Below are 244122 nucleotides of genomic sequence, written 5' to 3'. Positions count from 1 at the left end.
TGGGGATGTCCATTGCCAGCCCTGCCTGCTGAGGCTCTCCCCCTCCAGACCCATGCTGGAGTGACAGCCAGAACACAGGAAGAAAAGGGTGGGCTTCTTCTGGGCATGCAGAATCTTCTTCAGGCTAGAAATGCAAGTGAAAGCACCAGCATGTCTCAGGAGGATTTTAGTGTTGCTGTCTGGTGGCCCAGGAACCTTGAGGATGCTGCTCTGGGTAGCCTGTGCATACAATTCCTTCCACCTCTATCACACACACCAGCTTGCCACAGGGCAGCTGCAAACCAACAGCCAACTGCCAGGGCAGCTAGAATGGATCCCTGGGGTAGTGGAGGCTTGTGGGGAGGATTTTTCCCTGGTTTTAACCCATTCTGGAACAAGTGAAAGCTGTACCACTCTCCTGATCCTCTCCCTCCTGCATGGCCTGCCCCGCTCCAGAGCCTAGGTTTAATATCTAGAAGAATTGGAATAGTAAAGTGGTAACCTGCTGGTGGCAGCGAGTTCTTTGCCCCGTACCTCGCTCCCAGCCAGCACACTGTGACCTGGAGGTGTTGCTCGGTGCCCGCTTGAGCCCAGTCCCACCTCACAAACCTGGAGTACAGGTAGTGTGACTCAAATGACTGCCCTGAGAGCAGCTTTGGGCTGTGTCTGTAGTTGGCTGCTAACAGTTGAATGCTCAGTCCTGTGTCTTCCTCACTACATAAGCCACTTCTCTTTCCTGTTCTAAAGAATGCCCCAAGGACAGGGTCATTTGGTGAGGTGACAGCTCACCCTGCAGCCCTGCTCCAGTGGCCACCCTGATAAAACCCCTGGCCACAGCAAAAGCACAAGATATGGGCATTAGGAACAGGACATGGCTCTTGAGCCTTATGAAATCCTTCTCATAATCCCCAAGTACTGAAGGAAAGGTTTACCATGGTGGATGTGATTCCTACCAGCACCCTGTGCAGACACCCCTACATCTTCATGCCTCTCCCTGTGCCAGTGGTCGGTGTTCACGCCTCAGTCCTCCATCCCAGACTACTGGATGCCCAGCCTGCTGCCAGGGATGGGCCTGTGGCCACTCGGGCAGGGTGTCCAGAGGCATGAATGCCACTGGGCTCTCAGGCAACCCAGCTGGCCTTTGGCCCCTTCTCTACTGCACTTTCTTTTAAAAATATGATGTTTTTCAATGGAAAGAGGATCACTTTCACCAGCAGCTCATAGTTCTTCATATGTGGAACAGAAGGCAATTACAGCTTCTTTTAGGCTCATGGACATGACCTGATGCTCTTACACACCACAAAACAGCACCCACAATCTTCCCTGCCAAACAACCATCCAGACGGGATGCAGCACAGCATGGGTTAGGCAGAGGTATAATTCCAAAATCCAGAACTTAAGTGAAGCAGGAGAGGGTGTTTAAGGACAAGGAGGCGAAGCTGCTTTGATGTGTATCAGGATGTTTATCTTGATATCAAAAGCCCTAGTTGTCTTTTTTTAATGAAGTGGCTCCTCCCTTTGAAGTGGATCCTGTGCTGCACATGGCTGCAGCTCAGGGAGATCCTGCACAGACTTCACCCTCCTCAAACATTAATTTTTCTCTTGTGATTTGCCTGAAAACTATGAGACCAAAGTGAAAACTCAGAGATGAGAGCAGCCAAGCTGTCTTTGGACCTGACAGACAGAGGATGGGGTCAGATGGGTTTTTGAAGGCAGGGTGCAGGGAGTTGCTGTGTCTGGGAGCGCTTGGCACTTCCCTGCAGTAAGCACAACCCCGGGGTGTACAAACATTTATGAGGTCCTTTGAGAGGAGGTGGGTGTTGCTCCAGGTCCTCCCCCACAACAGGGAGGAAGCCTCCAGCTCAGATTATCCATCTTCCCAACAGGAGACGACTTCATTAGTTAATTAGAACAACAATCCTCATGGGCTCATCTCTGGGATTTGTAGTTGTGCTGGCAGGAGATTTGCTGACTGCAGGCAAGCCCTAGGGCAAAGCTTCTCAGGAGGACTTGGCACACGGAGCCCTCAGGGACTTACCTCCCTTCCTGCTGAGCCAGGAGCCTCTGGATTGCACTTGTTCCAAGCCCATTTAATTTTAGCCAAAAACATTCCTCTTCAAGATGCAGAGCCTTGTGTTTTAGCTGTGGAGGTGATGAAGCATATTTATGTAAAGTAAGAATAATCTGTAATATTCCTCTCATTGTAGGCACCTCTCACAGACCAACAGGAAGCTTCAATATGATTTTTTTAATGCAGTCTCCATTGAGAGCTCTGTTCATACATAACAACATATTGCTGAGCACTTGGGACTCAAGGGAAATTTTAGTGGTAGTGTTTGAGTGGGGGGAAATTATTTTTAAGGGAAAACTTTAATCTGCAAGCCATAAAGAGAACAGTGGCTTTACATCCTATGGACAATGTTCTCAGCCTCTGCTAACATGATTTTATCTTCCTCTGCAGGCTTGCTTCTTAAGATAAATTTATCCAGGATTGCATTTGGTGTAACAGCTTGATTTCTGTTGGTGCAAGGCTGATTTCTCACAAGAGCAACTGCCTTAATTTCCTACCAGTTGACAGCAAGTGCAGCTGCATTTTGTACTTGTAGACTTTGTCCTTGCAATTGCAGCCCTTCCTCTGCTCACCAGCCAGGATGTGCCAAGGCTGCTCCTTCAGCATCACCCCTCTGCAGGCCATAGATGTCTGCTTCAGGGATAGAAACACTTGACTTCCTTGAACTAACAGAAAGAGCTTGCAGGACTCACAGATCCTACCCCAAGATTCATCCAAAGTGGTAGATCTGAGCTGCAGCACCCTTATGCACCCCTGGACATCCCCAAACTCTCATTGCTATGGCAACAATTTAGCAAATTTAGCACTGCAAAATTATTTGCAATTTTAAGCTGTTGCCAAGATCTTCCTCAAAGGCTGTTTGGGGGCTGTTTTGCTCTGTTTTTTTCATGCAACCTTCCCCCCACTTTCATGTGCTCTTTGTTTTGGCATGGCTCCCTTCCTTGAGCAGTGACCTTTCCCACCCATTTACTCACTCTGCTCCTTTTCCATGCTGGCCTTGCAAATCTTGTTAAAGGACATGTTCATTTACTGGAAGTCTCCAGCATGCGGATCTGAGCAGTTCTCATGCTGTCTGCAGGCAGTCTGCCCCCCCTGGCTGCTCTATTAATTTCTCTTAGCAAGCTCCCTGATTTCTATGCAGTTCTCTTGATGAAGTTAAGCACGACTCAAGTGGTTTTTCCACTCGACAGAGCAGGTTTTCAACAGCCCTCTTCTAAATTGCCAGGGATAAAGTCCTGAGTCCAGCCCCCCCCCAGGTTTCCCCACCAACCTCTCCAAGAAACTCAGTTAACAGAAAATCGTGATGCTTTGCATCAACACTACATTTCCCTGATTTCCCATGTCTCAGTGTCTCCCTTTCCTATCTGCTGCTCCTTCCAGGCATGTGACCATGGCAGCTGCTGTTTGAGTCCCTTGATTCATTTCCCCTGCAATGCTCTGGTCCCTGTGGGTACAGCCAAGCCTTTTGTCCCCCATCTCCACAACCCCTGCACCTCTACCCTCATGCCAAACCAGGCATGCCCTGCGACCTTTCTGTTTCCTCACTTCTCTGGGTGTTGTGACATGATGTGCTGCTGGGACAATGCTGTTCTCAGTGCCCTGGGTCCCCCTGAGAACCCCTTGTCCCTGCTCTGGGCTTTGCCATGCTCAGCTCTGTCTCAGTTCTATGGGACAGTTACCCATGGCAGTGTGTTTCCCAGGAACAGGGTCCTGGAGAGCTGGGCTTTCTCCATCTGTAGCTGGATCTCCCACTTGTGAGTTCCTGGCTCCCACCTGGTCCTCACCCAGCATGCAGCAGAAGGGGCTGAAGCTTTGAGGGATCCCTGATCCCATCTCCTGAAGGCTGGAGGCAACAGCAGGGACGATGAGACCTGGAGCTAGGGCATGGGGGAGAAGGAGGGGTGAGCAAGCAGGCGGTGCATGGGTTCCCCCAGGGAAGAGGGGGTCCCTTTGCATGCACAGAGCTGCTGCCTCAGGCTGCCCGTGGTGTAGGCACTGCCTGCAGGGCTGAGGGACAGCCAGGGACCGAGCAGGACAGGCAGGTCCAGTGCCTGTGAGCTGTACTGTAGTGCCAGCCGTGGGTGATGGATGGGTCTGCATGGGGAGGGCAGTCAAGCCTTGCTACTCTGATGAGAAAATCATCGAGTGGCTGCAGGGTGCTTCAGGCAAACTGCAAAAATAAGAGAGCAGCCAGGGCATTCTCTGAATCCTTCATCATCCCCAGAGCGGCACACTGACAGCCATGTCCGGCCAGGGAGCAAGCTCTGTCTGTATCCACCATGGGATTTACATTGACTGGGGTGGAAAGGCTTTGCCTCCCTGGGGTCTGGCAGCACAGTGAGCGGCAGGGGTGAGGACTCCCAGGGGTTTCAAGAGGATACAGGGAGAAAATGCTGAGGTGGGGACAGCAGGGTTACACATCCCTCCCTACACCCCTGCCTGGGGACTCGCCAACACCCAGGTGACCAATCTGGTGACACCACCAGCCACCCTTCCACCCACACCTCCCAGTCACAGTGGTCAGACAAGGGGCACAGCACTCTTGTGCACCCAGAGACCCCAAAAACCTTGGACCTCTGGCCAGCCCCCACCCTCTGCTGCCTGGTAGGGCACACATGGGCAGGGAGAGGAGGAGGGATGCCAGGTCCTGCCTGCCTGCACGCAGTCTGCTGCAGGGCTCAATAATTCAGGCCTGACACATTAAAGTTGCATGGCATGCAATTGCCATCTGCAACGACAGACTGCATCAGGGCTGCTGGGTGATGAGTTTGGACAGCAGGCATTGGGTGGGCAGTGGTGGGAGGGTCAGGCAGCCCCCGAGGAGGGCAGAGTGAGGGCAACAGGCAGAGCACCTCTTTAGTGGACTTTGGGGTGGGAGGAGGTTGTGGCAGGAAGCACAATACCAGTGTTTGGGATGCACATTTCCGAGAAACTTGTGTTGGAGCAGGGAGTGCTGGCCCAATGACGCTGACAGCCCAGCAGGCAGGATGGAGCTGGGATGCAGAAGGCTGAATCAGGATGATACTGCTCCCAGGGCTGCCACCTTCTCATGCATCCCTGTGTCCCCTGCATCCTACCTGTCAGGACAGAGGCTGTGAAGGCTTATGCTGCCCCACAAAGTGAGTCAAAAGCCCTGCCCAGGTCCCTGACACCACTTGACCTGGTATGGCTCAGATCCCCCCCATCCCTCTCCAGCACAAGGAAGCCAAGCTCTTCATCGGCTGTTCCGGGAGTTGGTTGCCATGGGGATGTCAGATGTACCTGGCTGTTATAGGGATACTGTTGCTATGGTTATGTGGTTGCTGTGCCTGGTAGAGGCAGGGATGGAACATCGGGAAAGCTGTTTACACTGGTGGGGTGGGAGTCACAGAGTCCCCAGTCCTGAGTCTCTGAGCAGGAGGGGAAGGCAGGAGAGTCCAGCCTTCACCCCAAGTGCATCCTCATAGCAGAGGCTGGCGGCTATGGGGAATCATGACAGAAAACTCACTAGACCCATAGGGATGGACACACTGGTGCTTCTGACCTTGCAACAAAGGAGAGGTGACTGAGAGGAACTGGAGTCTCCCATGGTGTGTCCCAGCATGCTCCCAGACAGACTTGGTGGGAGAGGCACACACACCCCCTGTGCTGGGTGTCCCACAGGAGAGACCTGCTTTTCCATGCTTGGTGTCTGAAGCAGTGAGCAGAAAACCTTTCTGTCCTGCAGTACTCTGTGTTCTGCACTTACAATGCACCACATTGTGCACCGAGCTGTGCCGGCCTCCCAGGCAGGGAGGTGAGTTTCTGCCCACCCTGGGACTGGGAGATGAAGTGAGAATGGGGATTCCCAGCCCTCAGCAGGCAGCCCATGGGCCCCCATGGACGAGCTGCGCTGCCAGAGAATGCCTGGATCCCCTCCAGAGCTGCTTGGCCGAGCTCCTTCCCAGGCAGTGTGGTTGGATGCGTGGCCTGTCCTTGAGATGAAAAATGCAGTTGCAGGTTTAATTAAAAGGAGAGGGAGCTCTGAGCCACACCAGCAGCCCAGAAAAGCAGAGTCTAGTGGAGCTGGTGTGTGGCTCCTCCAGGCTGCCCTCGGCAGCTCTCCTGGCTAAAACCCCTGTCCACTTCCTCCAGGACATGTGTAACCCCTGTGGTGTCTGCTGCAGGGCAGGCCAGGGGCTGTGTAGCTGCTTGCAAGGGACAGATCATCCCACCACTGGCTCTGTTATTGTTGAATCTTTACAAATTTGACTAGCAGCAGGTTTGCACTTCAGCCCTACAGCAGTGAGACAGGGGATGAGGGATGGGTAAGGATGCTGCACCCAGCCCCCAGACCTCTGTGAAACTGGGGTGCATTGGTGTAGCACAAGCTTGTGCCCTGTGTGTGCTCCACTCCACCCTCTTGCTGATGTGAAAGCTAAATCTGAGCTGCTCATCCTCTGGGAGCTGCTACTGCCACTGGCATCCAATTGGACATAATTAAAAAATTAATCCTGAATCTGCCACCTGGCCAAACCAGGCAGGATATTCTGGCAGAGGGCTGGAGGGTGAACTCAGGGTGGAAAGGAGAGTGGCAGATTCAGGTTCCCCAGTCCTGGTACAATGACCGGGGCTCCTGCCCAGGCTGCCCAGCACACCTCCATGCCAGGCTGGCTCGCCGTGGGCATATTCCACACCAAGGCTCAGAGACAGAGGCAGCAAACCCCTGAACCCACCAGCACTGCCATGGTCCTTGCCAGCTCATCCCTCCTCCTGCTCTGCCAATCCCATCCCCACAGTCCTCTCCAGCTGCCCCCCAAGCCCACCCCACTCTGGCCAGCTGGGGCCCAGCTCCAAGCAGCAGTTTTAATTAGATTGCAATCCTATTACATAGCTGCCTGCCCGCCTGCAGTTGCTAATCCTGTTAAGCATCCAGTAAATCTCCCTGTGCTGGGCTCTGTCCCCAGGGGTTCAGGGAGGGGGGCTGCTGGCAGGTGGGCTCTGCTGAGGTAGGATGTGGCTGCTAGGATGCAGAGCTTTGCCTCAGGATTCCACCGTGAAGACCCCTGCAGGGCTGAGAAATTATCAGGAGACTGGGGAAGTCTCCAGTGGAGTGAGAAGTGTGAGTGAAGCTTTCCTTGTCCACCCTGGTCCACCTTGACCCCTCTGAGCTGCAGAGTGAAAACCCCTGTCTTTGAGGCACACACACAGCCCAAGTGTCTGTCACCACACCACGGTCACCACTGGCAGCACTGGGTGCTGAGCCCACAGGTCTGACCATAAGCTACACAAGGAGCAGGAGCTGAGAAAGGGCTGTCCCAACTGGGTCACAGGGTACAGTCCATGCAATGCCCCTCCCATTGGAACCCAGTGCCCTGCAGAGACAAGGCTGGTGGCAACAGCAGGGACACAGGATCACTAGTGCACTGCTCCTTGGGTGTAGTGACATGTGGCATGCTGAGGCAGGCTGCCCCAGGCAGTGGGTGACACCAACAGGCTGTGGGCTCCTGGGGATGCAGCCCTTGCAGGCAGAGCCCTCTCAGACCTGTGCATTGCCACAGCAGGCAGCACCAGCATCATTCCCACCTACCCCCACAGCTATGGGCTCACCACAGTCCTGCAGGCTTGGAGAGGGTCCTGGATGCCGTGGTACAGCACAGCTGCCCCTGGGTCAGACATTACAGCCATCCTGTACTGTTGGGGCACAGTGCCCCAACAAAGACATCTGAGCCTTGCAACCTGTTGTGCCAGGAGCCAAAACACTGCAGCCTCTGCTCCCCACCTCTTGCCAGCCACTTTGCTGCTCTATGTCAGAGCTGCATCAGCTCCAGAACAGCCACCATAGAGTAGCAGCTCTGACTGAGAGCCAGAGTCTGTTGCCATTCCTCCCCTCTATACCCAGCCACATCCCCTCAGCAACTCCATGACCTGGCAAAGAGAGGAGGAGTGTGACCCAGCTCAGCCTTGAGACCCCATAGCTCTGCCCCAGACTGAGCCACAGCAACCCCTGGAGACAAGTTCAATCAGGCTGTAATTGGAAGAACAGGGTGGCACAGGTGGCTGTGTGCCTGCCCAGAGGAGTCCTGGCACTCCCAGAGATGGGTGGCCAGCAAAGAGAGTGGGTGCCAAGCCCCACAGGGCTGCTGTCTGTGACAGAGGAGTCTGAGCTGGCGTCAGCATCAGCTGGTACAAATACTGTTTATGGAGGCCACAGCGGGGTCGACGAGCCCCAGCTCCTCCTGCTCATTGACACAGAGCTGGTACCCACATCCCTTGCGCCGGGGCAGCGGCCCCAGGCGCCTGCTGGGCTTGGCACGGGGCGGCAGCAGGAAGCCAACGCTGCCGGCAATGAGCAGGTGCCAGATGCTGTGGATGTAGAAGTAGTTCTCCTCTGTCTCCACGAAGGCGTAGAGCAGCACGGCCGCCGCTGCGATCAGCGCCCCTGGGCACAGGTAGAAAGCCCAGCGCTTCCAGGTCGGTGGGTAGCAGTGGCGGCGACGGATGGTGCGAGCCGTCTGTGGTGGGAGAGGACATGCTGGAAGGGGGACCCACCGCAAGGACAGGCACAACCTCTGTGCCATGGTGACACATCCCTCAGGAGCCAGGGAGAGGGGTTCATGGGGAAGGGTGAAGGCAGCAGAGGGGAGATGCTGGCAGGAGGAGGATGCTGAGCGTAGCCAGGATGGGGACATAAGGGTCACATCTTACCCAGGCGACGGCCATTATCCCCAAAGCGAAAAGGCTGGGCCCCAGAAGGTTCCAGAGCCCGTGACGGTCCATCTGCAGAGCCATGGAGAGCAGCATGGCCCCCAGCAGGTACAGCACCTGTGGGGCAGTGGGGCACCCATCAGGATAAATCTCTTCCATGCCTGCCCTACATGCCCCCTTCCCACACTTGCCTGCTTGACTATGGGCTGGAGCCGGGCCATGGCGATGACAGTGACCCAGACAGACATGAGAGAGCCCAAGAAGTCACAAAACTGCAGCACATCGTACTCCATGATGCAGAACACCACAATACCCGGCTGGTCGCAGGCATGGTAAAACTGGAGTAGCACGGAAAGGGTGTGAGAGCTGCCCTGCACGGCACTAGCCCCTCACCTGCCCATCAGCTGCCCCACACCCCACTCACAGTGGAGAAGAACATGGTGAAGATGTAGACGGCAGCTTCTAGGAGGTAGTGGCTGCGGACAGCAATGGCCACGGGAGGCACAAACATGACATTGCTGAGGCACAACAGCAGTGTGGAGAGGAGCTGGAAGCCATAGGAGAAAGCCTCAGCGTTGTCCGTGCAGCCCCAGCCGTTCCAGCCTGTGACCAGGGAGAGCTGCCATCACCACTGCACCCGCAGGGGCTGGGAGGGAAAGGGGACCCCTTTCCAGCACCCTGCAGAGACCTGGCATGAATGGACTACTGGGATACATGACCCACAAGGAGAAGGGGAGGATGCTGGGGGTCTGTGGGCGCCTGGCTCAGCTCTCACCAGCTTTGCACTCGCAAGCAGCGTACAGGTAGTTGTTGGTGCGCAGCAGCTTGCACTGGCCGTAGATGCCGCAGTCATTGATGCAGGGTGAGAGGTAGGCGCGCAGGTACACCTCAGCTGTCACATTGGTGCAGGGCTCAAACCTGCAGGGTGAGAGAAGGGGGTCAGGCCTCACCTCGGGCTCTTGAGCAGCTCCTGCCTCTACCAAAACCACCTGTTGCACCCATTTTTGGCAGGTGGAAGACTCAGGGACTGGGCAAGCTTGAAAATGAGCTCCTTTGGTGCTGTGTATGGTAGCTGAGAGCTGGTCCCCAAAGGTCCTGTGTGCTTCAATTGTTTGTGCTAGCCTCAGTGAGCAGGAGAAACGTGGCCACACTTAAAGCCCCTCTGCCTTTAGCAGCACACTTAGCTTGTTCCTATTTCATTTGGGTTTTGCTGTGCAAACACTGCACCCTGCCCTGCAATGCCTGTGTGTGAACCTGCCAGGGAAGGACTGACTGACAGGCAACTCAGCATGAACTAGAAACACAGCAGAGGAGTCAGGGCAGGCACACCAACCCCACTGCCCTGTGCCACCCCACACAAGACTCTGGGCGCTGCCAGCACCACCTCAACTCCAGCCCACCAGGAGCACAGACAGCCCCACAGGCTGACAGCACGTACCAGCTGCTAGCTGGGCACACACAGGCACCCCAACACACACAAATATGCACAAAGTGCCAGCTGCACGTGTGTCTGCTGTCCACTGACTGTGTCCTCACACAGTTGAATCTGCACAGAACATACACATCCCTGAATGCCTGAACAAAGCTCTGGCTGCTTGAGCAAAGCCCTGACTGCTTGTGCAAACCAGAATATGCACACAGAGCTGGCTGCACGTATGCACCCGAACAAGCATGCAGTGCTGCATGCACGCTTGCACCGAACGTGCATACAGCACCATCCACACTTGTGCATCTCACACACACACACACATACACACACCAGCCTCACTCTTCTACAAGGCCCCAAGCAGACACAGAGGCCAGGAGCAGAGCCACAGCACAGAACCAGTCCCTGGAGATGCTGAGCAGAGCCTCAGCCTGACCAGAGATGCCCCCTCACACACAGAGCAGAGCCCTCTCCTCCCAGCAACAGCCCGGTCCCCTCCCAGGCATGGGTACAGATGGGCCCTGCCGCGGAGGCGGAGAGGCACTGACAGATGCCCGGCGTTCGCGAGCTGACAGGCACTTCCTAACCGCGAGACAGAGGGAAGAGCCGCGGGGACCCACAGATGGTCAGGCAGACGCGAGATGGAGCCATCCGTGCCCACGCAGCACTCACACGGTGACACACAGCCCGCAAAGCCACGTGCACACACAGGAGCGGAGACACGCAGCGCAGGGGACAGGCACACCCACAGACCCAGGCACACACAGGTACAGCGAGGGGATGTGCTGGGGCTCTTACCCGTGCTCCGTGGCACAGAGAGAGCGCAGGCTCAGGTACCAGCTGCCTGTCTGTGGGTATGGGATCCGCAGGCGGCTGAGGGTGGCTGTGGCGTTAACGGAGAGCAGGAAGCCTGCCAGAGACTCTGTGGAGGCCAGAAGAGCTCTTGGTGAGCAGAGCAAAGTGCAGCCCTCTGCCCTGGACAGAGCTGGAACAGGGACAGAGTACCCTGTGCCAGGTTCCAGGGCCACATGTCCCCATGGTCTCTGCAGCCTCCCCCCGCCCAGCCTCTTGCCAGACACAGTGGGGTGTGACCCCATGGACATGGCAGTATGAACATGCACAGCCCAGCCTACCTGTCTCACAGGTGACCGAGGTGTTGTCACCGGATGTCAGTGGGACTTCATGGTTTAGACACCCAAACACTGTCACATTCTCACCACACAGGGAGCTCTGACGGCAGAGGACATGGCCTTAAACCAGTGCCAGGGGTGTCCCCTGCTCTGACAGCACAAGGATCACAGCACACCAACTAGCAGTGCCCTACCCCACTACCCTTCACCCAAGAACACCCTGAACCTGGGCCTGCAGCACCCTAATCCACTCTCCATCACCCAAAAACTTCACAACCACTGCCTATGACCCCAAATCCTGTTCCCTGCCCTGCTGCAACCTCGACATCACCCATCTCCCACCCCACCCCCCGTCCCGAGTTACCCTGCCCCATTCAGGGTGTATGTGGCCACCTCACCACGTTGAGCCGCAGCTCCAGGTTGAGCACCCCACCACTGTCCAGCACTGGCAGGAGGTTGATGACGAAGACAGCAGGGCGGTCAGGTGGCACTGACACGTTGGGCCCGAAGAAGATGTAGAAGTGGACGGAGAAGGTGTCCAGCTCGTTGCGCAGCGTGGGCCGGACAGGCCAGCACCGCTCTCCGGCATGTGAGGTGGCAGGGATGGGGACTGGATGCTTCGTGTCATTTGGGCTGGTGGGTGGAGGGCTGTCCCCCAGTGCCAGCCCGCCCGCAGACCCAAAGGAGTGGGGCATGTTCATGGAGGCACTGGAGGGCAGGAAGGGTGGCCGGGCCAGGCTGGGTCGGGAACAATCTGGAGGGACAGAACCATCAGCCTGGGCACCACACAGCTCCAGCCCCCTCTGACTTCCCACCTTCCCTTCTTGCCTGCCATTCATCTCCATTTGCAACCTGGCCCAAACACCTCACAGCATTCCCATCCCAGAAGAGCCAGGTATAACCCTGTGCCCAGCTGCAGACAGATCCTGTGGGCATCCTTTAACCCCCACACCAAAGCAGAGACAAGACCATGCTTCCCCCCACACCTCCACATGCACCCTCACCTGTGAGCTGCACGGTGACCTGGAAGGAGACAGTGCCCGGCACCCCAGGGTGTTTCTCCACCAGCACGTAGTACCAGTGCTGCCAGAAGGGCAGGTCCTGTGCCAGCTGGCAGGGAGTGTGTTCCCGGCAGTCCAGGGTTGTGGAGTTGTGCAGGGGGGGAGCCTTGGCCCGCACACGCAGCCAGAGCGGGCAGCCCTCGGCCCCACGGCACCGCAGCACCTCCACGAGCACTCGCGATGTGTAGCTGGGCACAAAGACCCTGCGGGACAGCAATGCCAGGTTGTGCCCAGTGCTGTGGACTAACAGACTGGAGAGGGAAGCCAGAGGGACAGGACACCCTCATCTCCCCACCCTGAGGAAGCCCCCTCCTTAGGAAACTTTCTTCCACTCACTTGTAGAGGCAGGAGCGGTTGTGGGGGGCCATGCTCTGCTCGGTGACATGACCAGGGTACAGCACAGCGATGTTCACCAGGCGCTGCACAATCAGCTGTGGCTGGAAGAGATACTGGCACTCCTCGTAGAGCCCCTGCACCAGAGGAGAGTCAGCGCAGGGCAAGGGGCACAGGGCACTGCCCCCCCCCCCACTTGAGACACCTGCCCTGGGCACTGCCAGCCCAGAGCAGTCAGACCCCAGCCCTGCCCCCCTACGGTCCCTCCAGGCCCTTCACCTTTACAGAGATCTTGCCCTCATCTTTGGGCAGGTGGGCAGCCAGGAACCAATCCCCAGGCAGTGGGCTGGTGACATTGAACACTCCCGTGGTGCGGTTGGGCAGGGTCCAGGTGAGGGTCAGTGCGAAGGAGCCAGGGACGGCCGTGTCCCTGGGGAAGTGCGTGTGCAGCGGGTTAATGACGGAGGGAGCCCCTGAGCGGAAATACCTGCAGGAGAGACAGCAGTCAGCAGGGCGTAGGCTGGGCATCATGGCAGGGCCAGTATGTCTTATATGTGGGTGTCTTCCTCTATGCTTAAAGACATCATGGAAGCCATCTGTAAGCTGGGACCTTTATGGAGACTGAGCTTTCCTGAGTGGGTGTTCAAGCAAAACAGTTCATCTATGAGATGCACAAAAGAGTGGAGCCTGCATTGGTCCTGGGAAGATGAATCATGGGGAGGAAGCGTACATGTTGTCTGGGTTTTGGCTGGGATAGGGTTAATTTTCTTCTTAGTGGCTGTTTCAGTGCTGTGTTTTGGATTTAGTATGAGAACAATGTTGATAACACACTGATGTTTCAGTTGTTGCTCAGCAGCGCTTACCCTAAAGCACTTTTCAGTGTCCCATGCTCCCCCAGAGAGCAGGTGCACAAGATGCCAGAAGGGAGCATGGCCTGGAGAGCTGACCCAAGGGATATTCCATACCACATAGAACATACTCTGTTCCATACCGAGCCTCCTGCCCAGTGTATAAACTTGGGAGAGTTGGCATGGAGCCACAAACCACTGCTGGGGGACAGGCTGGGCATCAGTCAGCATGTGGTGAGCAACTGTGTGATGAATCACTCATCTTTCCCGGGTTTTATTTCTCTCTCTCCTTTTTGTTACTGTTATTATTTTTGTAGCTGTTTTATCATTAGTGTTATTGGCATATTTATTTTGATTAGTTAACTGTTTTTATCTCAACCCACGAGTTTTACTTTTTTTTTCCATGATTCTCCTCCCCACTGGGGGAGCAGGGGGGTGAGTGAGCAGCTGTGTGGTACTCAGTTGGCAACCTGCTCTAGTGGAACGTGTCCCATGGTAGCAGGTTGGAACAAGATGATCTTTAATGTCCTTTCCAACCATGATTCTTTGACTCTATATGTACACGTGCTTGTGGAAGCAAAGGAGCAGGCAAGAGCAGGCAAGCTGTGGGGCAAATCCAGGCAGGAGCAGCAGAGGCAGGCAGGAAGGATAAAGGCAGGCCAGGCCGCTTACTCACACGGTGATGCTACGGTCTGGACATTGATCCCCAAATGTGCCACCTTGCTCCTTGAAGGTGATGAGATTCCAGACGGCAATGACTGTGTCCTCGGGAATGTGGAAGTGGAAGAGTTCAATGCTGGCAAAGGAGCGGAAGGGGCTGAGCTTGCGTGGTGTGCGGGTGAAGTAGTCGGTCACAAAGAGCCCATCTGCAAAGGAGACCCAGGGGGCTTTCAGTAGGGTGAAGGATCGGGGAGGGGGTTGTGGAACACCCTCCCCAGAGCAGGCCCACCACCCAGACTCTGAATATGTCACAAGCATCCAGCAGCCTAGAGGCAGGAGGGGCTGGGACAGTGTCATTTCAGTGAATCCCCAGGACTGATGTCAGCTATCCCCAGGTGTGTCTCCCAGCCCTGGCACACTCTGCATCATTCCTGGTTCAGCACTGCCTCAAGTACAGTTCACTGAGCTGTGGATGCTGATGGCCTGTAGCCTAAGGAGCCCATGGCCCAGGCTACTCATGCTCTGCTCCCTGCATTTTACCTGTAATAAGTAAAGAGACATTCTTCATGGCTTCAGCTATGCCCTAGCAGGTCAGCTCCCACAGGAACACACATTCCCCCTCATCTGCCTGCTGGGGAGGCTCAGCACTGAGCCCATCATAAAGTGCAGAGCTTCACCCTAGAGCCACAAGAAGAAGGAGCAAGCAGAGCACTTCCTGCGCCACCTCCCAACTCTCCCATGGTTTGTGGAGGAGGAACGGTGCACATATGTGTGCACATATGCACACGTGGGTGCTGTCTGCATGCACGGCAGAGTGGAGGCGTGCAAACCCACACCCATGGGGGTGTGTGCCTGTGCACAGCCCTATGTCTGAAAGACACTTCCTGCAAGCCCACGGCACAGGTGCAGGCCACCTCCCCCAACCAGCTGCCTGACAGGTCGATTTTCAGGGATTTCCAGGAGCCCCAGCAGCAGAGAGACAGCCACTGCTTTGTCACAAGGGAGAGCAGGATGAGAGACAGCAGCCATAACTTCACCTACCATTATCATACTACACCAGTGCCAGCCTAGGAGACCAATCCATTTTTCTCTAGAGACGTATCAAGAATGAAATACCCCTCTTCACAAGCTGCTGGAAAGGGGGAGGCCAGCAGAGGGTGGGCTAGGAGCAGGTCTGTGCCCAGGAGGACTCGTCCAGTGTGAAGTGGGATAGCTGAGAAGAGGGTCTGCTTTTCACCGCATGTTCTTGGGCGGGAGTGTGCGCATGTGCTTGTGTGCACGTGTGTTTGTGCTGCATGTGTGCAGCCCCAGCAGGCTGTACACTGACATGCATCTGCTCCCTTGTTTGGAACAAAGGCAGCTCCCCCTCCCCTTCACTCCCAGCCGGCACAAGCCAGGCATGAAACACCTGTCTCCTCAACATGCGAGCATCCGATCCAAATTTCTCCACCAGGAACCCACCCGGTCACTCCACAGCTCCGCGTGGGGACAGTGACCTGGCAGGGGACCCGAGGGAGGGTGTTGAACACACCTCCAGAAGGGTAACTGGTGGAAGGACCCGGAGCTACCCAGTCCCAGCACAGCCCCGCACACTCACTTGCCCAGGGCAGGGTGAGGGAACCATTGTATGCAGAGGGTCAGTCTGAGGTGCCATGGCAGTGCAGCCAAAGCACGGGAAAGGCGCTGGAAGATGGAACAGAATTGCTATCCATGGAAGGGGAGTGAATGGAAGGAGAAAAGCCAAATCCCCTCTGCTGCAGGCCTGCGGCCGGAGCCGCAGGACCCCAACCCCGGTGCAACCGCCTCAGGTCCCGGTCGGCGGTCAGCACCGCGGACAGCTCCGCGGCCGGCGGTCAGCACCGCGCACAGCTCCGTCCGCCGCCCCAGCGCTGCACCCCGGCACCGGCCGCCCCCGGCCAGCTTCCCCCTTCCCAGGGGATGCTCCTTCGAAGCCTCCAAATGTCTTTCCACATCCCGGTCACTAAGGCAGCTCCCTGCCCCATAGACTGCTCCTGGTCTCACATATTGTCATCGATGCATCCTCCGCACATCCTGACGCCCCGCTGGACACACACCCCCGTCTCTTGCAGGCTGCTCATCTCCCCTGCCCCCTGCACGCACACAGCCTTCTGCCCTGCATCTGCAACCCCCCGGGCCCACTCACTGCCCACGCACACGCCTCTCTCCCTGGGTGTTCCACTGCCTGTGCACTGCCTCCGTCCTCCTCGCATGCACAACTCTGCACCCACTGCTCATCTGTCTCCGTGCCCCATTGCATGGGTACGCCGTGCTCCACGGCATGCTCATCCCTGCGCCCCACTGCACGCACATCCACGCATCCCATCCCACAGACATCCAGTACCCTCTACACAGGCATCTTATGCAAACACCCCGCTGCACACGCATCTCTGTGCCCATCACTCATCTCGCACTGTACGTGCACCCTGTGCCCCATGGCGCCCCACACCCAGCCGGGGACACCTCTTCCCCAAACCTCACTGCATGCTGGCCCCATCCCTCGTGCCACACTCACCGTGTCCCATCACATGTGCACCCCACATCCCAGGATGCCATCCCCCCAGAGCTGTGCCCTTGTGTTCCATTCTCACCCGCACCCTGCCCCACTGCATGCACACCTCACATCCCACTGCTCGTGTAGCTCATCCCAAGCTACTCATGTGCCCATTCCAAGCTCAGCCCCTGTGCCCCACCACATGGACCCCCGCACCCCACACCTGCAGCCCTTCTGCCCACTGCAGCTCACCCACTCCCTGCCCCACTGCATGCACACCCCGCATCCCATTGTTCGTGTACTTCACACCCATCCCAAGCTCATCCCTCTGCCCCACGGCAGAGCTCATCCCCCTGCCCTACAGAGCTCTGTGACTCACCCCTCCAGCCCTTCTGCCCACCGCACACATCCCCGTTCTCTATTCTCACCTGGCCCCCGCCCCACTGCGTGCACACCCCACGTCCCATTGCTCGTGTACCTCACGCCCACTACACTCTCATCCCACTGCCCCACGGCACGCTGTCCTGTGCCCCGCCGCAGGGAGTTCCCCGCACCCCGTGCCTGCAGCCCCCCTGCCCACCGCACACACCCCCGTGCTCCAATCCCACCCGCCCCACTGCGCGCACACCCCACATCCCACGGCTCACGTACCTCACACCCATCCCAAGTTCATCCCTCGCGTCCCGCCACACGGACCCCCGCGCCCCACACCTCCTGCCCAGCGCACACACCCCCTCTCCCGTCCTCACCCGCCCCCCGCCCCACTGCGCGCACCCCCCACATCCCATTGCTCCCGCACCTCACACCCATCCCAAGCTCATCGCTTGCGTCCCGCCGCACGGAGCCCCGCTCTCCGCTCCAACACCTCTCCCACCCACCGCACACACGTCCTCCGCGGTATCGCCTCGCCCCCGCCGCGCCGGCACCCTCGACGTGCGCTCCCGCGCCCCGTCCCGCGCTCGCCCCGCCGCCCCACACCCTCGCCCCCCGCCCCGGTTTCCCGGCGGCGCTCACCGGCGGCGGGCGGCGGCAGGAGCAGCAGCGGCAGGAGCAGCAGCGGCAGCGGCAGCGGGAGGCGCTGCCCGCCGCCCCCGCTGCCCCGCCGGGCCATCGCCGCCGCCGCCGCCGCCGCGGCTGCCTCGGGGCGCGCGCCTCCGGCCGCCCCGCCGCGCACCGGCGGCCCTGACGTCACCCGCCCCGCCCACCGGCACCGCCTCCCGCGTCGCCATTGGCCTCTGGGCACGCCAATCAGCGGAGACCCCGCCACGCCCCAGCCGCCCCGAGAGACAATCCACCTCCCCCGCAAACCCCCCGGGATGGAGCCGGCTCTGACCGGGGCACCGGGGGACAGCCACACGGGCGGGAATGGAGATGGGAGGCTGCGGGAAAGGGAAGCCGGGCTGGAACCCGAGATACGGGCCGGGAACTGGGGCACAGGGCTGGGGACAGGGACATGGCGCTGGGGACACGGACACGGGGCTGGAACGGAGATATGAGCTGGGAATGAGTGCACAGGGCACAGAGGCACCGGCTGGTGCAGGGACACGGGCTGAGGCCAGCAACAAGGCGCTGAGGGCAGGAACCTGGTGCTGGAACGGAGATATGAGCCGGTAATGGGGTCACGGGGCTGGGGGGCAGGGACATGTCTCTGCAACTGAGATATGGGCCAGGAATGGGGTCACAGGACTTGGGAGAGGGGCATGGTGCTGGGGACGAGGATATAGGCTGGGAACAGAGATATGGAGCTGAGGGACAGAAACATGGGGTTGCAGAAAGGGACATAGGTTGGGAGAGAGGGACATGGGACTGGGGACAGAAACAATGACTGGGGACAGTGATGTGTTTAGGGGACGGGGACACGGGCCTGGGGACAGGAATATGTCCTGGGCACAGAAATATATAATGGAAAGGGACATGGAGCTGATGGCATGTCCTGGAATTTGGGGAAGGGATGGGAGGCAGCGAGGGCTACCTATGGAGCTGGAGATGGTGGGGCTACCTGCTCCAGCAGGGGCTGTGCAAGGTGGTCAGGTGCTTTTCTAACAGTGGTTACCACTTAAAGCAAATTGTAATATGTATCTCAGAGAGGTGTCCCACAGAGGGGGTCTGGGCACCATCTCCAGGGATGAGGATATCTTGACTGGAAACGATCTCATCACACTTTCCCAAACTCCCCTGACATCATCCCCAGACTCCCCTGACATCACCATCCTCCTTGGCCATAGTGGAGGCAGCAGCTTACTACCCATGGGAATGCTCCTCTCCCATCCTGTGGTCCCCACCGGGCACTCTGGGAGCTGCAGCAGGAGCAGACACACCACTGTGTCCCAGCCTGACTGCCCAGAAATCCTTCCCAGAGCACAGACCCCCTCCAGGCATGGTTGGGGGTCCCCTCCCCAATACAGACCTCACCAGCACAGCTCTCTGGCCAGTGGCTTCTGGGATGTACAAGGACCGTGGTCCCTCGAGGAGAAAGCTGGTCATGCTCTCTTTGGGAAATGGGCAGGAGAACTTCTCTCCCTTCCAGATACTCTCCAAAAGCTACAGGGTCCCATCAGAGCCTCATGGGACTAACCTGTACTCTCTGTGGGTTCCCATGGGGGTCTGGGGCCAGGTCAGTCCCCGACGGGGAGCCAGCAACCACCCCGTGGGGAGGAAGGAGCACAAAGCCAGGCTGGGAGTGGGTTCACCACGGCCAAGCAGGTGTGAGGAAGGGCAGAGTGGGAACTGGAACATCCTCAACCTTCAGGAGCCGCACTTCAACCACACAACCCCCAGACATTTGAGACTGTCCCATGGCCCCACGCCCGACTGGTGTGCGGGGTGCCCCATGGCCACACAACCGGGACCACAGAAAACCAGGTGTGCCCCTGGCAGGACTCACAGTGGGGTTTCACTACTCTGGAGGCAAGCAGAGGGAAACAATGCCCGTACCCCTGCCCGTGTCCCGGTGGGGTTCTGTCCTGATGGTTCTCCAGCGCTGGTCCTGGTCCCGCCCTATCTCACTCTTCCCCCCTCCCAGTCCTGTCCTGGTTCCTTCCATCGCTTCCTCCGCCCGTTCCCTTTCCCGTCCTGTTCCCATCCCAGTTCCATCGCTTCCTCCGCCCGTTCCCATTCCCGTCCCGTTCCCATCCCGGTTCCATCGCTTCCGAAGCCCGTTCCCTTTCCCGTCCCGTTCCCATCCCGGTTCCATCGTTTCCTCCGCCCGTTCCCATCCCGGTTCCATCGCTTCCGCCGCCCGTTCCCATTCCCGTCCCGTTCCCATCCCGGTTCCATCGCTTCCTCCGCCCGTTCCCATCCCGGTTCCATCGCTTCCGCCGCCCGTTCCCATTCCCGTCCCGTTCCCATCCCGGTTCCATCGCTTCCGCCGCCCGTTCCCATCCCGGTTCCATCGCTTCCGCCGCCCGTTCCCATTCCCGTCCCGTTCCCATCCCGGTTCCATCGCTTCCTCCGCCCGTTCCCATTCCCGTCCCGTTCCCATCCCGGTTCCATCGCTTCCTCCGCCCGTTCCCATTCCCATCCCGTTCCCGCTCCCCCGCGGCCGTACGTGTTACCCTCCGGCCGCCAGGGGGCGGTAGCGCCCCGCCTGGCCGTGCCCGGCGGCGCTCTGTCCCGCGCTGTTCCCGGGCGCTGATTGGTGCGCGGCGCCAGCAGCGCGGCGGTGACGCCATTCGCGGTGGCCGCGCCATCCCCACAGGGTGCCGGGGCTGTCGGTCCAGCCGCGTGCTGCGCCCTGTGCTCGGCACCGCGGTCATGGAGTTCCCGGCCGCGCTCTTCCCCTCCTACTTCAGCGTCGGCCCGCCGCGGGAAGAGGGTGGCTCCGCGCCGGTCGCCGGCTGGGGCGAGCACGGGCAGGTGCTGGAGGGTGGCCCCGGCCGCCGCCAGGTGAGGCCCTGCCGGGGGTGCGGGCCGGCCGAGGTGGCCGGTAGGACGCTTAGGGGCCGCTCTGACTCCCCCCTTTCGGTCCCCGCAGGTGCAGCCGGCGTTCGTGCCCCGCCGCGGCGTGACGGGTGAAAGGTGGGAGGCCGCCGACGCTGCGGCCGTGCCGGTGCTGCTGCCCAGCGAGGGTGAGAGCCGCGGGAGCGGGAGGGAGCTCGCTGCACGGGGGCTGGGGCATGTGTCTTCCACCTCTATCGCTGCCGCTGTCCCACGGTGCTGAGCGGTGTCCCGGTGCTCGTGTGCCAGGCGGCCTCTGCCTTCTCCTCACAGACGTCTGGATCCCCTCGCCCACGCCTCAGGACATTCTGTACAGCAGTGGCCTGTGCAGGAACCTTCGGGCAGGCAAGTCCGGAGCCACTCTAGACTTCGCCAAGCAGGTGTGGTTTGAGGCATTGTGTCCTGGCAAGGACCTGGGGGGCCGCATGGGACCTTTGCATGCACTGACCCTTTCCCCTCCCACACAGCTGGGACATTTCTTTGTGGATCACCCAGAAGACGCTTTTGGCTCCCTGGGGCACCTGCTGCACAAGAACTTCTACCTGGGAAACTCCAAGCTGAAGGTCATTGTCTGTCCAGGGATAACAGTGCTGTTCCCCACCCTTCCCCTTGCCAGTCTCAATCTCTGCCCCTTACTCCTGCAGAGACCAGCCCGGAGTAGCACCATCCGCATGACAGCCCTGGTGGAGGACATCGACCGCCTGGAGGCTCGACGGTGAGTGTCCCTATGTGCGCTGCCCTGCAGAGGTCTGGGGGAGCTCCTGCTCCATCCCCTCACCTGATGCTGTCCATGCCCTATAGCGGCTGCCCCCGGCAGCACTTGGCCTCCCGCCTGCGCTGGTTCTCCCACCTCTGTCGTGACTGGCTCTTCGAGGTGCCACTGGGGCTGCTGGCAGACTGCCTGCACGAGGAGCTGATGCAGCAGTGGTCCAACTTGCTCTTTGACGACAGTCTCACTGGGGGAGCACTGGCCTGGTTGCCCCCTGAAGACGGGGGGACACCCGTGGGCCGCCTGGTGCACCCTGGAGGGAAGGCCATGAACCACCTCTGTATCCTTCCCCATGGGGTGTCCCTGGGGAGGGAATTGAGGGTTGTGTTGCACTGCCCTTAGCCATCAACCCAGATTTCCAGGATGTGGTGCTGGAGGAGCTGCCCCGTGCCCGGGGCTCCCCAGCACAGTTTGAGCTCAGTGGGCGCATCCGGCAAGTGGCTGCAGCCCGTGTGGATGGACAAGGTGAGCCAGGATCCACATGTTGAGACAGACAGGATGTAGTGGGGAGGGGCAGCAGGGGACCCCTGGGATGCTGCCAACTCACATGCCACCACCTTCCCCCTGACAGATTTTGTTGGCGTCCGTTCAGACTATCACTGTGGTGTTTGGAGGGTGCCGGGCAAGGCAGGGGCAGCTCCCACCCCACTACAGGTGATCCACACTGATGTGCCTGCCTCGTGCCTCACTGTCAGGTAGGTGCTGGAGGAATGGGCTGTGCAAGGAGGGAGCTCTGCTGGCACAGCCCTGCTCCGTGTGGTGGGTTGTGTTGCCCCATGGTGATGCTGTGCCCCCCATCCTGCAGCCCTCACCTTCCCGGGGAGCTGTCTGTCTGCACCCAGAGCGGGACCGTCTACCTCTGGAGCGTTGAGACCGGGTGAGATAAGGCACTCAGGGCTGTCTAGGGATTCATGCAGACAGTGGAGTCTCAGGGGGTGGGAGGCCCAAGTGACTGGTGCAGCCCTGCCCCATGTCAGTACTGCTGTCTCCACACAGGCTGCAGCGGCTCCGCCATGACCCCCAGACCATGTTTTTTCGAGACCATTCATCCTGGCGCTGGAGTGACTTCACTGCCCACCCACGGGTGCTCAGCTGTGCTGACCGCACGGGCCTGCAGTGCCTGGATGTCCGGGTGAGCCTGGGAGGGTCGCTGTGGGGCTTGGGGCAGGCAGGGAGGAGGATTCCTCAGCCCAAAGTGCTGACTGCACCCCATTCTATTGCTGCAGGCCCCCAAGAGATGCCACTTTGACTTGTTCAAGGTGGGCGAGGAAGCTGGCTGCCAGCAGGGTGAGCGTGTGGTGCTGCCCATGTACCTGGGCAGGGCTCACCCCTCACAGTACCTTGTCACCACCCAGGTGAGTCCCATCACAGCTGGGAGCTGGGGAAGACACACCGCACAGCTGTGTCTCCGAGTGCCTGTAGGGCATGAGGCTCTTCCAGCTCAGGGGAGCTGCCAGTGTGTTGGGGTGTGTCCATCTGAACCAAGACTCCTGTCCTAGTTCTCCACATATGTGCTGGACGAGCGGTTGCCACTGATGCCCGTTCTGAAATGGGCACACATGATGAAGGCCCCTCCAGTCTTCGCACACCTGATGCCAGGCAAACCTGGGAGGAGCCACAAGGTGCTGCTTGGAGCATCCCACACCCAGGAGCTGTTGCTGTTGCAATACCGGGGTAAGAGATCAAGCTCAGGAGTGCTGCAGAGTCAGGACTCCTCTGCCCATGTCCCAGCCTCTGCTGCTAAGACCAGCTGCTGCTGCGGGTCTGCTCACCAGAGTTGTTTCCTCAGGGGGCAGCCAGTCAGCGTGTCAGCTGGCTGGGACTCCGCAGAAGCTGCACAGTATCGCAGGGTGCCTGCAGCATCTGCCCACCCAGCTCCCTCACCGCCACCATATGCTCCAGCAGCGCCTCACAGCCCCAGCAGCAGGTGAGTGTCCCACACTGCTCCAGGCTCCAGCTCCTAGTGGGGGAGAAGGTGGAATGGAGTGGAACTGTAGCTGTTGTCATGGCTTGGCTGGAAGATGGCTGAAAAAGCAAAAGCAAAGTCCCAAACAATCCTGTGGAAGAGATTAATGACGTAGAAAATTATGTACAGGGCAGGAGCCATCAGTGAGGATACCCACTGAGCGGTGGAGGCAGCCCCACTGCTGGCCCCTGGAGTATCCCCAGGACTGGAACTCTGTTGACAGTGCTTTTCCTGTTCCTGCAGGGCTGGCTGCCACGCTGGAGGAGGATGCACTGCACAAGTCCATGTTGATTTTCCAGCTCTCTGAGGCTGGGGATGTCTTCTGCCAGAGGCTGACCCACAAGCCAGCACAACCCCCTGCACCCCCATCAAGGGACGAGGTCACAACAGCCCCTGGCTCTTCCCCTCTTTTCGAGGCTCCAGCCAGCAGCCCACAAGGCTTAGGCGGTGAGGAAGAAGAGGAGGAAGAGCAAACATTCTACTTGTCCAACCTGGAGGTGATAATCGATGATGAGGAAGAGGACATGGGCACACCAGCACCCCTGGAGGAAGCTGAATTGCAGGAGCCCTGTGCCAACTCCCAGCCCTCCCCCGAGGTACCCAGCCCAGCTGCAGCCCTGCAGTACCGACGCTGGCTGAGGGCACTTTCCAGGGCCTGCAGGGAGCCTCCCCAGCACAGCTGGCCCCCCAGCCTCAGCCAGAGGCGCCTCTTCACCCGCAGAGATCTGGAGGGGCCAGCAGGCCCCAGCAGCCTGCAGAGACAGATGCGCCAGCGGCTGCGCCAAACCATGCAGGAAGGGGGTTGCATCCAGTGCTGGGAGCCTTTGGATATCCAGCCTCCTCCCCAACCACAGACCCTGGAGCCAGCAGATGGTCCTGACCCCCTAAGTGCCCGTCTGACAGCAGCTTGGACTGGGGACTGGGAGCAGTGGTGGGAGGAGAGGACAAGCTTCAGTGTGGCACAGAGACAGCGGGCTCTGCGGGAGCGGCGGCGGCGGCAGAAGCGAGCCCGGGGCCACCGCAGTCTTTCAGCCAGCTTCACCTCCTCCCTCACCTACCAGTCTGAGCTATCTGAGCTGAGTGATACAGGCCTTCCACTGCTCTCCCCTGGTCGCCCACCCATTCTCTCCCAGGAGGGCTCCCCACGAGCCAGCAGCCCCCCACTTCACAGCCCCCCGGCCTCACCAGTGCCTGATGAAGCCCTGCTGTCTTCACAGAGCCTGCGCTGCCGTGGCATCCCTAAGGAGCGGCGGAAAACACTGCGGGACTACCTGTCCGTGTGGGCTGAGGGGCCCCCTGAGCCACCAGAGCCCCCTGGTAGCCAGGCCAGCCAGCTGTGCATCCCTTCTTCGCAAAGCCAGCTGTCCTCTGCCTCGCAGCCCCTCCGCAAGCGCCCACGAATGGGCTTCTGAGTGCAAATAAACATGCTTGGTACAGCCTTCATCCCTATTAATTATTCCTTAATTAAGGAATTAACAATTCCTTAATTGTTAATTAAGGAATTAACAATTCCTTAATTGTTCGGTCAAGGCACCCACCCTTAGGGGCAAGGGAGGTCCCGCCCGGAATTGAGACTCCCCTCGGGGAGGGAGTCTCCATCTTCCCCGGTCGGAGGGTCCTCGCCGGGATGCTCCGACGGGAGGAGCGCCCTCAGGTTTGGTCGCAGGCGGGCGCGGGCGCTTTAAGGGGCGTGGAGGGGGATGTGAGTGACGGGGCGGGAGCGGCGGCCATGGCGGCGGTGCTGGCGCGCTGGGTGGCGCGGGGCGCGCTGAGCCCGCGGCAGGTGGGCGCGGGGGGACGTGGGGATGGGGGCATCCCGGGATAAGGGGGTCACACCGGGGTGTGGGGGATAACAGGGGCACCGGAAGGAGTCCGCACCATGTTCGCCATTACTTCCACCTACGGGCAAAGTCCGCGGCGGGCATGAGCGCCAGCGTGCGCACCCCCACGCCATTGGGCCTCGGAGCACTTGGGCTTCCACCCCCAGCCCAGCCTGTCCCCGTGGGCACAGCCCTTCTTCGCACATCCCAGGGCACAGATCCCCGTCAGCCCCATGGACAGTTCCCTGGTAGCCCCGCGAGCCCCTTGTCACCCTCGTGACAGGCTGTGCACAGTCCCCTACCAGCCCCCTGGGTATTTGCCACTCTTACCGCCATGTTACCCCCGTGTGCACCTGCCTATCGCCCCATGTAGTACCCCCTGTCACAGCAAAGCATCACCCCTACATGCACCCCACCATCACCCCTGCAGCACCTGCAGGACCCCTGTATGAATCCCATCACATCCACCACCACCCCATGCATTAGTCCAATCAGCCCCACATGCATCCCTCACCCAAATCCCAGCGTGTGCTCAGTGTCACCCCCCATGTGCATCCCCCCAAGTGTCCCTCACCAGCTCCACGTGCACCCCACCATCACCCCCGTGTGCTTCCCTCCATCACCCTTGCACGTGTGTTCCCCCATGTACCCCCACCCACCCCCACCGCGGTGTCCCTGTCCCCGTCCCTGTGGGCACAGGCTGTAAGCCAGGTATGCCCCTCAGCCCCAGCGGTGCGTGTCGGCGCCCGGCGGGCGGGACGGGGAGGTGGGCAAGGCACAGCAGGCAGCAGCGGCTGGCGAGGAGGCAGGAGGGCAGCCCACCATCTTCAGCAAGATCATCGACCGCACCATCCCTGCCACCATTCTCTATGAAGATGACAAGGTAGCTGGAACAGCAGGACCTGTGTCCCCACCAGGGCAGGGGGGCAGAACCCACAGGTGTGGTGGGGCTTACCCTGCACCCCCTGGTAGTGCCTCGTCTTCCGTGATGTGGCCCCCCAAGCTCCCGTGCACTTCCTGGTGATCCCCAAGCGTCCCATCCCCCGGATCAGTCGCGTGGGTCCCCAAGACACTGAGGTGAGTCCAGAAGGGTCCCTGGGATATTGGTGGTGGTCATACATTGCTGACCCTGCCGCTCCTCCCTCCTTCAGCTGCTAGGGCACTTGATGGTGGTGGCAGCACGCACAGCGCAGGCGGAGGGGCTGGCTGATGGCTACCGCCTTGGTGAGTTGGTAACCTCTACTGTAATGTGGGGCAGGACCCTCACTGCTGGTCCTGGGAACAAAGGGAGTGGCCTGACCATTGTACCTTTCCTAACAGTGATCAATGATGGGAAGCACGGCGCACAGTCTGTCTACCACCTGCACCTCCATGTGCTGGGGGGGCGGCAGATGGGCTGGCCCCCTGGCTAACGCCCACTACCCACTTGCTCCCCAATAAAGCATCTCCTTGGTGGTGACTTCAGTGGCTCTGCATCAGGGTGGCTTTTTTGGGAGAGGAGGTAGCTGGCTTCGGCAGGGCTGGCCTCGATTGTCACAGCAGTAGAGTTGGTACCCTGCTTTTTACAGAGGGTCTGGGCTTCCCACAGCTCACAGGCAAAAGATTCATCTTGGTGCTGGGCTGGGGGAGCAGACTGGGTGCCACAAGGTTGTGTCCAAGGTGGGGAACATCCTAGGGGTGTCAGTAGTGCACCATGTCCAGGGCTGCCCTCTCAGCCCCACTGCCACCACTCAGTCCCCACATCCCTGAAAGCCCCGGCTCTGCCTCAGGCTGCCACCCTCCCCCCCGTTCTGTTGCCAGAGCCCTGCGCTGGACGCTGATGTTTCCTTGCTTTTCAAAACCAGTTAATTGCGCTAGATTGATCTAAAAGCCCTCGGAGCAGGCTTGTTGACTGCACGTGTACTTCTTGTCCACCCCAGAGGGGCCTCTCTGCGAGCTCCCAGGAGGATCACAGCCCTGAGCAGAGCACAGGGCAGGACAGGCTGTGTGGTGGGTGGACCTGCTGCCCCCTCCACGTCCACACACCCGTGTACTCCCGCACAGTGCAGCCACTGTACTGCTTGTGTGTGCACCGGCACGCTAAACTCAACTGCACTGCTTACCCCAGCCTCCCCAGCTATGCCCCTCCCATGACAACTCGCTGTACTGCTTACCCCAGACCCACAAGTGCGCACTGGGGAAAACACACTGTACCCTTCCCTGCAGACCCCACAGCTGTGAAGCCCCGCGGGGGGCGGCACACAACGCGCCGCCGGCTCTGTGCGTGCACGGCGCTGTTTACAGGCCTTGACCGCGGTCTCGTGCCTGCACGTGTCCGCGCCGGCCCCGTGAGGGGAGCGCACGCGGGGGCTCGGCGCATGCGGCCGCTCGCTCCCTGCCGCGTGCCTCCCGCGCCCGCCGCTCCGTGGCCGGCTGCCGCGGCTATATTTAGTGACAGGGGCCGGTGCTGGCGCGGTGTGCGGCCCACCTGGCACCGCCGTCGGAACCGCCTGGGCCCCCGCCAGCCGCCGCGCAGGGGACCGCAGCCCGCCGGGGAGAATGGCGGCTCTGTTCATCTCCCGGCTCGGTGGCGCTGGGCGGCGGGGGGCCCCCGGGAGCTGTGTGGGGCTGCGGCAGAGCCCAGTCACTTCCCACACATACACACCCAGTATAGTATGGGGAGTGTTTTTGGGGTGTAAATGAGCCTTTAAATTGCTGATACTGCTGCTTCTTGCCTGTGAGGCTCAGCGCGGGCAGGGACCACTCTTGAACTCAGAACAGCCCTCCCTGCCTCTGGAATGTGTACCCCAAAGACGGCTGGGTGTCCCGGGGGAGGTGGGGACGCTAAAGAGGCGGCAGGGATCCCCAGGGCATCATCCCTCAGGGCTCGCCCCGAGCAGTCCCACAGGGAGTGCTGTACAGGGCACAAGGCACAGGCTGGCACGCGAGGTCAGGGCTAGTCGCTTGCCATCGTGTTTCTTCTTGTGCCAGGTTTATTTTACCAGTCCCTGAGCAGCGGCGGGGCAGGACAGTGGGCACAGCCCCATGGGGCCGAGGCGGGGGAGGAACGGGGGCCAACGGCTGTTTTGGTTCCTTAGCCGGAGAGGATCATAAATGACGCAAGTTCCCAAAAGAGCCGGGCGGGGGGGCTGTGAGGGATGTGTCAGCCGGCGAGAGGCAGCCAGATGTGCTCCAGCAGATCCAGGGCTGCTGCCCCGAGCTGATTCTGCCAGAGCACAGCCCCACAGGCCACCCCAGGGCGGTTTTCCCCACAGGGAGTGCGCGCACCCGGGGTTGGCATCTCCAGATTCCCTGTTCCACAGCGTACTTTGGTTCTGTTAGTGTCTCTTCAGTATCCCTCAGGCACCCATGCTGCTTAGCCAGGCTTTTGGTAAGCCCACACGTGTTTGGTGGGGAATCTGGGGATGCTCCTAGGAAGACCACCAAGGAATGCAAGCTGGGGCAGGGTCCCCAAGCTGCCACCCTTTCAGCATGAGCTGCCGTCTGGGTGCACCTCAGGGACCAGCACAGGGCCCACGGCTGAGCATTGCAGTATGACCAGCAGCATGCAACCCAGAACCCTCACAGTGATCTGCCAGCCCTGGGGGCACCCCGGCACACCCCCCCACCCCCACCCCTCACCAGCGGCAGCAGGGCTGATTTGGCCCCAGCATGGGGGAGCCATGCGATGAGCTCTGGACACGTCTCCCAGCTTTCCCTCCTCCCCGCAGCTGTGCAGCAGATGGGCTTGGAGGAGCCCCTGCTTGGCACAGGGCCGAGGGCCCACAGGGAAGAACGGTCCCCAGTGGGGCCCCCCCGGCCCGCCGAGGCCAGAAGGGCCGAGCACATCCCCAGCCAGGAAAAACAGAGGCCCCAGCATGGAGCACACGGTGCCCCGTCGGCACACACCACAGAGCACTGGAATAACAGCCCTCGCTCCCGAGCCTGCCGCCTGCTATCAAAGGGCCCTTCTTCTGCTCGGCCTCTGCAGGGATGGGGCCGGGGGCCCATCGAGGGCTGGTGGTGAGAGGAGGCAGCTGCTCCACGCCGGCGGGCACTGGCTGCACCCAGTCAGGCGCCGGGCACGTCCCGCCCCATCACCTTAGGCCAGCTGGGGGTCCCTGGGGCAAACGGGTATATGCCACTGCCAGGCCCAAGCGGTGTGTGGGTCACTTGGGTCGAGCTGTGGCGAGCAGTGTGTCCTCAGGAGCCCTGGGCAAGCCCCAGAGGGGCTGCGTTGGTCCTGCCCAGGCACGGTGCACCGCCGAGAGCCCCTACGGCTAGCTTTGCCCTATGTGGTGGTCCCAGGGCACTGGGACGAGATGACATGGGGGACATGGACCCCAGAGGTGGGGACAGCCCTGCTCCTGTAGTGCAGCGTCGGCATCCCTGTGTCCCTGCAGCCCGGCGACCCCATCCCCCTACATTCTCATCCCTCTGCACTCCCATCCCCTGTCCCTCCGTGTCCCTGCGCCCCACACAGCCCCGTCCCTCCGTGTCCCTGCGCCCCACACAGCTCCGTCCCTCCGTGTCCCTGCGCCCCACACAGCCCCGTCCCTCCGTCTCCCTGCGCCCCACACAGCCCCGTCCCTCCGTGTCCCTGCGCCCCACACATCCTCGCCCTCCTCACCGTCCCCCCCAAGCCAACCGCTCTCCCGCCCCGCCCACTCCACCAGGACCACGCCCATTCCCGGTCTAACTCAGCCTCTTGCCCCGCCCAGTTCGGGCCACGGCCGCGCCCCCTCCGAATCTCTCCGCCAATGGAAGGCGCGCACGCGCGCGGCTCCACCCCCGGGCGCGCGGCCGCCGCGCACCGTCTCCATGGAGAGAGGCGCGTTCCGCCGCGCGCACGCGCTATGGAGCCGGGAACCGGCTGCGCCGGGGACTGCGGCCCAGGCTGCGGGCAGCGAAACCCTTTGGGGTAACCCCCGGTGGGGAGAGTCGGGGCTCAGGGCCTGTGGACTGCTAGGGGCCGGGGGGAAAAGAGAAGATGGTGGGTCCGGCCTGTGGGGAGGTCGCAGCAGGGAGGGGGCTGAGCTAGGCAGGGGGGTGGGTTGCTGGAAGTGAAGGGGACGGAAGGGAGTTATGGAAAGAGAGACCCCTCGAGATGATAGACCCAGCAGCAGGCACTGCTTCTGTCCTCCAAAAGGAGAGGAATCCCTTGTCCCTTGCCCCAGTGTGCAAGGGACCTGGGGTCAGGACGCTGCCTGTGGTGCTGAGACAATGGGGAATGCACTTCGCTGCCTTTCTTCAGGGTCTGTTCCTACCTGCAGGACCGCTCTGACAAGCCGTGTGGGTCCCAGATGCCATGGGGAGAGGCCACCGTGCAGGGTCCAGGGTGATAAGCCCCTGCCTGAGGTGCCCGTGGAGAGGCTCCCGTGCCGCGGTGAGACACTGACAACCACCGCCAAGAGGCTCCAGGAGATGTTAGACACAACCAAGCCGCCCCAGGAGATACCAGACACAGATGAGCTGCCTACTGTGGCCCTACCAGTTGTGCCCAGCAGGGTGCCATCCCCAGAGACTGGGAAGGATCCCTCTGAGATCAAGCTGCCTCCCTGGCTTGGAAAGTGGGGGACTAGCCCTGATAAGGATTCGCCCACCACAGTGCCGGCGCTGCCCCCCACCCCACCCGTGCCAGCAGAGAAGCCCAGCCAGTCGGTGCCTCAGCGGAGATGTGTGAGCCACGACTGGCAGAAGGAGGTAACTCCGTAAGGGAAAATGCCCCTCAAAGTTGGCCCCATTGTGTTCCACATGCTGATCTTTTGAAGCTCCCTGCTCCTGGGCAGACACCTCTCTAAATAGCCACCCAGACGAACTTGAGCCCAGCAGGATAGAAAAGGGATGAAACTCAATAGCACAAAAGGCACAGGCAGGCATGTGGAGAGTAGCAGTAAGGCAGGAAGGGAGCTGGGATCTCATTGCTGGGGAGCAGAAGGTGTGTGCCATGGCCCATCACAGTGATGTGGGGATTCTTGCTTAGGCAAGCCAAACTGGGTGGCACCTGATGGACCAAGCTGTGCCACAGCCTGGGGACTCCATGGGTTCTTCAAGTGCCGTAAGAGCACTTGCTCAGGGGCAACCTGGGCACCCAGGTGCTTGGGACAGCCATACAAGACTGGCTAACCTCCACCAGGCAGGACAGGTCAACCCTGCCCAAGCTGTGTCCCTGCTCCAGCTTTCCCAAGTTTCTGGCCAGAAAGACCATAACACCTCTTTACAGCTTATGTCTATAGGGGTATCAAAAGCCTGAAAGCCAGGAGCAGGGCATGGGGAAGTGCAGCAAGGGCTCCTGCTCCCTTCCACAGCCCCCACTGTCCATCCCCAGATAATCGTGGACCCTCTGGACTCTCGGCCACAGAAGGATTTGGGCAGTGAGGACGTCGAGCATGGCTACCAGGGATTGCCGATCCACCAGTTTCTCTCCTCACTCACTGACAGCTCCCCCCCAAAGGACTGTCCATCTCTGAGGGCCCTGCTACTGGGGCAAGGTGAGGCTGACCCCAACAAGCCATTTGCACTCTGAAAAGTCAGCAGGGGAGTCTTATCTGGGGGTTAATGGCATCTTCCCCTCTGCAGGGCAGCGGAAGGCCACGCTGGCATCCATGCTTTATGAGAAATACAGGCAAGCCTGCACTCCTGCATGAGACCCACCCTTGGGGCTTTGCCCCAGAGGAGGGGACCTGGGGAGGCAGGGATCCCAGAGCTGAGAGATGTGGGGTCTGCTCTGACTGCAGCAAGGAGACGGAGGAGGAGATCCATCCCTGCCCGAGGCGCATGGAATCTATCTCCACCACGCACCAGGACTACCGTGCCACGGGTTTCCAGTCCACACCCCAGCCCATCACACAGGTACAGGCAGTAGACATCCCCCCGCCTCCCCACCAGCTTGCAGCAGCCTCCAGGGAGGCTGCAAGACTCCTGTGTCCTGCCGAGCACACCATCCCCTCTGGCTCACATTTTGCTTCCACTGCAGCCTCACAACTACTTAACGGAGCAGCCAACAAGCTTCTGGATGGAGCAAGCCCATGGGCTACCGGTAAGGCCCCCACCACCTTGTCTTGCCAGCACCCTGAGGGTCTCAGCTGCTGACAGAGACCTCTCCAATTCTCTCCTCTCCAGGGTGTCACCGCCCTCTTCGGCAGAAACATTCCCTTCAAGAGGAATGCAGCCTTCTCCACTCCCATTACCATGTACTTAGGGCATCCCAAGCCCTTCAACCTCAGTGACCCCTACGACCCCTTGAGCAGCCAGCTTCAGCCCCACAAGCAATAAAAATCACAATGTGATTGTGAACCACAATCACAGTTGGTTCCAGCATTCTTGCCCACCCCAAGGCTGTCCTCAACCTGGATGTTTGGAAGGGGAGCACTGTGTCCCTGGGATCTCAAATCTTGTGAGACCTTGAAGTGAAATGGGAAACTTTTCAGCCCTGTTGCAAGTCCCTGTTGACCCAAAGCGCACTGTGGTCTGAAGATTTCCTCCTTAGGCATGGAGGGAGAGCCCCTGGCACAGCCCCATCCCCTGGGACACGTCCCCTCCTGGTGGGCACATGCAGTGGGTGACACACAGCCATTGTTCCAGTCCCCAGGCACAGGTGTGTTCCAGTAAGAGGCGGCAGCAGGGCGGCCAGAGCATGAGCTCAGAGGAACGCACTGCAGCCCTCACGCCAAAGCAAACCCACGGCAGCCCTGCCTTCCCAGCACCGCCCAAGCCCTCAGCAGCCACTGCTGTGACCGCCCAGCACCGGCTCCCCATGCCCACACCCTGCCCCTGTACCACAGACAGACCCTCGGGATACAATCTCTTGGGATCTTTCAGGCAGCTGTCGCCAGCCTAGGCTGAGTTCCATACTGGGGTCCCCCCCAGCCTCCCTCCCCACTTGGCATGCTGGGGCAGAGCAAAGTAGAGGCCACAGGACAGATGGATCTGGGGAAGTTTGTATTTCAACAAAATAGTTGCAGCGAGTCCTATATTTACACCTGGAGGAGGGATGGGTATTTACATGACCCGATGGGGTTATATACAGGGGAAGGGAACACTGGGGAGGGGGGGAGCTGCGGCATTGAAGCCTGACCTGGCCAAGGAGTCAGTCTTGGCAGGAATCCCCATTTCCCCCCACCCCAGGGAGGGGTTGACATGGGCACAACTTCTGCTGGGGACCAGGTACTGAAAAGAGACGGCAAAGTGCCCTGCGGGGCAGCCAGGCCCCGGAGAAGCTCAGAGCCAGCTGAGCCACAGGGGAGAGAGGACAGGGATGGCAAACCTTAGAGAGTGGGGGGGATAGAAGGTCCCTCGGGCCGGATCAGGGCTGGATCACCCCACTCCAGCAGAGGCTGTGGGGAAGGTGGGCTTTGCTGGTGCTGATGGAGGGGGGCAGACGGTGCTGTGGCCGCTGCCCCACCTTGCCCAGGCCCTGCTGAAGCAGGGGGGCTGCAGAGGCAGGTGGATGCAGTGATGAGGGGGGGGGGGTGCGCCGGTGCATCCTGGGGCATCGGAAAGCACTGGTGGCCAGGGGGCTCTGCCAACAGCCACTGGGCTCAAATGACTTAAGGGTCTTTCCTCTCGCCCAGCAGCCAGTATGTCCGCATCTTCCCCTTGCCCTGGAGGCAGAGGTGAGCAAGTTAGACCCTGTTCGCCCCTGCAGCTGCTTGTTGGGTGTCATCCCCAGCACAAGGGGTCCCAGGCCCAACCCACCTCCCCATCACATTACTCTGTGTTTGGAAGGCCTGGTACCCCACCAGCATCACTGTGCCCTCACCTTCATTTCTACATCACCACGCAGCTCCAGCTCAAAGCAGCCAAACTCATCCAGGACTTCTTTGGTGGCAGATGAGACATGGATCTTCAGGGCTGAATAGCACAGAGGGGAAAGAGAGATATGGCTGGATGCCACAGGAATAGGACACACCCCGTGGCTCTGGAGCTGAGCTGCCAGCCCCATGGCTTACCCTGGCCATTGGATTCCATGCGGGATGCGGTGTTCACTGTGTCCCCAAAGAGGCAGTATCGCGGCATCTTCAGACCCACCACTCCAGCGCACACGGGACCTGCAGGCACAGAGGCACTCGGGAATGTTGCAGGATGGGCGGGAGGGTGGGCAGGCACCCCCCAGCTGGCTGGCATGGGGACTCACCAGTGTGTACGCCGATGCGCAGGTGGAGCTGGTCGTTGGGACGGTGACGGATCTTGAAGGTTTTGACAGCCTCAAGGAGGGCCAGGGCCATGCGGACAATCTCACGGGCATGCAGCTTCCCATTGCGCACAGGCAGCCCAGAAACCACCATGTAGGCATCCCCAATGGTCTCCACCTGTGGGGGCAGGGGGGGCAGATACAATCTGGGCTCCTTGCTGCCTGCCTCACTTTAGGGAGCTGTGCTTGCTCACCACACCACTCACCTTGTAGACATCAAAATTGTCAATAATGGCATCAAAGCAAGTGTAGAGATCATTCAGCAGCATCACGACCTGGATGGAACAAGGGTGTGTGTGCATCTGGGAGTGCACATGTGCCCCAACCCCAGAGATGGCATTGCAAGGCTGTGAGACCTCCACCAGTCCCACAGAGGTGCTGCCCCCCAAGTCCTGCTCTCACCTGCATGGGAGTGCTCTCTGCTGAGAGGGCGGTGAAGCCCACGATGTCACTGAAGTAGATGGTGACACTGTCGAAAGCCTCAGCCCTCACTGTCTCTCCACGCTTCAGCTGCTCTGCCACAGAACTGGCAAGGACAGTGGTCAGCTCCACCCCAAACCCACTGTTCCCCCTGTAACCTTTGCCCCACACCAGCATGGAAAGCTGGCAAGGAACCCCATGCTTGCACAGCAGCAGGTGCATGCTGAACCTCTACCAACCCTCAGACCCACACACCCCCACTATGTCCCCCTCTCACTGGGGCAGAATCTGGTAGAGGAGGTTCTCTGCCTTGCGTTTCTCCTCCAGGTAGGCCTGTGTCCTCTCTTCCACCAGCTTCTCCAGGTTGTTGGCATACTGCTCCATGCGCGACAGCAGGTTGTCCAGGATACTGGTGCTTCCCTCCCTGCCGGGGTGCAGTCAGTTGGCACTGCAGGAAGAGGTGCTCCCCAGCCACCACCCCCATGGCTGTCCCCACTCCCACCCAGGGCCACCGTCCCCGCACGCCAACCACCCACTTGTTGAATCTACGAATGAAGATCTTGATCTGACTGAAGTCAGGGCGCTCGGCCGGCTCCTGCGCCCAGCAGCGTTCCATCAGCACTGCCAGCTCCTCGCTGTGCACCCCGATGTCGATGGAGGGGCGGAAGAAGGGCTTCTGGCTGTTACGCACCTTCTGCACGATCTCTGCCAGGGTGTGGTCAACAGTGAGCACCAGACCCCCACAGTGGGGCAGGACCTCCACACATGTGCACTCCATCCTCACCTTTAGGGCTCAGGTCCATGCCCTCGACATAGAAAGGGCCGTTGCGCAAAGCGACCTCCTGTACGATGATGCCAAAGCTGTAGACATCAGCTTTCTGCATGCCTGGGGTGGGCAGGTGCCCCTTCTGCAGCAGCTCTGGGGCTGTCCACAGCTTCTCTGGTGGGACAAAGCAATGGTGCAGTGAGACACAGCCACCCCATCCCCCTGGTCCTCCCAGGTAGGCACTCACTGGCATAGAGTGCATGCGTGTCCTCGTTGTCGCTGGGTGAGCGGAAGCTGGCCAGGCCATAGTCGGTGATCTTCAGCACAAAGCGGCTGTCCACCACGCAGTTGGATGACTTGAGGCTGCCGTGATGGCCAATGATGCTGTTGTGCAGGAAGGCCATTCCCTGGGACAGATGGACACAGTGAAGGTCGTATCTCTCAGGCACCACCCCCATCCCCTCACACCCTCAGCTGGGTACCTTGACAATGTCATTGATGAGGGAGTAGCGAAACATCCAGTCCAGGTTGATGCTCTCGTTCTCCAGGACATCCTGGGGTAGCACATTGAGTGGACGCCACCAAGCACCCAGGCCATGGTGACGGCAGCCTCACCAAGCGCCCAGCTGGAGGGATCTGCAGCACCCACCCCTACCCCTCCACTGTCCTCTGACACCTGCTTGGACAGCTCAGCTGTGAGCCTTACAGCGAGGGCTCAGGTAGCCACCAGCATCCACAGCCCTGTCCACAACGCCCAGCCCAGCTGCGTCACCAGGAATGTCTAAGTGTCACCCGCAGTGTCCCCAAGCCCCGCTACCTGCAAGCTGCCCCGTGGGCAGTACTCGGTGATGATGCAGATGTTGGGGGGGTCGATGCACGCCCCGATGAAGCGTGTCAGGTGGTTGAACTGGATGTCTCGCATCTGCAGTAGAAGTGGACCCAAGACAGTTTTGAGGTCAAAGGGCATGAGCTGCTGCTCCTGCTACTCTCCCACATACACAGGACCAATCCCTGCACCCCCACACAGGTCGCCCACCCTGGTGCAGACCCCAAACCTACATGCTTTAACTCGAAGAGCACCTGCCGCGTCAGCTCAATGCGCTTCTTGTTGATGTGCTTAATGGCCACAACGTTACCCTGGGGTGTTTGGGAAGGGGAAAAGGTCAATGTCCACTGGAGGAATTTGCAAAGGGGAGGAGAGTGCCAACATCCTGCAGGATGGAGTACAACCAAGGGGGAGCACAACAGAGCTGGGGCATTTCAGGGGGAGGGCTCAGCTCCCTGCCTGCTGCACTGACCTTGAAGTGGCCGGTGTTGGCAAAGATCTGGTACTTTCCATGGGTGGTCATCAAGGAGCCATAGCTAGAGCCACGCTGTGGGAAGGAGGGCATTAGGGAGATGGCTCACACCAATGGACCAGGGCAGGGACATCCAAGGTGTGCAGGATGGCTCTAAGGGTCAGGACAAGCTCTGCATGCCCTGTAGGAAAGGTGAAGACTCTGGGATGAGGCATGGTGCACTGCATGGATAGCACATGGATAAAGTATGTCTGTATAGGGGGTGGAAGGCAACATAGGGGCTTGATGAAGTGCTGTGCTACACAGTGGATGGATCTGTAGTGGCTCTGCAGGGGATGGAAAGTCATGCCAGGGATGGATGGAATAAGTCTCTATAGGGAATGGAGATCTATGTAAGGATGAAGAGCTATGTTGAGGAGAGACACAGTGGGGCTGTGGCTCTGTAGGAAACAGGGCCATGTAAGGGATCAACAGGGAGGGGTGTCATGTAGGGAGGGAGGGCAGCACAGGGGTGCCTCAGGGATGGCTCCTCTCACCAGTGACAAGGTGAGCCGGCTGCCTGCTGCCTTGTGGTACCGTTCGGGACTTCCAAACTGCAGCTCATCCCAGCGGATCCTCCAGAGCATGCTGGCAAGCTCCTTCTCCAGCATCAGCTTCCTGAAGGACACACAGGAGTCAGGGCCCCATCACCCCTGCCCTGCCTGCCCACCCATCAAACAGTCCTGGCTGACCTGAAGATGAGGAAGCTGGAGATGCCAAACATGACAAAGGTGAGGCCAGTGCCCAAAGCCACGATGGCCAGCATAGACAGGGGGGCTGCAGGCAAGAGAGGATATGACAGCCAGACTGACATGCAGCCATATGGAAGCTTGCTGGCGTCCAAGGGATGTGGGGATTCAGGACACCCACTTTTATCGCAGGAGGGGTCATCCACATCAAAGACACAGGGAGGGTTGTCCAAGGGGGGAGCCCCCTTCACCCAGGGGATGGGTCGTCCCAGCCAGTGGATTTGCTTCTCCACACCTGAGTAGTGTCCCACCACCTAAGGCAGAGAGAGATGAGGCCACCCCCAGACCCCACCATCCCACCCCCCAACCCTGGTCAGGGGGAACCGGGTGCTGGTCTCCACCTCATACTGCCCGGTCTTGGGGTCGCTCATGGCCCATAGGTTGAAGTCAGTGTCCCGGTCATTGTTGCTGTCCATACTCACAAGCCCTGTCACACCTGTGGGAAAATTAAAATGCAGGCAGGACAGGGACTGAATTCCACTGGCCCCACAGCACCCAAAACCCAGCTGCCCCCATCCCAGTGTTACCCTGGAACTTGCGGTCCCGCATCTTCTCGATGATGTGGGTGGCATTTTTCTTAGAGCCGCCCTCGCGCAGAGTCTCATTCAGCACCATGGCGTACAGCAGCATCCCATCATAGAAACACCCCGCCACCAGGTTCATCTGCCAGGGGAAATCTGAGCACACCCACATCCACACACACAGGAGCATCCCAGAACCTTCACACCAGGACCACGCACCCACCCACGGCCCTATAACCACTCTGGGGCCAACATGCACTCTGCAGGGATGGCAGTGCCTGTGGCTGTTTCCACCAGGGATGACCCCTCTGGCACTGCCTGTGGCTGTCCCACCCTCTGCATCTTGGTGAGGTGCCTCAGACCCATGTGAAGGGACCCCACCACCCCGGCATGCAGGGGGACTCACTCACCAAGGAGTAGTTGAGCTGCACCCCAAATTTCTGCTTAGCTCGCAGGATGAGCTGCGTTTGGAAATGCTGGTACTCAGGGTTTTGGGGCTCATAGTAGGTGATCACCAGCACCATCTGCAACCAAGCAGAGCACCCTGGTTCACACACTGGGGCCAGGCTGGGGAGGTTTCTGCTCTCAGACAGGTGGGCGCAGCTCACCTGGAAAGCCTCACGCAGCCCTGAGTCCTGGCCTGGGCTCTCCTGCCAGGGCTTGAAGGGGTCACGGGCAGAGTCGCCCCGCAGGCTCTCCCCAAAGACGTCCAGGTAGAAGAAGACGTAGTCACCATTGGTGAGGTTCTCCTGTTGTGCCAGCTGCATGATCTGCCGCAGCATCTCTGGTGGCCCGCAGAGATACACCACTGCAGAGAGAGGCGGCAGCTTCAGTGGGGTAGGGACACCGCACTGCACACAGCCAGCAATGGGGCAGGTGGGGCAGAGCCACCCCGGGAGCACTCGGTGGCTGCGGGGGGATGGAGCAGGCAGATGGGGCAGTGTTTGGCTCACCGCCTCCTGCAACCCATGGCTAGACCCATGGCCAGACCCACAGCCCTTGCTGGCACAGACCCACTCTTGTCCGATCAACCACCTTGGACTAAGGGGGGAGAGCACAAGGAAAAACTTGCTTGAAATCATGAGGTGGATGTCCCAGGCACAGACCCCACACACCCTGATTCAGCAAAAGCCAGCCAGAGGATGTCTCCCCCCTGCATCAGCTTCCCGGCTGCTCCATGCCAGTCCTAGCCACGGAAGCAGGGGGGCTGGGAGAAGCGGTGCAGCCGTGCGCCGGAGGCCCCTGGGGAACCCGGGCTGTGGAATGGGACAAACCCATGTTTGGGTTCGTGGCCGGCTGTCCGTGCGGCTGGAATGCGCAGGTTCCCAGATTCCAGCACCTTCGGCGGCCGCTAATTGGAAACAGAGCATTTCGCCGGTGTGACCCACACGGCAAGGGGGTGCCCGGGCCCCGTCGGGCTGTCCCACCTGCCCCCACCCTCTGCTGGGGGCTCGGCCAGCCCCCATGGGATGCCCACCCAAGTGCTGTGTGGGGCCGGCACCCGGCTGGCACAGGGCATCACAGGCTGTGGGGACGGGCGCCTAAAAGTGTCTGAACCCCCCCGAGCAGGGGCCCTCCGTGCCCTTGCTGAAGATCCTGACACTGCCTCCTCCCTCCCCCCGGAAAACCAGGGCCCCCGCTCCAGCCAGTCTGGCTGGGAACCCGGGATTGAGCAACGAAGGAGGCGGCGGCAGCGGGTGCTGGAGGAATGTCACGCTCGGGCGCTGGCCCCGACACACAGCTCTTGTGCATGGGGCCCAGAGCCCCGGCCGGACCCGGGGAGTGGCAGGGGGCTGGGGACAGCCGGGAAGCGCCGCGCCCCGGGAAGGGGTCTCTGCTGCTGGAAGGCACCCAGCCACGTATGGCCCCAACCATGTGGGCAGCAGGGCTGGCAGGGTGACCCACCGCGGCAGTGAGGAAGCCCACAGGTGGGAGAAACCCAGCACAGCTACCTTGGGCACAGGGAATCCACAGCAATGTGGGAAGCTTCTCCTGGGCACGGGGGAGAGGGAAATCGCAGCACCGTGGGCTGTGTGTGAGCAAAATCCTCTTTCAGGGTTTGAAATGGTTCCTTCTGAATGCTGCAATACTTCAAATAAACACTCTTGGCTTCCCCACTTTGCTTGTGCTGCATCAAGTAACGTCCCCAAATTTCTCATCCAGGATGGCCAGTTCAGCATCTCCCCAACAAGCAGAGCCTGCAGGTTCCCCCCAGGGACATAGACAGGACTCTCCCCATCCCACTGCAGGCTCCAAGAAAAGGGAGCCAGAGGGGCTGGGGAGCCACAACAGCTGGTGGCAGATGGTGGGACACTGCAGGCAGCCAGCCCCTGCGGCGGCAGCAAAAGCCTGCCTGGTCAAAGGCCACCAAGCAAGGGGATGGATGGCGCCTAGGCGGCTCTCTAGGGATAGGTTGCATGAGCTGTGCAGAAGGAAGGGTCAATGCTTGGGGCTCTCCCTGAGGCAGACAGCTGCCTCCAGCTGGCAGCTTCCTGCATGGCCAGCAGCACCTCAGGGGACACACGCATGCCCCAGGGGCCGGCAAATGGCCGAGGGCAGCCTCAGCATCACCCAGGACAAAGGGAATTAAGTTCTGCAAGGCTGGAGTGCATCCAGTATCCTGACATTTATTTAGGGGGTGTCTCTGGTATAGGTGGCACAGTGCCAGGTCCCAGGAAAGGGGCAGGACCACGAGCATGCAGATGAGGTGGCAGAACACTGCTTGACCCCTGCATGATGGAAGATAACCCTGAAATGAGGGCAAATCCTGGGTTCAGGCAGAAAATCCCAGTTTCAAGCAGTCTGACTAGCACAGGGCACGGCAGCCCAGAGGCTGTCACCCTGGCCCAGGGAGAGTGCAGGGGTGAGGAGCAAATGCACTCCCCTCCAGCAGCACCACCCAGCCATCTCCCCAGGCAGGACACCTGGGCTTTTTGCAGGCAGATGCTCTGGTAATTCCCTCAACCACAGCTCTAATTATATCAGTGCTTTTGCAAATGGCAGGAGAGACGTGGGCCCCTGCACGTCGCCCAAGCACCCATGAGAGGGGCAATCTCACCCCCCTCCTCGTGCCTGTTCATTAGACCTGTGAATGTCAAGAACCAGCAGCCCTGGGGATGCACAGAGGGGCAGGGAAGTGGCTTCCTCTAGGAAATGTTTACCACAACTTGGAAGAAGGAAGGTGATGCCAAGAGGGATGATGTGTGGTGTTATTGCAGGCCATGGACATGGGTGCAGCTGAACACCCTGCTTCCATCTCCACGCCATTCCATACAGGGGTCCCAACCCCTGGGACAACCTTGCAGGTCCCCAATCCCTGCCCCACACACCTGGGCTAGGAAAGGACCTGTGAACAGCTCTGCAGCCCTGAGCACCCACCTCTGTAGGGCCAAGCACTCAGCCCCACTCAGCCCCACACCCTGGTGCCATCTCTGAGCTGTGGCCAGAGGGCCCCAGACCCTGCTTGCGGCAGGGGGAATGGAACTAAATGATCTTTAAGGTCCTCTCCAACCCAAGTCTTTCCATGGTTCTGTGATGCTATGACCGGAGCTTAGAAAGCCCTCAGGTCTCTGCCCATGCCTGGCCTTCCCCCCCAGCAGCCACGACCTCCCTGCCTGCACCAGGAGGGATTGATTCCCATTGGGGTGATTTACAGCACCAAGATGGAAACATTGACAGGAATCACTGATTATATCCCTTCTCCCTGCAGAGTCCTTTGACCTCATCCCATAAGATGCTCCAAATCCCATGGCTGGTGATGGCACATGCAAGAGCTCCCATCCCAGTGAGGCAGCCATGGCCTCAGCCTCACTAGCCTCAGTCCTGACCCAGTACAGCACCCCAGAGTACCTCCCCCCTGCAGCCTGGTCCTGCCCAGCCTTGGACACAAGTCCTGCTGGCCCATCTGGCTCTGCTTACCCTGCCTAGATGTCCTTCCTAATGACACAGCATCTCAGAATCCATTAAGAAGCATTGCAGAGTGGCTGACTCCAGGATTGATACACCCTGCTCATCAATAATGAAAGAGCATCAGGCTGCCCTTGCTCTCCAGCTGCCTCTGTAAGCCCCTCCATTTCCTCCCGCTCCCAATATAGCTGCTCTCCTGGGGCACTCACAAGGCACCAAATTGATTTATCCCTCCATCAGCAGGGTGGGGCTATCACAGCCCCACATCCTGGGGGTGCAGCAGGGACAGGCACAGCCCAGGGTGCCCCGGTGCCAGTCTGAGGGGCTCTGCCTGACCACAGCACGGCCACCTAGGTATGTTGGCACTACATTCTCTAGGTATGTAACCACAGCCGACGCTGTCCTTCAAAGAGCCACATCCATTCCATCACCTTCAGCCTCCAAGGACATGCCTGGGTCACCCTGATCCTGCTAACACAGAGGGTGGGGTGGTCCCACAGAGTGCCCTTCACAGCATGTGTCCCACCAAGCTGGGGGTCTGCCCCAGCTCTTGCTGGCAAAGGCTGACCAGACTGGGGGCCTGGAGGGAGATCCTGTGCCCCCTCCTCCTGCTGCATCCTGGACCCTCTGTTGGCACAGAGATTGGCCCAGGGAGGGGCTCAGGTCCTGTCTTGTCCCCTGTCAACTCACTTCCTATGCAGGTCCTGCTCCTCCTCCAGCCCCACTGTGACAAAATGTGCTCAATCCTCACTGCACCCCACACGGAGCCCCTTTTGCCCACCCCTGCCTGTGCCCCACACAGGTCCAACTGTGCCTCCAGCCCCTCCTTGTGTTCCACAGGGGTCCCATTCTTCCTCTGGCTTCTTGCCATGCCCTACCACAGGTGTCACACTGCCCACTCCCTGCTGCAACCCACGAGTCCCACCAGATCCTTGGTCCCTTGCCGGGCCTCACACGAGCGCCATTTTGCTCTCAACCCCTCACAAGTCCCGCTGTGTCCGCAGACCCTCATGGTGCCCCACAAAGGTGCCACTGTCTCCTTGAGCTGCTGCTGCACCCCACATGATCACACTGCGTTCCCATCCCCTTGCTGTGCCACACATGTATCTCACTGCCCTCTCCGACACTTGCTGTGCCCTGTGTGGATCTCCATTGTGCCCTAGCCCCAAACAAGTCCCACTGCCATCCCTGGTCCTTTTTTTGTCACACATACATCCCACCGTGTTCCCAGTCCTTTGCTGTGTCCTGCAGCGGTCCCGCTGCATCCCCATCCCCTCTCTGTGCCCCAGATGGTCCTGCTGCTCCCTTAACCCCTTGCTGTACCCAACATGTTATCCACAGTACCCCAGCATCCTTGCTGCACCCCATCCTTCCCCCTACTGTGCCCCAGACGGGTCCAATGCCCCCCACACGGATCCCATCGCACCCTCAGCCCCTCGCTGTGCCCCTCTGAGGATTTTGCCTCCCACCCTCAGAGCCCTACGCAGATCTCCCGAGGGGAGCCCCCTCCGCTCTCCCTTCCTCCTCCCACTCCCACACCGCCGCCCCCGCTCCCCGGGCGCTCAGCCCGATCCCTCCCGTGGTCATCGTGTCCCCCCCGCAGCCCACGCCGCGCCACCCCACGCACCGCGCCCGTTGGCTTTGATGAAGTGCACGGCGGTGTCGGGGCCGCCCTCCTCGGGGGAGTAGATGTGCACGGTGACGGTGAGGTTGTTGCCATCCTGCAGCTCCTGGTAGACACCCTCGACGGTGAAGTAGTAGGGTCGGTCGTCGGTCTTGCGGTCCACGTAGAGGAGCACGGCGCGGGCGCTCCAGTTGAAGTGTGCGTGGAGGTGGGAGACGAAGGCGCCCAGTTTGGGTGCCGAGGGCCCGGTGCGCACCGTCGTGCTGTAGTGCTCCCGTTTGCGGCTGAAACCCGCGGCCACCGCCCCGCCGGTGATGAGGGGCAGCCGCCAGTGAGAGGCGAAGCGCCCCACGGACGCGGCGGGGTACACGCAGCCCGGCCCGAACAGCACGTCGGGGTCGTGGTAGAGCTTCAGGTCCACGGCGTTGAGCGGTGCCACGTACTCGGAGCAGGCGCCCTCCAGCTCCGAGCTCATGAACTCGACGCGCACCGAGAAGGGCCGCGGCAGCAGCGGCGGCTCGCCCCGCTCCAGCGCTTCCAGCGCCAGGCTGAGCGCCGGACCCACGCGCGGCCAAGCCCACGCGTAGCTCACGTTGCGCTCGGGCAGCACCACCGCCACCGTCAAGTTGGCGGGCGCCCCGTCGGAGGTCGCCGCCCGCCGCCCCGCGCCCGTCGGTACCGGCGGCAGCAGCAGCAGCAGCGCCAGCAGCGGCAGCGGCAGCGGCGGAGCCATGGGCCGCGCTGGCTCCTCCGCCCCGGCCGCCGCCCGCCGCTCCGGCGCCCCCGCCGCGCCCCCGCCCCGCCGACCGCCACCGACCGCCCTCCCCCGGGGGGGCGGCGCCGCCGGTCCCCGCCCGGCCGGACGGGCACGGGGATGGGCGGCACCGCGGCGGGGCGGGGGGAGGTGTCCCCGGAGAGGGGGGGCAGGGGTGGGGCTAGCGGGGAGGGGGGCGCTGGTTGGGGTGGTGGGGGGATGGCGGGGTGTTCGGCGTCTCTGGCTTCCAGGTTGTCGATCCCTAGTTGGGATCCCCAGCGGGGCTTTAGAGAGGGCGGTCCCCAGGCCCGGCGGCTCCTAGTAGGCAGGGGCTGAGGAGGGGGTTGCCTGTGTTTTAGGGTGTCCGGGAGGGGAGGTGGGGAGGGGCATCCGCGTTCGGGGTGTCCCCAGTGGGTGGGAGACGGAGGGAGGTGTACTTTTGTTCTGGTGAAGTGCAGTCAGCGGGGATCGGAGAAGAGGGCATCGGTTTGGGACAGGGGACTGGGGTGCTCGACTTCTGGGTGGAGGGGTTGGGGGCGGGCTCGGGGGCCCCATCGGGGGATTAAGGAAGGAAAGTCCCCAGAGCCGGCCGCTCCCAGTGGACAGGGATTGAGGAAGGGGGTGCGTGGGATCTAGGGTCCTTAAGGGGAATCGGGGAGGGAGCATTAGGGTTTGGAGTGCCCTCACTGGGTGGGGGATTGAGGAAGAGGTACCTGTGTTTGGGGAGATGCAGTCAGAGAGCATCCAGGTTCAAGGGTACCACAAGGACTAGGGCCTGTGCAGGGGATGTCTCATGCTGGGGGTCCCCAGGGTTTGGGGAAGTCAGTGGGGTGCAGGGGATGTGCATGATGGGGCAAAGGGGAACCCGGGGAGGGGTGCGAGGATGTGAATGGATACACGGCTGTGGGGTACAGCCAGCTGGAAGGGGAGGGAATATCCTGGGTGTGAGTGTCCTCACAAGGGATTTTGGGAGGCCTTAAGTTGTGGGATAAAGGAGGAATCAGGCTCTGAGGAGGAGTTGCCTGGGATCTGGCTGCCTCCGTTGAGGCCAGTGCTTTGTCCGTGGGTATCTCCCCTGGGGGAAGGTGAGCAGGTTGGAGATATCCTCGGGGATTTGGGATGCAGGGAGGCATCTGGGGAGTTGGACCACGAGAACTGGGATGCCCTGCGGAACCAGACGTCCCTGAGACCCAGTGTGTCTCCCCAGTAATGGAGGGTGCACTGGGACCCGTGCCACAGGGATCTGGCTGACACAAATCCTGACGGGACAGGGAGACCTGAGGGGAGGGGATGGCAGGGGGCTGGATGCAACGGGAATATCACCACTGCAGCTTTTGGGGCTTCAGCCCCTCTGCTATGGGACGCAGGCCTGTGGGGTGCTGGGGTAGGAGGGTGGACGCCTACGAGTGAAGCACAGGGGAGCCCTCAGGGCGCAAGGTCTGGCTTTGGGGCAACGAGCCTTGCACAAGCCCCCATGGCGCCGTGGGGCTGGGATAACCCGAGCCGAGCGGGGCTGCCGGTCCTCCCGGGGATTTGGGAAGCACATAAGGGGATGTCATGGGCTGCCATGGCGGGCCGCCCAGCCAGGGGATACACAGAGGTGCCGTGTGTTTGTTTGCAGGGCGCTTGGGTGGGGCAAGGGGGGCTCAGCGGGGGCAGCATGCCTGCGGTGCATTCCTGGCATTCCCAGCCTGCTGCCTGCTCCCATCGTGCGGGGGTGGGGGGCGATAGAGATTGGAGGGGGGTAGTAGGGGTGGTGCCAGCCCCTGCCCCACGGCTCAGAGCTGTCTGGGGCGGGATGCTTGCGTCGGGGAGACCAGGAGAAGTGCACTGGCTGCACGGCGGCCCCGCAGGTCTTGCCACTGGCCCTTCGAGGTCCTCTGAGGTTCAGATGCGTGAGGGATGCTGCGCTAAGCGGCGGGCAGGGTGTCGCTGTCCCCTCCCGGCATTCTGGGGCAGGCCACCAGAGCAGAGCAGAACCGCGGGCGTAGCACCGCAGGTGGTTTCGGCACAGGTCCTTCCACGTCTGGGGTTGCCGGGAGTCCCTGTCACTGTCCCTCCATTCCCAGTGCAGGTGTCCCCACCACGAGCGATGCGTGCCTCCCGTCGCAGGGTCACGGAGCTCGGCTCACCCGGCCCGGCACAAGCCGGGAGGAAGGGATTGCATTGCCCGCTATAAATATCTCGGTCCAATGTGGTGCGGAGCTGGCAGCGGTGCCTGAGCCGAAGGACGGTGAAATCCAACCGACAGTGATTACATCCAGAAAGGAGAAGCTGGAAAGATCTGGAAGAGCTTTCCCACGGAGTGCGGGACATGGTGGGGTGGCGATGGTCCCACTGGAGACCACAGTGTCAGCGAAATCACCCCTGCTCACGGGGCACAGACGGTGGCACACCTCGTACCCCGCAGGTGCCCCCAGCCCTGCCCTGTGGCTCCTGTCCTGGGCCCCCGGTGGCACAATCCGGGGGCAAAGGGGACACAGAGGGGCTGGAACAGACTGAGCGGGAAAAGCCTCCGCCGCGACCTCTCCGGGAGGTGGTGCTGCTCCCGCAGGATCTGCGGCAGGCGGGATGCCGCCAGCAGAGAATGACTCTGGTAAAACAAAATAGAGATATAGGGAAGAAAAGCAGAGGGGGTGGAGGGAAGGAGGGAGAAGCCGACGGGGATTCGCCGCTGGAGGGATGGGGTGGCGAGATGCCTGTGACGGGAAATGTGGGTGCGAGAGAACCCCGTGTGTGCTCGTGTGAGCCACCAGAGGGGGCCAGGCCACCGCCCCGGGGCCGCACACCCGCACCGACCCCGCAATGACACCGCGGTGACACCGCAATGACACCGCAGTGACACCGCAGTGACACCGTGTGACACCGCAGCGACACCGCAATGACACCGCAGTGACACCGCAATGACACCGCAGTGACACCGCAGTGACACCGCAATGACACCGCAATGACACCGCAGTGACACCGCAATGACACCGCAGTGACACCGCAGTGACACCGCAATTACACCGCAGTGACACTGCAGTGACACCGCAGCGACACCGCAGCGACACTGCAGTGACACCGCAATTACACCGCAGTGACACCGCAGTGACACTGCAGTGACACCGCAATTACACCGCAGTGACACCGTAGTGACTACAAGGACCCTACACACACCATACACACACCATACACACACCATACACACACACCATACACACACCATACACACACCATACACACACCATACACACACCATACACACACCACACACACGCCATACACACAGATTTATCATAGGGTTTTTCCAACTCCATTGCACATTCCCTGTCCCGGTCTCACACTATGTTTTATTGGCATCCACACCTTGTGATGAGTCTTGCCTTCCACTGGGGAGCACCCAGCACCCTGGTCCCGGTGGTCTGTAAGTGTAGCTGGCTATCTGTGGTGGTCCATGGGAATCCATGGTAACCCACTGTGGTGATGCATCCCCCTCTTTTCCAGGCTGCACTGAGATCTGAGAAATGCTCCTTAGGCCTCAGCCTTGGAAAACAATACCTGTGCTCAGCTCTTCTTGAGCTTATCAGAAATACTCCCTGCTTCCAGGAACTGCTGCTGTCTTAAAGAGCTTCTGAGGGTTTTATGAACAGCTTTGACAACTTTTTTTTTTTTCTTCCCTGAACAGCAGAACATCCCTGTTCTCAGATATTCAAAGACGGCGCAGGCTGAAACTGTGGACAGGATGAAACACTGTTACAACTAAAGCCAACTCTCGTTGGCCCTGTAAACAGTGTTCCAAAATGTGACCCTTTGAGCTGTCCTGGTCTACAGCGGATTGTGGTCAGCAACCTCCCTCTGAGCGGGGCCTCTCAGAGACAGCAAACTCGAGTCTGCTGTACTTGGAGGATCACTGAATGATGATGGATCCTGGGCTGATTGATGATCTCACTCCCCGAGACTCAGCCCTTTGCCTGTTGAGAAGATGCAAAGGCATCCAAAGTGAGTATTTCACTGACCTCTGAGGGGAAGTTTTCACAGGCACCTTGCTTGCACTGTCTTTCTGTCTGTGTGCATGCCCCTGCACATTGAGCAAACCTGGGGAGAAATGCTGCTCTCTCAGATGTTTAAAAGTACCTCAGATCTAAGTAACTTTGACCTGTAAGTAAGGTTAAGTCATAAGTTATAAGCTAAGTTAAAGACTGCTAAAGTGTTGTTCTTTTGCTAAATTGTTAAGTTACATAGGTTAAATGCTGTTAAGTGTTATTCCTCTATTAAATTGTTATGGTTACAAGTAGTGTTAAGCGTGAGTGCTGCTAAGCTTTTAGGTCATATTCCTTTTTATCCTTGCCCTCACTGTCCTTTTGTCATATGCACCTAAACACACACACACATGCACAAGCAAGACCCTAGATGGTTCTCATTTCATTTCTGTTTTGATTGCCTGAATTTTGTTTGTTGTTGCTTTTTTCTCTTCAATGTGCCTTAACTATCTAGTAAGTGGTAGAGTGAATCTTGCCAATGAACTTTGTCGTGCTGCCACTTAACATTAAATCTGGTTTTCACTGATACCCTTGCCAGTGATTTTTTAAGGGATCTCAAACACTTATTCATGGCACACATGCTGGTCCTAGGACTGCACCAGACCATGATGGGCACTGAGAGCACAGCTATGCTTGTCTGCACTGAGTGGCTCACACCCCTGGCTTCACCCAGTCTTCTTTTCCATGTTCCCCTGGCAAACATAACCAAGCTCCTGGTCCCCAGAGATGAAAACTGTTTTTCCACCTCCTGGCATGCAGCAGCACAAGGCCATGGGCCTTGCCAAGCTCCTTCACCTCCATGCTGGAAGTGGAGCCAGAAACCTGCCAGCCTCAGGAGGTGGCTGTAAAGAGCGTGGCAGGCACCACAAGTGAGAGGCTGCAGCATGGTCGTCACTGCCAGGGCCAGGTGGAGTTGTGCAGATACTGCTGTGCCAGGACAAAAACAGCACTGGATCATGGGGAGGTCCAGCATGGATGGGCAGCATCCTCTTCCTGCTGGAGGCTGTGGAAGGAGGGCAGGGATGGAGGAGGCACAACCAAGGACTCACATTTCTACTCAAGTGCGAGTCAGTGTTCTGCTGAGCTCTTTATTGCCGGTGCTCATATTGCCACCCCATCCAAAATGGGAGAGTAAACACCTTCAGAGCATCAGAGAGGCTCTGACCACAAAGCACCCAGGGATTGGTGCAGATATATGGGGTGACCTTTTCACAGATGGGCTTTATCAGCTCCTGCTGTCCAGGGAGCCTGAAGGGCTTCTTGTTTGATTTGAAGTTTGTGTACCAGTAGTGGAAAAAATGGAGAAAAGGCAAATATTTTAAAGAGAAAAATGTGGATAAATGTGGCAGCTGTGTCACCTGGCTCAGGACATGAGCTGTCCCTGTGCGTCCATGGGGAGAGCCCCTAGAACTCACACCTCTCTGTGCCCCAGACCCAGGGTGGGACCCTAGGAGTGTCCTTGCAGGGCACCAGGACAGGAAGTGTCATCCATGAACCCCTTCAGGTGGGTGCTGCCTGTGCCAAGGCAGGGACAGCTCCTACAGTGCTTTCCCCTCCAACTGTTGCATGTCCTCCAACTTGATCCAACTGGGATCCCTGGGCTGAGTATGGGGGTCCCAGTCCCATGCCTAGATAGTCTTTTCCACCACGAAGCCACCAGTCATGCATGGCTTTTCCTGTAGGGTGTCCCTAGAGCAGGGTATCAGCTCACCATGGCCCTGTGGGTGCCAGTAAAACAGACAATGCACTGTGCAGGGGGATCCATCTTTCTGGTAGCACAGAGGTCAGAGATATGCAGAATCCACCCAGGACACAGAAAGCCTCGGGGTCTCCTGAGGCTCTCCCCATCCCTGCATCCCAATGAAGCAATGTGCCCAGGACCAGTCTGGGAGTCCCCTGTGGATCCTCAGCATGTTCCAGACCATTTATATTCTGAGGTCAGTGGTGGTGGCATGACACATCCACGGCAAAGTCCCCTCCAAAATGAGGGGCCTGGACCACTGACCTCCCTGGCAAGTCCTCAGGCAAACAAGTGCCTGGCACTTTTTTGGCTGGTGCAGCTTCTGCGTGGCCTAGGAATGATCTCCCAGGGTTCTTTCTGACTCACAGGACAGGAAACATTTCAGGGTTTAAGCCAAGCTGAATAATATGCTCATTTCCTTGTGCCGACTACAAAGCACCTGCTCCAGGGGATTTATGGAGTGCCGGCCTCTCGCAGTCACTATGCGGCTGCCTGCCCGGATGTTTTTATTTTCCTGGTATGGCCAGCAAGTGCCAAGGCCTGTTTTCCTAAACACCCCATGACCTCCTGGCACGTTTCATTGAGGGGAGCCCAGGCAGAGCCATGGGCTGCAGCACACCCATGCTAGGATACACAGGGTGCTGGAGAGCCAGGGTGGGTGCCAGCACTCTGCCAGGGCTGAGGGTAGCAGGAGTGCATGGCTGACCCACTGATGCCAAAACCCAGCCTGATGCAGAGCAGCCACAGCTATGATAAATGACCTGGGAAAGTGCCAAAGAAATGGGGCATGGGCATGAGCAAGGAAGGATGAAACCATGCGAGAGAGGGCAAGAGGGCATGAGAACCCGAGTGAGCCACAGCATGAGACTGCCCAGGACATAGAGCCCATCCCATGGCTGGGGACCTGCAGGTCCTGTCCCATGACAATGAACCCACACACTCCCTCCAACCAGGGCTGTAGAGCCTCAGTGAGATGTTGTGCCTAACCTCTGGGGTCAGAACACCTCTCCCCTGCAAGGAGGGTCAGGGTGTGGGTGCTGAGGCCAGGGACACCCGTGGAATATACAAGGCATTCCAGCACGCCTTGCAGCCCATGCTTTTCCTCCAGCATCAAGCTTCATCCAGCAGGCAGCCAATCTGCAGAGTAAGGAGACATCAAGTTTTTCTCACATCCCCTCTATTTTGTCCCCTTTTTGGAGCAAGAGTCTCATTGCTGGTGGGGCTGTAATCCAGCCTCTGTCAGCTATCCCATCTGGCTTGCCAGCTGTGGAATGAAGGTCGCCAGGAGGCAGCTGTCATTCTCTCTCTTCCTCACGCCTCTGCTCACCTCTCCCCAGGGTCTGGCCATGCCAGTGAACAGAGAGCATTCATGAGTGGTCATCACTCAGAGCCAGCATTTACCTGTACCTGCCATGGTGCCCTGCGTACTCTGATGCTTGAAGCATCCTCAGGGTGCTGGTTAAGGAAAGATGCCCACATCCCAGAGCTGCCTCAGGGTCCACAGCAGCACTCACATAGTTTGGTTCAGTGATTGATTGGGGTTGTGGATTTTTTTTTTGGTTGGTTGGTTGGTTTTGTTTTGTCAGGATTTTTGTGGGGGGGATTGTTGTTTTTTTTTTTAATTTTTTTTTTTTTTTTTTAGAGAGAAAATAAAATACCTTTGGGGAGCAGAAGCCAAGCTCCCCAGTGCCTAAAACAGCAATCACAGCACTTCCTTGGATTTATGGTGTTTGCTTTCACAATGCCAGCCGGGATCCTGTTTGCTTCCTGCTCTGCAGCTGCAGCCCCAGCTGAAGGCTCAAGAGATTCAGGTTTTATAACCCTCCTGGATTCTGCTGATGGCAACTTGTCCAACATCATTTATTATCCCCTGAGCCTCCTGTGGCTGTTGTCACCTCATCCCAGCACCACTGTCTTGAGTGCTCTGCCTTCCCCATCCATGGGATCCCATCCCTGGCACTGGGCATTCCACTGCTCTGCAGAGGGAGTTCTGGGAGAGAAGGACAGCAGAACTGTCCTTGGTGGGGTGCAGCACCCAGCTTTTCTCAGACATGGTCTGAGAAATCTGACTGAGATTTCAATCTGACAGCCAGGCCAGGCAGGAGAGCTGGGTCCTGCTGGGAGGATGCTGAGACATGGATGTGACCTTCTGTGGGATCCTGGGATACTCAAAGGCACACACATAGACAGGCAGTGATCCCTTCTGTTGGGTTCTGTTGGGTAAATCAAAACAACTGAACTTCTTGAGGGGCACTTCCACCAGCCCCTTTATCCTTTCTGTGGTTCTTTCTCAGGTCTCAGTTGTTCCCCAAGATGTGAGACCAAAAGTGGCTGTTTTCTTTCAGTCTCTCTCAGGCAGCAAAATCTCTTCCAGGCTGGCACAGCAGGAGAGGGTGTCAGCTCCTCCTGCCATGGCACCCCTCAAGAACCCAGGCAGCAGCTCTGAAGCACCAAGTCCAATTCTAAGTACTGCTTTCCAAATTTTGAGCCCTCTCCTGTTCAACCTGGATCAAAATGGTTTGGATCAGCCATGGGGATGTGTGTGCTGGGGACATGTGGGTGCTGAGGAGTGAAAAAGGGGGGGAAGGAAAATGGTCAGGAGGGGGAATAGCAGGACCAACAGGCTACGAGGGACCACCAGCCCCTTTCCTTGTGCACAGGCACAGGGTGGATGATGCTCCACTGCCCTGGTACATCTGCAATGTGCCAAGAGGTATCCTGACACTCCTCTTTTTCTCTGTATTTTCCCAGCAAACCACTTTGATTAAAAACTCAATGGCCATGAATGGTCTTGTAGCTTTAACCCTCTATTTAAAGAACCATAACAGCTTATACAAATCCTGAGAATGCCTCTCCATGTCCTTAACAGGAGCAGGAGCAATGCCCTTCCACACAGCCAAGAGATGCTGTCACCCCAGGTTTTGAGCACTCTTCTGGAAGCCTGTCCAAATCCTGTGGGCCTCTGAGTGAAACCCACCACTTCTTTTTTTTTAACATTTGCTGTTCTTGTTGATGAAACAATGATGGATTATTTCATTGCCGTTACTAGCATGCCAAACTTCTTTTTCCAAACACACAATAGGAATATTAATTAACTGCTCTGACGACGAATGCTTTTATCCTCCTTATATAGTAACAACTCTGAATGTGCAAAGGGAATGCAAAATGCACCAAAGGGAAGGTTCCATTTGTCACTGATACACTCCACCATCCCGGCTCATAGCCCAGCTGTCAGCAGGGTGTGCCCAGCATTTCTCTGATTTGTTATCAGCCTTTCCCGTTGATCTGTTGATCCCACACTTGCTGCCATCCAGCCACCCTGCTGAGGGACACAGCAGCATCCGTGGCACTACAACAGGGCTGGGGTAATTTTCTAGGGGGAAAAAGGGATGAAAAGCCATGGCTTCCCCCTCAGCAGTGAGAGCACAAGCTGCAGGAGATGGATGCAGTGGGATGGCAAAGGGGTCCAGAGCACCAAAGGGTAGGGACTATGCCTTCAAATCTGAAGTTGGTGAATCCAAAGCGGATAAAGAGGATAAAAAGAAGCAATTTTTTTTTTTTCTCTCTGTGCTTAATTATACTGCCACAGGAAAATGCTCAGGCCAAAATTTAGCAGGATTCAGTGAGGGATTGGGCATTTACAGGGATAAGAAAAATATCCAGCTATAATAGTGAATGCCAATACAAATTCTGGAAGGGATATTAAGCCTCACGTGTCAAGGTGTAAATTTATCCCAAACTCTCAGAAAGCAGGGAGCTTAATACAGGGGCAGATGACCCACATATGCCACTGCTGCTGATGCTGCCTCACTGCCAGCACAGCCCTGTGCTGGCTGAACCCCCAGCTGGACCATCCCCAGAGCCCTGTTTCCTGCTGCTGGCAGCACCTCTGACAAGGGCTGTGAATTTCTTTTGGCAAGTTAGCCCTTTGCTTGCAGCTCTCTGTGGCCATGTGGCTCCCAGGGCTCTGACCTCCTCCCTCTTGTACATCTGCTCACCTTGCCAGCTGATAACAGCCTTATCACTACTACACAGAGGCAGCCCTTCAGGGTGAGAGTCTGTGAGGTTCACAGGCACATCCCTGGGTGATGTGGGTCCTTCCCACAGGTCCTTGCTTCCAGCCAAGTCCCCCACTTACAACTCAGGTTACTTGTTGCCCAAAACCGCTTTCACCTCTCAGTTTTATCCCTCCTGTTTCCTGCCTCTGCTGGGGCCAGTCTGCAGCCTCTGAAAGAGGATGCTCAGCTCTGGTACCTTATGGGTGTTCCAGGTGCACAGGCAGAGTCCCCTTTCACAAGCAATGCTCAGGTGAGCCCTGGTTCTTTCTCTCCTGTTCTGCATCAGTGGCAGCTGCTGTACTGTCTGCTCTGGTCACAGCACCAAGTCAGAGCTCAGTAAGTGTTTGGACAACGGTCTCAGGAACATGCTGGGATTCTTGGGGTGTCCTGTGCAGGGCCAGGACACAAGACATGGTGATCCTGATAGGCCCCTTCCAACTCAGCATATCCTATGATTCTGTGATTTTAAACACACCCCAGCCCATGCATGGCCATGAACCTGGCATGGCTGCAGCCCAGGCTGGGGTTAAAGTGCCATGATGTGGTACTCAGCAGCTGGGTGCAAGCACTTCCATCCCCAAATGAGGATGGTGCCATTTGCATCCCACACTGTTAGCAGGATGCTTGTGCTGCTCTGGTCACTGCGAGATGGGATGCTCCCAAAACTTTGGCTTGCTGTGAAGGAGCAGTGACGGCTCAGCATGACCAGAGGGGAGCCTGGAGCTCTCCTGGTCAGGAGCCAGGGTCTCCCATGCTTGCTGCTTACGTGCTCACCACACTGCAGAGGGCAGCGCTGCTGGGGACCTTTGGATTGCCCTTCGCTGTGAAGCCTTGCACCCACAGGGGCTTCCAACTGGAGAAATTTCTGGAGGGCATGAATCAGCTTTTCACAGCTTGTTAAAAATCTTGATCCTACCTCTTGTTTTCATGCCTTTCAAATCAGGAAATGAGTTTTACAACTTTTCCAGTGGGGCACAGCTGGTGGCCAGGGTCGTAAAGCTGAACTTTATAAATATCTCTCATTGGGATCAGGGGAAGAGCATTAAAAAGGCAGAGAGAGAGAAAGAGAAAGAGAAGGGAAAGGAGCAAAGGCAATAGAGAAGCAAAGCAAAAAAGTCCAGCTTAACCATCCATGGCCATGCAAGCACAGAAGATGAAGTGTGCTTGGGGCAGGCTTTGCCTGCTTCTTTCCCTCCTTCTCCAGCTGCCGGACTCCCAGGCCAAATGCTACTTCCAGGCTAAAGGTAAGTGGGGAGGTGAGATGAGAAGAGGCTGGTGGGAAGAGGAGGCCTCAGCTTTTCCAGCATGGAAGGGCTGTGCCCTATGCCTGAGAAGTATGGAAGGGACAGTGCTGAGCTCAGGAATGGGATCATGGGCCAGTGGTGAGTGGAAGGAGCAGTCTATAAACCACAGAACAGCTCCCCAGGGCTCTGGCTGAGAAACAGCTATGGAGCTATGAAGGCTCCTGGCGGGAGCCTGGCTGGGGCCAAGTGTGCAGGACTAGTAGGAAAGGGAGGAGGGCAGCTCATCATCCCTCTGTTGTCTCCTCCCAGGGCTGCAGAAATGCCCAGACTCTAAGGGGCACTGGATTTATCCTCTCCAGGGAAGCAAGAGGCACTTGCTTCTTGCTCTAGACCCTAATGGGGTAGTGGTGAGAGCCACAAGGCAGGGCCAGGAGAGGATGGATGGGTACAACACCCATGGCAAATGAAAGGGCATTCCATACCTGCAGGACTGGATAGACCACCATGTATCTCCCATACCATAAGATGGGTGAGAGGTCATCGTGACACTTCTGTGCCCTCTTTCAGGGCACAGGGGTGTCAAGGAGGCTTCCACTTGCCCTCAGCATAGGCCCATGTGTTCTCATCACCACTGTTTCCTTTGCAGCTCCCTGTGAGTACGAAGGGAAACAGTTCTCCCTTGGGGAATCGTGGCTGAGCACCAACTGCCTGCTCTGCACCTGCCTGCACCCCGTTGGCGTGGGCTGCTGCGAGACGTGAGTGAGGGGCCATGCTGGGGTGGGCTGTGACTTCCCACCATAGCACCCCTGCATCTGCAGCAGGAGGTGTCTGGTGGCTGCAAAGGCAGCTGAGATCAGAGTCTTGGGAGGGCTGTGGGGCTCCATGTCCTGTGGAACAGAAGGCAGAGGAGGGCAGGACCCCAACAGGGCATTGAGGGTGGTGGGGTGAGTTGGGGCACTTGGAAAGGGGTGTCTCGGCTCAGCAAGATGCCCAGATATGCCAGGAGGCATGTCCCAGCCTGCCTGAGCTGGTCTGGAAGACATCCTGTGCAGGGGGCTGGCAGCAGGAAGCCACCCAGCCCCATCAGCAGCCCCGTGGCACTAATCAGGGAATCTGATGGCACCGTGTCCTCTCCCACAGCACCCAGCACCCGATCGACTTCCCTGACTGGTGCGAGGCCCACTACGACTCACAGACCTGCCAGATCTCGGTAGTGCAGAAGGCCAACCCCAGCCTGCCGTGCGTGAAGAGCGTGGAGCACGAGTGGGGCTCGGCCGGCACCCCCGAGCCGCTGGTGAACAAGGTGCTGGGTGCGGGGCTGAGCAGATAGAGAGGCTCGGCAGCGCCCCGCGCCCGTTGGCGCCGCCCTCCCCCCTCCAGAGCACACCGCCCGCATGCTCCAGACCTGTCCCACACACCCTGTAGAGGCATCACCGCCGGCACCTTCGAGGGAAACCACTATCCACACACCACGGTACCAAGCTTTGCTTCTGCCTTCAGCTTCCTGAACCAAGGCGTCCTCACTGTGAGGAGTTCTGCACACCGTGGAAATGCAGATTCTACAGGATCTCCTCCCAGGTGGGCAGGAAACCTTCAGTGACTAAAAAAAGGCTACAGGACTAAATCAGCCGGCTCCATGGCAGTCCTACATTCCCATCTCCAGCCACAAGCAAAGCAGCTCCCTGCTCCCTCCCAGACTTCTAGTCCTCTGCATAGCAGCCATGGGGAGCTCACTGGGGATACCATGGCACCTCGTGCAGGACCCCCACACCCTGTCCAGCCCCTTCTCTGGTCCCGGAGCGCGAGGGGCACAACCCACCTCTGGAACCACTAATGTCCCCGCTCCAAAAGCTCCTGGGGTCCCTGGCACTGTAGGCCAGCCCTGGGCAACACTACAAGAGCCAGCTCAGGGTGGGTGGCAGAACAGGATGTCCCCATGGGAGACCCCCATTCCCACTGGCAACGGAGCAGGATGGGGAGGTTCAGGAAGCAGAAGCAATCCGAGTGCCAGGGTGGAGGCAGTCACCTTGGCAGCTGCCCCAGCTGGTGCCATGCCTGTGTTGTGCAGAGCCTTGTGTAGATGTTTCTGTTCTTGCAATAAAGATACTGAACAAAGAAGTCTCAAGCCTGTGACTGATGTAGAAGGTGGTATGTGTCCAGCACTGGGAACAATATAGGAATAAGGCTCTTGGGAAAGCTGAGTTTTGCACATTCAGATGTTTATTACATTTCCATGCAGACAGGAAAGCTCATTAGAAGGCTCAGTAAAAACGGGGAGCTGGCTGTTGAGCAGGGAGATCTCCATGCCAGCTTTTGGATGCACAGCATGCATTCCTTACAGCCCCCAAAGGACCCAAAGACCAGCAGGATGCCTTCATATCCAGGAGCCCAGGCAGACAACAGCCCAGGGGCTCAGTGCTGCTCAGTTTTGAATCATCATGACCGTCCTGACACAGCCTGGTCACCAGCACATACCAGCAGCACACGGCTGGCTGGCCAGAACCTGCCTCCTCCAGGTGGGGGTGGCTGGAGCACTGGACTCTATGTGTGGGACAAGTCTCCAAGAGGCAGGACACGTGCCAGAGCAGGAGAGCAGGCTCACACCTAGCCCAGGTGTCCACTGTGCTTCACCTGGATGCCTGACCTCTGCTTGTAGGGTCTCTGCAAGGGCACAGCCTTCACCCAAGCGTGGTATGAAGCTTCACTGGAAGAGCTCCCTTCTCCCCTCCCTGGGCTGGGCCTTTCCTTCTTGGAAGCCCCATATGGGATAAAGGCACATCAGTGGTTTCCTGGGAAGGCAGATTTCTTTTTGCTGAGTGCTGAGACTTGCACCTTTACCCAGGCAGGAAGGGTCCAGCTCCAGAATGCATCAAGCAGTGCTCTTCCACCCATGGACAGGACATGCTTGGTGCCCACCTGAGCACCACAGATGAATCCAAGGGGACACTGGGATGCATGCACCACAGCACACCGGTGACAGTCCTGCCTGCCATTCCCATTGGTGGCACACACTTGCAGCTCTGCAGGCCAACAACCTCTCCCTACTTCAGATGGTGATGGAGTTAGTACTGGAGAACTGAGATACGTAGGAAGCCAGGATGGGGTTGGTGGGAAGAACTTTGATGGGCAAGTCCCAGCTGAAGGTGTCCACTTCCATCTGCTCCACCCCAGTCCAGGTGACAGCCTCCGACTGGCTCCCACGAACCAAGCAAGTCCCCGTTGACTCCCCAGAAGTCACAAACTCAAAGTGCAGCCTCCACTTCAGGGACACTGTGGACAAGAGGATGGTCAGCACGTAACACCCACAAGGGTCATGGACAGCAGCTGTCTCAGCACTGTCTGTCCTGACACGGGGACAGCAAATGACCCTACTCACATAGCCCAGCTCCCTCCCAAGGGATACACCTCTGCTGAGCAAGGAAGGGCAAGGCTGGGGACATCACAGTCCTCTTGCAGAGACAAGCAGGGGTGGGTCCCTTCCCTGGTGGGTACTAACCGATGTTGGTGGTGAATCCTGGGGTTGAGCTGAGTGGGATGGGCAGGCTGAAGCTGCTCTGTGCCGTGTGCAGGCAGGACTCCTGATGACGGGCGTGCACGGTGAAGGAGACAGGCTGTCCCCGGCGGCGCTGGAACTCCTCCTGGATGCTCTCCTCTGTCTGCAGGCTCACTGAGAACTACAGGGTGATTAAAAGGGTGCTTGCTCTCACAACCTCATACACACCTCATGCAAAGCCTGGGGGCTTTATTTCCCAAATGAGCTCAGGACTGGACCATTGTCTGCCTCACACTTCAAGGAGAACCCATCTGGGTCCACTAGAAACCCTCACAGCCCAGTGCCACCCCGCTGCCTTCCCCCTATCCCTCACCTTAAACCTCTGCCTCCCCCCAGTAATCCCAGAGACAGCAATGACCTGCAGACATGGGATATCTCCTTCTGAGAAGTTGAAGGTCCCAATGACATCCTCTCCAATCTTATATACAGTCTTAAAGATGCAGAACGTCCCCACTTTCCCACGAGTGTTGCTGATGTTATACAGATCTGTGGAACAAGAAGAGAGGTAAGGGGTGTGGCAGGACAAGGCTCTGCTCTGTGCAGTGCTCTGGGTTAATGACATGACCCCATGCCTCCTGTCTGGGTGTGAGGATAGTCCCTAGAGGTAGTAGTCCCTTTGGGAAATTTCTGCAGTGAGTAAGGCCAAACCCTCCACTGGCTGTGTTGTGCTGGGCAGAGGGTCTCTTGGGCTGTAGTAGAAACAGCCCGAGACTGGCTAGGAGGCCCTGACCCAAGCAGGCCCTTACAGAGCTGCTCCACAGCCATAGTTGGAGCTTTACTTTGTCAGTGAGAGATAGTTTGCAGCTGGTCCTCAGATGTTCTCCATGACCAGCTTCTCAGGAAGGACAGCAGGTTTGAGCAAGGAATATGACCTACGCAGGCTGCGTCGGGAGGTGGCCACCATAAGCAGTTCTGTCGCTAGGTCTGCCAGGCGAGAATCCTTCTTCAAGCTCTCCTCTTCCTCCAGAAAGGGGTTTGAGGGTGCAACAGCCTCATCCTGTGGGAACTGGTAATCCTTGAGGCCTGGGAAGAAGGTGAGAGTATGAGCAGGGCAGGGTGCAGCCTGGCCCACCTGCGCAGGGAAGGCAGGGGGTGGCCTTACCGTGCAGCACAAGGACACGGAAGGGCACACGCAGCAGCTTGATGGGGGAATTGACGCGCTGGCAGCCGATGGTCAGCTTGTACACGTACTTCACAGACTGGCCCCGAAAAGAGGGGGGGCCATCCACAGGCAGTGTCTCACAGTACGAATCTGCAAGGGGTCCAGAAAACTTATTTTCCAAGGCTGGAAGGAAGATCCTCCTGCTGTTGTGTGCAGGCTCCCTGCATCAAGTGTTACAACCAGCAGCGCTGAGCTAGAGACAGTGCCTGGTGTTTTCTGTTGTCTCCTCTTTCCTCCAGCAGCCAAGCACAACCCAGCTCCCCTGCACCAGGCACACTGCTCCTCTCATCACATGCACCATCATCCAGATATTGCTTCCAGCACACACAACCACACACAAAAACTCTGTCTCCAAAGAATGTGAAATATGTAAAATCCAGGAATACAACCATGAGAGCTAAACTTACTCATCACGAGTTCAACCTGAATTTGCCTCTGTGCACTCCTTTGCCCAGCGCTCTCACAGCACAGCCTCCTCCAGGCCCTGCCCCCCGTGGGTACTGATCAGTGCTTGATGCCTCTTTTACTTTTGCTTTACACAAACCCTCAAACTCAGCAACAAGTTAGCTTCCACCTGTGTTTTTATTCGAAGGACTGCAGCTAAATTATCACAAAACAATTCTGAGACCTTCACAACAACCTGTGGTTTGTCCCCCTTGACAAGCTGATGACTTAGACCACAAGGCCTCTGACTCTGAGGGCTCTGAGATACTGGGGCCCGGCCTTCCCCACATTCAGCCCTCCAAGAGCCCCTTGGCCACCACACAAACCCCAATGCCTCTTGACACAGTGTGAACACTTCTGCAGCTTTCCCAAACCACATGCTGTATTACAAGAAAGACAAACAGTGAACTGTGGAAAGTCTCCACCTCTCTGGCTTGCCCACTGTAATGCAGATATGCCCTGCCAGAGGAAGGGTAGCATCCTGCTTTGAAACCACAGATCCTTCCCCATGTCTGGCACAAACCGAATGTTGAGGCTTAGATTAAAAGTTAGGGTTACATTTTAAATATAACTGCTGGACTTAAAATAACAGGACTGGAAAGAAGAAAAAAGCCTGTGCTAGTGTGTAGTGTTGACAGGATGTCACACCTTAAAACATAAGCCTCTCTTTCTGGACCAGGCTGCAGATAAAGCAGAGAACTACCCTGAGAGGGAGGAAAATCAGGTATTTCCAAGGAAAGAAGCAGACTTCTGTAACCCCTGTACCAGACTGAACAAGAGTGCTCACAAAGACCTTCATGTCCAGTGAGGATAATCTGAGCAGAGACCACCACAGTCAGAGGAGGATGGACAGTTTTCTACCTGGCACAGGAATGCCAAGACTCAGGAAGTCCCAGTTTCCACGCATATCCCAGAAGGAAGCACATTCCTGGTGCTACAGATGCCTTCCTTACCCACTTGCTGTGCCCTCTGGCTGGTCTTCTGGCCTGTGTCCAGGCTGCTTCCATTTCCTCCACTCTCTGTGCTCTACCAAATATTTAAAGGTATTACAAAACCAGAGTGGAGGCAAAACAGCCACAGAAATTAATTGAGGACTTGAGAAAAAGCTTCATGGTGACAAATTTAAAGAGCTCAGCCTGGCTGATGTGTCAAAGGGCTGGGAGATGAGTCAACTTCAACATATAGGCACCATAACAAGAGTAAGGCATTGGGGAATAAGTTGGTCAGCAAATGGAAAAAAGTCCTTCTATCAAGAAACAGTCTGACATAACCTCAGCTGTATGTGCCAGCTCTGGCTGCAGTTTAATAATATGGTATACTACTGAAGCAGAATTAAGATTTCTTGGGTTTTCTGGTTTGGTATTTTTTCCCCTTCCCAAACTGCGTAGCAAAACTCAAAACTTCTGAAAAACAGGAAATGAAGAATTAAGATACACACCCACACAGCCTTAACTCTCCCTCCACGGAGCTGGCAGGAGACCCCAGGAATGGTCTGCAAGCGTGCCAGCTGCAGTCTTGTGTGAGAGCAGCAGCAGCTCAGGCTGATGGGATCGGAGTGAACAGCCTGGCAGCAAATGAGACCAGGGCTATGATACAGGGATTTCAGTGCTAAAAAAGCTGTGCCACATGCAGCCACATCACATGTGATGCATGAAACACAAAGGTGCATCACACAGCCAAGGGGAAAGGCTGTAGTGTACAGCCAAGGAACCTCAAGGAATAGGAGAGTTTGTGTTCTTCCAGAGGAGCTGTATCCAAGCACTAGGCAGATGCAGACTGCTTGTGCCAGTGCCACCCAGAGGCAGAGAGGACACACACACACGTCATGACCCTGCAAAGGACAGACAATCCCTAGCTTAGCTGGAGGTTGAACAGCTTCTGACTGTTAAGCCAGCACACAATACACAGTCAATCCCTCAATCCAGCCCAGAACTTGGGCTGTTGTCACTGATCTGTTATCCCAGAAACTGCCCAACCTGCCTAAGGAGTGTCAGGAAAGGGACTTTGCTCTACTCCCAGGGAATGGATGCTCTAGCCCCAAACCTGCAAGCAGCAAGGAACACAAGAGAATCCAGGTGAGCCTCAGGCCAGCTAAGATTTCTCTCTTCCTCCTTCTTCCTGCTGGCATGGCCAGCTCCTTCCCCCAACATGCTGCTGTAGAATAACAAGTGAATAACCAAATGTCTCCAGACAACAGGCTCTGCAGTTTAGGGCACAGCCCCAAGATGGCACTGCCCCACCCCTCTAACCACCAAGCCAATCCAGCCTGGTTTCACCAGGTCCACCTTTCCCTCCAGTCAGGCCCCTCCAAGGCCAGAAAGGCAGGAGACACCAGCTTCAAAACCAGCACGTCACAGCCCCGTGGCTGCTTCATCTCACTTGCAGCTTCACTTCCACCTCTGCAGAGCTCAGTGATCCAGCAGAGCCTGCCTCAGCACAGTCAATGTCTCTCCACTCCCTGTGCTTTGCGGTGTGAGACGTCTCCATCAACCATTCCCAGCAGATCCCTGGGACAATAACAAAGCTCTGCATGCACAGCCTGACATCACTGCTATTAATCACAGGCCACTGTGCAGACGCAACACAACGCAAAGGACATCTGACATGACCTGAACAGGCTGGGTCACACAGCCACCACCCTAGACAGAACAGCACATACTCAGCTGTTTTGACAGCTATCTATTCAGACATAGAGAGCTTTGAGCAGAGAAGATGAGGAGTGCTCACTTTCACAGCAGGAAAACTGTAACATCCAGAAGACTGTTATGTCCAGGACAGCCACAACCTGAAGAGGAAGCACAAACCTTCGGAAAACACCAGCCTAAATTCCAAGAATACTCCAGTGTGACTGAAGAAATAAAGGCAAGGAAATGCAGGTGTGTGTAGCCATTCCTCCTGCTGCAACCAGGTATATCAAAAGTTTTATGCCTTGCAGTTATACAGTGGACCTGCAGCAAAGGCTGCAGGCCAAGGGCAGGACTGAGGGACACGTTGCAGTACACAGCCCTAGTGCAGCAGAGAACTGATTCTGGATGATGCAGCAGCTCCTCAGCACTCATGCTCCAACCAAAGCACCCTGCCTTTTGTGAGCATCAGGACCTCACACGTAGAGCACTCAGGTCTGCAAAGCCAATTTTGAAAGCAGAGCTCCCCAGAAATGAGCTCTGTGAGCAGGGGAAGAGAAGACAGGACTCACAGGACTTGGACTCCCCAGGATCCAGTCGCAAGTCACAGAAGAGGATCTTTGGTGGGGTGGACAGGATACACTGACCCCGCTCTCCTGGAAGAGAATAAGAAACACATGAATGCTGCACAGCCTCAGACTGTGTCCAGGTCAGTCAAGCTTTATCCCCATGGGGAGGAATGAGAAGACAGCCAAGGAGAAAGCATCTCTTGCCCTGGTCATATCATGAGACATTGCCACTACAGCTGGACAGACAACTGTCGTGTTTCAGTTCAAGCTAGCATCACTGTGATTTCAGTATTAACATGATCCCACATCCATCACCAGGAAAACAACACAAACTTCCCACTCACTTCTATGTACACTGCATCAAGACACAGACATTATGGTCTGCTTGACTTCTGCCCAGTGTGTTTTCACTGTTCCTACCCGGGTGACAGGGAGGAGTGGCACTCACCTCTGTTGGGCACAAAGACGGTCTCATTCTCTGCCTGCACATCGTGCTTGCTGCCATCAGAGGGAGGGAGTGCCACCCGGTTCTCGCTGGCATGAAACTGGCAGTGGATCTGGGCACTGGCCCATGCCAGCATCTCACTGAAAGCAAAGAGCAACACTCATATCTCTCCTTTAAACCTGAACTACAGCAGGCAGGAATTGGGAGAAGAGAAACTGTCCACTCAGTTCCATGTAGGACAACTTGTCTAAAGGAGTAAGGCTTTGCTTCACTGTCACTGAAGCCACTCTCACAGTACCCTTCCAAACAAGACTTGGGAGTAAGCTCAAGCTGGGATGCTGACTCAAAACCACTTCCACCCCAGCTGCTGACAACAACTTCACCCAAAGCCTGGCTTTGCGGCCTAAGGACTCTTTTTAAGCAGCAGTAATTGCAGTCTGAGCCACAACACCATCAGCACAGCACTGACCCAGCATGAGAAAACACATCTGCCCCAAGAAACATGCTGCACACTCATGGCAGAGGACAACAAGTTGCAGAGGTCAGCAGCCCCTGTCCCCTTCCACGAGGACAAGAAAGAAGGTGGCTTGTGCAAAACTTCACAGGGATCTTTCAGCAAACACGCTGACGTCAAGCATTCCAAGATCCAGTCCAAAGCCTTATTCATTTGCTCATCTTTCTCATCATTCACAGACTGGGACTGGCCACTCAGTGCACTCTTGGGAGAACACCTCAGGCTGCTGCATGTGGGCCCTGGCAGAGGACTCTCAGCCATGAGGAGTTAAATCCCAAGCCAGACATGACACACAGAGCAGCACTCTGGTAACAACACAACCATTAGGGAAGTGGGAAAATTCTAAAGCAACAAATTCCTGCAACCAGGGCTCAGCTGCTTCTGCTCACAGCGCGGAGATGCCCCAAGCTCAACACTCCTTGGGGCAGGTAGGCACATTCATGCTCCCTCTGGCCCCAAAGCACCATCCCCAACAAGAACATCAGCTGTTGTTTGTGCCAGACAAAAGAAGGATGCTTCTGGGTCTTTCATTAGGACCTACTTACTTCTCCTTATGCAAGGACTTTGCTGACGGAAATGGGGGAGGCAAAGGTGTCATTTTGACCCCTCTCTGTACAGCCACAGGAATTAATGTAGGGCCACACATCCAGCACAAAAAAAATAAGTCTCATGTTTTTTTTCATGGACTCTGCTGTGATGTCAGCCACTCCATAGGGCACTTCCCATGGTACTAGTGACACCTTTCAGTTTCCAAGTCACTCCTCTGTTTTTATTTCAATAGCAGTCTCTATAGTTTAGCCAGTGAACAGTTCCTCTGGTGTTTTCTAACATCATCTGATTAGTAAGCACCAACACCAGAGCTTTAGATGGCAGAGGGATTTTTTGTGGCATACGAGTGTCTCTCCATGTGACACATCAGAGCAGTTAAACGTCTAGATGAACCAGGGAAAAAAGCTTGCTGTATTTGTGTCAGCTGACTAATGATGCACTATTTGATCTTTTGTATGTGCTGGCTACCCTTACCCCAACACACCTCAGTTATTCTACCTAGTTGCTTTGGGCCCTACAATTGCAATTCTGCATTTTCAAAAACACCAGCATGGCTTTTCCATCAAGGCTGCCATGTTTTTTTGCTGTATCTGCTGTTTAGAAGCAGAGAACTGCTCCTGATTGAGGAAACTTTTGCTAATTTTATTTATGCTTAGAGTGATTACAGTACCTTCAAGCACCATATTTTGAGTATTTTTTTCTTTATTTTTCAGTATTGCTTTACAACATGCCACTGGATTGTTTTTATTTTTTCTAGCGAGATGTCCAAACAAAATTTGCATGTCTCTTCCTGCCAGCAGAGCAGGCTTGCTCATCTGCTGCTTGTTCAGCAATGGAGGATCCTGCAGTGGTGCTGAGGTCACTTCCCTCCAGTCTCATCTTCCCCCACAACTCCTGTAGCCTACATGGAACACACTCTGTGCAGCCTCTGGGTAGAAGAGATTAGTTTCTTGTACTTTACCATCCAATTAATTTCCTGCCTTTCTTTCAATTCTGTCCCTGTGTTCAAAATTTGGCCTCTCTGTCCCTCTACCTGTCAGCCCCAAAACCCTCCAGGCTCTGACAGGTCTATCTACCTGTTACAGTCACGGTGCTTTAATCTGCCTTTACGCAACCCTCAGCTTCATTTTCCAAGCCACCAGTCTATTTGCTGTTGCCACTAGTTTGACTTAGCCAGGTCTTGTCACCTGGAATTTTTCTTATTATTTTAAAAACTTTTCTTTTTCAAGAGGTAGTCTTCTACAGATCTCAACACATCTGAAGTTTTAAATTAAGTTCTCATAAATGCACTGCAAACTCTCCAAAGCATGCCACCTAGTACCCTTACAGTCTCACATGTTTTAGAGGCAGGCAAAACAGCTCTTATCACACAGGACAAAACTCTGGGAAGCTGGATGCTTATGTCATAGCTGAATTTGCAACCTGAGCTCAGCAGTCAAAAGGAAACAGGAAGAAAAGATAGGAAGTTAAGGAAGGCAATAAATACAGAAGCCCTCTGCTGCTGAGACAGCAGGCACTGTGAGTGGGCCCACCAATCACATGTGAACGTCATACTGATGATGAAAACACGCTGAACCTGACAGGGCTGCACACAGACACTTCCCAGGAAGGACTCAAGATGAGAAAGCACTCTCCACTTCCTAAAGAATCAGACAAGGCCACACACTCAGCGGACATGAAGGCTTTGGTTGATGACTTGTGACATGGAGTCACCCACTGTGAGCCAATACGGGAAGCTCCCATCATCTCACATTTCCTTAGCATTGATAAGGGGAGATGCAGTGCGCAAAAGGCTCAGCTACAGAAAATGTGGCTGCAGACCACATTTCAGACCCACCCCTTTGTCTGCCACCTCTGGAGGTAGGGATCACACTGGTCTATCCATCACTGCTGGACAGAAGAGTGGTCCCTCCACAAATGCAGGAAATAATGACGTTGCCTGGATGTTGCTCTGTGGGACTGTCACCCTGGCGTGACCAGATATCCCACTTTGACAGCCAGTTTGGCTTCATTTTCTGCCAGTCACTGTCACTGAGGGCTCACCTGAGGGACAAAGAATCTCTAACTGCGTATTTCTTTCCTTGTGTACTTCTTGGGGGCACAAAACCAGCATAATTACCTCAACTTTGCCCCCAAAATTGAGATGGTGCAAGGCCTCCTTAAGGGAGTGCCTTGAGCAGGGAAGTCACAAGGGGCTGAGCTGGCACCATTGCCCCACAATGGAGCTATGACTACTACTCTAGAGAGGGGAGAGAGGGTGGGCCGTTCACTCTGGAGGGAACCAGGCAGCTCCCACATTTGGAGGCTCGGTGCATGGACTGGCACAGGCCCCTGTACCTGCTGGCAGAGGTCGATGAGGCCGATAATGGGTTGGTGAAGGTGATCACACACTCCAGCACCTCCCCTGCCAGGAACACGGGCCCACGGCCCAGCTTGGCCAACACTTCGATCATGGCTTGGACAATCCTGCTGCACACCTGCCAAAAAAAGCCAACAGTGGGCAAGTCACCACAGAAGCATAGATTCAAGGAATCATAGAACAGTTTGAGGCGGAAGAGTCCTTAAAGATTTTGTTCCACTGACATGGGCAGGGACTCCTCCCACCAGACCAGATTGCTCAGGACCCCATCCAGCCTGGCACTGAACATTTCCAGGGATAATGCAACCACAATTTCTCTGGGCAATCTGTGCCACTGCCTCACCACCCTCACAGTAAAGAATTCACTCTCAATATTTAATCTGAACGTAATCTCTTTCAGTTTAAAGCCATTTCCCCTTGCGCTGTCACGGAGACATGGAGAGAGAGAGCTGGGCAATGTAACTGAGGGAAAATGGGGGCACAGAAACACACAATAGGAGGTGTGGGGGAAACAAAAACAGCCCCGTGTCCTTCCAAACACATACCTCTTCCTCCCAGGTCCACACAGGTAAGGGGAGTCAGGACACACCGCAATGATGAGAAAGGACAGCCCTGACACCCCCAGCCCTGCCGTCTTTAACGCAGACACGCACACGGATAGCTGTACCCGAGGGGTCAGGGACACGGGACCGCAAATTTTCCGCGGCTCCCGCCTCAGGCCCACTCACCACCCGCACAGGCCGCGCTCGCCGTCCGGCACCACTGCAGGCCCGGTTCCCCTCAGCCGCTCGGCGGGGATCGGCAGCGCTCGGGCGGAGTTCGGCAAGGCTCGGACAGAGTTCGGCAAAACTCGGAAGGGGCTCGGGAACGTTCGGCGCTCGGGTAACACTCGGCAACACTCGGGCAGAATTCGGGAACACTCGGTCGGCTCACGGGCAGCTCCCGGCAGCTCACGGGCAGCTCTCGGCAACTCTCGCGCGCCCCTCAGCAGCGCTCGCTCAGCGCTCGGCAACTCTCGGAATCTGCTCGGCGGCGCTCGGCCGCGCTCGGCCGGGCGCCCCGGGGGCCGGCGGCGGGGCGGGTCCGTGTTTCCGCCGTGCCCCGGGGGCGCGGGCGGGGCGGGGCGGGGCGGGGCGGGGCGGGGCGGTGAAGAAGAGGGCGCGCACGGGGCGGGGGGCGGTGATGGCGGCGGCGGAGGAGCCGCTGATGCGGCGCTATGAGGGGACGGCGAAGGGCCGCGGCGTGGCGGCGGACGGCTGGCGCGTCTGCCTGGCACACAGCTTCGAGGAGCTGCGGCAGCCCTACGGCGCCGGGGACGTGCCGCTCCGCGATGTCCTGCGGCACATCGGCCTCGGCTTGCGGTACGGCGGGGGATGGAGGGGGCCGGGGACACACCGGGACGAGGGAGGGCGTCCCGCGGGGGACACAGCATTGCGCTGGAGCCGCTCGGTGCCGCGGGGGCCTCGCCCCGGGGAGGCACCGGCGTTGTCCCGGTGTGTGGACGGCAAAGTCCGGCGGATCACGGAAGGCCCGGGGCTAGCGGGAGCCGCCCTCCTGCCGCCCGGAGCCGCCGGCACCCTCCAGCCTTCCTGGCGCCGGCACTGGGAACAATTGGTGCTAAAGGGACAGCACCCGGCGCTCGGGCCCCTCAGAACGGGGGGAGCTGGCAGGGCTGGGGGCATCGCCTGTGGATGGGGACCCCCGTCTCCCACCCCCAGGGCTCATCGCTGCCGCATCCTCCCCGGCCTCGTCCCCAGAGCTGGCAGCTGGAGGTTAAACTGGAGCCGGCTGGGAGGGGTTTGGAACGCTGTGTGCTGTGGCAGGTTTGGGAACGGGGTACCTCTCCCACCTTTTTTGCTTTGGGGTGAGCTGGAAGTAACGACGGAGAGCACGCGTGGAAAGCGAGAGTGTTGTTTTAACCTTTAACGCTGGAGTGCTGGCAGTGTTTGTGCAGCGGTCAGGCTGAACGCTGGGACCAGCACTGCTTATTTCCTTGTGCTGGATTTATGTCTCCTGCCTCCATTTTCTGCTGGTGGAGGCTGCTGCTTGCCAAGCTGGTTCCTGCAAAGCTGGATGAAAGGGCAGACTGGATTGCTGCAGGGTGCTGCATGCTGGTCTGACCTGAGACACCCCAGTGTGAGCCTGGGCATCAAGGAAGGGAGAGCATGGGTCATGTGCTGGAGATAAATAAAGGCTGCTGGAAAAGCCACCGTGGCAGGTTGGGATGAGCTGAGCATGTGGGAAAGCGTGAAGTTCTGGTGGGGTGAGCAGGGAGGAGAAGCCATCCTGGCTTTGTTCTCACTGAAGCCTGGAAGTGCCTTGTATCAGTCCTAGGAAATGGTCTTTGAAAGCAAGAAGCTTGAAGTCAAACTATTGCCTCTTCTCCTGTTCAAGTTTAGGAGGTAATTTGGTTGTTATCTCAAAATATTTTTGCAGTGGCAAGAGCTTCCTTGCAAGGAGATTCCAGCCTCAAGAGCAGAGGAGACAAAGTGCTATGGTGATAAGAAGTACTTGTGTGGGTTTGATTTAAAACCCAAGGCCAATGTGGTTGGCTGAAAGGGCAGCCCATTCAAGGATGTGAGGATACATGGGAGGGTGCATGCTCCAGGCATTGGTGGGCACCTCAGCATCTGCCTGGCTGGGGAAGCCAGCTCATGGAAACCTGGGTGCTAATGCTGCAAGAGGAACCTGGAGCTCAGTTCTGTGCCATGATGCAGGGATCTGTGAAGCCCTGCAGATTGGCCTGCCCTTTCCTGAATCATCCATGTTGCCCTTGAGTGGCCCCTGTGCTAGGGATGTTTTCAAAACTTGGCATGGCTTGGTGCATCAAGTACAAAGTCACCTGGTGCAGGTGCCTGTAGCCAGTGAGAAGGCCTTGGGGTCACTGCACATCATCAGCTCAGGAGGTCCAGGACTGGCAGAGAAGCCACCACATCCTGGGCTGATGTTGTTACATTGAATTAAACATGATGATGAGTGCCCTCTTCTGTAGCGCCAGCCCTAGATGCAGGTGACATGGCTGGGGGTGTTGACAATCCTGGGGCAGGATTTTTTGTTAATAAGGGCTCATGGGGTAACTGGGGGACATGCACATCTGGAAAGAAAGGGTTGCACAGAGGACTCAGCTGGGGCTGGCAAGGCAGGAGAAGAGGTGCAGGTAGGTTTCTGCAGAGGTAGCTCATGTGTCCTGAGGGGGGTCATGGCATGAATCCAGATCAGCTGGGTAATGTTCAGGCACGTTTTAATTCTACTGCCAGTTTGAAGGGGAAGAAATGCTCTCCAGCCCTTGCAGGGCTTTTGGGTCTACAGAACACAAGGTCTTTCTCCTGGTTATTTTTCAATCCTGGCAAACCTGTTAATAGCCAGCAGTTGGGCATTGACCACTGGGCTTCTCTTCTTGGCTTGCATGATTTTGGGAGAAGCTGGCAGGAGAAAAGTTTGCTACTGAGATGGTAAAATTACTTTGGCAGTGGCAGTAAGTCACAAACTTTTTCTACTGTGTTCTCCTGTAAAAACTGCTTCCTGTAAAAGTCAATCTGCCTCCTTTCCAAGGAGTAGGGATGCCCCACTAGGCTGTGCTGCAGCCACTCTGCCTGGGCACCTTATTTCCTGTTGCCAGAAGCCTGCTGGGGAAGCTGGATTGGTTCCCTGACACTGGGTTGAAAAGGAGTAGTAATCATTTCCTTGAGAGTGGTAAACACTGCCAAAACCCCGCCTTGGCAGGGTAATGCTGGGGCTGTCCTGGCTGGAGAAGAGCAGTTGCAGCAGAGATAGCTGGAAGATAGTGGCAGGCCCTGGTTCAGGGCAGTCATGCAGGACAGGCTGGTTCTCATCACACCCTGAACCTCTGTGAGCAAAGCATCTGTAGACAGTCCAACGTAAAGCTGAGTCTGTAGGAGTGGAGAGCAGGCTGCAGTTGGATCCTGTGAGATTGCAACCCAGAAAATCTCACCCTGAGAGGGATTTGGGGATCTTAGATATTGGTGAATAAAGGTGAATGCCCAGTGAACAGTGAAAAAAGCGTATGTGGGTTGTTTCTGTTTGGGAAGCAGTTATGTTTTCATGGAAGAGCTTCTCCCCCTTGCTCCTGGGTATACATGTCCTGGGGGATTATTGCTCATTGCCCATCACCTGTGCACTGCATCCTGTGAAACCAGGGGCAGGACAGGCTGCGTACTCCTGGTTGGGATGGTTTTCTGCTTGGCAGTATGGCATGGGTGTGGCAGGTAGCTCAGGGACATTGCCCACTTTGGGGGCTCTTGGGACCCCACTGCCCACCTGGCATTCCAGGGCTATGGAGCTGCCAGCTGGGTCTTGCCTGACTGTTTGCTGGGCAAGGTTCAGCAGAGTCTGGTCTGGTAGCTGATTTCCGTGTGCTAATTGTCTCTGTACAGAAGGCTTAACTTGGGGCAGTTTATTAGCCAAAGCCCATACTTTACAAGCCAGTACTTTACTGACTTGGAGCCTAGCCCTGTGCCTCTTGCCTGGAGTGGTGCTGGCACACCCAGCTGCAGGTGTGCCCCTGTTTGGATGTCTTGATTCCCAGACCTTTGGGTGAGAAATTATCTGATCAGCAGTGCTGGTCTGTACAGTTGGTGTGTGGGCAGAGGCAAGTCCCCAGGATCCTGCTAGCTGCAGACAGCAATCATCACCACTTCCAGGGCAAGGCTGCCCTGTGCCCTCTGCCCCTGATGATGTGGCACAGGGGTGTGGTAGTGTATGGAAATGGGGACGTGGCGGTAGAAGAGCAAGGCTCATGTCCCTGGAGCAGTGTGTGTCTCCTCTGGGCTTGCACCTCTGCTTGCAGCCCTTCCTTAGCAGGACATTGCATACCAGGCATGGAGGTAGTGCTGGTCCTTGTGTGCATTCCCACTTCTCCATGAAGGTCTGGGAAAGCCTCCTGTGCTACATAAGCTGGGAGTCCTGCTCTTGAGTTGCCTTTGCAGTCAGTCCTGAGCTGCCTGAACTCTGCCTGTTTGTTCTTGCTGACCAGTTCCAGATGGGTGATAGAGCCTTATCACCCCTTGTGCCATGGGCACAGGGACACAGGTTCCTGCTGTACATCTCTACATGGAGGGAAAGCTCAACCTGTGCTCATCCTGCCCGGTGACTCTGAAGGGATGGTATTTCCTGCTCCTGACTTCTTCAATGCTTTTCTTTCCCTTGCAGATACTTCAGGTGGTGGTTCAAGAAGACCCGCATAGAGAAGAAATCTGCCTTCATTGACCTCTTGTGTGCTGTTCCTCTACAGCAGATCTATGGTCAGCTTCCACTTTGGGCACTTGGGTGGGCAGGGATTCACGTGGTGCCATCAAGGTGCTAGATGGAACAAGCAAGTCGGGGAGCTTGTGTGATATAGGTGATGCCAAGTGGCTTTCCTCTGCAGAGATGCATGGGGAGAGTTCTTGAGCCAGGTGCCACCAGAGGGAAGAATGGGGGTGCTAACTATTGGTGTCTTTGCCAGGGTGTCCGCTGGGTGGGATCGGAGGAGGCACCATCACCCGTGGCTGGCGGGGAGAGTTCTGCCGCTGGCAGCTGAACCCTGGCCTTTACCACTATGAAACGGTCATTGCCAATCAGGTAGGGTCATTGAGGGCAGAGAGTGTCACTGCAGCAGGCTGGGTGGGTGGGACATCTGCCACAGGGCCCATCTCCTCCCCTACACGTGCTCTCTCCTCCACAGTTCACGGTGTGCCTGCGGTGCAAGGGGCAGACGATCTACCAGCAGGTCTTGTCCGTGGAGAGACCCAGCAGGCTGCAGGGCTGGAACTGGGGCTACTGCGGCCACTACGCCTTTTACCATGCCCTGTACCCCCGTGCCTGGCTGGTGTACGAGCTGCCGGGGCAGAAGGTGGTGCTGACTTGCCGACAGCTCTCTCCCGTCATCCCCCATGACTATCAGGTAAGGCAGGGCCGGCTTTCCCAGCATTTCCCGGTGTCTGCGCTCAGCCGGGCTTTCCCAGCGTTTCCCGGTGTCTGCGCTCAGCCGGGCTTTCCCAGCGTTTCCCGGTGTCTGCACTCAGCCGTGCTCCCAGGCGGGGGAAGGCGTGCGGGAGCTCGGCATTGCAGCAAGGGACGGCTCGGCGCTGCCACACTGCCCGTGCTGGCTGCCAGCCCCAGGCGAGGGTGGCAGCTGTGCTGCTGACACGTCTGACCTTCCTCTTACCCCGGCGCAGCACGTGAGCCTGTATCAACCTGCCGAGCAGATGAGTGATGAGGCACCCGCCTGAGCCCTAAACGCCGCTTTCCGCCTCTCTGCTGCCCGCCGTGCTGTTTGCCAGCCCAGGGCTTCTCTTTTGGATTTTATCTTGCCGAAGGGCCTCCCAAATTCCTGCGCTCCTGCTGCTGCAGCTCCTCAGCTTGGCAGCAGGCGCCCAGACCGAGTTATTATTGCCGGTGCCCTTGCTGCCGCTGCACGGCGTGTGGTGTCCCCAGCAGCGGGGGAAATGATGCCGGGGCAGCTGCCTGTGGAGCAGCAGCCCTGTAGACAGCATTGTGTGTCTCTGCCAGGACTCCAGCTTGCCAGTGGGAGTGTTCATCTGGGAGGTGGAGAACGGGAGGGATGAGGACGTGGAAGTGTCCATCATGTTCAGCCTGCAGAACGGCACGGGAGCGGAGGAGGACAGGAGCGGTGGGCACTGGAACGAGCCCTTCACCTTCCAGAAGGATGGCGAGCGGGTGGCTGGAGTCCTGCTACACCACTGCCCAGCTGTGAACTCTTTCACCTTGGCCATCTCTGCCTGGGAGAAGGTAAAGGGCTGGCTCTGCTGCTGGGGCTCCTGCTGGGGAGGTTGTGCAGCCCTGCTGGACTTGGGGGAGCTGTCTGCAGGCAGCTGGCAAAGGATGGATGTGCAAGGGCTTGGGGTTGACAGCGGTTCTCAGCGCTTGCCTGATGCCAGGAGTGGGGACATGACTCCCCTGAGAGCAGCCTCTTTGGGGGTGGTGTCAGGAGAGCAGCTGAGGCAACAAGTTTGGAGTTGGAGTTGCTGGGCAGCACGTGGGGAGTGAGTGTGATCTCCTGGTGGTGCTGTCGGGGAGTGGAGAGCATTAATCTTGTCCTCCAAAGCAGCAGCCCCTGATGATGCTCTTCCCTTCCTCAGGCTGGCACAGGAGTCTCCCATGTCACGGCATTCAATCCCATGGGATTGGGCAGAGAGGTGTGGCAGGACCTCCTGCAGGATGGCAGGCTGGATTCACCCACCGGTGAGGCCCTCCATCCTCCGTGGGATGGGAGTGGGGGGAGCAGGGGAAATGGGTGGCCATGCTGGTTCTGTGCACCCAAGCCAGGGCAGAGTTCTTTCCTGCAGCCTGCTTGGCTGATAAGAATTTCTCCAGGATGCTGTGGCTTGTTCCCAAATTTAGGCAGTATCCAAACTTCCTGTTGCTTGTCCTTGTTGTGGTTTTCCAAAAGCTGTTCATATCACTTTGGGACTGTTCTTGGGTATTGGTTACACGTGCCCAAGTCTGTGTGTTGATGCCCGCTAAATTGAGATTTCTGCTATGGAGCCAGCATGCTGCCCAGACACCTTTCCTCAGTTTCTGTTTTCAGATAAATGAGCTGTGTCCTGTCAGATTTGTTCTTGCCAGCATTTAAAAGTGCTTGGGTTTTAGTGCTGCCATTACTTGCTGTCCTCTTCCTACTAACAGTTCTCTGAACATCTCTGGTATTCCTTTGATAATTCTGCATCCATTCTTAGGTGTCTGGTCACTCCCTTAGGAGGAGTCTTGAAGCAAGGTGTCATCTCCAGCCTTTGCTGCTCACCTCCTATTGCCATATTAGGTGACCATTTCCCTAATGTCTGTCAGTTTTTAAGCAAGGATGATGCTGACAAACTAATGATGCTGGGTCTTTGCAAGATTTCTTGAGGCCTAAATTATGTAAATGATGTGTCTACTATGTAATTTTTTCCAGAAAAATGAGCTTCCTGCCTAGATGTACTCAGAGCTCTCCAGGCTATTGGGATGTGGTTTTCTTTCAGGCATGCCAGACATTATTATAGTCAGGATCTGTGCTTATGTTGCTCTAATGAGTTTACCTTGTATACATGTCAGAACCAGCATATAATTATCCAGCCACCTCAGGGCTTTTCTTAAATACCAGCATGGCTCAAGCACCCTGCAAAAAGCTGGAAACAATGACTGTCCCTAGAAAGTCACAGTGTCTCTGAGTGCTGGGCAGATACAGAGTCATGGGATACTCTGTAGCTTCCATTCATGCCTGGTGACTTTTCCTGCCTGATTTGTTCCTGTTCTTGGATGACTGAATCCTTTTAACCACTCCTCCCATGGAAGGTATTTTTTACCTGCGGCAACGTCATCCCTTAAAGCCTTGGGCTGTACCTTCCAGGGTGTACAGGGGCTTTGGTATGCCCACTCTTATCTCTCTCAAGGTGTGCTTGAACTTCAGTTACCCTCCCTTTGGTCTTCTTTGGTTGCTTAAGAGTGTCTTAATTTTTCCTGTCAGGTAAAAGCAGGCCAACAGAAAAGGGGGAGGTGACAGCAGCAGCAGTATGTGCCAGCTGCCAGGTGCCTGCCCATGGGCACAAGACGCTGGAGTTGGCCCTGGCTTGGGACATGCCCTGTGTTCACTTTGGCTCCAAGGAGAAGCTGCACCTCAGGTAGGTGGGTTGTCTCGAGTGGTGTTTGTCTCATGGCCATAAAGCCCCCTTTTCCCTCCTTCCTGACTTGTGTACCAAGTGGGGACCTTTTGCCACCCACTCCTCCTGGCTGTGGCCCTGCCAGCTCAAGGAGGGGACCCTGTGACTACCCCCTGCTCCCCAGTAGCAGCTGAGTTCTGCTGTTCACTGTAGTCCAGTGTCCCTCTGTGGTGTCCGTTGGGTTTCCCAGGTGGAGCCCATGGGGTGCTCATCAAACCCTCACTTGGCAGGCGGTACACCCGGTTTTTTGGCAGCAAAGGTGATGCTGCACCTGCCCTGTCCCATTACGCCCTGACACACTACAAGGAATGGGAGAGGAAGATCGAAGCATGGCAGAATCCCATCCTGGAGAACAGGTAGGACAGATGAGAGCACCTTCCCAGTGCCCCCCTGGCGTTGGCTGCCACAGGAGCATCACCAGCTCGGCCTCTGAGGGTGAGCTTCCCTCTTTCCCGCAGCCAGCTGCCTTCCTGGTACAAGTCAGCCCTCTTCAATGAGCTCTACTTCATGACGGATGGTGGCACCATCTGGATGGAGGTGCCTCCTGATTGCTGTGCCGAGGACCTGCAGGGGCCGGCGGGGGCGGGACTGTCCCACCTCCTCCCTGTCCTGCGGGAATATGGAAGGTTTGCTTATTTGGAAGGTAACTCACAAGGACGTGAGGGATGCTCCCAACTCAACCCCTCCCATTACTATGGCCATCTGTTTTTCACCTGCCATGGGGATGTTTTTCATACTCCAGTGTGTAGAGAGCAGTGCTATTGCCAGGAAAACCCCTTTTTTAGTAGCCCCAAAGGATTTGGCATGAAGTGTTCCCCAGATCCTTGGTGTCCTGTGTAGAGAGTGAAAGTGTCTTTGAACGGAAGCCCCTGCCCGTGGTGGGAAAGATCCCCCTGTCCTGGGCCATGTGGAGGGAGGACCCTTCCCCCTTTTCCCCTTGCCATGGCAGTCTCCTTTCCCTCACCATCTGCCCCGTCCCGCCAGGCCAGGAGTACCGCATGTACAACACCTACGATGTCCATTTCTACGCCTCCTTCGCTCTCATCATGCTGTGGCCCAAGCTGCAGATCAGCCTGCAGTATGACATTGGTGAGTGTCCCCAGAGGCCCTGCCTTGGTGCCTGCTCAGGGCTTCACCTTGGGAAGAGAGGGAGGGTTTGGGACAGGGGCTGCTGTAGGGATGTGAGCCATGGAGCCAGCTCTGCTGTGCCCAGGGCTTGCAGGCCTGGAATGCTGCTGCCTCAGCATCTCTATGCCCAGCACTGGGGGTGCCCTCTTGCCATGCTGGGGGTGCACAGCTTGCTCTTCCTGCCCTGGGGGAGCCCCTGCTCTTCCCAGCTCTGTCCTTGCCCCTTGCAGAGCAGTCACATAGAGCTGGTTGCAGAATCAAACTTCTCTCTATGGGTTTGGTGGCTGCTTGGTGATGGCCTGAGTAGGGGTGTGGAGCACAGTGCTTTGCTGTGCTGTAATAGGGCTGAGCCTGCTGGTCTCCCTTTCCTGCCCTTCCTTAATGGGGTGGTGACAGTTGCATGTCCCCTGCTGAGCAGTGGGTGGAGAGCAGCCTGTCCATTTGTCCATCTTGGAGCTCCAAAGGGCAGCCTGGCATGCTGGTGTTGGTGGCTCTGTCTGGGCTTTTATGCTTGGACTTTTCTGCAGCAGTTTCTGCTGCCTTTCTTACATATCCTGCTTTGTTCTCTGCAGCTGTCACTGTGGTGAATGAAGATGTCCAGCCACGACAGTACCTGATGTGTGGTCAGACAGCCCAGGTGAAGATGAAGAATGTGGTGCCACATGACATTGGGGACCCAGGTGAGGGGTCTGTTGGGGTTGTGGGGGAGCAGAGGGGGTGCCAAGCTGTGGAAAATGGGTGTGGGATATGAAATAAACTGTTTATTCTTGTCAAGCATTGGAACTGTCTGCCTGAGAAGTTGTGGTGCCATCATCCCTGATGTATTTAAAAGAAGTGTAGATGTGGCACTTAAGGATGTGGTTCAGTGGTGGACTTAGCAGTGCCGAGAGGTCTTTTCCAACTTAAATGATTCTTTGATTCTGTATTTTCTGGGAATGGAAAGCTGGATGGTGTGGGGTGGTGATGAAGACCGTGCTGCATGGAACTTTTACAAGGGAGACGGAGGGAAGTAGCAGGAAGGCTGTTCTCACTAGAGATGGCACAGGGTACAACATATTATTTCAGTGCTGTTTGATCACAGCACCCTTGGGTCCTTGCTCCTGTGTAGGAGGAGGGATGTTTGTTGCTTGCTGCCCTGCTGCATCTGGTCTGTCCTGGTTTAGGTGATGAGCCATGGCAGCGTGTCAATGCCTACCTGATGCACGACACTGCTGACTGGAAGGACCTCAACCTGAAGTTTGTGCTGCAGGTGTACCGTGACTACTACCTGACACATGACTCCCTGTACCTGCAGGACATGTGGCCAGTGTGCCAGGTACTGGGAGATCAGACCCCGGAGCATGTTCCCTCTGGAGCCAAGCAGCTTCCTGAGAGGATGGATGCTCCTGAGCAGTGTGAGGAGCTTCCAGGATGTGAGGACTGCGTGACCATCTCCTGCCTCTCCCACAGGCTGTGATGGAGTCGGAGCTGAAGTTTGACACGGATAATGATGGGCTCATTGAAAACGGTGGCTTTGCTGACCAGACATACGATGCGTGGGTGGTGCATGGAGCCAGGTGAGAAAGAGAGGCAAGTGGGAGATGGGGGCTGTGGGGTAGGACATAGCTCAGAGCTGGGCCTTTGTGTCCCATTTCCCATGGAGCCCTTGAGGTGTCCCACATTCCTGATACTTCTCTTGTTTGGCTCTGGCAGTGCCTACTGCGGCGGACTGTGGCTGGCTGCTGTCTGCATGATGTGCAAGATGGCAGAAGTGCTCGGGGATACTGAGATCCAGCAGAAATACCAGGGCATCCTGAACAAGGGCAAGGAGGCATTTGAGAGGATGCTCTGGAATGGTGGGTGCTCAGCAGTGAGGAACCACACTCAGCTGGCTGTGTGTCCCTTGGGAGGGAGTGGCTCCTCCGTGGATCATGGAGCCTTGTGGGGAATGGGGGAAGGAAGGGGCAATACTGTCCCTGCAGACAGGGGGGAAGTGCTGCAGGGACAGTATTGCCCCTTCCTTCCCCCATTTAGAAGGGAGGTGCTGCCCCTCTAAATGGAGGGGAAGGAGCAGGTGTCTAGGAGGGAACAGGTATGGGAATAGAAGAGGAGTCTTGTAGGGACAGCTCACCCGAGCCAGTGTCCTAATCTATTGATTTTAAACTGTTTTCTGCCTTTCCCAGGAAAATACTACAACTACGATAGCAGTGGAAGTGACACATCCAGCAGCATCATGTCAGACCAGTGTGCTGGGCAGTGGTTTCTCGGAGTTTGTGGTCTGGACCATGAGGTAAGAGAAGGGGCTGCCTGGTGTGGTTGGGGTGAGATGGGACCTGTGGCAGGAGGGAAGCAGCAGCAGGGCTGGCATGTGTTGGAGGTTACACTTTAGGGCTAGTGTGGGGGGTGCCTGCCTGTTCTCTCACTCTGCACACCCTAGGGGAGGATATTGGATGGATACAGTGGAATCCATCTTAAACCAAAACCCTCTCACAGAGAGGCCCTGCAGCAGGGATGTGTAACTGCAGTTAGCTTTCGCCCCAGTGGGGTTTGCTGTGGGCAAGGTGCTGTTTGTCTAAAAACAGCAGAAAAACGTGTATGAAACTTTCCACAACATTCGCTGCCCTAAAAAGTCCAAAATTAATATCGAAGGGAACTATGGTTTATTCCAAGTCCTGAGGGCTGTGTCTCTTCAGTTGGAAGAGGAGAATTGGCTGCAGGCTCCTCATGTCTGGTGGGGTGGTCAGAGCCGCTGCTGGTGCTCAAGACCTTAAAGAGAGAGGGGCAGTGGTTTGTTTATACCCCGTGGGCATTTGTCACAGCAAAGCTTTCTGCTGGACATGGGCAAGCAAAGGCCTCGGCTGAGTGAAGGGAGGAGTGGCATTGTCTGTGGGAGGGCGACAAACCACTTCAGTGTCTGCTGGGAAATCAGAGGGGAGCTTCAGGTGACTTCACCTGGTCACTCCCTCCTGTGCTTAACCCAGTGAGGGTTGGGGCTGTGTCTGGGGCTCCAGGCAGGGTCTGGCCCAGCCCTCCTGCAGTAATGCCCTTTTGGGGAGGAAACAGTAAACGTGGTGCCATCCAGAATCTGGGCTGCCTTTCCCCAGCCTCAGACTCCTGCTGCTGAAGGTGGCACTTCTCCCTTTGTCTCTGGTGAGCTCTGAGCCGACTGGGAGGTGGGACTGTGGTGAATTCCTCTCCTCTGTTCCTATGACATTTCATGGATTTTTTCCATGTATTTTGATCCATCTCCTGGCTGCCATCACTCCTGTCTGTAGCCTCATTAACGAGGCCTTGCTGGGTGCAGAGTGCAGCAGTGAACAAGTCAGAAATGTGATGTAAGAACAGCCTGAGATCCAGTCCTGAAGAAAGTGTACCCCAAAGCTTCTGCCAGAGAAGGGCACACCAGCCCTTCACTGATTCCCAAAGCACCCTCTGGGCTTATCCCCAGAGCCACACTGGGGGAAAATGTCTGCAGGGAATGCTTGGCTTGAGCATAGAGAGAAGGGTTTTTCTGCTTTTGCTTTGAGTGTGCCAAAGCTGTCTGGCTGGCCTTTCCTGGCCAGGTTCTGCCTAGTGCCATGCCAGTCTCTGCTTCCACCAACTCTGGTGTCACCAGACCGAGAACAAGTGTCTGGCACCTCTCTGGTCTGTGCTGATGAGCCTCCTGCCTCTTGTCTCTCTTGCAAGTGACAACCATAAAGCAGATGAAGATGGTATGGTTGGCCAGGTCCCCAAAGCCAACCCCCAAGCGATGGGGAAGGGGCATGGTCAGTGACTGTGGGTGAGAATCTGTTTTTGGAGATCGACTAGTTGGATGAGCTGTCAGCATCCTCTTGAGGAACATGGAATGTGGTTCAGCACATCTCTGTTAAGTTCTTTGGGGGCTTTTTTATCCTTTTGGGGAAAGAGACGTTTCACTTTGTCCTGTGATTTTTTCTGAGGTGGGAATTTGTTGCAGTTGACTCAGCAAGCAGTATTGCCCTTTTCCTCATGGAAAATTTAATCCCACTCCAGGCCCAGCCTGAGGGGTCCACATGAGCACCAAGCCCATCTCTCTCTGCCCAGGTTTTCCCCAAGAGCCACGTTCTCAGCGCGCTCAAGACCATCTTCGAGAAGAACGTGCTGAGCTTTGCGGGTGGCACCATGGGGGCAGTGAATGGCATGAGACCCGACGGCGTGCCCGACACCTCCAGCGTCCAGTCCAGTGAGGTGTGGGTCGGCGTGGTCTACTCCCTGGCCGCCACCATGATCCAGGAGGTGAGCGGGGATGCCGCTGCCGCGCTTCCCAGCACCTGCTCCTTGCACTCCGTGGAGGTGCTGATGGTCCTGTTCCCTCTCCTGCAGGGCATGGTGGAGGAAGGCTTCCGTACAGCGGAGGGCTGCTACAGGACAGTTTGGGAGCGGCTGGGCATGGCTTTCCAGACACCTGAGGCCTATCGGGAGAAGAAGGTGTACCGCTCGCTGGCCTACATGCGGCCCCTCAGCATCTGGAGCATGCAGCTGGCCCTGGAGCGCCGGGCTGGCCAGGCACCCGCACCGGCACCCGCACAGCTCGGCCAGGGCCCCACGCACCCCTGAGCCTCGTGGCACTGGGCAGGGCACTGGGTGCACCAGGGGCTGGGGGGGCTGCAGATGGCAGGCAGGGACCCTCCCCTCCCGCTCTGTGCTAGTACTCACATTGCTGTTTTCCTTCCCTACCTCCACTACATGCCCTTGACCTCAGGGGGCTTCCAGCCACTGATGCTGAGCACAAAGGGGGACCAGAGGTGTGGGGGATGTCTCCTCAGAGCATGGTGGGTTGAGGAGTTGCTGCTGGAGCCTGTGCCTCCCCTTCCTCATCGCTCAGGGCTCTGATAGCCTGCAGGTTCCCCAGCCAGCCCAAACTGCAGCTGGTGCCTTGTCCAGAGGCACAGGAGACCTCTCTCCTGCAGTCTTTGGGATGGGTAAGGTGGGGACCTGTCCTGCAGGGAAAAAAAGGCTGTGGGTGAATGTGTGTGTGAGGACGCTGGAGTGGTGCACTCAGGCACGTGGATGCTGTAGTTGTCCTGGGGTGACACTGCACATACTGACTGGCTCTGCCCCAGGGGGGCCTGTGGCAGATACAATCCCCAGGGGAGACCCGGCTCCCTGGACGGTGACAATCTGAGCCCAAGAAGCAGGTCCTGGTCTGGTACCATGGCCCCCTCCCTGCTGGTGCCGGGGGCAGGCAGTGGAGCACATTTAAGGGGATAAATCACTTTGGTTCTTAATAAAGCTGTCCAGCTGTCTACTCTTGTTCTTCTTCAGTGTCTTCTTTCCACTAAGCCAAGCCAAAAGAGGAAATCTTTTCTGCTCCCGTGTTTCTTCTTGGATTGGGCTGGTGGGCTAGGGAGGCAGGGAGGGGACAAGTCCCAGGGGTGGTTGGCTGGCTCTTGTGAAGTATGCTAAAGGGAGCAGGATCTGACTCTCCACCCACTTCTCCAGAAGTGGCAGCAGGTAAGACCTGCTTCTTGCTTGGTTCCTGGCTCTGCCCTTCCTGCAGGTGGCGGAGGGGAGAGCGCTCCTCCTAAGGCCTCTGTGGGGAGCTCCTGAGCCACAGCCCTGCGGGCCCTCGGCTAAATCGAAACCCCTTCTGCCCAGGGCTGGGCACCTTCCTTCCTTTTCCTTCTTTCTCTGCCACTGCAGCATTTGGAGGCTGTACCATCCTGGTGTGGGAAGGAAGGAAAGGAGGGAGCTCCACTGCCTTTCCTGTTATGCCCACAGACACACAGAACTCCTGGACTGATGGATACTATACCCCTTGGACAGACAGGGACAGCCCAGTCACCTTTCTGTATGAGGATGTTCTGCCCGCAGTGGGGGTGAATGGACTTGAAAAATTCCCTATTTGCAAAGCTACCAGTGGTGAATGGAGAAAGGGGTGTCTTGTTGCTTTTGGCATTGAATAAAACTGAATTGAGTCTTATTTGTCAGTCCCCAAAGTTAAACATCCTGAATAGAGATGTGAAGATGTGATAGAAGTGGTAAAAAACCAAATAAAGGAAACCAGCAAGTGCTACTATTGATAATGTATCTAAAGCTGCTTAGCTGACACAGCTGACAATCACATTATACTGTAAAAGCCTGCTCCCAGTTTCTAAAGGCAGGGTCTTCTTACACCCTCCTTCCCAGAGTGTGTGTGGAGATTCCTTCCTTTGCATGGGGATACCCCCTTTTTTGAGGCTGAAGCAGAGAGCTTTGCCCAGAATTACTGAAATGGGTGAGTAACTTCAGGCAGTAGTGTGTAATTGGTTTTGCTAGCTTTAATATAATGAATACTGCTTCAAAATAGTGAATCATACTATAGAAATCATTATAGCTTCTAATATGTAGTCAATAATTAAGATATTTTTGTCTAATTATCATGATAAATTATTTGTTTTATATAAATGTATCTGATTTGCCATCCTCAATCCTGTGGTGGTACTATCTTACCCAAAGTTTCTATTACATCTGTACAGACATAATCCATTGACAAAATCTAGGGCTAAGTTGGATTCAGCTATGCCCAAACTCTTCACTGGGCAGGATTCTAGAGTTGAAGAATCCTTTGTGAACCTAGTGATTCAGAAGCTCCCATTCTGCCTGTGATGCTCTTGGAGACAGACACCCCCACAATCCCATGTCCCTCATCTCCTCCATGTCCCAAAGCAGGAGAAAATATGTGGGCCAATTCTGTGCCCACAGCCAGGGTTCCTCTGAGTGCCATGAGGAATTAAGGGTGACAGCTGGGGGACTCTCCCCTCCCAGCATGGGCAGGGGATTGCTGGCACTGCTGTACCTGAAAAATGCCGCTGCACAGTGAAGCCAAAGGTGGGGTAGCTCTTGGCTGCTGGGCTCCTTGCAAGGGTGACATTGGGATCACCTTGTTGGTGGCTGCCAACAACCAGGAGCCCAAGAAGTTCCCAGCTGTGTTCAGGGCTAAAAGGGTTATGTAAGAGCCTGGCTCATTTCTCCACATACCCTGCACGTGACCCTGGGGCTTGTGTGGGTGGCTCGGTCAGTGCCAAGGCACAGTTCCACTTTCAGCCTCCCTAAGCACAGCAGGATGTGTGTCCCACGGCACAGCCCCTCCCCCTGGCAGCTGGGACCAGCCCATGGGCATCAGCTGGGATCAGCTGGGAAAAAGCAACCCCCAGTCTCTAGGCAAGGCAGCAGAGCTGGAAGTACTGGGTACCCCCCTACAGCAGGAGTAGGAGACCCACAGGACCCCCAGGGGCAGCACAGCCAGAGCTGGCAACCTCCTTGATCATGGAAACTGCAGTGTGGTATGGATCTGCATGGTATAGGACAGCACACCCAGAACATGCAGCCCCTCAGGCACAAACTCTGTGGCACAGAGAAAACAGGGGCCACAGGGATGGCACAGCCAGGGCATGCAGCCCCTCACCCTGCACCCGGGACAGCCCAGCACAGCTCAGCACAGCCAGACTCTGCCCACAGCTGCCCTTACCTGCCTGGCTGCAGCATCACGGGGCACGAGCAGGGCCAGGGCCAGCAGCAGCAGCAGCCTGGGGTGCCCATGGTGGTGGTGGCTGTGCGTGGTGCCCAGGCCCTGCTCCTTTCATATCAGAGGGAGCATGGCCTGCTGCCAAGGGACACCCATGGGGTAGGAGAGCCCCGATCCCTCTGCACAGGGATGGAGTATGAGAGGGACACTGAGGGAGGTGGCAGGGAGCATGGCCAGGGCAGCAGGTGAGAAGAGCATTAAAGATATCTCAGGGAGGGCAGGGGACATCTGAGGATATTATAAATATTCTGCTAGAATAATGTATTTAATAATAGAAAATAATTAGTTTTGCTTACAAGTAGAAAATTGTGATGTATATAGTATGGGAGTGTGAAAGTGCTGTGTTTAAAATATGCAGCTATAGAATCACCCCCCCACGAGGAGTTACTGGAATTCCTGTCTTTTTCAGGAGATGGTCACGCACCAGTTATGCTGACTGGAGGTGTCCCACCCTTCCCATTTGAGTTCACTATCAGGGGTTTAAACCAAATATGGAAACACCCACACTGTATAATACCCTGACCAGAGCTGCCACCCACAGCCCTGGCAGCAATAAAAAGGAGAGGGAGCAGGAGCATCAGCAGACACCTGCAAGGAGGACATCCCAATCAACTCTCCGCCTGCTGCAGAGATGGTGCAAGCAACACCCTTCCTCCTCGTGCTCTTCCTGGCCCTGGGGGCTCACGGCCTCTCTGTAAAAAAGGTACCATCAGGGTGGGATGCAGAGGGTGGGGTGGGCAGGGGGCTGTGGCTGCAGGCACCAGTGCTGAGTTCCTTACTCTGCAGTGCTCCCTGACCGGGCGCTGGGTCAATGACCTGGGCTCCAACATGACCATCATGACGGTGAATGCAAATGGTGACTTTGCTGGCGTATACTACACAGCTGTGTCAGACACCACAAAAAAGATCAAGCTGTCACCATTGCTGGGGTCCCAGCACCAGCCAAATCTGCTGAAGCAGCCCACCTTTGGCTTCACTGTCCATTGGACCTTCTCAGGTACTTAGTCTTTTCTCACCATCCTTGTTGCGCCTCCAGCCTCCCTTCTGTCCCTGCCTGCAGTGTCCCTGCTGATTCCCTGCCTTCCCCTGCACCATCCCCACTGCTCTCCCTCTCCCCTCCCTGAGGCTCCCTCATCCTTGTCCCTGGAGCTCCTTGCTTGCTCTCAGCTCCCAGTGCCAGGGTGCAGCAGAGGCAGCAGGGGCTGAAGCCGGCGCTCTCTGCCCCTCTCCGTGGGACACCCGCTGCCCTCTGAGCCCTCCTGCCTGCTGTCCCCATCCCCGCTGTCCCCAGAGGCTGGGGACAGCGGGGCTCTGCTGTCCCTTGTGCTGGGCCAGCCACTGACCTGCCACCCCGGCCACACTCCCCTCCACCTCCTGTCCTGTCCCCACAGACTCCATCACGGTTTTCACGGGCCAGTGCTTCGTGGATGAGGATGGAAAGGAGGTGTTGAAGACCATGTGGCTGCTGAGGTCACACGCAGACAAACGCAGAGACGACTGGAACGCCACCTTGTGAGTTCTCTGTCCCTGCTCTGCACAGGTCCCCTGTGCACCCACGAGGGTTGGGGCTGTCACAAATGAGTGTTTATGTCACTAAGGAGTCACTCTCACACGTGCTGAACAAAGCAGGTTTAGTATCAGTTTGTGAAACTTAGCGATGTCCCATGGCAAGGTTCACTTGTTTGCTTTGCTCAGGGGTAAAACATGGGAAGGAGAAAGGGAGTTAGAATCAATTTGGAATGATTTACATGGAGTTGAAGAAGGAAAAGGAGAAGTGAGACCCTTCCCAAGAATCACAAAATTCAGGGAGGTACCCACTGAATTCTAAACTACTGACGGATCCTAGATGGGGCTTATTCCACTCTTAGACTCAGACCTGCTCCATGGCTGCCGTCTAAAGGATTTGGCAGCACTTCACCGTTGACCAATTTAACCTTTATAAAGTAGTTTGGGAGGGTTTATCACAATTAGAGGAGAGACTTAATTATAGATCCAAGCTGGCAGCAGTCATAGTGCACTTGCTACGGGCTGTTCACATCCCTTCAGCCATGCACTCGGAGGGAGATGGTGGCACAGCCCCTGCAGTGGTCCAGGAGAGCTCAAGGGGCTCACTTAGGAGTCTTGTTGTAAAGTCATGGGGTGATTGACCTCAGGGTGATCAGTCAGTCTTCATGCTGGATGTAGTGTGGGATGGTAATTACAGGAATTTTCCCCAGTTCCAGTAGGGATAACATTGTTCCATTTGGGCTGTGGTTCAGGCAAGTGATATCCCAAGGCCTTTGGACTACTGGTTTCCTTGATTAGGCAACAGAAGGACTTGGTGTGCAAAGTGTCTGTGACAAGTTCAAGGGGAGCTTCACCACCTGAGAGACATTTCCTGAGTGGCCTGAGGATGGGGATGAAGAGTGATGCTCCCAGCCTGTGGTGCTCAGTGCTCGGCAGAGCTGCTGCCATGCACTCGCTGCTGTGCAAGTCAGGGAGGACAGGGTGCTTGTGCACAGCTTCCCTGGGTGTCCTGACAAGGTGCAAATGTTTGGAAGGACACAGGGCTGGCTGGGCATTTGGGCACTGCCGTGTCCCACCCTTACATCTCCTTTGTCTGTGTCCCCACAGGGTCGGCTACAACGAATTCAAGCGCCTGGAAAAGCACACGGAGCCGTGGTGGTAGAACTGGTGTTCCCAGAGAGGAGGCAGTGCCAGGCTTGTAGCCCTTCCTCCTGCCTCAGGCCCTGCTTCTCCCAATAAAGCTTTGCTGCAAACATACACAGTCTCCTCTGTTTGAGAATCAGTGCTCCTGTTCCCCTTCCCCACCATGGCACTGTGCTGCCTCTCTTGTCACTGCCCCTGAAGGCCAGCGTGTCCCTTTGCTGTGCAGTGTGCAGGTGGGCTCTCTGGGCGGGACAGGGAAGAGCTGGGTGTGCTGGGAACCCCCCTTCAGCAGGGGTGGGTGACCCACGGTACCCAGGGACAGCTCAGCCAGAGCTGGCAACCTCCATGGTCATTTTAGCTGCAGTATTGGATGGCACGGCATGATGTGGGATGACATGGCCCAGCACGGCACACCCAGAACATGCAGCCCCTCAGGCACAAACTCTGTGGCACAGAGAAAACAGGGGCCACAGGGATGGCACAGCCAGGGCATGCAGCCTCTCACCCTGCACCTGGGACAGCCCAGCACAGCTCAGCACAGCCAGACTCTGCCCACAGCTGCCCTTACCTGCCTGGCTGCAGCATCACGGGGCACGAGCAGGGCCAGGGCCAGCAGCAGCAGCAGCCTGGGGTGCCCATGGTGGTGGTGGCTGTGCGTGGTGCCCAGGCCCTGCTCCTTTCATATCAGAGGGAGCTGAGCCTGCTGCCAAGGGACACCCATGGGGTAGGAGAGCCCCGATCCCTCTGCACAGGGATGGAGTATGAGAGGGACACTGAGGGAGGTGGCAGGGAGCATGGCCAGGGCAGCAGGTGAGAAGAGCATTAAAGATACCACAGAGAGGGTGGGGGAGGTTTGAGAACACCACAGGAAATGCGTTGGATCTCTGGGACCCCACAGAAAGGGTGAGGGACTTCTGAGGACACCACAACAAGGGTCATTATCTCTTCCTGGCCACAACAGAACTTCTTTTGTGCCAAAGCGTATCCTTAATTGCTCTCAGGGCTGCCAGATAGGAAGCCTCCCACCCTTTCCTCTGTGACCATTCTTCAGCAGACCACTCTGCTGTCCCAGTGCTGCCAGTTGGTGCCAAATGGTCTTCTTTCTGCTCCCAGGGGAGAATTTCTGGGCAGAGGAATAACCTTATCTGGCAAGAGCAAGCTCCCAGATGCCACATCCCTGCACCTCTTGGTGTCTTCCCATGTCAGAGCCCAGAGCCAATGGAGAAGGACAAACGTGCAAAGAAGCTCTCCCTTAGGATGGCTGTGAGAGGCGGAGGGGTACTGTGACACCAGAGTACCAGGGCGTTTCACCTGAGCTCTCCACCTGCACCTGTCTGTGGGGACTGAGAGACATCGATTATGTTATGCCAGCAAAGCTGTTTATTACACTAGATCACCAGCATTTATAGGCCTTTATGTTTTGTATAAAATATTCTTTTCAGACATCTTTGCTTCTGTTCCTTTAGTAACACAATCTTTTTCATTATCATGTACAAACAATGTTTTTGTTACTTTCTTTCACTAGCAATGCCTTTGTTACATTTTTTCATCGGAGCACTCAAACATGATGTCTTGACTTTTGTTCTTGTTTTGGGTTATCTTTCTCACAGCTTTCACTGTACCAGCTCCTAGAGGCTGGTGGCATAACCCAGCTCAGCTGTCTGATCTTCCATAGCTCCCCCATTTTTGTTTCCTATGCAAAGGTTTCATGCATTTTGTTGTTAAAGCAGTTTGTATCTGAAAGGCTATTTTCTTATTTTTATTGGTCATTTCTTAGATACAGGAAAATATACATGGAATGCAGGTTATAATAATAATAATAACTTATTCAATACAATCATGTTACTGACAAAGAGATTTGGAGTATTGATGAGTTCAGCAGGAGAAAATGCAGCACTCAATATGAACGATCAGCAAGTCTCATTTATTGGTAACTCTAAAACCACTTATATAGCGTCAATAATTAGGCTCCTACATAGTGCAAAAGCAAGGTCATTATTGGATGTTTCATTTAAGGTCAACTCCACCTAATTCCACATTCCTGTGATCGCTCATCTATGCTGAATTCACATTCTTCTGATCACTGTGTCCTGTTCTCAGTTAACAGTTATCACTAAGGTCTTCCTGACTTTGCAACATCTCACACTAACTGTACTCTATTGTCTAATTCTTTCCCAGGTAACTGCTGCATGGGAACGTGACCTTTCCTATATAGCCATTCCTCTATAGAGTAAGGGAGAATAAAAGGATAATGTCTAAGGTTTCTTAGGAAGTGGAAATAAATGGCTACTGTTTTAAAGTTCATTTGGTTTGAGTTTAGGGGCTGTGCTGTTTAGGCATGAGGAAGCTCATTACTTGGAAATGTTGAAATTGACATTCTGAAATGTCCTTCTGGAAGCATGGAAGAGGGAATAACTGAAGAAACTTAGGACTTAAAACTTAGTAGGAACACAATAACTTGATGATGATGTGTGCAGTAGGACGTAATATTCTATTTGACTTCTTTGCTCCTGTTCCTTTAGTAACACAATCTCTTGGATTCTTATTGTGAGCAAACAAAATTTTTGCTACATTCTTCCACTAGCAATGTCTTTATTATGTTCTTCATCAGAGTGCTCAAATGTGATGTCATCACTTTTGTTCTTGTTTTGAATTTCTCTTAACAACCTCCATAACACTAAAACCAATTAAGTCAACAGCATCACCCAACTCAGCTCCTGTATCCGTCTATTTGTCCACATTAATCTTGGAACAAACACATCATTCATGGAGAGATAAACCAGCCCCTCTGAAGGCTCGTATTTTAAGAACACCCAGATTGCGCAATGCCCTCACCAGAGCTGCCACCCACAGCCCTGGCAGCAATAAAAAGGAGAGGGAGCAGGAGCATCAGCAGACACCTGCAAAGGAGGACATCCCCATCAACTCTCCGCCTGCTGCAGAGATGGTGCAAGCAACTCCCTTCCTCCTCGTGCTCTTCCTGGCTTTGGCGTCTTCCGACCTCTCTACACAGCTGGTACCATCAGGGGTGGGATGAACAGGGAGGGGAGGTCAGGGGGTATAGCTGCAGGCTGTGCTGTGGCACAAGTGCTGAGTTCTCTCCTCTCCAGTGCTCCCTGACTGGGACTTGGAAGAATGACCTGGGCTCCAACATGACCATTTTGGAAATAAGCGAAAATGGTGACTTTGCTGGCTCCTACTACACAGCTGTGTCAGATACCTCAGAAGAGATCAAGCAGTCACCGTTGCTGGGGTCCCAGCACCAGCCAAATCTGCTGAAGCAGCCCACCTTTGGCTTCACTGTCCATTGGACCTTCTCAGGTACTTAGTCTTTTCTCACCATCCTTGTTGCGCCCCCAACCTCCCTTCTGTCCCTGCCTGCAGTGTCCCTGCTGATTCCCTGCCTTCCCCTGCACCGTCCCCACTGCTCTCCCTTTCCCCTCCCTGAGGCTCCCTCATCCTTGTCCCTGGAGCTCCTTGCTTGCTCTCAGCTCCCAGTGCCAGGGTGCAGCAGAGGCAGCAGGGGCTGAAGCCGGCGCTCTCTGCCCCTCTCCGTGGGACACCCGCTGCCCTCTGAGCCCTCCTGCCTGCTGTCCCCATTCCCGCTGTCCCCAGAGGCTGGGGACAGCGGGGCTCTGCTGTCCCTTGTGCTGGGCCAGCCACTGACCTGCCACCCCGGCCACACTCCCCTCCACCTCCTGTCCTGTCCCCACAGACTCCATCACGGTTTTCACGGGCCAGTGCTTCGTGGATGAGGATGGAAAGGAGGTGTTGAAGACCATGTGGCTGCTGAGGTCACACGCAGACAAACGCAGAGACGACTGGAACGCCACCTTGTGAGTTCTCTGTCCCTGCTCTGCACAGGTCCCCTGTGCACCCACGAGGGTTGGGGCTGTCACAAATGAGTGTTTATGTCACTAAGGAGTCACTCTCACACGTGCTGAACAAAGCAGGTTTAGTATCAGTTTGTGAAACTTAGCGATGTCCCATGGCAAGGTTCACTTGTTTGCTTTGTTCAGGGGTAAAACATGGGAAGGAGAAAGGGAGTTAGAATCAATTTGGAATGATTTACGTGGAGTTGAAGAAGGAAAAGGAGAAGGGAGAGCCTTCCCATGAATCACAAAATTCAGGGAGGTACCCACTGAATTCTAAACTACTGATGGATCCTAGATGGGGCTGATTCCACTCTTAGACTCAGACCTGCTCCGTGGCTGCCGTCTAAAGGATTTGGCAGCACTTCACCGTTGACCAATTTAACCTTTATAAAGTAGTTTGGGAGGGTTTATCACAATTAGAGGAGAGACTTAATTATAGATCCAAGCTGGCAGCAGTCATAGTGCACTTGCTACGGGCTGTTCACATCCCTTCAGCCATGCACTCGGAGGGAGATGGTGGCACAGCCCCTGCAGTGGTCCAGGAGAGCTCAAGGGGCTCACTTAGGAGTCTTGTTGTAAAGTCATGAGGTGATTGACCTCAGGGTGATCAGTCAGTCTTCATGCTGGATGTAGTGTGGGATGGTAATTACAGGAATTTTCCCCAGTTCCAGTAGGGATAACATTGTTCCATTTGGGCTGTGATTCAGGCAAGTGATATGCCAAGGCCTTTGGACTACTGGTTTCCTTGATTAGGCAACAGAAGGACTTGGTGTGCAAAGTGTCTGTGACAAGTTCAAGGGGAACTTCACCACCTGAGAGACATTTCCTGAGTGGCCTGAGGATGGGGATGAAGGGTGGTGCTCCCAGCCTGTGGTGCTCAGTGCTCGGCAGAGCTGCTGCCATGCACTCGCTGCTGTGCAAGTCAGGGAGGACAGGGTGCTTGTGCACAGCTTCCCTGGGTGTCCTGACAAGGTGCAAATGTTTGGAAGGACACAGGGCTGGCTGGGCATTTGGGCACTGCCGTGTCCCACCCTTACATCTCCTTTGTCTGTGTCCCCACAGGGTCGGCTACAACGAATTCAAGCGCCTGGAAAAGCACATGGAGCCGGGGTGGTAGAACTGGTGTTCCCAGAGAGGAGGCAGTGCCAGGCTTGTAGCCCTTCCTCCTGCCTCAGGCCCTGCTTCTCCCAATAAAGCTTTGCTGCAAACATACACAGTCTCCTCTGTTTGAGAATCAGTGCTCCTGTTCCCCTTCCCCACCATGGCACTGTGCTGCCTCTCTTGTCGCTGCCCCTGAAGGCCAGCGTGTCCTGGGCTCCTCTTTGTCAGCCCAACCACTTCATGGTGCTCTGTGGGACCACACTTGGGCTGACCAGCAGAACCCTGCTCCACCTGGAGCTACAGCCTGAGGCCCATCTCCCACAGCTCTGTGTGACTGCTCTGCAAGGGGCAAGGACAGAGCTGGGAAGAGCAGGGGCTCCCCCTGTGCAGGCAGAGCAAGCTGTGCACCCCCAGCATGGCAAGAGGGCACCCCCAGTGCTGGGCATAGAGATGCTGAGGCAGCAGCATTCCAGGCCTGCAAGCCCTGGGCACAGCAGAGCTGGCTCCGTGGCACACATCCCTACAGCAGCCCCTGTCCCAAACCCTCCCTCTCTTCCCGAGGTGAAGCCCTGAGCAGGCACCAAGGCAGGGCCTCTGGGGACACTCACTGGGAAAAACAAGGTTCACATAATTTTTATAGAATTTAAAAGTTTAATTAAAAAACAATTAGGAGAAAAAATAAAGTATACAAATACGACCGGGTGTCTCTGCATGCAGCCAAGAGAGCACACCTTACTAACAAAGGATTGTCCTTTAAAAACAGAACCCTACTACATATCCATACATTCTCATACATATTCATACATTCTTCTTAGGATCTTTGGTGTTCTTCTGTTTAGTTTTCTCTTGCCCCCTTCCCAATAGATCAATCTTCTTGGCGCCATTGAGATTTATATTCCCGGATACCAGAAATGCAATAAATTCCTCCCCCAGAGCTCTGGTCACTGCTGTCTTCATCTGGGTAAGATAGTTTACAAATGCAGGAGTTCTCCAGCTATTTTTTTTCCTCAGTCTTTGGGTTATACAAACAAAAGCAGTTTTTATTTTAATACTATGCCATAGCCTAACATATATGTATTATACTACTATTTCTAAATTTCATGAATAACAGAAATAAAGAAAACTATATTAATACAACAAAATTTCTCATTCTTATACACACAACATTCATTTTAATATTTGCAAAAAGCCCACAATATAAAATGTATCTATAACACTCACCAATGTCATACTGCAGGCTGATCTGCAGCTTGGGCCACAGCATGATGAGAGCGAAGGAGGCGTAGAAATGGACATCGTAGGTGTTGTACATGCGGTACTCCTGGCCTGGCGGGATGGGGCAGATGGTGAGGGAAAGGAAACTGCCATGGCAAGGGGAAAAGGGGGAAAGATCCTCCCTCCACATGGCCCAGGACAGGGGGATCTTTCCCACCACGGGCAGGGGCTTCCGTTCAAAGACACTTTCACTCTCTACACAGGACACCAGGGATCTGGGGAATACTTCATGCCAAATCCTTTGGGACTACTAAAAAAGGGGTTTTCCTGGCAATAGCACTGTTCTCTACACACTGGAGTATGAAAAACATCCCCATGGCAGGTGAAAAACAGATGGCCATAGTAATGGGAGGGGTTGAGTTGGGAGCATCCCTCACGTCCTTGTGAGTTACTTTCCAAATAAGCAAACCTTCCGTGTTCCCGCAGGACAGGGAGGAGGTGGGACAGTCCCGCCCCCGCCGGCCCCTGCAGGTCCTCGGCACAGCAATCAGGAGGCACCTCCATCCAGATGGTGCCACCATCCGTCATGAAGTAGAGCTCATTGAAGAGGGCTGACTTGTACCAGGAAGGCAGCTGGCTGCGGGAAAGAGGGAAGCTCACCCTCAGAGGCCGAGCTGGTGATGCTCCTGCGGCAGCCAACGCCAGGGGGGCACTGGGGAGGTGCTCTCATCTGTCCTACCTGTTCTCCAGGATGGGATTCTGCCACGCTTTGATCTTCCTGTCCCCTGACTCATAGTGTGTTAGGGCAGAACTAATTGTCAAGAACAGTCCCAAAGTGATATGAACAGCTTTTGGAAAACCACAACAAGGACAAGCAACAGGAAGTTTGGATACTGCCTAAATTTGGGAACAAGCCACAGCATCCTGGAGAAATTCTTATCAGCCAAGCAGGCTGCAGGAAAGAACTCTGCCCTGGCTTGGGTGCACAGAACCAGCACGGCCACCCATTTCCCCTGCTCCCCCCACTCCCATCCCACGGAGGATGGAGGGCCTCACCGGTGGGTGAATCCAGCCTGCCATCCTGCAGGAGGTCCTGCCACACCTCTCTGCCCAATCCCATGGGATTGAATGCCGTGACATGGGAGACTCCTGTGCCAGCCTGAGGAAGGGAAGAGCATCATCAGGGGCTGCTGCTTTGGAGGACAAGATTAATGCTCTCCACTCCCCAACAGCACCACCAGGAGATCACACTCACTCCCCACGTGCTGCCCAGCAACTCCAACTCCAAACTTGTTGCCTCAGCTGCTCTCCTGACACCACCCCCAAAGAGGCTGCTCTCAGGGGAGTCATGTCCCCACTCCTGGCATCAGGCAAGCGCTGAGAACCGCTGTCAACCCCAAGTCCTTTGTCACGATCTGCAAGGTGGGATTTGTGATGTGGTTCTTTTATTTGGTCTTAGAGTACAAAAGATTATCAGCAAACCAGGGTCTTAAACAGCAAAACACACTTTATTGAGTGCTCATCAGCACTAATATGCGATAGAGAGAAAAGAGGAGAAAGCAAAGCCTAAGAGAGAGTAAGGGGATTAGCTACCAACATTGAAATCCACTCAGCCGTCCAACGACGCAGAGTCTTCTGTCCTTTCAAAGGAAAGTAAGTTTTGGGATGTATTTTATAGTTTTTTACAAAGCAAGGGGCACAAGGCCAAACCAGAGGAGATTGATGACCATTGTAATGAGGCCCATTGCTCAGGGGGGCAGGTGTGGGGTACAAGTCTCTGCTCGCCAGCAGGAACGAGAGCAGTGTACCGTGGCAGAACAGCAAGCACACCTGCAAACAATCACTTGGCAAACATCCACCTCAACCAGGCCAGAGCCCCTGTATCAAGTCCCTTGTGATGTTCAGGGTCTTTCCTTGTGGCAGCCGTGAGACAGATGGGAGAATCTTTGGACCATCTCTTACACCCTTGGACACCCATCCTTTGCCAGCTGCCTGCAGACAGCTCCCCCACATCCAGCAGGGCTGCACATCCTCCCCAGCAGGAGCCCCAGCGGCAGGGCCAGCCCTTTACCTTCTCCTGGGGAGAGATGGCCAGGGTGAAGGAGTTATGAACGGCTCATACACTTATAGAAAGTGTATCCTTGTTTATTAAACAAAACAAATCACTAATTGAGGACAGGGCCCCAGGATAAGCCCAGAACCCACTCACCAAAACATAGAAAATTTTAACAGTTAACAGCCCGTACAGAAAAAACATGGCCAGGCATTCCTCAGGAGGCTTGGCTCTGTTGGAAGACCCTAACTATCAGCCTTTACCCCTCTTTATAATTTTGTCACCAGTCCGATTGGCCCATTTTGGACTCCTCATCTAAGCTCTCCACATCTAGGCTCTTTCTTTGGTCCATATGGTGGAGCATCCCACACCAACCATTTTTTCATAAGTCCTCTTCATTGGTAGTTTTCTCCTCCAATCGCAGTCCACCACATTGTTCCTGGTTGCAGCATTCAACTTCCAGAAAGTTATCAGCTGGTTAAGCTCCCTCATTACAACATCCTCATACAACCATCATGTAACTTACATAACTTTTATTAACCTAATTAATCGTGAACTAATGACTTTCTGACAAAGGATACTAACATATTCATAACAAAGGAGTTCACAGCTGGGCAGTGGTGTAGCAGGACTCCAGCCACCTGCTCGCCATCCTTCTGGAAGGTGAAGGGCTCGTTCCAGTGCCCACCGCTCCTGTCCTCCTCCGCTCCCGTGCCGTTCTGCAGGCTGAACATGATGGACACTTCCACGTCCTCATCCCTCCCGTTCTCCACCTCCCAGATGAACACTCCCACTGGCAAGCTGGAGTCCTGGCAGAGACACACAATGCTGTCTACAGGGCTGCTGCTCCACAGGCAGCTGCCCCGGCATCATTTCCCCCGCTGCTGGGGACGCCACACGCCGTGCAGCGGCAGCAAGGGCACCGGCAATAATAACTCGGTCTGGGCGCCTGCTGCCAAGCTGAGCTGCAGCAGCAGGAGCGCAGGAATTTGGGAGGCCCTTCGGCAAGATAAAATCCAAAAGAGAAGCCCTGGGCTGGCAAACAGCACGGCGGGCAGCAGAGAGGCGGAAAGCGGCGTTTAGGGCTCAGGCGGGTGCCTCATCACTCATCTGCTCGGCAGGTTGATACAGGCTCACGTGCTGCGCCGGGGTAAGAGGAAGGTCAGACGTGTCAGCAGCACAGCTGCCACCCTCGCCTGGGGCTGGCAGCCAGCACGGGCAGTGTGGCAGCGCCGAGCCGTCCCTTGCTGCAATGCCGAGCTCCCGCACGCCTTCCCCCGCCTGGGAGCACGGCTGAGCGCAGACACCGGGAAACGCTGGGAAAGCCCGGCTGAGCGCAGACACCGGGAAACGCTGGGAAAGCCCGGCTGAGCGCAGACACCGGGAAACGCTGGGAAAGCCCGGCTGAGTGCAGACACCGGGAAACGCTGGGAAAGCCGGCCCTGCCTTACCTGATAGTCATGGGGGATGACGGGAGAGAGCTGTCGGCAAGTCAGCACCACCTTCTGCCCCGGCAGCTCGTACACCAGCCAGGCACGGGGGTACAGGGCATGGTAAAAGGCGTAGTGGCCGCAGTAGCCCCAGTTCCAGCCCTGCAGCCTGCTGGGTCTCTCCACGGACAAGACCTGCTGGTAAATCGTCTGCCCCTTGCACCGCAGGCACACCGTGAACTGTGGAGGAGAGAGCACGTGTAGGGGAGGAGATGGGCCCTGTGGCAGATGTCCCACCCACCCAGCCTGCTGCAGTGACACTCTCTGCCCTCGACGACCTTGGTGCAAACTGCTTATCAATTATTTTTTTATAAATGAAATTAGAATTTTGACAACTAGGTCCCTTGAGTTAATAACAGTTTAATTAAAATTGAATACAATTTAGTAAATTGAATAGAAATTTGGTATAAAAGAATACAGTATAGTAAAAGAATACAATTTAGTAAAAAATTACAATTTATATATCTATAATTTGCCAGTAATTAAGTATGATTAAAACATAAACAAAACCAGCCAGGGTATGGGGAGGGCTTGTTACCCCACCTCACGTCCAAAACCCACCGGGCTACAGAGGCTTCCCACCCTGCCTCACATACAAAACAAAACACTTCAAGCTAAACATATATATTGTATGCTTATACACATTCATTAATGTTTCCCGTAAGTTTCCTCCTAGTTCCGATTTTTCTGATTTTATGTCACTTTTCTTCACGGCGCATGCCTCACTTGTTGTTAGGGGGTCTTCAGTCTTCTTTTGGGGGTCTTTTGGCAAAGGCTTCTCCTGTTCCTCGTTGTTCTTTGGATAACCTTACAGGTTTGAGCATGTGTACTAAGTGTTGTGTTATGTAAATCTACTCATGAGTCTGATATTTACTGATTTTTAGGCCCATACCTAAAGTCGATCTAATTTTGTCCATCTCAAGGCCATTTTCATCTTGGGACATCACTTATTTTCCAAACTACATCCTGTACCTCAGTTTTAACATGTAACATCTGTAAAGGGGTATATCTGCCTTGTAACACTGATTCTTTTGATTGCTTCTAATAATAACTTTAACAACAGTTACAATTTAGTTAGCACAAATCAATTCCATTTATTACACTTTCATAGTGGCAAGGGCCAGGGTTCAGCTGAACACACCCCACTTTTGCAATCCTCCTCCCAGGGGGACCCCTCTGTCCCACCCCCCACAGTGAGAGCCTGCTGGTCTCAAGGCACAGGCAGCGGAGGGGGTCCTGGAGTGGATACAACACGGACTCAAAGTATCTAGACACAGGAGGCTCAAACTTGCTGGAATAATCCCGGGTTTATTGTCTGCAGTCCATCCGGAGCAAGAGAGAGACCGAAATGCCCTGGGTCTTATCTCTTACACCAGGGGGCAGGGGTGATCAGGGGATACAGGGAGGTCACAGCCAATGGGAAGGGGGAAGGGAAAGAAGGTTTTCAGGTAGGAACTAACATTACACAAACCAGAGGTGAGTTTTACCCTTGGTAGATACCAAGATTTTTAGATGCACTACAACACCTCACCCTTTTCTGTTATACAAAAATGAGAAACATGGATTTGAGTAAGAGGTATGTTATTTCTAAAAAAAAAAAAAAGGAAACAGAAATTCTTTAAAAACATATTCACAGTCAAAGTATGCAGGTCAGAGGCTAGAAAGGTTTCTTCTTCCTCTCTCCGGCGGCGTCTTCTCTTGGAAGCAACAGCCACTTGCTTCTCTTCTCTTCTTGCTGGTGTTGGATTCTTTGGAACAAAAGGTTTTACCCATTTCTGAGGAATCCATCAGGGGCCTGTGGGGGTGGATACACACGCGTAACCACTCCCCCAGGTGACAAGTTCATAGGGGCCCTTGGTTTGCCAAGTTTCAGGGTCTCTGATTAAAACCAGTGGATGCTGTGACAATTTAAACTGATCACCACTGTTAAAATGCTGAGTCACAGGAAGATTCATGTTTTCAAATGAGCAGTTTAGGAAGTTAATGGTAAACAGAGCTTTACAGAGTTTCTGTTGTGGAAGCATCCACACTGTCTCGCTGCCTTGCCTGGCTAAGACTTGTTTGAGCGTCTGGTGTGTACGCTCGATTACAGCTTGACCTGTGGGGGAGTGGGGGATGCCAGTTTTATGTTCCACTCCCCACTGCTGGACAAATTCCAGGAACTCCTTGGATTTATACACTGGGTCATTATCTGTTTTAATTTCTTTAGGGATTCCCAATACAGAAAAGGCCTGTACTAAGTGTTGTTTAGCATGTACAGACTTATCTCCAGCATGAGCAGAGGCATACACTGCTCCTGAGTATGTATCAATACTCACATGTACATACTTAAGGCGACCAAAACTGGGGATGTGAGTGATATCTGTTTGCCACACCTCACAGCTCTTAAGGCCTCGGGGATTAACCCCGATGCCTAATGATGGCATTGCTTGGAGCTGACAACTGGGACAGGTAGCCACGATGGCTTTGGCCTGACCCCGTGTCAGCTGAAACTGACGAATCAGTCCTGGCAAATTTTGATGGTATTGCTGGTGACTTATCTTTGCCTGTTGAAACACATCTGGGAGACGTACCTTTTCAGCTGGGGGGCAGCAAGGGAATCCACCTTCTGGTTTCCCTCAGCGATTTCACCTGGCAACGGGGTATGTGACCTTATATGCATCACATAGAAAGGTTGTTCTCTATTCGAAAGCAAGTAAATCAGTTTTGAAAGCAGTCTAAAGAGATGTTCGTTCTCAATGTCCTTGAGAACTGCCTGTTCCGCTCTGGACACCACTCCTGCTACGTAGGCTGAGTCATTAACCAAATTAATCGGTTCTAAAAATTTCTCAAAGGCTTTCACGACCACAGCTAGTTCAGCTATCTGGGGTGACCCCTCTACAAACTCAACATCAGCTTCCCAAAGCTGAGTCTGTGGATTTCTCCAAGTCATCACTGACTTGTGGGATGTCCCAGATGCATCAGTGAACACTGAGAGAGCTTTGAGTGGCCTCCGGCTCCTTTTCTCACGAGGAATGAAATGGAATTCCTCATGAAACAATCTGTGTGATGGTGTGTGGCAGCGGCCTCAGGGAGACAAAGAGTTAACATTGTTCCACCCCAAACCCCTTGTGAAGGGTGGCCCAGGAGTTCTGATTGGGTTTGAGTCCCTGGGGGTTCTCCCTTGGTGTGTTTCTGATGGTCCCTGACCCTGAACTCCACCCTCAAAAGTGTAAACCCTCGGTTCTGTCCCTCAAAAAACCCCTGCTGTGCCTCTGTTCGGGGCTCTCTGTTCTGGACCTGAGTTTGTTCTCATGCTGAATAAATGGTTTCATGAATGGGAGCCCGTCTTGTTGGTGTTTCATGCTGGTCCCCAGAACCCTGCTGCTTCCCTGGACGAGATCCTGAGGTTGCAGACTGCAACAATGGTGCATGAACTGAAATTTGCCCACTATAGCTGTCCAGAGCTAACTGGAGGTTAGCATTGCTCTGTAGCAGATGCTCAAACATCTCTTTGGTCAGTCTCTCAGGGGAGTTTTTGCCTTCTCCAGAGAGCCTGACTGGGAGGTGAATACACATAAAATCACAACCTGCCAGTTCCCGCAGCCTTACTCTGGCCTTTTGAATCAGCTGAGCCATCAGCTCTTGTGGCTTGGTGATAGTTTTGTGTCTTTGATGGGAGAGGAAAATCCATTCTATTATTAAGAGTGAATTTCTCTGCCCCTCGGCCCATTGGAATATTAACCCATGTAGGTGTGGCAATTTCCCCAGGACAATAAATTTGAAAGGCAGCTCAGGTTTGAAGCGGTGTGCCTGTCTTTCTGTCAAGGCCTTTTGTGCCTTTTCAATTACAGTTTTTGCTTCTGGAGTCAGCTCCCTGGGAGACAGTAACTCTCTCTCCCCTTTCAATAAATTGAGTAGGGGACTCAAGTCTTCATTTGTCAGACCTAGCCATGGTCTGACCCAGTTTAGTGACCTGCATAGAGAATGGAGATCTGCTAGAGTTTTAGGACTACAAATAATTTCCAATTTTTGTGGAACAACAGTCCGTGCAGTAATTTCCAGGCCCAGGTATTTCCAAGGTGGCATCCTTTGAACTTTGTCTTCCTGCAACTGGAATCCAGCAGAGGTTAACACTTTAACCACTAGGTCAAGGGTATCTTTCAGTATGTTGTTATTAGGACAGCATATTAAAATGTCGTCCATGTAATGCAAAATGATAGCCTCTCTCTTTTCAGCACGCACTGAGGACAGCAATGACCCCACATACCACTGGCAGATGAAGGGGCTGGCTTTCATCCCCTGAGGTAATACTGTCCAGTGGTACTGTTTCATTGGAGCTTCCTGGTTAATTGTAGGAATGGAAAAGGCAAACCTTGGTGCATCAGCTGGGTGCAGGGGAATTTGAAAAAAACAGTCTTTAATATCCAGTACTGCTAATAGCCAATTTTGTGGTAACCTAAGGATGGCATACCTGGTTGGAGAGACCCCATGTCCTGTATTTTTTTGTTTATTTCTCACAAATCTTGAAGGAGGTGCCATTTATCTTTCCCTGGCTTTTTTATTACAAACACGGGGGAATTCCAAGGGCTGGTTGTTTCTACTATGTGTCCCTTGGCTAATTCTTCTTCCACCAGTTTTTCTAGCGCCCCAAGTTTTTGTTTGCTGAGAGGCCACTGATTCACCCAAATTGGATTATTATCTACCCAAGATAGCTTTTGGACAGGACGCTCTACAGTGGCCTCTATCAAAAATCCTGGGGTGTCTCAGGAATTGTTAATTTCACCCCCCACTGGGACATGGTGTATCTTCCTCACAGAGGGCACTTGTAGTCAATAACAAAAGATCGGACACTAGCTATCCTACGGTCCAGGCCTTCAATCTGGACGATATCTTTAGCAATTTTAGCCAGTTTCATCCCTCCAACACCCTGTATTTTTCCCGCCACCGCTTGTAGTTCCCAATGTGAGGGCCACACCTTCTCAGGTATGGTGGTCACACCTGCCCCAGTATCAATTAACCCTTCTACATGGAGATGTTCTGATTTATGTGTTAAATTACACCCCATAATGGGCTTGTCTTCACCCACTACTTCTGCCCAGTAGACTCCTGGTGCTTTGTCATCTACTGGGACTTCTGCTGGAACAGGGATCACCTGGGCTATAACCTGCCCTTTGTCTATATAGAAAGGTGGTTGGGGACACCTAGCTAAGAGAATGAGATGTGTTAGGTCTCCCATAATTGTCATGGGAGCCACCTCAATCTCTATTGGTGTGTGTGCTGTGTCTCCAATAACAAAATACCTACTATCCAGTCCAGCCAGGTCTTGTGAATTATCCTGCAAATCTACTCCAACGACAGTCCATTGATCAGATCTGAAACAAAAAGCTTTAGAAGTTACAAGTCTGAATCACTTTTGCGGTTTCTAGATCTTATTAGGCAAACGTTCCTCACAATTATATTTCTGCAGTCTCTCACCCCGCTCCCTTTCCTCCACTTTTCCCATTAAAACAGAGTCTTTTTTCTGCTTCAGGTGTGTCATTTTTATGTCTCTGCGCTTGACAGAAAAGTGCTGAGACTTTAGTTTTTTGGTTGATTTTCTATAGCTTCTTTCTGCTATTTCCCTTGTTGCTGGGTTTGAGGACAGTTCCTTGCAAAATGTCCTGGCCTCTTGCACTGGAAACAGATGATATGCTGCAGCTTTTCTGTCACAGCTGTTCTGTGACATCTGTGGCTTGTTCATTCCTGGTGTCACTGCTGCCACTGTCCTTGGGTTTCCTGGTTTCTTGTCATGTACACTGTACAAGTCTGCTTTCTGGGCACACGCTTCAATCATATCTGCTATGGTGGGTGGAGGATTGATAGGAAGACTAAGAATTACTCCACGACAAGCCTCGTTGGCATTTCTTTGGGCCATTTCTTTAGGCAGTTCCGTCTGGGCCACTGGTTCTTTAACTTGTCTCTGTTTCTGTAGTCTCAGTTGATCTACAAACTGTAAGAAACTCTCACATGGAAACTGGTTAATATTAACATAACTGACTTGAATATCAGCTGTTGGTAATTGGTTAAAAATGTTTTCAGCCATGTCACAAACTTTATCTGAACAAACTTTATTAATACTTTCACTTGATCGGCAGGATTAATCCAATTTCCCTCCCCACATAAATGTTCTAAAGTGATTTCATTGTTCTCTGTATCATATGCATTTTGATTACTTTGTTTGAGTTCAGTTAGGAGTTTTGTTAATGATTTTTTCCATAAGCTTTCCCAAAGATCATATTCAGAGGGCGTTAGCAGACACCGAAATAGGTCTTTAATATCTGCAGGAATTAAATCCTGTGATTTCAATGTAGTTCTTATTATTCCCCTCAAGACTTCACTATCATGACCGAAATAATTTTTAATTTTACAAATATCTTTGATTACTTGGTAATTGAAAGGCTGATGTTGTAATCGCATTGCTCCTCTGCTGTTATTGTATACTACAGGAGCCACTGTTAGCATAACTTCATCTTCTCCAGGGCTGGCATTCCCTGGGCTTCTTTGTCTGCCCTCCCCCCACGCTGAGCCCCGGGGTGCCCGTTCCTTCCCCACACCTGTGGAGAGACACAGCTCCACCCCCGCAGGAGCCGGGAGAGGGTCTGCACCCCCCCCATGCCAGGCCCGGTAGGCAGGCCCCCCCCATCGGGGGGCAGGGCCCGGACTCCCCTCCCTCTGCCCCTCTGCAGGAGCAAGGGGTGTAACTCCCTCCCTCCCCGCCTCTCCTCCCCGCGGGACAGGGGGCGGAGGGATAGGGGATAGGGTTACAGCCTCGGGGGGCACGGTTATAGGGTGGGGTCAAGCAGGGCTGCAGGTGGAGCAGGGTGGAATGTCAGGAGGAACAAAGGGGTTGTGATAAGGGTTGGGGACGGGAACCGGTGGGGGGAAGGGATCATGGGTAGGAGGAAGGGGATACAATGGAGGATTCACCATGTGGCCGGGAAACACATGGCCAGCGCCATTTTGGCTCTCAGCCATGTGGGGATATGTAGATACATTTTCTGTAACACTGACAGGGTATAGGGAGGGAGCCTTGACGGCTTGTGAGGCAGGACTGGGTGACTGAGAGAGACACACCGGACTAGAACTTGTATTGTTTGTCTCGGGTGTCTTTTCCAGTGGGGGAGCAGAGGTTTTGGGGGAAAAGTTAGGGAAGTTAGATGGATACTGCGGTGCTTGTTTGTCTTCAGTTTTTATTTCTTTGTTAACTAATTCTTTTCGAATTAAAAGAAAAACCGGGAGGAATTTCAGGGCCGATTTGTTTCCTTCTTCTATTTTTAAGGTTAATAAATTTCCAATTTCATCCCAGGAAGTTACTGAGTCTAATTTCAATCTGTTTACTTTGCTGAGTCAAATATGATACAAACTGTTTTATCTTATTTTTTGAAACTTCTATATTTGTGGTTTTTAAAAAATCCTGTATTCTTTGTGTATGACTCATTTCTTGTGTGGAGAGCCGGGATCCCATTTTGGAGGTCACAGCAGCTCTGCACACTATCTGTCTATTTTCCCTACTGCAGAAAACAAAGTTGCACCAAAAGGATTACAATTAAACTCACACTGGTACAGACAGCAGGGAGAATTCCCCCTGCCCCCACCCCATCTCTGCCCACGGCTGGGGGAATCCCACACACTCAGGGCTGCTGCCGCTGGGAAGGAGTTACACAGAACACAGACCCCCGGGGTCTGTTTCACTCTCCACCCCTCCCAGCCCGGTGTCGGAGTTCAATCTTACCTTTTTCTGTCATTTTCTGGCAGTGGAAAGATACTCGTTGCCCTGGAATTGATCCCCTGGTGCTGGAGGATTTTCAACTCCTTTTCAGAAACTTTTTTTGCTGTATGTTTTAAACTGCATCCAAAGTCTCCAAAGAATGGCTCACCCTGGCTTTGATAAGCCTTTGAAGGTGGGCTTGTTCAGCCCCACGTTGGGCGCCACTCTGTTGCAATCCTCCTCCCCGATGGGACCCCTCTGTCCCACCCCCCACAGTGAGAGCCTGCTGGTCTCAAGGCACAGGCGGTGGAGGGGGTCCTGGAGTGGATACAACACGGACTCAAAGTATCTAGACACAGGAGGCTCAAACTTGCTGGAATAATCCCGGGTTTATTGTCTGTTGTCCATCCGGAGCAAGAGAGAGACCGAAATGCCCTGGGTCTTATCTCTTATACCAGGGGGCAGGGGTGATCAGGGGATACAGGGAGGTCACAGCCAATGGGAAGGGGGAAGGGAAAGAAGGTTTTCAGGTAGGAACTAACATTACACAAACCAGAGGTGAGTTTTACCCTTGGGAGATACCAAGATTTTTAGATGCACTACAACACCCCACCAACACTTTTTCTTTAAGAACAGAATAAAAAATATTTGCAACTTTACACATGTTATTAGCTGACCTAAAAACTCCTATTTGAATATGTAAGGGGACTAAGACTTGTTCAGGACCCTAAAGGCTGCATTTCTTCAGTTGGAAGAGGAGAATTGGCTGCAGGCTCCTCATGTCTGGTGGGGTGGTCAGAGCCGCTGCTGGTGCTGCAAGACCTTAAAGAGAGAGGGGCAGTGGTTTGTTTATACCCCGTGGGCATTTGTCACAGCAAAGCTTTCTGCTGGACATGGGCAAGCAAAGGCCTCGGCTGAGTGAAGGGAGGAGTGGCATTGTCTGTGGAAGGGTGACAAACCACTTCAGTGTCTGCTGGGAAATCAGAGGGGAGCTTCAGGTGACTTCACCTGGTCATTCCCTCCTGTGCTTAACCCAGTGTCGTGGTTTTAAACCAGTAATTAACAAAAAGGGGAAAAAAGGAATTATTTATTTCTTGCTGTGAGATATGGATTAAAATAAGAGCAAACCAGGCATAAAACTTAAAAGGAATAAAGAAGAGTTTATTGACAAACTACAAGAATAAGAACACCAGAATAAACTTTTAGAAAAACCTTTTCATTTCTCACTGCTCACTATTCTTTTGTTTACATGACAACAGAGACAAAAACTGTATAATTTTGATGGTTTAAACAGTTCTAATTCTTTCCATAGTCTTTTCCTCAGTTTCTGTAGAGAAACAGAAGTTCCTTTCTGTTAATTTATGGAGTTTGTCACAAGAAAACTATTTTTGTTATAGTTTCTCGTTTCTCTGATATCAGCTGCTCAGAGCTACTGGTATTAAAGCCCACCCCTCCCATTCTACATTACTGAAAATGTGTTATGGGTCATGAGTTTGAAGATAGCATTTTTAAGGATAAGTTAGTCAAAGGCAAAAAAAGTATTCTTCATCTGCTTCTGTGAGCTTCACTAAGAAACAGTTTTTCTCATTGCCTCTCAAGGCTTCAAATTTCTCAGCACTTCACTATACCACAATTACTTCACTTATTACTTAAATTTACACTTTGAACACCTTATTCCTCTCCATACTCTATTATGAATTAAAGGGGTTTTTCTCAAGACTTCATTGTCCATTTCCATAGTTTTAACAGAAAGATATTTCAGCTTAATTAAAGCATCTCCTTAATTCTCTACCTTTCTTGAAGTCTCTTTTCTTTCTTGCCACTAGTAGTTTATAAAGTCTCTTTTTATGTTGATCACTCTCCTTCTCTCTCTCTGGATGAAAAGATTAATCCGCAAGTCTCATCTGGATAAGAAAGAGTTAAAATCTTGCCCAAGCTTTTGTAGATGGTTCGGTGATCTCTGCTGAACAGGAGGTAGAACCGTCTGCGCTGGAAAGTTCTTCATAGCTGCTTTCAGAGAGCGTGGTCTCTGTCTTTGCTTGCTGCAGGCTCAAAGTTCTTTTCCTCTTTCACTCAGCAGTTTTCTAGTGAATGTAGTTACAGCAAAACCTCCAGCTGAACCAGAGATCGGGCCGAGCCCGGCCCAGCCCGACCTAACTCGGGGCAAGCCTCATCTCCCGGCCGGGAGACGAGAGACGCGGCGGGCCCGGCTCGGCCCCGGCCCGGCCCCTGCCCGGCCACATGGCTTGGGCAGGGAACCGGAGGCCAGCCGGAGCTCCGCCACGCTTCACAGTCTGGAAAACAAAAGAGCACCACAGACTTCTGGGTGTACACTTTAAGGTGGGGTTCACGAGTTGATTCTACTTTTCAATGGCTAAAACTGCTGTCAATTCTCAGCAATGACCGATAATTGGTCAAGAGAAAAGACTCCCAGGAGACCCCAGCAACTTTAACTTTCTTAAAGGTAAAGGAACTTTATGACATTCCACCCCTTCAACTTGTGAACCCTCACCTAAAAAATTATCAATTATATTTAATATACAACTTAACACAATAAATTGACAGAAAAGAAGAAACAGAACATTCACTATTTTCCACCCCTAGACTTTTATTATCACTGCTATATATAAACTTAAGACAATTATGTTTTGCTCTTAATTAACCTTTTATCTCACAGTAACACTATTAATGTAGTGATCTAGATTTGCTAATTTTGATTACCCGCATTTCTCCACCAAGAAATGTCGTGGTTTTAAACCAGTAATTAACAAAAAGGGGAAAAAAGGAATTATTTATTTCTTGCTGTGAGATATGGATTAAAATAAGAGCAAACCAGGCATAAAACTTAAAAGGAATAAAGAAGAGTTTATTGACAAACTACAAGAATAAGAACACCAGAATAAACTTTTAGAAAAACCTTTTCATTTCTCACTGCTCACTATTCTTTTGTTTACATGACAACAGAGACAAAAACTGTATAATTTTGATGGTTTAAACAGTTCTAATTCTTTCCATAGTCTTTTCCTCAGTTTCTGTAGAGAAACAGAAGTTCCTTTCTGTTAATTTATGGAGTTTGTCACAAGAAAACTATTTTTGTTATAGTTTCTCGTTTCTCTGATATCAGCTGCTCAGAGCTACTGGTATTAAAGCCCACCCCTCCCATTCTACATTACTGAAAATGTGTTATGGGTCATGAGTTTGAAGATAGCATTTTTAAGGATAAGTTAGTCAAAGGCAAAAAAAGTATTCTTCATCTGCTTCTGTGAGCTTCACTAAGAAACAGTTTTTCTCATTGCCTCTCAAGGCTTCAAATTTCTCAGCACTTCACTATACCACAATTACTTCACTTATTACTTAAATTTACACTTTGAACACCTTATTCCTCTCCATACTCTATTATGAATTAAAGGGGTTTTTCTCAAGACTTCATTGTCCATTTCCATAGTTTTAACAGAAAGATATTTCAGCTTAATTAAAGCATCTCCTTAATTCTCTACCTTTCTTGAAGTCTCTTTTCTTTCTTGCCACTAGTAGTTTATAAAGTCTCTTTTTATGTTGATCACTCTCCTTCTCTCTCTCTGGATGAAAAGATTAATCCGCAAGTCTCATCTGGATAAGAAAGAGTTAAAATCTTGCCCAAGCTTTTGTAGATGGTTCGGTGATCTCTGCTGAACAGGAGGTAGAACCGTCTGCGCTGGAAAGTTCTTCATAGCTGCTTTCAGAGAGCGTGGTCTCTGTCTTTGCTTGCTGCAGGCTCAAAGTTCTTTTCCTCTTTCACTCAGCAGTTTTCTAGTGAATGTAGTTACAGCAAAACCTCCAGCTGAACCAGAGATCGGGCCGAGCCCGGCCCAGCCCGACCTAACTCGGGGCAAGCCTCATCTCCCGGCCGGGAGACGAGAGACGCGGCGGGCCCGGCTCGGCCCCGGCCCGGCCCCTGCCCGGCCACATGGCTTGGGCAGGGAACCGGAGGCCAGCCGGAGCTCCGCCACGCTTCACAGTCTGGAAAACAAAAGAGCACCACAGACTTCTGGGTGTACACTTTAAGGTGGGGTTCACGAGTTGATTCTACTTTTCAATGGCTAAAACTGCTGTCAATTCTCAGCAATGACCGATAATTGGTCAAGAGAAAAGACTCCCAGGAGACCCCAGCAACTTTAACTTTCTTAAAGGTAAAGGAACTTTATGACATTCCACCCCTTCAACTTGTGAACCCTCACCTAAAAAATTATCAATTATATTTAATATACAACTTAACACAATAAATTGACAGAAAAGAAGAAACAGAACATTCACTATTTTCCACCCCTAGACTTTTATTATCACTGCTATATATAAACTTAAGACAATTATGTTTTGCTCTTAATTAACCTTTTATCTCACAGTAACACTATTAATGTAGTGATCTAGATTTGCTAATTTTGATTACCCGCATTTCTCCACCAAGAAATGTCGTGGTTTTAAACCAGTAATTAACAAAAAGGGGAAAAAAGGAATTATTTATTTCTTGCTGTGAGATATGGATTAAAATAAGAGCAAACCAGGCATAAAACTTAAAAGGAATAAAGAAGAGTTTATTGACAAACTACAAGAATAAGAACACCAGAATAAACTTTTAGAAAAACCTTTTCATTTCTCACTGCTCACTATTCTTTTGTTTACATGACAACAGAGACAAAAACTGTATAATTTTGATGGTTTAAACAGTTCTAATTCTTTCCATAGTCTTTTCCTCAGTTTCTGTAGAGAAACAGAAGTTCCTTTCTGTTAATTTATGGAGTTTGTCACAAGAAAACTATTTTTGTTATAGTTTCTCGTTTCTCTGATATCAGCTGCTCAGAGCTACTGGTATTAAAGCCCACCCCTCCCATTCTACATTACTGAAAATGTGTTATGGGTCATGAGTTTGAAGATAGCATTTTTAAGGATAAGTTAGTCAAAGGCAAAAAAAGTATTCTTCATCTGCTTCTGTGAGCTTCACTAAGAAACAGTTTTTCTCATTGCCTCTCAAGGCTTCAAATTTCTCAGCACTTCACTATACCACAATTACTTCACTTATTACTTAAATTTACACTTTGAACACCTTATTCCTCTCCATACTCTATTATGAATTAAAGGGGTTTTTCTCAAGACTTCATTGTCCATTTCCATAGTTTTAACAGAAAGATATTTCAGCTTAATTAAAGCATCTCCTTAATTCTCTACCTTTCTTGAAGTCTCTTTTCTTTCTTGCCACTAGTAGTTTATAAAGTCTCTTTTTATGTTGATCACTCTCCTTCTCTCTCTCTGGATGAAAAGATTAATCCGCAAGTCTCATCTGGATAAGAAAGAGTTAAAATCTTGCCCAAGCTTTTGTAGATGGTTCGGTGATCTCTGCTGAACAGGAGGTAGAACCGTCTGCGCTGGAAAGTTCTTCATAGCTGCTTTCAGAGAGCGTGGTCTCTGTCTTTGCTTGCTGCAGGCTCAAAGTTCTTTTCCTCTTTCACTCAGCAGTTTTCTAGTGAATGTAGTTACAGCAAAACCTCCAGCTGAACCAGAGATCGGGCCGAGCCCGGCCCAGCCCGACCTAACTCGGGGCAAGCCTCATCTCCCGGCCGGGAGACGAGAGACGCGGCGGGCCCGGCTCGGCCCCGGCCCGGCCCCTGCCCGGCCACATGGCTTGGGCAGGGAACCGGAGGCCAGCCGGAGCTCCGCCACGCTTCACAGTCTGGAAAACAAAAGAGCACCACAGACTTCTGGGTGTACACTTTAAGGTGGGGTTCACGAGTTGATTCTACTTTTCAATGGCTAAAACTGCTGTCAATTCTCAGCAATGACCGATAATTGGTCAAGAGAAAAGACTCCCAGGAGACCCCAGCAACTTTAACTTTCTTAAAGGTAAAGGAACTTTATGACACCCAGTGAGGGTTGGGGCTGTGTCTGGGGCTCCAGGCAGGGTCTGGCCCAGCCCTCCTGCAGTAATGCCCTTTTGGGGAGGAAACAGTAAACGTGGTGCCATCCAGAATCTGGGCTGCCTTTCCCCAGCCTCAGACTCCTGCTGCTGAAGGTGGCACTTCTCCCTTTGTCTCTGGTGAGCTCTGAGCCGACTGGGAGGTGGGACTGTGGTGAATTCCTCTCCTCTGTTCCTATGACATTTCATGGATTTTTTTCCATGTATTTTGATCCATCTCCTGGCTGCCATCACTCCTGTCTGTAGCCTCATTAATGAGGCCTTGCTGGGTGCAGAGTGCAGCAGTGAACAAGTCAGAAATGTGATGTAAGAACAGCCTGAGATGCAGTCCTGAAGAAAGTGTACCCCAAAGCTTCTGCCAGAGAAGGGCACACCAGCCCTTCACTGATTCCCAAAGCACCCTCTGGGCTTATCCCCAGAGCCACACTGGGGGAAAATGTCTGCAGGGAATGCTTGGCTTGAGCATAGAGAGAAGGGATTTTCTGCTTTTGCTTTGAGTGTGCCAAAGCTGTCTGGCTGGCCTTTCCTGGCCAGGTTCTGCCTAGTGCCATGCCAGTCTCTGCTTCCACCAACTCTGGTGTCACCAGACTGAGAACAAGTGTCTGGCACCTCTCTGGTCTGTGCTGATGAGCCTCCTGCCTCTTGTCCCTCTTGCAAGTAGATGCTTTGGTTACTCCATGACTTCTGCTATGACATTTCCTATTTTTATTTTCAATAATGTGTTGCAAATGCTCTATTTATTTTCAGCTCTGTGTAGCGGATTTTCATCTCAATGTGCTTCTGCTCTGTTGCTTTTTTCCTTGGCTGGCATGTTGTTGCCATGCCCAGGACCTGGATGGTTGTCTTTGGTTTCTTTTTGCTTGTAAGGTTTCGTTTTGTGTTTCTTTGTTCTCTTTTTCTCTTTTGGTAATAACGTGCTCAGTGTGATATTTCTGTCTATTCTGGTAAAAATTTTTAATTCTTACCGTAGTTTTTTTTTATTTTATTTTTTTTTTTTTTCTTCATAGTCAGGGGAAGGTTTTTACTGTTTTCCTGATAATCTTATGAAATGGATGCATAATAAGCAAGCACAGCTGACCTTTCAGAAGTCTTTAACTTTCCCTTGAGAGAAAAGTTTCAGGTATCTACAATCAGACACAGAAAACCACCAGGGGTCATGTCTGCCTCAACCTAACCTCTTCATCCCCAGACTGCTTGTTCTCTCTCTCTCCTGGTTGCTCGTTTTGCATCATCACCCAGTTACAAGACTGAAAGGATTAAAGTACTTTGGAACTCAGTCAGACTAAGCTGGTTTTGTTTTTTCCTTCACCGGAAGCTGCATTTTTCTTGTACTTTCTTTCCCCAAAATTCCCAGCAGTTACACAAGCAAACAGTATCCACAACATGGACTTTGCAGCTGCATGTAAATTCTGATGTTGTCAGACTGGCATTGGCAGAAAAACACCCTCAACCTCGCTGATCCTGGACAGTCCTTTGTCCACCTTTGGCCAGTGTCCCATCTTCTGATGGCACTGTGGTGCTTGCTGTAGGTGGTGCAGAGGCTGAGAGAACAGTACAGTGAAGGAGAAAGTCCTTTACCCTAAGGAACAAACACTGGTAACCAAAAACCAGATAAGGGTAGTCTGGTTGGCCAGGTCCCCAGAGCAAAATTTCTAGAGCTGGGTGGGCTTTAACCAGGGACTGTGAGAGAGAAGCTGTTTTTGGAGATGCACTAGCTGGATGAAATCTCAGCCTCCCCATGAGGAAGGCGGAACGTATTTCAACACCACTCTACTGAGCAGAATCTTTTTAAATCTTTTTGGGAAAAGAGGCTTTTGCACTTCCTCCTGTTATTTTCCTGAAGTGTTATTTAGGGGCAATTGACCCAGCAAGCAGTGTTGCTTTTCTCATGCAAAATTGATTCCTGCTCTAGACTGAGCCTGTGGGGTCCATGTGAGCACCAAGCCCAAAGGCCCCCACCTGTGTACACTCAGGGCTCTGATAGCCTGCAGGTTCCCCAGCCAGCCCAAACTGCAGCTGGTGCCTTGTCCAGGGGCACAGGAGACCTCTCTCCTGCAGTCTTTGGGATGGGTAAGGTGGAGACCTGTCCTGCAGGGAAAAAAAGGCTGTGGGTGAATGTGTGTGTGAGGACGCTGGAGTGGTGCACTCAGGCACGTGGATGCTGTAGTTGTCCTGGGGTGACACTGCACATACTGACTGGCTCTGCCCCAGGGGGGCCTGTGGCAGATACAATCCCCAGGGGAGACCCGGCTCCCTGGACGGTGACAATCTGAGCCCAAGAAGCAGGTCCTGGTCTGGTACCATGGCCCCCTCCCTGCTGGTGCCGGGGGCAGGCAGTGGAGCACATTTAAGGGGATAAATTACTTTGGTTCTTAATAAAGGTATCATTCTGTCTCCTCTCATTCTTCTTCAGTGTCTCCTTTGGCACAGGACCAAACTGGAAGAGGGAACTCTCGAAATTCACCTTTATCTTCCTGGACTAGGCTGGTGGGCTAGGGAGTCAGGGAGGGGACAAGTCCCAGGGGTGGCTGGCCCTTGTGGAGCAGGATGTGCATCTTCACCCACCTCCCCAGATGTAATGGCAGGAAAGACCTGACCCTTGCTTTCTCCTCTGCTGCCTGAAAGGCATGGTAAGGCCAGGAGCCAGGAAATGCCTCTGTGAGGAGCAGCTGTGCCCGTGGCTGGCCCTTAACCAAACTTGTGCTCTTCTGCTCAGGGCTGGGCACCTGGCTTCCTTTTCCTCCTTTTTGTGCCAAAGCAGCATCTGAAGGCTGCACCAGTGGTTAGGGAGGGGTGGGGATTAAGAAGGTCTATTGCCCTTCCAGTTGTGTTCCCAGAAAGGCAGTTCTGGGAAATGTGAGTTTTGATGGATGCCTTGGTCAGTGCTGAGTCACAGCCCTGCTCCTACCTGCCTATGCAGTGGGACATGAGTCCTGCATGTGTGGGGCCAGCATGGCCACTTTTTGTGGCACCAGGAAGCAGTGGCATGAGCACCAGCTGGGACAGCATCTCTCCCTCCCCAGGCAGAGCAGGACAGAGCTGGGAGTGCTGGGTACTTCCCTGTGCCAGGGGTAGGTGGTCAACAATACCCACAGAGACAGCACCACAGAGCTGGGAATTCCCATGGTCATGGACACTGCACCATGGGATGGCATTGGAACCGTGTGGGATGGTACTGGATGGCATTGCAAGGCACAAGAAGAGCATTCAGCCTGTTAGACAGCATGGCATGGCACAGCCAGGGCATGCAGCCCCTCACCCTGCACCTGGGACAGCCCAGCACAGCTCAGCACAGCCAGACTCTGCCCACAGCTGCCCTTACCTGCCTGGCTGCGGCATCACGGGGTACGAGCAGGGCCAGGGCCAGCAGCAGCAGCAGCCTGGGGTGCCCATGGTGGTGGCAGCTGTGTGTGGTGCCCAGGCCCTGCTCCTTTCACATCAGAGGGAGCTGAGCCTGCTGCCAAGGGACACCCATGGGGTAGGAGAGCCCTGTCCTCTCTGGGGATGTGCAGGGGATCTGTGCAGGGCAGGGACAGGGAACTCACTTGATCTCAGATGGAGCTCGACAGGAAAAGAGCATGAAGAACATCACAGGGAGGGCAGCAGAGCCCTGTGAACACCACAGGGTACGGCATTTCCAAGGACATCACAGTGAAGGGCAGGAGGGGCCTAAGAACAGCACAGGAAGGGCTAAAGCTCTTTCTGTCCACTTTAGAACATAGTGTTCCCTAAGTCCCTAGCAGGCTTTAGGGCTGGGTTGGGAAGCAGCATATCCTACTTGCTGTGAACATTCTTTCCCCACTTGTCTGTCTTGGGAGCTGTGCAGGCAGGAAATCTCCAAGGTGGCCCAGGGCTGTCAAGTGGGTGACAAACGGCCTTTTCTTCACTCCCCAGGGGAGTGTTTCTGCAACCACATGGGTACAGAAATAACAATACCCAGGAAGGACAGGTTGTCCTGGGTGCAGCACTCCCAGAGCAGCCTGTGTCATCCTCACATGGCGAAGCCCACAGACAATGGAAAGAGATGGATATGCAGCCCCTTAGGGTCACCGTGGCAGGGTTGGTGGGACAGGGGTGCCAGCACATCAGTGAGGAACACCTAGGGTTCCCACCTCCATCCATCTTCTGTTGGCAACTTCCCACAGCAGCAGTGATGTCCAGTCCAGCTGGCAAGGAACAAGAGCAGGCACTGAAGCCAGCACAGCTTCTGGCTGGACTGGTATTGCTTTGACACATCAACACTCTTCCTTAACCCCAGACAACATGTCTTCCAAAGGTTGGGGTATATATTGGGCTGTATAAAGGGATATTTCTTCTTTCCCCTCCACTTTGGGCTGTATCACCTCAATAAATCTTGTATCTGATAAGCTCAGCATTCTGCATGGATGTAGCTTAGGGCTAAGAGGACAGTCCCCAGTTACAGACATTTTGAATGCACCATTGTTTTTCAAGGCTGACTCAAACCCCAGTTTGAGCAGCAAGTTAAATTGTTCATTAACTGCTTCTTGCTATTATTCACCAACTCTTATTTTTCACAAGACCCTGAAGATTCATGGGTTTTAAACCACAGTCCTGCTGATTTTTAACTTCTTCGGTGTGTCCTGCTTTGGATTTCATCTCTGCCTGCTGGTTGCCCCCACTTCCTGCTGTGCCAGGGCCCAGGCACGGCATTGCAGAATTTAGTTGTGGTGATGATTGCCAGCTCCAAGCCACTTTGCTCTCTGATCTCCGGAGGGCACAAACCCCATGGAGACACCTTGGTGCTCAGCTGAGACCAGATGAGAAGTCTGCCTGCTTGAGCAGTGAGCTGAGTTCATGGACCACCCTGAACCTACAAGATAAGCCACAGGGATTGTTAAGTACAAGGAAAATAAAGATTATGTGAACAAATAAACAATATTTTTTGTGTGATGCTAAAATAAACCTACAGCTGTGATTGAGCTGTGGGCTGCCATCAGCAGCACAAAGACTTTGTGTTGTCCATCTGCAGGATTCTGGTAGGAGCTCCCTGAACCATGGTGATGGAGAGGAGGTGATGGAGAAGGGATAATGTGTGCCCCTCCTGCCCTCTGCAAATGTTCCAGACTGACCTTACTTGTTATCCCAAACATTGGCAATGCTCTGCGCAGCACCTTCTTGCCAAAAAACAGTCAGAGCAAACAGCAGCTATGTGGGAAAACACACTTTGTTATGCAACTGATTTCTGAGACAGCAAACACAGGGGCAGGAGTGTCCAGCGAGCACCTGGCTCTCTCAACAGGGACCTCTCCTAGGTAGGATGCAAGAGAGCTGCAGGGCTCCTGCAGGGAGGAGAAGGGGGTGTGGAGATTCCAGCAGCAGAAATACAATGCTCTCCAGCCTGGATAGCAATGCATTTTACTGTCAGAGAGAAACCAGGACTCAAATGTGAAATTTAAGAGAAAGCAAAGGCTGAGAAAAATTAAAATAAATATTGTTTATTTTTGAGATATTGCAAAGAGCTGCCTTGTCTCCAGTTTACAAAAAGTATTATTTTCTGGTGAATAGGCTCCATCAGCTTTTGCTATTATGACTGGGGGAACTAAAACATGTATTTTAGGAGATTGCCTTGAAAACCATTTAGAAATGGGTGAGAAACTCTGGGCTGAATCCATTCACTTCAGCCTCCCTGGCCAGCAAATATAACCTAAGGGGAATAATGCAAATATGTTCTTAGAGTTGTCTAAGAATCCCTGTGTAAATACAACTTTGGTCAGTATTATAATCCAATGTCACAGATATTCAATGAATGTTTGCTTTTCATAAATTAAATAAGTTCATTCCAACACAAACCAGTCTGTAAAAACAACAGCTTAAAATGCACGTCAGACCTTTGTAAACCCATCAGTATTGGGTGGAGGGGGGTGGGGGTGTGTGGGGGGTGAAAGCTGAGTCCCAAAAGAATCTGGGTGGTGGGTGGGTTTGCATGAGCATGTCTGGGTGAGGAAGAGCAGGGTGAGCCATGTACTGCAGACAATCCTGAAACCACCAGGGTTAAGGATCCTCAAGACCAGGGCAGAGAACTGATGTGTCAAATGGGTGACAGAATGGACAACAGCTCCACAGAAGGGATTTTCCCCACTGACCATTTCCCGGCAGTCACTGATCAGCAGGAGCCAGGGCCTCCCTGCAAGGTGCCAGGAGAGCAAGGATGGACATTTTCAGCACTCGCTTCTGGTAATGCTTGCTGCAATTACCCCGTTGTATGGCAGGGAGCCACAGATTTGGAAACACCCAGATTGCACAATGCCCTCACCAGAGCTGCCACCCACAGCCCTGGCAGCAATAAAAAGGAGAGGGAGCAGGAGCATCAGCAGACACCTGCAAGGAGGACATCCCAATCAACTCTCCGCCTGCTGCAGAGATGGTGCAAGCAACTCCCTTCCTCCTCGTGCTCTTCCTGGCCCTGGGGGCTCACGGCCTCTCTGTGAAAAAGGTACCATCAGGGTGGGATGCAGAGGGTGGGGTGGGCAGGGGGCTGTGGCTGCAGGCACCAGTGCTGAGTTCCTTACTCTGCAGTGCTCCCTGACCGGGCGCTGGGTCAATGACCTGGGCTCCAACATGACCATCATGACGGTGAATGCAAATGGTGACTTTGCTGGCTCCTACCACACGGCTGTGTCAGCCACCTCAAACGAGATCAAGCTGTCACCACTGAAGGGGACCCTGCAGAAGAGCCCTAACCAGAAGGGCCAGCCCACCTTCGGCTTCACTGTCAACTGGAGCTTTTCAGGTACTTCTTTCCAAGCCTCCTCATGGTATCCTGGACCTCCCCTGCCCTCCCTGTTCTGCTCTTGAAGTTTTTCTGCCCTGCCTGCAGTGTCCCTGCTGATTCCCTGCCTTCCCCTGCACCATCCCCACTGCTCTCCCTCTCCCCTCCCTGAGGCTCCCTCATCCTTGTCCCTGGAGCTCCTTGCTTGCTCTCAGCTCCCAGTGCCAGGGTGCAGCAGAGGCAGCAGGGGCTGAAGCCGGCGCTCTCTGCCCCTCTCCATGGGACACCCGCTGCCCTCTGAGCCCTCCTGCCTGCTGTCCCCATCCCCGCTGTCCCCAGAGGCTGGGGACAGCGGGGCTCTGCTGTCCCTTGTGCTGGGCCAGCCACTGACCTGCCACCCCGGCCACACTCTCCTCCACCTCCTGTCCTGTCCCCACAGACTCCATCACGGTTTTCACGGGCCAGTGCTTCGTGGATGAGGATGGAAAGGAGGTGTTGAAGACCATGTGGCTGCTGAGGTCACATGTGGAGAGCATCAAAAGTGACTGGAAAGCCACCAGGTGAGCCCTCTGTCCTTGCTCTGCACAGGTCCCCTGTGCAACACCAAGGATTGGGGATATCACAAGTGAGAAGGTTAGGTTTCTTACAGAGCCACTCTCACAGGTGTTTGCAAAAGCAGGTTTAATACCTGTTTTAAAAGCACAACTTAACAAAGCTCAGTGGCAAGGTTCCCTTGATTGCTTTGTGCATGGGTAAAATGCAGAAAGGAAAAATACCATCCCCTGGGGTCCTGCCAAGGTGCACATATGGTGGGGGAATGCAGGGCTGGGTGTGTGTTTGGACACTGTCACATCCCTCCCTTACATCTCCTCCTCTGTGTCCCCACAGGGTCGGCATCAACGTCTTCACCCGCCTGCCCACACAGGAGTGAGCGCGGTGCCGGGGGGTTCCCAGGCCAGCAGCAGTGCCAGGGCTGTGACCCCCTCTCCGGCAGCACCACCTGCTTTCCCCAATAAAGCTTTGCTGCAAATACAGCCTCCTGCCATGTTGTTGCAAAACGTGGGATGAATAAAATGTTAAAAAGATTTGTTCTTTGATGTTTGATCTTTTTTTTGCTTTCAAGCCTAATTAGCAAGAACGGAGATTTGGTCTGTGAAACAGAGAGCAGCAAACAGGCTCTAAGCTGTGTCCTTGTGTTAGAAAGATATGTTACTTGGTGAAATTGCCTTGTTAAGGTTTAGGTCTTGCTGGGCTTTAATGATCTCAGATCTGGGTGGAGGTTACAAAACCTGGGATGAACAATATACCCCTGGTAATGGACACAAAGTGTGCAGAATTTACGGGACACTTGGCAAAACCCCCGAGATAAGAATAAAACTAATAAGGACAACTGGATCAGCAAATACTCAGTGCTGAATCAGCTCTGACTGGGTATGTTAGGGTTATTGAGACAGGGATGACTGAGAGATGTTGTAAAAGATGGTTTATTGTATAACCAGTCTCATGGAAGGATGAAACATTTAAGATGTTACATCCAACACCGTCTTAATTTTAGTCACAGTGTCTTTTATAAATTTCTTAGCCAGTCAACTACTTCCACAAAGCTCAATAATAACCTTTTACACCAAACATTGACCGTTTTGCATTACATGGCTCTACCGCAATGCATCCTTTCTTATCCAATCATATAATGCACAAACTTACACAACTACATCTTAAGCTTCCTACTAGCTCTATAACAAGTTCTATTGCTAAACTTATAAATTTCTCCCTATTTTGCTCAACATATATTTTCACTTACATAAAGCTTATGTATGTATGCCACTTGCTTAAAACATACTTCTGCTTAAACTATAAACCCACATTCTTGCTTCATGTCTGTGTAACTTCATTGTTCCAAATCTTCAAGTCTTTTCCAAGTTCTTAGGCCAAGCTTTGTATCCCTCTCTATCTCTGAGCCTGTGGACACAGCCTGAGCTTTCTGTGCCTCCATTTCCCACATGGGTGGAAGGTAAATTCTGTCAGGGGCAGATCAGGACTTATGGCCTACTGAATCAAGAAGAAGAGGAACTCAAAAGAAGAGGAAGGCTGAGCCTGAAGATTAATTAGCATCAGACACAAGAGAATACTTAGCTGATAGGAGAGAGAATAATAATTAATAAGAGAACTAAATAACTTGTAGCCAATGAACATTAATGCCTTTGTTTGCTAAAATGTGTAAATAGCAAAATGTTTTGATACCTGGTGTGCTTGATCTTTGGAATAATACTGAGGACCCAGGCTTGTGGAACTAAAATAAATAACCAATGTCTCTCTTGGGTGGGTAATTACTGCCTTGTTATGCACCAGGTAACAAATGCAATTTTTCTGGACAATTCTCATGCACACACATTCCTAACACCCACCACAGTGTCCTTCTGTCACCATACCTGAGGCACGTCCCCTGCTGTGACACAGTGTCCTCCTTTGCAGCCCCCCCCCCCCCCCCCCCCCCATCCTGGTCCTTGGGACCCCCACCTGGCCAGAGGAACAGGAGCCCTTTCAGCCATTCAGTGGCCAGTTTCCCATGTCTCAGGCCCGGTTTTGGTGGCCACTGCCCAGCCACAGCCCCCTCTGCTATCAAAGGGGCCGGGTGGGCACGGGCAGCATCGCAGGCAGGCCTGGGCACCACGCACAGCCACCACCACCATGGGCACCCCAGGCTGCTGCTGCTGCTGGCCCTGGCCCTGCTCGTGCCCCGTGATGCTGCAGCCAGGCAGGTAAGGGCAGCTGTGGGCAGAGTCTGGCTGTGCTGAGCTGTGCTGAGCTGCAGCAGGGGGGGTGAGGGGCTGCTCACACAGCTGTGCCATCTCTGCAGAGCACTGGGAATGGCCAAGGGGCTGCGTGCTCCTGCTGTGCTTTCTGATGCCACTCTGTGCTCTGCTGTGCTGTGCCACAGGCTGCTGTGCCATGCCATGGCACCTCTGGGGCGCAGTGTGCAGGGCTGACAGGGTTGCATGCTTTTACCATGCCACGCTGTGCTGTCCTGTGACACCCCAGCACAGTGTTTGTCTGCTCCTGTTGTGCCCTGCTGTGCCGTGCCATGCCACACTGCAGTGTCCATGACCAAAGAGGCTGCCAGCTCTGGCTGTGTTGTCCCTGGGGGCACTGTTGGTCACCTACCACTGCAGTAGGGAGGTACCCAGTGCTCCAAGCTCTGCCCTGCCCTGCCCAGGGAGGGAGAGGTGCTGTCCCAGCTGGTGCCCATGTGCTGGTCTCACTTGGCACCCAGAGGGGACATGGGACACACATCCCACTGCTTGGGGAGGCTGGGGTTGGGAGAAGGAGTGGCTCAGCACTGCCCAAGCCGCTCACACGACCCCTGGTCCCCAGTGTGACCTGCAGGGCCTGTGGAGAAATGAGCTGGGCTCCAATGTGACCATCTTGGCCACAAACACAACTGGGAATTTCTCAGGCTCCTGCCACACCGCAGTGGCAACCACTGACAAGCAGATCCTGGTGTCACCCTTGCAAGGGATTCAGCAACATCCCAGTGCCAAGAGACACCCCACATTTGGTGTCTTCACCATGCAGAGGCAGTTCTCAGGTACAGCAGTGACAGTGATCCCCTGCCCATGCTGGGAGCAGGAACCCCCCTGTCTGGTGCCCCAAATTCCCTGTGGCACCCAGAGGAACCCTGGCTGTGGGCATAGATTGGCCACACATACACATTCCTGCCATGGGAAGAGCTGTCTCTGGTGGGTTTCAGGGTCTGGAAGGGGTGATGCTGGTGTCCATCTGTCTGTCCAAGGGGCATGGCAGGGCTGATGCTCAATTCTCTGTCCAGGTGATGTAGTCCCCCTGGCCACTCTGGCAGGGAAGTCTATCTCTCTGTCCAGGGCATGTAGCAGGTGGTGTTTGTCTGTCTGTCTGCCAGGATCAGGTGGCCCAGGCCTCCCTGTCTTGAGGTGCAGGATCTCACCCTGCTCTGCCTCTCTCAAACCTTGCCAGACTCCACCAATGCCTTCGTGGGCCAGTGCTTTGTGGATCAGCGTGGGGAGGAGACACTGGAGACCGTGTGGCTCCTGCGGGAAAAGGTCCTGTCACACAAGGACACCTGGAAAGCCACAAGGTGAGCTCTGCCCCTGCCATCTCACCCTGCAGCCCTCCCTCCCATCCTGCTGACACATCCTGTGCTGCCTGCACCCTGCTGTCCTTCTGCATCCCCAAATCTCCCCACTGTCCCAGTCCCAAGCTCCTGGCAAGGAAAGACACCCTCACCTTGCCCTGCTTCTTCCCGTTGCCTCCCAGCAACATTCTGGTGGGGCTCCCCATTCCCACACTTGCTGCCCTGACACATGGAGCCAAATAAACCTTTCTCCACTCAGCAGAGAGCTGTGTCCCTTGTGTCCCTGGTACACAAGCAGACACTCCGTAGCCATGGGGAGAGCAAGGTGCTGGTGGGGGGACAACAGGGAAGTGTTTTGAAGGGGCTGGGAAAGACGGGGTTGGGGGACAGTAGCTGGGTAATTCTGCTCACTGATCGTGGCTTCAGGCCTCAGCAGGTGCCCTCTTGCCTGTGCACCCATTTGGGACATTCACAGGGGCCCTGTGCAGGGTGGCTCCAGGCAGCACCCCCAGTGTGGGGCAGCAGGATACCCCACAGCTGAGGGTAGGGGTGAAAGCTGCATGCAGGCAGCCAGGATTCTCACCTGGCCTCATCTGGTGTCTCTGCTTCCCTCTCTTCCCCATCTTCTCATCAAACTCCATTTCCTGCTACTGTTCTGGTTGGGAGTCTCTGTGCTGCATGCACATATGGGGGAGAGCTGGGTGCCAGCTCTTACAGAGAGGAATGTGGAGTGTTGGGGTGGTCCAAAATCCAGGCTAGATGCTGGAGGGGGATCAGGAGAGAGACCTGGGACTCCAGGGGAAGTTACTGGGCAGACCAGGTGGCTAAAGCCAGATGCTGCAGGAGTACCTGTTGGTACGTATGACGTATGCAGGTGTACATGTAGTTTCCACTGACTGGCTGTCACCTAATCAGTAGCAGGATGGAACAGGATACAGGTCCTTTCTGGTGTTCATATTCACAGGATGTTATCTGAACATTAAACTTTATTTTATCACCTTATTAGGAAACAAATCAAACAAAGGTCAAATGCCCTTTGCACGGGTTGAAGACTACACCTGACTAATCCGTCATTTCAGCAGCTCATGAAGTTTCCAACTTAATGGAATACCTAATCTATGATGCACAGCTCCTAATTCCTGTTCCTGAACACCACAGGGAGAAGCTGTGTCAACAGGGAGAGGACCAAAAGGTGTGAAGGGCAATGCTGCCTGTGGGCTCCAGGGCCTCTGGGGCAAGAGAATGCTGGATGGGGAAGGGACTTTGGGGCAGAAAGCACACAGGGCCCCAAGAAAGTGTCAGGGTCTGTCTGCCATCCTCTTCCTCTGACAGGGTGCCTGTCCTTCCCCAGCCTTACTCAGCCTTTGCTCTTTTCTCTCATTCCCTGCTGGCCCTGGGACTGCACCCAGAGTGCACAGACCTGAGACTTTCCAGGGTATGCTTGTACTGACTGAACACAACTGGCTGATGTGCCTGGTGGTCCAGCTTTTGGTCAAAAGTCAACCTGCATCCTCATCCTCACCCTTGCATCCTCATCCTCATGCCTGTATTTTGCACAGAGCCCTCAGTTCATCCCCACTGATCCTTGGCACTGTCCTGGTTGTGCTGGGCTCATTCTCCTGCTTCCCCTCCCCAAACGCCCACTGCAGCTGCCACCAGCACCATAAACACCCAAAGACTTCTCTGAGTGGTCTGTGAGACTAAAGCCTCGGGACTCTGTCTCTAAAGGACACAAAATGATTCACACAAACACCTTGCAGTGTTAGAACAGGAAAGAACCTTTATTCTCTGACTCCAATATTTAGATATTCTCAACAATGACCAGGGATTGGATAATTAAGTTACCGCCTTCCCCACCACACTGGTCATATGAAATGTCCATCAAAAGGCATTTCTTAGAAGGAATGTGTAAATAACTTATGTTTACAGGACTTTCATGGGAAAGTAACTAAAGCTATGAAAACATTATCAGAAGGTTTCGTTTTCAGGGTGACAGGACCCCAGTGGAAGTGGAGGCTGAGTTTGGGAGCCCTGCACAGCAGGATAAGAGGACACTGAGAACCATGTTGGCTCAAGATATAATTTCTGTGGTTTCACTACCCCCACAACTGCAAATACCCTGACTCCTGGTTTCTCTAAAGAACACAGTCAGCTGGACAGAGAATGATGCAAACATTGTGCTTGCTTAATAAGGAAACTGAAAGTAAAACTGTGGCGTTTACAAGAAATCAGCACTGGATGTGCCACCCTTATTGCATCACAATCTGTGCTCATCAGCTGTCCTAATTATCCCACATCCCGTCCCTGACCTTGCCGTGATCCTGCCCTTTTATTGACCTTTCATTTGCCTTTTCCTCTTGGCTGGTACGTGCAGGCTGGGCTGCTCACCTCCAGCCTGCAATGTCTTGCTCTTGCTGTTGGGGCAGGTTTGCTTCCTTCATCTTCCAGTCCCCTGGACCCACTGCAGATCACCTGCTGTCTCTGAACACATACCTTGCCCAGCCCTCATGTCCTTCTGTCCATCCCCTGCAGTGACCAGAGGGTGCTTTGGGACACAGGAGCTCCTGCAGGGCAGGATGGAAACTTAGACCCAGCCCTCAACCAGTAGACATGGGGCTAAAGACCCCCAGGCTGGGTGATGTCAGTGGGCAGCTCCACACGACCCCTCCTGCATCCCTATTTTACCCATCCTCATCCCTGTGTCCATCTCTCTTCCAGTCCTCTTGCCTGTTTCCATCCCTGCCTACAATCCCTCATCACTGCCCCCATCTCTGCCCCGTCTCCATTCCTCCCACCCTTGCTTCCATCCCTGTCCCTGTCCCTGTCCCTGTCCCTGTCCCTGTCCCTGTCCCTGTCCCTGTCCCTGTCCCTGTCCCTGTCCCTGTCCCTGTCCCTGTCCCTGTCCCTGTCCCTGTCCCTGTCCCTGTCCCTGTTCCCATCCTCATCCATGTGCATATCCCGCATCCCTCATCCTTGTCCCCGTCCCCATCCCAATTCCCCTTTCCCATCCCACCAAATCACCCTTTTCCTGTCTTCATCCCCAGCCCTGTCCCCACGCCATTCTTACCCTTGTCCCTGTCCCCGCACCTCTGCCCCTTTTCCTTTCCATTCCTTGTCCCAGTACTAGTTCCTCCCTAGGTACCGCCCGGGGCTTTCCCGGAAAGCAGCGGCGGAGCCGAAGAATAAATCTGTGAGTCACTTGCACGGCGTGATTCTCTGTTCCCACTGCATCCCTAGCTGCATCCCGATGAGCCGCCGCCTCCTCTCCGTTCTCGCCCTGCCCGTAGGGGTGTCCGTGGCCGCGGCCGCGGCAGGCTTCCAGGTGGGAGCTCCTGCAGGAGACACGCGTGGGAAACTCGGCTCCGGGGAAGTCTGCGCGGGAGCACTCCTGGTGATCCCGGTGCTCGGGGAGGGACAGGAGTGGGAGACTCGCCGGAGGGGTGGAAGATGATATGGGAGCTGCAGAGTTTGTTAGGGGTGGGACACGCGTGGAAGACCCACTCGGCAGCAGGAGGATCCCCTGCTCCAGCCGGTATCCAGACGGGAACCCCTGCCGGGGTGAGGGAAGTGATGCTCCATGGTTGTCCGTGCGCACGGGAGGGATGTGCACGGAGATCCCTGCACTGGTGCAGGGAGCATGCCTGTGGAAATCCCCCACTTCCAGGGAAATTGGAGGGAAACTGGGGAAGGGGAAGCATGGGGACCCTGCCCCAGAGGATGACTTGCCCCTGTCTAGGACGGCACAGTGTGGGAGAGAGCAGGCAGCGCCTGGAACTGCAGGTGGGGTGTGCAGGGCTCTGGCTGAGACGGAGCCCGCTGTGGACCTGAGGGCTGTGCCCGTACCAGTGAGCTTCCCTGTCGTGCTACATGTGTGCTGAGCACAACACGGCTACCCACAAACACGGGCAAATGTGCCCCGGATTCACACAGCTCACTGCCAGGGCTACAGCGGGGGTCCCACCTGTGTTCCTGCCTGTCCAGGGCTCCCACCTTTTGCTTTTCCTCTTCACATCTCCCCTTTGCTTGGCTTACCCCAGCTTTTGGCCCTCTCGACGTAGCTGAGATAGCAGAAACTTTATGAACCATGTCTTTTAAAAATGAGTGCTCGAGCACTCTCAGGACTCCAGAAACACTCTGCGCTGCTGCCATCCACAGCCTGACCCGTGTTTTTGTTTTTTTCCAAGCTCCTCTGCCTGGGAGGTGAGCACCCTGGAGAGAAAAAGGCCAGTGAGAAAGAGGAAAAGGCAACCAAAAGCAGGTGGTGTGGGAGCTGCCTGGGGAAAGGCACAAGGGATATCAAGGTGAGTGCCAGCACCCTGTGGGCACCGGGGGCTGTGGGCAGGGGGCTCAGCCCCTAAGGGCTGTGTACAGGCAGCCCAGGGACATGTCTGCTTATCCCCAGCCGTGCAACCTGACTGGCTGGTGGGAGAATGATCTGGGCTCCAAGATGAAAGTGTTCAAGGTTGACAATGACGGAACCTTCTTTGGCGAGTACCACACCGCCGTGTCAAGCGCCAAGAAACCCATCCAGCCGTCCCCACTGACTGGCTCCCAGCACCTGGATGAGGATGGACAGTGCACCTTCGGCTTCACTGTCAACTGGAAGAAGTTCTCAGGTGTGTGGTGGCATGATGGCTGTTGTTGGATGGGGTGGTGGGATGGAGAGGGGAATTCAGGCAGGTCCCAGTGCTCATCCCAATCCCTCTGTTCTCTCTGCTGTCCCCTGCCTCTCCTTCGCTGATCTCTCCCCACTCTGGATGGTGTCTGCAGACAGCAGTATACCTCCCAAAACAAGGTCTGGGTGAGGCAGCACGGAAGGTTGCTTTGCTCTGCCACACAGCATTTCCCTGCAAATATCAGGATCTACTCAGGCTCCATGAGCATTAAACCCACTGTTGTCTGTGAAGCTCCAGAATCAGCTGGGGTCCTGTTGGGATGCTAACAGCCACCCTTGCTTTAGATTCCACAGCTGTCTTTGTGGGCCAGTGCTTCAATGGGGATGATGGGAAGGAAGTCCTGCACACCTCCTGGCTGCTGCGGGAGAAAGTCAGCTCGGAGACGGATGACTGGAAAGCCACCAGGTGAGCTAAAGTACCCCAAATCCATCTGGGATCCCTATCCTGCTCCTGGCTGGGCACCAATGGGCTACTGCTTCCCCACAGGACTGGCCGCAACACCTTCACTCGAGCGGACTGAAAGGAGGGAGAAACATCTTACTCTGGCCACACTTGGCAGGCAGGAGTCCCCTCAGCAGGATCAGTGTGTAGCAGCATGCCTTGATGTTTCCAGCTCTGGAGGAATATTTTAAAAAAACAAATAAAATTAAAGATATTTAAACACAGCCTTGTGCAGTCTGTGGATATGTCCCGGAAAAGCTGGGCTAAAACGTGGTGGAAGGTGGGTGGAGGATCTCATTCTGTTATTTTGGGAAGAAACTGTCCCCACGAAAACCCATTTTCCAGCCCAAACAGGACAGTGCATCCCCAAAGTAACCTTCTGACAGTAACTGTGACCAGCACTCACTCTTTCCTGCTGAAAGCCTAGTGAGTCTGATGGGAGGATAAGCTGAGGAGCTCTTCTGCATCCCAAAAACCTGGCTGGGAGGCCCTGGCTCTGACATGGTCCTTAAGCAGGCAGGTGAAGGGCCTTGGCTGTGTCCACACTCCTGAAAAGTGCCAAGGGTGCTCTGTACCAGCCACACAGGGACAGTAGCTGCAGTACACCCCGCCCAAAACTCTTCTTAGGAGTCATGTGATTTACTGAAGAGCTACTGACCAGCAAATACAGCCTCTCAAATCTCTGCCAGTGAACTATGTGACTAACCAAAACAGGCAGTGCTTTAGGCACTTGGGCAACCCTCTAAGCCAAAGCAAATTATTTCCAGGAATTCAGTTCTGGGTCTGAATCTGAAACTTAGTCCTTGTGTCTTTGATTCTCAAAATAACCCAGGACAGTGCTGCATGTCCTGAGCTGGCTTACTGCCTGGGATTTGATGGACTTAAAAGCAGGACTGAGCTGCTGGGGCTGCTACTCCCACTGCTCCCCTGGCTTTTCTGCCACAAATGCTGTGGGTGGGAGAGCTTTGCTAGCAGCACATGTGGCTTTAGCAAGTTTGCCTGCTCTGTGTTTTTACCTGCCTTGTGACCATCTAATTTGCTTCTCACTTCTTTCTCCCTGGGGCTCACCTTCTGCTTCTAAAGCAGTGCTGCTGTTCCCTTCTCGGTACCTCACTTTCATTCTCCAGCTTTTTCAGTTCCCTTACAGCATTTCTGACCAGAATGCCTTTACAGCAGTCCTCTGCTATGCATTTTTGTACCTGCACAGGTTTTTACATGCTTTTAGAGGAGGCTGAGAACTGGGAAAGTGAGAGGCAGAGGGACCACAGGACTCTGCTCTCACCTGAAGCATGACCAGCTCAGCAGTGAGGCACCTTGCTAAGCCTTCAACCTCACTGCATGCATCCTCCTGACCTCATTATTGCCTTCATGCCAGCATTTCCCCACGGCAGGGCTCTCCCGAGGCTGCACAGCGTTCCCAGGGTGCTTCAGCAAGGCAGCAGTGCTGCCCACAGCTGGAGCATCCTGCAAACCCCAGCAGACAGCAACACTGCTGGTGAGAAACACGTGAGAGGCAGAGCTATTTCCAAGGCCAGTGCCTACATCAGAGCACCCAGCTAGGATGCAATCCATCCCTGGCACACCTTGGATTTGGGGTGGCAGGTGATAGGACATGGTGCACCAGGGGTGCCCACAGGCATCTGGGAGTGGTTAAGGATGGGGATGTTTCTCCATGGACATTCAGCATCCCTCAGCTCTGGGTTCTATTCAGCTGCAAACCCAGAACCATTTGTTTCTTTCTAGCATGGCCTCATCAGCAAGGCAAACGTGACCAGGGCTTTCCCTTCAGCCCCACTGCAGAAAACCCACTGTTTCTGCTGCATGACAAGCTTTGGTCAGGGTCATTCACACGCTGTGAATGCCCCCAGGGGCAGGGGGAGCTGGTGGAGGCAGGAAGCCCCTGAAATCACATGAACATGTCTGTGTGGCACAGCTGTTCACACACACAGTGTATCAGTTAAAAAAAAGCCCAAAAACTGAATCTATTTGCATCTTGGTGGGATGATCCTTGCATAAGAATGAAATCCCTTCTAACAGATAGGCACTGTTAGAATGGAGAAGGAGTTTCAACTGCAGGGGTCCTCCAGCACTTACATGTCTTAACCACATGTGGAAAACTGTGCTGCACAACCGTTTCTGCGGGGACTGCTCCTGTCAACCGTTCACAAATGTCTCAACACTGAACAAACTGGTGCCCAGCATCTCTCTCAGTGCAGCTGTTGAGGCACCTAAGCAGATGGAGGCAAGGAATTCCCAGGTCACTCAAGGGACTGCACCGTTGGTGGGTTTGGGTGCACCAAAACCTGGTACCCCTCCACTAGTCAGCAATGACAAAAGAGTAAATGTGGTTTTCAAGCCATAACTTCACTGATTAATGAGGACACATAGCTCCCAACCCCTCCACCATTTCAGCCTGGCCCTCTGGTCAGGACCACACATTGTGCTCTGCTCTTCTGCCTCTCTCCGTAGCCCTGTTCCAGCTGTAGCCTTGCCAACCACAGACTGCCAACCTGAGAGAATGGAGGAGCTCCTTAGTTATGTTCTCAGCCCTTCCTGGGGCTGGTTTGGAACCAGGGCACACTCACAGATGTGCTCTGCCTCCCCATCCTACAGCTGGGTGCATCAAATTTGTCAGTATCACCCCTTCTGTGGATGGAGGACCTGCAGCTTGTCGAGCTTGCCCCACATGACACAGAAGGTTGCTCGCTTCTGCCACCCTGCCCCACACAGCCTGTGCTGAGTCCCCTCCACTGCACTGCACCCTGACCAGGCAGTGGGCCACTGACCTTGACCAGGTGACACACTTGATGGATCAGAAGAGCCAGCCCACCTTCAACTCTCAACTAGAGCTTTTCAAATGCTTCTCCTTTCGCAGCCCTCCTCCTGTATTCTCAGAGCTCCTCCAGTCTCCACTGAGGTGTCCTTGGAATATCCCTGCCCTTCCTGTGATGTCCAGCTCAGCTGGGCTCATGCCACCATGCCCTGCGTATCCCTTTCTTGTTCAAGGTCCCAGCAGGACAGCAGGCTGAGGAGAGAAACATCACCCACCCACAAGCAGCCTTTCCCACTGACAAACTGGGTGCCTAAGAGGGACAGCACCATCCCAGCACTGTCTCACCCCATCCCTTCACAGACTGCAGACTCCATCACCGCCTCCATGGGCCAACGCTTCATAGATGGGGACAGAAAGGAAATATTGAGGACGACATGGATCATGCAGGATGAGGCTGATGTGCTCGAGGATGACTGGAAAGCTACTGGATGGGCTGCAGGGCACTTGTCCATCCTTGCTCTGTACCGGGGCTGCCCCTGTGGTGTTGCATGGAGCCCATGGGGGAGTGCCAAGCCCTGAGTGCTGGGAGCCAGCTGGGTACAGAGCAAGGGAGAGCAGTGTCAAGATCCAAGGGCTTTTGCAGCAAGTCCGCAGGATGAAAGTTGAACACAGCTGTATAATTTTTTCATTAAAGGCAAAGTGCAATTTGAACATAGTATCGTGCTCCCTGAGGAGGAGGAGACTGGGTTTCCTTGTCTTCAGGCCCAGGAAAGATGAGAATGACGGTCAAAGTAGATCTCGTCCCTTGTGCTTGGGCAGGGGCCAGAGAGGCACCTCATGATCTGGACACAGCCAAATGCCACTTCTATCTTCCCCTGCAGCACTGGGAGTGACATGTTCACCTGGATAGAGTGGTATCTTGGAGGATGTCTGTGCCAAGTGCCAGGCAGTCTGAGCACCCCCATTACCGTCTTGCACCATCAGGAACTCCTTGGGAAGGGTCAGACAGGGCCCTGCACAGCCTCAAAGCATCATGCATATGGCATCACCTCCCACGGCATCAAGGGAGGCACTGTGCACAGAACATAACCTCCCACAGGAACAAGTAAATTTTACCATCTACATATCTTCCAGGAAAGCCCTTCTGCACTTGGGAAGAATGACTGATTCAAGAGTTCCTGCTGCAGTGACAAGTCTTAGTTCCCAAACCCAAGGAAAGCCCAGCACAGCAAGGATGAAAAGCAGTTTAGAAAGAGCAGCAGACGTTTACAGTGCAGGAGGGGTGCCAGGGCTGAGCCGTGCGGGCAGACACGTCAGCAGCAGTCAGTGCAGCGGAGCACAGCTGCCCGGTTGCTGCAGCCTTGTGTTTAGGTGGCAGCACTGGGTCGGTGGCAGTGGGACAGTGTCAGGCCGTGCCCGCCCCCAGGGCTCCAGCACTGAGCACGGAACGAGGTCGGCAGAGCCTCTTGGACAGCGGATATGAAAATCATCCCTGCATCCCCACCTCCCCGCACAGCCGTGCTCATCCCTGCGTTCCTGCGGCGCTGCCCAGGTCAGGCAGACCTCCTCACCTCACCTGGCCTGGGCACGCTGACATCGGGACGTGGCAGCTGCCAGCCCTGGTGGCTCCGGTTACAGCCCTATAAAGGGGTTTGGGATGCAGGGCAGAGAGGGAGCTGGGTCGGGTATTTCACAGCCCCGCAGCCATGGGGGGCGGCGCTTTCATCCTGGTCCTCGCCGTGGCCCTGGCAGGGAGTGTTGCTCCGGCAGAGAGGAAGGTACGGGATGGGACGCAATGGGAGCGTGGCAGACATGGCACTGGGATGCAGTGTGGGCAGCCAGGAGCTCTCCCTTAAATACCGTTTTAGGCTTAGACGAGCAGTAGAGCTTTGCGAGAACCAACTCCAGGCAGAGAGGGAGGTATCCCTGGATCACCCTCAGCCACCTGGTACCACCTCCAGAAAGCTTTGTTCCTGTGGGGGAACCATGCACAGGGCATTCCTTCCCCTGGGGTTTGTGCCTGGAAGCACCATGAATGTGGCATCCCCTCTGACATCTGTGTCTGGGTGTACCGTGCATGCTGCAGGGCTGGGACGTTCTGGCCTTGCTCCCCCGTCCTCTCAGCAGCACCTGGGGCAGCATTTCCCCAAACTAGCATTAGGGATAGCCAATGCCCTGCAGCTGCACTCACAGCAGGGCTTGTGGCTCCCCTGGTGTGGGGCAGCAGCAGGGATGGGGTCCCCCTGTGTGGGGGACAGAGGGTATATGGCTGTATTCCTTCAGTGCCAGCTCAGCGGACTGTGGAGGAATGACCAGGACTCACTGATGGAGATTTCGGTGTTGAGGGACAACGGGGACTTCCAAGGACAATACCTCACCCGAGTCACCCTCTCCGAGGGCTGTGCCCAAATCTCCCCCCTGAGGGGTGCCCAGCAGCAGCTTGGAGAGGAGGGCTGGCCCACCTTTGGCTTCACTGTGAGCTGGGATAAGTTCTCCAGTAAGTGCTGGGGCACCTGGGCATGGCACAGCAGTGTCAATGGAAGCCACACATGCAGCCAGCGGGAATTTTCTTTTGCCAGGAATTCAGCTGGGTGATGCTTTGGTGCAGCTAAGCAGCAACACCTATGCAGCATGGGGCTAAGGGGCAATGCTGGCCTTGAACAGGGGAGCCCCTCCTCACCCAACACCTTTGGGGCAAATACGGTGTGTCCAGACCTTGTTAGCACAAGTGGTGCTGCAAATCCTGCCTTGTCTGAGGGAGCCACAGGGAAGAGCAGGACCCCCCAGCATGGTTTGGTGGTTGTGTGGCCATTGGAGCAGGAACACTGTCTGGGGGGACAGTGGGGAAGGGGCAGCAGCCAGTTTCCCCACAGATCTCCCAATAAGTCCTTCTTCCCAGATGCCACCACCACCTTCGTGGGGCAATGCTTTGTGGATGCAGGTGGAAAGGAGACGCTGAGCACCATGTGGCTGCTGCGCGAAGCTGTCGGGTCACTTGAGGAGGACTGGAAAGCCACAAGGTAGTGGGGGAATATGAGGGACACTAATCCCACAGAGGAGTCCTTGCTTGAGGGAACTCGGGGAACATCTAGGGACACCCTATCACTGCTGTGAGTGCTGACAGCTCTGAGCAGGCAGTGTCTGTAGGTCATTCCACAGGAGCTTTCAACTTCTCGCAGGGTGGGCAGAAATGTCTTCACACGCAAACGCACCACAAAAGGAAAGATCCTGACGAACTTGTCCCCTCCCTGTGAGGCTGTGCCTTCACCAGCCCCATGATGGGATGGTCTGGCTGCAGCCTAAACCCCCAACAAGGCAAGAAAAACCTGCCTTTCAATTGAGAATAAAACTTAAAAATCATCAGTTGTGGTTGCCTTTTCTTAAAGTATGTCCTTGCTACACCTTCTGTCCCCAAAGATAGCCCTGCTGAGGGCAGGTCTCACCACTGCCCTTCCACAGGGACACCTGCATCTCTCCCCAGTCCCACCTATCTCCCTCCCTGGCCTCATATCCCATCTGATCTAAACCCAAACTTCCACACTGTGTCATCATTCCCCACCTGCCTGATGGTGGCCGAGCTAGCAGCAGCATCCTGAATTCAGCTCACTTCCTTGTAGTGCCTTCATACCATTCCCACCAGACCCTTTCCAGTACTGGAACTCCATGCTTTGTTGGACTGGGCAATGGAGGCAGCATTACCACTAACTTTGAGATGTTGATTAAGCACTTTATTTGTGCTGTATAGCACCTCAAGTAAAATGTGCACAAGTTAAAGCCCCCAGTCCATCCCATTCCCTCACCCTGGATTACACTCAGGGATTTTCCCTTTCTCTACCACTGCATTTTTGTGGTGCCTATTTGCCTCTGTGGACACCTGCCAAACTTAGTCAGCTCTTTGGCACAAAGCTTTTGTCAGGTCCGTGGGTGAAGAGGAAGCCTCTTGTGGAAGAGTTACAAAAACATCCCAGCCCCAGGCATGAGAGCACCGTGGCCACACAGTCCATCAAGCCTGGCCCTGCTCTACTGAAGCTGCAGCACAGTGCCATGAAGTGGAGGGATACCTGCCACCACCTTGGGACTTCTAACAAGGTGGCTTGTCCCTGCCAAACAGCACAGAAAGGCAGGAGCTCTTTCAGGCCAAAAGAACAGAGTGTGACATCCAGGACAGCAGTGAAAGAATCCCCAGGGGGAATGTCTCTGGGTCCCTGTGATAGGCCATGAACTTGGGACTGAAAAAGACAAAAAGGAGGAGGAATGTATTAGGAGAGGGGTGTTTTCTACTTGGCCCAGTTTTTGAGACTACCTAGATGAGAGAGAGATGTGTTGAGCGCAGGGTGCCAGGATGTGCCAGGGCTAGCAGTGGGTATTGAGGGGTGACAGTCCCCTGCCCCCAGTTTTCACACTGCAGCCCTGCTGCCACAACCTGCCCCAAACACTGCTGCCTTGGAAACAGCAGGTGTTGATTCAGCTGAATCCCACCAGAATTTTCAGCATGCCTGCTCCAGGCATCACAGCAAAGGCACGGCTCAGGAAGACAGGGACACTGCACGTTGCATTTTTCACATCAAAGTCCTTTAAAGTAGCAAATACAAGGAAGAAGTGTGAATAGAGTGCTGGTTATCATGCTCTGTGTGTTTAGCAAACACACTCACTGGGACCTCAGTAATGCTGCTGTGGTTACTTCTTCCTCTAACTCTCATAAAAGTAAAAGCAAAACCGTCAAAATCTGCAGCTGACCCACAGAAGAGGATGGAGAAATGTTACTGCTGCTAAAATGAGTAAGCTTTCCCGTCCGTGCAGTGCTGCAACACCCTGGACAGACATTGGCACCAGCAAAGCAGGAAGGGAGTAAATGTTGAAATAGGTGGTAATTTCCAGCCTCTGTGCATGGGAGGCAGATTCCCAAAGAAGGTATTGATACTTTCCAGACTACTATAGGGCCTTATAAAAAATTGTGTCCCCACTCCTCTGCACAAGCGTGCTTATTCTTGCGTTCCTTCAGCCCTGACCAGGTCATGCAGACCTCCTCACCTCCCTCGCCTGTCCTGGGCACCCTGACATCGAGCCAGTCATCTCACAGCTGCCATCCTAGTGCTGGTGGAGCTCCAGTTACAGCCCTATAAAGGGTGCCCAGCTGCAGGGCTGGGAGGAGCTCTTAGCAGCCTTGCAGCCATGGGAAGAAGTGTTTTTGCCCTGATTCTTGCCCTTGCCCTGGCAGTGTGTGTTGCCCCTGTGGAGAGAAAGGTATGGGGACAGATGACAGTGGGGATGTGGTGCTGACATCCTGCTAGACCCCAAAGTTTGCTGCTGGGGCATCACAGCTCAACAGGGGGGCAGGGCTGGGCTGCTGGAACTGGTGGAGACAGCACTGTGCAGTGCTGAGGGAAGCTACAACGAGGTTGGGAGGAAGGGACTGCTCCTGCAAGGATGCTGCTGGCTGTGGGAAATCCTTCAGAGGAAGGCAAGCAGAGTCATACCCCAGACAACTCCTGGTTTTCCCCCTAGAGTGTAGGGGAAGCAGTGCACCTAGTGCCAGCAGAGCCAGGGTGAAGGGGTGGAAGCAGGATGCCCCCCTCCCCGCCTGGTCACTCCAACCCACAGCACTGGCCTTGCAGTGCCTTCTCTCTGGGTCGTGGCGGAGCGACACCGGCTGCCGGATGGTTGTGTACACCTTGGACAAGGACAACAGATTCTCCGGTTTTTACCTGCCGGGACCTGCTGCTGGTGACTCGCAGCTCTTCACCTCACCACTGGAGGGGTCCCAGCAAGACACAGGGCTGATCCCGCAGCCCATCTTCTTCTTCACCGTGAACTGGCGGCTCCGAGGTAGGCAGCAGGGGAACATCATCCTGCAGCGGTGATGCCAGCAGGACACAGGGTGACCTTGTGCCTCACTGCCTGACTCATATCACCTTAAATCCTTCCAGACTCAGAGGCTGCCCGGACAACTGTCTTCCTGGGCCAGTGCTATGTGGACACCAAGGGGGAGGAGACCCTGCATGCTCTGTGGCTCCTGCGAGAGGCAGCCGACAGTCCTGCAGAGGACTGGAAAGCCACCCGGTGAGTGCTGGGTCCCAGCCACAGCTCTGCCAGGATCTCCTGCAACTCAGGCTGAAGAAGGGAGAAATCCCACAGGGTGAAGCATGGGAGGACCGTGAGGGTGGAATGGTTTGTCACTAATGATATGCAAGGGCTAAGGATTATCCGTGTAACATGGTCCACCTCTGCGTGCCAGATGTGCCTCAGGGTGGAGGATCCCAGGATGGGGTCTGGCCACAAAGGGCCCTTCCCAGGACCTTCTTTCCACTCTCCACAGCAGGGAGAGAGAAAGAAAAGATGCCAGCACCTGGCTCAGTCTCTGCTACAGGCTGCTGGAACCTGTAGCACCCCAGACAGCCACACAATGCTCCCCTTGGGTTTCCCCTCTATCCTCCATAGCACACAGGACCCCATCCGATGTGTTTTCTGCAGGATTGGCACCAGCATCTTCACACGGATAAAATAACAGCAAGTGGGAAAATCCAGCAGGCTCAGGACATCAGGGAGCCCCTAGGCAGACTTTGCCTGCAACAACATGCTGGACTTGAGCAGCTCTCAGCCCAGAGGTTCATGCTTTCTTAGGCAAGTTCACCAGATGCAAAATAAAGGGTTTCTGTGGCGATGCAGGGCTTCTCTCTGTCTTCTGCCCTACCTCAGACTTGTGGGGTTTGTCTCACCTAGCAGCCACCCTCCCACAGGGACGTATCATGCTGCTCTGGGACTGAAAAAGACAACAAGGCTGAGGGCAGCAGGGTACCTGGGGATGGGGACTGTCTCAGCTCCCCTCCCTGGCAGTATGCAGCAGTACTGTGCCTGAAAACCTGATGCTCTGGGTAACATGTCCCTCGAGGTCACTCCCAGATGTCCCTAGAGATGGGGGACAAACTGGGCTGTGGCCAGGCAGAAGGATAAGGCACAGCCCCACTGTGCTGCCAGTACTGCGGAGCCTTCCCCACAAGAGCAGAGCAGAGGAAGCTCTTGGGTGCCCCAATGCACAGGGCAGTTGCAAATGACTCTTGCAGAGCCATCAGCCTCCGGTTCCCAGCCCCGACGGACGTCAGCTGCCAGCTGCCCTCCCATCCCAGGCCTGGGGAAAGCTCTCAAATACCCTGCCCCAAGAGTCCCTTCGGCACGGCTGTGTCCCCCGAGTAATTCATGGTCTGTGTCTCCAGCCAAGACCCTGATGTCCAGACATAGCCAGGGAAAGAGAACAGAGAAACATCTGACTGGTGCAGATGTTTTTGGCTGGACTTTTTGATGCATCACAGCCCGACCTCTCTTCCTTCTGCCTTAGACACTTGCCAGAGAGGTCCTAAACACGATCCTTGGGGGCTCAGCAGGCCCAGGGCCGAGGTGCCCAGCTGTGAGAGCTGGAAGGAGGCAGTGGCTCCATCACCGTATTTCCAGCTGCTTTTTAAACCAGTTTTTAGGTTTGTTTGCTTTTTCTGTTTCCACCAATATCCAGCAGGTGGTGCTAGTGGATATTAATAGGATGGATGAGGACACAGGACTCAGATTTCCCTTGAAGAGGTGGATATATCTTGTTTCGGCTACTGAGTGAATTTCCATCTCTCTGAGAAACCCTAATTGTTTTGTTTTTTTTTTTAAAAAAAGGGCAAACCCGATTCCTTTAAAGCCATGATCAGGAAGTGTTTTGCATTGCATTACACAGCCTAGGACTTCCTTGGCAACAGAAAGCAAATTTCATTTAATGCTTTCACAATTTTCAATATATCACTATCACGGAAAGGAGAAGATACTCTGACACTCAAGGAGTCACCAAGCAAAAAGGATTCTGTTTCCACCTGGCGACACCCATCTGGGACTTGCCAAGGACTGTCCAGGATATTTTGCCCTGAAAAGCTCATGCTTCCAGTCTGCCAGCATAGTCCCACAATGCTGACACAGGCACTTGCTGGGACACAAGGGAGATACAGGTTGACCTTGGACATAACAGAAGGAACAAGGTGAGCACGCTAGCTGGGACCATACTGCCGACCTAAGGCAGAGTGTGGGGCCGTGTATGCATGCAAGCAGCATCAGTGCACATGTAAACCATGCTCTGATCCCAACAGCGTGCTAGGAAAAAAATGGGGATCTGCAGCAAAGAGGACAAAGGGGTGGCAGGAATATCAGGCAGCTCCTGCTCCTCTACTCGATATAATAAAGTCCTCAGCCAAAGGACTCATTATGAGCACTTTTATCATAACTGCCCTTTAACCCAAGGCATGAGGTCCAGGCTGAATTTCATCCCTGTCCGCAGATCAGAGCTGCTTGCTGTGGGACTGGCATGAGAACACAGAAAACAATGAAAAATAGCAGACCTGGGTCATTATGAGCTGAGACCATGTAGCAACCTTCCCCAAAACTCACAGCTCCTGGCTCCCAGCCTGCGTTCCCAGAGTTATTTCCCTTCCTGACATCTGGCCAAGCAAGCCAGACTGCTACAAAGAGCAATACTGACCCCATCATACCCAGGCAAACACCAGCTCATGTGGCTGCTCCCAGCTTTCCTGGCAACACCACCATGTATTATTTCACATGGCTCATTGAATATTGATTAGCGCTGGGTCAAGGACACCATGTAACATCTGTGACACTATCCACTCTGGCCTTGAACTGCAAAATATGAAACTAAAGGGGGAACAGCCTATTACACACACCGACCCTCAACTGCAAAAAATGAAGGATGATTGGGAACAGGACATAAGGTACCCTGGCCTCAAACTGCAAAAAAATGAAACTAAAGTGTAGATGGGGTCCTAGACCTTCCTGATGCCATGCATACCTCCTGGGGAAACAGTTCCAGTGGTTCCCTGGTGATGCTCAAGGGCTGTCAGTCCTGGCCAAGGTAGAGCTGTGACCCAGCCCTGTTGGGAGCATGCTGCTACCTGTCCTGAAGCAGAAGCCCTGGGTGAGCCTCTCCTTGGCTGTCTCCTCTCCTGCCACAATGTTGTCTCATACCTTGTTTTTGTTCCCTGGGTGGGATGCAAGTGTGAAGCTTCCTGCACCCATTGCCTTGCTGAGCTGCTGTGCCTCAAAACCCTACAATGGGCTCTGCAGCCTGAGCTCAAGGGTCTGCCAGTGCCTCCTGTGGACCCAGTGAACCCAACCAGACCCGGGGACAAGCCTGAATTTAGCAATTTCACAGCAGGCAAGGCCCACCCGCTGGCTGTTGCAGCACCCTGGCTCTGCTCCACTTCCTGCGATTGTGCAGCTCCCCATTACGAAAGCAGCAGTGGAGGCTGACACCAACTCCTCACACTTCCTCCGGGGGAAGCTGCTCGCTTCCGCAGCACTGGGGGCTGGCGTGTGCGTGGTGGGTGCTGGGTGCTCACCACATACACTCTTCTCCAAGAGTGCTTTCGCACCCTGAAGAGGGGTGAGAGCAGAGCAGCAGCCCTGCAAACCCACGCTGTGCCACAACAAGCCCCTCTGCACAGCCAGAGCCACGCGGACTTCCCCTGCATGCATCTGAGGGGGACTGCTCTGGGTTTCTCCCACAAGGCTCCCAGCCCCAGGTACAGCCCCCAGCTTTCACCCAGCAGCCCAGCACCTCGCCGAAACAACCAGAGGACACAGTCACACACCATTAATATTTATTTGGACTCTATTAATAAGGAAGCTATTCATTATTATTCTGATCCAATTTGACGCTATCCCTACTTATTGCAGGGGAACTGGACTAGACGACTTTTAGAGGGCCCTTCCAACCCAAACCATTCTATATGACTACAGGGAATATCCTGCAGTAGGATAAAGGAGATCTCTACAAGTACCACTAAGCTGCACTCTGGCAAAGACACTGCTCACCAGCTCAAAGTGTTTCTGTTCAGCCCAGAACCATTGACTGCATCACCAGCCAGCACAGCAAGGCTTGGCACACAAGGACATGGCTTTGAAACTGTCCTGTGGGCAGGAAAGCCTTGAGAAGTGTTAGCAGCTCGGCTGCTCTCTGAACATGCTGCCTCAGCAGTCTGGCTCACAGCATGCCTGCTCCCAGAAGACCAGAAGCCTGCAGGAGATGAAAGGCTCAGCCCTTACAGTAGGCAAACAGCACACAAGGCTCAGGAAGGACTCCACATTACCTTCTCTAGCCAGGCTGGGAGCTGTGGCCATGGCTCAAAAGCTAGCAGGAACAGGCGACATGCTGGGTCTGTCGCAGCAGCAGGCAGGAGTACTCCTGTGAGAGCACTGAAGGTCAACTTGCTCCCTCACACTTAGAAATCCCACAGTACTGCAGGATTAAGGGGCACTGACATGGGACATGTGTTTGGGGCCACAACACAGACTAAGAAGTGCCTGTTCATCTCCAGCTGGGCAGTGAAGAAGCAGGGCAGTGGCCTCCACTGCCAACTGCATCCAGTCAGACCAAGTACTGGCACCTCAGCCCAACTGCCACCACCCTCCCTGCCACAGCCCATCCCCACAAGCCAGCAGGTGCACTCTAGGCTGCAAGCCCCATGAGCAGCTACAGTGAACTTCTCAGAATTTCCTGTCCCATCTCAGATGGAGACTGATAAAAATGTCAGAATGATTCCTCCCTGGTGAACCCTCTGAGTTGCTGGCAATCAGGAGAGTATTCAGGAGAAACTGCTTGGATAGATAATCTGTTAGTGCAGCTCTGTCCCTGCCCCACGGGATGCCCAGTATCATCCCAAGGAGCAGGATGCAGCATTGATCACATCTCATTGGCATGGTGCTGCTGGATGAGAACTCTGTCAGGGTGCTCCACCCACTCCTGACCCTTGGATTTCCACGGCACCAGCACTGCTCCTGGCAAAGGGTCACTCTGGGGCGGGCCTGGCTCGGAGCCTGCTGCTGGCGGAGGGTCAGAGGATGAGTTGCTGTTGAAAGATCTGGGATCGGAGTTAAGTGGACTCTGTCCCTCTTCCCATGACTGACTGAGGTTGACCGACAGCAAGGGGTCTCCAGGCTCTGGGCTGAAGTCCTCCAGCTCAGTGTCATGCTGCACATCAGGTGCTCCGTGGCTCGGAAACTCTCGGATCTGCCGTGACAGCACTGTAAGAGAGGTAGAGCCAACTGTCATTTCCAGCCTCCCACCCTCCCATGCTGAGCATGGAGCCATCACAGAGCCCAGGAGAGAGGATAAACTGTTTAACCAGAACTTCCTCTTCCCAGGGGAGGCGGGGAGAGGATGCTGCACAGCTGCCAGGCACAAGCACAGTTTGTGCTCCAAGACAGACCGGAACTCTCCTGTCCTTGCACCGCCCCTGGCAGAGGGCCCTGCTTCCAGGCAGATCTCTGCAAACAGGGCTGAGGAAGAGTCCAGAGCTGGGGCGAGACAGCAAGCCAAACCTAGTGGTCACCCCAGGCAAGGGGATGCTGAGCTGGAAATGCCCCTGAGTTCAGGCTGTCTTTGGGGAAGGTGCTGTGCTTCACCAGGAGCTACACCTCAGCTCCAACCTGGGCACCTCAGCCACAATCTGGGCACTCACCCTTGAGCTCCTGCTGTGGCTCTGCACTCCTGGGCAAGTGGATGCTGGGGGACAGAACGAGGCAGAAAGAAAGAACCACGATCTGGAAACAGAAAGATCAGCACAGATCTCAGCAGACGTGGACAAGCATCACTGAATGCCTCTCTTCCAAACTTGTGAGGACAGCAGAGACTCCTCCACAGACACTGGGGCCAAAGCCACTTACCATGGTACAGGTTGTTCTTCTGGTAGTTTTGGGGGCGGACTGTCTCACCAAAGCCTGCAGTTTTTGCAACTGCCTGAGCAGTGACCTGCAGGAGAACAGGAAATGCAGGTTAGCACAGCAGCTGGACCTAGAACTACACACTTCCCTCCACCCTCTGTAGCCAGGGATAGGCCTCAGTCCTGAGAAGAGGAAGAGCCTTCCCCACCACAACTCTTGCCAAACCCAACAAGACAAACTCACATGTTCTGCTTCTGCAGCTGCTGCACCTTCTTCTCCAGTTCATGGTTTTCAGCTGTGCAGGCTGCCACCCTTCCCAGGAAGGACAAGAGGCAATTGGAAAAACAGAGAGATTTTGTTGGTCAACAGTAGAGCCTTCGCATCAGTCACTACCTTTGCGTGGCTGGGGCATACAAAATTGGTCCTGAGGTCCACCTGGTATCACCTGCAGGAAAGCCCAGAGAGCACCACCTCATACCAGATATGGGGAGGCATGAAGTTGTGCCAGTCCTGCAGAGAAGCAGTTGACTAACCCCTATGGATGCTCACTCCTAGTGGCACACTAGCCCTGTAGATCTGTGACATTAGGCTGCATGACTAACTAGCCTGACCTGGAAAACACATTCAACCCAGCAGATTGGCTATCTGGCTTAATCAGAGCAAGCTCTGAGCCATCTCCACACACAACAGCACCAGGCAGGCTTTACCCTGATGTTCCAAACCCTCTGTAGAGAGCTGCTGGCTCACAGGGCTAGCCTCACTTTCTGCTCAGGGTGGCATGAGCCAGCAGCCAAACAGCACAGCAGCTCACGACAGGCACCCCCGTTCCCAGACCTGGAAATGTGGTCAGCACAACTAAGGCCACGCAGGAGGGAAGAAGCCATTCTGTGACCCACCAGGTCATGTATTCATTCCTTTCCCATTGTTATCAGGCACTGAAGGTCCTGTGCACCAAGTACTAAAACAAACAGATTTCTTTTTCTCCTCCATACGAGCCTGAAAGTCCCGGGGCACCAGGCCCTTCCCTTACTGGCCTTGAAGTTTGCAGACACACAGCCAGCTCTGTGTTGCTGACAGCCCTATCACAGAGCAGGGAAGCACAACAGCACAGAGTGCACTGTCCACAATATCAAGCAATTAGAAAGTCCTAAGGGACACCTTGGGAGTAAAATTTCTGCTAGACAGCTCAGTCCCTCTGCTCAGGGACACATCTACCATTGCCTGCTTCCTCCCATGACGGAGGGAGAGACTAGCACCCTTTGTATGATTTCTGAATCTATGTTATGATCATTATATCAATACACAGAACTGTCTATTAAGATCTGATCCAATCTGCAGAGGGCACAGGTGACTAGAAATTGTAAGTTAAGGTGTATTAGAATGCAAGTCATTAGAAATTGTAAGTTAAGTTGCATAATAAATCCTGTACTACACTGCTTATAGACTGTACTATATTGATTCTGCTTGTAGAAAAACTGTGCCAATCTAATCATAAATCCTTGCTGTTGCTAATTGTAACATGATGGGAAAATGAAGTTCTGATTGAAATTACAATTAAGTGCCATCATCATTCTGCCAAGGACCCCTAAAAGAACACACGGGTCCCCTCAGTGCTGGATGACACTGCTGTGATCATACCTGTTTTCCAGGCCATCCACATAGTTCTTCCTCCGGCGACGACTATCCTGAGCTGCTTGCTTGTTCCGAATCTTACGACGCACTTTCCTCAGAACTCGCTCTTCAGCCTGCAAGGATCATTTCATTAATAGCAATCTCAGGGTGTTGACATCTCTCTCAGGCTGTGCATACATCTCAGTGCCCAGCCCAAGAGGCCCTTCCCACAACACTGAATAAACTGCAAGGCAAACCCAGGCCTGCTGATGCAGTCAGCAGCTTCCATGACGTAGCAAAAGTAAGGCATACCTAAGGGAAGTGAAAAGCACACGGCTCACAAGCCGGAAAGGAAAAGGCAAGCAGGAAAAAATAGCTGGAGGCATTTGTGGTGTAACTGCCTCCTGCAAACAGCCATGAGTAGGGAGACTGACAGCAGACAGAAGCTGCTGTGCGCATGGAGAACACCCTGGACTCAAAAGGAGGAGAAGGACATCAAGCCCAGATGAACATTTCCCTGAACACAGCATCTGGCCAACAATATTCTCATCAAGGCACTGGCCTGTAGTCTCAACTACACTACCAGACACATTTGAGTGATCTGCTTGGTTCTAGTGAGGACTCACTTTGGTCAGTGGCAGACAGGTTGGTAATGTAACACCTTCTTTCTCCAGGAGCTGCTTCTCCTCCTCAGTCAGGATCAGCTCTGGGAAGTCAGACTAGAAAACAGCAAAAATAAGCCCACTGAGAATGCAAAATACAGGGAGTCCACCCCGGGTGCAAGAGGGCTTGTAGCAGACACAAAGAACTGGAATCAGCTCTCCCAAAGCAGTGTCATGCTTTCCCTTAGAGATATCCCTCACAGGAAGCAAGTCAGAAGAGAAGGGGAGATGTGAGCAGAAGCAATGGCTGGGGTCCATAGGCATGGGAGTCAGTACCTGTACAATGGCTCCAGGCACAAGCTGGGGTTCATCTTCCACAGCAACAGCAATAGGGGAACTGGTGCTCTGTTCCAGTGCCTTGCTTGTGCCTTCCACACCCACCCATGCCCCTGGGGAACGAAAGACGAGTCAAATGCTGGGCCTCAGTGAGATAGCACCTGACCAGCCAGTTTTGAGTAGCATGAAACAGCAATTTTACAGCAGCAGAAAGCCTCTAGTCTTGGCTCTCTTTATCACTGCCTGACACCCACCAAAACAAATCAATATGGGACTGCTTTTCTCTTTTCCGCCTGTAGCCAGGGCAGAAAGAGTCCATACACATCACTCACCTAGCTCAATGGTGACATCTCCTGCTATATCAGACCTCACACTTTCCAGTGCAGGCCAGTCCTGGTGAAGGGAGTAGTTATGATCAACCTGCACAATGTCTCGGCTGGCAAAATTGCTATGGGACAGATGCCGATCCTCAGAAATGCTGCTGTCATTGTTGGCAGGCAAATAACTGAGCCTGTCTGGTTCATCTTCTAAAGGCCTCAGCAGTGAGCTGATGAAGTCATCCATCTCCTTGTCCAGGAGCTGCAGAGGAACAGCTTTTACTCAGCAGGGAGTCAAACCTCCTAAACATCAGCTCAGCAGCAATTCCTCACAAAGAACTCACCTCAGGCATTGGCAGGCCCCAGTCTTCCAGCAAACCATTCTGCTCCCCTGGGATTTCAGGGCAGGGAGCATCATCCTTCAAAAGAAAGTCAAGCAGATCCATATCTGCCAGGGCATCCAGTTCCTCTGGGGACGACATCTGAACAGGACACCCTAAGTGAGCACAGGCACAATGGGAGACATCGGCCTTGTTTTAAGGTGTCCCTCACACCCTACAGACAAAGTATTCCTATGAAATGTCAATAGCAGGCATGACCAGTTCACAAGTACTTCTCCATCCAGGCTATAATAGTGCCACCAGTGACAACAGTACAGTAGTTTCCCCACAAGGTCACTGCAACCCAGCCACAGGAGTCATGTCCACCCACAGCGCAAAAGCTGCAGGAAAGAGAGGAAAAGTGAAACAACCCCAGACTTAACGGTGTGGAAAGCATGCAAGATTCTGCTGTTCCCCAGAAGCCCGAAGGTACCATACCCCCTGGTCTGCAGCCAGCAGGGAGAGCTTCCCATCCCAGGAAAATTTAGAACAGTCACTGCTGAGGTTTTAACTAAAGGGATTCTGTTAATGATTAAATGATGACCAAATTCTAAGTTCTCAATGACTGAACAGAAATTAAATGGTAATCAGATGGTGATTAAGCGATCATTGAAGCGCAATTAATGAGTGATTTGACGAACCAAAATGATGACTTAGTAATTCAGATAGCTGTCAAATGCTGTACTATTTATTGCACTTGTAGTAAATAGGTGGACATTGCAATAAATAAATAGATGAATATATATGAATGTCACTAGCAGACAATATACCTTTAGTTTGAAAGTAAAATGCTCCTTATCTCACTGTAGAGATCTGACACTGGTAAAGTGTCTCTCAGCCCTGAAGAGTGACCTGGAGAGCTGTCCCCGCTGCCAGGGAGGTCAGGGCCCGGCAGAACGAGAGCAGCAGAGCTCAGTGGCTCGAGGCAGCCACAGGTACACAGAGGGCAGAGTGAGAGACTTGCAGCCAAACACTGCCCTGGTGCTTGTGCACCTGTGTGGCTGTGGCAGCCTTAGCTTTGTCTGGTCCCAGCACGGGCTGCTGCTGCTATGTCCTGACAAGACATGGCCCAGGAGCCTCGGTCCTTGAGGAGATGTGGCCTCGCATGGCTCCCACGGGATCAGCCCGGCCGGCTCGTGGGCGATGCCTGAGCCAAGGCACCGCTCAGGCTGTCAGAGCACAGGCATCCATCGCACCTCTCCATCAGCACTCCTAAGCTTTCACATCTAGCTGTCAAGTGTCACAGTCTGGAAAAAAAAAAAAAAACAAACGGAAAAAATAGAATACTAACTAAACCACCTGAAGCCCCGCCCAAAACCAGAGGACCAAGGCAGTCCCCAGCCAGAGCAGCTGACTGGAAGTAGGGCTGTCAGCAGAAAATGGAGCAGGAAGAGGAGCTGGGCAAACCCGGGCAATACCAGGGCCCATGGCTTCCACAGACTCGGAGGAGACTCCCCGAGGGAGCGTGCGCCGGGCAGGACGGGAACAGGAGGAGCAGGTGCGGCAGAAGGATGACCGAAGCGCAGGGGCCGGGACACCCACCCGAGAAGAACCAAGCAGACCTTCTCAGCCTCGGCCGGACTCCGGATCCCCTGATCCCCGAACCTCCTGTTAGCAGCGGACCCCGACCCCCGGCCGTGCCCAACGCCCCCCCTGCCCTCACCTCAGCTCCGCCGCTACCCACGCACCGAGGTGACGTCACCCCGCCTCCCGGCGGGCCCCGCGCGCACCGCCCTTGCCCCACCCGTGCTGACGCCTCGGTCACCCATTGGTTGGGGATGGGGGGGCGCGCGTGGGTGGCGGGAGCGCGCGCGGGCGGCGGGAGCGCGGGGCGGGCGGGGAAAGGATGGGAGAGGAGGGGATGGGAGAAACCCAACCCAGGGTTGAGGTGGTGGGCGGTGGGTCCGGGGTCATGCGGGGCTCCCGGGGTGTCCCTGGGCAGGCGCGCGCCCCGGGGGTGCGGTATGAGCAGCGGGCGGAGTACGGCCCCGCTGCGCGGAACCGTGCCCAGCCCCGGGGCGTCGGGCCGGGTCGCGCGGGTACGGAGCAGCGCTGTCCGTGGGAGAGGGATACCCGTGGCACGGTGTCCGGGCGGAGCGCAGCCCCGGGGCACCGCGCGGGGCCGTGCCGTGTCACCCGGCGGCGCGCCGTGTCCCGGCGCATGCGCGGCGGGGGGGGCGGGAAGCGGGCGGTGCCGCCCGCTCAGCTCCCCTCAGCGTCGCGGGGCCGCCGCGCTGCTCCTGCCCGCGCAAAGGTACGGGGACGGGGGACGGAGGACGTACGGTGTCCCGGTAACCGGGGAGGGGGGGCTGCGGAGTGGGGTCCTGCGGACCGGCAGCTCCCTGGCTCTCGGGGGGCTGCCGGAAACGGATGTCCTGGGGACCCTGCCCCGCACCCCGCCCGGTAAATGGCGGGGAGGCAGGGAGGAAGCAGCTTCCCGGTTACCGGGTTTCTCTGCTCCAACCGGGGCTTGTCCACGGGGCTGCGGTGACCCGGGGGCTTCCGGGGTTTCCTCTGAGTTTGGTGCGTGCCCAGATGGCCCCTGGAGCCGGCGCCACTCGAACACCGACGCCCACCGGAGGCTCCGGGGCAGCACGGGCTGGCGCGGCCACGTTATCCCCGGCCACGTTATCCCCGGCCCTGCCTTTGCCCTGCCCAGGTCCGGGCCTGGGGTCCGCCCCGGCCAGGCCCGGGCCAGCATCCCCACCTCGGGGGTCCTGGGGGACCAAACTGGAGAATCCTGGCCGTGGCCAGCCGTCCGTGGACCGTGGGGCAGCCTTTGAGGCAGGCCAGGCGCAGCTTTTTCCCCGGCACCCCGCCCACCCTGCCGGGACGTGGGGAAAAGCGAGTGGCAAGGGTGTCTGTGTCCTACTGCGTGGTTTTGGGTGGGGACACGAGAGCACAACGCTTCCCAAGGCTACACCGAAGCCGGGGAGGTCACCGCAGTATTTCCCACCAGGACAGACAGCTGGCCATAGGACCCGGGATGGGGCGCTGGGGTGGTTCCCATGCAGGGTGGGACTGGCCCTAATCGGAGGAGGTCTGGGGTCCCCACCATGTCCCGGACCACACAGGGGAAAACAGTGCCCTATTCTCTGCCTGCTCCCTGCCGGATCCTGCCTGAGCCCCTGCAAGCTCCCCATCCCTTTGAATCTGCCGGCAGGATGTCTACATGCTTCTGCCGTGGCTTCATCGCTGGCTGTTAGACCCATATTTGGTAGCAATAATTGTTTACTCCCTTCTCTCTCCCTGAACCTCACTGCTTAGAAGGGGAGGGCACATATTTTTGGGATCTTTAGTTTTGCCAAAACCTGTGAGTTCTCCGGTAAAGGGTCCAGACCACCTGCCTCTCCCCAGGTCATGGGGTGAAACCCCTCTAAGTGCTAAGTGAATCTGTGATGATGCATGGGGAGCACTAGCCAAGCTACTCAGTTTGTTTGCTGAATGGCAGCAGCAGGAATCTGGTGCTTCCCAAAGTGACACATCCCATTAGATTTAGGGAAGGGGGAGTAGAAAGGCTGTGGAAAGGAGAAGAGGGTCCTGTGGGGTGCCCTTCTTTTCAGAACTGAGCTTTGCTGGCTGCTGAGTGAAATGACCCCAAAAAGCAGCCATGCGATCTCCTCTCTTTCACTTTGCTGCCTGTCCAGAAACACAGTGCTGAGCAAGTTGCTTGTGGGAAGTGTGGGTGCCTGGATCAGGTCACCCAATGCTTTCCAGAGATCACGACAGCATCCACTGCACCTCAATCCCTGCGTTTGGGATCTTGTGCTAGAGGGCCAGCTTGCTAAGGGTGTAGGAGAGGCTGTGGCTGGAGTCCTTCTGGCCCCCATGCCTGCCTTTGTCATGGGCAGTCTAGAGGTGCCATGATTTGTGTTCCCTGCCTTTGGAGGTCAGGAGATGCCCAGCAGGAGCAGACAGGATGTGAGATGTGTGTGAAATGGGGGCAGTTAATGGTCAGAGCTCTTCAGCTCTGTGCCTGTGAGCAGGCAGGCAGGCTGCGGCTGTGATCCTCCAGCCCAGCTGCCTGGCCCCTGCCCATTTCCTATGCAGAGCAGGGCTGCCCTCCCTGCAGGAGTGAGAGGATGCTCCTGTCCTAGCCATGGGTAACAGTGGAGTGGTCACAGGGATGCTGTGTCTGGCCTTGACAGCTAGTCATGCTCTCCAGGAGCAAGCCCAGCCTTAGCTGGAAGAAACTGTCCTCCCATCTGACGTGGACATGCAGCTGGGAAAGAGGAACTGGGCTGAATGGTCTCAGCAGTGTGTGACACTAAACCGGCTGAGACTGCTGGCTCAATCTTCCCATTGGTGCAGGGCTGAGCACTGTCTACCTCAGTGCCTGCTGTGGCAGTATATACTGGTCCCGTACTGGAGAATGCAGGAGAACAGCCAGACCCTAGTCTGGCTTCTTACCAGCTTAATTTTTGACCCTGTTGATGGTGCTGGAGTACACATGCTGACATGCCAGCCAAACCACTGCTGCAGGCATTGCATTTTGGTGGCCTGGTGTCTTCCTGGCTGTGCCAGTGACTGTACTGACTGGGCTGTGCCTGTGGAAAACCCCTACACTGGGATGGTTTGCAGCTGATAAAGCGTCCTGCAGCCAGCTCCCAGTCCAGGGCTGGTCTGCAGTGAGGCCTTTCCTAGATGAAATTTGGTACTGCCATAAAAAAAGAAGGAGAAAACCAAACCCCATGACCAAGCTTCTTTCAGAGTACCCCTTAAGCAATAGCATAATAAAAATGGCAGAACTGTTGAATCTGAAGATTTGCAGCTTGTTCTGGAAACTCATCACAAATGTTCCGGCTGTCTGCAGTTAAATTTTGGTTGAATTTTTTTGTCTTTTAAGGCACAAACCCTCCCCTGTAACCTTTACGTCAGCAGTGAACTCGTCTGACAAAAATACAGCAATTCCATCACGTGACCAAAAACTCACTGTCAGTGGTCCCTGGCAATGACACGGTGGTTTCTTGGGTCACACACTGCTGTCTGCCCGCAGCCCTGCCTGCACTGATCCTGCCCTCAGGCAGAGCCTGGAGGCCTTCACCACGTCTTGGTTTTGCTCACCTTGCCTTGGTTTTGCTCACCTTGCGTGGGGTGAGATGGAGGAAGCCACAACAGCTCCTGAGGGAAGTGGTGGGACCCCATCAAGGTTACTCCCTCCCCCTCCTCATCTTGGGATTGGTTCAGAAGTGTGCCCATGGTTCAAAAAGGGTTGCACACAGCTTGTTATAAAATGTAGAAGTGTGTAATCCAGCTGCTCCAGTGCTTTATCTGACTTTGCATACTGACAATGTGATTGAGAGTAGTAGGTTTGACTGAGAATGCATTTGTTTCTCTGGAGGTGAGCCAGCAAAAATTTGATGTGTGTTCACTGAGACTTGATTTGTTTGGGTTTTTTGTTTTTTTTTTCTTTATAGGGGGACAGCTTGAGTTTCACTGTCCTTTTTCTTTTTTCTGGTTTGCACTGCCAGGCTCCCACGCTGTCTCGTTTGTTACATCTACTCCAGATTTTCTCTCTCCACATGGTTCCTGGAGGGGAGAGGTCTGTAGGGGCTGAGCCCTTCATTGATGCCCTCGCACCAGGGAGCAGATTTGCAAACCTTGTGTGATTGGTTGCCACATTTGCTGACAAACCTCAGCCCAGTTTGAGGAGGTGTTCTTTTGCAGCAGAGTGTTTCTGCTTTAGACACTGCTGTCAGCAAAGTTCAGCTGCTAGAGCCTGGACTCTTTCCATAGGATATGGAAATTGAAGTGAACCATCTCCCTTTTCTATGAGGTCTTCCCTGATGTTATCAGCATCTTCCCTGCTGAGCTCTTGTCCTGGGGTGACAGCTCTGTAATTTTTTTAATGTTTGGGAGGAGGAAGGCTTGAGCAGCTGTCTTCTTATGGGGTCTTGGAAAGCACAGTGACCCCTGTGAAGAGTGGTGCCTCTGGTGCAGTGCTTGGTTTTGGGTGGCTTTGTGAGGGCAAGAAGCAGATGCAGAAATAGTGGCAGATGTCCTGGCTCCTCTCAGTTCCTCTCTACTGTCCGACATCCTCCACTCCTTCCCCCATAGTCTCTGACCTTGTCTTGCCAGTGACATGTTCTCCTTTTCCGGCAGAGGGATGGAAAGCAGCTTTATGCTCAACTTGAGAATATTTTTAGATGTAGAGAAGTTGGCCTGGTGACCGCAGCAGCCCGCCCTGCATATAAAATACTTGGAAAACCCTTTCCGTGACAGAGTGTTCCTCGTTTGTTCAGCTCCACAGCTTTGCTAGTGCTTCTGGATAGATGGCAATGGCACAGGCGGGTGCCTCTGCCACCTCCTTCCCTCCGATGATGGGCTCCCTCACTCCGGAGCTGAAGTGCATTTCATTCCTCAGCAGCAGAGACAGTGGGGGCCACGGGCCTCCGCAGAAACATTGCAGAACGGCTCAGGAATGCAGAGCTGGAGCCGCTCCATGTGCTGGCGGAGGCGGCACGCTCCTTGGTCCCTGCCTCCCACCCTGCACCACCAGTGTGGCTTTATGGCTCTGCAGGAGCAGGGCCCCTGCTCTCTGACTTGCTCTTGGCCAAAACTGGACACAGATCCTGCCCCTAGGCTGCTCAGGTCTGTGTTCGGGAGCAGCCTGCACTGGTATACCCCCTCCCAGGGGTACTGGAGCTGGCAGCGCCAGGCAGGGATGCACAGACTCACCAAGTGCTGCTGCACTGTGAGGAAAGCTGCCAGCACATTTTACCCAAGAACCTTCCCAGGCCACACTGAGGATGCAGGATCAGCTTTCCCTGGCAGCCATAATAGGAAGTCTGGTAGGGGCAAATCAATCTGAAAAAATAAGCAGATGTGCATCCCAACAGTGCTCTTGCATCTTCCCATCACTGGAGTTTAAGGACAAGGCAGCCTGGGTCAGCAGAGCTGGGGACTCCCTCTGTATGAGCAGAGTCTCAGGGAGGGGAAAAGGCATGTCACTGCTGGAGAGTATTGGGTTGGGACCAGACAGGGACAGGGAATGCTGAGAAGGGCATGGAGCAGTCGGGCAGGAGCAAGGGACTTGGTAGAGACCCCGAGGTGTTTGGCAACCTGGGAAAGCACTGAATGCTGTTTCACGGTGGGTAGACACAAAGGGAAGGGCTCTTCCAAACTGCATCAGGGAAGTGGGGCGCTTATGTATGACCTCCTTTTAATTTTATTACTTCTTTCAGCTTTCACTCTGCAATACAACTATTGCAGTTCTGATTAGGTGTTATTAAAGCTGATGTTTTGGAGCTGTGTTGAGAGGCATTTGCTCTGAAGGTGTGCTATGCAATCCTTTAAGTCTGAACTCTGCAACTACCTGAAAGGAGGTTGTAGTGAGATGGGGGCCAGTCTCTTCTGCCATGCCTGCAGTGAGAGGACAAGAGGAAACAGCATTAAGTTGAAACAGGGAAGGTTCAGATTAGGTATCAGAAAAACGAAAAATGTCACTGTTAAGGTGATGAGGCGTTGGAATAGATTGCTGAGGAAGGTGGTGGAGTCACCATCTCTGGAGGTCTTTAAGAGGCAGCTGGATCTGGTGCTGGGTGATATGATCTAGTGATTTAGGGGTTACTGTGGTGGTGCTACATGGATGGTTGGAGTGGGTGATCTTCCAGCCCTTATGATCTTCCAACTCCAGCTGATCCTTCAAGCTGGACCCAGCTTGAGTCCTTTTTCAGATGGCATGGTGTGGCTCTTGTACGCCCATACAGTGAGATCTGCCATGGGTGGTCCCTTGCCCTCCTGTGCATTGTCCTGTGCCCTGGGTTGGTGCAGTATCTGCTGCCATAGACCCTGATATCATGAGCATTCCTCCAATGTAAGTGGTGCTTTTCCCAGGTAATTGTATTTAATATGTGAATTCAATGCCTGGTGCCCTTATCTTGCCTCCCTGTGCACCTTCAGGCTTTTCTGTCCCTCTGTGTTCAGGCTGCCAGCTCAGCACTGTCTGCTGGCAACATGAGGGGTCCTGATAGCTGGAGCAGGACCTCACCAGCTCTGAGTCAAACTTGGTTTTCCTCTTGTGGCTTCTGTGTCATGGTAGGTTTAATTATAACCCCTTCCATCATGCTCTTACAGCTTATCTAGTGTGCTCCCTTATGCTCACTTCCTCTCCTTGGCAGTATCTCTGTGGGGTACTAGCTGCTGTCACACCCACAGGCAAGTAAAATTTTCTTTAGGACCTTAGGACAAGGAAGTAGGGGTCCCAGTGCTGGTCCCAGGGACCTCTCACAGCCTCGCCGGCACAGGCTGCACCCCTTACTTGCCACTGGAAGCTGAGTCCTAGCTTTCAGGTGCTGCTGAAGGCGGAGGGAGCAAGCACACTGCACACTGGTGGGGTCAGCAGTTACAGCTCACCTGTCTGTGTCCTCTGGCAGGTGACGCAGGAGTGGGGACAGCCCAGCCGCCACCATGGTTGCCCTCTCGCTGAAGATCAGCATCGGCAATGTGGTGAAGACGATGCAGTTTGAGCCCTCCACCATGGTGTACGACGCCTGCCGGATGATCCGTGAGCGGGTGCCTGAAGCACAGATAGGACAGTGTAAGTCCATGGTGGAACTGGCTGCCATGCTGCCTTGGCTTCGCTCCTGGCATTTCACTGGTCTTCGTTTTCTTTTCTGTCTGGGCCTCTCTTTCTGGCACTTTCCCAGAGAAGTGATGTGTCAGGGGGAGTGGGGTCCAAGTCCTCCAGTCCAGTTGACATAAGGGTCTGAGCTTCTCAGACTCTCTTCTCAACACCCCAGAAGAACATTCTGTGTGTTTAGAAGTTAGGAAACCACATTTGGAAGTGAAATAACTCTTTAAGCAATTTGAGTCCGCTGCCCTTTCTGTCTTTGCTCTTCTGTCCTACTTGCATTCATCACAACTAGCTAAGGCTTCGTGGGTTTAAACAGTTGCAGGGGTTATGGCAATCATTAATAAACCATTGGAGTTAATTTTTCCTTTCTTGGGATATATATAATCTCCACTGGGTCTGTCTCCCACTGGCAGCTCTCTGCCAGACTCATGCTGGTGCTCCTTTACTTTTCTAGGGTGCCTCAGCTCTAGTATTTCTTGCTGCCACTAGGCTCACAATTTAGCCTATGGCTCATGAGCTCATGATGTGACTCACGCCTACACAGATGTGGCCTCTACTGATGTGCCTATGGCTGGGGGGTTGGAGCTCTGGGACACTGCCTCAGGGGCTCTCCTGAGTCCCTGCAACCCTTGGAAGTGGCTGTGCCACAGAGGAGAGACAGCAAAGTGGAGGTCAAGAGTCGTGGGAAGAGGAGGGGGAGTGCAGCGACATCTGGGAGCAGCACATTCCTTGAGGTTGAAAGGAAATGCTTTCTCACACCATGCCCGGCTGGTCAGCAGTCCAGCAGACCATGGCTTTCAGCTTCAGCAAGGGACTGGATGTCTTTGGATATGCAGGGCTGTAGTGGTGTTGGAAGGAGCATTGCATTTCCTGCTTCTGGGTGTGAGCCAGCCTGTTTATAAAAAAAGCAGCAAGGGGAAGGCCTTAAAGGGAGCTTCTTATTCCTGCGTTCCTTTTCAGTTGCTCACAGCCTTTCTTTTCCTATGTGTTCCTTTCAGCTTTTACTTCTCTTTGCTCTCCTTACACATGGGCACCCTTTTTGAGCTGCCCTGGTTTTTTGTCACCTTTGGGCTGGGGGAGCTTCGGTGTAAGTTTCCATCTCTGGTCTTACTCTGTCTCAGGAAGTGCCTCTCCCCGCCCAACCCACGGATCTGGGGCAAGTAGCTCCGTTTTCAGTGCTTTGGATTTATCCTCTTGGAATTTGCTTTGAAAACAGATTGGGTTTTTGTTATTGTTTTTTTTTTTTTTTTTACTTCCAAAATAAAATGGCAAGCTTTCATGATTTTTCTGCTCCCTGTTCAGTGGGTTCCTAACAGCAGTGTTGGCCAGGCAGGCGCAGGGCGGCTCAGGAATTTGTCCCTCCCCAAAGAGAGCTGCCAACAAGATGACGAGTTATAAACATAGCCAACCAAGACAGCCTGCGGCGCAGGATTGTTGCAGAGGTGGAGAAGGACCTTTCCAGGGCAAAGTCAGGCGTGGTCCTCGCCTCTTGCTTCATGAAAACAGGCTTGTCCCTGTGTGCCCAAGCTGAGGAGCCACTGCCCAGGCTCCAGCAGCAGCCCTTTCACCAGGTACTCTACCCTGAGGGAGCAGGATTTGGTGAATGAGATCTACTCACCACCTCTGAAATTTTGTAAGCCTTGAGCCTGATCTCCTTTGGCCTCCTCCTCTGCAACAAGAGGAGTCCTTGCTGCTCTAGTCCCTCACACCAAGATTCCATCATTAAAGTTGTCTCTCTGTATCTTTTCAAACTGTATTGAGATGTTCTTTTCAAAGTGAGAAGATGCAGACCCTACCAGAGAGTATAGAGAGTACTCAAAGTGTGGATTGCCTAGATTTTATAGACCAGCTCCCAGCACCCTTCCTGGTGATCTCCAGCATTTTACTGCCTTATTTTCACTACTACTACACATTGCACTGGAGATCTCAGAGAGCTGTCAGCCACAACTGCAAGCTCTTCCTTCTGTTGTGTCTGTCAGTTCCAAGTTCAAGACTGCGTAGGCATGCTGCAGATGATTTTTTCCATAGATAACTGTGGTAAAACCTCAGAGCATGCATGCCAGCTTTGTTGCCCACTCCTTAGGTTTAGGCTCCAGTGTTCACAGGGCTGCTGAGCTTCATGCACTAGTGCATATCCCTGGGCACAGAGTGGCATTGTGGTGGCCCTGTGCTGGTCAGGACTACCCTGTCAGAGACTTTACCTGTTTTTCAGCCAATGATTTTGGGCTCTTCCTCTCGGATGAAGACCCAAAGAAAGGAATCTGGCTGGAGGCTGGGAAGGCTCTGGACTACTACATGCTTCGCAATGGGGTAAGTATCCATCCCACATCCTTCCAGCTGCATCCTTTGCTCTGTGGTTGGATGTCTCGCTCACAGCGTGGAGGTGGTGTGGATGCCTGCCGTGCTGCCTTGCATTGTGCCCTGAAGCACGCCCTGTCACCTCCACAACTGCACCAGGCAGGGGGGGAGCTGTTGGCCTGACGGTGGGATGTGGGTGCCCTGCACTGGTGGCACTGCTTGTAGCTGTGCTCCGCTGTGTCTGCAGGATACCATGGAGTACAAGAAGAAGCAGCGGCCCCTGAAGATCCGCATGCTGGATGGAACAGTGAAAACGGTGATGGTAGATGACTCCAAAACTGTCACGGACATGCTGATGACAATATGTGCCCGGATTGGTGAGGACAGCAACAGGGGGCAGAAGGGAGGTGGGGAGAGAATGGCAGAAACTGACAGGCTTCTGGGGGAGCAGCAGCAGCAGCTCTGTAGCCTGGCAGCAGGGGTGTCTGAGGGGTGCGTGACACTGGGGAGGGGACACTGCTCTGCACCGCTGCATTGCTCCATGCTCTGTGTTTGGCAGAACAGTCCTGCTGAGTTTGGTTCTTTGCTCTCCTGCAGGCATCACCAACTATGATGAGTACTCACTTGTACGAGAGATCATGGAAGAGAAGAAGGAAGAGGTTACTGGCACCCTTAAGAAGGACAAGACCTTGCTACGAGATGAGAAGAAGATGGAGAAGCTCAAGCAGAAGTTGCACACAGATGATGAGTGTAGGTGCCTGGATCTGCTGGGAATGGGGTCAGCCGATGGCCTTGGGAAGGGGAGCAGGAGGGACCCCTATGAGAGAAAGAGGATGTGGATGAGGCAGTATGTGCCCACATTCCCTGGAATATCTCCTGCCTGGGGGCCCAGGGCAGAAGGGTGAGAGCTGGCATGTGTCAGGCAGACATTCGTTTCTCACTCAGCATAAGCAGCTCCAGGGCTGGAACCAGCCGTGCCTTGGTGCCTGTCCCTGCTCACACCCTGACATTTTCTGCAGTGAACTGGCTGGATCACGGCCGGACCCTGCGTGAACAAGGCATCGATGACAGTGAAACACTGCTGCTGCGACGCAAGTTCTTCTACTCTGATCAGAATGTGGACTCAAGAGATCCTGTGCAGCTCAACCTGCTCTATGTGCAGGTACAGCTTCCCAAAGCACCTGGTTCCACTGCCTCCCCTGACAAGGCTGGTGGCTGAAGGTTTTGTCAGGAGCCGTGTTGGGGGGTACTTTGGGATTCCCACTTAAGTCCTGGGTAAGAGCTGATGCTGGCAATCCCAGCCCTATCCTCTGTGTACTCCATAGCTCCCCAGGGAATCCCATGTCAGCTCTGTCTGGTAGGAACCATCCTGAAATCTTGAAGCTGTTCCTCTCCTAGGCTTGATGCCTGTAGGGAGCAGCCTGGTTCTACATACTCGTGTTTCTCACAGCCACTTTTAAGTCTGTAAAACATGTTGTGCTTTATATAGAGGAGAGCAGTGACAGGGCTGCGTGGCTGCCCAGCCCACAATGGTGTCTTCTATTCCACACAGGCTCGCGACGACATCCTGAATGGTTCCCACCCTGTTTCCTTTGACAAAGCCTGTGAGTTTGCCGGCCACCAGTGCCAGATCCAGTTTGGGCCATACAATGAGCAGAAGCACAAACCGGGCTTTCTGGAGTGAGTGTCCTGAGGATCCCCTGGGCTTGGCGTGAGGCAGCTGGAGCAGCTTGGCAGCACCCAGCACTACGCTGCCTTGTGAGGCTCTGGGTGCCTCTGGTGCAGCCCCTCTACTCCCCACAGCATAGTGCCCAAGCGTAAGAATCCACACCAGCTGTGAGGGGTGCCAGCCCCCCATCCTGCTTCCTCTGGCAGTCCTGTAACATGCAGTCAGCTGCTGTGGGGGTGGCCCCAGCCTTGACACTGCACAAAGGGCATTCTCAGCACCTTTACCCCACTCTTAGCTAGGGCAACTCCAAGGACAGCTTTCATAGCTGCAGCAATCTCTCCACATTCTTACTGCTTCCAAAAACTTCCAGATTGTGCCCTGGCAGGGGCTTGTCTGAGACTTTGGGTTGGTCTTGTTCATAGTCAAGGACAGACACTGGCTTTGAGCTCTGCTGCTAACACTCGCTTGGCTGTCTCTTGGCAGGCTCAAGGATTTCCTGCCCAAGGAGTACATCAAGCAGAAAGGAGAACGCAAGATCTTCATGGTATGTGCAGTGGGGAGGTTGAGATCTGGACTTTTTGTTCCTCCTCACTAAAGGTTGAGGTGCTCCTAACTGAGGAGGCAGCACTCAGCCGTCTGGTGGGTGAGAAACAGGAGCAGGAGCTGTAGGTGGGCAGATAAGGCAGCTCCTGAGGTCTCAGGGATCAGAGGTGAGGCAGGGGATGCTGGTGGGGTAGGGAGAGCCCAGAAAGGCTGTGCAATGGTGTCAAGGCAGGAGTGTGAAGTTGGTGCAATATTCTGTCTTTGCTGTTGCAGGCCCACAAGAATTGTGGGAACATGAGTGAGATTGAAGCCAAAGTTCGCTATGTGAAACTTGCTCGTTCCCTCAAGACCTACGGAGTCTCCTTCTTCTTGGTCAAGGTAGAGCAGCAGCCCCCTGGGCCCACTTCAGACTCACCAAAATTCTTCAGAATCCATCTGTTGTGTCCAGCTGCTTCCCCTCAACCTATGTTGCTCCACTTTTTTCTGCATCTCCTCTGTTGCATTTCCCTGTGCAGTGCCTTCCGGCTCCTTGGTTCATGCTTTTTATCATTGTCAAGCTACATGTGATAATTGTCATCACAGAAAGTGTGGCTTTGTGGGTGTTCTGGTAGCAGACCTCAGATATCTCTGCCTCAATGGATCCATCCCAGCAATAGCCCACAGCCCTTCTCTTGTGGCCTACAGGAGAAGATGAAGGGGAAGAACAAGCTGGTGCCACGGCTGCTGGGGATCACTAAGGAGTGTGTGATGCGTGTGGATGAGAAGACCAAGGAAGTGATTCAGGAGTGGAGCCTCACCAACATTAAGCGTTGGGCAGCCTCGCCCAAGAGCTTCACTCTGGTAGGCACCAGCACTCATTCCCCATGCCTCCTCCCCGCTGGGCTGCTCTCACTCCAGCCCCTCTCTTGTCTGTTGCTCCATGGTGGCACAGCCTTGCCCTCCTCTGGTGCCTCCCAGCACTTGATTTTGGAGGCTGGTGCTCTGGTGCTTAGTGCATACCAGAGGAGCTCAGGATGGCTGCCAGTGCCCTGCTCTGGTGCTACCCTGTGCCTTGCTGTTGCAGGATTTTGGAGATTACCAGGATGGTTACTACTCAGTGCAGACGACGGAAGGGGAACAGATTGCCCAGCTGATTGCTGGCTACATTGATATCATCCTCAAAAAGGTGAGGCTATGCTGAGAAGGGCACTGATAGTGCCTCTCCAGAGAAGGGTACAGAATGTGCCTTCCAGCTGCCTCCAAACAGCCATTGGCAGACAGTACTGCTGTGAAAGCTGGAGGCAGGGTGGGGGGCCCTGTGACCCTGGTATGTGTCTGGGCTGCAGGAGGAGGGGAGGGCTTGATGGTATCATTTTCTCCTTCCCTTTGCAGAAAAAGAGCAAAGACCACTTTGGACTGGAGGGTGATGAGGAGTCCACTATGCTGGAAGACTCTGTGTCTCCAAAGAAGTAAGTCTTCCAGGAGCAGGGCAGCTGCCAAACAGAAGTTGTATGGAGAATGTGCTCCAGCGGAGCTTGCAGCACAGCAAGGAGGAAGAGCTGCCACTCCTACAGAGCCAGCACTGCAGGCATCCCTTTACCTGGTATTTCTTCCCATTTCAGGTCAACAGTTGTGCAGCAGCAGTTTAACCGTGTAGGCAAGGCAGAGCTGGGCTCAGTGGCCCTGCCAGCCATCATGCGGACAGGGGCTGGAGGGCCAGAGAATTTCCAGGTGGGCACAATGCCACAGCCTCAGCTGCAAATCACCAGTGGCCAGATGCACCGAGGACACATGCCTCCCCTGGTAAGCTCTCCTTGTGCTCACTGTAGGGCACTAATTCTGAGAGTTGACTGTCAGACTTCTGTAGACCAATCTGTTTGGGTCCATGATGAAGCATTGTCTTGCTGTGAAGAGTGGGGGCTTTGTACCACTGGCCTTGTGTGCTTGCTGGCCTGGCTGAGCCAGCATCCTCCTTCACCTTCTCTGCAAACTTGAGCTACACCCCAGTGTTTTCATCTGGCTAGTGACTGCAGCCTCCCATTCAGGTTGTGACTGGACAGCCCCACTGTCTGTGGTTTGCAGCAGAACCCAATGCCATGTTCCGGTGCCCCCATCTCTTGTGCAGCTGGAGGAGTGCTTGGAAAAGGCCACGAGGAGGCCGATTGCTTTTGTCCCATGCAGGCTGGTGTGGGGGCTTGCTGTGAAAGCCTTGTGGGATCTCACAGCATCTTCTCTCCACTCCCAGAGAGCTGCTTGACTGTGAGAATTGATTGTAACCAGGGTGGGATGAGGCATTTTCCAGTGGGAGATGCAGAGGGGAGACTCCCTTTTTGCCAAGTGCACCCACTTTGGGGAGACCTACCTAGAGCAGTGCCATCAGCATTGCAGGGTAGCGTTTGACCAAATATGTAGTCCTAGATTCCAAGCCTTTGGCATATCTCACTCAGTCTATCTCTGTGTTGCAGACCTCAGCCCAGCAAGCCCTGACTGGCACTATCAACTCCAGCATGCAGGCTGTGCATGCAGCCCAGGCCACGCTGGATGACTTTGAGACCTTGCCACCTCTTGGGCAGGATGCTGTGAGTGCTGGGTGAAGGTGGGGTGCTGGGGGTGGACCTTGCTGGAAGCTGGTCTGGGTGAGGCTGGCCACATTCGCAGAGGTGTTAGCAGCTCCTGGGAAGATCTGCTGCCTGAAGAGAGATGGGGTTGTATCCCAGTCTGTGGGCAGACATGGAGGGGACACTTGGTCATGTTTAGTCAGGGTGGACTAGAGAATTTGGGTGGTTACATGTCTTCCCTCTCTTCTTTATATCCTCTTACTTGCACTTCTCAGTGTGAGCATGTGTGCAGCTACCCACCACTTCTAGCACCATCTCCTGATCCTGTTCTCCCCATTCAGGCATCAAAAGCTTGGCGCAAAAACAAGATGGATGAGTCAAAGCATGAGATCCACTCCCAAGTGGATGCCATCACTGCTGGCACAGCCTCAGTCGTCAACCTCACTGCAGGTATATGAAGAACTGGAGTAGAGGGATGCCCCAATTCAGGAAGACGCTTGTCTGAAAGACTCCTTCTGCTCCCTGAAATGAAAGCCACATCAGTGACAGATGTGGGGATGCTCTTGGAGCACCACTTGGAACACATCCCAACTCCTCTCTTCCCTGTGCAGGGGATCCAGCAGACACAGACTACACCGCTGTGGGCTGTGCCGTCACCACCATCTCTTCCAACCTGACGGAGATGTCTAAGGGTGTGAAGCTACTGGCTGCGCTGATGGAGGACGAGGGAGGGAATGGGCGGCAGCTTCTGCAGGCAGCCAAGAACTTGGCGAGCGCAGTCTCAGACCTGCTGAAAACAGCACAGCCTGCCAGCGCTGAGGTGGGGAGTTGGAGGGGCTGTGGGATCAAGAGGAAGGGGAAGCAAATGGAAATCACTGAGTGAAGTTTTAGGGCTTGCTCATGAGCCTAGTGTCGATTTTGCCTTGTTCCTTGCAGCCTCGCCAGAATCTCCTGCAGGCTGCTGGCCTGGTGGGGCAAACCAGTGGGGAGCTGCTGCAGCAAATAGGGGAGAGTGACACTGACCCCCGGTTCCAGGTGAGTGCACCCAGCAGCAACCAGGGACACCCATTCCCTAAAACCATTGGCCTTTGCACAGGACCTCACAGGAGGGGTCCAGACTGAACAGTCACCAGTGCCCAGTAGTGGCTTTGTGAGGGAGGGGACAGGCCATTGCCCATCTCTGTCTCTAGAGTGATATAACACGTCTTACCTTGTGGATTCTGTGTAGATACCAGAAAACCGGTGTGCTTGGATCCTACCTGCCTCTGAACCAAAGACGGTAAAACAGTCCTGTAGGCTTGGCTTGGTGGTCCCTGCCATCTCCAATATGAAGGGGGCTCCTCTGGGAACTATAATCTGAAATCTTTGGAGAAGGGTTCTTGCAAAATTCTACTTTTCTGGTGGTTGGATCTCAGAAGTCCATGCACTCGGGTTGTTGCTGGAGCAAGTGCTGCTCTGGAGTTCATCCCTTGCATCCACCTCAGCTCCTGCCTGCTGCTCCCTGCCTTTGCGAGCTGCCTGCCTGCCCCCATCGGGGACCCAGTATGGCTGGAGCCTGATGTGGCAGCTTTTTTAAAATGAGCTGACTGCCAGCTGGCTTGCTTTCCCATGATTGCTCCTTCCAGCACAAAGCAGGTAGCACACTGTGCTGGGGAGGACAATCCAGACATACTATAGAGCAGAATACTTCAGAAAGATGGGGTTTCTGTTCATGGCAGCCATGCAGCTTTTACTGAGTAGAGAGGCCTTGAAAGATAGCCAAGAGGAGCAGAAAAGCTAGGCACAGGGCAGGAAGCCATGTTTGGCCATGCAGCAGTGCCAGGACGGAATATCCCCAAAGGTCAGATTTAGGACCTGGAAGACAATTTGCAGTCAAGCAGCAGGATATTCTGCCTCACAGCTGTCAGACCCGAGTGTATGTACTTCCTTCCATGGACTCAGATGCAGTGGTCTGGGGACTCTTGAATTGGATGCATGCACTCTCCAATCTTTCCTCTTGTCACAAAGGGTGATGGATTGCAGTGGGAGTAGTCTTGGCTTGCAAGGAGGCATGGAGATGCTGGTTTGGTGCCCTGAGGCTTACCTGTTGTGGGGTGCAGGACCGCATGCTGTGAGCATGCACACAGCAGGAGGTTGACAGCTGCAGCCAGCAAAGAGCCGTGCCCTGCCTACCAGGGTTTTTGCTATTTAGTGCTGGTGCTGCCAGTTTTCAGCAACAGTGTGCTACAGGGGCTAATCCAGAAGGCTGCAGTGTGCTATCGTGTCTGGTGCCCTACAGGAAAGCAGTTTGCCATGTGCTGTTCCTGCCTATTGCTTCCTGCCACCTGTTTTGTACCTACCACCCAGGAGAGAGGAGGCTGATTACCTTGTCACACCTCTCTTTTAGCTTCAGGAATAACAGAGATGTATTCTAGCTTGTCAGCCAGCAAGTTAGAATTGAAAATAAAAACAGCTGGCATACCTGCAATAGAGGTGGCCAGCATGGGAGCATCTCCCACTTGCCTCTTGCTGGCAGCCTGCTCGCAGTGTTGGTGTGCCGTGGCTGGCTTGAGCCTGACATTTGGCCAGAAGGGTTTGTCATCTTTTCACTGTGTTCAAATGTTTGCAAACCCAAATGAATCAAATCAAGGCAGTACCAGCAGTGCCTTGCAGCAGGTTCTTGCTATGGTACAATCAGGGACTGGTGGTTGCCTGCGGAGTGGGTATTGCAGCGATGCTGAGCATTGCCCAAGCTCCTGTGGGTGGTGTTTGTGGCAGTGCAGGCAGCAGCTCAGGGCCAGGCTACAGCCTCACTGCCAGCTGTAGCACACAGTAGAGATGGGGTCAAGGTGTTGCCAGCCTTTCCATGTATTCAGTGCTGGTACTGGGACAGAGTGGATCAAAGGTCCCCAAGGGCTCATATTTCCCATCTGAATATTTCACAAGAGCCCTGCAGATGGCTGTGGCTGCCTCATTGACCCTTTCTATCCCTTCCCAGGACATGCTTATGCAGCTGGCGAAGGCGGTGGCCAATGCTGCTGCTGCACTGGTGCTCAAAGCCAAGAACGTGGCTCAGAAAACAGAGGACGCTGCACTGCAGACACAGGTGATCGCAGCGGCCACCCAGTGTGCCCTCTCTACCTCCCAGCTGGTGGCCTGCACCAAGGTAAGCAGCAAGGCTAACCCTTGCCTCACATGGCTGTGAGCTTCACCTGGCTGGGGGGCAGTTTTGCAGCGAGGTCCTGGGCATGCTAGGACCACATATCCTGAGGCAGGACATTGGGAATCTGGCACAGGAAGTGTGGGCCGCCTCTTGTTGGAGTCCCTGCTACTGTGCCCAAGCAATGAGGATCCTCTTTGAAGGAGCAGAAGTTTGGAATAGCTCCTCCATGGAGAATACCACGCTTGCTGCCCAGCCTTTCTCCTCCCTTCCAGGTTGTGGCTCCCACAATCAGCTCCCCAGTTTGCCAGGAACAGCTGATTGAGGCTGGCAAGTTGGTGGCCAAATCAGCTGAGGGCTGTGTGGAGGCCTCTAAGGCAGCCACCAGTGATGACCAGCTCCTGAAGCAGGTGGGGGTGGCAGCCACAGCTGTCACACAGGCCCTGAATGACCTGCTGCAGCACATCAAGCAGCATGCCTTGGGTGGGCAGCCCATCGGGCGCTACGACCAGGCCACTGACACCATCCTCAACGTCACCGAGAACATATTCAGCTCCATGGGCGATGCAGGTGAGAGTGAGAGACCCAGGGCGCAGAGCACAGTGGATAGGGAGGTATCAGAGGGCCCTTGGGACTTGCTAACAGGCCACACTTCCATTCTGTTCCAGGAGAAATGGTGCGTCAGGCTCGTATTCTGGCCCAGGCCACCTCTGACCTTGTCAATGCCATCAAAGCTGATGCTGAGGGAGAGACAGACCTGGAGAATTCACGCAAGCTTCTGAGTGCAGCCAAGATCCTGGCTGATGCCACTGCCAAGATGGTGGAGGCTGCAAAGGTCAGTGTGTGGGGAAGGATGGATGTTGGCTTTGGCCCCAGCCCTGTCCAATGCTATTGGCTCAGTGTGGGGTAGGGGATGAGCAGCCCCTGGTTGAGCAGCAGTTCCCACAGCAAGGTCTTGGACTGAGCCAGGGACCTGTGGGGTGGGCTCTACCTGTGAAAGAGCTTCAGGAAGCTGTGAGTGATAGCAGAGGAGCTATTACCTCTCCTGCTGCTGAACTTCTTCACAGAGGCTTTAATCTCCTGAGTACCACAAACAGGGCTGCCTTGTTGGGGCCAGAGCAGAGGTGCTGCTTCAGGAGGAAAAGGGACTCCATGGTCCTTGATAGGTGTGATGAAGTTTATGTTTTCTCCAGGGAGCTGCAGCCCACCCAGACAGCGAGGAGCAGCAGCAGCGGCTGCGTGAGGCAGCAGAAGGGCTCCGCATGGCAACCAATGCTGCAGCCCAGAATGCCATCAAGAAGAAGCTTGTGCACAAGCTGGAGGTGAGATGCTAGGCAAGGATCTGCAGAGGGCAAGCCAGCACAGTCAGTGAGCAAGACCTGACCAGTAGCCCCCATATAGTTCCTCTTTCCAGAGGGTAAAGTCCTTTTCAAGTAGTGTCCATGCTGCATCACAGGGAGATCTCCCTTCCCTTGTGTGCACCATGTTGCTTTGGGGTGCTGGGGATGCTTGAGTGCCACAGGAGTAGGCATAGGAGAAGCTGTTTGGGGGATCTGGTCATGGTGGGGGGCTGGGTACAGACTGCCAGTGTTAACCTGTGGCTCCCTAGCACGCAGCCAAGCAGGCTGCCGCCTCGGCCACGCAGACCATCGCCGCCGCGCAGCATGCCTCCTCCTCCAACAAGAACCCCGCCGCGCAGCAGCAGCTGGTGCAGAGCTGCAAGGTAAGGGCCTGGGCCTGATCCTGGCATCTCCTGTGCTCCCTCTCCCTATCTCATCTCCCATCAGCCATGCTGGTGCTTCCTGCTCTGCCACAGTGGTCAGATTGGGTCCTGGAGTCCTCCACTTAGGTCCTGTAGGAGCTGATCTTTTGATCACTGGTCCTGGGTTGAATCCATGTCCTTCTGACTGATCCTCTACAGTGACCCTTTTCACTGGCAGGTGGTGGCAGAGCAGATCCCGATGCTGGTGCAAGGTGTGCGAGGAAGCCAGTCCCAGCCAGACAGCCCCAGCGCCCAGCTGGCTCTCATTGCTGCTAGCCAGAACTTCCTGCAGGTACCCATGCTGCCCAGAGCCTCCCATGCCAGCTCTGGCATTACAGCTTTCCTATCGTGCCTGTCCCTTTTAAGGCACTGGGAGATCTTCTGCACACAGGCAGTTGAGATGCTGCATGTTTGTCCCCTTCTCACTGCTTTTTTTTCTGGCCCAACAGCCTGGTGGGAAGATGGTAGCTGCAGCCAAGGCCACCGTCCCCACCATAACGGACCAAGCCTCTGCTATGCAGCTCAGCCAGTGTGCCAAGAACTTGGCTGCAGCTCTGGCGGAGCTCCGCACAGCTGCCCAGAAGGTGAGAGGCTGAGTCCTATCCTGCAGTGAGACATCAGCTGTGTGTGAACAGCAGGGACAGCCTGGTGGCAGGTTCTGGTCTCTGCCACAGCTAGGTGGGCTCAGTGGTTGCCTGCTCACCTTCCCTTCTTGCTCCGTCACAGGCTCAGGAGGCATGTGGACCCCTGGAGATAGACTCTGCCCTGGGTCTGGTGCAGAGCCTGGAGAGGGACTTGCAGGAAGCCAAGGCAGCTGCCCGTGATGGCAAGCTCAAGCCTCTGCCAGGAGAGACGGTGAGGGTGCAAGGAAGGGTGGCTCAGGGTGGACTCTGAGGCAGTGGAGTTGCCAAAAGGTGCAGCTCACCAGCATGTCCCAACTTATCCCCCTTGCAGATGGAGAAATGTGCCCAGGACCTGGGGAACAGCACCAAAGCTGTCAGCTCCGCCATTGCTCACCTCCTGGGAGAGGTGGCCCAGGGCAATGAGAACTACACAGGTACTGGCCTCCACAACAGGGCTGGGGGGATGGGGCGCTGAACTGGCAGGTATTGACCTCTCCATCCCCCCAGGAATTGCTGCCCGGGAAGTAGCCCAGGCCCTGCGCTCGCTCAGCCAGGCTGCCCGTGGTGTGGCAGCCAACACCTCCGACCCGCAGGCACAGAGTGCCATGCTGGAGTGCGCCAGTGATGTCATGGACAAAGCCAACAACCTCATTGAGGAGGCCCGGAAAGCAGTGGCCAAGCCTGGTGACCCAGAGAGCCAGCAGCGCCTGGCCCAGGTGGGGGCAGGGTACCCCAGTGTGCCCTGTCAAGCTGTGGGAAGGGTGTGGGGCTGGCTGGGAAGTGGTGACCTCTCCTATCTTCCCTGCAGGTGGCCAAGGCAGTGTCACAGGCCCTGAACCGCTGCGTTAACTGCCTGCCAGGGCAGCGGGATGTGGACGCTGCCATCCGCATGGTGGGAGAGGCCAGCAAGAGGCTGCTCTCGGATTCGGTGAGCTGAGCTGGGACGGGAGGGAAAGGGAGAAGTCTTCTGGCAATGCAGGCTGGTCCAACTGCATTGGGTTCCTCTAGTATATCCCCAGGCATGTGCCAGACTTTCATCCGCCATCTCCACTCATCTCCCTGCCTCTCCTAACCTCTCTCCTTCCTTCCAGTTCCCTCCCAGCACCAAGAGTTTCCAGGAGGCACAGAGCCAGCTGAACCAGGCAGCAGCAGGGCTCAATCAGTCTGCCAATGAGCTGGTGCAGGCATCACGTGGCACCCCTCAAGACCTGGCCAAGTCCTCTGGCAAATTCGGACATGACTTCAATGAATTCCTGCAGGCAGGAGTGGAAATGGCCAGCCAGTCCCCGGTGAGAAGAAATGCATCCTAAATGCAGGGAGAAATTTGGGATATCTGAGAAGGTGGCTGACCAAGGGCAGGGTGGCCAGGCAGTGCTTGTTAGGGTGGCTGTGGCCAATGCAGACAGGAAGACAGGGACTGGAGCTGTGCAAAACCACAGCAGCAGGGAGATGGTGGCTTGGGTTAGTTTGGCAAGAATTCGTGTATCCTTGCTGTTGATGGACAAGTTGAATGAAGGGAGCTAGGTCAGCTTGAAAATCTCCAGAGAAGATGCAGGATGGGTGTGGACTCTAAAGAGGTGCTGCAGAAAACTCATCTTGGCTCCTTGCAGAATAAGGAGGACCAGGCACAGGTGGTGTCAAATTTGAAGAGCATTTCCATGTCCTCCAGCAAGCTGCTGCTGGCTGCAAAGGCTCTCTCTGCTGACCCTGCTGCACCCAACCTCAAGAATCAGCTAGCAGCAGCAGCACGGTAAGAGGAACTGCTCCCTGAATGCTGCTGGCTGTAGCAGTGGGGCTGGGTGGTGAGGCAGGCATTGATCTGTGGATCTTTCTCCCATGTCCCTGGCAGGGCTGTGACTGACAGTATTAACCAGCTGATCACCATGTGCACCCAGCAGGCCCCAGGCCAGAAGGAATGTGACAATGCCCTGCGGGAGCTGGAGGTAAGAAGCCACATACTGACAAGGCACTGGAGGGGTTAAGATGTTGTGGATGGGGGAAACTGCATCCTACTGCAAAGAACAGGAGGGAATGAGGAGGAGGTGCAAGTGGAGCTTGCAGAATTTTCCTCTGGGTGTGACACCTGTGTCCCTGCAGACAGTGAAGGAATTGTTGGAGAACCCCACCCAGAATGTCAATGACATGTCCTACTTCAACTGCCTTGACAGTGTCATGGAGAACTCCAAGGTAAGCCCTGAATGGAGGTTTGGGGAAAAACAGGGAGGGCTTGGGAAGGATATGGGAACAAAGCTAAAGGTGGTTCTCCCCTACTGATGAAGCAGTGAGCTCTGATTCTGGGAGCACTGTGGGAGTCAGAGGCGATCTCCATAATCAGTGTGTGGTGTGTCCTACAGGTGCTGGGAGAGTCCATGGCTGGCATCTCCCAGAATGCCAAGAACAGCAAACTGCCTGAGTTTGGTGACTCCATTAGTGCTGCCTCCAAAGCTCTCTGTGGGCTGACAGAAGCAGCTGCCCAGGTGAGACACACTCAGTCCCAGCCCTGAGCCTTACCTCAGGGGCATAGTTGTTGCATGCACCCCACCCCTGCCCTTCCAAGTCAGTGGGAAATGCTGCCAGACTCCTCGGCAGCCCGTTCTCTCTGTGAGCCTCCCTGCAGTGTGCAGGCTCTCTCTCACCATGTCTCTCATGCTTCTAGGCTGCCTACCTTGTGGGGGTCTCAGACCCCAACAGCCAGGCTGGACAGCAGGGCTTGGTTGATCCCACTCAGTTTGCTAGAGCTAACCAAGCCATCCAGATGGCCTGCCAGAACCTGGTGGACCCTGCCTGTACTCAGTCCCAGGTGAGCGTGAGGTGGGGCTCCATTATAGGCATTTGTTTGCATCAAAAGTAGTATGAGTCTAGTTGGAAGCACTGCATTCCAAGAGTTGGCCAAGTCGATGGCTAGTGTCTCATTAGGCCCCATCAGCTGCACTGGGAACCAGCTGGCAGCTTTGGTGCAATGGTGACAGTCCAGACAGGGGTGGTCTGTGGGCATGCAGGATCTTGGTGGTCCTTCTTGGGTCCCCAAAGGGATGCCTATGGTCACTGGTGCCCTACATAGGGTGGGTGAGAAGGGAGAGCTGTAGGAATAGCGGGTCATGGTGGATCCTGCCTTACTCTGCTTTCCCCTGCAGGTGCTTTCAGCAGCCACCATCGTAGCAAAACACACCTCAGCCCTGTGCAACACATGCCGTCTGGCGTCCTCCCGCACCGCCAATCCTGTGGCCAAGCGCCAGTTCGTCCAGTCAGCCAAGGAGGTGGCCAACAGCACAGCCAATCTGGTGAAGACCATCAAGGTGCAGAGTCCCTTCTGAGGCAGTGTGGTGGTGGTGGGATTTGGGGTATGGTGGGGATTGGGTAACTGCTCTAATCTCTCCACACCAGGCCCTCGATGGCGAGTTCAACGAAGAGAACCGGGAGCGGTGTCGTGCTGCCACTGCCCCTCTCATAGAGGCTGTGGATAACCTGACAGCCTTCGCCTCCAACCCAGAGTTTGCCACTGTTCCTGCTCAGATCAGCCCAGAGGTGGGATGCTGCTGGGACAGGGAGGATGGAGCCTGGCTGTGACAGGCTCTGCTCTGGTGGGGAGAGAAGCTGTGCCTTCCCTGAGCCTGTGGGGCCTGCACTGAGGGGGTGTGATGGGGAGGTGGCAGCAAGCCTTGGGCTTCAAGGAGCTGCTCCAGGGTAAGGATGCTGGAAGAAGGAACAACTTCCCATGCACACTGCCTTACCTCACCAGCCTGTTGTCTCCCTGTGCAGGGGCGCAGAGCCATGGAGCCCATTGTCATTTCAGCCAAGACCATGCTGGAGAGCTCTGCTGGCCTCATCCAGACTGCCCGCTCTCTGGCTGTCAACCCCAAGGACCCACCACAGTGGTCAGTGCTTGCTGGCCACTCGCGCACAGTCTCAGACTCCATCAAAAAGCTGATCACCAACATGAGGTGAGCAGTCCTTCTGTGGCTGTGGCTCTGTCCCTGCCTTGAGCAAGCATTCCTGGGGATATTTTGGCTCATCATCTCCTTGGACACAGCTGGTGCAGGCAGGCAAGGGATGGGGTGGAGGATTATATCTCTTTTGTCCTTCCTGGAAGCTGCTTTTCCAGTTCTCAGATGGGTTGATGGAACATACACTGATGTGCCCAGGGTCTAATCACACTGGGTCTTGCCCAGAGGGAGAAGGATCTTGCCCTCACCAGCACCAGCTGAGGCTGGGGGGTGAAGGGGTGGTATAGCAGCTGCCAGTGCTTGGCTGATTCATATGTTACTCAGGGACAAAGCTCCAGGACAGCGGGAGTGTGATGAAGCCATTGAGGTCCTGAACAGATGCCTGCGGGAGGTGGACCAGGCATCCCTCGCTGCCATCAGCCAGCAGCTGGCCCCCCGACAAGATATCTCCCAGGAGGTGGGTCAGAGACATGCTGTGGGCAAGCCTAAGGGACTGGGCATCCTTCTTCAGGCTCTCAGCAGCATGAAGGGACCCCAGCCCTGCTGCAGCCTCATGCAACACCCTCTCTTTGCACAGGCATTGCACAATCAGATGATCACAGCTGTCCAGGAGATCAGCAACCTGATTGAGCCTGTGGCTGCTGCAGCACGGGCTGAGGCCTCACAGCTGGGTCACAAGGTAATGGGAGTTCGGCACTTGGTGCTTGTGGAGGGGAGGTACAAGGCAGCTGGGGCTGGAAGCTGCTGGTGCTGACACTGTTCTTCCCTAGGTGTCCCAGATGGCTCAGTATTTCGAGCCACTCATTATGGCAGCTGTTGGCGCTGCCTCCAAAACACCCAACCACCAGCAGCAGATGAACCTCCTGGACCAGACCAAAACACTGGCTGAATCCGCCTTGCAGATGCTGTACACAGCCAAGGAGGCTGGTGGGAACCCCAAGGTGAGCAGCAGGGGCATGTGTCAGTGGCATGCCTTCCTTTGCCTGTGAGTGCTGCATGATGCACACACATGTGCCAGGCATGGAAAATCCAGGGTCAGTGTACTGACCTCCCACCTGTTGGGAGGGGAGCCACCACCTGCCTTCCCTCACTCTGGCTTCTCCTTGCAGCAAGCTGCCCACACTCAGGAGGCTCTGGAAGAGGCTGTGCAGATGATGAAAGAAGCGGTAGAGGATCTGACCACCACCCTGAACGAGGCAGCCAGTGCTGCAGGTGTTGTGGGGGGCATGGTGGACTCCATCACCCAAGCCATCAATCAGGTGAGGGGGAGCAAGAAGAGGACCTGGACAGGGCTGGGTGTGGGAGAGGGGAAGAGTCAGGGTCAAACCCTACAAACTAAAGACCTTGTGGGTCAGAGCTGGAGCCAGAATTTTCTGGTGGTCTCTTGCAGCTGGACGAGGGGCCCATGGGTGAGCCAGAAGGTACCTTTGTGGATTACCAGACCACGATGGTGAAGACAGCCAAGGCTATAGCAGTGACTGTGCAGGAAATGGTGGGTGAAAGCAAGCCTGTCACTGTAGAATGCACTGCCTGCCACTCGGTCAGGCTACTGCTCTCCATGCCCAATCCAACTCCTGCTCTTCTTCCATCAACAGGTCACCAAATCCACCACCAACCCAGATGAGCTGGGCATACTGGCAAACCAACTCACACATGACTATGGTCAGCTGGCACAAGAGGCCAAACCAGCTGCCCTCACTGCCGAGAATGATGAGGTGCGAGCCTGGGGGGAGCGCTGGAGTGTGCTGTGAGGCAGAGCAGGGACTGTTGGGGTGTGAGAAAAGAGGACAAGGGCACTTGAACCTCCCATTGGAGCTGGGGTAGGCAGCTTTCACACCTCCTCTGAAACATGGCATAGAAACAAGGAGCAAAGCTGTGTTTCCTTTTTCCTTCTCCTGAGTGGGAGGATTGGGAAAGAGGAGCTGGGTGGCGGGTGTTTCCCAGCAGGTGTCACAGATGCAGGGCTCAGTTTCCCGCTGACTCTTGTCACAAATTCATTCCTCTGCAGATCGGCTCCCACATCAAGCGCCGAGTGCAGGAGCTGGGTCATGGCTGTGCTGCCCTGGTCACCAAGGCTGGAGCCCTGCAGTGCAGCCCCAGTGACGCCTACACTAAGAAGGAACTGATAGAGAGTGCACGCAAGGTTTCTGAGAAGGTAGGTGGTTGAGAGAGGGGTTTGACAGCATGGTGAGGTGGGAGGGATGCTGGATTCAGCCATGTGCCCTTGGAGCCACCACACTGGGTTATTTCCTGGTCTTATTTAATTCTCTTGGCCACACTCCCCCTGCCCAGCTGATGGGGTTGGAGGATAGATTCCCCTCTGCAGACAATATAACAGCAGCTGATGGTTGTGGGTGAGTGTGACATCCAGGTGCTGCAGCCTGCCTGGGAAAACTTACCTACACACTGGTGACAGGCCAGGGCTCTCCAGTTCAGTTCTTGCAGAACTGGGCAAAGTATCTGCAGCAATCCTTGCAGCTCATGCTCAGTGATCAGTCTCTCCTTCATCTTTTGCTGGCATCTTGACCATCAAGCCAATCTAAAGAGCAGTCTTCTGAAGAGCAGATGAAAATGTGGCTTAAAAAGTCTAGTTGGTAAGGGTAGAGCAGAAGTGCTTGTAAGCAAAAACACAGAAGTAAACATGTGTCAGTTGTGCCTGGCATCTGCAATTCTTACTAATTTGAAAACTAGCAGAGTCCAGCATCTCTTAGGCTACCAAACATGATAGGTGCAAGGTAAAAATAAATAACTGGAAGCTAAGAAGGGATGTGCAGACCAAAGTATTCCCAATTCCTCTCCTTGGTATGAAGCAACTCCACACCCTTGGAGGTGTTGGAGGTGTGTGCAGTGAGGGTTCCCTGAACCTGCTCTGCTCCCCCAGTCACTTTACTTGTGCCCCACAGGTGTCTCATGTGCTGGCAGCTCTTCAGGCTGGGAACCGTGGGACACAGGCCTGCATCACAGCAGCCAGCGCTGTCTCTGGCATCATTGCTGACCTTGACACCACCATCATGTTTGCTACAGCAGGAACCCTCAACCGGGAGAACTCTGAGACCTTTGCTGACCACAGGTACACAGGCACCGTGTCCAGCCTCTGCTCAGCCAGAGACAGGGATGCCAAGCTCTGTCCTGTGGTCTTTCTGAGCTGTGGACCAGACCCAAGAAGAGCTTCAAGCTCAGGTTGTGCTGGCTCAGTTTGCTGAAACTCCAGCTTATACGTGGAAAAACCAGGATCTACAGTCTCTCTCTGTACCCCAAGGACCGTGTGTGCAATAGAGGGCTGAGTCCTCCCTCACACACTTTTTCTCTCCAGGGAGGGCATCCTGAAGACTGCCAAGGCACTGGTGGAGGACACCAAGGTGTTGGTGCAGAACGCCACGGCCAGCCAGGAGAAACTAGCCCAAGCTGCCCAGTCCTCTGTGTCCACCATCACCCGCCTGGCAGAGGTGGTGAAACTGGGTGCTGCCAGCCTGGGATCTGAAGATCCAGAAACCCAGGTGTGACTGGGTGTGAGGGCTGAGTGGAGGCTGTTGGGAACTTGCTTGGAAGGGTTGAGGGATGCAGATGTCATGTGGTGCTTAGGCTGGATCCCGGGAGTTGGGGAGAGAGGGGGCTGGACTTTGGCTGGTGCTGGCTGAGCTGAACTCCCTGTGTGCCCTGTGGTGCCCAAATCTCTCACTGCTGGGCCACACCACCCCTAAGTGGGGCTAAGTGTGACTTTAGCTCAGTCATTCCCCATGTCTTGCTCTCCCCAGGTGGTCCTGATCAATGCTGTGAAGGATGTGGCCAAAGCACTTGGAGACCTGATCGGTGCCACCAAAGCAGCTGCTGGCAAAGCTGGAGATGACCCTGCTGTCTACCAGCTGAAGAACTCTGCCAAGGTCTGTCCTGGTTGTGATGGAAGAAAGGGGAGGAGGCAGTGGGGCTGGAGAAGGAGAAGGTTTTTTCCTGCCTGTGTGGGAACAGGAGCACAACTGGGGTACAGTCAGGACAGAAGAATAGGGAGGGACATATAAAAGGTGGAACACAGAACACAGAGGAGCAGTTGAGGCAATGTATGGGGTATGGGGCAGTCTTGGATCAATCCACAGGGGAAGGACAGGTACTGGCAGCAGGCCAGAGCTTGTGTGGGGATTCACCTGGCTCTGTTTCTCCTTCACCTCTCTTTTCTCTTTTCACCTGTAGGTGATGGTGACAAATGTCACTTCCTTGCTGAAGACAGTGAAGGCTGTCGAGGACGAGGCCACGAAGGGGACACGGGCGCTGGAGGCCACAATCGAGCACATTCGCCAGGAGCTGGCGGTGAGTTCGGCCGCGGTGCTGCAGCTGCCATGCTGCTTGCCTGCCGCCCCGTGCCTCACCACTGCCCCTCGCCTCGCAGGTCTTCTCCTCCCCAGTGCCTCCCGCCAAGGTCTCCACTCCAGAGGACTTCATCCGCATGACCAAAGGCATCACGATGGCCACGGCCAAAGCGGTGGCCGCTGGCAACTCGTGCCGGCAGGAGGACGTCATCGCCACGGCCAACCTTAGCCGCCGGGCCATCGCAGACATGCTGCGCTCCTGCAAGGTGGGGCGGGTGGTGGGTGTGGATCTGTAGCACGGATCTGTGGGTGGAGGCAGGGATGGTGCTGGATGTGAGTTGGGGTTTCCCTGTCTCCGGGTTGCAGGAAGCAGCCTACCACCCAGAGGTGAGCGGGGACGTGCGGCAGCGGGCACTGCGCTTTGGCAAGGAGTGTGCTGATGGCTACCTGGAGCTGCTGGAACATGTGCTAGTGGTAAGTGTCCCCACCCCGGTTCCCAGGGTGGGCAGAGGCTGACTGTGTATTGCCTGGGTGTTCCCCAAGGTCCTCTGGGCTCTTCACCTCTTCCCACTGAGGCTTTTGCACAGCCCCCTTTGCTGCCTGTGCTGGCACAGCGTGTGTCCATGCCCCTGCCATGGAAGCAGATGTCAGAGAGCTCAACAAGCTCTAGGAAAGGTATTTTGCTGACAACAGATGGAGATTAACTGGCTGCAAACAGATGGAGGCTGGAAATCAATAACACAGTAGTATAATCTTGTAAAAATACAGCTTCCAGTAAAAGTGATTAGGAATAATAGACCTCAGGCAGTGGGAAAACAGCATGATATGCCCACAGCACTATGTGTGGGAGGTGGACAGTGCCTGCCATAGCAAAGATAATGACTGCAAGCCCTCACTGCACCCTTTTGATCCAGTTTCCCTCTGACTGAGTCCTCCCAAGGACTTCAGCTGCAACATTAGTTTACAAGAAGTAAATTAAACCTCTAGCATGGTAGAAAAGATCCAATGAAGTCCTTCCAACAGTTTGCATTCTTGGCAAGACTACAGAAATGGAGTCAGGGGCGCTGTGGGGATGTGCACACTCAACCCCTGGTGGTGTGAGGTCTCTCAAACTGGGGTCAGGACAAAGACTGACAGTGATTCAGCTCTGTGTCAAGGTTGCACTAAGCTGGTTAGTGAGAGTTTGCTGTCTGGGATCACCAGCTACAAAGTGGTGGAGCCCAGGCTGTGGTTTCCTGCAGGGAAAGCCCCCTTAGGCAGAGGGTAACCAGCACTGGCAGCACCAGGGGGAGGTGGGCAGGAATTGATGGCTAGAAATTGAAGCTGAATAGAGGAGAAGTCAAAGGGTGGTTTTATTCAAGGGAGGTGGCCACTGGGGTACAGTTCCAAGGGGAGCAGTGAGTTTTCCATCCTCTGCATCTAGATCAAATGTCTGCCTGGAAGATGCTTCAGGCACACATGAATCATGGCAGCCAAGGCTGGAGTGCTGAGTAGAAATTCTCTGGCTGACCTGTTGTTAACAGATGATTAGGCTAATGACTTAGTGTGGCAGTGCCTGAGGTCAGCCTACTTGCAGGAACACGCCATTCCCCTGCATTTTGAGTGTTATCATCCTGCTGCTGTGCAATGTTTTGACTGTCATACATTGGAACATCCCTTAAAATGTTCACTGGAGGTACCTCTTAGTTAGCTCATAGCCTCCGGGGTGCCTTCAGCTCCAGACAGATAATTTAGCAGTTTTAAACACGTCAGAACAGACAGCAGGCTTAATAATAAGACATTTAGACTAAGTGTGCTCATGAGGGCAAACCAGCCATCACTGTGTGCCATCAGCTTGAGTACCCTGAGCCTCACCCTGATGTAATGACTCTGCTGGGATGGCCCAACACAAGGCCAGGAAAAAGCCACGATTCACCTCAGTCTCCACAACACTCTGGTCTGTGAAGGCAGGAGTGAAGCTCATGGGTCCTGTTTATCAGAGGAGAGCAGGTTCCTGGGAAACCACAAGCAGGAAGGATCTAGGGGAATGGGAGGGGAGATGGGGTGCTGCCTCATACCCCAGCAGCAACAAGGTCACTGCTGTACACTGTGTCCCCAAGGGAACCAGTGCCTTCTGCAGAGCATGAACAAGTATGGTTAGGGTTCAAGAATAAGGGTTATTTGTCTCAGGCTGGAAAACATGGCTCCCAGCAGAGGAGTGGGAAAGCCTGCATATTTCACTGGGGAGGGGTAGGAATTTGAGCCTCCATGGGGACTTGGTATTTGGTAACAATAGGCCTCTCCCTCCAAAAGCAGAGAATTCTGTGGCTCAAAACTCCAGCGAAGCAATTCAGGGTGGGGAGAAATAAGGTGTGAAGGGTGTGAGGAGGAGAGTGGATCTATGGTTACTCTCAGTGTAGGTGGCTCCTCTGGCTGTGAGAGCCTCATCCAGGTGCCCTGTCTTGCCCGTCCCTGCAAGGCTGGAGTAAGAGCTAATGATGGCAGCACAGCTCCCCACCCAGGATCTCTGATCCTTTGTTCCTGCTGCTCCTCTTGGCTGCCCTTCACCCCCCACCAAAAAGCATCCACCTTCCCCTACCCTCCCCTGTCTCCCCTCCTCCTGGCTGGGGCATTCACTGCTTTCTTTTCTCTCTTCTCCCTCCTTTCTGTCAGCCGGTGAGTAAGGCAACACTGGGTGCCTGCTGGTCTCTAACCTCAGCATGAGCCTTGCTCATGGCGTTTGTGTGTGCCCAGCCCAGTGCTGGGGTGGGACTTGGCGTGTGTCCACAGGGACCGTCGGGTCCATGTCTTTGTGTTTGTGTACTCACCTCTGCTCTAGCTGATGGGCAGCTGCTGCCTGTGTGGTGCAGGTTGGGCCAGCAGTGAACTCTGCTTGTGCATACAGACTCTGTGTGTGTGCACACGTGTGCTGTGGAGTGTGCATGCGTCCCTCCAACCCAGGGGAGGACCCTTAGGGCACTGCCTGCCACCTCATCCTGATGGGGCCAGCCCATCTCAGCTGGGATGTCACTCCAGGGTATGGCCCAGCTTGTGTTTGCAAACAAGCCTCCAAAAAGGGGAATATGAAGGGAGTATGCTTCTGGAGCTTGAAATTATTTGCAGGGGAGAAATCTTGGTGTGGGTATCTGCTGAGTACCTAAAGGGTTCTGCTGATGGTCTTGTGTCTGTAAGATGTCCCAGAAGATGTGGATGCAGGAGGGCCCTGGGGAAGTTCATCCTATCCTGGGGCACAATGAGAATAACCAGAGTCATTTGAGAAAGCATCTCAGACAGTGCCTGGTGTGTACACCTGTGGGAGGGGGCTGGGGGATCCTATTTCCCTGGAGAGCACACCCCAAACAGACCTACAAAGTCCCCCTTTTCCAGGTGCTTATATCTGCTCCTTCCCCCCAGATCCTGCAGAAGCCAACCCACGAGCTGAAGCAGCAGCTGGCAGGCTACTCCAAGCGTGTGGCCAGCTCCGTCACCGAGCTCATCCAGGCAGCTGAGGCCATGAAAGGTAAGGGAAGATCCTGCTCACAGGGACAGGACCAAGGGCTGGGATTAGGGTGGAGGGCTCAGCAGCTGCTGGAGGAGGCAGGGAAATTCAGAAATGAGGGTGCATGCAGGTGTAACCTGCCTGGCTTCCTGATGTTCCTAGGGACAGAATGGGTTGACCCAGAAGACCCCACAGTCATCGCTGAGAATGAGCTGCTGGGGGCAGCAGCTGCCATTGAGGCTGCAGCCAAGAAGCTGGAGCAGCTGAAACCAAGAGCCAAGCCCAAGGTAGCAGTGCTGAGCTTTGTCTGACCTTTGTGCTCAGCTTGGGGTGTGCTGGGACTCTCCTTACTGTGCTTTAGCCAGGTTTGAAGCCCCATCTGACAGCTGGTCCCTCTTCCTGTACTCCTGCTACTTCCCACATCCCCAAATGGACTTTCCTCAGGTAGCCCGTGCCCTCTGTACCCCACAGCCCTTAATCCAGCTTTATATGTTTCCCCTCAGCCCCCTGCAGCCATCCTCCTGTTCTGCTCCGTCTGTCCCAGCACTCTTGCTTGGGACTCACATTCTGCTTTTGCCCACAGCAAGCGGACGAGAGCCTGAACTTTGAGGAGCAGATCCTGGAAGCTGCCAAATCCATTGCTGCAGCCACGAGTGCCCTGGTGAAGGCAGCCTCAGCAGCCCAGCGGGAATTAGTGGCCCAAGGAAAAGTAAGGCCATAAGAGGGGAGAAGAAAATGTAGAGAAGGGTTCTCCCTTCTTCTGGGGCTGCTTGTAACCCTCATACCTGTGACAAGAGGTGTGCAGGGTGGTGAACCGTATTTCTCCCCTCCTTCTTTGTAGGTGGGTGCCATCCCAGCCAATGCAGTGGATGATGGACAGTGGTCCCAGGGTCTCATTTCAGCCGTGAGTATCAAGGTCATGCTGAGGGCCTGAGGGGGAAAATTTCCTCTTGACTCCTGCTGCAAACACGAGGATGCTCTACACTTTTGCTTGTCTTCAGTGGAAGAAGCAGCCATGCTTCTTCCTCCCTCTCCCACATGCTGTGGAAGCTGTTTCTTTCCATCCCATGCCCCACAGCCTCCTTGGAGCCTATCAGGGCTCCTCCCCTGACAGCCTCTCTTGCCACAGGCACGCATGGTGGCTGCTGCCACCAACAACCTGTGCGAAGCCGCCAACGCCGCCGTGCAGGGCCATGCCAGTGAGGAGAAGCTCATCTCCTCTGCCAAGCAAGTGGCTGCTTCCACAGCCCAGCTCCTGGTAGCCTGCAAGGTGAAGGCTGACCATGACTCGGAGGCCATGAAGCGGCTCCAGGTGAGTCCTAGGCTGCCTCTTCAGCCCCTGTTGTTTGAAAGGTGGCTAGGAGTGGGGTGGGGGCACATGGATGCTCTCCAGGGCTCATCCTCCCTACCTGTATGCCATCAGTGAGATATTAATTGGAACACAGGCTCCAGGTTGCTTGGATTTCACTGCTAGCTGTGTGCCAGGCATGTGAGTGATGCTGTGCTGCTCAGCCTGGCAGCATTCAAGAACAATGACCTGGCACAGGAATACCTGAAATGGGTGCACTTCCTCACTGGCATTCAGGTGAGGAAAGGGGGAGCATGTTCTGTAGCACCATTAATCCTCAGAGGCCATGGCACACAAGAGGTTATGTTGGGGGGTTAACATGGGGTGTCAGCACTGGGGCCAAGGGCTCATCCAGTCCCTCCCAGTCCCTGCCCTGCTGCTCAGAGAGGAGACAGAGCTTGGCTGGGAGCAGAAGCGCCTGAAATGGTCATGAGCGGGTGACAAGGCAGCGAGCCATGTAAAGGAATCCCTTCATGCAGCTCCCAGCACTCCTGGCTGCTGGTCCTGCCTGGGGCAGGAGTTCCTTCGCACTCCTGGGCAGCAGTCATACCCTGGGGCTGTGACTCACACTGAGGCTCTCCTCCCTGCTGCAGGCTGCTGGAAATGCCGTGAAGAGGGCATCAGACAATCTGGTGAAGGCAGCACAGAAGGCAGCTGCTTTCCAGGACCATGATGAAACGGTGGTGGTGAAGGAGAAGATGGTCGGAGGAATTGCACAGGTGAGGAGTGAGGCTACTCCAACAGAGCAGGAGCAGCTCTAGGTGCCATCACAACCATCTCAGAAGCATGTCCTACCACCCAGCAGCACAAGTCATGTCATGAGAGAATCTCACAAAAATGCTGTGAGTTATCTATCCCACTGAGAACCAGTTGAACAAGGAGACCTCGCCTTACCACGGCACAGGTGGCCGTAGGTAATGGTGTGTACTCCCAGGAGTGTAGAGCCCTGGCTTCTCCTTGGTGCAGAGCCCACAGTATCCCAGCATCATGGTAAAAGCAAAGCAGTGGGTAGAGGGCAAGATCTACCTAGTGTGGGGTGCCACAGTCCCAGTGCTGGCTCCATGCAGCTGAGACCCTCTACACAACACATGGGGCTGAGCCCAGAAGCTGTGCTGTTCTGCTTAATGTCCAGAGTACCATCCTCCCGTCGCAGGACAGACAGCCCTCATGCTCAGTGAGGCAGTGGCTGTGATGGGAGGGAAGCAGCAGCCAGAACCCAGCTCTGGGGTTGGCATTGCTGTGCTGGAGTCTCTGGCCATCCCTGTGTGAGGCAGCTGTGACCCCAGGGCTCTCTCCTGGCAGATTATCGCCGCCCAGGAGGAGATGCTGCGGAAGGAGCGGGAGCTGGAGGAAGCGCGGAAGAAGCTGGCGATGATCCGGCAGCAGCAGTACAAGTTCCTGCCCTCGGAGCTGCGGGATGAGGAGCAGAACTGAGGCGCACACCCTCCGCTCACCACACAGACTGCTGCCTGCCCGCCTGCCCACCTGCCTGCTCCTATTTAAGACGACCCGCCACAAGCGAAGGGCTGTCTGGGCTAGACCAGAGCTCTGCCCGCACCCAGAGCGACGGGACTAACTCAGCTGCCCCTCCAAGCCGGTGCTGCACCAGCGACTCCGCTTTGCTGCCCAGCCCACCTTCCCATGCACACCCAAGGCACAATCAGAGCGCTCGGAGGGACTCGGTTGAGGTGGGAGCCGGGGCTGCACTGGCTCAGGGCTCACCCGCCAGCCCCGGGGTGCGGGCCCACAGAGCTCTCCACTGCAAGGGGATATTTACTTGTGCCTTCTTTCTTTCCCCTCGTGCCCCTTTTTTCTCTCTCCTCCACGTGGGATGGGGACAGGCGGGTGGCTTGCCTGCTCCTGCAGGGAGCAGCCGCCCCTCGCTGAGCTCTCACGTGGAGCTGCCTTTCACCTCCAATGCCTTATTGCTGGCTGAATCTTCCTCTACCCTGGAAGGCCCTAAGTCCACCCCATGAGTATCTTCTTCAGCCCAGGCCCCTCTGGGGAGCAGCAGGACTGGAAGCCACAGTGCCTCCACTCAGGATGGGGGATGATGTGATGAGTTCACTCCCAGAGCTGTTTTTTGCCTTCCTGCAGGGCGTCCCCCCGACTGCGGCCCCAGCCAGCTCTGCCTTCCTTCTTCTTCCCAAGTGCCTGTATTGTTTTCCAAGATCTGCAGTATTTTTGTAACTTTTCCATTTCTCTAGTATTGAGCCTGCAGCTTTCAAAGTTCATTTATTTCCCTGCCAGCACATGCCCTGCCCACTAACACCCAGCTCTCGCCGGGGTCCCGTAGCCCAGCATCCCACCCCTCCTCGGCTCCAGGACCTCCGTCCCTTCCCCTTTGCACTCGCTGAGGCTTCTCTCACCATTTTGATACTTTAAGCATCCCATATTAAAGATTGAAGGAAACCAGCTCCCCCCCAAGCCTCCGGGGTGGGGTGGGGGATGCCAGTGTCTCCTCAGAAAGACGCATTCATCAATAAAATCTGGTTTTCCTGCTTTCTTGCCAACTGGGTATCAACGGGCCTCTCCAGGAGACGGGGAGGGCAGGGGGGCCTGCACGCCTTCCCTCCCAGCAAAGGGAGGGGGGAGTGTACCACGGGTGCTTATACAGCATGGAAAATATTTGAGGCACGTCCAGCCCCAGGCACCCGGCAGGCTGGACCCCCACTGCCAGCCATGTGCTGGCCTCGCAGGTGCTGCTGGGGGGCCAACACTGCAGGAGGGGATCTTGGTGATTTTTTTTCTGGGGGATTTGGGCTTCAGGGAAGGCGGGGTGGGGTATCTGTGTGGAGCTCAGCTCCTGGCCCCATTCCTGCTACTAGCCAGATACACTCCTGGGTAGGGTGCAGTAGGGGTGCGGGTGGGGGACCTCCCACCCCATAGCCCATCAGTGGGGAAGCAACAGTCTGGTGTGGTGTGGGTCTGGGAATGTGGCCGGAGCCTTCCCGGCTGCCAGCATTGATCTCACGCCCCGAAATAGCCCCCCAGAGCCAACCTGTGCGGGCAGCAGCTGCCCCAGCGTGTCCCCACCTGTTCCCACCCTGTCACTCAGCAGGGATTTGGGGGGCCTAAGCAGTGGCAGGACAGGCAGGGTGATGTGGGGTGCAACAGGGACATTGCAGGGTACAACAGGGGTCCGGGCAGGTTGGCACATGTCCTTTGCCTCTGGGGCTGTTCCTGGTAGTGAGCTACAAACACCAGTGGTAAGGGCAGCATCCTGCAGTATCCCAGACAGCAACCCCTGTCCCCTTGTGGTCATGTCCCTGGGGGTGTGGAGGGGCTGTTCCTCCTAAGACACTTACCCCTGGCGAGGCTCCAGGGTGGATTTGTGGCTCTCACAGGCATCCCAGTCCTCCCAGCTGTCCCCTGACAATCTGCGCTGGCCTGACCCGGCACCAGGCTCTCACCCAGGTACCGGCTTGGACATGGGGCCCTTTGGAGTGTCCTGCAAGGACAGCGAGCGGGCACAGCGTGGCAGCAGCTCTGGCCTCCCGGGGGCAAGGGAGCTCCAGCACGCGCTGCACAGGGCTGTTAGCATATCCACTCTCTGTCCCCCAGCTTGGGCACAGCAAGAGGTGGTGGCATAAACACCAGGGGAGGCACATGGGGGTGTGATTAACCAATCACCCCTCAATCTCACACACTGACCGAAGGGTTATTTTGGCAGGCAGGTTCAGGAAAGCACATACAGAGGTTTGGAGCTGGGATGACACAGTCATAAGGTCCCAGGCCTCTGCAGTGATCCAAATTCAGCTAAGTTGGAGGTTAGTGGGAAAACCATGTCCCGACTTCTTGGGGAGCCCAGGGATGGGGTGATAAACTCCAGCACAGCTTGCACCTGGAAAGGTCCCATTAGTCATCAGGACAAGCCTTTCCTTGGGAGTAAGATCTGACCCTAACATGAAATATGGAGGGGATTGATTGCCATCCTTGGGGACATTAGGCCTCCTTAGGACCTGCCTGGGCATGGGGCAGCAATGGGAGGGATGTGCACCCACACCTCTCTGCACCCCCTTGTCCCACAGGTTACCACAGAGGATGGGCTTAAGGGCAGAGTCATGGACCTCGGCTCCTGGATGATTCCAGCAGTGTCTATGGACATGGCTATGAAGCCTGGAGCAAAGAGGAGGGGCCAGAGAAGGAGAACATCATCCTTTGGGGGAATGTCTGAGGGCTGGCCTGGCTCCAGGGCAATTTACTTGCTGCTTGCACCATGCCCATCATTATCTTTGCCCCATGCACTGAGCATATGAGGTTGCTCAAACCCATTAAGTTGCTCTAGGCTGCAATATCTTGCAGAAAAATAATTATTATCTTACAGGAATGATGGGAGATGAATCTTCCCCCTCCCCTCAGAAGCCATACGCTGGCAGCTACAGACTCTCCTTGTCCAAATATGTGCCTAATTCATCAGTACTAATAGCTGCTCTCCAGAGTCCAGCAGTGGCTCTTCTGCTTTCCCCATGGAGCCAGCAGCCCGCTGGTCCTTAACTGCTCCCACCCCTCCTATGCCCTCCACCATCCAGGCCTGAGGGCTCCTAAAAGGCACTTTCTCCAGCTGTCAAAAACTTTTTGTTCCTCTGTTCTTTGGGGCACTGGTGCCGAGAAGTTGCATCAAGCAAGGGTTGGCTGCAGCCCAGGAGCAATGGGCTGGGGGAGCCTGTGCACCCCTCCTGTCCCCATCCCATCACAGCCTTCCACACGTGCCACACGGCTCCCATGGCCCCTCCACCAGCTCCTTCCAGCCCCCCCCGACCCACAGCCCACCCTGCAGCTGGGAATGTGCCAGAAGCATTTACGACTGTTATTAAAGTACAGGTTATTTTTGGAGGAGCTGGGATTTGAAGGGTTTGCATTTTTTTGCCTGTGGAATACAGTTTATTTAGAGCAGAAAGATGAAGAGGGGTAGTGAGCTGCCTGTATGCCCTGTGTCACTCTAAAACGCCACTCCGTGGCTGTGCATGTGCCAGGTGTCCTTGTGGGCACCAGGGACAGTGGCACCAAGGTGCAAGACAGAAGGAAGGTAGGTGCCAAGAAGTCAGCACAGAGATCTGGCCCTTCTGCCCCACCAGCAGCTGGATGGGAAAGTCAGGGGCTCTGCTCACTTCTCTCCTGGAGGATTTTCCCCATGCGGGCAATGCCAGCCAAACATGTCCCTCAGTGCAATCACAGCCTGAGGTCCCCTGAATGTCCCCTACACTTCAGTGCCAGCCCATTGGCGTTCCCAAGGGCCATGCCAGCCCTTGAGGTGTCCCCAAGCCAGTGCCAGCAAGCAGGGTCCCTCAGGCCCCAGGGGGCTGTGACAGGGCATTGGCATGAGGGCAGCTCTAACTGGAGCCAGTGCCACTGGGGTACCCGTCCTCGGTGCCCCAGGGCGTCCCTTGCCCTGCGCCACCAGGGTACCCCTAGCACAGTGCGACGGAGCATCCCTCATCCAGTGTCACAGGGGTACCACCAGAACATTGTTCATCACCCAGTGCCACCGGGGTACCCACAGCACAGCATCCCGGGGCGTCTGTTGCCCAGTACCACCGGACTGTCCCTAGCGCAGTAACCCGGGGTGTCCCTCGCCCTGTGCCCCGATGGGTGCCGGGCGCCAGGGCTGCGGCGATGCCCGGCGGGGGCCGCCCCCCCGTCCCACTCGGTGCGAGGGCCGGTGGCGAGCCAGTCCCTAAAAGGTGCTGGCGGGCGGCGGGGGAGGTACCGGGGCAGCCCCCGCCCGGCACGGCCCCTCCCCAGCTTTTAGGCAGCTCGGCGGGGCGGGGAACGCAGTGCCGGTGCTCCCTCCGCTCCCGGTGCTCCCGCCGCTCCCGGTGCTCCGCGTTCCTCTGCCGCCCCGCGCCCCGCCGCCGACACCCCGCCACCATGGAGGCCATCAAGAAGAAGATGCAGATGCTGAAACTGGACAAGGAGAATGCCATCGACCGCGCCGAGCAAGCGGAGGCTGACAAGAAGCAGGCAGAGGACCGCTGCAAGCAGGTGGGTGTCCCACGGGCTTCCCCATCGTTACCTGGGCACCCTCCCCTCCAGGGGTGTCCAGCCCCAGGACCCTGCTGGGAGTCCAGCCTGGGGATCCTCCACCCTAGGGTTGTCCAGTCCTGGAAAGCCCATCCCGTTGGGTTTCCATCCCACTGATTGTCCAGCCTGGGTACACTGCACTCTCTAGGATCACACAATCCCCATACCACTGGTTATCCAGCCTGCAACCCCCTGTCCTAAGCATGTCCTGGCCAAAGGACCTTGCCCCACTGGGTGTTCTGCTTCTAGATGCCAGCTCTAGGAACTGACAGCCCTTGAGACCTTAAATCTCTGGGACTGTGTCCCCAGGGACATCACCCCATGTGGGTATGTCCCCAGGAACCAACACTTCAGACTCTTTTCCTTGACCTCTTGTGCTGGTCCCCTCAAACATGTCTTATCTCAGTGGGACACCCCAGTCCCAACTCCCTGTCCCTGTGCCAGGGAGAACCCTGGGGACTGCTCACTCCCACCAGAGCACAAAGAGATGGGAAGACAGACTAGTTTCCCCCAAAGCTGTACCCCCAAGTCAGGAGCTCTCTAGTCCCCTTTACGGGGAAGGAGATCACCACCCCCTTACCTCCACCAGGCTCAGGGATGATGGGGGTCCTGGGGGCTGCTCTACACCGAGAGCCCCCCAAGGGCATGTAGACCCAAAGTTGTCAGAGAACACGTCCATGTTTTCCTGCTGTGCCCCCCACAGGCTGGGTGTCCCCAGGAGGAGAATGGGAGGACAGATCCCCTTCCAGCCTTGCAGACACCGCCATCTCCCCTGACCCTCACCCTTTGTCCTCTCCCCAGCTGGAGGAAGAACAGCAGGGCCTGCAGAAGAAGCTGAAGGGCACTGAGGATGAGGTGGAGAAGTACTCTGAGTCAGTCAAGGAGGCCCAGGAGAAGCTGGAGCAGGCGGAGAAGAAAGCTACAGATGTAAGTAGGCATGCCAGCAGCTCCTCCCCTGCACAGGCTCTGGACCTCGGGGGGGCTAAAGGAAGAGGGGGCCCTTATATGGAAAGCGTCCGAGGGGAAGACTGTCAGGATCCCATTCCTTCGATGTTGACACTGAACTGGGCTGATGGGTCCTGTGTGGGATGCGAGGGCCAGGCCAACTGCAGTGGGCAGTGTTGGTTGCTGGTCCTGTCTTGAGCTTTGTGGGTAGCCTACAGCCTGGCTCCCCAAAGCTAACGGGGACAAGTGTCCCAAGCTGTGTCAAAGTCCCCAGGTATGCACCTCCTCAACGTTCGAAGGAAAAACTGTGGTTCTTGCTAAACTGTGGCAGAGCAGAGAAACGGAAAAATCTCTTGCTGTGGTTAGCTGCCCTGTGCTGGCTGCAAGGAAGAACGCTTGGGGTGTGTGGAAGGGGATTTGGGGGGATTTGGGGTCCAGTGTGCTACTTCGTACCCTGAGAAGGACAAGGCCAGGAAGAGTTTTATTTAGTGCCATGACTGATGTTTCTCCTGGGAAATAGATCCCTCTGAGGAGATGTTAGGAAGGTGTTGAAATTGGCTTGTGCCTGGCCAGGATGAAGGGTGGAACAGCTGTGTGCGGCCACGGGGCCGCTTGGGAATGGGGTATAATGACCTGTGGTGCCACACAGGGTATTTGACACCCTATAAATAAATCCTCCTTTTGATAGCCAGCCCCTCTTTGATGAAAACCAACCCTGGAAACTGGAGGAGAAGCTAAAGGAGAGCCGTCTGGAGCACAGCCAGCAGGGCATGGCCAGGCTTTTCAGGATTGAGAACAAAAAATTCAATCCCAGCTGGTTTGTGGAGCTAAATGGGGGAGATGCGTCAAATCTCTGAGGCCGCCGCCAAGGACAGGGGCGAGCGGACAAGGACAAGCAATGGCAACACCAGTCCTGTGGCAGCCCAGAGCCCCTGGGCAGCAGCCAGGGGTCTCCTCAGACCTCTTGGCTGGTCCTACAGATGACTCTCCTTTAAAACATTGAGAATCCACATTCAATGTGTGATGGGGCAGGCATGTCAAGCTGGGCAAGGTGGCTGCTGAGTGCATTGGGGTTCACACTGATCTAATTGGTTCTGTGCTGGTATGGGACAGGGCAAACTCAGTGTGGTTGAGAGTGGATGTGCTGTTCCCAGTGCAGGGCTCAGAGGAAAGGACAAACAGTGGTACTGGGCAGATGTCAGCTATGGGGTGGTGTTTCCTTCTGGCAGTGGGCTGTGCGATGCCATCCAGGGCAGGGATGGTGTTTGCAGGAGTTCAGGACCTCTGGCCAATGAACCAATGTGATTTCACAAAAATTTATTGTTTACATTATGCACTTATTTATACCTTCTAAAACTACTGTTCACACGAACACACATCTTTTCATTGGTGCCCCTGTCCTGTCCACACACTCTGCACACAGCCCTCAGGGCACGGGGTTGGTTACAGTTCAGGTGTTCAACCGCCCTCTGTTGTCTGGCTCTTGTGCTCCTGTTTTCTTGCTTTTCAGCCTCTTCTTTCTTATTTTTAGAGCAGCTTATGTCTCAGCAATCTTGAGAAATTCCAGAGGGTCTGATAAGAAACTCTGCAGACAGTTTGGCTGGTGCACACCCTGGCCCAAGTTGCTCAGATGCATTGCTAGAGGTGTTTCCCTGCTCTTGGTTCACAGCAGTTTGGCAAATCTGTGGGCTTCACTATGGAGAGTCCCATACCAGAAGACACAGTGGATGGGAACCACCAGGGAAGGGCCAGAGCAGGAGCCATGGTGAAGGAACAGTGGCAGGCTGGAGGCTGGCTGCAGCAGGGCTAGGGCTCCATCACCAGCACAGCCCTCCCAGGTCCATGCCAAAGCCTCAATGGGCTGCACCATGTCTGGGATCTGAGAGTCACCCCTCCTCCGTGCCAGGGACCTGAATGTGCTGACAGCTCTAAGTGCCAGGGCTGGTGTCACCTCCTTCCTGATGCAAGGTGCAGCACAGCTCCTGCTTCCAGCAGAGGAAGCGTTGGGTGGACCCCCAGAGCACACCCACCCCACGTCCTCCCTGGCTGCCAGGACAGTGGGTGCCTGTGAGCACAGTGTCCCAATTCCTCAGACAGCTCAGGCTCATACCGGCGATCCAGGCAGCCTCGTACCCTTGGCAAAAATGTCAGTGCCATAAAAGAACAAACATGCACCTCAGTATGGCCCTGCCCTGCTGCTGGCACCGGATGGTGGGGCGGAAAGGCCACGGGGACTGCACTAAAGAGTGGGAATATTTTACCCCAGGCACTTGGAGAGGTGTCAGCACACAGAGCAGGGAATGCCTAACTCTTGATCAGCAACTTCTCAGAAGCTCTGTGAGCCCACCGCGACCCTAGAACCTCTTGTCCTCAGGAGGGACAGCCCACGGTGCCTAGGTCAGGATGGGTAAGAGCTGCTGGAAACGGTGCAGCTGGGACAGCAGGTTTAGGCCAGAACAGCCCCCTCCATCGCCCCGCATCCCCAGCATTGGCCTGTCCCCAGCCAACCCAAAGGGGCCTTAGGGAAAATCTGTCGTTCCCAGGCCATGATCCCAAAAGCTTCATCCGTGTTCCCGCCCCAGCTGCTTTCCCTAGCCAAGACTTTGCTCTTATTTGGCGATTCCCTGAGCTGGTGGGAGGGAACTGGACTCTGCTGGGAAGTGACTGCATCTCGGGGTGGGGCTACAGCAGGAGGCACCTAGCCTGGCTACTGCGGGGTCAGGGTGGCTGCCCCCCCTAGTCTGTCCTCCTCCTGGCTCATGCCTGCCCCGCTGCTGCCAGGAACCCTCGTTTCTGCTCTGGGCCCCCATGTCCTGACTTGTGCATTACTGACATCCAGACCTCGGACTGGGAAGTACCAGCTGGGCCCAAGGCCAAGCCCAAGGCTGTGTGCTCCCAGGGGAGCCACAGCATCGCCTCTTCCGCTGCCTCTTGGCAAGGGGACATGGATCTGCAGGGTGCAGATAGCAGTGTGGCTGAGTCACCCCCAGGACCACCACTCTTGACCTCCCTGGCCCTGGAGCTGATGGCAGCTGTTGAGGTCAGCCTGGGAACTGGCATTCCTGGAGGCAGGTGTGAAGTGCAGCCAGGGAGCTGTCAGTACATCTTAAGGGAGGATTGAGTGCCAGGAGCTCCAACTTCTTCTGATGGATCAAGACATGTGCTGCAGCCAGGATGGAGAGGCAGGAGCTGGAGGTTTGACCTCCCCGCAGGGCACAGTCCCCAGAGCAGGAGGTGCCAGGGTCTCCGTGGGTCCCATGAGTCTCTGTGGGGCTGCAGGACAGGTCCTCACACTGGGGAGCAGATACCAAGGGACTGAACATGATGGATGCTGGGCACCCGGCTGCAGTTCAGGTACCCCCAGAGGACGCCCAGGGGCAGGCTCTGCTCATGCCTCTTACTGACTTCCCACAAGGAAAAAGCCCCCACCCTCCCTAGCTCTGCAGGAATGGCTGGGAAGGGCAGCACTTGGGGACTACACATGGGGGCTCACACAGGACAGACTCCAGCACTCACAGACTCGGTGGACTACTGGAAAAGAGTCGATTTCCCTGGTGTCCCCTCCATTGCTCTGGGGGATTTCAGTGGGATTGTGCACCTCTGCTTGGGGGGCAGCATGCATCCTGGGTACGGAGAGAAGTGTGTGCCCTGCCTTGGGGCCACTGTGTGCCTCTCTGGGGTACCACGTACCCTTTCAGTGGCGACCATGCATCTGGCTGGAACCACGCCTGTTGACCCGGGGTGGGGGGAGTGTGCCCTTGCCCAGAAGCAACCATGCATTTTGCCTTGGCGGGGATGTAGAGACAGTGATCAAAGCCTGGGGAGGACCACGCACCTTGCCCGGGGGCACCCTCTGTCCTATTTGGGATAAGGGGCACTGTGCATCCCTCCCGGCGTGAGAACTCCCTCCTGCCGTGGGTGAGCACCGCACGCCTAGCCCGGGGGAGCGGCAGAGCAGGTCGGTCGGAGACAGCAGGAGCAGGAGCAGCAGCAGCAGCAGCAGCAGGAGGAGGAGGAGGAGGAGGAGCAGGAAGGGATGGAGGCAGGGCGGGCGGCGGGAGCGGCCGCTGCCTGAGCGCTTCCTGTCCGAGCCGGGAGGATCCCACAAAGGGCTCGGCGGTGTGGCCTCCCCGCCGGCAGCCCCCGCCATGGCCAGCGCCAGCTCCATCGATGCCGTCAAGAAGAAGATCCAGAGCCTGCAGCAGGTGGCCGACGAGGCGGAGGAGCGAGCCGAGCACCTGCAGCGGGAGGCCGATGCCGAGCGGCAGGCCCGGGAGCGGGTAAGGGCCGCTGGGGTGGGAAGAGGAGGGCGGGGGGCACCCGGGCAGCTCCTCGGGATGCCCTGCCGGCTCCGGCCCCGCTGCCGGCATCTCTTCCGGGGGCCCGGCCCGGCCCCCCTGAGCCCCGGTAGCCGGGCTGGCTGCCCCGGGGGCGCAGGAGCGCCGGCAGGTCCCCGGGGAGCCGCGGGGAGCTGCCACCCAGCTGGCGAGAGCCCCGGGCGGGGAGCTCGGGGCAGTCCCTGCCTGCGGGCAGCCCCCGCCGGCCGCCTCCCTCCTCCGTCGGTCTGGCGAGAGAAGATGCTGCGTGCAGCGGAGCTCCCCAGGGCTTCCCGGCTGGCTGGGAGCGGCCAGCCTTGCCTTGGGATCGGGTGCCTCCTGGGAAAGGATCTCTTCCCTCGGAGGCCGGCGTTGCTCAGAATCCCACGCCCAGACTCTTGTCTGGCTTCCAGCGGACTCTGCCGTTCGGGCCGCACAGCTTTAGCTCCAGCCTGTCCCTTCTGTGGGGACAAGCCATCCCTTCACACTGCCTCAGGCCAAAATTTCCATTTTGGCAGCGGGATGGCATGCTCAAGCTGCAGCTTTTTCCTGGTCTGTCTTTGTCGTTGTTGGAGCTTTGTGTTTTCTTCCTTTCTTTCTGTTTCCTATGCCCACTCATTCAACATTCTCACCATATCAGGAGCGGCAGAGCTGGGTGCGGTACCCGGGTTGTTGTCACTCAGGCTGTGTGCGGAGGAAATGGCCCCTTCCTGCAGCCTCAGATCGGGTTCCCCGGTCACTGGGAGCTGCCGGGAGAGCTCATGTTCCTAAGTGTCCATCCGGGCAGCTCTGACCCACTTTGGGGGTGATTCCCTGGGAAAAAAATCTACCGACGCAGTGAGGCTGATGCTGCAGGCAGAGCATTCCCTGTGGGCGCCAGCGCCAGATCCCCATTGGGCGGTCTGGCAAGGGACAAAGTTTCGGAGTGTCTGTAGAAAGGGTGATCATGGGGCGGAGGCAGCTGTGGGGCTGGCAAACATCTCAAAGAGGTGCTGGCTGCGCCTGTCCCCACAGGGGATTGCGGGTACTTCAGTGGGGCCATGCAGGGTGACAGCCCCTGCTACTCCCATAGACCCTGTGCTTGGCTAGTATTCCCTGGGGCATTCCCAGTACTGGAGCATGAGGCTGGATGAGCCCAGGCACGACAGCCAGCCAGTCCTGCTGCAGCCTGTGAATAAGCAGGAGCCACTATCTCCTGGGTTGGTGTGTGGAGCTGCTCCCCATGGTGAGGTCTTATTGCCACCCATCCCTTGATATTCGGGGGTTTGTCTTCTTCTCACCCCCCCAGTGTGAAGCAGGGCTGAGAGCTGCTGAGGCAGCATTTCCTGACTGTGGCGATGGAGCAGGAGGTCTTTACCAAATGGAAAGAGTGCAAGGCCAGGCGTCAACAGACTGGCGGAGGGCCAGGGCCACTGCTCCTGGCCAGCCCCAGCTCCCAGCCCTGTGCGTGGGGAGCCTGGGAAAGGGAGGGCTCTGGTCCTGCCAGCCTCCTCTTGGCCAGGCGCCAGCCTGCCGAGGGCGACTCGCTCCACTGCCCCCAGCAATGTGCTGTACATCAGCTGAGGGGGCTCCGTGCTTGGCTTCAGGCTGCCCTGTTGCACAGGACCCTGGGGGTTCCTGCAGGAGAAGCTCCCGGCTCACTCCACCGCCTCTGTAAACAGGAAATCCACAAGTAGCTCCGATCTCCTTTTCGGGAGTGAAGCCGCACAGGGCATTCCTCCCCCTTTACTCACTGCTCTGCAAACCCCAAATACCATCCCTGTGACGGCACGGCTGCTATGGCCACCCTGCCCCAGCAAACTGCCCTGTCCCCTTCCAGGGCAAGAGCTGGAGGTGTGAGGACATGGTGGGGCTGCATATGCCAAGCTGGCACTGCAAGGCTGGGAGAAGCCAGCATCAAACAGCCACTGGGGATGGAGATAACCCTATAGAGAGGAGAGGGAATGCATGGTCAGGCATGCCATTCCAGTGAACATGGACTTGTTGCTCAGTGCCAAGGGCTGTTCTGGATGGTAATCAGGAGTAATCATTGAAAATGCTTTTTTCAATATATGTATTTGACATGGGGTGACTGAGTGGTTTCTGTTCCCCCAGGCTGAGGCTGAAGTGGCTTCCCTCAACCGCCGTATCCAGCTGGTAGAGGAGGAGCTGGACCGTGCCCAGGAGCGTCTGGCCACTGCCCTGCAGAAGCTGGAGGAAGCTGAGAAGGCAGCTGATGAGAGCGAGAGGTGGGATGGAAAGGGACAGTGGGAGTGCTATCAGGTCACCATTGGTTGCAGACAGTCCCCTTAGTTTTGCAGTGGAGTCCCTTACTGCGGTTTCTGTTGGCTTTCTTGCAGACCTCAAAGGGAGAGAGCAAAGCCACAATGCAAAGAAGTCCCCCAGATATAGACACTGCTATCCAGAACGCACATAAAATCCTGAAAATTTTTATCTGGTATTTATAAAAGCACCAGACTGTAAACAGAGACAGAGAAAGATATGAGCATGTTTTATGCCCCAGAGCAGCTTTCTATGCTCAAAGACACAATAACAGCCCAAGAGGGAACCTCTGTACTAGTAACTGAGGTCAGATTTGAGGACAAGACAGCCTCATTCAAAAAAGAGTTCTACAGAGTGTATGTTTCCCTACCCTCATGGCAAACAGGTTTCCAAGACTGGAGCTGTGCATGCAAGGGCACTCAGGTTGTATGGGAGTGCCCAGTGTCACAGCATTCCTGGCAGTTACATGAGCTCTTCCCTCCATTGGCAAAGATCAGTTTGAGCAACAGCATCTGAGTGAGAGGAGAAGAGTCTGCAGGAGTCCCTTCTGTGGGGGTTTGGTAACCCCATTTGTGAGCATCACCCCAAATGTGAAAGGGTTTGCCACAGGATGTTTTCCAGTATTTCCTAAGGGCTGGTGCCTGTCAGGCTGTTTTTGTGGAGGTTGTGGCAGCCTCGTCCTGGGCTGCACACATTTTCACCCCCCAAAAACGGGTTCAGCCCCTGCCTGCTTGAGGTTCACCATAGCCATATGTCACTCTGGAATATAGCCCTGCGGCCAGCTCCACTGTAATTCTGCACAGGAGCATTTTGGGGGTACTGGTGGTGTGATCTTACTGTGTGCCCTCCTCCCCAGGCAATGTCCTGTGTCTCTGAAGCTAGAGGGTGGTGTGGTTAGGGTACAGGATGTGCAGATGACACCTTGACCCACAGCAATAACATCTCCTGGCATGGTCTTTCCTCAGAGGCATGAAGGTCATCGAAAACAGGGCCATGAAAGATGAAGAGAAGATGGAACTCCAGGAAATGCAGCTGAAGGAGGCGAAGCACATAGCAGAGGAGGCTGACCGCAAATACGAGGAGGTGTGTACCCCATTCCCCAGTGCTGACACCCTGGCAGCACCCAGAGCCATCTCCTCATAGCCCTGTGCCCCAAGCTGGGCAAGCACAAGGGCTAACATGGGTCACTTGCTGCCATCAACAGGTTGCCCGCAAGCTGGTTGTCCTTGAGGGAGAACTGGAGCGCTCAGAGGAGAGGGCAGAGGTGGCAGAGAGGTGAGCAGGGCTTCTGGTGGGCAGCGTGCAGGGGTCCCACACAGACCTTGCCCCAAATCCCTGACAGACCTGGGGATGGGGATGTCCGTCCCTGGAAGCAGCAGGGTCTGTCATTGGGGTGGTCTTTGGGATTGCAGGCTGGGGGTAGGGGTGTGCCAACCCACCAGCATCACATCCTTGACCCTGTTCTCTGCTGTCCCCCTCCCGGGGTGCCCCTCTTCCACCCCAGCCGAGTGAGACAGTTGGAAGAAGAGCTGCGGACCATGGACCAGTCTCTCAAATCCCTCATTGCCTCAGAGGAAGAGGTACTGGGGCAGGGGCGTGGGGCAATTTGCAGCAGCCCCCTCTCTCTGTTGCTGTCTCTCGAACCATGCAAGCCACCTCTCTCCTTTCTGCACCACTGCCTCCACCACCGGCCTCCCCTCACCTCCCTCTCCAGCAGGTGCAGGCCGGGCACGCTCCTCCATCCCTCCATCCCTGCTTTCCTTGGTGGGGCCAGCGAGAGCTTGGCTGGTAGTGATGCACGAGATATCTGTGCAAGCAAGCACAAGGAACGGATGAACAGATGCGTCCCGGCAGCTCCTGCTCGCAGTGGCTCTGCTCCTGGCCCACCTGCACTGAGTTTTCTCCTCTCTCAACTTGTTTTCTCTCTTTCTTTCCTGCTTCCCCGTGCCTGTTCTTTCTGCTCCTGCCTCTCTCCTGCCCTCTGGCCCCACTCCCCCACTCCTGCCGGCCTTGCTTGGGATGTAGTAAATGTGGTGACCTAGAGGAGGAGCTGAAAATTGTCACCAACAACTTGAAGTCCCTGGAGGCCCAGGCTGACAAGGTAGGACCCAGTGAGGCTGCTGGGGTTGGGAAGAGGGCATGAGGTCTGGGAATGTGGAGATCTCCTGCTGGGTTGAAGGACAGCTGGAGGCATGCCTTGGGACTCACAGGTGCTTGTCTCTGTCTCTACAGTATTCCACCAAGGAGGATAAGTATGAGGAGGAAATCAAGCTTCTAGGGGAAAAGCTGAAGGAGGTAAGGGGTGTAGAGCTGCCACTGAATCAGTGAAGGCATGAGCTTACCATCCTGAGTGGGTTTTGACCCCATTATGCCTTCATCCTCTCACAGTTCCCTAAATTGCAGCCCTGCATCATAGCAGCTATCTGGGTTTGGGATTACCTTCATTAGTCTGTTCTGATTTAGGGTGTGAGGCTCCATGGAGCCCTAGTCACTTCTTGTCCCTTGCCTTTCCCATGGGAGGGCTTCTGGAGAAGGGTACCAGAGATGGGGTAGATTTGGAGTGCAGTGCAGCCTGCACCTCCCGTTGTATCCTGCAGCTCACCCTTTCCCCACTGTGCTTCCCACAGGCTGAGACCCGAGCGGAGTTTGCAGAGAGGTCTGTGGCGAAGCTGGAGAAAACCATTGATGACCTAGAAGGTAAAATGTCCCCACCAGCCCCGTGTCCCTCTTTCCTGGGGCAGCACTGGACACACCACGCCCCTGGTGTGGTGTTCTTGGCACAAGGGAGGGGATGGGCAGGAGTTCTGGGAGTGGAGAGGCTAAATGCTGCACAGGAGCACAGAGCTCCTGGGGTCTGGGCCCTGCCATTGGGTGGGGAATAGGGTCACATCTGTGCTGCCTGTGCCCACACACCCCTGCTGCCCTCAGCCCGCTGCTCACAGCCACTCTTTCTCTCTACCTTGTGTCCTCCACTCTATTCCACCGTCTGCTCCCTGCCTGCCCCCACCTGCAGATGAAGTGTATGCGCAGAAGATGAAGTACAAAGCCATCAGCGAGGAGCTGGACAATGCACTTAATGACATCACCTCCCTCTGAGCCCCACACTGGGCACCAGCACTGCACCCGCTCCCTGCCTGTCTTCTCCCCAGCTCAGCTGTTTGCCTGCCTGGCCCTCCCACTTCTCTCCCTACCCTCTCTGTCCTCCTCTGTCCTACCTAGCCTGTGCCTGTCCATCAGTTCCTTTGGGACAGGAGCTGACCGGGGGTGTTCCCGCTGTACCCCTCTTTGGGGAGACAAGATGTAGGTGCTTAGAGCTGTTTGTTCAGGGCAGGAGAGCAGCCCCACATACTGACTGGACAGTGTAGTTGTAGGCCCATGCCACAGCATTGCCCTGGGGATCAGGACTGTGCCCAGAAGCCCTTTGTTCCAGCAGCTCCCTCCTTGGCTCCCCAGCCGCAGAAGCACTGGGGACCCTGCAGCTCCGGGGCTGGGGGGCCATTTCCCCCCACATAAACTTAGAGCAAAGTCCCCCGGTGCTGCTCGCTGGCCCCAGCATGGGGATGACCTGCATTGGGGAAGCGGCACCTTCACTGCCAAAGCTCAGGCCTGGGGGATGAGGGTTGGATCCAGCTGTGCAGACACCTTGTTCCCCAGCAGGCAGGCAACCCCCACTCCTCCCTCACCCTTCTGTCCTTTGCACATTGCTCTTCAGTTTGCATCTCATGACTTTTCTTTTGTGTTCTGTCCCTCTGGGTTAATGAGTTGATATCAATAAAATTTTAACATTGGTTTCTCCTTTGTTTTCTTCATGTCACTCTGTCCCTCATCTCCTGCCTGTCTCATGTGGGTACTGTCAGTGGTGTGGTAGGAGGTGGTTGCAGGCAGCTCACAGCCATGGGCCTCCCGGGCTGACCATGGCTGAGACCCAAGAGGCTCCCGCACTGCCAGGCTGAGCGGGACTGGGTCATTGCGCTGACCACAGCCACCCTCTGATTATTGTACACAGCTTTCCTCATCTCATGCCATCTTCTCCATGAGTCTTTTGGCATGAAATGTCAGGGTTAGACCTGCTCCTGTCCATTCCTTGTCTCCGCTCCCAGATATTGCCTACATGCAGTAATCTCAGCCCTGTCATAGCTCCTGCATCACCTTCCCTTGGTGAAGAGGCTGGTACTACCCTTCAGCAGTGATCTCTTGTGATCCCTAAATTGGTCCTTATACACCTCGTCCTTCCTCACCACCCTGCCATGTCTCAGAACCCAGTTTTCAAATTGATGGACCTACAGCCTTGTCCCTGCACCAAGACTGGCTGTCTCCTGCCAGTGCAGCTGTATCCCACCACTGGCTGGGTGGCTTTTGGTCTTTCCAGAGAAGGCTTTCAGAAATGCTGTCTCTTTTCACTAACTCACTTTTTTCTCTCTCTTTCCTGTGCTGCGTTGATGTCTCCATTTTCTCTAGAGCGCTCTCAGCGGGAGGCCGAGAAAAACCGTGTTCTCACTAACGAACTGCGGGTCATCCTTACTGAACTTAACAACTGAGCTGCCTAGAGCTCCTGGCCCCGGCCCAGCCCCCCTGCCCCATTTTGGCCAGGCTGGCTCTGGGCTGGGAGCCCCTCCCTGCCTAGGGTGAGGCAGGGTGTGAAGCCTTTCCTTATCCTCATAGGGATAACTACCCTGCTTGGGCAGGACAGGGAGCCCCTCTGGAGTTGATCAGTCTTGTGAGAGAAATATGAAGGGTTTTTTGATGTCCTGGGATGCCCACGTAGTGATGGCTGTCCTCTGGCATCATCCTGGCTCTGCTGGGGAGGGATGCAGAGGTTTGTATTGCTGCCTTTCTCCCCCTGTCCCAGGAGTCAGCCTCTGGGCAGCCTCTTCTTCCTCACTCTGGTCACTCCAAACTGTGCAGGGAGGATCCCCTTAGAAAGAGGTCCTTGGAGGGTGTTGGGAAGGCTGGGGAAGGAGCTGGGGATCCAGCAGCACCTGCTGCCCCAAACTTGGGACAGGGAAGAGGCTAGCAGGGCACACTGTGAGATGGGGCTGGGTGGACAGCAGTCTTGTTCCATCCCCATCTCTGGGGGAAGCAGGATGCCATTTGGAAGTGCACACCAGAGGGAGGCTGCCTTGGCAGCAGGCTGCCTGGCAGAGCTTATCCTTGTAGCCTTGTTAGCTCTGCTCCTTATCTCTCTGTTGTCCTCTGCCCACTCTCCTGGGCTGTTAATGGGCTGTTTTCTCACTCCTTCTCTTCACGGAGCACTGCTGGGTCATGCAGCAGGCATTGGTTCTCCGCTTCTGCTGGCCAAGGGTTTGTGCACGTGCCCACAGCTGGCCAGTGGTGATGCCCCAGTGCCTGGCCAAATAATGGTACTCACCAGCAGCACCTATGCTGCAGAGTGCTCAGCCATGGGCAGTGGGGCATCCTGGGAAGATGGAAATGCTGAAGAGTGGTAACTGCCTGTCCCAGTGACCAGCCTGACTGGCCTGGCTTCCCTGGCAGTTCCCAGGGTGGCTGGACTCATCCCTGCCAGAAGTGGGGCTACTTGTGGGGACTGTACTCCACAGGGGACGCCCCGTTTGACTGGAGGCCATTGCTGTACTGAAATGTCCATCTGTGTGTGTGTGTGTCTGTGCTTGGTGTGGTGTGTTTGGGTCCTGCTGCACCTGGGTACATTTGGGTTGTGTCTGTGTGTGTGGCTGGGTGTCCCTTGTATTCACAGAGAGCCTGGCCAGTGCCAAAGAGGAGAACGTGGGGATACACCAGGTCCTGGACCAGACCTTACTGGAGCTGAACAACCTCTGAGCTGCCCTCGCAAGCCCCTATCCCTTTTCCCTACCTTACACATGCACCCCACTGGCATGCTCAAGATGTCGTCCTCAGCTGAACTGCATCTTGGCCAAACCCACACCTCCATTGAGAAGGGAAGCTCAGCAGCCTTGCACTGTTGCTCAAGGGGATCTTGTTTGTGCACAGCCTAACCGGCTCTGTCCTGTCTTTATGTCCAAATATTAAAGCAGTTTGAGAAGATGGATGTCTGTGTTTGGTCCTTTGGGCGGGTACTGGGAGAGGATGTGTGGGTCTCCCTCCCCAGTTCATGCATGGAGGGTCTGCAGGACTTCTGTGGCTGTGGTGGGCTTGGAACGATAACCACATGGTTTGGACTGTGTCATCTCCATCACATCCTTGGAATGTAGAGGAAGCCTCCAGATCTCAAGCTCAATCCAAACCCATCATCCTCTTCAAGTACACAGTGATAAAACATGTCACTGGTGTGTCCCCTTCCACAGACTGCGTGCTACTGGCTTGGCAGCTAGGGAAGCCAAAAAGTCCTTGACGTTTCCATGAAGGGTTCATGTTTATGACAATGAGGAAACAGAAGCACATGATCATGCATGTACACGTTATCAGTTGTCAGGGTCTTCTCCAGATATGGGATTAGCTGCTCATCCTTTGTAGTAGGTGCAATTTCTATTGCCAGTGCCTGAGGGACAGCTGTAAAAGCTAGCAAATATTAATGCAGCTGACAAAGTGCTCAGGAAGTTTCTTCTTGGCTTGCTGTATTTTCTCCAATGCAAACTGAAGAGCAGCCGGATGTGTCTCATTGCTCTTACCAAAATGGGCTGGATTTCCTGGGGATGCCCAAAGCCATTATCTAGTCCTGCCCTTCACTTCGGGCCCCTCCATGATGTGGACCAAGCCCTGTTGTCCCACGCTACCCAGCGGATATCCCTCTAAAAGCACATCCACATACTGCCAGGAAACACAATTCATGCTGACCCCTTGTCAAGCCAGACCCAGCAAGAGACCGACAGGGATAGCTTTTGTTATCTGCTTTCCTTTATTTGCTGTGCCTCTTGGGTCAGGAAAGGAGGGTGTTGAGATTGCATCTCTTTCCTGCCCAGGTGCTGCTGGCCTCCCGCCCTCTCTGGGGCCCAGCAATTCTGTTTTGTGGTTCTAAGGCCTTCTACAGCAGGGGAAAAAAGCTCCCTGTGCATGCGGTGCTCATCTTCAGTTCATCCTCCTAAAGTTGCAAAGTCTGCTGTGAGCTGCAGCCTCCCACCCTGGGCCTGGAGGAGCTGGACGGGAGGACGGTACATGGTGTCTTGGACTGCTGAGCTGTCCCTGTGCAAGGGCTGGAGCTCCACCTTGGGCCCGCCTTCCTCTTCTGCAGTGCATCAGCTGAGCCGTTCTGTTGTTTAATCAAAGCACCTTCCAGGCAGGGGTTTGTCTGCCTGCGAAAAGGAACCAGTGTGTATAAGCACCTGTTCTCTGAAGTCTGCAGCCTGCACTGCAAACAAGCCTGCCCTGTGCCCCAGTCAGGGCGCGTCCCAGTGCCCAGCCTCTGGGCGTCCTTCGCCTTCCTGCAGGGACAAAGAGCCCTTTCACACCCACTGTTTTTTCCCCATTAGCTGCTGCTGCCTCCTGGTTTGGACCAGTCCAATTGACTTAACTGTTTACACCTCGCTGCAAGGGACTTTATATTCCTTTGAACTGCCTGTGACTTGGCAGTGAGATTCTGCTGTTCCCAGGTGATGCTCAGCCTGAGAAAGACATGAGCTGTGTCATGGTTCAGCAAAGCTTTGCATTTCTTCCATTCTTCCACCCATCTCCTTTCCCCTGATCCCCCACAGAGAAATAGGTAGGCCAGGAAAAGCTATGGGAGCATGGGGCACTGTGGAACTGCTGGCATGGGCGCATGTTTCCCCACAGGTGTCACAGACCTATGCTGGGGACTGAAGTGCCTGTGCCCTCCTCCCTTCCTCTCTCTCCACCTCTCCCATGGAATTTCAACCTTTGGATTTGTTTATTTTGGCCTGGCAGACTGAAGATCTCCCCAGAGAGCTTTCAGCCCTGCTGTTGGTTGCCACCCCATTGATATATCAGCACATTAACTTTCAGCAACCTCTCACCTCTGCTCTCTACTCCAGTTTTCTCATCTCTCCTGTGCCTCATTTCATCTCTGAATCCTTCCTGTTCAATGCCCTTGAATTACATGCTGGAGTGGGAGGACCACACAAAGAGCATCTGAGATATTTTTGATGAGACATGTCAAGCTGTGCAGAGCCAGGCACAGACTACTGCCACCCCTCAGCCTCTCCCTGCATCTACAGCTTGAGACACTGGGGTGAGGGCCAGAAAAACTGTGTTGCCAAGTTGGGAGGGTTTTGCAAGACTCTGGGGGATTTCAAAACAGGTCAGGCCCCCTAAAGCCAAGTGCCACACAAATCTCCCAGCCCCCAAATCGATATTACTGACTTGTCAATGCCAGCAGAGGACAAGACAGCTGGAGGGAAGCATGGATAGCCATGACCACAAGGTGTCATCTCAATTTTGTATAAGCATGCCCCATATGCAGTGCTTGGGGCTGTACTGCCTGTGAGAGTAGAGTCTGCAGTACAGGAGGACATGTGGCCCCTGCTCCACTTTCTCAGGGGATCTGGGACCAGCACTGGAGCATCTCTACTGTGAGGCAGGCCTACAACAGGGTAGGCAGAAAGGGACTCTTGGGGACAATTCATTGCATTGGTTTAGCGGTTGCTGGTCACAAGGTTGATTTATTGCCTTCCAGAGCCAAAGAAAATAAATATAAAATACTTGTTATCAGGGTTCTATTATGCGATGTCTTTCTTGCCAGGATGTCTTCCCTATGCTGATGTTTATTGTCTTTGGGGATTGGGCTAGGATCATCATTTTGGTGAACTTCATAGTATTGCCTTAGGAGATGATAAAATCACTGGTCTCGATTCTATCACGGTGGTCCATGCTTCAGGTGCTCGGCAGGTCCTGCTTTAGAATCACAGAATAGCTGGAGTCAGAAGGGATCTCTAAAGATCATTGCCACAATGAGGAGGGGTGCTCAATTATATCATGTTACTCACAGCCCCATCCAGCCTTAGCTTGAATGTTTCCATTGGCAATGGATGGGTTTATCACAGAGTTCTGAGATCATCTGAGATCTCAGATCACCTTTGAATTTCTTCTGGCCATTGTCCTCCTCCTTGCTGCTGGAGCTCTCCTGCTCCCTGCAGCTGGCAGAGGCATGCTTCCTTTGCCTGTCCAGTCAGCAGCCCACAGTGACCAGGACCTGGGCTGCTATGGCACTGCAGAAAGGAGTGGGGCTTCCATGGTGCCCTTCTTCCCCTCTATCACCTGCAGCAGCCAAATGATGATGATGGTATCATGAGGCAGATATTCTTCACACTCTTCTATCTGTTTGGCTGTGTCCATGTTGTCCTGGTCATTGTGAAGCAGTCTGGGCTGGATGGTCAGCAGAGCCAGGAAGAACAGAAGTCTTGAAGCCAAGGCCTGGTGGGTGGAAAGCTGAATCTGTGTGGCAGGGAGTAGGGGGCTGGGGACACCCAGGATGTCCTTAAAGCCTCTCTGGGCACCTGCCACCACTGAGAGCCCCAAGCTCCTCTTCCTTCAGACCCAAGCACAGTTCTGTGCCCTGTCCCACCCTGAGGCGCTTGCTTTTCTTCTTGTTGGAAACCCCCTGGACATTGCCCCCATCCCTATCCAGCCCAGCATTCCTTTGCATGCATACTCACTGGTCACCAGAATGCAGGTGTGGTGGGGTTGGAGCTGCCTGGTGATGTTCCTGGTGATACCTCCTGCTGTGACCCATCCTCCCCAGTGTCGCAGCCACCACAGCCACCTCTCCCAGCTGGTAAGCCCCAGCCTTCATCTCCACCCCTCAGTGGGTCCTGGCTATCCTGACTCAGGAGCAAGCTCTCAGAGGCTCTCTTGGCCAAGTGGGCAGAACCTCTGGAGCTGTAACTGAAGGTAACACAGGGATTGTAAGTGGATGTCCCTGGCTTACAGAGTGAGATGTGACTTTCTCTGGGCCAGGTGGGCTGACTCTGACCTGTTTTGCAAAGAAGTGATGAAATCTTAGGCAGGGACAAAATTTCCCTCTCCCCTCTGGGATCCCTTGTGCTGAGGCACAACTTGGCCTTGTAAACCCTGGTGATCAAGCCAAATGTCAGCCATGTCCCTGGAACAAGTGGAAAAGATCCTGTGATTCCCTCTTCCAGCTACCAATTTGCTGGCTGCGAGGGCAAGCCCATGAGCTGGTGGGGAAATGCCAGAACCCACATCCTACTGCTCCCTTGGATTTCCCTGGTTCAGGAGCCCTCTGTAGTCCACACTAGATTGCTCTGTTGTGAACTGTGCCTCTCAGAAACAGGGTCTGTTTTCCACAACTTAACAAAACCCAGACCCCTCAAAAGCCTTTTCTGACCTTGCTGCATGTGCCAAGACTGGCATGGGCACGGTGCTTCTGCCAGTTCATCAGGTGCTGAACTCCACATCCAGCACTCCTGTCCAGAGTCTTCTGGAGGTGGAAAGGGCGTGTGTCGGGGTGTAGGTGTCTGTAAGTGGGAAGCGCCCTGAAGTGCCTTTCTGTGCCAATCTCGTTGTAACGGGATTGGACTGGAGGTGCCAAGTGGAGCGAACACAGAACCACTGAGGGTGGGACACACTTCACCCAGCCCCTGCTCCTGGAAGGCCGCGCAAGGCCCCACTCACGGGGTGGCCAAGGGGAAGAGGCCAAGCTGCGCCCCCGCAGGGCCACGGGACATGCCAAGCTGGGACAAGGGACCCACAGGGCTCATCGAGTCCAGCTCCTGCACAGGACCCCCAAGGGTCACACCGTGTGCCTGAGAGCCTTCACCAAACGCTTCCTGAACCCTGCCAGGCTGGTGCCGCGACCTCTTCTCTGGGGAGACCGCCCGGCTCCGGCTGTGCCCTTCCCGACATCCCACAGCTCCCGTGACTGACGGGCCTGGGCCCGCCCCGGGACGCTGCTTCCGGCGGCGGCGGCGCGCGCACGTGTGACGTCATCGGCCCCGGAAGGGCGGCGGAGGGGGAAGGGGCCGCGGGGCCCGTCCGGTCCGAGCTCCGGGTCCGACCCGGTCCCGTGTCCCCGTTCCCGCCGAAATGACGCTCGCCGTCTTCTTCGGGTGCACCTTCATCGCCTTCGGGCCCGCCTTCAGCCTCTTCATCTTCACCATCGCCCGCGACCCGCTCCGCATCATCATCCTCATCGCCGGGTCAGTCAGCGTCGGGGGCTCTGGTGCTGCCGTGGTGTGGGACCAGGATCGGCTCCGGGAGCGGTGTGGGCGTGGCGGGGCGCTGGGACCGGCGCCGGTGCTGCTACCAGAACCATCGTGGTGGGGGCACTGATTCCGCTGGTGCTGGTGCTGGTACCGGTTCGGATGTGATGTGGTGCTGGTCCCAGAGTCTCAACACGATCACTGTAGTCGGGACACGGGTGCTGGTACCGATGACGGTGCTGGTGCAGTATGGGCGTGACAGGAGTGCTGGTACCAGTATGGGTGTGACAGGGTGGTGGTGGCATGAGGGGTGTGATAGGCATGTGACTGGTACCGGCTGAGGCACCGCCGTGGCTACTGCAGGCACACCAGTGCCCATACTGCTGCTGTTGTGGGCTCTCTGGGGTCACCAGTGCTCATGCTGCTGCTGTTGTGGGCTCTCTGGGGTCACCAGTGCCCATGCTGCTGCTGTTGTGGGCTCTCTGGGGTCACCAGTGCTCATGCTGCTGCTGTTGTGGGCTCTCTGGGGTCACCAGTGCTCATGCTGCTGCTGTTGTGGGCTCTCTGGGGTCACCAGTGCTCATGCTGCTGCTGTTGTGGGCTCTCTGGGGTCACCAGTGCTCATGCTGCTGCTGTTGTGGGCTCTCTGGGGTCACCAGTGCTCATGCTGGTGTTACTGCTTGCATGACAGGGGCACCAATATTGTTTCTCTTACTGTCACTGCACATTGTAGACAGAAGAACTCATACAGTACCAGTGGAGGGTTGGTAATGGTACTGGTGTATGTGTGCAGCTGGGAAACTGATACTAGGTACTTCTGGTGTGGGCCCAAAAGGGTGTGGTACTGGAGCTGGTACTGGCGTGGATATGAGCCTGGCACAGGTGCTGGTACTGCTGTGGGCACAGCAGGGGCACTGGAGCCAGTTCTGGTGACCAGTGGAGCAGGAGTGCAGGCACAACACAGCAGTGAGACCCACACAGGCACCACATGCCCAGCACTGGTATCAGAATGGCACTGGGGCTGGTTGGAGAGTGGGCAAGGCTGAGGCACAGGTGCCAGTGCCTGTGCCAGTCCCAACATGGCAAGGGCTCTGGCACAGCACCGGTGCCAACAAGCTCTGTCTCCTACAGGGCTTTCTTCTGGCTGGTGTCACTGCTGCTTTCGTCCCTCATCTGGTTTATCGCAGTGAAAGCCAGCAACCCCCAGGATGAGCAGCTGCAGAAGGGTCTCCTGATTTTTGGGGTGATGTTCTCTGTGCTGCTGCAGGAGGCCTTCCGCTTCCTTTACTACAAGCTCCTCAGGTAACAGCATCTCCCCCACTGTGCCAGCACTGCTGGACAGTCTTCCCAGCTGTGGTGGTGCCAGATTTTGCCTGTGAGCTGCTGGACTGGGGGAGTGTCAAGTGTGGTAGGAAGCTGCCTCAGTGCTTACCATGAGCACATGGGTGGCACCTGTTTCGGTGTGTTGACCTGTGGGTCTCACTCAGGTGGTGGGGCAGAGCAGCCCTAAGGTCTGGAGGATCTGGTGCCATGACCAGCTGTGGTCACAGTCTCAGAGCAGCCTGGGCAGCTCCCAGCCTTCCTGATACCATTGTCTTGGAATGCAGGGTTCATTGCTGCCAGGGGAGCAGGTGCTGCACCCTGTCCTGTGGATGGATGGACACTGCTGGGGCTGGGCAAGCAGGCACAGGGAGGTGTCCTTCATACTCCCTGGTGTTCCTGGATGGAAGCTGTGAGAATGCTGGGGGGGAGCAGTGTTGGCAGGCTCGCGCTGCTCCCTGCGGCAGGGCACTGCCGGAGGTGGGCAGGCAGAGGGTAGCAGAGCTCCACAGAGCAGCCTCTGACAAAACCACTGCGTTTCCTTTGCCTTGCGGATCTCCGGTCCCAAGCACTGCTGTCCTCTCCGGGCTGAGGAGCTGCCTGGCGTCCTCCTCACTTATTACACCTTTAGTTAGCACAAATTATGAAGCCTCTCCTCTCCCAGTTTCTCACCCCTGAGAATTTTTCTAACTCTTCGAGCTCTACCTGCACCTTCTCCATTGTTATTCAACATCTTCTTTAAGTGCGGAGATCAGGTGCAGCCTCCCACGCCTGCAGTGGGGCTGCTTTCCATGTGGGGGTGCTGCTTGCCTTACACCCAACGTGTGTAACCCTGTTCTGCCGGGCTGGCTGGCACCCACATTCCTCTGTGGAAAATCTTTCTATATGGCCTCACGTGATTTTCACATGCTTGGTTTATCTGGTGGTACAGTCACACGGACAGTCTCCGTGGTGGGTGTTGCTTGGGGAGGGGGAGGTTGCCAGGAAGGTGGCATGGTGCAGAGTCAGTACTGCACCATGCCTCAGGAGGTGGCTTGGCTGTGCTGGGCTCCAGTGTGCTCTCACCCCGCAGGAAGGCCATCGAGGGGCTGGTGGCTCTCAGTGAGGACGGCTGCTCCCCCATTTCCATTCAGCAAATGGCGTATGGTGAGTGCTGTGCAGAGCAGAGCACCCTGACCGCAGGGCAGGGGGCGATGCTGGACAGGGCTGAGCTGCTGTGAGCAAAGGGAGATTCCTCATGCCGAAGCTCGCTTGGAGGTGCATGGGGTGACCCTTGGGAGGTTGAGAGGTTAACAGTGTCCCTGTCCTGGCAGTGGCTGGCGTGGGCTTTGGTCTCATGAGTGGCGCCTTCTCCATGATCAATCTCCTGGCAGACTCATTAGGGCCTGGCACTGTGGGCATCCATGGGGATTCACAGCTGTATTTCCTGACCTCAGGTGAGTAACTAGCACCCTTCACTCACATCTCTGTCCCACTACAGAGGCAGCAGATGAGGCACTGGAGTTTTCCCTCTTGTTTTCTTGTCCATGCTGCACCCTCACCCACCAGAGCTCTGTCACATATCTCTGTCACAAAACCTTCTTGCTGTTACCTGTGACCCTCCCTGCTCTTCTTTCCATGTCTCCCACACTCATAGTCTGACCCAGCACCTCCCAGCCAAGCTGTTTCTCTACCCCCCTTTACTGACTCATCTCCATCCCTTCCCGTAGCCTGCAGGCCAGGTCAGGTGGGTGATTCTCTGGTGATACCTCTGCTTCTCCCTGCAGCTTTTATGACCATGGTGCTGATTTTCCTTCACACCTTCTGGGGGATCCTCTTCTTTCATGGCTGCGAGCACCGGCGCTGGTGGGAGATCGCAGCAGTCGTTATCATGCATCTCACTGTTTCGGGGTTGGTGAGTAACCGGGAGCAGGGCTCTGTGCTGGGACCTATTCTCAGAGTACTGGTCCCTGTGCTAGGAGGAAATAGCCTTTGGCACTAGCAAAGGAGCTGGCCCTTCACAAATCAAATCCTGGGGTTGGTGCCAGCTGTCCCACGCCATTCACTGAGGTGGTGACACTGCCACAGATCCTATCCGTGTCCTCTCCTGCCTGCTCACCCTTATCCTTTCCTGCCTCTCTCTGCAGTCATTTTGCAACCCCTTGTACGTGGGCAGCCTGGTGCCCTCCTACCTGCTGATGGTTGGTGCCGCTGCCTGGGCTTACCTACTCTCGGGGGGATCTGCGCAGAACCTGCGGCGCTTCCTGCTCTGTAAGTGCCACTCCAGAAAGGGGGTGGGGGACACTTTGGGTCTCATGGGGTGCCAGGATTGGTACCATTGGACTCCCAATGGCTCAAACAAAGGCATCATCCCGTTGTCTCCCAGACTAGAGAAGCAGGTGGTTTTTGAGGCCGTGGTCAGGTTGTTGCCTCTCCTGGGAGAAGTGGGGTAGAGTTTGGTGAAAACTCACTGTTACTCTTCTTGGTTCCTGCAGGTTTACGGAGCGGAGCCAGCCCCCAACCAGGATCCTGAGGCCCTGCAGGATGTTCCGGTCCCCAGCCACCCCTCCCCTCCCCTCCTATCCTGGCGGCAGGATCGGCCATCACCTTCTTTGCAATATCTTTTCTCCTGGACTGGGGAACCCCGGCCAGCCCTGGTGGGGCAGGCACTGGGGTCCAGCTGTGGCAGCCAGCCAACCAGTGTGGCTGAGACTGGCTCACTCCAACGCCCCTTTGGGTGTCCCTATGAAACACCTCAGTTTTGGGGGACCCTACTTTGCTGGCCCTGCTGTGAGCTCAGCCCCAGTTAGCCTGCCTGTGACTGCCGGAGGCTTGAGCCCAAAGAAACCCATCGCTTCTCCCCCCGCTGCCACAGATGTGCTGCCCCCCTTGCCAGGGCAGGGGGCCTGCATTGCCTCCTCGCTGCAGGGTGGAGGAAGGGGCTTTGCAAAGTGCTGCCACACCCTGGGTTGTGGCTGACTGCTGTAGTGCTCCTTTCTCCACCTCTCTGCCCAGTCCTGCTGCCTCAGGAGCCACAGCCCTGGCAGGGCTGAGCTGGCATCCTGGTGCAGCAGGATGGTGCTGGGGGACCCACAGGTACTGACAGCATGCAGGATGGGAGGAGGAGGGAAAAAGATGATATCCAGAGGACCCAGTGGGCATGGAGGGTGGTGGAAGGCTTGGGAGGAGATGCAATGCCACAGCTGTTGCCGGCACAGATTTGGGAGGGGGTTCAAGGGACCATTCCAATGGATCATTGCCCTCTCCTGTTCTTGGGGATTTTCAGGCGGGTACCAGCCCTGGTTCTGTGCCACAGGGCTGGGAGGGAGAAACTGCCATCGGGCTGAAAAGGCAGTTTTATCCACAGTGGGCTTTTATACCAATAAAATTAAGTACCACAGACAAATGGGGTTGTGTGTGGCCAGTAGTGCTGCCCTTGTGGGGAGGGTACAAGCAGTGGTAGCTTGTGCTGGTGTGACTGGAGGGGGATGGTCTGGCAGTTGCAGACCCCATTTGCCTGCAGACCTTGCTCCTGCTCTGTCCATCCTAACAGTGCCTGTGCTCTAATTTTGCAGTTTTGGGATGGAGGCTTCTGACGGCTGGAGATAAGCAGGTTCCTCTCCTCTCCCAGGCAGGGCCAGTTTCTTTTGGTTTTGCCATGGCCATAAAGCTCCCTGGGACTTGGCTCCAGCTCCACAGGAGCCACCATGAAAGGTGGGAGGTAGCCACGGATCTAGGGTTGTTCTGGCTAATCTAGCTGTGTGATAAAGTCAGAGGTGAGCTGGGTGGGGGCTGACCAGCAAGCATGCAGTGGTTCTGCCACCTTCAGCTCTGCCTTTCTTCAGCCTTACCAAGCCACAGCTATGTTTTTCCAATACTTTACACAAATAAGAGGAGGAAGAAGTCCCAGAGTGATGGAGGGCAGGGCTGGACTGTAGAAGAAGCCTTGTGCTGCTTACTCTGGAGCTCTGCCTGGTGCATAGAGGCTGATGCTGTCTTTGCTGGTTGAGAAGGGGTCCCTGCCCACCCCTCTCCACGATTGTTCCAGCTGCATCAGCGTGCTCTTTCCTGCCCCATGGCGCTCTTTCCTGCCCCACAGCTTCCCACAAAGGCAGCAGAGACAGTTGGTACCATGGGAAGATTTTTACTTTTTTTTAATGGTTTTTACCCTTTTTTATAACAAAAATATCTTTTGGGGCCAAATACTGCCCCCCAGACAAACAGTCCATGTGCGCAGCCCATGCAGCCAAGGCATGCTGGAGCACTGGTCTTCCTTGACCTGGGATGGGAGTGAGGAGAGGTGGGGTGGCAGGCTGAGCCCGTGGGGCTGGGACTGCCACAGAGGTGAGGAGTTTATGCAGTGTTCTCGGTGCTGGCTGCCGTGTAGATGACCTTGGATTTGGTTGGTGAGTCCAGCCTGGGGGGGAAAGAAAGAGGGGGGAGCTGTTAGACCAGATGGAGGGTCTTGCTGCCTGAAACCACCATTAAACCCCGTTCTTGTGCCGTGGACCCATCCCAACCCCAGGCGCTGTCGTCCTGTGTCTCCCCATTGCTCACCGTGCGTTCTGGCTGCGGTGCTTATAGATGTACAGCAGGAAGGCCAGTGCTGTGACAGCAAAGAGCACCCCGAAGAGCACGGCCAGCACATCTCCTGCAAGCGAAGCACAAGCATGTTACTCTGGGTCCCCTGCAACTACTGGCTAAGGGGAGGCAAGGAGCAGACTAGTAGCCCAGGAGCCAGAGGGGACACAAAGGACCAGCCTTGGCTGAGCACACTTACCTGCATGAAATGAGCTGGAGTGTCCTTCTGAAAAGGAGACAAAGACCGGAGGATGAGAACCAGCAGTGTGGATGCTAGAACAGCCCTACAAACCCACTGTGGCTGCCCACCCCCTAACTCAGCACATGGCTTGCACAAGACCCCAATTCTCAGGCAGGTGCACCCCTGCCCACCTTCCCCTGCTTTGGGCCAGCTCTTTGCCTACCTGCTGTTGCTGAATCATCACTACCTGTAAAGAGAGACAGCACAGTCAGGGGTTTGCCTTTGAAGTATTTTGGGAAGTCTCAAACCTGCAGGCCTTTGGGCCCCACTTCCGAAATAGGGTTGCCCACAAGACTCCCCATCACCCATCAGCAGGAGAGAGCTGCCTGCCATGTCCCCAGCAGCTCACAGCATCTTGCTGCAGGAAGCCCAGTCCTGACACCCTACCAGAAGCATGAGAGAAGGGGAGAAAAAAGGATCCCTGAGCCACAGCCCACACTTGAGCCTCTCTGAGCCCAGCCAGAAACTCCCCCCGCTGTTGTTGCCACAGCCTAGGAAGCAGTCAGGATGCTGAGCACTGCAGCACCCCATGACTGCACTGGACCCCACAGGAGACCCCAGAGAGGCACCTGGGATGAGCCCAGGAGGCAGTAGCCATGGGGACAGTTGCCTGCATGGTCAGCAGCTCTGAGGGAGGAGGCAGCCACACGTTGCAGGTAGGACACCTGGCATGGGGATGGCTTGGCGGCCCTACTTGCTGGGAGGGAGCCCTGCTGGACAAATGTTTGCCCAGTATAAAAGCTTGGCTTATAAAGAGCTGTATTATCATCTGTACGTGGCTCGGGTATGGTGCACAGAGTGGCACTATCTATGGGCTCTATCCAGCTGCATGGCTGCTGCAGGAAAGCTGCCACCTCAGTCCAGCAGCTGGGAACAGCAGTGGTTATCCCAAATTGGGGGTGACTGGCAAAAGGATTAACAGGCATGGATACAGAAGGTGAAGCTGGAAGCAAAACGTGACCCCACAGCACTCCATCTCAGTGCTCAGCAGCCTCAGGGCTAAAGCAGGCAGATAGCACTGATGTGGGGAGAAGCCCACAACCATCCTGTGCACACAAGGCAGGGGACCAGTAACCTCATTCAAAAGTACAGGGACATTCTCCTGGCACTTCTGGGGCAAGACCTTTGTAGCTTTCTTACAGTGGGGATTTTTGTTTAGAAATAACAAATAATAATAAAAAAAATAGGTAGAGCTAGGCAACTCCCCCCCTTGCCCCAGTGCTGGGAAGCTTTGGAACAGCTTCTGCAAGAAAGTAGTAAAAGAAAGGCTTGGAGGTAAATGGAAAATATGATAAAGTATCTAAGAGGTTTACCAAAGATAGAGCATGCCAGCCTAACCTGATATCCTTCTTTGATAAGTGATATTCTAGACAAAGAAAATGCGGTAGATTTTATCTCTCCCAGCTTCAGTGAAGCATTTGATGCAGTGCCACATGGGAAACTGCTAGCCAGGCTGAAGACCACAGTGATTAAAAGCTTAGAGCCATTAGCAAGCAAGCTGCAGGTGGAATGGTGAGGGAAGTGCCTTGCACCACATTGTGTGGTTATCGAGGCATTGCCCAGAGGCCTGGGACCAACCCTGTGCTGTTCCTATTAGTCATCTTCACAAAAGGTGTAGGAAATGCCATCAGAACAGAAAAGGAACAGGATATTGAGCAGAAAACCTCCAGTGACCTCAGGGAGCAGCAATGGGCAAAAATTCAGTGATGCAGAGCAATAGTCACACCTGAAGATTAATAGTGATTTCTACTCATGCCTGGAAATCACCAATGCAAGAAAGGCCTTCGAGGAGAAATAGAGGGTGGGAATTCAGTGATCCCTCAAACAGGGGACTCTGTGCCTGGCCAGGATGACTTTGAGGCCCCCCTGGCAGAGCAGAGCCTTCAGGAGGGGTCCCCAGCACTGCCTGTCCTGCAGGATTTGGAGGAGGGGCGTTCACTGCAAGCTTGTACCTCTGGCAGCTCTTACTGATTTTATCTGTTGCATTTGGGATTAAAGTAGCTAGCTGGAGTGCTAGGACTTGCCTGTTTGCTCTTGACTATGCATCCCCTAGACCTGCTACTGTTATGTCTGCGAGACTAAGGATAAAATAAGTTTCTAGAAACCAATCTTCCCCAGGCAGGGTGAAAGAAGTGCAGAAATGGGAGAGAGTAGCACCCTAAGACCAGTGCTGCCACATGTCACTTCCTGGGCAGGTCTGACCCATGCAGATGCTGTGTTTCTGTAAGATACACGAAGCACTGCCTCCTGCTGCTGGCCCCGTCACTGCATCCCTGCTGCTGGGAGCAGCCTGAGCACACTCACACACTCCTTACCAGAAGAGTGCTTCACTGAAGGGGTGGTCTGGAAACTCGCCAGCACCCATCGCCCGTGCAGGTTCTGCACTGGCCGGTAGTTGTTCTGCAGAAGCTCATCATCAGGGGTTCTCAGGGTCGAAACCAGCATTGACATCTGGAAGGAGAGCAGTGTGAACAGAATAGCATCCATCCTGCCTTTGGGAGCAGGTGAGCTGCAGACCACTGGCACAGGGCACCTGCACCAGCTTACGAGGAGAGGCTGGGAAAAATGTGGAGCTCATTGCCCTGACAGACCTGGTGATGAGAGAGCAGCATGGTCTGGTTGAAGATTGTCCATTTGACTGTCTGGTAGCAGGGAGGGGTGGTCAGAGAGCCATTATAGTGGAAGTACAGTTTCAGGTTGGCAGGCAGTAGACCTGCAATGTTGAATCCGGGCACCAAGGTTTCTTGTCCTGGGAGGGGAAATATAGGAGTGAGACTGGTACAAACCTCTTGGAGGACAACAACATGAAGGTCATGGGCAGTCTGGCAGTGCTTGTGCTACTGCAGCCACTGGAGAAAGAGCAGCTGATTTACCCTGGAGGCAGGGGAAACAGGTGGGCTGTCTGCTGAAGCCCTGCTCTGCTGAGCAGCTGGTTTCTCTGCTGGGCTGCACCCCCTGTGACAAACACAAGGTGGGATAAGGTCTTACCTACTTCTTGGATTTCGAACAGATGCTTAAGTATTTCATGGTAGTATTGGTTCTCCCCATGCCCAACCTGCAACACAGAGACCTCAGGGTAACAGCAAGGCTGGGGCCAAAGGGACACAAGATGGTGACAGCAGTGCCAGTAGGGAGGTATTGCTCCTTGACAGAGGCACCCTATCCCAATGACCCCTTAGTTCTTATCAGGGCTGCTCTACCCTTTCTCTCCGCCTCTTCCGAAGTACACTTGCACCTCTGCAAGTCCCCAAAACTCTGCCCACCCCAGTCCCATCCTCCCCCTGCTGATCCATGGAACTCACCTCCAGAAAAGCTCCCAGTACAGCCAGGCCATCTGGGTGAACCATTGCCTCTGTAAAGCTGTCATACTTGGTATTGTAGTGGACCACATGGATCTGGAAGGGAAAAATGCAGTCCCAGTGCTGGATGGACACCACTGGGTGATGCTCACTCCCACAGGGCTACAGCCTGCTGACACAAGGGCTGTGAGAGACACTCAGGCATGATGAGTATCACTGCAGGGGAGGGAAAATGCTGGTGGGATCAAGAAAATCTGCTGCTGCAAAGCACCCAGCATGAAGCTCTGTCCGCAGGAACTTCCCTGGTCAGGAGCAGCAAACCAGCACTCTGTCCTGCAAAACAGGGGCTAATACTGCAGAGCCAGGATCACTTTGAGGACAGCAGCTAGAGAAGGAGGGATAAAACCAGATGCGAGCTGGCAGAGCAAGAGGACAGTGTGTACAGAGTAAACAGTCCCTGTAGCTCCCAAAGCAGGCTCACAGCCTCCAGGGAAGCTGGCTTCCACAGCCTGAGGACTGCCACAGCTCCTGCTCCATCAGCCCAGGACCAGGCTTCACCATGAGTCTGGCTCAGCACCAAAGTATGGCCTGCTACACTGAACTCCACTGCCCAGGATCCTGGCCAGGAGTTACAGCCTACATCCAGTGACAACCAGAGCCATGGGCGAGGAGCAGGACAGCATTCCAGCGCCTTCCCTGCCCAGCACCATGAGGGAAAAGATGTATCCAGCACCATGAGGGCTCCTTACCTCGGCAGCAAAGCGTCGCCCATTGACGGTGTGCTCTGAACCGTGTCCCGATGGCGAGCCCCAGTGCAGGTGCAGCTGTACAGCTCGGTACTGCTGGGCATAGCCACCAGTGAGGGCCAGGGACTCGGGCAGATCAAGGACAACTGCAAAGGCAGAAGGAAGAGGTCCGTAATACAACATAAAGCCCAGACAATTCCACAGGTAGGCAAAGGAGGTGTCTCAAGGGAAACAGTTACCCTGGGCTTCTAGAAACTGGTCATAACAGAAAACCTTGCTGTCATGAGGCTGTGGGCAAGCCTTCCAATGTGTCAGGGTTCAACTTCTGACTGAAGGTTGTAGGATACTGCAGTAAATACGTCAGCTTCAAAAATAGCTGCTATGAAAATGCTGGAAAGTGAAGAGCCCCTCTGCAAAGACTCCCGGGGCCAGCTCCAAGCCAAATGTTATCCAACAATTTATTCAGTTAGTGAGAATAACATAAAGACATCATGGATGAAATTCATAGAGAAAGATACTGGCAGAGTGGTGAATATCTATGAGAGCAGGGCATCTGGACAGAGAGCTGAAACTCTAGTGAGCTGGGACCTTTCAAATAAAGGAGCCTGGAAATGTATGACAGCATTGGAGCTAGTGGCACAGAAGCATTAAATATTTTGAAAGCACTTAGAGCTAAAATTTTTGCCTCTTTGGATACCATAAATTCATACTTTGTGTTTTCTTTACCTTATTGTGCTTTATCCTATTTTGGACTTATGCAGCAATGCAGCAAATCTTAAACTAAATCTTAAACTAAAACAGACATGTGGCAAAAATATCAGGGAGCATCCCTAGACTCTGAGAAAGGCTGTCCTATGCTTTTAAGCACCTTTTCCTAATCTTTAATGTAAGGTTTTTCATTTTTCCTTTTCAGATGGGGTGTCCCTTAGTAACATCACTGATGGGGCACAGATTTGGGATTAACCACGTAACAGGGCTGTGATGAGTCATTGTCCATTTTGAATTCCTTGCCACTGGGTTCAGAGATAGAAAACTCAAATACAGGAAGTGAGAAATTGTTCCCTCCCTATGGATTTATCTGCTTTTACACTTTCGTATAGGTAAACTATTCTCTTCCTTCTCCTAACTATCTGAGTCATTTTCAGGCCCTCAAAAAAGCTTATGAAGCATAAAAACTTTGTTCCCAAAATGAGTAACTGTACAAATATCTTACTGGGCTTGCAACTTTTTATTTTTTATGGCTTTTTATACAGGCGAACAGTGGTTGCCACAATAAAAAAAGGCATGTTAAAACCATGTGAGAAAGTACATCCCCCCCACCAATGAAAATTCTCTCACTGCTTTTCTAAACACCAAGCAACACCAGATGCCAGGGTGTCTAAAATAGCAACTACTGAGCTCAACTAGTTTAACTCTGCAGGCACATTAGGGCAGGAGGCCACAATATAGAGCTCTGTGCATGAAGCATGCAGCTGATCTGACCATACACAGCAAGCCTGACCTGTCAAGTTTTCTGTATGCACAGGTCAGCTCCATCTCGTTGGCTATCAGGGCAAGGAGGTGCCTTATCACACCGTCAGCAAGTTCTTAAATCGCTTTCTCCATAACCTTTTCTTAGCTCAGAGACTGGCAGAGACCAGCATGCACAAAACATTCTGCCTTCTCCAAGAAAAAGCTGGTAGCAACCAGGTCCAACCATCCTCAGCTGTGGAAAGATGTGGTTTTCCTCCATATCTGGAATACCGAGGCTGATACTAAAATAACGTGAATAAGTTGTGTCCAGAACTGTACAAAAACCATTCTAGTATTGGAGAAGGGAAAAAAAAAAGACCCATAAAAATTTCTTCAGACCTTGAGATAGAATCCTTAAATACAGACAAAGTAAGGTAGTCAACACCGTGCCCTAAACTTAAAACCTAACTTACATAGGTAACTTAAAATCTAAGTCACATCATGAGACTGATGAGTCCTTTGAAGGTGAAATGCAGGGGAGGAACCAGTGGCTGAAAACCTGCATCAGAAATATCAGGGACACATTTTTAAAGAAAATGTGGAATTAACAAATTCCTGGAGCCAGCTCCCAAAGGTTCTGGACACCTTGGGGCTTCTCACCTCTTCCAGGAATACAAATGGACCTGTAAAATTTCTACAGCCTGTTGCTTCCTTTTTGGCCTAGAAGGCAACAGGGCTGCAGCCTGCAAAACAGTGTCCAGGGAAAGGGCACCAGAGAAGCCCAGTCCTGCTGGGAGAGCCTGAGCGTCTCCTCTCCTTGTGCTCCAGCCCCTGCAGTTGCCTCTGCCCCTACCTGTATGCCCATTGTTCTTCAGCTTGAGCTGCTTGCTGGCAGGCAGGCTGTAGCCAGAGAGCTGGATCGGCCGCAGGTCAGGGCTGAAGATGACCTGAGCTGTGTCAACATTGATGGGTGACTGCTTGGTGCCCCCACAGTCTGAGTAGTCCGTACTCCAGTGCTTCAGGTCTGGTGCAAGAAGGAAGGGAGGGACTGTCAGTGAGATCTCCAGAAAGAGGGTTTGGGGGTGTTGGGGAAGTGGACTGGCAGCAGCCAGGGAAGTAGCCATGCATATAAGGTTAGCTTCCATGAAGTTAGCTTGGGAGCAGCTTTATACCAACATGTGACTGAATGCAGCTGTATCAGGAAAGGTCTCAGAGCATGGTGAGCTGCCAGGAAAGTCTATTTTTGGGGTGTTTAGGAAGAGTGCAAGAAGATCATTTACAAGTGGACTTGGCAAGCTGAGGAGCTGCTGCCCTGCAGCTCATCACACACTTGCTGCCTTGCACAGCCTGGCCTCTGGCAGGTATCGCCCCCAGTGCTGCTTGAGCAAGGTACCACAGTGCTCCTGGGCTCTGTGGCAAAGGGCCAGCTGACATGGCTGGGTTGGCTGCTGAAATGGCCACCTCTCCCCAGTACCACAGCTGGGATAAGCATGGCTGATGCCCCAGAAACCTCCTTTTGCACTGCAGAGGACTACTTCTAGCATGTCATGGGCCAGTGCAAACCCAGGCCTGCCCCCAGACCAGCCCCTTGCAGGACCCCTGTAAATATGGAACTTGGCATTAGCAACTGAGCCAAACCCCAGAGTGATGGTGCATTAAGGAGTGTATCTGTCATACCATTGTGGTGATGTCCATCATGGGTGCTGTGGAGAAGCCCCCCTGGCCTTGATGGGAGAGCAGGGCCAGGCAGGATGGGGAGGGAGGGTGACAGGGGGCAGAGGTGAAGACAAGCTAATCCCTGGGCTGGTCAAAGTCCCAGCATGGGCTGCAAGTCTAGCCTGGGGAGAGCAGCCTTTTCCCCCCTTGGCACAGGGTCAGGGGAGCTCTCATTCAGGGAGGAGCCCTTCCCTGAGGGGCATCCCCCCACACCCAAGGGGCTGGGAAAGCCCTCATTGGAGCTGCTGTTTCCTAGTGAAATCCTGGTGAACCCCTAGCTCCTCAGCCCATCCATGCCTGAGTACGGGCACTGCGTCAGGGTCAGGCAGGAGGGAAGGGTGAGTCGTGGAGTGCGCACAGAAGCCTTGTAATAATTAACCATGGCTGGCTCAGTTCCAGGATCTGCTGGGTAGTAGAAAAAAGCAGAAGTAACTGCAGGGTATTTACCTTCATAGCTCCAGTGGCTGTGGCCTTGAAAAAAAAAGAAAAGAAAGAACCACATGAATGGAAGGGAAAGGTTGTCAGCTAACACACCTCTGCCAGACAGCAGGTCCCTGGACTCACACTGCCTTCCTTCCCCCTCCCCACCTTTGCTTTCCCACTTCTCCCTCTGTCCCAGCAAAGGGCATGTTTCCAGAGGGTACTGCCTCCTCGGAGCACGGCCAGGTCCCCTGCACTTGCCAGTCAGAGGGAAAACCCCAGGGCTGACATTTTGTCGTCATCCTTAAAAAGGAAAAATCAGAGATATTGGCTTCCACTACTGAGCAGCTGTAACAGCAGCTGCTCCAGAGCAGACAAGACCTCCCACTACCCCAAGACAAGGCACTTCACAAGTGCAGCTCTCACACTCCATGAGGAGTTTGGGCAGCAAGATGCACTGCTTCATGCAGATACCCTCCTCCCACCTGGGACTGACAGCAGAGGAAGAAAATGAGCATCGAACCCTTTTCTTTACATCAGCGAGCGCCGCAGTGGTGGGGATGGGCTTTCACAGGAAAATGTGCCAGGCCAAATGCTCAGCTCCTATCCCCAATTCTAATTCATATGACCACCCAAATGTCCACACAGAGCTTCTTTAGGTCCTACCATGCAAAACCCTTTCTTCAGGAAAAGCAGGAGAGAGGATTAGGGATCCCATGCCAGGACCTCTGCATTTCTTGTGTCACCCATGGGTCACACTGTTACCACAGAAAGGTAACAGAAAGATGTGACCTGAGCTTCCCACAGCCAGAGGTGTGCCCACTGTGCAGATCTAGATGGGACAAAGCCCTGCTGGGAAGGTTCTGAGAGTACCCAGTACTCAAAAGGCTGGCCCTCACACTGTCACTCTCCTCCAGGGCAGCCAGCAATGCCTGGATTCCTGACACGTCACTGGAGCTGGCCTTAGAAGTGCACCAGAATCTCTTCTCAGATACCCCTGACCAAACACCTTGGCTATCGCCAGTCCTTCTAAACAACCAGCTCCAGCCATGTAGGGATGGTGATTGATGTAGAGCTCAAATTTGCCTCAAGCAAGGAAACATGGCCCAAAAGGATTATGTGCCTGCTCTGACTGGCACAACAGGTAATTCATGAGCTCCTCCTCTGATTTGTTCTTACCAGCAACATTGTCACTGCAGACAGGCTGTTGGCACTTCCCAGCCCATGAGTACAGGATCAGAGCGTGCCAGGATGGGACAGGTTTGGGGCAAACCGGGGCATTCATAGAGCAGCAATGACATGGAGGAGCATTTAAGAGGTACAGTTGAGTCCAAATGTCATCTCTGCCCCTTGGTGAGGCCATTTGTCTGCTAGCCTCGCCAGGATGCAGGAGGGTCTCTGCAGGAGCTGCTCTGGCCCCCATCCCTGCTGCTGACATGAACTATCGACACGCACTTGCTATTAATAGGAGTGGATTCCAGCTGAGGGGTGAGAAAGGAAGAGGCAAGCTTTCCCAGGCCCAGATGTCCCATGCAAGGCCCTAAGCCCAGCAGGATCCTGCCCTCCACTCAGTGAGGATCCAGGCATGGGCACTGCTGGGGGTCTTGGTGCATTTGCTGCTCAGGAGAGTGGAGGACCACAGCCAAACTGGGCTGGGAAGGGCTGGAGGGTGTTCAGGGGCACTGTGTGCTGAAGAGGTGGGAACAGATTTCAGGGCTCCCTCCAGCATGGCTGGCGACTCACCTCTGTCACATTTCTGATGCTCAAGAGCAATGTTCAGGAATCTCTTGGCTATTCCCAAAGGCATAGGAAGAAGGAGCAGCAAGCGGAGGACTGGGCTTCACTGTCTCTCAGCTGCACGCACCAGTACACGTGTGCCCCAGGACAGACTGCAGTGCCCTCTCCATGTCTGTTTGCATGGCACTGTCCAGGGATGCACCCAGCTGTGCTACAGCAAGCTGAGATTCATTTATCCCACCCACCTTGCTCACACAAAAGATACCTGCTCTCCAGAATCCAGAGAACATGTACCCTCCTCTGGAAATACCCTGTATCATCTCCCACTCTCCTACCCCTCCTGGCACTATCTGCATGCACTAAGAAACACTCACACTGGGGCCGTCCTGGCACAGGTAAGGCACAGCACCCCAGGGCTGGCACATGGTGCCTTGGTTCACTGCACATGCCTCAACTGGCACAGCCTCCCCCAGCACCCCACTTTTCGCTCACCTCCAGGGACTCTGCCTAGGCAGAAAGCAGCTCAAACTTCATATCACAGATTGAGCAATAGCCCCATGCTGACACCTGCCCTGATGTGTCAGCACTGTGCCAATTACCTCAGGTTCCCACATCTCCCAGAACACACCTATTCCCATAGCCAGGGGGGCTCTGGACCCTCCTCACAGCCTCTTGTCAGCCCAGCTCGGCAGCGTTCGGACATCCCGAAGGCTGTAGCTGCACCCAAGAGCCAGTTCGATCCACCCCAACACAACAGGCTTCCTCAGGGATGTCTTGGCATCAAAACCAAAGGGACCCATGAGTTCTTATGCACCCGCTGAAGCCCCCTTGAGCGTGTTTTCCCATCCCGTGGATCTGGGTGCAGTGATGGCACAGCCAAGCCACCCCCTAGGGCAAGCATCTCTCCAGCGCAGCTGTGCCGGGTTGGGGCCCCTTGGCACAGGCACTGAGCTCTGCAGGAGAGACCGCCGAGGCCAGCCCAGCCGGGGTGCTGGGACAGGCTCTCAGCAGCAGCCCCTGCCTCGGCACGGCTCGGAGGAGCCCCGCTCTCACCACTCCGATCCCTTCCACCTGGGGGCATTTCCAATCTCGCATCCCTTTTCCGTGAACATTAACCCACTGCCCTGCCCAAGTGTGGATTTGCATAATCCAGCCTGCCTCCCACACTTCCCGCCGGAGCACGTCTTCTCCTTGGAAAAGCTGTGTGATGCCAGGTCTCCCTTCTGCTGAACAGCTGCCGCTCGCCACAAAAGATGTGGCTGCACCTCTGCATCGGGTGCTGCAGCTCTTTGCATGCCCTGCCGTTCCTCTGAGCACCCACTGCCCCGGCAGGGACTGCAAAGCGCTCCCAAAAGCAGGGGGAAACAGCCTTGGTGATGCGATGCGCACACCGGGAGATAACGTGTAAGAAGAGGGTTCCTTGCAAGGTTTCCAACAGGAGAACACAATACGGTGCTGACAGGAGCTGTCTGCCCTTGCAGGCCTCCGTTCTCAGCCGAGCAGAGCCCCTCAGTTCACCTGAGTACTGCCTGCCACCTGCCTTTCCCCAGCAGCCTGCGATCCAGCCAAGTTTCCCACGAGTTTCCCCTCTTCACACCCTCCCTTTGTGCTTTCTCCTGCTGTTCCTTGCTCCCACTCAACCCTCCCATTCTAGGATACAGGCTTTGCTGCAAGTGCCAGCTCCCTTCCCTCCTTGACATCCAACACCATCCAACAACACTGTCCCGCCGAGTTCAGGCAGACGCTGCCATTACCAGCGTGCTGCTCCGCATGTCCTGCAGCCCGGGAGGAAGGGTAGGAGCAGCTTTTGGCAGAGTGAGGAGCCAGCTCAACCACTGGCTGCTGTGAATCCCACATAGGAAAGGCACTGATGCAGCAAGCTGTGCACAGGAGACCTCACCAGGGGCACACAGGAATGGACTGTGCACCCCAAGGACTCAGGATCATTTGCACAGACCAGGAGGCAGCCCTCAGCAGAGCCAAACAATAAGGAAGGAGACCAGGGGGTTTGCCCTGTGGGTTTGCACCTCCCATCCTGACTTCTTCATATTTTAGGGTCTGTGCAGTCTGAGGCTGCTGCAGGGTACCTGACAACACCGAAACACAGTGCTGTTCACAGCGTGGATGCTGCCTGACAGCAACACAGACTCTTGTGCTATCTGCTCACCTTGAGCTCTGGAAGTTCGATGGCTTGTGTGTGGCAGGCAGGACAGCAGGCTTGCTTCTAGCTCTTCCACACTGCTCTTATCAGCCGGGCACGCGGTGCCCTGTGCTCAGCCACAGGGAGTGCTGGCATCCTGCCAGAGCCTCCTCTTCCCGCTGGGACCCAATCCTGAGCCACACCTGGCTCTAAGCACCAAGGGATGAGTTCAGCTCTCAGATGCCAGACCAGGACCAGCTTGCTGTGCCCTGTCCCAGGCTATGAAGGGATCAGTGGAGCTCATGGCCCAGAACAGAAGGTAGGTGGGGTGTTACTCTTGAGGGTCAGTAGGCCAGAAGGTACCAGGACATGCAGAGATGCACAGAGTGCAGGTCCCAAAGTGGACCAGCCACAGCAACCAGATCCCAGCCTACAAAACACATCCAAACACCATGTCCCTTGAAAGCAGTAACCTGATTGGGGTACCTGGACTGTGCCACTGTGCTCACACTGCCCAAAGCAAGCTCGCCAGTCTGTGGCAAACATGGCACAGGCACAAGGTCGGGGCAGGGGGGTGCATAACCTGATCATCCTTCTGCCAAGCCCCACTGGAAGTGTCTGTATGGGAGGGTTGTGCCATCGCAGCCCCACCTCCTCCCTGTTTTCCCCATCCAGACACAGCCCTATGCAACAGCACCCACGTACCTTCAGCTCAGGACACCACCCCATGTGCTGCCCATGGGGGCACTGATCCCTCCCAAGCCTGGCTGCATTAAAGCCCCTTTGTGTTTGTGAACTTGGACCCACTGCAAGCCCTTGGGATCAGCCTTTTTTCTGCCACTGGTAGCACAGGTCGCTGCAGGGATTGTTCTTTGTTCTCCTGGGGGACGACTGCCTGCACTGTGGAGCCCAAGACTCCAGCCCCCCCCTGCAAGGGGCAAGGGTTTGGGTGGAGGAAGGCATAGGGCAGCCTTTACTCCAGGGCATGTTCCTTCTCCTTCTGAACCCAGCTGCCCCAGCAAGTGCTGGGGGAAACAGGAAACAATCAGAGTGCTGCAGAGAAACAGCCATCCCAACAAAAGGGATAAAAATGGGGAAATCCCAGAGGACAGATCAGTGCTTGGAGCTGGGGAGAGATATGATTAAGGAGTATTAAGCAAGAAAAATAGGTTCACTTGGAGGAAAAGGATATTGGGGAATATCCTTATTATTGGAAGCAAGAAGAGGACACTGAAAACAAGACACTCTGAATAGGAGGGAGAGGAAACAGGGAACGGGAGATACTATTTCCCAAAGACACACTTAAGATGGGACCCAGGTCTCTGGGCAAGCCAGTCTTCTCAGGGAGCAACCCCATGGCAAATCCCTGAGCATGTGCCATGTCTGGAGAGCCACCAGCCCTACCTCATGCACAAGCCTCAAGGAAGAGGGAACCAGCTCACCACCCAGCAGAGGTGCTGAGACACGCAGCTCCTGGCACCTGGTAGGAGCCTTAGAGCGTTCCAGCCATAACCTGCTTCTCATGGGATTCCATCCAGATCTTCAGCCTCTAACACTGCTATAGCATGGGCTAACTTGCCTGTTCCCTACTGACCTCCTGGCCACTGCCTTTCCCCTTCTCCATTCCAGTGCTCCCACCCACCCATCCCAAACCTCACACGGCGTCCAGCCCCTTGGCCAGCGCAGCACACCGGCATGCTGAGCTCCCACCCTGTGGCCTGGGTTACTTAATCTCTGTGGCAAGAACCGTCTGCATCCCCATCCCTGTCCAGTGCTCAGCCCGGCAAGAACGGCTCTGGTAAGAAAAGTGATTCATTGCAGTAACGAAAGCAACTCCTGGCATGAAACATTCCTGGTCCTTACCACAGGGCAGCTGTCCTGACACTGGTCAGGATAACTCCTTACCAGAGGCAAAACCAAGGACACGCTATGAGGCTGAGCCCAGGAAACAAACCTGTGGGCAAAGCGGGGACAAGGAGCATGACCAGGGACAACAACGTCCCAGTGCAGCACTCAGCCCCAGAAGAGCAAATCCACAGCCCTCCCCCAAAATCCCTGCAGAGCGCTGGCAGTGCCGTAGCTTCCAATCAGAACAGGGACCAAGACCAAAGACCGAGGACTTTTTCCCTGAACCTGTAACTCTGAAAACCTCTACACTACCAGCAAGACATCTCACGGGGAGGAGGAGGAGGGGCACACAACCCTGCAGCCCTGCCTTCTGTCACGTCCCTCGTCCCCCATCGCCAGCCGTGAGGCAGCCCCCCCCCAACTCTGCAGCAGGGCCAGACCCCGTTCTTGGTGAGCCGGGGGAGAGGAGGTGGATGCAGGGCAGCCCAGCCGACATTCTGCAGGATAAAGGGGACTGCCCACCGTTCACCGGGGTGCAGGGTTGGAACCTCCGGGTGGTCCCCGGGAGCAAGCAAAGGTTGCTTGGTGCACAGCCCTTGTGCCGCCCCCCCCCCCCCCCCCACCCCATCTCAGTGAGTTCTGACCCCTCAGACTGATGCAAGAGGGGAAAAGTGCTGCGGACAAAGCGAGGGGCCAGCCCCTGGGCAGGGGTCCGGCCAGTCGAGCCGCACGGGAGTTGGCGGGAGCAGGGACAAAGGCAGGGACGTGCTGGGGGGTGCAGCGCCCGCAGCTGGGCCATGCTGGGAAGTCTCATCTCCACGGGGACATCTCATCCTGGGGCGCACCTGAAGCTCTAACACGGGTGCAGCAGGAGTTACAGCAGCCCCCAGCCCCAAACCAAGCAAGGGGAGAACTCCCTGGCGTTGAGGACACCTCTCCACAAAGTATCAGACATCCCAAATCCAACACCTCTTGCACTGAGGCGCTCAACTCATCAAGGACCCCCAGCCCAGCAAGGGAGGGAATCCTGTACATCAGGGCACCCCATGTATCAGAGACCCCAAACTCAGTACTGGGGCGCTGAAACATCAGGGTGCTCAAGCACCGGCCATCCCAAACTAAGCTCCGAGGCGCCTCCTGCACGGGGACCCCAAAGGCAGCAGCGGGGTTCCCCACGGCTCGTGGAGCCCCGCGCACTGAGGGACCCCCGCTCACCTTTCCCCGGAGAATGCGGGAGCTCCTCGCCGCCGTGCTCCTGGTCGGTCTGGCTTTCGGAGCCGGCACGGCCCAGGGCGGGCAGTAGCAGGAGGGGGAGCAGGAGCGGGACCCGCAGCGCGGCGCGGTTCATCTCCGGCAAGTGCGCGGGTGCGGGACGGCGGCTCCGTGCCTACCCGCCCGCCCGGCCGCACGTAAGTGAGAGCGGGCGGGGAGGAGGCGGCGGCTCTGACTCACGCCTCCGTTACCTTTTATAGGGGCTGGAGCAAAAGTCTGCCGCCGCACGGTCCGGCCAGGTGAGCCTGGCTCGAACCCGGGACTCCCCCCGGGGCTGCCCCTACCCCACTCTAGTCCCCCGCCGGGACATACGGTGGAGCCGGGGCCGGGGGAGCCCAGTCTGCTCCTCAGTTCCTTCAGCTGTGGGTGTTCTCTCTCCTCAGTGATGGTTCAAGGATTCCTTAAAGGTGGGGGTCCTTCTACCTAGCAGTGGGTGAAAGACCCCTGAGCCAGTGGGTGTCCCCTCTCCACAGTGATGAGCAAAGGAGCTCTCAGTAGTCGGTGTCCCCTCTCCTCAGAGATAAGTTTGGGATCAGTCAGCCATGGATTTCCGTTCTCCTCATCAGTGGGTGCCTGCTCTCCTCAGCAATGAAGCTGGCACCCCTTGGCCATGACTGTCCCCTCTCCTCAGTGGTCAGCCAGGGACCCCTCCATCATGGATGTCTTCTCAGAGTTGGGTGAAGAACCCTTTGATAGTGGCTGTCCCTTGTCCTCAGTAATGGTGTTGGGATCCCTGAGCAAAGGGCCTCTCAGTGGTGGGTGTCCACTCTCCTCAGCAGTGGGTGAAGGACCCTGCTGTACTGAGGTGCAGACCCTGCCCCAAGGCTGTCCCTTCTCCTCAGAGATAGGTGAGGGACTCCTCAGAGGTGGATGTCCCCTCCTCTTGCTGATGTACAGGTAAGAAGAACATTTCTGTGGAGGCTGGAGGATGGCACAGCTCCACTCTGGGCAGAAGTCTTTCTCCTGCTCCTCAGAGGTTGCAGGAAGCATGTGGGTGCTGCTCAGTGTATGTGTTCAGTGGACCTGGATACCAAAAATCTTTGAACAAGGTCCTGCACCAAAAGTGACCAGGCACATGAAAGCAGACTGCAGTCCATGATGGTAGATGCAAAGTGCTGCAAATTTGGTTCAAGCAAGGATGCACAGCATGAGAGTGGGCTTTAATCAGCTAATGAGACATATTAGAAGAGACCAGAGGGTCGTGGTGATGTCAGCTCACCACTTGCCAAGAAGAAAGTGAAGTAAGCATCAAGGATTATCAAGAAAGAAACAAAACCCAAACCAAAACAAAAAATCCACCCCATCCTGCTGTTAAATAAAACTTGGGTGAAACGTCCTCTCATTTTTTGCCCATGGTTTTGTTTCTCCCATCACAAAAGTGTCAGGATCAGAAACAGCATGTATGGGGCCCCAGGGCTGTTTGGGGGCAAGAGTGATTTCCTTGGAAAGAAGGAGCAAAGCAGGCATGGCTGCCCAGCCTGGTGGAGTGAACTCTGTTCCCATAGCACCCTGGCTTGTATCACACCAGAGAGCAGGGAATGAGCACTTACTCGCTTGGGATAGCAGATTTACAGAACAATCAATGAAAAACATCCAGCAGGAAGTCTGAGTCCAACCAGCAAATTATTTTTTTTCATGTGGTGCAGAAGGGAATGGGAAAATCCTTTCCCTCAGTATGTAATTTGTGCACACACAAAAAGGTACTGGACAAGTTAGTGGGATATTGTGCCTTGCTCTGCAGCACTGCCAGAGTCCCAGCCCTTTGCCATGCCCCATAGGCTCCACGCCTCTGCTAAACCAGTCTGCCCAGCTCTTTCCCAGCCCAAACCACTGGTCAACCCAACACCTTCCTTTATGAATGTGCTCAGCAGAGCTATGTGGATACATCCATATCCACAGGCTTGCCATTGCTGCAAGAAGGCTCAAGATCCATCAAGCGGTACAGAAGATCTGGTTGGGGCTGGATTTTGTGCAGAGCAGAAGGAATATGTGCCAAAAAGTTTGCAGCTGGAGACATAAGCTGCTGGCCATTGGCTACCTGGCACCATGGCCTTCGGCTGTGGGCTGTGCCAGAGATGGTTGCTCTCTCCTGGCCTTGACAGAAAACTGTGCCTCTAGGGTTGACCTGCAGGTGGAATCAATGTGATTATCCTGATCCACCTTGCCCCTTCCAATACCAGATAAACTGAACCATCGGATAAGAGGACATTTGCCAAGGCTCAAGGAAACACGGCTGTGGGAGGAAAAAAACCATAAACTGTCATTCCAATGCTTTTTCCTGCTCATGATCCTGTCGTTTATCTAAATGGTCTTTATCCTGAAGGGAGAAGAAGAAGGCAGTTGTATACAGCAGAGGAATAACAGACTCAGTCTACCCTATTGTTGAAGACAAGCCCTGTGGAGTTTCTCACCTCACACCTGAGTCTATCAATTCTGCTTGCTTCTCCAGGGAGGTTACCCTGCATTCTCTTTGCTGCCCTGGCTTTCTTAGGTTTCACTGTCCTCCCTCTCTATTGCTCTTTGAGGATGAGCATATCATATCACGGCTGCTGTAACTGCGCGTGTCTTCTTTCCACCTGTGATCTCTTACACTTTGTCAGCTCTTTTGTAGAGATGACACTTGGCAGCTGTGGACACTTAGAATGAAAGGTGACTCCATCATCAGGGCACTTGGTCTGGATAGTGTCTCCTGGGAATGCTGGAGTCTGTAAATCACAGCCACATTCTGTGAGCGTTGCAGGCCACACAGGGAAGAGCGCAAGGGGTTTGTTGTCTTGTACAAGGTTCACACCAGTGCTATATCTTCACCAAAAGCTGTCCCCTGGGATTCTCCATCAGAATTATGTCAGGGGAGATCTGATCAGAGGGATTCAGCCCTCTGCAAACAGCCCAGCTCTGTGCCCTTCTTTGCTGTGAGCTGTCTGGAAATACACAGCACCAAACTTGTGCCCAGCTCAGCACGGATCCAGCCCGAGGCACAAAGCACTGGCGTACCAGGGAGCTTCTCCAATCCTGCGCAGCACAAGATGCACCAGGCTGAGATAGAGTGGGTGTACTTCTGGAAACACTGGCTGGTCTTGTTTTAGCTCCAGTGCTGTAGGGAGGGACAACCTCTAAATGCTTGTAAAAGGGTTTATTCTCAGGAAAAGGATGTCATTCCCAGGAAAATTAACTCATGTTAAGGAAAGGCTTGGATGTCTAGAAGAATTTTGGCACTCTGGGCCTGATTCAAAATTGTACCAGTAATTCTTTCCCACGGGACATACTAGTGAATTCCTGAGCTCATTGAGGGCTTTTTGTCTGTTACTTTTAATGTCAAAAACAGCAGACACTGTTTTATTCGTGCTGCTATCCTGCCTATTGAACAATTTAGAGTTAAATTCTGTGGATGATTTCCAAACAAAATCAGGCTGGTCTATGTCACTCACTGAAGTGAATCCCAGGTACAGGTACCTGCAATTGGTGATTCATTACTGAGATTTGGTAGAATTGACTAAGCAACAGTCTTTCCTTTGAGGGGATGTTAGCCTGCTTTGCAAGTGCATCAATTGCACATCTTTACTTTCATCTCCACATCTGTACATTCGTTGTGCTGGTGCCATCAGCTGCCCAAGCCCTACACCAACACAATTTCAGAGTCTCCAGGGAATACTCAGCTTCCAGTGCCTGAGGGTGGGATGACAAGGGATATTTTGAGGAGTGTTAATTAGCTAGTTGCTTTCCCTCGGATGTCTAGGGTAATAGCACATAGTTTCAGAGGAACCCCAGTGCCTGTGCTGTGGGGTTCTAGACCTAGCCTAGATCCCAGTCTGCTCTTTGTGGCCAAACTGTAGGATGCAGGTAGCCAGGAGAACAAAGTGGCCTGGGAGCTCCTGAACTTGGGCCAACCTGAGGTGTGTGAGCTGATCTAAAACTATGAATTCTAGCAGCTGTAGTAGGGGTGGTTTAAAATGCACTTTTTTGTGCTTGTATACACTATTTATAATGTATAGTGTTTACATGCTCATTGTTGCCTTTTGGTTAAAAACAACTTGAATAATGGGAAGCAGAATTTAATTTTAAGAAGCTTGCTTCCAGACCTGGGTCTCAAAATATCAAAACTTCTTTCAACTGAAAAAGTCTGACTTCAGACAAAATCTACATAGGAGCCTCTGGATCCTTGTGTCAGTATGTTCCAGGTAGGAAAGCAATCTCCCCAGCAGCTGCTGACAAGCAGCAGGTATATTCTTGTTCCAGCAGGACAAAAATATAGAGATTTGAAACAGGCAAGCACTTCCGAGAACACTGAGGTGTTTCACAGTCTCTCTTTAGCAGTGAATACATCAATCCTTTTAATTGCAGCAAGCAGAACAAGAGTTTTACCTATAGCTGTGTCAAAATTAGGACTGACAAATCCTTGCCTGGGCATTGAGTTTGATTCCTCTTTTTAAAAATCAGCTTTGTGGCTTCCCTCCCAACCTGATGAAGCCACATGTGGAAAGCAGTGGTCATCCTCCTGCCCTGTGTTTTCTTGGTCTTATTATAAAACCCCAGCATTTAGGAATCTTCTTTGAATTTTTCTTTCAAGTGAATTTATTTGCTTGTATGTGAAGGCTGCCCTTTTGGCAGCATTTATTCCTGGTATATTTATAGGCAGCAACTCTATCCCTTCTTAAACTGTGTTTTGAAAGTTTAGAACGAAGTCTGAAAGAGTTTAGCTTGTTGGAGACTAAATTTCCATTCTACTCAGGATCTCGTTAACCCTCTGCACCTCCTCAAGGTTTAAGTAACCTTTTCTGAATGTAGACATGCTAAATTACATCTCTAATCTGCATGGAAAACCTTTGTCCTGCCACATGTGAAACCACTACAGTAAGCACACAATTAGGTGGTTTGCATGGTCTTTTTTTTTTTTAATTTTTTTATTTACCTCTAGTACTTTATACCAGGAATCCTAATTAGCAGCTCATCAGCACTCAGGAACACAAAGTTCCATGACAGGCAGTCTTCACACCTCTGCTGCAACCAGTTGATTTTCAGCTGCACAGCAGTGTTTCCCAGTGTGTTTCATTGTGAAGGTCCCTAATGACAGTGTTTAAGAGTGTGGGTCCTAAAATCCACTTCAGTGCATTTTCAGTAATCTTCTTTACAGTGCAGGGCTTCTTTTCTTTAAGATAACCCATTATTTTTCCCTTTTTGAAAATTGTATCTTTGCATTCCTTCTCATCTTGACTCTAGTTAATACTCACATTTGAAATTGCTTTAAAAATGTGTTGAAATCCTGGTAAAAGAACCCAGAACATTTCCTTTGTCCAGGGAGAATCTAGATTAGTAAACTAAAAAATCATTGTAGCAAATTTGCATTCCTTTTTTTATCCTTCCTGCTTACTCCATAAATTTTCTTCTTCCAAAGACATCCAGGCTCCTTTTCTCCACTGAAAGCAAGGTACCTTTTTTTATTCTCTGCTGTGACACTGCCTCTGGCTGGATACCAGACCTGTAGCCCAACTGTTTCTTCTTTCAGGTCTTAGGGTGGTTTCAAGCCCTTTTGAACACCTTAATTTCTAGACTTTATTCTGTATGGGGTAGCCTGTCCTTACACCTGTTTTTTATTTTGTCCTCTTTTTCTCTTCCCCGGTCTCACAAGGTGGAGGTGGATGCTTGACTGGTTGAGGAGTCACACCTAACACTGAATTTTTAACCTTCACACAGGTTCCCCTCCTCTCTGCTGTTCACCATCGAAGATTACTAAAGACCCTTTCATGGAGCTTTGGACTTTCCTTTGCTGATTCTAAGGTGGGAACAATTCTCAGGTTTTCCATGCACAAGTCGACCTCTGAGTCACCACATGCTTTGTTCATTTACCACTTTTATTATTGCTCAGATTCTTTGTTCATCCTCAATATCATTCACCATAGATATACAAGCACAGAAGGCTGGAGTCACCTTCTAAAATATTTAGACATTATTCAGGACACTAATTTCAAATGTTTTTTGTACTGAGAGAGCTAAAAAATTCCATGCCACTCCTTGTTCCATGCCAAGTCCTCGTGCTTCTCAGTCCAGGTGATTTCATTAACTGGTTTCTGTAATTTATTGCTCTTACTTCTGTTCTAGAAATTGTCACGATTGTAAACATTTGTAACCTTTCACTCCCTGTAATTAAACTTTTATCAGTGGATATAAGGTTATTTTCTGTAACCAGCCCGTATACAATAATTTCCACACATCTAAGAATCCGTGTTAATGACCACCAGCTCAGGCTAATTCTGTGGATGTTTAAATTGAGCAAGCCCTGGCTGGTGCAAGCAGCTTCAGAGCAAACTCTGAGTTGTGTTAGAGTCACAGGAAGCTACCAAGCTACTCCCCCGTGGAGAACTGTCATTAGGGAAAGAGAAACAGTATCTCAACGAATAAGAAACTAGCAGAGTTGAGGATCTTGCCTATAATTTACAGAAAATTGTGAAATTCTTTCTGGTGAAATTTCCCCAGCACTGCAAGCTCTATACCCTAGAAACCAAACATGTTTTCACTGCTTAGGAGATTCTTGGTGCTGGTTAGGACTACTCAGACAGACCACTGGCATGGTGGATGACTGTGTCATGTACTGCGTGATGACTTTTTCCTCCTTAAGAACTTCTTCAAAAAGGGGACTAGAGTAGTAAAGCCTCTGCTGGGGCCATGAGACTACAAGGCAAATATATGAAGAAAGGGGAATTTGTGGAAGAGTAGTTTAAAAATAACCACACAACTATTGTTACAGTGTCTCATTGACCTAAAGCAGTTAAAATAAAATAAAAAGTACCTGAGATGGAGAATCCCAGTGGCAGGTTAGAGATTTAGAGGTGCGAAGAGTTGCCAGACCATTCTGCCAGGCATGACTTTACCCAATCACCCTGGCACCCAGCCTGGCAGCTTTCACAGGATCCAGTGTTCACTTCTGGGAAACACAGAGCTGGAGCTCATAAACCTTCAGGGGGCTTAGGATTTTTCTAAGAACTCTGCTTCAATGAATGTTGCAATTACACACTTTGTTTTCATTAGTCTGACTAACACCATGCTGCTGTATCTCATTCTGCTGCGTGGCCAGTCCAGGATTCTGAACTGCCCCTGTGTATTTTCCCATATCTCACTTGAAGTACCCCTCAACAGCCACTTTGATAAATTAATAAAACAAAGCCATTTAAATTAATCTCTGGAGGACCCATTTCCAGCCTGAGAGTCCATGATTTTTTCCTGTGAGTTCTCCAATTTTCCATCAAAGTTATTTCAAAGATGTGGACACCAGAGCAGGACACTTTACATGAGCCACGGCGTCATCAAAACTGCTCATGGAAGAGGAATCCCTTCTCTGTTCCCACATACTAATCCAAGATCCAGGTTGGAAGGTGTCCTAGCCCAGGGCAGGAGGATTGGAAGAAGATGATCTTTGAGGTCCCTTCCAATTGAAACTATTCTGTGATTCATTGTAATTCATCCTTGTCTGGAAAAGCATTAGCTCCTTCTGGCACAGTATCCTGGGAGGAATTCATACCATTCTGCTTCATACTCAATACTATTTTCTAACATCTGGATTTTCAAGGAAAAACCCTGTATTTCCTAAGCCTGCCCTGCTCCCTGCCCTCATGCTTGGCTTTCATGTGCCATGATTATGAAGAGACCCATCTCAGGCTTCATAATAAATCCTCACCTTGAGCACAGCTGGGATTTTGCCAGAGGGTCCTGGTATTAACCTCCAGACTAGAGATTACCCCCATATAGAGCCAGTTTGAGCAGAGGTCCTGACAGTCATCCCAGCAGGTTGTTTAGCAGCAGGAGAGAACTGCTCTGCTGTCAAACACCCTCAGAAGCTGAGCTGTGAAGTTCACATGCCCTGAGCATCTCTGGCACTGCTGTCATGGAAGCCCACAGACAGAAAATTGGAGGTCTTTTTAACACATACCAGGATATCCCAGGGTCAAGGAATGTCAATGTCCTCTTTCACCTTTGCTCTTAAGAATCATCCCTGTCACAGATGAGCTGGCAAAATACTCTGAGGGAAAGGAAGTCAGATTCACAAATGACACTTGCAGGGTTGTGACAGAGGAGACTCAGAAAGACACATGGAAATCATGAGGCTCTAACATGTGCTGAGGAGACTCCCCCACAGCAGTACAGCCCAGCACAGCTCATCCCCTGGCACCTCTCTGTGCCAGCAGCACATACACAGCCATGGGGCAGGGGCTGCATCTTTCACAGAAGGGCACTGGTCAGCTGCAGAGAGATGCAGTGCACAAAAAAAAGGGGTTTTACTCATGGCCACCTAAGGCTTATAAATATCTAACAGGTCTTAAGTTTCCTCAGCAGGTGCCCGTCCTTACCTTCCACATGGGGACCAGGCTCTGCTGCATGCAGTGACAAGCAGCAGAGGAGAGACAGGCAGGGATCTCAGAAGGGACGTGCAGCCAGAGATCCCAGTGGCAGGGCTCGCTGCCACGTGATGGCTACAGAGCAAAGCTCACACCCATGACTGCTGCACAATAGTGCAAACATAAAAGACCTGTGTATCAAACAAGCCAAACAGCTCTGCACAGCAGGGCACAGCATGTCCTTCATCACAATGGGATGAAACTTTATTCTTCTTGCTAGATCTGGGGATGAAGAAAAGGTGGAGATGAGCCTGCTTATCACAACCACAGAGCCTTGTTTTCCACCATGCAACCCAGTCTGGGCACCAGAGTTCTGCTGTGCACATCTGTGGCCAATGTCCATCCACACATCAGCTGGAATCAAAATCACCTGGAGAAGGGTTGGGAAAGAGTCCTGGCTGGGCAGCAACCCCGGGGCCAGCCTTGCCTCCTGAGCAGACTCTAGTGCTGCTGTGATGTGAGGCATCATCACAGGAACAAATTTCTTAGAACAGAGGCAGTACAGCCATAAAATGGTGTCTTGTGCTGTAAGGACCAGTGCCCTACTTTGTGAACACCATACCCATGGTCATCCCCTCTTAAGTCCATTTGAGACTTTGTAAACCCTAAGCCAGACCTGCCAAAGCCTCTATTGTAGCCTTATACCACTTCAGAATCATAAAATAATTTAGGCTGGAGAAGGCCTCTAAGACTATTGAGTCCAGCCATTACCCCAGCACTGACAGATCCACCACTAAACCCTGTCCCCAAGTGCCAGTATCTACATGGTTTTTGCACTTCTGGGGACAGCAATTCCACCACTAACCTGGGCAGTCTAATCTAATGCTTTATCACCCTTTCAATTAAAGGTGAGAAAAATATCCAATTTAAACATTCCCTGGTGCAATTTGAAGCCATCTCCTCTTGTCCTATCAACCTTTCCTTCCAGTTCTGTCTCCCCTGGTTTCTGTCTGCTGCTAACTTCTGGCACATGGCAGTGCTCCACCTCTAAGTGACACAGCATTTTAGGAGGCAGACCAGCCCAGGGGCTTCAGACCAGAGGGGTCTGGGAAAACCAGCCCCCCCAGCCCTAAGGCTGTGGCTGATGGCTGCTGGGAATGGAGTGAACAGCCCAGCACCTCTCGGGTGAAGCCTTTGGGGAGCCGGCAGGACTGCGCTGCCAGACCATGTCTGCATCAGATGCATGACACTGGGGCACTGTTTTAATTTAAAATGGATTAGGCTTTGTTTTCTTTTTAGCACAATAACATTGCACGCATTGTTGGGCGATAAAACCCACAGATAGCTCTGCCAGCAGGGTGTTGGGGTGGACGTGATCGGCAGCACAGTCTGAGCTGAGATGGCGAAGAGCGTGGGGAAAGCCTATAGAAATGTGCTGCTGCCAGGTCCTGGGGAGGCCCCTGCACAACTTCTAAAAATCTCCTTCCTTGAAGGAGGCAGAGGGGCAGCCCAGAATTTGGATAGCATCTGGAGCAGGACAGGGGTGCAGGGCAGCAGACACATGTGTGAGCCTTGTGTTCCTCCTGCTCACAGCTGTGCAAGGGGGATGGTGCTGTTGACTCCTGGGAGGGGATTGTGGAAAAGAGGCAAGGATGTCTCTATTCACCACAGCATCTCCCAGTTAACTGCTGTTTTTCCCAGGGTGGTTCTGCCTCTCCCTGTGTGCTCCTCTCCTGGTTTTCCTGGGCTTAAGCTCCACATTTAGCTCTGGAGAGGAGCACTGGCTGAAGAAGGTGCACTGGCAAAATCATTTTGTTCCCTGGGTTTCTTGGCAGGACCTTGGTATCACGTGCACCAGGTTCCTTCACTACCCTAATCCGTGCCTTTTGGCTGGCAGCAGCACAAGGCAGAGGGGTGTTATCCAGCAGCTCTGCCCCTGAACTGCAGGAAGCAATCCCAGAGCATGAGGGCTTTGGGGTGTCTCAGGGCCAAGCAGCTCAGTTTGGGGTCGTCTACCTACAGCCCGCAGTGGTGCTACAGACCAGCTAATGATTTTTGCCTCCTGTAGACACAGTGGATTCCCTAACAAATCTTTCTACAGCCCCAACAGCTCACCAAAACAGTGCTACCAAGCAAGCTGGCCTTTGCAGGTCTCTGACCCAGTTGTTCCTGAATCTCCTCTTCAGTCACATTTGCTCCTGACACGCGTGATGCCTGAGGAAGGTGATGCAGGCAGAAAAATGCAGCAGGAGTGTTCCCAAGATGTTCATCTAGCAGCTGGGGACCTGACCCCATGCAGCTTTCTGCACAACATTCTTCCAGTACTTTTTCACCTGAAACTCTTTATAACCTCTCATGGCTTTTTTTAGCATCAGTTTTGCTGCTGACGTGCTCCAGACCAGGCAACCCTTGGTTCAGAAGTTAACAGAAGGAACCAGGCTCTCCTGGGATCGTTTGTCACTGCTAGAGGGACTGCTGGATCTGATAGGGGCAAACCTTTTAGCAGGGCCTGTTGTGATAGGACGGGGGCAATGATCTAAAACTGAAAAAGGGTCAATTTAGATTAAATATGAGGAAGAAGTTTCTAATAGTGAGGGTGGTGCACAGGTCACCCAGAGAAGCTGTGGCTGCCCCACCCATGGCACCCCCTGGCTGAGGCTTTGGGCAACCTGGTCTAGTGAAAGGCATCTCTGCCCATGGCAGAGATTATCTGGATCATGTCCTTTTTCAATTTAATCTATCCTGTGACTCTATGAGCTCCTGTGGATGTGCTGTGGGCTGGGCTCAGAGCATGCTGCAACAAGACACAAAGTAGACTCCGTATGTACTAACCCATGGCATGTAGTGTAACCTTTGCTGCTGCCTCAGGCAGGAGTGCAGGACCTCAGGGGCAGCATGAGAAAACCCCTGGCTCTGCATGACACCAGTGCCCATCTGCCCTGACCTGCAAGGAAAGTGTAAAAGCCCAGACCAGCCTGACCACAAGTCTGTGCAGACCTTCCTAGCAGTGTGCTTCCAGGAGAGAGCAGCAGCAGCAGGCAGCCCAGAGAGCAGAAGGAGGGAAGATGCTCTGAACAGTGCAGCAGGCAAGAGGAACCAATTCCCACTGCTGCTCAAGTGATGCCAGAACAGAGCAGAGCCACCAGGAAAGGAGACTGTCCCCAGGTGGGGAGGCAGCCCTGGGCATTTTCCAGACGCACAACCAGTCTCAAGTGGACAGTCTGAGAAGACAGAAAATGAGGTGGGATGAGCCAAGTGCTGGCAGCAAAGCCAACACATGCCCAGAGTCTGCCTGGCTGGAGGCCTTGCATGATGTAAGGACTACATGAAAGCCTTCCCCTGGGCCACCACAGACTTCTGGCCGTGTGGTTCTGTGGTCTCTTGCGAACTTGATACACCATGAACTGACAAGTTCTTTCCTCGTTGCAGTTTAATTAGACCTTCATGTTACACAGAGACTCTTCTCTAACAGGTATAATTACAACAGGAATGCAGGGAGTACAGTTTTAGTTCCATCAGATGCAGATAATTTCCTCATCCCACAGTCTTGCAGCATATTATTTGTCTGACACATAAGATCCCATTTTCTTAGAGGTGGGAAGAAAAGTCAGCAAAACACTAAGCAATAACAAATTAAGTCTCATTAAGTCAGGCAATCACAGGACTGTGACTTACTGCCCCAATTTAACTACCTCTTCCTATGAAGCACTTCTCAGTGCTATACCCATTCCTCTGACAGACATTATCAGGACTCAAGAGTAATGAAGATTCTTTGCATTTGATCTGGACTGACATTCTTCCATCCAAAAAGCTCCACATTTCACCTCCTATGAGGATGACATAGACAGGACTCTGCCAAGTCAAAGTTCATGCTACAAATGAAAGACAAGAAACAGCTATCAAAAAAACCCCTATGTGAACAGTAGATTGTCCTCTCCTACACAAGTCCAGCTAGATCAATCATCTCCTTTGGCAGCAGCCCCTACAGGAAGGGATAGAGTTTACATAAAGGAGGCAAAAAAAAGAGCAACTGGGAAGTTTTAGGCTGAGAGAGGCAGGGAAGGACTCATTCAAGTTAAAATTGACCATGCACAGGGTATACCAAGACAGTGTGAAGCAAACCACTGGGAAGGTAACACTGAACAAAGATGTTAATCACCAAAACTGTTGAAAGAACAGAGAATTATGTGATTATTTAGACTATACATGTATATTTAATATGTATGTGAGAAAAGGAAGTAGAAAACTTCACATCACACTGAGTTTGGCCAGTGCAGGCAGAAAACACCAGGTGTTTGTTACAAAACCTGAACAACTGCAAAGTCATCTGCACATGCTGCAGGGAAACCTGGGCCATTTATTTATTAAACTGCAAAGCAGACTCTTTCTCAAACTGTATCTTCCACAGATGACAAAAATCTGTCCAAGAAAGACTGGACATGACAAGCCCCAGCAAAAAAACTGAGGAACTCCCATCACAGAGGCTCAAGTCCCATGTTCCCTGTGATTTGTCGTGTTGCTCTCCTTGCTCTGATGCCCACGGCCAAGGTAATGCCCAGGGACAGAAATGGGGCCCACAGAGTGCCCAGCCCTGCAGAGACCCGGTCCCTGTCTCACGTTCTGCTGCGGCAGGACCATGAGGGGATAACAGGATCAAAAGAGCAGGAGCGAGCTCTGGGAACTTGTCAGGCAAATGTGTTTTTAACCAAATCCCAAATGAGCTGCTGAAGGGAAGCATTAGTGCTGTCACGTGGAGCACATGATTTTGGAATTCATTAAGCCCTTGAAGCAGTGTTAGCAGTGATTTTGGAATTCATTAAGCCCTTGAAGCAGTGTTAGCAGTGCTGTCCCCTGCCCCAGCCATTAGCCATCTGGCTGAAAAGCAGCCAGGTTTCTTTTGCCCCAGAACCAGAGGAATGGCCTGTGCCTCCAGCAGAGCACAGGAGCTGCACAGAGTTAGAGTATGCATGCACGAGACAGGCTAGTTGCACTGATCTTGAGGAAAAATGGCACCTCTCCTTGGAGCCCTCAGCACAAACATGCCTCTCCCCACATCCTGTGATGCTTCCTCAAAGAAATCAGATTATTCCAGAAAAGCTCCCTTTCTTCTTTCTCTAAGACAGGTTAGAGTGGAATGAAAAATCTAGTTAAGGAGAAGTGGATCTAGGGATAGAGGTCCTGCATTTAGATACTGAGAACAAGAACAGATGCACCTAAATTTGGATGAAATCAGAATAAAACTGCAAGTGAAAGCTAAAAGCCAGTGTTGCTGAATGTTGTTGGCTACAGCACAGAGTTATGTTTTTTCAGCCCTATCTCGAATACAAAGTCCCCTCCAAAGCTCCAACTCTCCCTTGTTTGAGGACAGTTTGTAAATTAACCTTGCTGTGGATGTGAAGACACAGGTGTAGCTCCTGGCTGATGTGAGCAGTACGGTGCAGAGCTGGCTTGGAGCTGGAGCAGCACCCATGATAACAACCCCCCACCCCAGCTCCAAAGTGCAGTGGGCACCTTAAACCAGCTCTGAGGAAATGGTTCATGTTAGGAATACTGAGCTGTGGGCGACAGTGCCAGATCCAGGCTGGTTTCTACTGAAGCATTTCTGTGTCTTGCACTGGCAAATATTTTCCATTACCTAACTCATCAGGATTGGAGTCCATTCCCCCTCGATCTTCCCCCAGGATAACAGCAAACTTGTAGGCATACAAAGACACAAGCAGCCTTAAGACAGAGTGACAACTGTCTATTCCCAGGTGGGATCTGCCTGATGTCATGGCCTCATTCCTGCAGGGAAGCCACCTTACTGTCCCTGGGCTGTGCTCCAGGAGGTGTACCTGTCTCTGCTCCCCTGCTCTCCTGCCGGCACAGTGCATGCAGTGTGGTGAGGCTGGTGCACTCTCTGCTCAGCAGGCCCTCAGCTGTGCTGCTGCTGTCATTTCAGCCAATATTTGGTGAGACAATGCCTCTGGCAGGGACTGAGCAATTGAGCTGATGTCTGCCAGACGAGCCACAGCAGGGCTCAGTTGCTGGCAGACACCTCCAAAGCACAAAAGCAGCAGGAGAAACACTTTGAAACTCTCTTGCAGGTCTCCTGACAGTGTGGCGTTTCTTACTAATTTTCCAACACCCTAATTTGCCAAATGTTTTTGCTTGACTGGAAGCCAAGCACAGCTTTGGGAACAAAATCTTTGGTACACAGGGGGTTCCCCTGTGTGTCAGCTGCCAGGATCTGTGATACAAAGAGCCGACACCAGACACAGTACGCAAACTCGATGCACAGACCAAAACGCACTCTGAAAATCTCCAGAGCAGTTATAAGCCTCAGATACTCTGTGCTTCCTCCAGAGATTCTGCTGGAAACCTACATGTGATGAGAGCAAAAATTCCCAGAGCCTCATGCAAGTGTGAATGTACCAGAGGAGGGGCTAAAGACATAGCATAACTTTGCTGCTGGACTCAGGTCCTGCATGGGCATTAATTCTGCATCTTCTCTGCACGCTTTGTAAAATCACAAATTGGTTTGGGTTGGAAAGGGCCCTAAGATCATTTATTTCCAACCCCCTCCTGTGGGCAGGAACACCATCCACTATCCCAGGTTGCTCAGAGCCCCATCCAGCCTGGCCTTCAACACTGCCAAAGATAGAGCACCCACATCTTCTCTGGGACACTTGTGCCAGCACCTCACCACCCTCACAGTAAAGAATTTCTTCCTAATACCCAATCTAAATGTATGCTCTTTCCTCTAAGTGCCATTTCCCTTAATCCTATCGCTGCCTGCCCTTGTGAAGTGTCCTCCACGTTCCAGCCTCCTCCAAAGTGGCTCTGAAAGAGTTCAGGATGAAACTACTGAAATCCGAAGTGATGTTTCAAGTTGGCTGCAAGAAGCAAAAGTGTGGCTGATAGGATTTCCTAATGGGTTTTCAGGAAATTCCAAATTCCAAAAAATGAAATTATTAGTGTGCAAAAGGGAAAATGAGACATATAGGAAGATACAACTCACAAATTTGATGATATTTCAACACCTTCAGCAATTCTCTGCAGAAGAGTAATCACAACAAATTAAATGGAAAACCGTAACAGAGTCTGTTAGAGTGATAAGCTAAAAAACTAAAACTAAAAACCCAAACCCCAAACCACCAAACCATTCCAAGCAAAAAAAACCCCACAAAAACCATCGTCACCGTGGAAGTTTGCCATAAATAGTATAACAGAAGTGTGAAAGACCATTCAGAGAAGGTAGAGACCCAGCAGAAAAGCAAAATAAGTAATCCACACCAAAAAACAATGAAGAGAAATTCACATCCTACAATCTCTTTTTGGAGGGACAGATGATTCAAGTGAAAGCAGTTAGCAGAGTATGTTTAAAAACAAATTGATAACACAAACTGTAAATTGTGTAAATGGCATTTATCCAAGAGCTCTGGAGGATTTCCAACAGAGTGCCATGGAACAGCATCCATGGGCACAGAGAGACATGGGATTAAAGTGGAAGGAAGAATCCCACTCTAGCAGAAGAAAGTAATATCTCACTCTTTAAAGGAATGAGGAATCCAGTTTAAATACTGTGACTGTACAGATGGATGTTACTGGATGTTCAAAACATTTTTGGAAATATCCCACCCCAAATGTCCTTAATTGCTCTCCTCCACAACGTGCTTATTCCCATGGTAAATAGCAAGGCAGAAAATAATGAATGGAAAATGGCCAGCATTTAAAATGGAACACAACAGTGTGTCCCACCAGGATCTGTGCTAGGGCTTTTGATTTTTGATGTATTCATAAATGGTCTGTGTGTGAGCAGTCAGGAGGAAGAGTTTGATGGCGAAGCTGAAGAATGCAGTGTAGTGAAAATGAGCAAGGTCTCATAATAAAAGCTAGGGGATAAAAAGACAAATTCAAGTGCAGGTAGGTCCAATTTACAAGAAGAAGCTCTAACTGGACAAAGGAGTTCAGACCAGTTATCACCAACTGGGAAAATGGGCTGGGAATCAGTTACTTGTTTTCTCTCTTCCTTCTCAGAGAATGTATAGTGGAATTAAGAAGAAGCAGAAAAGGGGACAGGGAAAATCAAATGCATAGGGCAAAGAAGAAAGCCAAGGGAGACAAACTAATGTGTCAACAAACCATTTGCAGTGAAAGTAAATTACTGAAGTAATTTGGAAATTATTAGTTGTTTAATTTTACGGTATAGGAACAAAAGCATATTAAGTAATAGCAGGTTAAAGCAAATTTAAATACTCTTTCACTATGTATTGAGGAGTCTCCCTCACTGGAGATATTCAAGAACCATCTGGGCTCAATCCTCTGCAAAGTGCTCTAGATTGACACTGAGTGAAGAGGGAAGTTGGACCAAATGTGGTCCTTTCCAATCTTACCCACTCTGTGATTCTGTAACTCTGAGAAATTAATTAATTAGGATTTCTAGGATGCAAAACAATGCAGAATGAATCAAAAGCAATCAGGTTCTCTTACAGAAGAACAACCCAGCAAGGACCACTAGACAAAATGATGCTTTGGTCGGAAAAAAGATTAAGCAGAGCATTGGTGAAAATGTGTACCAGCATTGCTCCTCCATCTGCTCCAGCCACACCCCACTGGCCACCCTCACAGCCAGAACCTGGCACTGGTTTGTCCCCTAAATCTCACAGTAGGTTCTATGCTCTTGTGGTGCACCAGGAGGAGCAAGCTGATAAACAAAGCCCTTGTCAAGTAGCCAGTCCTAAATGTTGTTGCACAGCAAAGTCACACCACATGAGGACTTGGTATGGATAACAAAGTTATCTGGAAGATAGGAAAAGACTGTATCTCAGAGGTGCTGTCACAACACTCCATGGTCACTTGACACAGGCTGGAGTGAGGCTAAGGGTAGTGTGGAGTAGCCCTTGTCTGGGCTGAGGACTGCGGGAGCTCAGGACTTCTGACCAACAAACCAATATGATTTCACAGAAGCCATTTATTGTTTACATCACACACCTATTTATACATTCTAAAACAACTGTTCACATGAACATGCATCTTTTCATTGGTGCCCCATCCCGTCCACGTGCTCTGCATGCACCCCTCAGGGCACAGGACTGGTTCTAGCCCAGGTCCTCTGTTGTCTGGCTCTTGTGCTCCTGTTTTCTTGCTTTCCAGACTCTTCTTTCTTATTTTTAGAATAGCTTATGTCTCAACAACCTTGAGAAATTCCAGAGGGTCTGGTAATAAACTCTAAATACGGTTTGGCTGGAGCACATCACAGCCCAAGCTGTTCAGATGCATTGCTACAGAGGGCCACATCAGTTTTTAAGACACTTTTGGAGAAGGAAACATGTCAACATACTCTTTTAAAGTTGTCCAGGAAGAAAGCAAACAACATGAAGGCTTGCCAGTTTTGTGAAAAGAGTGTAAGTGCCATACCAGTGCTTGGATTACAGGTTTGCATTCCTAAAACTCAAATGTACATCAGAGATGATGGCCAGACTGTGGAGAGGAGGAGAAAAAACAGAACTGTGAAAAAAGAAAACAGGAAAGGTTGAGAATGGAAGGAGAGTGACAATTTCTGTTTCAGCCAGCCTGATGGGGAGTTGCTGGCCAGGTACACCAAGGGCCAAAGGCAAGACAAAGCTTTAGTTCAGATAGGACAAGACTAACTTGGAGCAGATCTTAGTTCAGAAGTGATTGGCTAAAATGTCTGCAGCTGAGATTATTCAAATGCAAAGGATACCTCAGAGGGACGTAACAAAGGGGCACTAAACCCTCCTGCAAAAACAAGGAAGCAGGTTAGGGAAACTCTCTAAAGGATGGTGTGAAGCATCAGTTAGAGAGAAGGCGTGTAGGGGGATGACTACTGAGGCCCAGGTTATGAAATAAAATTCCTCCCAAGACCTCAGGCCCAGAGGAGCACTTCCAGTTCTCACTTCTGTGGATTGCAAATCCTTCTTGCTGCTCTTCCCACCTTCCTGTGTGCTGGGTCTTCTCAGCACACCATGCCTGTGTTTCTGTTCCTATCCTTCCTCTCAGAGCTCAGCTTAAGTCCGATGGGGAATGAAATGCAGTTCTCAGGGGATCCACAGGCTGCCTGATCCTCTTCTGGGTGCTGCTCCGGCTCACTCAGCCCAGTAAAGGCTGGTATTTGCTCTCTGTGAGAGAGCAAATGTACAAATCCTATACATTTCACCTGAACTATAGCATGATATATCATAAAAGGTCTTCCCACCCTGGCCTACACAATTTATTCTTTGCTTTTTCTGAGACATTACTTTCCAAGTGCCATGAGGTAAGGTGCTGCTGTAGGAAACAAGGCAGGGCTGCTCATGTACCTGCTCCTCTTCAATGGATAATCGGATCACAGCATCATAGAAAGGCTTGGGTTGGAAGGGACCTTAAAGACCAACATGTTTCAACTCCCTGCCATAGACTGGGACATATTCCACTAGACCAGGTTGTCCATCTAGTCTGGCCTTGGACACTTTCAGAAATAGGGCATCTACAGCCTATCTGGGAAGCCTGTTTCAGTGTTTCAACCACCCTCACAGCAAATAATTTCTTCCTGATATCTGATATAAACCCACCCTCCGTCAGTTTCAAGACATTGCCCCTTGTCCTACCACCACAGCCTCTTGTAAAATGTCTTTCTCCAGCTCTCTTGCAGCCGCTTTAGGAATTGGAAGATGCTAGAAAGTCTCCCTGGATCCTTCTCTTTCCCAGGCTGAACAATCCTGACTCTCACAGCTTGTTTTCATAGGACAGGTCATCTTCAGCCAGAAGATGAAATAAATTCTTAGCTTCCACACTGAGTGCTGATTTTGGCCATGAGCTGTGGGCATGCAGGCAAAGACCACAGTAGAGATATAAAATCTGCATTTTATTCTTGTATTTCCAACTCTTCTTTCAGTTTTTCCCAACTGCTGGTCATTTGCGCCCATGACAGCCCAACACCAGCAAAACTGCTCTCCAGAGGCTTGGCCAGGCTTTGCGTGAAGGCGGGGCACTGACTGCTAATGACTCTGCAAACCAGAGCCTTGCAGTAATTACGCCAGTGTCTCCCGTGTTGCATAACCTCCTCTGACCAGCAGCTTCTCACCCTCTATTCCCTTGGTTTCTTCCTGCCTTGTTACAGAAAAAGCAGCAGAAGCAGATGTGAGAGAAACCTGACCTGCCAACACAGGTGCGCTGCTTGTGTCTGTGCCAAGCTCCTGGCTGCACACGCTGTGATTCAACTTGCACCCACTCTAACAGAGGCAACAGGAGTCTGTGATTGATCTGCTCAGTTTGGGGAAGCTTGCCAGATGTGCCACGCAGACCTGATAGGGAATTGTGCTGACCCTCCCTTCATGTCATTCCTCTCACTGTCACTTGTGAGCTGCGCCTGCAGCAGCACCCAGGATGTACTGGAGGCACTGCTGAGGAAGAGCTCTTCACCACCCTCCTTGGTTCAGCATGATCCCTGCCAAGCTAAGCTTTTCTGCAGCTGGGTCTTAGCCCTGGGCTTGCACCATGTTCTTGGCACAGGAAC

The 244122-nt window shown here is 54.3% G+C and overlaps 22 protein-coding genes across 40 annotated transcripts; 15 read left to right on the top strand and 7 right to left on the bottom strand.

Annotated features, from left to right (window-relative positions):
- Positions 1 to 8021: 8021 nt before the first annotated feature.
- On the bottom strand, positions 8022 to 17829 carry TMEM8B (transmembrane protein 8B). The gene is made up of 13 exons (XM_058827180.1): positions 17701 to 17829; positions 14191 to 14380; positions 12946 to 13153; positions 12670 to 12803; positions 12277 to 12536; positions 11671 to 12026; positions 11276 to 11372; positions 10941 to 11064; positions 9492 to 9634; positions 9141 to 9319; positions 8908 to 9054; positions 8717 to 8833; positions 8022 to 8523 (listed from the first exon to the last, which is right to left on the bottom strand). The coding sequence occupies exons 1-13, from the start codon at positions 17795 to 17797 to the stop codon at positions 8188 to 8190; spliced, it is 2388 nt and encodes a 795-aa protein (XP_058683163.1). The 5' UTR covers positions 17798 to 17829; the 3' UTR covers positions 8022 to 8187.
- A 1490-nt stretch (positions 17830 to 19319) lies between these two features.
- Positions 19320 to 24796, top strand: TAF1C (TATA-box binding protein associated factor, RNA polymerase I subunit C). 3 transcript variants are annotated; one of them, XM_058827176.1, is made up of 15 exons: positions 19320 to 19548; positions 20384 to 20571; positions 20660 to 20753; positions 20896 to 21002; positions 21090 to 21185; positions 21267 to 21337; positions 21424 to 21671; positions 21746 to 21856; positions 21963 to 22086; positions 22197 to 22268; positions 22388 to 22523; positions 22618 to 22746; positions 22891 to 23065; positions 23181 to 23318; positions 23601 to 24796. In XM_058827176.1, exons 1-15 carry the CDS (start codon positions 19482 to 19484, stop codon positions 24767 to 24769), a joined length of 2925 nt encoding a protein of 974 aa, XP_058683159.1. In that variant the 5' UTR covers positions 19320 to 19481; the 3' UTR covers positions 24770 to 24796. The 3 variants fall into 3 exon arrangements, with proteins under 3 accessions (XP_058683159.1, XP_058683161.1, XP_058683162.1); XM_058827178.1 differs by lacking the exon at positions 19320 to 19548 and having other exon boundaries at positions 20333 to 20571; XM_058827179.1 differs by lacking the exons at positions 19320 to 19548; positions 20896 to 21002; positions 21090 to 21185 and having other exon boundaries at positions 20526 to 20571.
- A 257-nt stretch (positions 24797 to 25053) lies between these two features.
- Positions 25054 to 26641, top strand: HINT2 (histidine triad nucleotide binding protein 2). The gene is made up of 5 exons (XM_058827182.1): positions 25054 to 25140; positions 25902 to 26060; positions 26150 to 26254; positions 26329 to 26401; positions 26498 to 26641. Exons 1-5 carry the CDS (start codon positions 25087 to 25089, stop codon positions 26587 to 26589), a joined length of 483 nt encoding a protein of 160 aa, XP_058683165.1. The 5' UTR covers positions 25054 to 25086; the 3' UTR covers positions 26590 to 26641.
- Positions 26642 to 26683: 42 nt separating this feature from the next.
- Positions 26684 to 28727, bottom strand: LOC131573323 (uncharacterized protein C10orf95-like). The gene is made up of 2 exons (XM_058827181.1): positions 27331 to 28727; positions 26684 to 26848 (listed from the first exon to the last, which is right to left on the bottom strand). The coding sequence occupies exons 1-2, from the start codon at positions 27730 to 27732 to the stop codon at positions 26711 to 26713; spliced, it is 540 nt and encodes a 179-aa protein (XP_058683164.1). The 5' UTR covers positions 27733 to 28727; the 3' UTR covers positions 26684 to 26710.
- A 111-nt stretch (positions 28728 to 28838) lies between these two features.
- LOC131572838 (WAS/WASL-interacting protein family member 3-like) lies at positions 28839 to 32448 on the top strand. Of its 2 annotated transcripts, XM_058826226.1 has the most exons (6): positions 28839 to 30077; positions 30430 to 30859; positions 31485 to 31647; positions 31736 to 32008; positions 32133 to 32195; positions 32279 to 32448. In XM_058826226.1, exons 1-4 carry the CDS (start codon positions 29917 to 29919, stop codon positions 31801 to 31803), a joined length of 822 nt encoding a protein of 273 aa, XP_058682209.1. In that variant the 5' UTR covers positions 28839 to 29916; the 3' UTR covers positions 31804 to 32008; positions 32133 to 32195; positions 32279 to 32448. The 2 variants fall into 2 exon arrangements, with proteins under 2 accessions (XP_058682209.1, XP_058682208.1); XM_058826225.1 differs by lacking the exon at positions 28839 to 30077 and having other exon boundaries at positions 30173 to 30859.
- A 637-nt stretch (positions 32449 to 33085) lies between these two features.
- Positions 33086 to 44470, bottom strand: NPR2 (natriuretic peptide receptor 2). Its single transcript, XM_058827498.1, has 22 exons — positions 43676 to 44470; positions 38751 to 38950; positions 38553 to 38666; positions 38149 to 38284; positions 37963 to 38057; positions 37743 to 37875; positions 37565 to 37649; positions 37370 to 37490; positions 36834 to 36908; positions 36595 to 36672; positions 36353 to 36457; positions 36018 to 36089; positions 35783 to 35942; positions 35554 to 35709; positions 35306 to 35474; positions 35047 to 35193; positions 34752 to 34875; positions 34556 to 34624; positions 34293 to 34467; positions 34108 to 34206; positions 33918 to 34009; positions 33086 to 33759 (listed from the first exon to the last, which is right to left on the bottom strand). The coding sequence occupies exons 1-22, from the start codon at positions 44403 to 44405 to the stop codon at positions 33706 to 33708; spliced, it is 3189 nt and encodes a 1062-aa protein (XP_058683481.1). The 5' UTR covers positions 44406 to 44470; the 3' UTR covers positions 33086 to 33705.
- A 10771-nt stretch (positions 44471 to 55241) lies between these two features.
- On the top strand, positions 55242 to 57453 carry MSMP (microseminoprotein, prostate associated). Its single transcript, XM_058826908.1, has 3 exons — positions 55242 to 55491; positions 56138 to 56246; positions 56632 to 57453. The coding sequence occupies exons 1-3, from the start codon at positions 55380 to 55382 to the stop codon at positions 56819 to 56821; spliced, it is 411 nt and encodes a 136-aa protein (XP_058682891.1). The 5' UTR covers positions 55242 to 55379; the 3' UTR covers positions 56822 to 57453.
- Positions 57454 to 57689: 236 nt separating this feature from the next.
- RGP1 (RGP1 homolog, RAB6A GEF complex partner 1) lies at positions 57690 to 68598 on the bottom strand. 2 transcript variants are annotated; one of them, XM_058864595.1, is made up of 9 exons: positions 68439 to 68598; positions 67689 to 67828; positions 64292 to 64428; positions 63847 to 63930; positions 60147 to 60296; positions 59921 to 60067; positions 59403 to 59530; positions 58988 to 59165; positions 57690 to 58761 (listed from the first exon to the last, which is right to left on the bottom strand). In XM_058864595.1, the coding sequence occupies exons 2-9, from the start codon at positions 67802 to 67804 to the stop codon at positions 58538 to 58540; spliced, it is 1164 nt and encodes a 387-aa protein (XP_058720578.1). In that variant the 5' UTR covers positions 67805 to 67828; positions 68439 to 68598; the 3' UTR covers positions 57690 to 58537. The 2 variants fall into 2 exon arrangements, with proteins under 2 accessions (XP_058720578.1, XP_058720577.1); XM_058864594.1 differs by having other exon boundaries at positions 68256 to 68516.
- A 257-nt stretch (positions 68599 to 68855) lies between these two features.
- LOC131592803 (non-lysosomal glucosylceramidase-like) lies at positions 68856 to 82743 on the top strand. The gene is made up of 17 exons (XM_058864593.1): positions 68856 to 69071; positions 72880 to 72971; positions 73175 to 73290; positions 73394 to 73612; positions 74221 to 74460; positions 74811 to 74913; positions 76175 to 76328; positions 76598 to 76723; positions 76826 to 77010; positions 77352 to 77456; positions 78068 to 78175; positions 78659 to 78810; positions 78945 to 79051; positions 79188 to 79330; positions 79658 to 79764; positions 81540 to 81731; positions 81819 to 82743. Exons 1-17 carry the CDS (start codon positions 68893 to 68895, stop codon positions 82050 to 82052), a joined length of 2562 nt encoding a protein of 853 aa, XP_058720576.1. The 5' UTR covers positions 68856 to 68892; the 3' UTR covers positions 82053 to 82743.
- A 2812-nt stretch (positions 82744 to 85555) lies between these two features.
- On the top strand, positions 85556 to 87752 carry LOC131592808 (avidin-like). The gene is made up of 4 exons (XM_058864599.1): positions 85556 to 85705; positions 85789 to 85999; positions 86394 to 86514; positions 87616 to 87752. Exons 1-4 carry the CDS (start codon positions 85634 to 85636, stop codon positions 87668 to 87670), a joined length of 459 nt encoding a protein of 152 aa, XP_058720582.1. The 5' UTR covers positions 85556 to 85633; the 3' UTR covers positions 87671 to 87752.
- A 2747-nt stretch (positions 87753 to 90499) lies between these two features.
- Positions 90500 to 92732, top strand: LOC131592807 (avidin-like). The gene is made up of 4 exons (XM_058864598.1): positions 90500 to 90667; positions 90762 to 90972; positions 91367 to 91487; positions 92589 to 92732. Exons 1-4 carry the CDS (start codon positions 90596 to 90598, stop codon positions 92641 to 92643), a joined length of 459 nt encoding a protein of 152 aa, XP_058720581.1. The 5' UTR covers positions 90500 to 90595; the 3' UTR covers positions 92644 to 92732.
- Positions 92733 to 94642: 1910 nt separating this feature from the next.
- On the bottom strand, positions 94643 to 98209 carry LOC131572662 (non-lysosomal glucosylceramidase-like). Its single transcript, XM_058825920.1, has 6 exons — positions 98198 to 98209; positions 97347 to 97604; positions 96501 to 96704; positions 95914 to 95949; positions 94899 to 95001; positions 94643 to 94653 (listed from the first exon to the last, which is right to left on the bottom strand). The coding sequence occupies exons 1-6, from the start codon at positions 98207 to 98209 to the stop codon at positions 94643 to 94645; spliced, it is 624 nt and encodes a 207-aa protein (XP_058681903.1).
- Positions 98210 to 117354: 19145 nt separating this feature from the next.
- Positions 117355 to 118876, top strand: LOC131592809 (avidin-like). The gene is made up of 4 exons (XM_058864600.1): positions 117355 to 117515; positions 117599 to 117812; positions 118231 to 118351; positions 118680 to 118876. Exons 1-4 carry the CDS (start codon positions 117444 to 117446, stop codon positions 118720 to 118722), a joined length of 450 nt encoding a protein of 149 aa, XP_058720583.1. The 5' UTR covers positions 117355 to 117443; the 3' UTR covers positions 118723 to 118876.
- Positions 118877 to 119791: 915 nt separating this feature from the next.
- LOC131572661 (avidin-like) lies at positions 119792 to 121906 on the top strand. Its single transcript, XM_058825919.1, has 4 exons — positions 119792 to 119802; positions 120367 to 120550; positions 121164 to 121377; positions 121782 to 121906. The coding sequence occupies exons 1-4, from the start codon at positions 119792 to 119794 to the stop codon at positions 121904 to 121906; spliced, it is 534 nt and encodes a 177-aa protein (XP_058681902.1).
- Positions 121907 to 125096: 3190 nt separating this feature from the next.
- On the top strand, positions 125097 to 127220 carry LOC131592806 (avidin-like). The gene is made up of 5 exons (XM_058864596.1): positions 125097 to 125221; positions 126084 to 126200; positions 126302 to 126515; positions 126860 to 126980; positions 127062 to 127220. Exons 1-5 carry the CDS (start codon positions 125147 to 125149, stop codon positions 127093 to 127095), a joined length of 561 nt encoding a protein of 186 aa, XP_058720579.1. The 5' UTR covers positions 125097 to 125146; the 3' UTR covers positions 127096 to 127220.
- A 4231-nt stretch (positions 127221 to 131451) lies between these two features.
- Positions 131452 to 133133, top strand: LOC131592810 (avidin-like). Its single transcript, XM_058864601.1, has 4 exons — positions 131452 to 131567; positions 132073 to 132286; positions 132689 to 132809; positions 132969 to 133133. The coding sequence occupies exons 1-4, from the start codon at positions 131496 to 131498 to the stop codon at positions 133066 to 133068; spliced, it is 507 nt and encodes a 168-aa protein (XP_058720584.1). The 5' UTR covers positions 131452 to 131495; the 3' UTR covers positions 133069 to 133133.
- Positions 133134 to 134900: 1767 nt separating this feature from the next.
- Positions 134901 to 136450, top strand: LOC131572982 (avidin-like). Its single transcript, XM_058826459.1, has 4 exons — positions 134901 to 135033; positions 135405 to 135615; positions 135717 to 135849; positions 136261 to 136450. Exons 1-4 carry the CDS (start codon positions 134962 to 134964, stop codon positions 136292 to 136294), a joined length of 450 nt encoding a protein of 149 aa, XP_058682442.1. The 5' UTR covers positions 134901 to 134961; the 3' UTR covers positions 136295 to 136450.
- A 2960-nt stretch (positions 136451 to 139410) lies between these two features.
- Positions 139411 to 146502, bottom strand: CREB3 (cAMP responsive element binding protein 3). 4 transcript variants are annotated; one of them, XM_058864162.1, is made up of 11 exons: positions 146399 to 146502; positions 145506 to 145982; positions 144700 to 144910; positions 144371 to 144617; positions 144039 to 144151; positions 143727 to 143819; positions 143128 to 143234; positions 141733 to 141801; positions 141493 to 141577; positions 141288 to 141369; positions 139411 to 140850 (listed from the first exon to the last, which is right to left on the bottom strand). In XM_058864162.1, exons 3-11 carry the CDS (start codon positions 144835 to 144837, stop codon positions 140510 to 140512), a joined length of 1275 nt encoding a protein of 424 aa, XP_058720145.1. In that variant the 5' UTR covers positions 144838 to 144910; positions 145506 to 145982; positions 146399 to 146502; the 3' UTR covers positions 139411 to 140509. The 4 variants fall into 4 exon arrangements, with proteins under 4 accessions (XP_058720145.1, XP_058720142.1, XP_058720144.1 ...); XM_058864159.1 differs by having other exon boundaries at positions 144700 to 144851; XM_058864161.1 differs by having other exon boundaries at positions 144700 to 144837.
- Positions 146503 to 146866: 364 nt separating this feature from the next.
- Positions 146867 to 181454, top strand: TLN1 (talin 1). Of its 2 annotated transcripts, XM_058864157.1 has the most exons (58): positions 146867 to 146989; positions 153111 to 153274; positions 155523 to 155620; positions 155856 to 155985; positions 156206 to 156358; positions 156628 to 156770; positions 157161 to 157288; positions 157761 to 157821; positions 158094 to 158198; positions 158505 to 158660; positions 158884 to 158985; positions 159192 to 159268; positions 159422 to 159602; positions 160265 to 160378; positions 160699 to 160807; positions 160969 to 161177; positions 161294 to 161392; positions 161586 to 161636; positions 163335 to 163502; positions 163772 to 164066; positions 164165 to 164331; positions 164690 to 164818; positions 165106 to 165219; positions 165437 to 165550; positions 165708 to 165842; positions 165985 to 166113; positions 166213 to 166315; positions 166389 to 166597; positions 166690 to 166809; positions 166973 to 167170; positions 167492 to 167631; positions 167731 to 167824; positions 167979 to 168068; positions 168236 to 168358; positions 168538 to 168681; positions 169016 to 169177; positions 169266 to 169406; positions 169641 to 169822; positions 170150 to 170282; positions 170403 to 170504; positions 170596 to 170766; positions 170935 to 171084; positions 171216 to 171317; positions 171421 to 171540; positions 171834 to 171980; positions 172729 to 172895; positions 173139 to 173322; positions 173581 to 173706; positions 174011 to 174127; positions 174207 to 174392; positions 174493 to 174600; positions 177520 to 177625; positions 177767 to 177891; positions 178188 to 178313; positions 178446 to 178508; positions 178734 to 178916; positions 179546 to 179671; positions 180255 to 181454. In XM_058864157.1, exons 2-58 carry the CDS (start codon positions 153145 to 153147, stop codon positions 180384 to 180386), a joined length of 7677 nt encoding a protein of 2558 aa, XP_058720140.1. In that variant the 5' UTR covers positions 146867 to 146989; positions 153111 to 153144; the 3' UTR covers positions 180387 to 181454. The 2 variants fall into 2 exon arrangements, with proteins under 2 accessions (XP_058720140.1, XP_058720141.1); XM_058864158.1 differs by lacking the exon at positions 161586 to 161636.
- Positions 181455 to 184716: 3262 nt separating this feature from the next.
- Positions 184717 to 198520, top strand: TPM2 (tropomyosin 2). Of its 11 annotated transcripts, none has more exons than XM_058865036.1 (9): positions 184717 to 184937; positions 185778 to 185903; positions 192332 to 192465; positions 193465 to 193582; positions 193704 to 193774; positions 194525 to 194600; positions 194732 to 194794; positions 195127 to 195196; positions 196958 to 198206. In XM_058865036.1, the coding sequence occupies exons 1-9, from the start codon at positions 184824 to 184826 to the stop codon at positions 197035 to 197037; spliced, it is 852 nt and encodes a 283-aa protein (XP_058721019.1). In that variant the 5' UTR covers positions 184717 to 184823; the 3' UTR covers positions 197038 to 198206. The 11 variants fall into 11 exon arrangements, with proteins under 11 accessions (XP_058721019.1, XP_058721014.1, XP_058721013.1 ...); XM_058865031.1 differs by lacking the exon at positions 196958 to 198206 and adding an exon at positions 195513 to 196290 and having other exon boundaries at positions 184718 to 184937; XM_058865030.1 differs by lacking the exon at positions 196958 to 198206 and adding an exon at positions 198213 to 198520 and having other exon boundaries at positions 184720 to 184937.
- A 4802-nt stretch (positions 198521 to 203322) lies between these two features.
- Positions 203323 to 208252, top strand: APH1A (aph-1 homolog A, gamma-secretase subunit). Its single transcript, XM_058827351.1, has 7 exons — positions 203323 to 203544; positions 204679 to 204849; positions 205940 to 206013; positions 206181 to 206303; positions 206634 to 206761; positions 206994 to 207117; positions 207342 to 208252. The coding sequence occupies exons 1-7, from the start codon at positions 203432 to 203434 to the stop codon at positions 207377 to 207379; spliced, it is 771 nt and encodes a 256-aa protein (XP_058683334.1). The 5' UTR covers positions 203323 to 203431; the 3' UTR covers positions 207380 to 208252.
- A 722-nt stretch (positions 208253 to 208974) lies between these two features.
- LOC131573696 (carbonic anhydrase 9-like) lies at positions 208975 to 224456 on the bottom strand. The gene is made up of 12 exons (XM_058827894.1): positions 224242 to 224456; positions 217329 to 217352; positions 216019 to 216189; positions 213717 to 213859; positions 212971 to 213063; positions 212657 to 212723; positions 212260 to 212417; positions 211984 to 212119; positions 209832 to 209855; positions 209627 to 209653; positions 209404 to 209497; positions 208975 to 209263 (listed from the first exon to the last, which is right to left on the bottom strand). Exons 1-12 carry the CDS (start codon positions 224372 to 224374, stop codon positions 209200 to 209202), a joined length of 1134 nt encoding a protein of 377 aa, XP_058683877.1. The 5' UTR covers positions 224375 to 224456; the 3' UTR covers positions 208975 to 209199.
- Between the last annotated feature and the right edge of the window lie 19666 nt (positions 224457 to 244122).

The sequence above is a fragment of the Poecile atricapillus genome, chromosome Z (genome assembly GCF_030490865.1).
Source record: "Poecile atricapillus isolate bPoeAtr1 chromosome Z, bPoeAtr1.hap1, whole genome shotgun sequence".
In the NCBI taxonomy this organism is placed as follows: Eukaryota; Metazoa; Chordata; class Aves; order Passeriformes; family Paridae; genus Poecile; species Poecile atricapillus.
Note: the sequence above shows the minus strand (reverse complement) of the source record. Positions and strands in the feature narration are given on the sequence as shown.

What these genes read in the sequence shown, in the direction of transcription:
- TMEM8B (XM_058827180.1), bottom strand. Translation starts at nt 17,797, where the DNA reads ATGGCCCGGCGGGGCAGCGGGGGCGGCGGGCAGCGCCTCCCGCTGCCG. An exon ending in CTCTGTGCCACGGAGCACGG is followed by an intron (nt 9,635 to 10,940) that starts GTAAGAGCCCCA and finishes CTCACCCTGCAG; the next exon opens with GTTTGAGCCCTGCACCAATG. An exon ending in TGCTTGCGAGTGCAAAGCTG is followed by an intron (nt 9,320 to 9,491) that starts GTGAGAGCTGAG and finishes CCCTGGTCACAG; the next exon opens with GCTGGAACGGCTGGGGCTGC.
- TAF1C (XM_058827176.1), top strand. Translation starts at nt 19,482, where the DNA reads ATGGCCCCACGCCCGACTGGTGTGCGGGGTGCCCCATGGCCACACAAC. An exon ending in GTGGCCCCGGCCGCCGCCAG is followed by an intron (nt 20,572 to 20,659) that starts GTGAGGCCCTGC and finishes CGGTCCCCGCAG; the next exon opens with GTGCAGCCGGCGTTCGTGCC. An exon ending in GTTGCTGTTGCAATACCGGG is followed by an intron (nt 23,066 to 23,180) that starts GTAAGAGATCAA and finishes TTGTTTCCTCAG; the next exon opens with GGGGCAGCCAGTCAGCGTGT.
- HINT2 (XM_058827182.1), top strand. Translation starts at nt 25,087, where the DNA reads ATGGCGGCGGTGCTGGCGCGCTGGGTGGCGCGGGGCGCGCTGAGCCCG. An exon ending in GCGCGCTGAGCCCGCGGCAG is followed by an intron (nt 25,141 to 25,901) that starts GTGGGCGCGGGG and finishes TATGCCCCTCAG; the next exon opens with CCCCAGCGGTGCGTGTCGGC. An exon ending in TGGGTCCCCAAGACACTGAG is followed by an intron (nt 26,255 to 26,328) that starts GTGAGTCCAGAA and finishes TCCCTCCTTCAG; the next exon opens with CTGCTAGGGCACTTGATGGT.
- LOC131573323 (XM_058827181.1), bottom strand. Translation starts at nt 27,732, where the DNA reads ATGAACAGAGCCGCCATTCTCCCCGGCGGGCTGCGGTCCCCTGCGCGG. An exon ending in TGCGCACTTGTGGGTCTGGG is followed by an intron (nt 26,849 to 27,330) that starts GTAAGCAGTACA and finishes TGACACCCCTAG; the next exon opens with GATGTTCCCCACCTTGGACA.
- LOC131572838 (XM_058826225.1), top strand. Translation starts at nt 30,242, where the DNA reads ATGGAAAGAGAGACCCCTCGAGATGATAGACCCAGCAGCAGGCACTGC. An exon ending in GCCACGACTGGCAGAAGGAG is followed by an intron (nt 30,860 to 31,484) that starts GTAACTCCGTAA and finishes GTCCATCCCCAG; the next exon opens with ATAATCGTGGACCCTCTGGA. An exon ending in GGCCCTGCTACTGGGGCAAG is followed by an intron (nt 31,648 to 31,735) that starts GTGAGGCTGACC and finishes TCCCCTCTGCAG; the next exon opens with GGCAGCGGAAGGCCACGCTG.
- NPR2 (XM_058827498.1), bottom strand. Translation starts at nt 44,405, where the DNA reads ATGGCTCCGCCGCTGCCGCTGCCGCTGCTGGCGCTGCTGCTGCTGCTG. An exon ending in TCATCAATGACATTGTCAAG is followed by an intron (nt 35,943 to 36,017) that starts GTACCCAGCTGA and finishes CATCTGTCCCAG; the next exon opens with GGAATGGCCTTCCTGCACAA. An exon ending in CATGGACCTGAGCCCTAAAG is followed by an intron (nt 35,475 to 35,553) that starts GTGAGGATGGAG and finishes ACACCCTGGCAG; the next exon opens with AGATCGTGCAGAAGGTGCGT.
- MSMP (XM_058826908.1), top strand. Translation starts at nt 55,380, where the DNA reads ATGGCCATGCAAGCACAGAAGATGAAGTGTGCTTGGGGCAGGCTTTGC. An exon ending in ATGCTACTTCCAGGCTAAAG is followed by an intron (nt 55,492 to 56,137) that starts GTAAGTGGGGAG and finishes TTTCCTTTGCAG; the next exon opens with CTCCCTGTGAGTACGAAGGG. An exon ending in GGCGTGGGCTGCTGCGAGAC is followed by an intron (nt 56,247 to 56,631) that starts GTGAGTGAGGGG and finishes CCTCTCCCACAG; the next exon opens with CACCCAGCACCCGATCGACT.
- RGP1 (XM_058864595.1), bottom strand. Translation starts at nt 67,804, where the DNA reads ATGATCGAAGTGTTGGCCAAGCTGGGCCGTGGGCCCGTGTTCCTGGCA. An exon ending in CCGTGTCCTTGTGCTGCACG is followed by an intron (nt 60,068 to 60,146) that starts GTAAGGCCACCC and finishes CCTTCTTCCCAG; the next exon opens with GCCTCAAGGATTACCAGTTC. An exon ending in CACCTCCCGACGCAGCCTGC is followed by an intron (nt 59,531 to 59,920) that starts GTAGGTCATATT and finishes CTTGTTCCACAG; the next exon opens with ATCTGTATAACATCAGCAAC.
- LOC131592803 (XM_058864593.1), top strand. Translation starts at nt 68,893, where the DNA reads ATGGCGGCGGCGGAGGAGCCGCTGATGCGGCGCTATGAGGGGACGGCG. An exon ending in TCCTCTACAGCAGATCTATG is followed by an intron (nt 72,972 to 73,174) that starts GTCAGCTTCCAC and finishes TGTCTTTGCCAG; the next exon opens with GGTGTCCGCTGGGTGGGATC. An exon ending in AAACGGTCATTGCCAATCAG is followed by an intron (nt 73,291 to 73,393) that starts GTAGGGTCATTG and finishes TCTCCTCCACAG; the next exon opens with TTCACGGTGTGCCTGCGGTG.
- LOC131592808 (XM_058864599.1), top strand. Translation starts at nt 85,634, where the DNA reads ATGGTGCAAGCAACACCCTTCCTCCTCGTGCTCTTCCTGGCCCTGGGG. An exon ending in ACGGCCTCTCTGTAAAAAAG is followed by an intron (nt 85,706 to 85,788) that starts GTACCATCAGGG and finishes CTTACTCTGCAG; the next exon opens with TGCTCCCTGACCGGGCGCTG. An exon ending in TGTCCATTGGACCTTCTCAG is followed by an intron (nt 86,000 to 86,393) that starts GTACTTAGTCTT and finishes CTGTCCCCACAG; the next exon opens with ACTCCATCACGGTTTTCACG.
- LOC131592807 (XM_058864598.1), top strand. Translation starts at nt 90,596, where the DNA reads ATGGTGCAAGCAACTCCCTTCCTCCTCGTGCTCTTCCTGGCTTTGGCG. An exon ending in TGTCCATTGGACCTTCTCAG is followed by an intron (nt 90,973 to 91,366) that starts GTACTTAGTCTT and finishes CTGTCCCCACAG; the next exon opens with ACTCCATCACGGTTTTCACG. An exon ending in GACGACTGGAACGCCACCTT is followed by an intron (nt 91,488 to 92,588) that starts GTGAGTTCTCTG and finishes GTGTCCCCACAG; the next exon opens with GGTCGGCTACAACGAATTCA.
- LOC131572662 (XM_058825920.1), bottom strand. An exon ending in TCATCCCCCATGACTATCAG is followed by an intron (nt 96,705 to 97,346) that starts GTAAGGCAGGGC and finishes TGTCTCTGCCAG; the next exon opens with GACTCCAGCTTGCCAGTGGG. An exon ending in TACACCACTGCCCAGCTGTG is followed by an intron (nt 95,950 to 96,500) that starts AACTCCTTTGTT and finishes TGAGCCGTTCAT; the next exon opens with AACTCCTTCACCCTGGCCAT.
- LOC131592809 (XM_058864600.1), top strand. Translation starts at nt 117,444, where the DNA reads ATGGTGCAAGCAACTCCCTTCCTCCTCGTGCTCTTCCTGGCCCTGGGG. An exon ending in ACGGCCTCTCTGTGAAAAAG is followed by an intron (nt 117,516 to 117,598) that starts GTACCATCAGGG and finishes CTTACTCTGCAG; the next exon opens with TGCTCCCTGACCGGGCGCTG. An exon ending in AGTGACTGGAAAGCCACCAG is followed by an intron (nt 118,352 to 118,679) that starts GTGAGCCCTCTG and finishes GTGTCCCCACAG; the next exon opens with GGTCGGCATCAACGTCTTCA.
- LOC131572661 (XM_058825919.1), top strand. An exon ending in GTGATGCTGCAGCCAGGCAG is followed by an intron (nt 120,551 to 121,163) that starts GTAAGGGCAGCT and finishes CCTGGTCCCCAG; the next exon opens with TGTGACCTGCAGGGCCTGTG. An exon ending in CATGCAGAGGCAGTTCTCAG is followed by an intron (nt 121,378 to 121,781) that starts GTACAGCAGTGA and finishes AAACCTTGCCAG; the next exon opens with ACTCCACCAATGCCTTCGTG.
- LOC131592806 (XM_058864596.1), top strand. Translation starts at nt 125,147, where the DNA reads ATGAGCCGCCGCCTCCTCTCCGTTCTCGCCCTGCCCGTAGGGGTGTCC. An exon ending in AAGGCACAAGGGATATCAAG is followed by an intron (nt 126,201 to 126,301) that starts GTGAGTGCCAGC and finishes GCTTATCCCCAG; the next exon opens with CCGTGCAACCTGACTGGCTG. An exon ending in CAACTGGAAGAAGTTCTCAG is followed by an intron (nt 126,516 to 126,859) that starts GTGTGTGGTGGC and finishes CCCTTGCTTTAG; the next exon opens with ATTCCACAGCTGTCTTTGTG.
- LOC131592810 (XM_058864601.1), top strand. Translation starts at nt 131,496, where the DNA reads ATGGGGGGCGGCGCTTTCATCCTGGTCCTCGCCGTGGCCCTGGCAGGG. An exon ending in TTGCTCCGGCAGAGAGGAAG is followed by an intron (nt 131,568 to 132,072) that starts GTACGGGATGGG and finishes GTATTCCTTCAG; the next exon opens with TGCCAGCTCAGCGGACTGTG. An exon ending in GAGCTGGGATAAGTTCTCCA is followed by an intron (nt 132,287 to 132,688) that starts GTAAGTGCTGGG and finishes CCTTCTTCCCAG; the next exon opens with ATGCCACCACCACCTTCGTG.
- LOC131572982 (XM_058826459.1), top strand. Translation starts at nt 134,962, where the DNA reads ATGGGAAGAAGTGTTTTTGCCCTGATTCTTGCCCTTGCCCTGGCAGTG. An exon ending in TTGCCCCTGTGGAGAGAAAG is followed by an intron (nt 135,034 to 135,404) that starts GTATGGGGACAG and finishes CTGGCCTTGCAG; the next exon opens with TGCCTTCTCTCTGGGTCGTG. An exon ending in GAGGACTGGAAAGCCACCCG is followed by an intron (nt 135,850 to 136,260) that starts GTGAGTGCTGGG and finishes TGTTTTCTGCAG; the next exon opens with GATTGGCACCAGCATCTTCA.
- CREB3 (XM_058864162.1), bottom strand. Translation starts at nt 144,837, where the DNA reads ATGTCGTCCCCAGAGGAACTGGATGCCCTGGCAGATATGGATCTGCTT. An exon ending in TGCCTGGAGCCATTGTACAG is followed by an intron (nt 143,820 to 144,038) that starts GTACTGACTCCC and finishes GCTGTTTTCTAG; the next exon opens with TCTGACTTCCCAGAGCTGAT. An exon ending in GCCACAGCAGGAGCTCAAGG is followed by an intron (nt 140,851 to 141,287) that starts GTGAGTGCCCAG and finishes CCTCTCTTACAG; the next exon opens with TGCTGTCACGGCAGATCCGA.
- TLN1 (XM_058864157.1), top strand. Translation starts at nt 153,145, where the DNA reads ATGGTTGCCCTCTCGCTGAAGATCAGCATCGGCAATGTGGTGAAGACG. An exon ending in CAGCTAGCAGCAGCAGCACG is followed by an intron (nt 167,632 to 167,730) that starts GTAAGAGGAACT and finishes TGTCCCTGGCAG; the next exon opens with GGCTGTGACTGACAGTATTA. An exon ending in ACATTCGCCAGGAGCTGGCG is followed by an intron (nt 174,128 to 174,206) that starts GTGAGTTCGGCC and finishes CTCGCCTCGCAG; the next exon opens with GTCTTCTCCTCCCCAGTGCC.
- TPM2 (XM_058865030.1), top strand. Translation starts at nt 184,824, where the DNA reads ATGGAGGCCATCAAGAAGAAGATGCAGATGCTGAAACTGGACAAGGAG. An exon ending in CAGAGGACCGCTGCAAGCAG is followed by an intron (nt 184,938 to 185,777) that starts GTGGGTGTCCCA and finishes TCCTCTCCCCAG; the next exon opens with CTGGAGGAAGAACAGCAGGG. An exon ending in GCAGCTGATGAGAGCGAGAG is followed by an intron (nt 192,466 to 193,464) that starts GTGGGATGGAAA and finishes GTCTTTCCTCAG; the next exon opens with AGGCATGAAGGTCATCGAAA.
- APH1A (XM_058827351.1), top strand. Translation starts at nt 203,432, where the DNA reads ATGACGCTCGCCGTCTTCTTCGGGTGCACCTTCATCGCCTTCGGGCCC. An exon ending in CTTTACTACAAGCTCCTCAG is followed by an intron (nt 204,850 to 205,939) that starts GTAACAGCATCT and finishes CTCACCCCGCAG; the next exon opens with GAAGGCCATCGAGGGGCTGG. An exon ending in CATTCAGCAAATGGCGTATG is followed by an intron (nt 206,014 to 206,180) that starts GTGAGTGCTGTG and finishes CTGTCCTGGCAG; the next exon opens with TGGCTGGCGTGGGCTTTGGT.
- LOC131573696 (XM_058827894.1), bottom strand. Translation starts at nt 224,374, where the DNA reads ATGAACCGCGCCGCGCTGCGGGTCCCGCTCCTGCTCCCCCTCCTGCTA. An exon ending in GTTCGAAATCCAAGAAGTAG is followed by an intron (nt 212,418 to 212,656) that starts GTAAGACCTTAT and finishes TTCCCCTCCCAG; the next exon opens with GACAAGAAACCTTGGTGCCC. An exon ending in TGATGATTCAGCAACAGCAG is followed by an intron (nt 209,654 to 209,831) that starts GTAGGCAAAGAG and finishes TCTCCTTTTCAG; the next exon opens with AAGGACACTCCAGCTCATTT.